This window comes from Oryzias latipes, chromosome 10 (genome assembly GCF_002234675.1).
Source record: "Oryzias latipes chromosome 10, ASM223467v1".
Taxonomy (NCBI): domain Eukaryota; kingdom Metazoa; phylum Chordata; class Actinopteri; order Beloniformes; family Adrianichthyidae; genus Oryzias; species Oryzias latipes.
In genome coordinates this window covers 20,905,380-21,165,599 of record NC_019868.2, presented here as the reverse complement: position 1 = coordinate 21,165,599, position 260,220 = coordinate 20,905,380, and the positions used below count along the sequence as shown (strand labels likewise).

Here is a 260,220-nt window from a genome sequence, read left to right as displayed (position 1 = left end):
TCGTTGTTCCTCCTATGGTGCATAGTCTGGTCAGCTCACGTTTTGTCTCAAGTCTCGTTGTCCTTAGCTCATGATATTTCTCGCTCTGCCTCAGGACGTAAACCTTCTGGATCCTCACCTGGTCGCAGTCCTCCAACGCAGCAGTCACGCCGCATCAAGAAACCTCCAGCCAGCCGCCTCTCCTCGTCTGGATTCAAGCTTCGCCTACGCCGTCTCAAGTAGCCTCCAGCCAGCGCTTCGCCTCGCCTTGGTTCAAGCCTCGCTCCCGCCGCTGTTTCCCCCCCCTCGAGGAGATTCCAGTTCAAGATTCCTCCAGCCAGCTCTCGCTCTCTTCTCCTGGAAGGAAACTCTGTCAAGTCCTGGTTCTGATTAAAACCACTGAAATCTTTCTGTTGTGTCAAGCCTTTTTCCGGGTTCCAGCATCTGGGTCATTTTTGAACTCACGTTCGAATCATGACAGAACGAACTGGCCTAACGCCTGACCCAGCTGACCCGGAAAGACTTCGTCACGCCATTGCCTTCCAAGGTAACCTGTTGAATCGCCAAGCTGACGCTTTGACGCAAATGTCTTCTACCCAGCAGGAACTATTTCGCCGTCTCGACGGCATAACGCAATCTCTAATGGAATTGACAGGTCAAACTACTAACCTCGCCACCGGAGCCACCTCCGGCAACAGTACCATTTCCGCTTCCCAGGTTACCCCGGAAAACGTTCGTCTGCAGCCGGAACCCTTTTTCGGGGATGTTTCTGCCTGTGGAGGGTTCCTACTACAATGTGACCTGATTTTTCAACAAGCCCCCAGGTATTATCAAGCCGACCACGCTCGCATTTCTCTCATAGTAAATTCTCTCCGCAGTAAGGCGCTGCAATGGGCTCAAGCCTTCCTAGCCACTCATCCCAACACGCATCTTCCATTCGAACGCTTCCTGGGAGAATTCCGCCTCGTCTTCGACCAACCCCGAAAGCAGGAAGAAGCCACCCGGCGGTTGCTGCGTCTCAAACAAGGCAACCGCCCGGTAAGCGAACACCTCATAGACTTTCGAATTTTTGCTGTCGAGGCCGGATGGCCGGATCCCGCGCTCAAGGGAATTTTTTACCAGTCTTTGAATGAGCACATTAAAGATCATCTTTGCACCCAGCCAGAAGCGGACACTTTTGAAGAACTCGTCACGGCCGCCCTAAGGTCGGACCTCCGCCTCCGGGAACGCCAAACTGAACAGAAAAGTAAGCCCCCGTCGACACTGGTCAATCCCGTTCACCACTTACCCCTTGTTGCTCCAGCTAACCCAGCTTCGCCTTCGGTTAAACTAGAAGAACCCATGCAAATTGGTCACTCCAAGCTCTCCTTAGAAGAGAGAAAGAAACGTCGGGATGAGGGATTATGTTTTTACTGCGGGCAGGCGGGTCATCAGGTCTCACAGTGCGCTGTTCGTTTAAACCCCCGAACCCCCCGTTAAATGACAGGCCACGGGGGGTTAATTCTGAAACTTCTCCTGTTCCCAAGTTTCTGTATGTTCCTGTCAAAATCTGCAATCAGAGCAAAATTTTGGCATCTAAAGCACTTATAGACTCAGGGGCCGAACATAGTTTAATGGATCAAAGTCTCGTTCAGGAACTCTCTCTCCCTGTCGAAGTCCTCGATAACGCTGTTAATGCAGCAGGGCTGGGGGGTAAACAACTGTCACGCATCACCAAACGCACCGGTCCGGTTCTCGTTTTCACCTCCGGTAACCATCGGGAGTACCATCAATTCTTCATCACCCAATGTCCGCAGACACCCTTAATTCTCGGGTTTTCTTGGCTTCAAAAGCACAACCCCTGTTTAGATTGGGGGTCCTCCCGCGTTACCAACTGGAGCACCTTCTGTATGGCTAATTGCCTGCAGTCGGCCGTACCCCGCACCAAGTCACCTGATCCAGGGTCTAGTAAAGAAATCGATCTTTCGAACATACCTACCTGTTACCATGACCTTCGTGCCGTTTTCTGCAAATCCAGAGCTAGTGCCTTACCTCCACATCGTCCTTACGACTGCGCCATCGAATTGCTTAATGGAGCTCCTCTCCCTAAGAGCAAACTGTACAATCTTTCTGGTCCGGAGAAGAGCTCCATGGAGGCTTATATTCAGGAGGCACTATCCCTTGGTCACATACGTCATTCTTCTTCTCCGGTCGCGGCTGGTTTCTTTTTTGTGGAGAAGAAGGATAAGACGTTGCGTCCATGTATTGACTTTAGAGAGTTGAACCAGATCACAGTTAAAGATAAGTATTCACTACCGTTACTTGAGTCAGTTTTCAATTCTGTTCAGCAAGCTAAGTTTTTCACTAAGCTTGATCTCAGGAACGCTTATCACCTGGTACGCATGCGCGAAGGTGATGAGTGGAAAATGGCTTTCAACACCCCGTTGGGCCACTTTGAATATCTCGTTATGCCGTTTGGTCTCACCAACGCTCCTGCGGTGTTTCAGCGTTTGGTGAATGACGTTCTCAGGGATTTTCTAAACCGATTTGTATTCGTGTATCTCGATGATATTCTGGTCTTTTCCGCCGATGAGACCCAACACGAACATCACGTCCGTCGGGTCCTAGAACGTCTTCTTGCCAATCAGTTATTCGTCAAGGCCGAGAAGTGTGCTTTTCATGTTTCCTCCGTTCCCTTCCTGGGTTATATCATTGAGGCGGGTAATATTCGCCCCGACCCCGCCAAAATCGAGGCCGTCGTACAGTGGGAGACACCTCAATCTCGTAAAAAGCTTCAACAGTTCCTTGGGTTCTCCAATTTCTACCGTCGTTTCATTCGGGACTATAGTACCATCGCTGCTCCCCTCACACGGCTTACTTCCACCAACCGCCCCTTCGTCTGGGACTCTGCCGCTGATGCCGCTTTCAAACGGCTCAAAACCCTGTTTGTATCTGCTCCCATCCTCATTCAACCCGATGTGACCAAACAATTTATCGTGGAAGTTGACGCCTCAGACTCTGGAGTGGGTGCAGTGTTGTCCCAGCGCGAGGACAGTTCTGGGAAGCTCAAACCATGCGCCTTTTTTTCACGCAAGTTGAGCCCAACCGAACAAAACTACGATGTGGGCAATCGTGAATTGTTGGCTATCAAACTCACGTTGGAGGAATGGCGCCACTGGCTGGAGGGGGCAGAACAACAATTTATCATCTGGACCGATCATAAAAACTTGGCTTACCTACGCAGTGCTAGAAGACTCAACTCAAGCCAGGCTAGATGGTGTCTATTTTTTGACCGCTTCAACTTCGTCATCTCCTATCGACCAGGCAGTCGTAACGTCAAGCCGGATGCCTTATCCCGGATTCACTCCATCACAGAAGACCGCACTGACTCGACCATATTACCTATGTCATGTTTCATTGGAAATCTCACTTGGGAGATCGAGTCCAAGGTGCAGCAGGCCCAGAACACGATCCCCGCCGGGGTTGCCTGTCCTCAGGGCTCTCTCTACGTTCCTGACTCCCTCAGATCCGATGTCCTCGCCTGGGGTCATACCTCCCGTATCGCCTGCCATGGCGGGGTTTATCGCACTATTCGGCTCATCAAGCGTCGCTTTTTCTGGCCCTCCCTAGAACGCGACGTTAAAGAATACATTGCGGCCTGCACCACATGTGCCCGCTCCAAGACCTCCAACAGGCCTCCCTCTGGTCTCCTGCAACCCCTGCCTGTTCCGAGCCGCCCCTGGTCCCACATTGCGGTGGACTTTGTCACAGGGCTACCACCTTCTCAAGGTCACTCAGTCATACTCACGGTCATTGATCGTTTCTCCAAGGCCGCCCAATTCATCCCTCTCCCTCAGTTACCCTCCGCTTCCGAGACCGCTGACGTCCTCGTCAATAATGTTTTCAGGCATCATGGTATACCTTGTGACATTGTCTCTGATCGTGGTCCCCAGTTCACGTCCCAGGTCTGGAAGGCCTTTTGCTCTGCCCTGGGGGCCACGGTCAGTCTGACCTCCGGTCACCACCCTCAGGCTAACGGTCAAGCGGAGCGGGCCAATCAAGAGCTGGAGGCCGCCCTCAGGTGCCTGGCATCCCAGAACCAGTCTGACTGGTCCAAGTATCTGGTTTGGGCAGAATATGCCCACAACAACCACTCCTCCACTGCCACGGGCATGTCCCCTTTTGAGGCCTCTCTGGGTTACTCACCCCCACTTTTTCCTTCCCAGGAATTGGATCTGGCGGTGCCCTCGGTCCAGCTCCACCTTCAACGTTGTCGGGAGGTCTGGCTTCAGACCAGGGCCGCTCTTCTCCGGACTGTCGAGGGTAACCGCCAGATAGCCAACCGCCACCGGGGGGTGAGTCCAGACTACCAACCTGGCCAAAAGGTGTGGCTGTCCTCCCGAAACATTCCCATCCAGGCTTAGTCCCGTAAACTGTCACCTAGGTTTATTGGGCCTTATACCATAGAGCGGGTCATCAACCCCTCATGTGTTCGTCTTCGTCTCCCGGCTGCCCTACAGATCCACCCTACGTTTCATGTGTCTCAGATCAAACCTGTGTCTGAGAGCCCTTTGTGCCCGCCAGCCACTTCCCCACCACCCGCCCGTACCATCGATGGGGCTCCCGCCTTCACGGTCTCTGCGATCTTGGACGTCCGGCGTCGGGGTCGTGGGGTGCAATTCTTGGTGGATTGGGAGGGGTATGGTCCTGAGGAGCGCTCGTGGATCTCGCGTTCGCTCATCCTGGACCATACCCTCATCGACGACTTCTATGCTGCCCATCCTGATCGTCGCCCTGGACCGCCTGGTGGCGGTCGTTGAGGGGGGGGGGTACTGTCATGACCTGTCGGCTACTCCCTCCTCCCCCCTCCTTCCTGTGTTTGACGCGACCAGCTGGATCCACTTACCTCATCATCACCTGCCTTCATAAACTCCTCCAGGATCATCAGCCGGTGCCAGTTCGTTGTTCCTCCTATGGTGCATAGTCTGGTCAGCTCACGTTTTGTCTCAAGTCTCGTTGTCCTTAGCTCATGATATTTCTCGCTCTGCCTCAGGACGTAAACCTTCTGGATCCTCACCTGGTCGCAGTCCTCCAACGCAGCAGTCACGCCGCATCAAGAAACCTCCAGCCAGCCGCCTCTCCTCGTCTGGGTTCAAGCTCCGCCTACGCCGTCTCAAGTAGCCTCCAGCCAGCGCTTCGCCTCGCCTTGGTTCAAGCCTCGCTCCCGCCGCTGTTTCCCCCCCCTCGAGGAGATTCCAGTTCAAGATTCCTCCAGCCAGCTCTCGCTCTCTTCTCCTGGAAGGAAACTCTGTCAAGTCCTGGTTCTGATTAAAACCACTGAAATCTTTCCGTTGTGTCAAGCCTTTTTCCGGGTTCCAGCATCTGGGTCATTTTTGAACTCACGTTCGAATCATGACAAATTGTTTCTTTTTAAAGCAATCAAAACAAGAATAATGCACAAAACAATACAATCAGAGTTTTACATCCATACAAAGACGTATCAAACAAATAATTATAGAAAGGGAGTGAAAGGAAGCACATTTATATAATCCCATCTTTTACTGCCATAAAACCTTTTCTACCTTAACATTTTCTTTACATGAATTATCATTATCCTGTTCATATCTTCTAATCAGATATTTATACTTTACCTACACTGTTTCAAGTCCTTAAGAATCCTTCAGGATCAATACATTTGTAAAATAGCTATGTAAAGTAGTCATAACACTATTTCAGAAATCCTCATACAGATCAAGTATAAAAAATATGTGCAGATTTTTTTTCATTAGAAAAATCATGAATGTAAATCACTTTGGGAAACCAAGTGATGTGATTAGAGATCAATCCAACGTTTCATTTTTTGTACTTTAAGTTTTCTTTTGGAATTTTTAATTTTTTTTATTTACAAAATGCAATGTTTATTTTAATTTTTATTATTGGTTTTACTTTATTCCCTGTTGTTGTGATTTTTAATATTTATTTTGAGGGATTTGCACTTCAGGGCCGCCATACAACAGAAACCACCTGACATATTGCACTGTGTGATTGCACATGCCGCTAAAAGAAATCAAACTGTGGAAAAGATAAATGAAATTAGGGTTCCGCTGCACATCAGTGGGACTCAATGTATCTCAATCAACATTTTGATTGATATTCATTTGCTGGGAGAAAGATTTAGAAAAATTCAGTTTGTGCAGCTTCAGCCTTGGCCTCACATTTGATTCGTTTAACAGAGACTCAGCACTTTTCTTTTTTTTTTCTTTTACTTGGAACTGAACTGTCTGACCTCTAGGAGAAATAACTGTTTTGAAATATCCAAGATTGTCAGCTACCAAGATTGCTTCTTTGAAATGGTGGCTTGTCTCCATAGCATTGTACAAACTCATACCTGAATAAGTCAGATGGGCAAACCTCCAGAAATTTCTACTGTCATACATACACCTGCTTATGATTAATTTATCAAGTGAAACTAATCAGCAGCACCTGGCTGCAATTGAAGCTTCTGACATCTTTGGAAGCTGAAAATTTACAGCAGGATTTGAACTATTCTGACTGTCATTTAGAGTACATTCACCATGACTGGAGAAAAACGGCACCCAAGAGAAATGGGGGTCCACAAGGAGTTTATTATATAAGTAGTTTATTTCTTAATAGAAACTGTTGGGATTTTGGCTTCCTAGATCCATTGGGTACTTTCTATTTGGAACATGAGTGGAGAGGATTCACGCAGTCCAGTTCTCATGTACGGTCAATGCTAAACCCCCTCAGACCATTAGGGTGCGTTGCAGTTCCGAAGGGCCACCTGATCGTCGATGAATTCCACTATTTTGATCGTTACAATCTGTCAATCTGTTTAAGAGAATCTACTTTCCTTCTTACTTTTCAGAAACAAGAAAAACACTGATGACGTTTTCTTTCTTTTCTTTCATTTTTACAAGATATCATTAAATACTAAACTTTTTGACTTTCCTCTAAAAGCTGCTGTGTTGACAGGCCAGAACTGCTTTACTAAATGAGTACTAAGTACCAGGAGTGCACCCCTGATAGATAAGAGATGATCCTTGTTAATGCTGAGTGACAGTGGCCTGCATCACTGTGACACACGGCCACATCTGTCTCAGTGTGAGCGATGTGGTCCCTCTCACAACACAGTAGGCGCAAAGTTAGAGCTCTTCATCCACTTTATTTGAGCTACACCTCCTGACAGGTGACCACAGAGCACCCAGCACGAATATTTTTGCAAAGAACTTAATCTTTCTAATCCCATCCGACACATTTGTTTTTTGATATCATGCATGTTTCTTGTGGTGGTGCGAGCCAGAGATGAGTTATTTAAGGAGGCACACAGTCCAACATTTGGAAAATATGAGCGTTCCCTATAGAGAAATTCAGCAAAAGGCTGCTGCTCACTGGACTGGGATGAAACAAGTAAACACTGGATGTGGGTTTGCACATTTGTGTCTGAATATTCATCTGCTGTCACATGTTTGTTTGGGGAACATTTCTCACATGTTTTGCATAAAGCAACGCTCACAAAGATGAAAAAATGATCCACCAGGGACTGAAAAAGATTTGAGAAAGTGGCCAGTCAACATCTGACTTCACAAGATCCATCGATACACACACACACACACGCACACACACACACACACACACACACAGCACAGCTGCAGCCTAAGCTTTCTGACTGTAGCATATGTGTTCAGTGAAGGATTTTCTGAGGATAACATGGAGCAGGATTGCTGTCATCATTGAACACATGAAGAGAGGTGTCTGCCTTGACAGCATCATTGACAGATTGCATGAATAATTTTGGAACAAAGTGAGAGGCCTTATAAACCCCTGACTCACTACCAATGACAGCTGCCAGCTCTGACTTTGGTTCCCTTTCGTGCTTTTTACCCCCCTCCATCTTTTTTTCATAAATACCCACAAACATTTTAAAGCTGTGACCCGACGCTCAGGGCACAACACTGGCTCTCTGATGAGCAAGCTGTAGCCCGGGCAACAAAGCAGCGTAATTCTTAGGAACTGATAAAAGCGGTGCCCTCTGGGGGCTTTTGCATAAAATGGATCTCCGGGTCTTTAATCCCAAAGTGGTTTCTTAGTCATTATGACAGGGGAAAGTGATTGGAATTTTTAAGAAGGCGTGGAAATGTGGGCTGGGAGGACAGATGAAAGAAATGCTGGTGAACAGCACCGGCATGTGGGAGGAGAAAAAGATGGACACATCAGCTGTGCCATGAAGTTTTTGCAGAAACACAGACTATGTGGGAACAGATGCACAAAACTGCAGTTCCACCGCTGAAATTGCATGCAAAAGCAGAAAATTACCTGACATGGCAGATGTTTTTTTTGACAGAATCATCCCAGTAGTGCTCCACAGAAACTACCTGGCAGGCACTTAGCAGGCATTAGATGGAGCATCTGTCTTGCCTTGTCAAGAGCAAACTTCAAACAATCTGATAAGCAAAGTGCTTGTTGCTGCCATTCCAGAACTATAATTGGTCTAAGGCGAAGCTGTTGTGTTTAAGGAAAAAGCACAAAGCTTGCAACTTGACAAGATATGTCTTTGAAATCTCACAGAAATCCTGTCTTATGAAACACCCACATTCACAAAATCCCATTTTATTTTTAAAACAAATGAAAAGAAATGATCTCGTAGATGTGAAATCCCCATTCTTCCCATCCAAACACCAGTAAATGTGCAGGAAATGTTGTCTGCAATGCTGGTTCTCACCTTTTGACTAATTTTAATGGAGTCAAAAGCTCTGTCTTCCCTCGGAGTCCTTCTGCAGAATTGTGACTAACATTTGCATAATCATCACTGCAGGGTAACAATGGCTGTGCTTATCGTGTCATTGTTTAGCCTGCAGAAATATGGTACAAGGAGATGCAAATCTGAGCTAAACCTTCCCCGTGCTTTGATGTGGCTCATTTGGCTGGTGTCACATCAGTGCAAACATTTAATTACTGTATTGCATGAGCATCCATGTGAAAAAACTAAGATTACGGCGCTTTTGCAAATAGTGAATTGTCTTCTTTATCAGTTAGCTTGAAGACAAAGGAGAACAACAAAGGACAGAGGGAATAAAGGTAACATTTGCTGAAGCAACATCTTGCTGTCATAATAGGATAACTTGATTAAAGTTCAAACAGGTATTTAAATAACCATGCAGGTATATTGACTAAATGTTTGTTCAAAATGAGTACGTTTAGCTACATTCATTCATTTTGCAAGCTTTAATGCCTGCAAAAGCTGTCAAATCCTTTTTAGAGATAGACGGTTACCCTTGTGGTTTCCTAGGCACTTTAACATTGGGAGCTGGATCATCTAGACCCTACAAGACAGTGCGCTGAACTTTTTCTTCAATGATTTGTCATCTTCACTGGTGTCCATGGATTACATGAAATCCTCTTCAGCTTTATCCACCTTTGTCATGGTAGGGAGAACACGTCAATGTAAGGATGAGGTCATTGGATAGCACAAGGTTTAAAGAGGGAGAAATTGAGAATTTTTGACTCTAATGTCACATAGTGTTTATTCTTAAAATCATTCAGACTAGTCTGGAGAAAAAAACGTAAAAAAACCTTTAATTATCATGATGAAGTAAATAAAAAGAATATTATTGGAACTAAGGGGGTCATTTATTAACCCTTCTGTTATGTTCGTTTGTGAGGAACAGAGATGATGTTCCTGGGTCAATTTGACCCGGTGCATGTTTTATTAATTAAAAGATGAAAAGCAGTGTGAATATTTCATTACTAACTTCATTACTAATTATTCTATCAAAACTTAGTGAAATGGTGTTCTTTACCTCTAACAGGTAGTGGTTGAATTATAAGATAATTCACTCGTTTTTCTTAAAAATATACATGTTCAAACTTTTTTCTAATTTTTCACTACTGTATTACTTTTGAAAGACCACCATATAAAGTGCAATACTTTTACATAACATTGAAACATAATTTTGAAATTTTGTTTTACATACATGCACTGTGAATCAGAAAAAAACAAAATCACAATACAACAGACAAGCAATTGCAATGTGAAGTTGTGTGTGTGTCTGTACATATACACAACACAAGAGTGATCAGTCATTACATTGTGCTTTGTGCAAATTCATTTTGCATATTTCGCACAGGTCATGCTGGTCTTGACCTAGATCCTGTCTCCGGCTCGACTCGCGCCCCTGACCGTCCCTCCAACTCCATCTGGATAAAGCTTGTCTGCTGGACTTTATATATGTAGTTGTAGGGTTAGATAAATTAATTCTTCTCTAAGAGTTCTGGTAATGGCCCGTCCGTCCTGGGGGAGGATCCCCCCTTCATGTGGGCACACCTGGGGTTTCTTCATTTTTTCCGGAATCTGTTTTTTTTTTTTTTAGGAGTTTTTCCTTACCGCGATTTTATGTTTTACTTTTTCAATTACCTATACGAAGCCCATTGAGACGACTGTTGTTGTGAATTTGGGCTATACAAACAAAATAAAATTGAATTGAATTGAATTGACATGGTCACATGAGTCAGAGCCATCCTAGTGGGCCCTGGCACAGTGTTTTTGTTTTCTACAGACAGGTTTGTCTGACGCATATTTGGGGATGAAGACCAATGTATTTCACCATTCTTTGATATGAATGTCTTGCTTGGAGGAACAGGAATAGCATTTCCCTCATCTGGTTCAAAATCAGAATCATTAGAATCAGAATTTAGCTCAAGATAGTCTTCTTCTGATCATGGTTAGTGATGACTTCCAGAGCCGCCTGGACTGTCATTGTTCTGCTTCTGCTGCTCATTTTCTAAAGGTAATGTTGTGTAATGTTGGAAGGACTCACATTCAGAGAATCTTTTATATGTTTTGCCCCTCCTCTGTTGAGTATCCACTGAATGTGGGTTAAGTTTTCCCGCGCGAACATAAATGGTTCCTGTCATAAGTCATAACACCTGTGCACCTGTGTGTGTCTGTGTGTGCGTGCGTGGGTGCGTGCGTGTGTGTCTATGTGTGTGATTGGGGTGAAATGTGTCTCACAGCTACAAAGAAATCAATACTACTTATAATAAGACATCCTTGTACCTCCAGTTTGACTGCCGGGTCAAATTGACCCGGACAGTATCTATGTGATATATACATGCAGGTTTTTTTTTTTTGCAAAAATGTGAGATGAACAAAATTCATAATATATGTTGATTACACTAATTAAGGCAAGCAGAAGAAGTTTCATGCTGAAAAAATACTTTTAACTATTTTTCCTAGATGTTTAAACTTTGAAACGGGTCAATTTGACCCGCAACATAACAGGAGGCTTAATCAGAAGAATTAAAGAATACTGGTGTACAAGAAGGCAAACTGCCTAACAAACAAAAATTGAATGTAATGACAGATTAAAAAAAAAAAAAAAGCTTATCCATTTGGAAAGTTTAACAGCTTTGACCACAAAAAACAACTGAGCTTCTTTGTAAGATGGGATCTAATATTGGAAATAATTTTAGGTTGTGATTGACCATGGAAGTGGGAGTGTGATGATATGTGGCTAGTGCATGAAAATATGAGTGACTACAACTCCTTGAGGACACATGAAGACAGACTAATACCCTTTGTTGATCAACTTGAAGCAAACCTGAAAGTATCCAATGTTGCAGTTCCTAAAATGGCCACTAGAGGCTGGGTTTGAAAGAGTGCAATTTCCCATTGACTCCCACTTTAAAAATCAGCATAACAAGCCAACTTCAGGCTTTGCTGTGTAAAAATCATGGGATTGTGTCTTTAGTTGATATTGGTATTGTCACACAAGCTGCAAACAAACCAGTTTCCTATCAGATGAGTTTCCTTACCTTTTCTGGACTACACTAGAATCTGAATCACCAGAATGAGTCATGAATGAAGGAGCTGTCCTTTTTCACTAGCGTGCTTTGTATACCAAACACAACGGCAAACTCAAATGAATGTTCAGTTATAAGAATAAAAGAAAAAAAGGAAAAATAACGTTGCCTAACGTGTGTTATATGACTTGAATCCAGCAAGATTTAGGAGACATTTAAACATTAAAAAACTACTTTGTGCCCTAGTTATTAGTTTATATAAGTACATGATTTCTCTAACAATCAGAAACAATCAAAATATTTAGTATCTTAATCCCACAAGGCATTAAACCCCAGCGCCTTTATTAAAGAGTGACTTTTTTCATTGCAGATGCATGGAAGTAATGAAAAAGTACTTTGTTCTGAAGTTTTTGAACTTCAGGTGATTAGAAGCATGATTTTTGTTCCTCATGTCACGTACAGAGGGATGGACTGCAATCTGCACTGTTACCCCAAACTCCCCCCGCCCCCACCTCCACTCTTCAAATAGGAAATTGAGGGTTTATTAGATTTTGTGGCCTGTGATTGTGTTTTAATGAGAGAATGACTGTGGGGAGCAGATAAGGCACACAGTTCAGTCTGAGAAGTCCTTCGTGGGATTAAAATAGTCATCAAAAAGAGAAAAAAAATGCCATGTCTTTAAAAGGAAAACAGGCACACAAAGGAGGGAGGGTTGCTCCTGCTGTCCTTCACTTCTCAACTAATTTATCCTACAGTGAAGCATAACATTTTCTTTTTCTCGTCACGGTCTTTGGTGAATCTAATATGGCTTTTCAAAGACTGCAGAAGTACAGAAATGCTAAAATAGAGGTGATTTGCAGAAAATATGAAAGCTGTAAGGAGGCAAAAGATATGGAACAATAAAGTGTCATTCAAACTCTGAACTCCAGAAAACTCTTGGTGATGCTAATGAGATATTCAGATACAAGCAGCATCATTAGTCGTCACCATTTTACATAGCCTTCCTCCCTCCCTGTGCAAACTTTATTTGCATGTCTGTTTAATCTCTGCAGTCAGTAACTGGATTTGAGCTCCATTATGGAAATCAGAGTGTGGGTGGAGAAAGACCTTGTCAGCCCACAAAAACGTGCACTGCAGAAAATCAAAGGCATATCAGGTCGAGTATTTTTCAAAAGATGATCGCAATGATTAAGATAATCAAATTTGTTTCAATTTGTTACTCATTTATTTTCTTTATCTATCCATCCATTGTTTGCTGCTTTATCGGAACTTGAGAAAAACTTGTCTGTTCACAAACCAACTCCATCAGGATGATGCTAAGGAGTTTGAGCTCAGCTCAGAAAAGCAAGCTCTCTGAAAAGATGACCCACAGGTTTTATTAAGCCTTAGTCACAACAACTGCCCTTGCGGGTGGACGCAGGCTGTCAGTGGGCCACAAATGGGCAAATTTTTAAGGTTGTAGACCGCTCGGTGAAAATGCTCATGCAGAGTGAAAAATGCTCATGCACGGGCATGTTGCAGGCGACAGGTCATAGCCAACCTTTCTACAACACCCAAGAATAAGTAAGGGTAAAGTAGGTGAGACGCAGGCACGTCATACAGATTTTCCTTTTTTTTTTCAATCCCTCAAACCCTACACATTGCCCAAGGGGACTTTCAGTGCTGTTCAAGTGATAGATGCACTCTCATTGATCACCCATTGTTTGCATTTTCTTTGTGTGCAACCTGGCTGTTAGAAATGAGGAAATTAGACAGTCAGAGCACAGTTCACATCCCGTCTGTGCAGTATTTGGATGTGGTCAGTAAGGAGCTAGTAGGCGTACCTCACGCACGACAATCGTACTCTATTTTCATGAGCTCCGTTAAGGTGGCTGCAGGAGCCACAAGGGACATGCAAGACACACTTGTTCTCCTTTTAAGATGTGGTATTTCCTCTCTACAATCCTCCACAGGCACAGGCAACCCAGAAACGCTCAGCGTCCGTACTGGTCCAACCCCAGGAGCATGTGTCTAAGTCCTAACGTTTGTGTGCCATCACATGAACTTCACACAGTGAAGCATTGTTGAGGTAGTGTCATGATTTGGGCCTTACCAACTATGTGCAAGACATTAACACTGGTTGTAAATGGTTGCAAAACATAAAAATATCACAGAACTTTCATGATTTTGAGAACCTATTAAATTTTGTTTCACTGTTGTGTTTGTTGCAATTCAGGCAAACAGTCCAATCCGAAACAGTGAGATTTCATTTCACAGTGCAGCTTTTCTCAAAATTATCAAAACTGGACGTGATAGATTGACAAAATCCTGCAGGGAGAGGGGGATATGAACTGCTTTCAGCTACAACTCTGTTATTTATTTCTCTTTAAACGCAGTTTAAATCACATCAGTTAATCTGGAAAGCTTTACCGGTGTTGATGTGTGTGTGCAGCCTGTGACAGAGAGAGGTGGCGAGGGGCTAGAGGGAGAGAGACAGAGAGCGTTAGGAGTTAGTTTAAGGCCTCTCTATGGGGAGAAGGGATTATGTTTCTCTGCTGTCATGTGTTCTGACATTCAGAATGTTATTAAACTTCAATAGGCTGAGCTCAGGGTTCACTGATCACTCTTACTGGGGCCGAATCCATTATTCTGGTTTTGCTTCACACATTGTATTTACAAAAAAACACAATCACACCTGCACGCTCTGCACACTGATGCATATTCACTTGCAGAATTTTCAAATGCATTAGGCTAAACTAGCCTTTAATTTTGCAGTGCTTTTTAAACTATTTTGACTGTCTTAGCATATTTTATTTGTGTGCTTTCTAAATAGTCATGTAGAGCGGAGAGGGCTCAGATTCAGAATGGCTCTACAGTGATATATTTTTCAGGTAAAGCCGTTCTGTTGAAATGAGAGGGGAAACTGTTTTGCTCCTTCCAGCCTGTGCTGGACGGAAAACCGTCTCCTGTTTTCCGGAAGAAGAAAATGCAGCTGCAGCGATTTTTTGCTGCAATGATTCTGAACTATTGCTGGAAATATTACATACAAACAGAAAGGATTTCCTGTTTCTTAGTTTTGATCCTTGCTTGTAATGCAGCTGGCACAGTGTCAAGCTGGGTTTGGAAGGGAGGGTCTGTCTTTGATCACTAGAGAAAGTAGTCCTGCCTCCCGGTACCTTCATCTGTCATTCTGTTCCAGACGATGTGGAGGACAATGCATCTCTCCCTCACTTCCTCTCCCGCTATCCTGCATCCTCTGTCTCCTGCTCCTGTTTACCACCACTATTCATCTTCTCCATGAGACTGTCGTTGCCATCGTCAGCTCAAATGGACAATTGGGAAACACAGGATGGGAATTGAACTTCAGGGCGTCTGCCTGCCTCGAACTATGTAAGGGCTGGTGGCAGGTTTTTTTTTTTCTGTTTCCACATAAGCAAGCACACGGTGGTTAACCTTGAGAACATCAGTGCAGTGATTCACTGTGTCTCTCAGTCAGACGCTAAGTGACCCTCATCATCACAAAGGCAAGCCACTAAAGCTGCAGCTGAATAATTTCTCATCATAAGCACACATGATTTTATTTACATGGCAGTGGAACAGGATTGGCACTTATAAATCAGATAATAGGATAGCCGAAGCTAAACTGTGCACTGACAACTGAAGTGCTAAAATCCTTCACAGTGCCCCCTTTCAAGACAGGACACAGGTGTCAGTCGGGCTTTTGTAGTTACCCATCTTGGCTATTCTGCTAGCCTTGCAGCGGTCCAAAAAACATTTGCCCGCCCCACGAAAATGTTAGTTACAAATAAAAATGAAAAGAAAAGAAGTGAAGCAAAGAGAAAAGTTGAATAAATGAAACTAACACAAGCTCAACTGGTAATTCTGCAAAACTATACTGCCGTGACTTACGTGTTCCCACTGTGTGGTGTGCAGTAGCACTTTCATTGATTCGGTGCGTGAAAAAAAAGACTAAGATGTGTAATTCTTACTAGAACATGTTGTAGTTTTCCTCTTAAAAAAAGGAAACCACTGGTTCAAAGATATAACTGGAGTTACACTGAAAGAATAGGCCACATATTCCTGTATGACTTTATAAACTTAGTACCGGTAATTTCCACTTAACAGCAGCTTCTTAATGCAACTGTCAGGTTTTAGGCATAAGAATAGTTTGTACCAAGTAAAAAAACCTGAGAAAGACATGCCTTAAAACAGTTTTCAGTATTTCATAATTAGTTGTTTTCCTTTTTTTTCTGAGACCCACTTTTCTTTGCTAAAGACAGAGATGAGATGCAGGCCTAAAAGAAACAATTTCAAAGTGCACTTTGATATTGTGCCCTTGGATCTTTTTTTTTTGTTAGTTTTCATATGCATTACTAGTGCATGGTCTCCCAAACTCTGTTTTCTGTTTTTATCTCTTGTGTTGGGATATAAATGTACTGGATACGTTTCTTTTTTCTTAGTTTTGTTGCAGTTTGGGTGTTCTGGTCTGCTGATTTTTTTTCTTTGAGTTTTTCTCACTTGTGTCTGGCTTTAGGTAATTGTATACGGTGGCCCTGAAGTGCAAATCACACTAACAAATCATTTGACGCAAAAACTTATTAAACATCACAACAACAATTGAAAAAACAAAAACAAAAACATAGGCTCCGGCAGCCCCGTGACCCCGAAAGGGAGTAAACAGATTAGAAAATGAATGAACATTACATTTTAGAAACCAAAACACAAATCCATAAAAGATAGATGGGAAAAAATTGAACATCTTGACAAACACAAGTAATTTCCAGAAATCAAAATGAACTATAACAAAAAACTTACACTTCAGGGTCACTCTCATTGCCACTCCTGCACCATATTGTTTTGTAATCTCAGTTTTTAAATCAACACATTTTCAATTTGGAGTTCTTATGTCTTTAGTTTGTCTGCTATCTACAACACTTTAGCAAAACTTTGTCTTCAATTTGGGATCTGTGCTAAAAAAACCATCCCATTAGCACAAATGCATTTAACTTGTTGACAAGAAAACGCTGAGTAACAATCAATCTATCAATTAAACCTTTATTTAAAAGGCCAGAACTACAGTAATTGACTGAATGAACTGGAACTGCATCAACTCCCAAACGTAGATCAAAATGACCATAAACAAAAGTGTCTATGGCCATTCCCACCAGCACATTTAGGCAAGAAAGCAAAACAAAATCCTACATTAGAATCAGGTTCAACCATGACAGCCATCTGCTTCGTGTAGTCAAAGTCATTGACACTAAAACCCGGATAAAGAAATGTGATGCAGACAATCAGAACCAAGACCCATAAGGAATTCTGTCTCCTTGGTGTGCTTTCCTCAGATTTTATTCTGTTGCAAGAGCCAGTCACTCAGACAGAGAAAAAGAGCCTCGGGGCCAAATAGATGTGGAATGAGAGGTGAGTGGAGGCTGTGTGTTTGTAGAGATGCACACTTACATTCACGTATCCGCTTGTGCACACAAGTAAAACACAAAACCACATACAAATGTGTGCATTCACTGCTTGCAGCCGCAGGCAAGTCTGCATAAAACAAACAAGAAAATAATGGTCAGACGCAAAAGCAGGTGAAGGGGAGTTCAAAGTGACTTGAAAGATATAAATAATTAGGAAATCAAGGGCCGTGACCGTTCCTTTGAGGAGCTCTGCCCTGTTATTAGAGACGACGGCAGTTCATTCGAGCTGTTCCAAAGAGGAACAAGCGTTTCCTCCCTGATGGCTGTGAGATTTTACTCCGTCCCTCAAACTCAGCCTGACAGCAACTTCTTCACTGCTATTGATTTCCTCTCCTACTCCATTCAGAAAAACATGGCTCACATGCCAAGAGAAGACACTGCAACCATGTTAGTCTAGTTCTCCTCATAACAACATGGACAGTTTGTGAACAAAACTGATTTAAAAAACAAACTGCAATATTTTGAAAGTGTAACTAATATACATTCTTGTTTTAGCAGCTTAAACAGTTAAGTCTGCAAGACAAAAGTTAAAACAATATTTCATAGGAGGTATTTTACTCTGGATTCCTTTAATAAATTAAAAATGAAGAAAAGCACAAAAGTGTTGGGGATTTCCTTTCATTTTTTCTAAACCTCAAAAAAGTAACTTTTTAAAGATTTTTCTTTGTTTTCCCGCAAGCCATAAGTCTTTCTTATGTAAGACTGCGCACCTAACAAACTCATTTATGTAACTTCTCATGAGATTTTGTGTGTGTTCACCAACACATACCCTCAACTTCCTGCTTCTCAGATAGGTTCTGCAGAGGTTGTCTTGCAGCATCCTGTTGAGGTAATGGTTAAAAAAAAGAGTTTGAAAATGTGTGCAACACGTAACAGCCAATCTATTTTATGAAGATCTAGACATGTTGGGTTGTGTAAAACCAATGCCAACTATATCAAAATTTAATAAGATGGCTTGGTTGAAGGAAGCAACCTGTTCAATTAACACTTCTACCACGGAAACACATCCTGCTTTTTTAATGTACAGAATTTGTTTTACATTTCTTTAAGAGCAAAGGGCAATGGTTAAAAAAAGGTTTTTGCATAAGTTGAATGTGGGTGGTGCGCTGTTGTTTAAAGCCAAACATTGCAATAATTTGGTGATCTAAACAGCACAAGAGTAACAGAAACAAGGAAAATCTATCTATTGATTTAAAGCAACAGCAGAACAGAAGTTTGTAACTGTAACTTTTGGCTAATTTCCAACAAAATGTGGCAGCACGAGACAAACGGGTTGACAACGCCACCTGGGGCTGCTGAGCCCCAGGAAAAGATTTTAAAGTAAGGCAGGTGCAGGTCCTGCTCTCAACCAAGGCAGAGGCTGTGGTTTTGTTTTAAAATATAATTTATTAGAATTCAGTTAAAAACAATGTTAAGAAACCTTTTAGTAAAACAATCCTTGATAAAAGTCAGTTAAAAATGTTCTGGAGGAGGGGCTTACCGAGGTGGCTAAAAACAGCATAAAAACAATGCAAACACCCTTTTGTGAATCACTGCACACGTGAGGGAAACCACACAGCACACTGGGACCCACCACCAGACACAGCAGTCCACCACCTCGGCCTCCTACCTCCTGAAACAAGAATAAAATTGACGATATCAATAAGACACACAATTAAAAGTAAAGATTAAAAAGATGATTAGTGTTCCGGGGCGCAGGTAAGCCGCCCAACCACCGCCGATCAGCTGGTGGGAGTCGTCCACAGTCAGGTGAGATGCCACAGCAACGACGTCTCCGTGAGCTGGGCGTTCGCTCCAACCGGTTCCGCCGTGGCGGGGTGGGACCCGGACAGAAATCACAATAAAAACAATAAAAGCAAAGCAGCAGCTTAAACCCCTATTTGCGGGGTGAGAAGGGCGTGCAGCCTCAAACACGTTCCGGTCACTGAGAGGAGGGCGGATCTAAGCAAACAGAGTCACGTCACGCTTGCAGATCATTGCCGCTACGTTGCAGATGCGCCAAAGTCTGGCCGGTTTCTTGTGTGCATGGAGCTGCCTGTCAACCCCCGCTCTACTTCCCGATGCCTTGGATGTATGGCACAGCACAAATTCATGTCTGAACGAAGAGGAGGAGAGCTTTTAAAGCACCGCCACCAAATTAACACAAGTGTGTTCTGCTGCCTCACAATTAGTGGGCGTGTCCTACTTGCCACAAAAAGAATGTTCGGTTTTGGCAAATCTAAGCTTGACGCTGCAAATATTTGTAGATGACACACATAGCCAACTGAGAAAACTAAATAAATCAGTTCCCTTCAAATAAAGTGACACTGGAGGAAAGTGTGCAATATTGAAATGCCCTGAATCTTGAAGTCACAGTCAATGGTACCTAAGAAAGAGCTAGCCATGAGGAAAAGCCTTGATCCAAAAAAACATCTACCAAAAACTTTTAGGAACAGAAAAACTAAAAAAGAAAAGACATGTCAGAGAGAGGGAGGCAGGGATAAGAAGTTAATTATACAGCAGGCCTGAAGCTGCCAGTGTGAGGAAGACTTGGGCCTTTCCATAGGCTGATGTCATTAATCATGGGGTGTGACACAGCATGACATCCTGCTGTCTCAAATGTAACACACAAGTCAGAACGCTCAAATTGATAAGGCACTGCAGCACGCAGAGACACATTCTATATTTGCATCCTCATTAGAATAATACTGCCTGCAGGCTAAACAATGATATGAGGGACAACTGTTGCATGAAATGTTTTTTCAGGTAATAAAAGCTTTTTTCTCTTTCTGTCTTGTAGATTATTTGCACGTCTGACTGCATGCGGTGTTGTTGGGGAAAGCAGCAAGATAAATTCTTTTTCTGTAATCAACAAGGACTAAGGATTAATGTATCAGCAGCCAGCAGCTTTATTCGCATGTCTTAGAAGGCTTGTGTTTTGGTATCATAACAGTTAAGTCAATTAATTTGCAAGGAAGAAAGTCAAGCATTGCATTCCTGTAAAGTACAGGTCGAGGATTTGTTGACTTTGAAGATGGGAGTCTGGCGAAACTCAAAGCAACTGTCAGCACTTGTTTGCTGGTTCAAACTGACAAGCCTGGGCTCCTCCTGCTCACAGGAAAACAACTGACTACAGAGTTTTAAAATAAAGTTTAAGAGTTAGTGGGCAAAGCCACATTTAAAGCCTTTTTTTCGTCTCATTTCAGCTTCAATGATGCAAAACCTCTCGTTTTGACTGTGGGTACTCTTTGTCTGCATTATTCTGAAGGTAAATTAGGTCTTTTTTATTCATCTTATTATTTTAAGCTAATAAAAAAAATGGATATTATTTCTTCATTTCTACCACTTTAGGTTATTTAGAAGTTGAGCAGATATTCTTTCAGGCGTCATGAAGAGTTTTGTCTCCAGATGGACTAGGAAGTGTTATAATAGTTCTAGCCTCATATTCACCTGTTATATTGCTGAATACACATATTTGTGTTGTAAGGTATTATGTTTTTTCTGTTCTTAGTTTGACCGAATCTGCACTTGCACAAGACTGCGCACCTAAAAAAAAGAACACTGTATGTAATTACTTCATGGAGAAGAAGTTTCTTAATTATTTATTAATTGTTATGTATAGATTACTTACCAGATTGTTTTGTTTTTCTTGTAGATTTTTTCCTTTTAGATCACTGTACCACTTTTAACCCATTCATGCCTGAATTCCTTTCCAATTATATAAAAGAAAAAACTTTTTTTTTTCTAATCAAGGTGATGCTAAATGAAGCGGAGACCTAGATTAAATGGTTTGTTGCAAATTAGTGACATACGGTGTGAAAGAGTGAAACGTTAGCATCACTGTGTCCATCTCTGTTTGGAAAGCCAAAAATTGAAATATTACATTTGCAGGGACCAAAGTGACTGCTCACATCTCATTTTGTAAATAAGACAAACCAAATTCTCATAGCTTCTTTTATTTGTTCAGTTACAAAAGCGTGATGACTTTCTCCCAGGACACTTTGGTTAGAAAAAGAAGTTAATTTCTGAAAAACCAGACTTATATATATATATATATATATATATATATATATATATATATATATATATATATATATATATATATATATATATATATATATATATATATGTATACATTTATATATATATATATATATATATATATATGTATATATGTATACATTTATATATATATATATATATATATATGTATATATGTATACATTTATATATATATATATATATATATATATATATATATATATATATATATATATATATATATATATATATATATATATATATATATATATATACATATATATATATTCATAACAAATAGAGACTGCGACTTAACTAAAATTGAGACATCCTTCCAAGTTTACAAATGAAAATTGGAAAAAAAAAACATTTGTCATAAAGTGAAATCTGAAAAAGAACAAATAAATATTCACATTTGTTACTTTCAAGCACTTAAAAATACCATCAGGGAGTTTTTTTTCTTTTTTCTTCATAAGAGGCCATTAAATTAAAAATAAAAATCATCTAAAATTGGCATTAAACAGCTAATCAGGCATGAGTTTCTTAACCACAACAGTTTGTGCATGAATTTTTGACTTTTCAGAGTATCTTCCTTCCACAGAACAAAGATAGCGCCCTCTTTTTTCTTTTTTAAAGGAATGTTGTGGTGGGATATAAAACATGTAAGCTCCGGTGAAGAAACCTCAGTGGGAGGAGGTTTTGCTTTGCAAGAATTGATACTTTAGAAGCAAAGGAAAACAGATATGATGGACCAAAAAATCAAACAAAGTGCTCTAATTGCAAGCAGCTATCTTTTGTACACAAATACATAAAAATGATTTTTTTTTAAGGAAAGAGAAAAATCCCATTTTTTTAAAATACACAACTGTGGAGAAATGTGTGAGTAAACCCTGACTGGCTAGTTATATTGTGTGCATGACAACACAGAGCAGTCATACTTTGCATTTGGTGCAATTTTGCTGTTGTTGTTTTTATTGGAGCACAATTTTAGACAAAAAAAAATAAATAAATAAATAAATACAGGGCCGATTTAGGAAGCACGAAAATAAGTAGTGCCTTTAGTCAGACGGCTGGCCTTTGCTGTGAAACGAGAGGTCAAATTAAGTGTGAAGTACAGACTGACCTACATGGCATTTTCAATGAATTTCAAACCAACACATTCAGTCACATATTTAGGTTTCTGTTGATAGAGAAAAGGATCTTCATGCATTTAGAATATTTATGCTAAGGAAAAGTAGATTTTTTTGTGTGTAAAATAAAGCCTTAAACTGGTCCTGTCACTGAAGCACTAGAATTTCAAGGGATTTTATTTTTGTATCCTGAATGTCTTGTCTCCAGGGTCATGAAATCCCTGTGAGCTGTGGACGGATTATGTAATACATCTTAATGGAGACAGTGGATGACATGCCCTTTATGATGGCACTGCTCACAATGTAAAAAAGATTTGTCTTTCCTTCACTGAAGTTTCATCCTGATGATTCCGTTACTCTGACTCAAAATCTGGTCTGCTCCACGGTCACATATGAGGGCGAAACACACTATTTCCATGTTTTTGTCACATAAACTTTTTTTTTTTTCAAAGAATTGTTTACATTTTGTTGGCATCCTACAATCGTTATGAGGAATTAATTTGTAATGCTAAAGAGCCACTCTGATCAACTTTTGATCTATTGTCAAAGTGTTCCCATTTGTCTTTGAATTATGGTTATGCCATTGTTAGCCAAAATCAAGTAATCTGTCATTTTCTAGGACATAGTTTCTGTTGGTCCCCATTCCTCTCCCCATTGCTGATAACTCTCTGTTGATGCATTCTCCCGCTTGCATACCACCCAAACTTATCATTACTGGTGAAATAAAAGTGGCAAACAATATTAGAGATATCCAGCCGTGATGCCAGAGGATGCATCACGATGGAGCGGAGCAGGGAGCTTGTGGCCCACCCAATGTATTTTCTATGTCACAAATAATCTCTTTTTTTCAATTGCATTTTGAAAAAACAGATACTTAGAAACATAATTTTACACTCAATTTTCTTGCTATATGTCCTCCATCATCAGAACAAAATGCCACAACAACATGTTAAATCCACCTGAATTATTATTATTTTATTTATCAGAGTGGGTCTTTTGGAAAATTAACAGACCATTAGCCTGACGTCTTTCGCAAGACTATTGTAAAAAGTCTTTGCTTCCTTTATTCACCAAATATTCATGAAAGGCATAATTATTCAGTCATGGAGGAAGAGTGTACCATCACTCTTTAGTCTAACATTATTAATTATTAATATCTGACTATAGGAGAAAAAAACGAAACTATATTCCAGAAAGAGTTTCCAAAATGTCATAAAATGGTGTCTCAGTTCACTGTTTGATTAAAATCAATAATTGAATGAAATAGTGAATTTGGTTTCCTTAAATTGTCTCTGATAGGAGACAAAATGAGAATCTGGCAGTGAAATTGTTGTGCAAGTTTTAAAAATTAGTTTCTATAGATGTCCTCAATGCATTTCCAAATCATCGTTATTCCAAATGAAAAGTGCTGCTAAGACGCAGATTTTCACACAGCTCTGCATCCCTGATTTGATGATGGCCCACAATGTGATAGTGACCTTGCAAAAAAATAAATAAATAATAAAACTGAGAGCAGTCTGTGAAAAACAAATCTTAAAACAGAACACTGGAATAAAGTGAAAGTCGAAGCCACTGCTTTTTTTAAGTTTCATGGTAAATATGAAAAAAATAAGACTTATGTTATAAATCTCTCATTTTAAATGACTGAAAAAATGACATTGTCTTCTGAACTTTATCATGTTTAATCTTTAATAATAAAATGACTGAAGTTTTGTGTTTTTTTCCCAAAAAGGCCTACATAGCAAACACACACAACCTGCCCTTTTGCTATCGCCGCTCTGGACTTGCCACTCTGATTTCCCTTCCCTTGATGTGATGTGAAAAGTGGAACTCGGTAACTAAGCAGCGCCGTGATCACCTCAACCTTGACCTCCATTAGACACAGATTACAGTGACTGTAAATCTGTCCACTGCGTCAGTCCCACCTCCTTCATCTCTGAACATTGAGATGAGCCTACTTTCCTTTTATAGGCCACAAACAAACTACAGGGGGTGGATATGCCACTCCGAATAAATCGCATAGGCTGCCAATTTCAATGAAACTGAAAACAGCTCAATATATCTCTAAGTAGTGGCTGAATTATGTTGTTGTACTAATAGAAGGGAATTACACTATTTTATACACAAAATCTTTGTTTCTTAAAAGTAGGGTGCAAATTAACTATAAATAGATATGGTATATCTGTCACAACAGTGAACTACAGTGTAAGGTCACTCAGTACAATACGAAACCACCGGGTTGTGTGATGTCTGTTCCCTTTAAAATATATCTGTTTATGTCATCGACCAAGCAGCAGCCCAGTTGCAACAAGTTGCCCAAGTATGCAGTGTATCAGTGTGCATTTGTGGGAATGGTCATATGGCACCAAGCCAAGGCATGAAGTGTTAAATGAAGTGTAGCAGCAACGCATGTCAAGCCAGGTCAGCTGTGGAGTCGCTCAGCGATAACCTTTAGTCACTTCTGAGAAAACTCTCTGCTGTTGGAACAGTGCAAAACCCTAACACTACATCATAAAAACGGCCTATGCTACACACAGCACTTTGATCTCCGACAACGGAATGGAAATGGGACTGAGAAAAAAAAAAAAAAAAGAGTTGAATGTTACCAAAATACAAAATAAAATAAAAAAATCGCCTGATGATCAGTCTTCCTTTGTCAGTCCTGTCTTTGGCTGACTGGTGGCTTCTGGGCAGTTCCAGGTCATCAGTGAGGGTGGAGATACTGCACACGCAAACTAACACCAACATTTCCATCAAAATGGCACAGCGCAGGCATCACTGAAGAATAAATGTCTTTTTTTTTTCCACGTTTATGAACACTGTAAAAAAATCCAAAATGCGCCCCATAGACGGCTTCTTTATTGCAGATCATTTCCCCTCCGCTTTCTGTACCTCTTTTCCAGACATCCACCAATATATAAAAAAATGTCACAAGAGTCTTCGTTAGGAGCGGTTGAGGGTACATTGTGGCAGTAAGTTCAAGTCTTTTTTTGTTTGTTTTTTTTTTGTAAAGTTGGGCACATTGACAGCCAGTAGATTAGATTGAGAGTCTTGTGCTCCTTCTCTGCTCCACCCTGCCCCCCACCAGCACGGTCAGGTGATGATCACATGCCAGAGGCACCCAGTCCCATGCTGGCGGTGTGGCTCATACAGGGCAGAGTCTGAACGGTCTTGGGAAAGTCGTGGGTGAGGATTCTGCCGTTCTCTCCTCCGCTTCCATTGCCACTTACCCGGGTCAAAGTGGAGCAGCGCAAGGCGTCGTTGATGGATTGCTGAGGGAAAAAAATCAAAAGCACATAAGTGAGACTAGCAGGCAGTGGCTTGACTATTGCATTAGAATCCAATCAAACAGTTAAAAACAGTACAACTGCTAGAACCTGCAGCATAAAGACTGTGAGGAGAGGGCTAATGTCTTCAGCGGCAATTAGGAGGGTGTTTGGATTTCATTCTGAAAGTGGGGCCTTTAACAGATATCAAATGCAGAAATCAAAGTCATGGACTCAGAATCTGAGAGTGATTTGTGGGTGGTAAACCAGGATATTAGGGTGCTAAAAAGAAGTGCAGAGCAAAGTTTGGGCAGCTGAGGCTTTACACATTGGCTTAATGGCTTTATCCTGCAGTTTAGTGTAATAAAAGCCACAAAGCTCAAAGGCTGACCTAATGACACGTGAGACTGGTGTGTTTGCGTGAACGCGTACATGGGTTCCGCGCTTTCATCTCCTATTCTTCGGCTGATTTAAAATGGGCAAAGGATGTGGGATCTGGAGCAAATGGTAAGCGCTGGATGGGGGATTGGAGAATTAGACCGGTCTTTAATTGGGGGAGTGTTATTGTTTCCTTCAAGCCAAAAAGCATAAAGGCACCGCCGGACTAATAGGCTCCTGGCCAATCTTATCAGCATACCGATCAGGTACGTCTTCACGGGCTGATTAAAATATGAGAGGCTCATGTTGAAGATCCCTCCTTGTCTTTTTTTTTTTTTTTTTACATGAGCAATATATTAAGGTGCCCTGAGGGGCTTTGATGTTGGAAGAATATATCAAAAGGCTATTTCTTGTAAATTGATCCATGAAAAAGATGTCTTGTCTCTTCAATCTCAAAGAAAAAAAACCCTCACATCTTTAAGAGAAGGATAAAGCAACAAGTCCTTAAACATACAACAGTTTGACTTATGCGGTTTCAGGTTAAAGCAGTTGATGGAAGACATGCGAGCCGCACCAGGACTGCCTGATGGTATACATATAAACGATGTTCACCACAATGGGCCCTGCTTTTACGACACAATCAGCAAAAAGAGAAAAGGGAACAGGGGAGAGATTTGCTCAGAGCGACAGAAGTAGACAGATGTACCACTGTTATTCAAATTGCCTTTAAACCTGTGCTGCAAGGCAGAAAGGGCTCACAAGAACATTATAAGGAGTTCGGTAATAGGATTTAACAAGTGGCCTACCAGGAACATTCTCTAACCTGAGAAAAAATGTCCACTAAACCACATGATGCAGGAAATGGGATTCAGAAAATGTCATACTGCACTGCAGAAATGAAACCCAATATCATTTTACAGTAAGATTTTCATGAACAGTGTTTCAGTTTTAAGAAAGTGGAGCTTTGCTAGTTGTACAAAAATGTTATGAGTCATTTTATATAACTCTCTCAAATATTTTTATTACTAGTGCTTTTTAAGGTGGACTTTTCAGACCTAGAGAGTTCAATTGGGGAAAGAACAACAAAAAAAGAATAGTAGGAGATGCTTATTTGGTCTGGCGTTTTTTGCGATTGTTTTCACAATGCTAGTCCAAACTGACTGAACAATATCAAGCAGTTTGGAATTGAACTGCCTGGAATGATCACAGGAAGGGATAATGTGAGAGAAAATTGAAAAATTGGCAAGCATACTGACTTGATTTCTATTGATATGGTCCTTTTTTACTTTAAAACAACAAACTGATATTTTTTGACATTTTACTTTTAAATTCACTACTACCACATTTGTTTTGAAGCCTTTTTTTTAAATACGAATTTTAAATTGCTCATGTTACACAATATCTTTTTTACTATTTTGTCATACTTGCTTTTTTCACAGTCTAGATGTAAAAGATATGAAACAATAGAAAATCAAGTTCCATGATCAGGTTTGGGCCACTGCCACCCAAACCACACTGCCCCAGCCCCTTTTCAGGTCTTCCACAGGTGGTGGGCCCATAGGAGTGATCCCACGTCGTTCCTTCAGGCTGGGCCCGACCGGGAGAGAGCCCCGGTCACCAGGCACTCGCCTGCAAGTCCCAACCCGAGGTCTGGCTCCCGAGTGGGGCCTCGGTGACGCCAATCCGGCCGACGTAACTGGGTCTTTGTTTGTTCTTCTCATAAGGGCCTTCTGAACCTGGACGCCTCCCTGGGGAGGTGTTCTGGGCATGTCCCACTGGGCGGAGGCCCCAGCGAAGACCCAGGACACGCTGGAAAGACTATATCTCTCGATTGGCCTGAAAACGTCTCGGGGTCCCCCAGGGGAGCAGGAGGAAGTGGCCAGGGCGAGGAAAGTCTGGGCATCCTTGCTTAGACTCCTGCCCCTGCGACCCGGTCCCGGATGAGGGATGAGGGGAAAAAGATGGATGGATGGATAAATGGAAAATCAAATGGAAAATTTTACCACTGTTTAGTACAAACTACTAAAACGTGAAATAGGACTTTTTAACAAGCCTTATTAAACTAAGTAAGAGTCCAAGATGGGAGAACCTTCACCACACATGTCTAAAAGATGTAAATTTAACATTATTATTTAGAAATGTATTGGTTGCAAAGGGATTTATTCAGTGAAAACTGATACCTTGTATCAAAGTTTAAGCATAAACAATTTCTTCACAATTTGGTCTAATCCTCAATTTTTGGGTCAGGAATTTGTTTTGGTTTTATGTTTTAGGATTTTATAATTACAAAACATAAAAAAATGAAATAAAATAAAAAACGCCCAAAAATTATTCTTTAATTTGCTAACAAGTAAATAACAATGAAAAAAAAACTTTCAGTTGGCTTTATATTAAGCCTGGTGTAATGTAATCAAACAATAAATAAAAAAATACTTCTTAAATTTAAGACAACATGCGTTTGACACTTTCAACGTAAACACAAACTGGTATCTAGTAGGAACGCAACAATTCACTTTCGACACCATTTGGTTCAATAGTGTAACATATAATTTGGATTTAAATCAAGAATGGTGGCATCCCTTTTATCTACTAGGAGGAGTCACAAACTGCTACGGAAAACGCACAGCAGTTAAGGGTTCAAATCATTTTTTGGCGTTCTCTGTTAAAATATGTTATTTTATCAAGCTACTTCATACTCCTAATAATCTTTCACAAAGACAATGAAGACAAATTGGATACTTTATTTAAGTAATAAATGAAACAATATAAAGTTGCAATTATTCAATTCAATATTTAAGTTATTTAATAGGTTTAAACCCTTTTGATATATAAAAAACGTAATTATAGGGAATGTGCAAAGCCACACACAGGCTTAAAGGCAATTTTCAAATCAAGTGATTCATCAACAGCGCAGGAGGATCAGGGACAAAGACTGAGCGAAGGAGCAGCGGAGGTAGACAGAGGTATAGAAGAGCGTTTGCACTGCGGTGGAAGCCGTAAGAGGCCCTACTGTGATCACGGTAAGATGGGCAGGAGGGGGTGGAGGCAGATGTCATCATCATCATCATCATCATCATCATTATGGTTCGATCGCAGCGTTTCCTACCCCGTGGCTGAGCTCTGCCCTTATATCTTAACAGTGTTGTTGGCGTACAAGCCGTAGCTCTGCAGCTCTGTGTAGGGGGCGCTAGCACCACTGTCTAAGGCTGAGCAGTGAAAGGCCTGAGCCGCTGAGGCGGCCGCTGAGGCAGCAGCAGCTCGCGCTGTGGACACCTTCATTCGGCGCGACTCGGTCCGGGACTTGTAGCAGAACTCCACCAGAGCAACCAGCATGGCCAGGCCAAGGCCTCCAATGAGGATGTAGAAGACTCCTGCAACGTTGCTGAGGCTTAGAGCACTTGTCTTGTCCTGGAGGAAGGAGGCAGGGGAGCAGGGGAAGGGGGTCAGAACAAGTGGCAAGGAGAGATAGTGGCAAAAAAAACACACAAGTAGCACGCACGTCACACATCTAACAAGAAAGCACTTTGACAACACACACTATTTCAAAAGTTTGGACGTTAATGTACATTTTTTTGACTGATCTATGACAATGATTAAAACAACATACTTTCATCCTCGTGTACACAGATGGAAAAACAGTTTCATTCACAAGGGAAGTACAACAATACAAACAACAAATACACAAAGTCATGCAAAAGACCTGTCTCACAAAGTTACTGTCCATTTTCCTTTTAGGGAACATTTTTTGAATATGAAACCTTGGTGTATTCAAACCATACCATAATTCCCCATGTTGATACACTAGCTTAGTATTTGCTTATAATTTATATATTTGCTTAATATTGAACTGTATTGTCTAAATATTTAATGTGTTTTTGTCATATTTTCTCTACCTTGATCTTTGAAATGACTTGGTTTTAATTTTCATATTTCTCCCAAAGGTCATTCTGAACTACTGACGTCAGAAAATGTTAGTAGCACAAGTTGGCCACAAGGGGGTGGTGCAGCAGCACCTCCACATTCTCCCTCAGCAAAGAAAGAGGAACACTATAACTTCTTGGATTAATCAAGGTGCATAAAAATGTTTATTTTCTCTGAGTGTAGAACAGCACTTCCTTTTTAGTCTCGTAAATTATTTCTTATTGAGTTTAGTTTGTTTTGTTTTGATTGGCCAGGAGTCTACTGAAAAATAGAGGTTTAAGTGTTCTAGTTAGTGCATAGTTCTGAGAGTTGAAAGGTTGTTCTGTGATTATGGAGGCCTGTTTTCTACATTTACTTCAGATCAGAGACAACCTTAAATACCCTCACAGGGATGAGTAACACGAGTCGTGAGGAGACGTATTTTTATCTGAAACTGTAAAACAAGTCAAAGTTTTTTCTACATATATTGAAAAATCTTTATCTGTTTGTCTCGGCACGCAAAGTAAGCCACACCTCTGATTTAAATTTATAAAAGAGCATAAATTTAATACTTTTAGCAGTTAAACCATCAACAGATCTAGGAAATAACCTGAAACAGTTGGACACAGACAACCAAAAAGTATCTGTGTATACTGATTATTTTGTATATTGATTATTTTCTGAATGAATGAAAAAGTTATTTTTGATGTGAAAGTGTCCCTGATTAAGATGTAAACAGCATGATTACTGTGGATCCCAGTGTTCAACATGCTACACCTTCTGCAGCACAATACAAATACTCCCCACAAAACAGCAAGTTGCAGTAAAAGCCATCTTCAAAATCTACACTGACATGCTAATTGCACTGAAGAGCTTTCAGTGGCTGTTGACATCTGCAGTATATTGCTTGACTCATTCCATCACTACAGAAATAGAGTGCATGAAGCAGACTAATAACTCCAAGAGTAATAAATATAATGTATTCTGTCTGATGTTGAGTGCATTTTAATGTAAAAGGGGGGGAAAAAGATGCCTGTGCAGCATAAATCAGTTGGCGGTGATTAATTTGACTTATATGTCAAGTTATCTTTTTTTTATTAAAACAATCATGGACGAAAGCATAATCTGTAAAACATGCTGATGTTGTTCTTTAATAAAAGAAGACGTTGGTTTGATTATAGTGTCTTTTCAAGGGTACTTATCATACTAATACGACAGTCGGGTACACTCTTGTTAGATTGTTTCTCTCACTGCTTCCAATGCAGCGTTAAGATTCCAAATATAACTGCCTGTCTAATTGCCACTGTATTTACGAAAGTTGTTCAACTCTTTTACTTCCTCTGAATGATCAGGACGAGCTATCAGGAGGCACATGTACCACATTACATAAAAAACAACACTATAACTGAAGTTACTTTGTGAGACAGACTTAAAATACAATCATAATAATAAAACAAAAAATACAGATTTGGATTCATTTTGATCTAATACATGCAATTTGCAAGGAACTAATGCGAAGGTGAAAATTCCCCAAGACTCCACAAAACATGCACTCATGCAGCAACACTATCATTTAACCCTTCTAAGTGCAGCTTATCTCTGGTTACTTGCAGCACTTGGTGCATGCACATCTATGTTTGGTTCGATAAGTACAGTGTCTACCCATAGGACTAATAGAATCATTAAGGTAGTCTTAGTAAAATATGTACCGAACACCACTTTTTCAAAAAAAAAAAGTTACTCGTATACATTACTATTTATGGAAACCAGTACCGGTAGTTGTGTTAAGATTTGTCTGCATTTCATCTTAGGTGCTTAAACATTTTGAAAGTATTTTGTCTTTGCATGGTTGATTTTATCATTCGTCGGAACATATTAATGAATTACTCAGACTTATATGAATCGTGAATACACTGCAAACTATGTGATACTTGCCAAAGATTTAAAACCTTTTTCCCAGATTTAACGTTTTTTTTTTACTTCTCTTTGCTCAATACCCTTCCAAGCTTTTCTCAAAACCAGCACAGTCGAGAATTTGTTGTCTCATTAAAAGCTAGGATCCAGAAATAAGGAAATTATTATTAAAATGAATATAAATCCTTTTACTTCATCATCATGACAAGAGAAAAACTTAATTAAAAAACGCTCATTTTTGGCGCAATTTTATGGATATTTTAAAGTTCAATAAATGGTGACGAGTTAGACTGGTTTGCCAATATTCAGGAAACAATCGTGTAGGTTTATGTGGTCAAGATAAGAAGTAGTTTTAGATTTTATAAGGATTTATTAAAGTGTCAACTTGTACTAAGATCGTATTCTTAATTTGTTCACATTTTGGTCTAAAATGAATATTTCTAGAATTTCATATTTTATTATAAGATTTCTTTTCAAGTAAAAGTGACTTGCCGCATGGACAGATGATTTTTAGTGATTTTCTTCTTAAGATTAGACTTTTTTTTCCAAGTTTAAGGCTATCTCTTTTTGCATTGTACATGTGATTAGTAATTGGTGAGGATAACAGCAATATTTATTCAAATACAAAGCCAACAGTGCAGCTTTGGGCCATATCTTGGGGTTTCTCTCCATCCAAAGTCATGTAAAACTCTGCGTAAGCACAGCAAATGCTCAGCGTTTGACATTTCACCTTTTTTTTTTCCCAAGATGTGGACACATTTTAAAAAAGCTCCTTTAGATCAGATATAAGGCATAAAGGGTTTCATCAGTTTGTCAGCAGCATTCAACCTTTCATCTGGTACTTTCATAGATGAAATCTCTGACTTTCTTGTGTCTGTGGCAGAAAAATGCTGTGTGAAATATGAGCCTTTCAGAAAGATGAGAACTGTATGAGCAATGAGCTCGTCTTGTTCTATCAAGACAAATTCACAAAATATTTTTATTTTACCTTTCAGAGATCTTCAGGAACATTCTAAATTGGCTTTGTTTGACAGCAATCACAAATTCTATATGCATACATGTTAGAAAATGATTAATTATTATTTTAAACCTTGACAATTTTGTTTTTTAAAAAGGTAAGAAATTGTAATTTAAAAAATATTGCAAACAAGAAAAGTGTTTTTTTTCTCAAAAGAAAATTGAAAGCCAAGAACTAAATATACAATTAATGATTTAGTACTGTTTCTTAGTTATTGTGCATGCAATAGACATTTTTCTTTTGTCAATTTAGTAATTTAAACAAAATAGAGCTAAAGATTGAATTTATAAATTTTAACCTGGTAAAACAACTAAAAGGACTAAAATATTTTGAAAACACAAAAATGTTCTTAAAGTTATCTTCAATTGACTTTGTCTCAAATTAGTTACTCCTACTTCAAAAATGTCAAATCACATTTGAGCTTATCGAATGAGTTGTAATTAAAATGTAAAAAAGTATACATATATTTTATATTTATAAAATAAATAACCTAAAAAGATATGCAACTAAAGTAATATAGAAACCTGTCAACAACTGAATAATAAATGTGACATAATGTTGTGATTTGATGGGATTATTTGTTGAGGTTTGATCTTACCCCTGTGGGGCACTAGGTGTAGGGGTTAGGGTTATATTTAACAAACATTTTTAAGTAAAACAAAGTTGAAAAAGTCTAAATGATGGAATCTTGTAAAAAAAAAAGGTTAAAAAAATAAATCAGCAGCTGCTGTGACAAGAATTATGTTCATATTTTACTGTATACAAGGAATAGAAGCAAATTTACCTAAATTAGACCTAAATACTCTAAATTACAGAAAACTGACCGTTTTTTTGGGGAAATCAATTTACATGTCTAGTTTGAAGGAAAAAGGTATGATGCACTTAAAAAGTATTTATTGATTGGTGCCTCTGTGATTTAACAGTATTAACAGTCCAAAACATTGTTTTTAGTATTCCATGAAAGATAAGATAATTATCTATGTGTTTTAAACTACCGTACTTATTAGCTGAAACTGAAGTCTGTGGCTCCACTTGAGAGGCACACACAGACCTGGACATGGTGTAGGAGCAGTTGGAACTCAGCTAAGTCACCAACCTGTTAAAGAACAATAAATCACCTCCTGCACACGTCTGTTGGAATGCCGGTATTGTAGGTTAAAAGTGAGGGTGATTCTGCAGTCTATCTGCTTATGTGGAACTCCCTGCTATCAGCCTTCACAAGCAGCTAGAGAGGAATCAGAGCTTAAAAGCCAAAGCTACACTGTCAGGAAAAAAGTGCTTCTTCAGTCAGGAGATAACATAAACTGCCAATGTGTGCAAGTTCAGTGGCAAAGTTGGTGCAGCTCAAGCTTGACTGACAGGGTTTACACAGCCAGGGAAGCAGGACAGTTTTTTTTCTTCCAGTGAGCCAAAGTGCAAATATTACAGCTGATGTCTTCATCTGTCTACCTTTATCTGTCTGTTTTTAATCTTTTTTTGTTCCTGTAAGAGTTTTTAATTTAACTTTAAAGCGCAATACTAAGACAAAGTCATCATCACTTTAAAGGGTTTTGTTTATTTGGCAAAAGTTGGACAACAAAGTGCCAACAAATACTGACAATTTTTACATTTAAAACCTATTTGTTGTTGCGGGGGTGTCGTTTGTTGCTTAATGTCATCTGCAAACATCTACCGGTACCTGATCCAGTAGATAGATGACCTAGAAAAAGAGATTTTCAAAAATATGTCTAAAATATTGCCAAAAAATATTTCTAGTTTTTATTTAAATGGGATCTTAAGTTTAAAAAAAAGATTATATAAACTAAAAAGTGACATTTAACCACAAAAATCTATAAAATATTTTGGTATATTAGAATATTAAATAGAAAATAATTAAAAAAAGGAAAGAAAAAAAAATGTTTTTTTAAAGTCAAAAAGAACTGGCAGAATTTTGATGTATAAAAAAAAACACCTCCCAAATCACATGGATGCTTTACCTTTATAGTTGCTTTTCATCATGATGAAGCAAAATTATTCCATGAAAAATTATAATTACTTACTATTTAAGAGTGGAAATCAATTCTAAAAAATGGGTGTAAGCTAGGAATCATGGGATACGTGTCTTGTGAGCTACACGAGCCCACCCTAGATTCTCCAGACCTAATCTGAAATCATGAAAAAAGGTCACTTGTGTGTACTTTTCCTTACCAGTCTTGATATTTACCACCATTTCCTCCCATGTGAATACCAATTCTTGGAAAGTATATTGTCCTCTGATAGATATTGTAGCAAAGTGATTTAGTTAATTGAATTGTGACTTCTTGTAAAAGCATTTGCTGTGCATCTTTAAACATCCGGCAGCCACAGGCTTTATCTAATTTGCGCAGTTGTCTTTGTCTTCTTTTTTTAATTTACTTTTTAAAAACGCTGTTAGAGCTGCAGCTTAAATGGCTTGGATACTCAGATATTGTCCTTTTATCAGTAGCTCAAGGAAACAAAATCAATGAATAAAAGGCAAAAGGAACAACATCTTCCAGTTAGAAGGGTGCGTTCTGATAATGGAAATGAAAGATCCTCGCAAGATCAATTTAACAAAAAAAAAAAAAGAAGCTGGATTGAAGCTTGAATTGATTTGGTTAAGTAAATAAATGTAGTTTTTCTTTTTTTTTTTCTTGAAAACTTCATAGTTGTATCTTTAATTGTGAAATTGACTTAATTTTATCAAGAGAAAAAGCTGTTTTAACGAATATTTAGGGATGAAATTTAACTAGTTCCCCTACTTTTTTTGGTTATTTTATTTTATTTCGTATTTTACGTTTTAAAGAAGCAGGTTTGAGGTTTTGCTACAGCTATCAGTGCAGGAGAACCATAAAAGCCACATCGAAGGGGAGGATTTGGTTCGCATGGAAGAGTTCAGGGACTGATTTCAGGGCTTTCTGGGATCAGAGCAGGGTTATGCTGGGGAGATGCTGTGAGGTAACAGGATTGGGTTCGTAACTAACCTTTCTTGCTGCATCCTTGCTGCCACACTCGCCTTTATCGTACCACCATTTGTTTTTCAGTTTGTCTAAGACGGCTTGCTCATTGAGTTTCAACACCGCTAGATTTACCGGGATTCTTTAAACCAAAAGGAAATAACATCAATAACATATTATCCCATGTTATTTGAATGTTATTCTTTCAGAGACAAAGAGCAGCAAATACATCCTCACAACAATAGATGGGGTCACTTACTTATGGACAAGAAACAAAAAATGACACATACATAAAACATAAGCATCATTAGAAACATTAGAGTCAAAGTGATATGCATTAATACTCCATCTAACTTCATTGACTTGCATGGTAAGGCATTAGATGTGTATTATTATATCACTTTGGGTAACCGGCACGCTTCATAGCCTCACTAATGCAACAAAGACATCTGAAGTCTTTTAAAAGGGAAATCAAGGAGTCATTTCATGGTTACACCTGATAAGATCTAGAGAATCTAATAGATTGATTCAATTTGTTTGATGAGGGAATAGCAGGAAAAAAAAACACCAGCCCTCTTCATGGATTTTGAATGTATGCACTGCCGGCTAACTAAATGTCACATTCAAATGGCCTTTCTGCAGTCACAAAGGGAACAAGTGTCGTTGGAGTGGTAGTGCAGCACTGACCTGCCGGTTACCCCCGCCCCATCACCCACAGGCTTTATCAAACTTGCTCTGACCTTGGAGTCCCCGCCCCCGCTGCCGCACTCTCCCTTGTCGTACCACCACTTGTTTTTCAATTTGTCCAAGAGGCCCTGCTCGTTCAGTTTTAACACTGCCAGGTTTACTGGGTTTCTTGAAGATAATATGAAACGATAACCATTAGGAGACACTCTACATGGGACAGATATAAAGAGGCTGGTGGCATGGTGGGGGTGATCATGACAACATTTTTAATTACGGAATTAAAAACTGTCCTGTATGTAGTGATGTGAAGCAGGAATTACTTTCCCACGCAATTCTTGGTTTGCATATGTGGCATGTGCTGAAATGGTCACAGCAGTAGAGGCAGCCTTTACCTACAGGGGCCTCAAAGAGAGGCAGACACTCTTCTCTGAGATGCCTTGGATGTGGAAGTCTGTCTACAGATGGCAATTTCCTTCCAGATGCAGCTTATATACATTGCTATGGAAACAGAGCTATCAGTGTTGCAGTAAAACAGTGCCTTGGTGAATAGAGGCCAACGCTGATTAATTTATAACTACCAGCAGAGACGCCTCACATGCAGCCGGAGGCTGCGGCTGCCGCAGCTGCCAGGTCATCTTCCAAGTTTCTTCCTTTTATAAGCCTAAAAGGAATTTGAATGACCCACTATAGACTAAGACCAGGACCTATCCAAGGCATTTCTTCATTGGTTAAACCCTCTCTGGCAAAAGTGTCTGCATGAATTTCCCAAGTTTCTCATTTTATTCAGCCTCGAACCACACAGAGGCAGAAATCTGCTGCTTTTTCCAAAACTCAACAAAGATTCTTAAAAATAACAATTTGATTAGGTGATTTTCTGCTTGTCTCACCTACAGACAGAATCTTTATTCAACATAGCTCTAGGGAATACTAGCTTTAAGGGCTGGGAAAACTGCTGAATATTTTCCTAGCTCAGCAAACAGAAATAAGATTTCAACCAAAGAAGCAGATGTGGATGATCTGGAGACCAGCACATTGTTTGTTAGTTTAATCAGTGTGTCAAAAAGGCAACATGATAGTGGAATGAGAGGTAAGTTAACGTCCATGAGGGTAAGTAGAATCTAAACTTGATTGAAGGAGAAAAAAATGAAGAAGAAGGCACAACATTAGAACATAGAACACATTAGACTGGTTCGTCAGAGGGTACATTCTGTGAAAATAAAGCATTTCAAAATCAATTTAAATCTGACCTGCAATAAAAAATGTCACATTTTATCCATCGACTATAAATGAGAACTGGAAAGAGTAAGTGGTTCCAACAAAAATGAAGTCATAACGGACATTGCCATGTTGGATCCAGATATCGTCGGTAAGCAGTAATTGGCCTGAGTTGGTCTGAGTAAACATTTCTGCGGCAACCACTTTCACCAATCAAGAGTGAGCTTGTTGGAAAACCACACCCTTACCACTTGAAAGCGGGCTTAGGGGAAACTGTCAATAAAATGTTTGGCGTGAGACCACATACTTTTATTGATGCATCTGATTAGCAAGTTCATGACTTAAATAACTTGTTTAAGAACAAAAAAGGAGGAGGAAGAGTCGCTCCGTCCAGTTCTCAAATACAGTCAATGGTTTTTAACTACATTTTTGTAATTAAGTAATTTTTAGTTGGATAAAAAGAGAATTCTTTGCGTTGTAAGGGAACGTGTGCTGGGTTGTGAGCAGACTCATGAATGATGTAGTGCAGGTATGATTGAAGTCCCCTCAAAGGTCATTCCCTCATGTCTAATCACAGGTAAGCACTAGAAAGCCAAATCATGCAGAACGGCCATTATGCCTCAACAGCCCCCATCCCGACATGAATGTTTGTTAGTCGTTAATAGAATTCAGTGTCAGACATCTGTGATTGACCAAGATAGCAAGGCGAAAACAAAAAGAATTACCTGTTTGCTAATTAACACAAAGAGGTAGCAGATAATGTGGGTCATCCTTGGCTGTTGTGAATCTGGACCGATCGGACTGCGTCCCTTGGAAGCAGATTAATTTCAAGTCCTCACACTAATTGTAAAACCACCACTGCAGCACTTACTCATCGGGCAGAGTGAAATTTGAAAAAAAAGAGCATCTGAGCCAGGCTTTAGAAACAATTAAGACGGTCGTCTGACCTCTGGCTGTCAACCAAAATGGAGCCCCCAAATGAATCCTGAGCGAGATTGAATGAAATCTTCCTGTATGGCTGCTTTTATTAGAATGAATGATGCCCATTAGAGACGGATTAAAAGCTTCAGATGTCACAATCTGCACTCTCTCTGCGCTTGTGGGAGAAATAGAAATGAGAAGTTGGTTAAGGTGTTAATGTAACGTGAAATGACAGCTGCTGCTCATCAATGGCAAAAGCAAAATCCAGTATGAATTATCATTCATTTCATCAGATATTACATCAAATGTGAAAATGCAACTCCACCAACTTGGTATTCAAGATGTGACCTTCTGGCTCAAGCAGGAAAGTAGCCCATCTTTGCAGTGAATTGTAGCTTCTACTCTGCTGCCCATTTTTACTTCTGTGAGATTAAATGGGTTCACTTTTTAACAGATTTTGTTAAAAAGAGTTTGAAAAGCGATTAGCTTCTCAAAGTCCTACTTTACACTTTTGCTAATGCTCACAACTCAACCAAAAAAGACTGATTCGGTGCATTTGTATACAAACAGAAGGACTAGAATGCTAATACTTGCAATATTAAGCTTTTTAGGTCTGTGCACAAAAAAAGAATAACAAAGAAGTTTATAGATACGCAGGAAATGCTTCTAATACAATGATAAGATTAAAAAATGATTTAAAAAAAATGAACCAAAGCTCTAGTTTGGACATGACCGAAAATGTTAGGATCATTACGATCATGGATAATGATGATCTCAATGATGGCTTTTCCAGCCATGCTGCTGTGACATGTGTTTACCTGAGGGGGGAGCCCTTCGGCGTGGCAATTCCATAACCTTTCGAGTCCAAGTTCCCGCCCACCTTCATAGTGTCACAGGGTTTCCTCTGCTCGATGTATTCGTTCATAGTGGACTCCAGCAGGTAGGCGTACTTGCCCTTGGACTTTCTGACTCTCATCACCCCTTCGTCCGTGGTTTTGACAAAGACGGACGGGTCGGCTGACTTCATGTACGCCCACATCTTCTCAAACACGGCAATCTTTGACCTCTGAGGGCCCCAATTGTGGAACAGAGGGGGACAAAGGAAAAGATGAAGAAATTGAATGCTGAAGCCTTTCACACGATATAATCAGAAAAAAAAAGAATTAATGTGATTTGTGTATTGATTTCATCCTCTTGAGGAAGAAAAAAAAGAGCTTCTAGAAATAGAAGGTAATCCTTACCCTGAAAAGGTGTGGTTTACCATATTTGGTACAAATAAGATTTATTTGAAAGATGGTAATAAGTAAAGGGAAATCATTAAATCTTGTTTATATTAAATGTTCAAGTCAGCAACAGAATGTGTTTTTTTTAATTAAAACAGCTGTTAGGTAAAAAAGCAAGGTAAAAAGTTAGTTTAAAGCATCTAAATAACCAAATGTGGTTATAATTTTCTTCTGTCTTTATTTTATGACCGACTGCCCATATTAGCTGAATTGACTGATTAGACAAAAAATGCTAACATTTTCATAATTAACATAACAGAACAGTCTAAGATGTGATATAGGATGGCATCCAGAGTCTAACAGAAAAAAAGGATGCAAAAGGGAAAAAAAACCCAACTATGATTAAGCGCAGTCTCCTTTGAGCTCGGCTACATGAAAAAAATGAAGTAACATTTAAAAATCCTGTGGACGTGAGATGAACTGTCACAATATGAGGCACTTCAGTGTCTTGTGCGGCAACACGTCACGGCTGGTACACTGTTGCTATATGCCTTTCTAGCATCACGGCTTAGAGATTTGAACCCTGATGAGTTTCCACCAATAACTTTTTTGTATTTTGACCTGCACTTTGCTTTTTCAGGGCTTTAGCCCTAACTAAACAAAAAAATGAAATATGTGTATAAAGTACCTTCAAGCTTACTAAGTTGGATTCACAGGGGGAAAAAAAAACACTTTTGCTTTCCTAATGGTATTAACCTAGCATGTGAAATAAATGTAGCTTCTATTTTTGACAGGCATCCATGCAAATGATTTGTGTGCGTGAATCAAGTGAACAAATTGCGTTTCCTCACCCTGAAGAACTCTTTGGTGGAGCCAGCATCGAGCGTTCCATAGGCAATCTCAGTCTGCTTTGCAAGATCCTCTGCACTCTCTATAGGGGAAACCATCCTCTCCACTGTTAGGAAAGCAGCCAAGTTGGCAGTATAAGAAGAGATGATTATGAGGGTGAAGAACCACCAGACGCCACCCACGATTCGACCTGAAAGAGACCTAAAAACAGAAGGAGAGGATGTGGTCAAATTGCGATGAAGCCTAAAACATGACTGTCCGCATCAATAATTTGCATGCAGGATGCGTTAATGCGGAAATTAGAACAGCAAATGCCACCAGTCTTTTTTCTTCATGGACAATTTTGCAGACAATCAATAAGAGCAATCTAAAATCCTTGTGTTCACACCATGTAAATGACCTACATTGCATCACACCCACTCTGCAGTCACACTCGCTTCGTTCCAGCAGGCTTGGAGAGCTTAGCCCAGTCTGCTGAGGAAAGATAACCGGCTTCACAACAGCCCACTCAGCCTTCTTCCCGCCAAATTAATCTCACTTTAAGAAAGTTGCCAATATGTGTCATATGATGATTTGCATTAATTTTTGGAATTAAACTCACCGAAAGGCACTTAGATGCTGCACTAATCGGGCTTTCAATGTAAACACAAAAGCGTGAAAATAAACAGTGATCATGAATAAAATAAAATAAAAGTTTGAGTCAAACTCATCTTTCCCCCTGTGCATGTCTCCTAACTTTTAGAGGTGTTGCCTTAAAGTGCACCAGCAGAAATCGCGTGGTTCCTCTAAAAATGAAAGAGCTGAATGGAGCTGCTGTCTGAAAATAACACAAATCTCAAACAGAAAGCGCTTTCATGATATACCTCTGTACCATCCAGGCAAATGGAATGTGAACATTAAGGAGAGTAGTACGGAGAGGGGAAAAAAAAAAAAAAAAACTTAAATCATAATCATTTAAGATGCTTTTCAGATGATGGGTGGATGATGAAAGAGTAGCTGCAGGGTGAGGGCAGAGGAAAAGCATTGTGGATGCAGACTTTGAAAGTCAGATAACAGAGCTGTTATGAGTGTGTGTGTGTGTCACCCTATCTCTGCGTATTTGGCTTCAGTAATCGCTGCTCAAATGGACGAGGGTGAGGCTAAGACTTAGAATTCAAAATAAAAAAAGCAACACATATCCAAATACAGTGAACATTTGATTCTGCAGCAAATAACTTGTTGGAACAAACAAGTTTCTCCTCTTTGATCAAAAACTTTGACCAGCATTTTAAGTCGTAAGAACTAAAAAAAAAAAAAAAGAAATCCTAAATTTTTACACATCAAATACTGCATTGTTAAGTTATGGCTTTTTTGTAATGTTTAAACAAGATTAAAAATGCATGAAATCAATGTAAATCAGATTATTTTGTTGCAGATAAAAGTGCCTATCACATGTTGGTGCAAAGCCGATATACATAATCGTAGTTTTATGCTGACTGTGTAAACGGTCGAAGAGTTACGCCAGGTCAAGAAACGTGTGTTATTTAGTATTTGCTGTCAACATCTCTGGTATTAAAGAGTTTAAATCATATTTGCAATTGTTTTTGTTAATTATGTTTAAATTCAATTTTATTTGTCTATATATTTCAGTTCACATTTTTTTTAATCTTGAGATTGCTTTGTACTTTAGAAATGAAGAAAAATAATTTCTAAAAAAAAAAGTGACTGGAAGGAACAATAATTGTTTATTGTGACAGTTGTTTAAAGTGAGGACAAGGTGAACAGACGGTGACAGAATTCTAAAGTAAATTAGGTAGAAGAAACAGAAGTGAACACATTTCTGAGCTTTGATTTCTGCTGGGCTCTTGAAATGGAACTGAACTGCTGTCTAATCCATCTCCTGACGTTCCCCTCTTTTCTGTTCCTCACTTCTGTTTTTATCCAGCTTCTTTGTTCACTAAGCATCATAGCTGTTGTCCTTCCATGTCCTTTTGGCTGGCTGCTGGCTGACAGAGGTTTGTTTTTGGACTAAGACAGTAGTGGACTAAGGCAAAATACACAAAGAATGCCCCTTTCTCAGGATACAATGTGATTTTTTTCCCTTTTGTCTGTGAAGAAGAGCAATGGGGTCATCTTTTAGTGTGCTGCAAAGATGTGAAAAAATTGTCCTGTTTTTGTGTGCTTGTGTGTGGGTGTGTGTTGGAGCTTATGAAGCCATCTCCTTCACAAGTTGAGCAAAGCGACTGGCAAACACAGACCTGTTTACTGTGCTGTCTTCTCTTTCTCGTAAAATTCAGCATGGCAGCCAACTTTGCTGCCTTCATAAAACATTGAGTAAGCTCCCCTATTACTGTAAAATAAATCTTCCAACTCACACCGTAGATTTAGTCTTTTAGAGCAACAATTAGTCTATTATTCATATACTATTACGGAATGTTGCCAAGTAAGGGAAAGCTAATTGGAGCAGCAAGAACTCTAACTTAAAAGTCAAATTGCAGCACATATTCAACAAAACCTATTTTATTTTGACATCTCCTTTAAAATCCAGCCTGTATGTAAGGTGCAACAAAATACAAGCAATGAAAATGTCAAACAACATGACAGATGTTTTTGGAGCTGTTGTTAGCTTTTGATCTTGTAGAGAAAAATACTTCTCGCATTTGCTGGTGTTAAAACAAAGTTGCTGTACTCCCACTTTTAATTGCAACTGCATTCAAACGGAACGCTGTTAGCAGTTTTTGCTTGAAGTCTGAAGTCATAAAACCAAACTAGTTCCACTTAATTGAAGAAACTGTTCCCGTCCTAAGAAATAGGTCCTCTTTGCTTGTTGCATGTCTGGGTGTAGTGAGTAACGGGCGGGCTGACCTTACTCCGAACAGCTGACGCCCAAGAAAGCAGAGTGGTGGGAAAATAAATCCAGATTTTCCTATATGTAAATTTATGCAGGGGGTATAAATCTTCTTAATCAGCAAATTCAAATATATTGATAAAATTGAAGATATATCTATGTGTCAGATATGTATTAGCTGCTGGGTAGCTCGGTTGGTAAGGTGAGAGAATACCACGCAGGAAACAAGGGTTCGATTGGTACAATGGTAATGGGGCGATTACCATCACCCAGTGAGTGCCCTTGGGCAAGACCCTTAACGCAACTGCCTTCCGAGCCAGCTCCACCGCTCCCCCAGGGGATGGGTCAAATGCAGAGAGCAAATTTCCCATTGTGGGATAAATACAGTATAATAAAATGTAAAATATATATATATGTATATATACCATTAAAATGATAAGTCATTGTGAACAGTCAAAGACAAGTTAATAGTCATTGTGAATTAGTTTGTCTGAAGTTTCAAAACCAATCTGCCTTCATATTTGTGTTTACAAATCTCCCTCCTTCATCTGTGTTTCTGTACATTGGAAAATATTGATCCCACTTAAACAGATTGGTTTTGCATGTGTGTATAGTTGTCATAATGTGTGACATAATGTTTGTGTGCAAAGGAAGCAGGAGAAGAATGAAAATCTTTGGCAAAGAGATTTTGGAGAAAATGTTTGGAATCTGCTGGAACCATGTTTCCATCTAGGGTTCACACTGTTGCCACCATCTTCCACATTTTTTTTCATTTTTTTTCTCAAATTTCTCATGTTCCTTCTCCCTGCTTGGGATTGCTACATCTATCACTACAGTTGCTTTCTCCTTCCCGTTCAGCACTACGTCTGGGCTGTTAGCTAATACCATTTTGTCTGTCTGTATCTTGAAGTCCAACAGAATCTTGGCTTGGTCGTTCTCAACTACCTTTGAGGGTGTGTCCCATTTTGACCTTAGGGTGTGTGTTTTTTCTGTGTCATCTTTTTCTGTGGCCTCTCCTTCTTATGTGTGGTGATTATCTTATAATCTCAGGGATAATGGTTGATGTTGTGTCTCCCAGTAATGGTTTTAAAAGGAATTATACTTAGTGTTGCTTTTACATCCAAATTGGACGATACTTCTTTTATCTCCGTAGATAGACAACTTTATTTATCCATTTGGGAAGTTCCCGCATGGAAATTGACAGTCAAGTATGTGGGTTCTTGGATCCCAAATTGACCATGATCTTCATTGTGATGGAAGATGTTGTTGTGTTACGCAAGGTGGGAATGATAATATCCCCCCTCTTACATGCCCTGATGCTGCTGTTGGGTATGTTGGATAGCTAAAAATCGGAGTCTACCAGGCAAAAGGGCAATGTCCTACTGCTGTACTACATTAAGATATATTAAATGTATGAAACCTTCAAACATGGAGACCATTGCGGATGTTGGATGCCATTGGAATGCCACCAAACTTCTTTTCCCAATATTTCTTCCCAATATTTTTAACTATTCATACAATAATGCTTTAAATAAAGCTGCAGATGCTAAATCATTTTTTTAGTAAAAGTAAAAAAAAACGTTTTATCATCTACCACACAATTTCCACTGACAGTCTGCTGGAAATCTACTGTGGTGTTTAATTCTTTTGAGAATGCTCTTGGCTTGCCTCCACTTTTCGATATGGTAATTAGCAAAGACTAATGATTTGGAAGTGTAAAAAATGAGCCTGTAATGGCCACATTACAATAGGTTAGGAATTGCAGAGGTTTAAATGAGAAGGGAAATGGTTTCCAATTATCGTGTTTTTCCAAGGTAAATCAGGGATGGTGAGGAAGCCTTCACATGCTGTTCAGTTTCTCAAAAAAAAAGGGCGGTTTGACAATAATTTCTCTAAAAAAAAAAGCACAAAAAAATCCCTATATTTTTATAATCCCTTTATAAAAGTATGGAAATAGAAGTTGCTGCGGAACTGTAACAAAAGAAGCAAGAAACAAGTATGCAAATGTTCTTCACACTTGCTTTACAATGAACTGTTCAAAACCTCAACAGATTAATTTATGTAAGAATGACCAAGTGTTTTTTTTAGAAGAAAAGTGGTCTCCTATCCCTTTTTAATCCAAAAGAAAATGCTCTTAATTAAAACTTATTTTAAACAAGGATTTTGTAATTCCAGACATGTATACAGTCCAAACTGTAATTCTCTAGCTAGTTTGTTACAAAAGTACGACTTAAGGATGGCAGATAAATTAAAGCAAAGTGACAATCGCTCCAGCAAAACCCGATAGGCCCGGGATTTATAGCATGTTCAAGTGATAAAACAGTACATGCTCATAATCTGTTTGATATTTTATGACTTTGGTATCAGAAAAGCATGAAGGATTGTTTATGAGTTCAAATTAATTCTTGTAGTCTGGTCGAGACCAGTCCAAGGGGGTGGTTTCTGTCTACTTCCAGATAGACTGCAGTGTGGTCCATGGGGTAACATGAACTGGCCTTGATCACGTCAAACTCCGAACTATATAAGCCTTTGTGGAAGTAACATGATACCCCAATTGGGCGTTAACATTACCATTAACATTAGTGTAAGTCAGGCCAAAAGCCATGAATTGGGAACATACCATGAGCAACGAAAAGATACAATGCCTTCTGGACATTTAGAAAGAAACCAACACTAATGCAGCTCCTAATAAAAAAACAAAAATACTACAGGATTTTACGTTTACGAGATAAGTGGAGGGAGGTTTTAAGCTCCTGAACGATGTTATGTGAAAAAACTTTGAAAACCCCAAGGTACAAGATGCATTAAGCAAAACTGAAAGTTCTGTTGAAGAAAAAGACAAAGATTGTGATTTGACAAAGTTGATAAATACTTGAAAAGACGTTAGCAGTGTGTCCCCTTGACATAGTAAAGACCAAACACACTAAAGATGAGGATTCATCTTGTCACATTGCTACATTACAGAACAGAAAGAAAAAAATACAGTAGACTTCGAAACAGCGGTTCTTGGAATTCATCATGATTATTAGACATTTGTTTTACAGTAACAAGAGAACAAGACCTACCTGGGTTGGTTTTCTATGAAGCTACATGCCCTACTGGCCCTCATGATTTCTGGCCAATGGCTTCAGCGATCATCACACACATTCTTCTGTTTACCAATTTAGTCCACTTGACAAAAGTACAAGAACAAAAACCGAATATAAATATATTTCAAACAATAATAATTATAAAGTCAGAGGTCAATCTGGGACTAGGAAACAGACCAATGATTTTCCTGGTGTGAATACACCCATAGTTGTATAAGTTCAGGATTTGATAAAAGCACATATTTTTCTCCAGTTTATACCTTCATTGAAATACTAGCTCTCTGCTAAAGTCTTAGGCTACGTTCACACTGTAGGCTGAAATGACCCAATTCCGATTTTTTTGCCCCCTAAGCGACCTGTATCTGATCTTTTCATGACAGTCTGAACGACACAGATCCAATCTTTTCAAATGCGACCTAGGCCACTTGGGTATGTGGTCCTGCGACCTATACGTATCCGATCTTTTGAAATTCGACCTCCATATCCGTATGGATCCGTATCCGTATCCAACCCGTACGTCATCGATACGCTACAAAAGTCATACTTCTGCGTTGAAGTAGAAGACGAGAGCATAAAAATAAACCGTGGCGGACGATGCTGCTGAGACCAGTCAGTGGAAGAGAAGCCAGGTCACCGATTTGATTAACATTTGGGGTGACAGCTCTATTCAGGCCAAACTCCAGGGCTCTTATCGCAACTGGGCGGTTTTTGAAAAAATATCCAGCGAAATGGCCAAGCATGGTGTTAAACCTTTCCCCCGATTACTTTATTTTTTCCCTTTCCGACCGTGGGCAGAAGCACGTGGGACAGAAGGCAGATCCTCCTTCCGGGTTCACTTCCTTGTTCGGACCCTCAGATTCTCCAGAGCGGATTACTGTTCTCCTTCCTCCATAACACACAACATGAATGCACGCCCCTGCTGCCCCTCTTATTCCCTACCTTGCTGCACGTGCTTTCTCCTCTCTCTTACACACACGCGCGTGGCCCCAGCACATTCACATCCCCATTCCACAACAGTGGGTACAGACGATCATGGCTCCATTGCCTTCTTAAAATGAGAAGATTGTAATTGTGCTGGCCCGATTGTTAATATAAATGTAATAATGCAAAAAGAGCTCTGCTGTTGACATTCATTGTTCAACGTTAGCTACTTCCGCAAACAACAAGTGACGTCGTTCACCGTTGAGTACTCTTCTGCGCATGCGGGTTACTTCTGGGTCATTTAACGGTCACACAGGTGATCACAAAATTTCGGCCTTGCAAAAAAATCGGATTTTTTCAAAAAATCGGAATTGAGAAATAAGTCCTGCAGTGTGAACGTAGCCATAGGGTGTGTTCAGATTGGAAAAGTCTGTTGGTCTGGACAGATTGTGCTAAATTGAGTCCGGATCGAGTCCTTAATCTTGCGTTTGGTCTGAATTCAGACTGCCTTTAAATCGGACATTTCTGTTTTTAACCAAAGCTTACAAATAAAACCACAGGTCTAAAGATGTCTTCAGTCATTGGTCAGGCATTAAGGAGGGGGGGGGGGGGGGGGGGTGCAAAACAATTAGAAGCAGAAATGATTAAACTCCTGCAGTCTAAGTAGCTCCACACTGGCTTGGTGTGCTTTTGGAGCACAACAACTAGCTGATAGGATGTGCATTTTAGAAATTGACTTGTTTAAAGACTTTAAAGCTCATAACTTTTGTCTCTGTCTTTCTCTGCAATGCTAATTGTGAATCTGGGGTGGGCTGAGAAAATATTACCCAAATATATACTGCTGCAAACTTGCATTTGCTTGTGCGTCACAATGCTTAAGAGGAAAATCAGAAACAAAAGAGTAGATCTTTTTGCATGTCTATTTAGCACACTGCTGGTATTAAAATGCAGTTTTTTTGACACGGTTTTAAGTTCAACATGATCATACAGAAGCCCAGAAAGCATTCGCTTTTGGCAGCAATATTATGTCTTTAAAACATTACAATCAAAAATCATTTATAATTGTATATTCTGTTTCTGGTCTTAAGGATCTAAATCAAAGGGCTGCTTTTTTCAACAGATGGCTCATTTGAGTACATTAAAGGCAAACTGTCAAAGTGTTTGTTAGGGAGAATCAATGCAAATGAGATTTTTCTGTAATCCTTGCATTTGTGCCTATAAACCTGTTTGCTGAATGATATCAGAAATGCTGTCTAAGTCACATGTAACCCACGATAAGTCAGTGCTGGCAAGCTGTGAGAGCCCTCACTCTGCGCCCACACACAAACGCGGAGCCTCTTAGTCACTCCGGCAAGAAAACCAGAGTCCAAACACAAATAGATCAAAACTGCTTGTGGAAAATCAATACCATCTGCACTCATAAATGCAGCAAAAATGCATTAAGATCGGTCTGTAAAATAATGCAGAGGGATAACAAGTGCAGCTTCACACATTAGAGACCCTTGATGTGAAGCTGGATTGATCTAAAAAAGATGTTTCTTTTAATGGTTGCCATGGTAACGCACTCTGCTCCAAACAGTACAAGAGAGCTGAGAGGGACTTTATTTGTCTCACTCTTCCTCTTATAGCTCATTTTGTCTTTGTCTTTTAAGGGTTTTCACCCCTACAGAGGGAGAGAATTAGCATCAGAGGGAGAGAAGTCTCATTAAGCCTCATGGACTAAAAAGGCACTCAAACAACAGCTCTGTGCATATCAGAGCAGGTAGGTTTCCATGTGGCTTTGAAACAGGCAAATCTTCATATGCTGTCAACTCTGGTTGCATCCTTTTTTTTATGTGACTGAGTTTCCATCTCTGCGGAGATAGTATCTATGTCTGTGTAGAAGCTCCTGTGAGCTCCACTGGGAGCGCATGTGTGTGTACACTGAGCATGCATGTATGTATGATCAAAAATGCCACATAAATAAAACATAAGTTAGGCCGGGTAAGCTGAACCGTCTTTTTATGAATTAATCATCCCATGCTCACACATACACCCCCCCTCCATTTTACTTTTCTGTGGCAGCTCACAAACTCCACCACTGTGTGACTTCGAGGTGTGCAAAGCAATCTTCTTGTTATTCCTTGTAAAAATAATAACAACAATAATACTGTGTGATACCTAAATGATCCCTGTGAATTTTTTTCTTCTTTTCCCAGATCACAGAATTTGTCTTGTTTCCTCCCTAAAGGTTTGGTCAAAACCAAACAAGCGCTTCTGTCTCATGATACCAACACAGCACATGAAATTACATTTGTGATGTCTGGAAACATGTGGTTTGGAACTAAATACTCAGGAGAAATTTTTTATTTGTGAACAGCTCTGTAATATTAAATTCATGAAAGGAAAATATGCTCTGGAACAAAAGGAGGATCGCAGAATAAATACAGGTAAACAAAAATGTATGAAGTATGAAATCCAAGAAAAAAAATCTACTGAGTAGCACATTTATTTGGGTGGCATCTAACTTTTTTTTTAGTTTTAATGCATAAAGTTATTAAAAGTAGTCTGGTGTTGCATTGAAGGTTATGTTTTTTCCATAACAGCCTATTTAACAGCCAATCAAGTTGTGCAAATGTTTTCAAGTGTTTTATTTTTGCTGGTTGTTTCAGATGCTTTCCGAGGTTTGCCATGTCTCTATTAAGCCCTTTGAACTGTACAGATGTACAGAAGATGCTTCTGAAAAGTCTGCATTAATTATTAAACTCCTAGTGGTTTTAACTCAAGTTCCTGCTCTTTCCGCAGCAAGTTGTCAGCTTTAGATAAAAGTTTCATGTCATTGATTTGTTCAAAGGATTTTTGTGCATACAGCTTAGGTATTGTCTTGAAGCTCTTATTTATTACAGTCTCTGTTCAGAAAGTGCAAAGCAAACTGATTCACTACAAACTACATGCTTGCAAAGATTTAAAATCTTGTTTTTGGACATTCAAGACATTATTTTACCAGGTTTTAAGCTTTTTTTTTTTTTAACTTTTCTTTGCTCTAGACCTTTCCAAACTTCTCTCAGAGTTAGAACAGTTACAGCCAGTATCTCAAAATAAGGACATAATTATTATTAAAATGAGTCAAAATATTTTAGCTTCAAACTCTTGACAATAGAAAAAACTTAAATCAAAACTTAAAAAACTTAATTTGCTCTGTAATTTTTGGTTTAAGGATGTTATTTTAAAGTATACTGGTATTCGTTGACATTATTTTCGAAACAAAAATTTAGATTTATGATCTAATAATAAGAGCTAGTTTTACAGTTTAGGAGGATTGATTAGGATGGGCCAATTTCTACTGAATCATTTAGTAAAATTAGTCATTTTCATTATTTATTTATTTTTTTACATGTTTTTGTCACTGTAATGGAAATGAACTACAACTAGGTACATGAAAACCAAACAATTTGCTTAGAAATAGCAAAATAAATCCCATTATTTGGCGTCATAAGTAGTTCTGTCTAACCGTACTTTTAGCATATTTTTCCCTTTTTGAAAGCATGTGTGGAACTTCTAGATTTTGGTACCTTATTTTAAGATTTCTTGTTAAGCAAAAATTACTTACTGCATGTACGGATATCCTTTTCTTGTAATTTTTTTAAGATCGTTCTCCTTTTTTTAGGCAGCCTTTTTTTATAGTGTACTGTACTTATCTATCATGTAAAGCTAACTATTTGTTATTTAAGATGAACCCAATTAGTTTACAAGAACATTAATACACAAGCAAATCCCACTTTATTATAATCATTTTAGTGCAAAAGGTGGAAAAAAGGCATCACAGCTTGACAGAGAACTCGGTTTGAAAAATGCCGATTCCCCAAATTGCACCGGAGACACAAACTATTACAGGATGGTTTTGATAGCCAGAATGACAAATGTTACTGCGGCTGACAACGTGTGAGCGACAGAGCTGATTTATGTCATAACACAGTCCTTTTACAGGGAGAAACACCGCCATCAAGGAGTGAAGACAACCCTTCATGGCTGTACACACCCACATGCATGAAAGCGCACGCAGCTGACACCTTTATGAACATCTCAAAGCACTTTCGCCCGCTAAGTTTTGTGATCAAAATCTGACAACCGAGGATGATGCAAGCTACTGCTCGAGCTTTTATTTATTTTTCGTTCTCCTAAAGCAGACAGGCCTTTAATATGTTAGCTCACATCTACCGTTTTGTTTGTGCTACTGCTACATTACAGTGCAAACAATAAGAAAAGCTGTTTTCTAAGCATTGTAAATCATATAAATTAGTTCCCTAAGCCCTCTTTTCTGTGAAGAAACTTACAGATAAACATTCATGACTCAAGCTCCATCAAAAGAGGGTAAATGAACATTTTATAATCATACAACTTATTACTATTTCAATTTTCTATATTAGACAACAAGACATTAATTAATTCCAACTCCCTGAAGCTAAAGGCAAATAGATGGATTAACACTAGGAAAAATAAAATGCAGCCTATATGGAACTTCACACACACATAATACTGTAAACGTCATGAGCAAAATGCAGTCAAGAGGTACATCATTTTCAAATCCAGAGACGTTTTACTTTTACTAAATGTAATTCTTCTAGTAAATTGTGTTAACCAACTTGTTTTTGACTGTACTTTATAAATAAAACAAATGTATTTAATTCACAGATCTTTTAATTGGTAAAGTGTGGCCTAATATTTTTTCTGAATCAAGAAGAAAGCAAGAAACCTTCAAGAAAATAGCAAAAAGCGAAGGCCTGTTAATGCCTTTCACAGTTCAATTTATTTATTTTTAAGCCCAGCCAACATCTACGTAGCTCATTACCCCTAAATCATCTCTTTAGGATTCTCAAGTTTTAGTCACAGCCGGCGGCAGCATGCTTTTTTGAACACCAAAGCTGTTTTTGCTAACTTTGCTTTTTTTTGGAGCTCATCCTCACAGATGAGGCATCCCGTGCCCTTGAAGCTCATAATGAGATCTTGCAGTCATGATTGCTCTGATGAGTGTGCTCAATGTCAGCAAAACATAAAGCAATTTCCCCTCAAAACATACTTAGATGGTAATTAAATAGGTGTGTAAAGGTGTAAACAGAGTGGTAACAGACCGTTTCATCTGCAGTAGATATTATAGTTGCTTCAGATAAACCTTGTCTCTACTTTTTTATGCTCCTCTTTTCTTGTTCCTTTTAGTGGATGTTAGTGTGGTACAATGCTTGATGCACTGGCTTGATGTTCTAAATATGAGCTTTTAAAAATGTTTTCTCGTGCAGTTACATAAACCAAACGAGCACTTGTTCCCATGACAACCGGTGTAGCTGCTTGAGCATAATAATCAGTCATTTCAACACTTTTAACACATTGTACCTGCAAATATCTTGTGATGTTTTGATATTTTTAATATGCAAAATGGTTGTAGGAAACTGTATCGACCTCCAGGCACCCCCCCCCCCCCCCCAACTAAGCAGTGGGTTTAAGCCAAAACTGTATTGTAGCCGCAATCTTGATGCTTATTGTGTGTCTGGTTTATTAAAGTGGGAGGAAAACAGTTGCTAAATGTCTCTAATTCTTCACAACAGCATTATGCCAGCCACAATAACGTGCAGGAATATGTCAGAGACTTAAATGAATCTGCCTGTGTGTGTTATGATTATGACTTTTAATATTGGCAATTGCATTTTTTGAAAGTGGGAATACGTGGCTATATGAGTAGGCTGACTGTAATTACAGCAGAAGCCTGATGTAGGATATAATAAACTGCAAATATAAAGCAGCCTCTCTCTGATTTCAAAGGTTTTGTGTGTCAGATTAGGCCTGTTTTCTATGAATGTTCTTAATAAACTCTATTTTACTGATGAAAAGAAGGAAGATGAAATAAAAGAGGGTTTATAATATCAAATTTACGGCTGAAATGACAGAAGGAAAACGATTTGAGGATTGAGGCAAACAATGGTAAAATCCGACATTATAATCATCCTCTCCCAATAATCTATTGACCACAGGTTATCTGGATAATTCAAAAGACTATTGTAAGGTTTCCTTGCAGAGTGAGCTGCTTTCAAGAAGGTAAACACTGACTTGAAGAGCACCAGAGTCTATTTTATCAGATGGGCTACCATATAAATAGAAACAATCGGAGGTTGCTAAAAAGCTTCAATCAATCTTCTGTAACCCACCAACCAAGCCAAACTAAGGGTGTAGTGATGGACACAAAACTAAAATTGATCAACACATTCAGGCAGTCACAAAATCAGACCACTATCACCTGAAAAATGTAACGAGGATTATAGATCTGCTGTCTAAGTAAAACTATTTTATGTGTTAATCTTTAGTCGACTTGACTACTATAACCGTGTCTTTGCTGGACTGCCAAAAGAAAAAAACAATCAGCAAACCAGCTCAGATTCTCACAAGGACCATATAAGTAGACCACATCAACAATCAAGTTCTGGTGTCTTTATGCTGGCTGCCTGCTGGCAGAGGATAGGCTTTAACGTTCTGTTGCTGGTTTATAAAGCTTTGGCTTAGCACCAAAATACATGATTGACCTACTGACCCAGTATGTACCGGCCAGATCTCTCCGGTCCGATCTGGGTCAGTCTTTTGTCAGTTCCTAAAGTCAAAACCAAACCTGGAGAAGATGCATTCAGCTTTTATACTCCACAGATCTGGAACAGAAAGTTAACCTGACTCATGCAAGTTGCATACTTGGCTCTTTGGATATTAAAACACCTAAAAATCCCAGTTATAACATTTCACAATACTTTAAAGGATTTTTTTGGTCAGACTTGTGCACAGTTTGAACATTTTAAGAAATTCGTAAAACTAAAAATGGGAAAAATAGAATACAACATACAGAATAGTTGGGCAAACAAAGCTACTTCTGAAGCAAAAGCAGTGAGGAAAGCAAAACACAGACAACTTTGTGCCTCTTGTAATTATGAGGGTAAGTAGAAGCCAGTGGCTTCCAGTCAAATACACTTGAACAGTAGATGATCAGTAAGTAGAAACCCATCAGCAGCAGCTGAAACTTCTGGAGCACTCAGATGAGTGGAATTGCAAAGCAGTGATGTAATGAGTTCAGACCTCATCCAGACTGAATGAGGGCTGGACAAACCCAGACGCTGATGCTCAGGATTCAGCAGAGCCGCTATGGGAAGACTCCTAATGCACTCTTTTAAAAAAATAAAACTCGTTGCAAAAGAAGGTTGTTGCTGCCCATATATCAAAAAAGGTGGAATAAACTCTTCAAAAATAATTATCTTTTATGGCACACAGCACAGTTTGGTTAATAAAGATGGACAAAAAGGCCCTAAAATGTGGTAACAGCCTTCCTCCAGCAGGTTATGTTGAGTTACAGATGGAGAGCTACACACAGTGGATTCTGAGCCAAAGATGAGCACTGGATGAAGCGGACAAATCTCTAACGGATGGAGAGCAGAGGGGATGAGAGACGAGAAGCAAAGAAAAAGCGGAGAGGAAATAAACGGCTGGATGTGTGGATGGATGGGGCGGGCGGGAAGTCTCCAAGTCCACCTGTCTGGAAAAGATAAACACAAGGACGGCCCAAAAGCACAGAGTGGGGCTCATGTGACAGCCAGACTGACAGTGCTGACATTTAGAAAGAGCACGGTAAACAAGGTTTCACAGAAAATAAATAACACAAAGAGTAATGCGGCTAATACACACACGGCATTAATGCAGGATCACAGGAACAAACAATGTCTGGATGCATGTGTCTAAAAGCTTCCCTATGGTACAATAAGCAGATAAAGAAAGTTATAATAAGACACACGTGGTCACACAGACAAGGAAATTAAAAGCCTGCTTGTTTAATGGAGAACAGAGATGATCATCTGTGTTTTTGGCTTTGATTAAATTTCTCTAGGACTTAAATGCTTTAAACTTCCATCTTGACGGGCTAAATGTATATCTAGAATATTCTGTCCTCACCCGATATCAATATAGCAGCGGAAAGGTGTTTATTATACATAAATAACAGTCAATTTGTGCTTTAATTTCCTTCCTTTAAATTTGAAACCACTTTTTACACCTAGTTCTTCTTAATCAGGATCAATGGGGTCTGCCAGCTGTTTCTGTCAGGAGCAATCCATTACCTGCACATGTTTACATTCAAATCTTTTACTTAACTATAATGCAGCTACCTGTCATGTGTGCTTGCCTTATATGCTCCTCATTTAAAAATACATGTTTATAGGGAAAGCTGCATGTAATAAAAGCAGCCTCCTTTATCTACATTACTTGCCAAAGAGTGTAGAATTTACTTTATGTTCTTTACCTTTGCACACTTGCTCCAGTGAAAATATTGAGGTTGTTTTGCTTTAATGTTAGAAAGCAGCCTCTTCTCATCCTATAACTCTTTGGAGCCCATCAGCAGTTTGCTCCGGCGTCCGGGTTTTAGCTCCTCTGAGTTCATTTAATTACTTTTACAACTAACAGCCACAAATGAGCAAACAGAACAAGAAGATGAAGCACTTGTTGGTTTAAAAAGAGCAATTGAAAAGAAGATGCTGCTTTGAATCTCAGCTTTTGTGTGCTAACATTTTACTAAGCTCAGAGACTTAATGAATAAATGTGAAACAGAAGAGGTGTTAAATATAAAGATTAGACAGTGGGAGTGCTCTCACGAAAAAGGATACTAATTTACTGTCAGAAAAAAATTACTAGATGCAGCAGATGATTTGACCCACTCTAGTCATCGTTTGATCTATTTCAAAAGCATTCCCAGTGGTTTTTTTTATTATGATTCTGCCATTTTTAGACAAAATCACAAAGACGTTTTTTAGGACATAATTTCTGCAGAGTGGCAGTAGTTGTTGGCAGGACCATTCACCTTCCTGTTACTGAAAGCTCTCTATGCTCTCCTGCTAGCTGACACACCCTTTCACCCCCGACCTGACATTAACAACAATGATGAGCAATACTAGAGCCATTCAGCTGTGCAGTTTTGAGCCATATGCCAGCTCGGACGAGGAAAACAGAGAGTTACATGGTCCCTCTACAAATGGAGCGGAGCAGGGAGCTTAAGGCCAACCCAGCGAACAAATACGCACTTTTTTAAATGCTATTTTTTCCTGATTCACAGTTATTTGAATAAAGAAATACTAAGAAATGTCATTTTAAGCTTAAATTTCTTTATATATGTCCTTCACCTTTAGCAAATTTCCAGAAGACCACGTTATAAACACCAAAAACGCCATTTTCATTGAAGTAGGTCTTTGACACACAGAAACCTGCAAAACTGATTATATTAAAAGCAGAAATGTTACCGCTTTCATCTGACCAGAAACATGCCAGGATCTCATAATGCTTGAGGAAAATGATCAGCAGGCACCTCCCTCCCTGAATCTGTGCTGAGCTAACTACAGCAACTAGGTGACCCACATTTTCAAGGGGAGATCTTTTCTTCAGGGCAGCATTCAGAGGTGAAACATTCACTGTGCTGGTTTTCAAGACACATTCGGATGCCCTGCACATTGCAGAATGATGATCACAACATGGAGTAGTTTAGGTTTTGAAGACCAACTCTGATGAAAATGGTGTTTTTGGGGTTTTTGACATGTTATATAAAGAAAACTAAGCTCAAAATTGGATTTCAGAGTATTTCTTTTAGCATCATTGTGAATCAGGAGTAAACAAATAATTGTTGTTTGAAAAAGAGGTATTTGTGACCTAGACAAAACAGTGGGTGCAAGCTCCCTGCTTAATCTGATGCCTCCACCTGTGGACACCTAGATCCACGAACGTCTTTGTTTGGCTCATTTGAGCTGAAATCGGGTTTAAAACTGCACGGCTGGATTGCTCGAATATTGCTCACCATTTATGTTGCACCGGTAATGTTAGGTTGGGGGTGTAAGGGGCTGTAAACTACTGAGCTCTCAGTTATGGGTGATGGTAGCGGGGGGCCTGGTTGCTTTGGGCCAACAGTCCCGCTAAATTTCTGATGAAACAAGTCCCAGAAAATGACCATTTTTAAATTTAGGCTAAAAACGGCATAATAGCGATTAAAAGACACCTGGGAATGCATTTAAATATAGCTTAAAAAATGATTGGAGTAGGTCTTTAAAGCCTTTTCATTTCCTGAATTTACGTGCAACGGGTAAGATTTTCTGTCCAATTAACATTACTCCCTGTTATTGATGTCAATAACATGTCAATTGATTTGTTAAATTAGCTTCCAAAGGTTGTGGTGAATCTTTAAAGAGCATGCAAACACTCTTCTTTGTCCTTATAGTCAGTGAAACGTTTGCTATCAGCCACGATCACCAGCTCCTAAGCTAACGTACACGCAAACACATTCAGAAACAAACACACATGGACAGAAATAAGTTGTGCCATCACAAAGAAGCTACAGGGAACAGGCAATTTGAGAAAGTATGGTGACATTCTCTTTCTCCGTGTGTGGCATACAAACAAAAATCAATAGAATTGCAGATGCATGTTCCGCCTGCAGGAGAACATTTGGACTACAGTAAATGTCAGATGACGGCACATGGGAGGAGGGGATCCACAATCTACATCATGTACCGCTGAGCATGCAGGCATGCCTCCCTGAATCTTCAGGTGATTTCTCTCACATGTAGGCTTTGCGAGGTAATTGAAAAGACTATAAATGTCACAATGGCTTGCTGTAATTTTCTTTTTCTGCTTTTTCATCTGTTCTTTGATAGCTCAAAAGCACTAAAAAAACATAAAAGAAATTTAGAGCTTGTTGACCTTTAAGCAAAGCCTGGTTAAAGTCTTTTCATCCTTTATTCAAAGCAAATATCCTCCTGGTTTTGGCTTCGCATTTGTTCTGCAGACTTGAGACTGCTGCAAACTATTCAAACAAGGCAAAGCAACTGCAGCCGCCCAGCAAGGCAAAGAAGCATCTCATATGAAACAGCGCTTGAAAACAACAGCGATAACAACAAAGACTGCACATGTAAATCCGGTATATGTAGCTCAAAGTCATTTAAAGACACAGGGAGGTCTGTCTACTTGTGACCTAACCTGTCTCTGTGGGTTCACAGAGAACTTACAGTGCTAATACTGACATTTATCTCCTTATCTCCTCCTCCTAATCCCACTGGAAAGCTCAAAAAGTCGACCCGAGTGTCTCTAATTTCCGTCACTTAATTAGATTTTTAATTGGTGACCTTTTTGAGGATGGTTTCATGCCACAGCTCACAAGAGCACTTAATGAGAGCCAATACACAGCACTTAATCCTCACAACAAAGATTTGTAGAAAAGAAAGAGTAATCGCTTTCCACATATGACTGACACACATTTAGTTTGACCATTTGATCTGATGCAGTCAAACCATCCTATTAACTGCCACTGCTAACATTCATTTGATGTTTGAAAGAACTGCAGCCAAGATTGTTAGGTGAAGACCTAAGGAACCAGTCTTTTCTTACGTCTTACCTTGGGGAGATGTCACAGCCTTGCTGCATGAAGGCGCCGAGTGAAAACCAAAGGGAGTTGAAAATGCCAAACTCGTTGGTCTGTTCCAGATTCTGCTGATTGGTGTTCTGCTGAGTTGGTGTCTGGCCCTGCTGCACGCCGTTGGAGGCCGCTGCCTGTGTCGGTGTTTGTGGCTCGGCGCCATCCTCGTAGTCCTCCGCGTGCCACTCGTACGGACTGAACCGACTGACCAGAAAAAGGACCACACTGACACCGATGTAGGCAAACACTATGCACATCCAGATCTCATAAGCCAGCGGGTCCAGGAAGGAAAAGACGCCAGGTTTGGATTTGGTGGGTTTCTTGATCATTATGGAAATACCCAGAGACATAAAGGGCTTTGAGAAGTCTATGACTTCTTCACGGACGAGGGTGATAGTGAGCGGAGCCACAGCCAAATCGGCTTTCTGAGGGAAGAACAGAAACACATAAAGACATGTAAACAGAAGCTACACTGCATATTTTATCCTCTACCAGTGAAGCAAAACAACTTCTGGCAAAGATCTTAAATATGGAATGGAAGGGTTTTAAGAAAGAAGAAAAAACATACAATTGTCCCTAATTAGTTTTTAAAGCCTGTGAGATCCAAGTCGCTTTCATTATTTGCAGCCAACGGTTCTTTGTGAAAGCAAAACCACAGAAAAAAAGACACTGTGCAATTAGTCACAGGATTCAGAAAGTGCATTGTAAGTCCAGATGGTTGCAAAAAAAAAGAATGTTAAATATATGCTTGCACTGCAAAAACAGCTGAGTGGTGACACAAAGTTTAAAACACTAACTGTAAACAATATAATTGAAAGCATGTTTGAATTATTGAGATTTCCTCCTTGATAACAAGTGGTGCTTTGTTCTCTAAGCTTTAAACGTACTGTATAAGAATCCTGAAATTATATGGAATGAACTTTATTGAAACGCAGCACAAATACACAAACAAAATAGATTCATTTTTAGTCAAATTAAAATACAGATAGGTGAAAAAAGGTCTAAAATAAAATTATCCAAAGCCAGAGGAGTTGTTTTCAAAGACCTAGTTAAAATATAATTTAAAAAACAGATATGCCTTAGATAGACAGACATGCCTTTATTTTCTTCGTCCACTTGGACAATGAAATTGGAGGCCTAGGGTGTTAGAAGTAAAGCTAACAGTGTTCCAAGACTGCTGTATTATACAAACGTTTAAACTTATAACATGCTGCATTGCTATATAAAGGGTTGCAAAGCTTTCCAGATAATTGTTATCAGTGCACCTTGAAGATAGAAAAAAAAAAACATTTCAGAAAGAGCTCCATTTACTCACTCCGTACACAAGTTCTCCAACCATGCCGTTCCACATCTTAGTATTTTCAGGATCTCTGGCTCCGTATTTGCCATCAGAGACAATTTTCAGTTTGTACTGGTAGCCCACATGCTTGGCTATCTCTGCAGCCAGCTCAACAATGTAGCCCTCGTATCTATCGTTCCCCACAAGCTGTTCGTGATTCTTCTTCAGCATCACATACGGAGACTCCTGTTGGATGCAGGACAACCGTGATAGGAGAGATTATTTTCCATCAATAATCAGTTTTACTCGTCATTTGAAATGTTAACATTCCCTTTAAAACACAGAAACAGCTTAGATTTTTTTAAAATATCTTTTGACTCCAGATGCAGCTTAACATGATGGCCTCCTTCAATTTCATCATACTCTCTTTATGATGATAATAAAGCATTCTATTCAATTCTATTCTATTCTGAAAATGATAGAACAAGTTAACTGCATGCTGATTGTCTCTGCTTTTGTGACTCACTGTAGCCTTTTTAAGAGAACAGTTTCTTAAATTAATAAGGAGATTGGTGATAAATAAATGTGACGTGTATTCTTTAAAGAAAAAAGATAAGCCTCTCATTAAAAACAAAGATTTATTATAGATGCATAGAAACATAATGCAAAAAAAGCAAAATACAAAGAACTATTAAAGCAGAAAGAGTTCAGGTCTAACCTAAGATGCATTGGTGTGGAGGATGTGCCTGTGCGCATTACTGAGATGTGCAAAAAAAAACAGTCTGACTGCACTTTGAAGTCCAGGTGACCTCTGTTCCTCAGCCAGGCTATTTACTTGTTACACCAGCATTTGTACGTTTCACTATGATCGACTGACCAAAGAAATTACAGCTGACATAGCACCTGAGGCTCTGCAGGAAAAGTGCACGGGGACACGCTTGTTACACAGTTTTTGTGCAGGCATGAATGTTCTGTCACTCCTTGCAGTTGAGGTAAAGATAAACAGTGCTTACAAAAACCAGATGCTCGTTAGAGACCAAACAGCTAGATGAGGGGGGAAGAGGGCAGAAAGGCATTTGCATTTAAAGGCTGGCTGAGTGCATTTTCACATGCATGCAGGGAAAAGCAGTGCAGGTCATTAAGTTCCCCATGATTCACATTAATGGACCTGTCACTTACTGCATGATACCACCTTCAGCAGTATCAAGTGTAGTTTTGACACCACATTTTCATACAATTTTGAAGAAATTGTCTCACTTTTTTTGATGACTGAGACTTGTGAAAGTCTGGCACTGAAACTAAATTGGGTTAAAGCTTTGCAGTGGCCAGTGTGAACTATGGCTACTACTGCTGCTACATTCCTTTGGTTTTATACGGTTAACAGATGTTCTGTTAAGATCTTTGTCCTGCTGCATGACTCTCTTTCAGCCCATTTTAAATGTAACATGCGGTGGGGACGGTCGGCTTACAAGCTGCAGTCTGATTTGGGCAGATGGTTGGAAAATTAGACCAAAAAATCCTGCTTTTCATTTGTTAGAAGGAAGTTTACATTTGAGAAAGCATTTGCATTTTGATAAATGAGCTGACTAATAAAGAAATCTGGACTTTGAGTTTTTTTCCATGTAAACTTAAAAAGGGTGCCTTCTAAACATTAAATTGACGAATATAAACTTAAACTAAAAGAATCTACAGCATGGTTTTACGGCTACATTACAAAATGTTTGGTGGCAACCAAAAGCTTGCCTTTCTGCAAAACTGTGCATGCTGCACAGAAAGAATACCTTCCATTTCATCCAACTTTATTCCATTGGATAATATCTAATATCATTTCAGCTTTTTCCTTTTAAAAATGCATAAAGCCAATATGCTTATATGAACGAAAGCTATAGACAAAGAAAAAGTGCACCCGAAGTCATATAATTATTCTCATCCTTTAACATGTTTCCACAGGAAATTGCCAGTTTTGCTATTTTCTTTTTAGAAAGTGTCATGGCAGATATGCTGCCATGGCAGTTGTACAGGTTGAACATTTGCCACAAGTAGTCTTTAGTCTAAACTATATAGCTAATACTGCAAAATTTTACAGAACATTCAGCAGATTCTTCACAGGTCCTAATAATACAATGTAGCTGTGTTCATTTGACACATTGTCACTATTTCTACAAAACCATTTCATGTAGATAGAGGTCTTGACTTTGACGGCGACTTTTCTCCTCAATGCAACTGTTACTCCTTCACATAATCAACTTTTGGGCTTGTGCTGACATCTCTGTTAGGAAAAAGCTTGGTTTCATGTACAAAGGAGTATATTGTGTGCAAGATCCTGGTCACTAAACTATTCCAAATCAAAACCTCTTCAGAATCTGAAAACTGATGCCATTTTTGTTTTACTTTTTATTTGACCTTTTGTTTTTCCAGGAGATTCTGTGCTTCATCATAACTTTTCTAATGTTAAATTGTTGCATTAAATGTTACGTTGACGGTAAAAGTCGGGTTCTGAAACAGCAAAAAATGTTTATCAGAAATTGCTGATATACTTTCTGCTTGTTTTTGTGCATGTACATACCAGTATATGGTTACCGCTAATCTTTAAATTTGAACAGTTTTTAAAAAGTTGTTCACAACTGACTATAATTAATTTTTCATCAAATTAGCAACACATTTACCTGCTTTTTCAATTCCTAGATAAAACGTAAAACACATCAAAGTTTTTTCTTTTACTTTTCTTTTTTAATACATTTTGACTCAAATTTAAAAGAACAAAGACTAACACACAGTTTTTTCTTGTGTTCCTTTTTAAATGTGATGATTTTTGTATGACTTTAGAGCCTTCGGTAGGGATAAGATCAAATCAAATCAAATCAAACTTTATTTATAAAGCACTTTTCATATAAAAATATAACACAAAGTGCTCAGAGAAGAGATCAATCTTAACCCTGTTGATGCAAATGTCCGTCAAACCACTTTTGCTACAAAATTACTATGCTTTTACATCTAATTGAAAGCAAAAACTTTAGTTTTTTCCCCCCTTTTTTTTGTAAGTTGAAATAAATTCAGGCATCAAGGGGTTAATCATGTTTTTATTCATTAAAATACAGTTTTTTTTAAATGATTAATTATTACTTTAGACGAATACTTAATCCAAATTAAAAATGAAATGAAAGTCAAGAAAAGGAAGAACCCACTGACAAAACCACATCTTGGAAGTACTTGACACTTTTATTAAATCATTCCAGCACTTAAGAATTTAAACTTATTTTTGCATTGTGGAAAAAAAAAGAAGCTACTGCTTATATTAAGTTTACAATTATATGTACTGAAATGAAAACGGAGGACACATGGTTTAAAATGCAAAAATAAAAATGTTTTTGAAAGTCTTAACTGTTGTTGTCCTTAGACCAGTGATGCTTAAGACAAAGCTCAAAATCTCATTCATGATCGCCAATTCAAGTTATAATTCAGTAGGTGACTTGTCAGACAAAAAGAGGTAAGCGAAAATACCAGTGGAGGGAAAAATGTGAAAGGGAAAAACAATTATCCGTCTGCTGTTTTCTGTGGGAGCAGTGAGCTTTTAGGAACTCAATCATAAAAGAAAATGAAAAATGTTATCCTGACTTTCACTTTGTCAGTTTCTTCCATCCAACTTTCTCATACACCCTCCACTCCTCTAATCTCTATTTTTTTCTCTCAGACTCACCAAGATGGTGGTGACTATATAGGTCCTGTTCAGCAGTCCATAAGTGTCATTGCTGCCTCTTATGAAGCTGGTTGTGGTCACATACTTCTCATCTTCATTCCAGTAGCCCACCTAGGAAAAAAGTTACGTGTTTTTTATATAATATTAAAATCAGAATTCTTTACTTCCTTTTAAAAAAAAAAGGAAAATAAGTTTTGCATTTCACAAGCACAAACTTAAACTTAAAACACACAAGAGTACACATTACATTCACAGTTAAATTGGAGTAAAATATGAAAAAGTTAAAATCCTTACAGTTTTCAGAAGGGTTATTTCCAGATTATTTTAATTTACAATAAATAACAAAAGCCAGTTAAGTCCTGTATGAACTGAAGCTGCTAATTGGTGGTTATGAATGTTTGAGAAAAAAAGTAAAAAAAAAAAAACAATAATAATTTTGCTAAAATCTACTGATTTTTAAAAAATAAAAGGAGAAAAAACAGAATAACTTTCAGTCTTTCACTGTTAAATAATAAAGTGCACGGCCCCCCGCTATTTCACAGTTCACACTTTGCAGCCTTCCTGTGTCGCTGATTATTTTTTGTCCAATTTTGCATGCTTATTTTATATGTTTTCTTTTGTTTGTTTTGTTTTACTGGCTATTGTGTTCTGCATCCTGATTGGTTGTTGACCTTGTTAATCAATCTCCTTCATGAACAGAATGCGTTCAGCCTTCCACATTTATCTTTGATCACAAGCAAATCTTTTTCATTCCATGATACTGGACTTATTTTTCTAAGACAGTTTAAACCTCGAGAGTTTAAACAATGGAGAACATTGTGAAAATGTTCATGTCTGCCTGAAAAAAGAGTGTAAAAATGTATAGTTAGGCGTTTTTACAGCCTCAAAATATTTCACAACATCAGAAAAAAATAAAGTTGACTACATAGAGGGTTTCACATATTTTAGAGCGTAACTCCTACGACAAACGGGGGAACACAGTTCTTAGTTAGTTGGTTCTTATGCAAAATTCTAAATAGAAACAAGAATTATGTCATTTTATTTATACAGTGCTGGAACTTAAATTAAATTCTGTTTTTAGTTTGAGTTGGCCATTAGATTGTTCTATTTTCTCGTTTACCTAAAAATGTATTAAACTAATTATGTGAACGTATGAATGCTACACTATGTAAATGATATAAATGTTCTTTTTTTTTACAACAAAAGAACAAAAAATACTTTCAACAATATTTTTTGCCCAACTTTCCCTGCATCGTGTTCTTATTAACTTTCCTAACAGCTGTTCTGAGTATGTTAAGGCCTTAAACAATAATGGGTTACTGTGTTAAAAAGAGCCAAATTGTTATTCAAAAATGCTGTTCTTTAAGTCTATTAAAGCTGGTCAGACTTACCTTCTTGGGTCCAGAAGGAGCCAGTTCCATGACACTAACAGTATAGTTGGTTCGGCGACCTTTCTCATTAAATTGAATGTGACCGGTCAATCCATCAATACGGACCTAAAACGGGTGTCAAGAGATAAAGAACAGACTATTGAGTGCAGTTATTGTAATGGCTGCAGAGAAGTTTAATATTCATACAGACAGTTTTTTTAATCTCTTTTCCAGAGCAAGTGATTTGGCTGCCACAAGTACAATGTAATGTATATAAAGGATGTGTTTGTGTGGCATTCATTTGTGTTAGTGGATAGAAGTCAGGTCCCTTTGGTGGTGAATGACAGATGGCATGTATATGTTCACTGAAGTGTGCATGTCTTGGCAGGGGGAAAGAATTAATTGAGCGAACACCACTTCTGTCTTCGACCCGTCCGCAGGCATATGGCAAGATCAGCTCTGAGCACGCCTCTGCACAACACACCGGGCTTTGGCTTTAACATGCACACTTACAGCAGCAAAACACAATAAAATAAAATGTTTGTTCTCATCATGGTCTAAATTTATTTTGCAAACTAACATCATGGACTTTTTAAGGATATTTTAATAGTGTAACAAAATTAATCTAATTAATAAGGAAACAAAGTCACATGACATGTGTCACGGTTAGTACAGATGAATGTGCAAATGTATTTTCCCTAAGGAAAGAGACGTCTCACAAATAAGCCAGCATTACCATTTTCATTGCCAAATATTAAATTTCTAAACTCAATTGCTTATGTCATATCTCATGATGATCATGGCCGAGCAATATTGTTCCCAGGTTTTGTTTACTAGCTGTGATGTCACATTTGATACTTGAGAGCTCTCCTATGACTTAATGTGAACTTTACACGACAGAATGAGACCTAATTTGTTCAGCCAGCCCCAACTCAAAAGCTATTAGACAACGTGCCAGTCAGGAATGTATGTGACAGTGTGAGGTTGGTGCATGCATGTGTGTATGTGGACTGGCTTCTCTCATTTGTGTGTGCCGACCTGCTGCAAGGCTCTCTGGATGTCTATGCCCTGTCCCCAGGGGGCTGGTGGGTTGGCGAGACACTCTCCAGCGTTGCCCCTCCGAGAGATGTCTATTCTCTGTCTCCTTAAATTCTGAAAGGCCATGGACATGACTTTCACCCCGTCGTATGTCAGCGCGCCTGTGTACTGCAAACAGACAAAAAGATGAAGCACTACTAAAAAACATTTAGCAGCAGCTTTTGATAAGTATTCTTTTCTTTCTTTATTACCACATATTAGATTAAAGATTTTCTATCAATAAAACATGGCTTTACTTTAAATAATACCAAAAAGAATTACTACTGTAGAAGAGGTAGAATATTGTATAAAGGAGAGCAATATTACTTTGAGTCCAGTTTTGGGCATTTTGTTGTCTTTGTTATCAAACTCCATCCACTGCTGGGCGATGCGGCTGACAGTCGGCTCAGAATTGTTGACGAGTTGAAAACCTGTGATGTTGGCACCCCCTTTTCTCAAGTCTGTCAGGTCAATGTCCAGGAAACCCTGGAAAAGACAACAAAAAAAACGTGGAGGTGAAATAGCCATTCATGTTGGCAAAAATACAAGTGGATTAAATTGTGAATGTTTCACATAAATCAAATCCCTAATTATATAGATGGCTGTCTGACATGAATGATAAGTAAGGTGTGACTACCAATAATTTATCAATTTGGTATTTAATGTAGGTTTGTAAATTTAAAAAGATTCCTTCAAGGCATTATGGGTATATTAGTGAAATAGACATTGAAGGTTGAATATAAACTGAAAAACTGCCAACAAAATATTGCTTTTGGTCTCGGTAGTAGACAACAAAATAGAATAAAATATATCCAGAACTAATCACTTACCCCTATTAGGTATGCATTATGTCTTAATAGACATGATTTTCTGTTAAGCAAAAAACATTTGTGTTCTATTTTAAGTATCCAGTAGCCTTTAGGATCTTTTGGTACAATATGGCGATATGTAATCCAGGATTTATTCCTTAAAAAGAACTAACAGTTTCATGGGGAGTTGAATAAATGAAAAATCCCTACAAAGGGCCTGGGTCCCATCTACTTCGTCCTTAATTACTCTTGCGTGTCAAGTGTTCGCTATGACTTGTTGCCCACAGCAAGCCCATAGCGGTAAATGTGCATGAATATTTTTCCTCTACGGGCTCACCGAGAGGTTATGACCTTGATATTACGAGCCAGCCACCTGCGTGCCCAGTACAGTTTTGCCCATTTTGCACCGCAGACATCGCATATCCACTTGTGAGTTGTTGCAGTAACGACTAATGCACTAGCTTTCCCCACAATACTTGTTTTCAAAGTAAATAAACAAAAGTGAGTTTTACTAGAAGAGTAAAACTCATTTCTAATATTTTAAACTGCAAACCAAAGCAAGTATACATGAGAATAAAAGGAAGTTATATTGGGATGGGGCATTATTACATGGGTAACATAGTTTCTTGACAGCATCAGCAACTATTTTAGAAGTAGCAACAAACACAAATTCAATTTACTCAAAATGATAGCTTTAAACGTAACATTTTTATGATGTTTAAGTACTTTTTTCTATTTACTGATGATCATTCTTGGTTTAGAACGGTAAAGGCAGCGCTCCTTTAAGAGCCTTTTCAAACAGGGACAGCTTTATATTTGCACAAATACTCTAATCCATTGCATAATAAATACATATATGAATTAGAACACTATTATACAAACAAGCCCTTTTGATATCTTAGAATAAGGTCATTTTTGGCGTTAGCCATTTTCAGGATGAAGCATGGAGGCTATGCAGTTTTTATTCAAAACAACATTCAAGTGGAAAGCACATGAATATGATTTATATACAAAAAAACATTTCATCTCAAAAAAAGGTAAAAATAAAAATATATAAGTGTATATAAGCAGCAAATGTTATGCTTTTTCTTCAAATTTCTCGGAGGACACTTAATGATCAAAAGTAATCTGTCATGTTCTTTCATTTACAGTTGATTTATTATAATGAGTTCATAAGTAGAAATATTTCTCACTCCATTACTCATACTGCGGCGTGCATATAAATGTAGTCAGTGACAGCACTTTGTGCTTCAGGTTCAACAAACATTAGGGGATGAAAGGAAGAGATAAAGGAAAGAGAAGACTAAAGTTTTCCTGATTTAATCACATTGCAACACCTTCATCTAGTTCAATGTAGGATGCAAATTATTTGTAATTATTAAAAGAATGGAATATGATGATTTGTATATAGGAAAATTAAAAGAGTATGTGAAAACGCACACTTTAAACTCAAGGAAAATAATGTAAAGAGGCAGTTTAAGGGAAAGTCATTTGAATTGCTGAAGATGGTGGAAGCAGAGGGTCATTTTGTCAAAGGTTGCACTCTAACATGGCTGCTATTTTTAACTCTGCCATCAAATGCAAAGGTTACCTGCATGATCTAAATAATGCGAGGCTATCCCTTTTAACAGACTTCATCGCTGTGCTTCCTCAGTGACAAGAGTAGTGAGGGAGTCTAAAGAAAACCTCATTTCATGGTGAGATCAGTGCAGGGCTAATCTGAGACAGACTCTGTCCTCAAAGCCTGCGGTTAGCAGTGGTGGAGCTGAAACCTTACAGGTTTCTGAGAAAATGCAAAACATCTTTCAAGTCATGTAAAAAAGAGAAAGGTAACTGTTTCTGCTGTTTAGCTCTTTCTTGTGACCTTTCTGTAGCTGTTTTCAGAAAAGGAAATAACGGGGAGGGAGGAAGCGTTATATGTATGTACAGTATAACGACTGATTCAAAGAAACCCAGAGTTTTTTTGCATAGAGACTAGCTGGCCACCTATCATTCATGACACATTTTCCTTTCTGTTTTGCTCCCACATCATTTGCTTCATGCCCTTTGAAGCTCTGGCTCTCAGTTTTCAATGGGTCTCCACTAAACTCTCACTTTCTTTCATCTTCACTATCCAGACAGTTAAAACAAACAAAGATAAATAGAAAAGGCTTTTCTGGTAACTCGCCTAATGTTCCGTAAAAAATACTTTTTTGTGTTTTTTATTGTTTCTGGGAAAAGTTTAGACTGCCACAAAGTACAGTCGGTCCCTCGTCTCATGCTGCATTGACACCGGGCTCAAAAATTCACATTTGAGTGAGTACTTTTGATTAAAAGTCTATTTAAAAACACAAAAATGCACGTTTTCGTGTTCACGCGTTGCTAAGCAAGTTTTGAAGTTCATTTTTGGGCTCTACGTATAGAACGCGCAGGGACTGAGCGTGTCTTAAACCTTAAACTAATTGAACTTTCACCAGTCAGCTACTCGGATTTGGTAGTGACGTATGGGTATTGTCCTTTTCAAAGCACGGAAGTGCCAACTGTTTGAAAATTCATCATGGATCATAATAATTGCAGTTTGTGCCCGGCCAGAATTATGACACCAAGTCTTTCATATATCAGCATTGAGCTGTGAAAGAAAAAACTGGAGCAAGATTTGTGAGTTTGCACCACTTCGACATTTCACACCTAATCTCTTCTAACTGTGAGTATATGAGCTAGTTTCAGGAAGCAACAGATCTGTGTAAAGACCAAGTGCTAAAAGCGGGTTCAAAAACCCACGTTAAGCACGCTTTTGAGCGTGCCACACATGCCCAGTAGATATGTAGCATCAGCTTAGGGTTTTCAATATTTCTTAGAAGTTTCCAGATTGTAGAACGGATGGATTTGTTGAAAGCTCTGCTCTGTGAAAGGACTACTGCTGAACAGTCGGAAGAGGATGTTACTATAGAAATGACCTCTGCTAATACCGAACATCCAGGTCTGTCTGAAATTCAAAGTATGATCAGAACCGCATGCAAGTGCAGCCGGGCATACGATGAAGTAATTAGCTCAGCTCTAAAAAGGTGCAAGGACAAAGAACATTTTTTTACTCTTTTTTTTTTTTTCCTCAGACATGCCTCTTATAATGGGCCCATTATAAATGACTACAGCCACTTTGAGGATCAGGCGTCTGCACCGTCTGAGCTTTATCGTTTCAAATTAAATCTGGCAAACTGGCCAGACAAGAGAGATTTAGACAATCTCAAGCGCTGGGAAATTGTTTAAGCAAGCAGCTGCATATTAATCTCAAATTTACCTCAGGCTCTGTTACTTTTGTCTTCATTTGACTGCATCCAGTGAGTGCTGTAGCACCCGACAAACCATTTCGGTGAGAAAATGGCAGCAGGCAAAGAAATCTGATAGATGTAGCGGGCATACACTCCACTGTCTGACCTTTTACCGTCACTGTGAGTCTGCAAAGATTTTTGTCTCCCACACATCCCCCTCTCCCTTTTAGTGCTTTTGTCTTTTAATGAACCACAGTTATTTCTTTGGCTTTGACAAAATAGCTTAGATGAAAAATACAATGAGAAGATGAAAAAGCAGATAGTTTATCTTTTAAAGCACGAGTGAATTAAACTGCTGATTATTGCTGATGAAATCTTAATGTATTGGAAATCTAAATACAGAGTGTGGGGACTTTCAGCATAATTTACTTCTAAAGAATAAAAAAATATGAAGAAAAAAAGCTGTTGTCTTGATAATCACTTACCAGGTTGGCCAGGATGTAGTGGTAACTCTTAGCATTCTTTCCTTGCTCAACAATCTGAAAGACATAAACAGAAAAAAATGTGTGTGAGACTTAAGAAATTCCCTGCAGAAAATCCAGTTGGTTATAAACTCTTTGACCTTGAGCAGAAAAACAGTGAGAGCATGCACTGATATTAAAATTTTTTGGTAAGGGCAGTGTTTATAGCAGCCAGTAAATCATTGTTTTTTTTTCATTAAATATCCACTGGGATCATTTTTTTAAATTGATTTCAAAGCGTTCCCAGCTGTCTTTAAATTATGCTAATGCTGATTTTAGCCAAAATCCAAAAACTCGAGTTGTTTTCTCCTGGAGATTGTTTCTGCAGAGTGACAGAAGTTCTTTAGAAATATGCCAACCACACCCCCCTTCACCTCCCCGCTGCTGAGAGCTTGGACCAGGGAGCTTGTTGCCTGCCCTGCCTACTTTTTCTACATCACAAATAGAATCTTTTTCTAACACCATGTTGTCTGTTCCTAAAGTACAAACATTTGAGAAGAGAAACACTTAAAAATGCAATTCCAAGCTTACTTTTCTTAATATATGTACCCCATTATGACAAAAAACCTAAATAATTTTTTTTATTGGAGTAGGTCTTTAATGGAAACTTTTTTGGTGGCTCTGCCTTTTTTCCAAGATCACAACAATGGGATTTTAATGACATATTTTAAAACTTAAATCCCTTTGGAACAAGGTTTTGCCAGTAAAGTATCTTGAGGAAAGATCATTTTAATAAAAGTTGGAAAAAAACTTTTTTTTTCTTCTCTTTTTGTCTCTCTGATAACTGGGTCTCTTTCCAAAAGGTTTCCATCACTAAAGTATTAATCAACACTGAAAATCACATTTCGAGACAGCTGTTTGCCACTGTATTATATAATATTCAAATGTGACAGAACATCCAGATTGCGCAGATCTAAATAAAGCAAAACTAACTGCCCAAAACAAGGGGATTTGCACTATAAAGTGCATTTATTATTCTGTTCCTTCAAGAGAACTGAGGTGCACTTAATATAAGTCATCAGTCATTATTATAATATAGTAAGTTGCAAGCTAATTAGATGCTGTATAAAATTCTACTCATGTCTTTTTATTTAAATATTATTTAGCTTTGATCTTCATGTCCCGACAACTTAAAAAGGAGATAATTTTCCTTAATTCCACAAGATATTTTATCAGTTAAACACTGAACAAGCAGCAATGCAAACAGTAAACTCGTTGTGCTGCTGCTGCAGGTGTGTCACTGCGAGTGTTACACTTTGCAGCCAGGCACAACAATGATTTTAGGAGACGTAAAGGACTCAATTGTGGTCATAGCGGTAGATTGGTTTAAACTTTATAGAAAACATCCCAGGTGTGTGAGGCACAGCTTCATGACAAAGCAGCTTTATGCCTAATTTAGAAAGCTTTTCATCTTCCCCCATCCGCCTTTTCCTCCTGCCTTTTTGCAGAGGAAAACAAAGTGATGATGAACTGTGATCAGTGATGATATGATTTGTGGAAGAAGGTGTATCTGAACCCATAGAACCGGCAGAAATAGTGTTTCAATTTTTTTATGTGCTTTTTTTATTATTAAAATTGATTATTGTTCAGTCTTATGCTTCTCTCTCCTTTTTGGGTTCGTGTATCAACTAGTCTTGTTTTAGATTATGTAATATTAATGGAAAATGTACACTTTCTGTGTTATCTACGTCTAGATCTGTCATCCTTCTAATACAATATTCAAAAGATGGAAAAGAACACTTCAATATTCTATTTTTTGTCTAAGTACAACAGATTATTGCATTTCTCTCCATTTTTGAATCATCTTTTAAAGTGCAAAAAAGGGCAGGAGTTTGTTTGAAACCTTGTGCTACACATTTCTTTTAAAAAAAAAAAAAATAAAATAAAGGCCTTTGCTAAGACTTTTCATTTCAAACTCCACATGCGTTCCATCCAAAAGCTTTTAAATCTTGAAGATGGGTTTGGCATTTGGATAAAATAAATTTGCTCTTTTCCATGGTTTTCCCAGAAACCAAATCCTTAACTGTCTCTGTCAATTGTGTGTCCTCATCTGCACTTCAAACTGAGCAAGCAGCTTCTAAAATAAAATCAGTCTCTACACTTTGGCTTCCTCTTTTTTTTCTTTTTCTTGTTTTGTTTTGCTAAAATTATTTATCAGAGTTCAAGATCAAAGGAGCCATTTACTGGTGATCATTACTACAAGGTTCAGGAAGTCATTACAAACATGATAAATTTGCATCTTCTGGCCTTTTTTCTAACAATGGCCATGCCACAAGAAGCTGATTAAGTCGAATACCTTGGCATAAATAAAAGGAGCTTTAAAATCCCTGACCTGGCTGCATTAGTGTCTCTGTTGGCACATAAATATACATGACTAACATCTAACACATTACCAGTGAAAGACCTAAACTCTGATCACAAACAGAAAATCACAAAAACTATCAAGAAATCGGCTTTAAAGAATTTATGTAATTCTTTTTATTGCATTGAGGGAAATAAGTATTAAAACTTAGTACTTTGTGGCAAAACCCTTAGTAGCAAGCACAGAGGTCAGATGTTTTCGTAGTTGATGAGCAGGTTTCTGCGCATATAAGGAGGAATTTTGGGCTACTTTTCTCTTCAAATGGCTTCTAAGCCATTAGGATTTTGTAGCTGTTGCTTGGCAACGCTAAGCTTTCATAGGTTTTCTATGAAGCCAATCTATGACCATGATATGCTTCTTCTTCAGTCATTCCTTGGTTGCCTTGGCTGTATGTTTTGGGTCATTCTCCTGATGGAAAACCCAACCATGACCCATTTTAAGCCTCCTGGAGGAGGGAAGGTGGTTCTACTCAGGATTTGACGGTACATGGCTTCGTCCATCCTCCCATCGACATTGTTAAGTAGTCCTGTGCAGAAAACCACCCCCAAAGCATAATGTTTCCACCTCCGCGCTTGATAAGGGGGATGGTCTTCTGGGGGTGATAGGCAGCATTTCTTTTCCTCCAAACAAGATTGGTTGAGTTGATGTCAAAGAGCTCAATTTGATCTGACTACAGCATCTTCTCCCAATCATCTGTACATCACTAAGGTGTTCATTGGCATTGGCAGGGGGACTTTGTGAGCACTGGAAGATGCACAGTCTTACAGATGGTTTTCTAGGTAATTCTAGTTCCAGCTGCTTTGAGATCATCAACTAACTCCTGTTTTAGGCCTATTTCTAACTGTTTACATGATCATGGAAACCCCACCAGGTCAGTTCTTGTTCTAAGCCCATATACATTTACATAATTTCTTTAAAATCGATTTCTTTATTTTCTTTGTGACTTTTAATCTCACTGTTAAAAGAAACCTATATTATTAAGATAACAGACTGTCAATTTCTTTTTTGGGTGGGCAAACCTGCAAAATCAGCATGGTCAAATACTTATTTCCTCTGTTTTATGTTAAAAGAAATGAGTACAGAATGAAAAGGATGAAAATCGGCCAACATTAACAAAAAAGGTTTTACATTAACTCAAAGCACAGCAAGAGGAACCATTTTGCCATGCGTGTACTTATGGGATGGTACTCAATTGTTTGTTCGTCTAAAGATGCTGTAGGTCGTGACAGAAGGTGGCATTTGTTATTAATGGTGACCCGAACACTAGTTAAGCCCCGCGGCTCAGCCTCAAGCTGTTAAAGCCAGAGAAGTGAAGGGAATGCAACAGTGAAAGCCGCATCCCAGCGAATGAACTCAGATTGATGCAACATTTTAATGTCAAATTGAAAAGTTTTGGCTGTGAGAAGCTTCCTCATTTCACATGCAAATTTAAAGCATCATTCAGAGTTTAGCCCCAAGAAAAACCTGTTACTTTTTGTCTCTTCCAGAAAGGGAGGAAAACGCACTGAAACATTACGGGTGTTACATTTTCTATCACAGTGAATGTTCTCGGGAGGAACCAAGGAGTCAACATTCTGCATATATGAGAAACGACCCTCAGGATACTGTCAGTGATCTTATCCTAAGATGCTCTGTATAATGCATGAGCGAGTTTAAAGGGCAGGGCTGGCAGCTGTGTGTGTTGGTCATAGTCTGGGCAGTGTGGAAGCAGGGAGCAGATGTCTGTGATGGATGGCAGCTGTCTAAAAGGAGAACTTCTCAGTCTCAGCTGCTGTAAACTGGTGAGAACTGATGCAATAACCTTAACTGTAGACACCAGGCCATCAATAACGCTCACGCGGAGCGCCCATGTTCTGCAGATACAGATGGTGGCAACTGAGAGCGCAGGTGTGTGTGCTCTGTCTTTTTCCCTTGCAAACAATACACTGGAACAGAAACATTTTCCAAACAGAAATAAATCGTTTGAGCGATCTCCATCCATCCTTCCATTCAGAGAGGCGTCGTGCACCATGGAGAGGTCACCAGTCCATCATAGGGGCCACACGGAGAAAAACAAGACAAAGAACCATGCACGATCAACTCCTACAGACACTTTAGAGCCATTAATCAACCCAACCTTCTGTTTGGACTGTGGGAAGAAGCAGGACAACTAGAAACGGTAAAAGAAAACACCAAGAAAGAAAGATTTAAGCAGGAAACCTTGCTTAAAGGGCTAAAGTATTGAGCAAAATGTTACAATAGTACCCATGAAGGTTGTCAACAAGACAAACAATGTATATCTTGTTGACTTCTCTAAGTAATACTTGTTTTAACAAAAGGCAGTAATTTAAGCTTTAAGGAGCTTTACAAATTATGAGGTCTCGTTTCAGGGCAATATGGACAAAAACAGTGAACCAGTAAGAAATGTTGAAGGCGCGAAACAACAGGATTTAGTGTGTTTTTCCTTGATTAGCCATAGGAGCAGCTGCACAGTGCTCAACAATGGAAAACAACTTTAGAGAAAACTTCAGTCTCAGTAAAGAGTATTTGTGAAAACATATTTCACTTTAGCGCAACAGAGACAGTAAAACAGGAAAAATAACAAGATTATTGCTGCCTCAAAACCCCCCTTAAAATTGTTGTAGGAAATTTTTTACATGTTTGCTAAATTGCACATTTGGTGGTTTGTTTTTGGACATTGATTGGAAGTTTATACTTTAACTCAACTATCCTGCATTTATCTAAGCATATTTAAAAAAAATTGAAAAAATAAGTTACAGGTATATGCCATATGAAGCAGAATTTGGACTAGATGTTGAGACACTCAGTATTAAATTGTTGTATTGTTTTCAGCAAATGTATGAGATGCTCCAATGTTTGGAATATTATGGAACCCGCTGCTTCAAGACGATGTTCACAAAAAGGTGAGTAGGCAGTTTGCAATCTTTAAGACGAGTCATACTTGCTGCAAAATCTCTAAAAGATACACTTTCAATATGCAAAAGTGCTCCCACTGGATGAAATCTGGTTGCAGGTTCAGTGAGAAAAGCAGGATATGTAGGCTGGTTCTGTTATTCTTTGTGAGGTTAAAAGATTTATTAAGGTTAATGCAAAAACAATAAAAAAATAAATAAAACATTAAATGAGGGTCCCGCAGGACATATGGGACACTCAATCCTTTGCATTCTGCAAGTGGCATGATCCTTCTTTACTGGACCTGACATCGGCTACATTTTGTGTAACTGCTGAATATACACCATGTAGTAAAGATTAGTTTGGAGTGAATCAGGGGTGAAAGCAGATTTTTGTTTATGCCACAAATTACGTTAACGTAAATCTTTTTAATAGCAGTAAATACATAATAGGGGTGTAACGATTAATCGATGAATTGATTTGTCCAACTAGATTATTCTGTCTGATGCAAGTTGTTAAATGGGTCAAATCAAACTATATCATTGTAAAATAGTTTCAAAATGAAATAAACCGATTATAATCGGTATTGGAAAATACTATTTGAATTGAGGCACAGTAGGTTTATTTTACTGTAACGTAAAAACGACCATGTGCATTACAAGAGACAACACACGTGATGTCAGCAAAAACTGATCAGTCCATCATTACAGTCCAATGTGTGGAAACACTTTGAATTTTGCAGACAGGTGACCATACAGTGTGCTAAAATGTTCTAATAATGTTCACTTCCATTTCATTTATTTGATGTGGAAAAACAACTGTGGGCTAAACGTTATGGAACTAAAATGTGAATGGAATAGCCATTAATTTGTGTTTACATATTTGATGGTAAACATATTTAATTTACACTTGATTATCCTGCAAGAAATACAAAATCAGAAAAACTTCACCTGTACTGTTCAGTGCCCAGGTATTTATCTCTGAGTCATACTGGTTGAATATTTTTGCTAAAGATTTCCTGGACCCAGGTGACGTCAGTGAATCGGCTAGTTCAAAATGAACTAATTTCGACTAGGAATCGGATCGGCAACCACAAATGATATGAATCGCTGTCACCAGATTAAGAACCCAACAACTGCTTTACGTTCATCACAGAAACTGTATATTTGACAGTAACACAAAAGCCTTTATTGAATGAGCCAGTGGAGCTGATACATGGAAGCTGTTCTGTAATTTACAAACAGATGTTCACTGGATAAAAAGAAGCACAACAGTTGATAATTCCATTTTATTCACAGTTGTGTTTTGTTCAAAATTGATGGTGCTTCAGTTTTTGTAACAAAAGCAAAGATGTCTTGGATAAGAGACTGAAGCTAAGAAGAGATTAGAAAAAGGTTTATGGCTAAATTGTGCTTTTACAGGACTGTAAATGTTGCATGTCTGCATATGATAACTGCTACTTTTTCCTCAAATGGTGTACGTGCAAAAGCTTTAGATACAGAGGAATACAAAATAAAAGCTTTGCTTTTATGTATGCCTTTTCATCATCTGGAGAAATCCAGAGTTTGATAAATCTGCCTTTCCTAGTTACTGTTGCTAGGGTATGATTGGACAATCTCTATTCGGTGTAGGGGGTTGATGAAGAGTTAGATGTGCTGCCAAGACCCTTTTCCTTTCAAAAGTGCAGGGGTGAGTAAGTGATGATGTTATCGCAGAAGGAGCGTCAGCTCCAAACACCACTGATGTGTTATTTAATGTATTCTTCCTCTCATAGCTGCTCTGGGAAACAAAACACCAGAGTGGGCTCTTCTTTTTTAAACTTTGTCCTGCATTCAGTTTTTATCAGTTTCTTCGAGAAAAAATACATTTAGTTGTAGAGTTGGTTCGTTAATATTTACAAAAACGTTTTTCCTACCTGGATTAAATTTTCTATAAATGATTCGGTTTCAGTTTGCAACAAGTTGTTTTACTGTTGGTTATGCAGTTAAGAACTTCTCATTATTAAAACAACCTTCAGCAAATACGTACTAGGGTTGAAGAAAAGATGGAAACATGTCTCAAAAGGGTCACACTGAGAGGAATTCTAAAGAAGCTGTGTTTTTTTTAAGACTGACTAACTTTCCTTAAAGACCCACTCCAATGAAAATTGAGTTTTTAGTGTGTTTGACATGTTCTTGTGGTATTTTTTTCATGATGGAGGACATATTTACAGAGAATTAGGCATACACTTGTAGGTGTGACATAGAAGTGACTAAAACAAGCCACAAGCTACATTAAGAAGACTAGATCCACGTGCATTTCTGCTTTCCTTGTCTGAGCTGACATCTTTGTCAAAACTGTATGGCTGGATTTCTTCAATACTGCTCACTTTTTTTTGTTTCACTGCAAGAGTGCAACAAACACCCCTATTGTTAGAATGGGGGTGTAAGTAGCTGTAAGCTAATGGGAAACGTGGGTAATGGGAAGGGGGGGCAGGGTTGCTCCACATCAACAGTCCTGCCCACAACTCAGAGTTGTATTTTAAAGAACTTCTGCCACTCTGCAGAAACTATGTTCTAGAAAACATCACAGGTTTTTTGGCTAAAATATGGCATACTCATAATTAAAAGACCACTGGGAATGCTTTTATGCTAGATCAAAAGATGATCGGAGTGGGACTTTAGGTTCAATGAAGTTGGTATTGCTTGAAATTACAACAAAAAAGTTTAGAGCATAATAATGCCAATTGGTTGAGAACTGTCCAATGTAAAATAAATACTCTGAACCATTGTGGGAATCAACATCTCTACATTAGAAACACCACCAAAAATAGTAAATGATGGTGATTAACAAACATTTAAAAACTAGTTGAGATCAAAACACAAAAAAGTAAAAGTACAACAACAATAGAACTGACAGCTTTGAAATATGGTCAAAATTAGAGCATGTCTATACAGACAAAACCCGAAAAAACTCAAGGCAATGAAACCAAACACCTGTCCGGCTTTTAGAGCTCAAGTTATAAAACAAAAGCCACAGATTTCAGTAGTATTGAAAGCTAGACACTGGATAAAAGGAAGGTCTGTGTTTGATATTTAGAGATAAAGTGATGGGTGCTTCAGCATAGGAAAGGATGCGAATGACATGATGCAGCTATTATCCCTGATGCCTACTGTACCAGCCTGTGAGATGCTACCATCTGGCCACAAGCATATTCCAGGACAAAGCCAGGATTTATTGGACTCAAATTAGGAGAGAATAGTTCAGACAGAAACTTTTTCACACATGGACTAGCCTACACAGAGTACAGACCTCAACCTTATTGAAAACCTTGAGATGTACTCAGGGAAACTTTTAAAAAGACTCCTGCTACTATTTTTATGCAACTTTGCTGCAGAAGTATGACTCTTCCATAATCATTGGTAGGGGAAACATTTTGTATTGATAACAAAATATTTAATACACATCTAATAAAATGCAAAAAGCTTTTCTTGATGATGCAATGACAAAATGCTTAAAACAATCAAAGCTAAACCATTTATCTGTCTTTAACTTCAAATGTAACGCTATGTGTGATTTTTTTCTATGGTGCAAAATAGTTTTAGGCGAAAATGTTCATAATTTGCTAAGCATTATCTGAATAAACAAAAGAAAGGGAAATGTTACCTTTTTGAGGATGCCTGTGAGCCTTTCAGTCTCACAATCTATAATAATCTGTCCCTCCTTCCGCTTGTCCAAATCCTGGAACACTTTCAAGAAAGATGCTTCCGTCATGGTCTCCACGTTGACCGAAGTCACCTGCCAGTTCCTCTCTGCTGCTGTGTCCAGAACCTTTTGCAGCACTGACAAGCCTGAGGAGAAAACATATGATAAATGGAATCAGAAGCAACAAATCTGATTACAGAAAGCACACAGACACAGCTAAACCTTTCTAAACCCCCTACCAGTTGGTAATCTCTTTCACGTTTTTAATAGTAGTATGAGCAATACCTGTTAGGGGCTGCTTTTATAATATGTATGTTGTAATTAGATCCTGAGCTGAGAAACAAATGAAAATATAATTTGAATAAAGTTGTGCAAAGAGAAAATACAGCTCCTGATCAGCTTATCCATCAGAATCTTCCCTGTAGCTTTGGTGATGAAGTGTAATGAGGAGGGCAGTCCATTAAGCACACTGACACTTACAGATGAGCTTTTCCAGTTTGTGCGCCGTCGGGCTAAATAATCACTACTTTCAAGGTAACAAATAATCAGCGAGGGTTTTGTCACATACGAGCCAGCTTTACATCCTTTAAGCTCAATTAAAATCAAAACCACACAAATACACTGCCAGCAGAATGTTGCAGAAATATTTGAGCTGAAAGAGGAAAGAAAACAGGGTAACTAAGGAATTTGCCGAGAAATAAAATTATATCAAATATATAACATATTGATCGTGGGCTTTGAGCGTGAATTATTGTTGTCTTCACTAATGGTTGACACTAGATCAATAACTTTCTTCTAAATCTGACAGGTTTTTCCTTCTTGCATAGCAAATTAAGTAGTTCCACCCACATCAACCTGACAGTCATTATCGAAATGAGTTGCAGTAATAAAAAAGAAAAAAAGAAAACTATTATATAGTGAAGCTCCATTTGCTTTTCTTTTGCTGCCAAACATCATTTAAGCTCCCTGTGGGACCACAAGTCAAGCGCTTTTAGACATCTACCATCATATGTGTGTTCACGCTCACATTCAAACAGGTCATTTTCATCAGGAAATACACGCAAATTTGCGAGCGGCTTATCCATAAAAACCAGCTACGCAGACTCTGTCAAAAGAAGAATGAGAAATGAAGTCACAGCACAGGAAGCATGATTGCTTGGTCTTATTAAAATGCACAGCAGCTGCTCTCCAGGCAATTCGTGCTGCTTATTTGACACCATGTCGTTAAAGGGGGAAAAAAAAGAAGAAAAACAAAAACTGATAGTCTTTTAGCTTCAAATATGACCACAACCTTAAAATAATTTAATTTTAGAAGAATGAGAAAAATATGATGATTTTGACCAAAAATTGACACACAGGTGAACTTTGATGGTATATTTTGCTTTATATTGTTAACAATCCATACCAGAAACATACATTTTTAAACATTTTTGGTTGGAATTAGTTTAAAAACGTTAGACCTTTTTCTAATAGATTTTGGTGTTGTTGGAAAAAAAATCAGGACCAAGGACAGCGCTATGCAGTTTTAAACCTTTTCAGAAACAAAGGAGTTGACCTGTTTCTGTTTTTTTGTTTTTTTTGTATTTGTTTTTTATATATTTTTGTAACCTGCATGTTGACTTGTTTCTGTTAAATTCTTTATGTGTTAGATTCCAAGAATAAAGAATGTTGCTTGGCAATAGTTAAGAGATACAAATGAAAAAAGCATCATTTTCTGTTTTAAAGAACATTTTAAAACAGTAGTTGTAGGATGGCAGCTTTTATCGAACATTTTTATGCACAAATATAAGATTATTAATCAACATGGAAAAAGCCAGTTTTATGATGCTCTCATACTACCAGTAGCTTTAGATTTGAAGTTTTATTTAACTCAAGATGTTGTAAAGTCACCAAGAGGCTCATTCTATCAATAAACTGGATCTTTTTTTTGAGCAACATCTCACATTTTTACACCCAAGAACTGACTTCAAAACACTGCTGCTGAGCTTTGTTATAAAAGCGCGTATATATTCATTCAGGGAGTTCCTACAGCAATTCAAGGCTATAGATAAGAGTGGAAATCAAACTCGTACACGTGTGTAATTTTCCAATTACAGGGATGCATAAAACAGGAGCCTGGCTTTGTAAATGAGATGAAAAGACTGCACGTTTCTGCTGTACTGCACACAGGTTTAATTGAGAGTCTGCAGATCATTTCATGTATGTGGCCCCAAGGAACAACCTTCCCTTCACAATGTTATCATTGTGGCTCTGCCATTCCAATCTCAAGTTTGTGTGTTGCACAAATTAAAATGTAGCCTTTTTTGTCATGCTTACATGTTTTTTAAAAGGATAAAATCTGTTTTTATTAAATTATTTTAAATATCTATTCTATTGATTTTGCTTGTTTTAGACTTTCTGTCCAAAATCAAGCTTTTACTCTTTCTTTTTTGCCTCATCTGGATTTTTCTTTTTTATCATATACATTTTTCATCTTCATGCAGAGCCTCCCTGGACTAGCCAAGGTAAAAATGATCCACCAAAGGCATCTTCAAAGAGAATAGTATGATAATAGAACATGGCTTTCATGAGCACCTTTTTGGCCAGATGCATGAAGACTGTGCACAAGGCAATCAAGACGAGCCAAAAAAAAAAAAAAAAATACACACTTCAGGAAACCATCTCCAGAATATTGTTTATGATAGGTTTAATGGGCTATCAAATTTGTTTTCCCGTTCCTGGCTTTTAAAAGTAAAAAAGACAAGCAGCACATTTGTCACATTTATTAAAGGGAGCTTCACCAAAAGGAAAGAGAGCAAGATGGATGTTTGCAGGAAAAAGGGAAAACGTTAAAGCTATTTAAACTACAGTAAGAAAAAACAACATGTTTGCGCATTGCTCTTTGCCTTAGAAGGTGAATTAAACAAATATACAAACAAGATATTAAAGTTCATTGACATTTAGATAAAACAAATTACAAAGAAAGGAGAGATAAGAAACACTGGATACTTTAATAAATCATCGCGAAGTAATAAACACACACATACGTTCACATATGTATGTATTTATATACATTGATGTTAGGTTTTTTATAAAATCAATTAAACAGAAAGATCGACTTTTTCTAATTCTTAATATAACACGTAAAGGTGACTGTGGTTTCGTATCCAGACACCAGATGACTGCTGTTATAGATTTCAGCAGCTCCATCCCAGTTTCAATCACACAGGGGTGACCCTGCATAAATATACACACACAAAAAACAACATGTTTGAAATGGATTTCAAATGAAATGTTAAAACAATGCCATCCTCCATTGGCCATAAGAAGAACTATATACCATAGAGAAATTTGAGCTGTAACAGAGACATCCATAGATTCCTATTAAAACGGTTTTCACCATTTCACCATCATTATTTCACTATCTGCATCAGGTCAAAACACGCAAACCTGCACAAAGAGTGGCAATTCAAAAGATGGAAGCGTTGAGCCTCGTCAACTAAAATATTCAGCCGGCCAAGTCATGCTCTAAAAGGCACAACACCTGGGACAGGTGGTGCAACATAAGGTAATTCTCTTTGATTTATTTATGTAATAAATTATTTTCCAACAGAGGAGAAAGTTAACAGGTGCTCTGCTTTACTTTTGTCTGCCTTTGCAAGATTATCCTTAAAAACACTTTTTCCACACTGACAAATACAGACATATGTGCTAAAGATAATAAAAATGTCACAAAATCAAACAGAAGGGAAATTTATGGACTTGTCAGAGTGGGTCAAAAGGTTTCTGTTGTTATAATGGCAATAAGACTATTATAGCTCTGTGAAACCCTAAGTGAACTTGTGCAGCAGAAAGAAAGTCAAAATAAAAAAGGATGGAGCTTTGTACCTGAATCCGAACTGTACATGTAGACAAACTTGGTCCATCCATAGTGATCGATGACTCCCACCAGTGCGTCCTGGAGCTCGGGCCTTAACTGGATGACGAACTGATTGGCTGTCTCGATGGGGAAGGATGGGGTGACAAAGCAGACGTGCAGCGCTCCACAGAAGGACATGAGCATGTTCACGGTCTTCCGGTCGTAGAGTCCGATGATGGCGTACACACCTTTGGAGAACTGGGAACAAACTGAGAAGAGAAAACAAAGATAGGTGATATAGAGAGGGGTCGTTTCTAATGTTTTGTCCTGTAGGCTTAAAGGCTGGGTGGAAGAAAAAATGAAAAAAAGGAACAAGTTAGCCTTTAAAGAAAGTCTAAAAGCCTCATAACCTTAACCCTGATTCATCTTAAAGACAGTGTTAATAAAAAAAAAAAAAAAAAACAAACGATTCCGAGCCCAGCACATATTGAACATTATCATGTCTTCTCACAAACTAAAGCATGTATGCAAATTACAAATAATCCCTGACCAAAGTAAATAAATCTTTCAGGCATTCAATAACCCTTTTTTTTTCCTTTTTGCGATAATTAAAATAAGCTAATGACGGAGCATGCTAAAGTACTTAAAGACAGGCGTCTTTGCAGGCAGCATACTGTTGTTGCTATGGAAACAGATGGTTAAACAAGTGGTAATGGACAGACTGCTACGCTGCAGGCAGACCAAAAATGATGTTGTTCAGTGTAAACTATTTTTTTTTGGCTGAAATGTACAAATGTGTTGGCCTAGAATCTTCCGACCAGCAGAGGATGAATAGTTGGTCAGTTCTTAACACAATGTCTGGGTTAAAAAAATCAAATCACACATTAATCAGGTGTAAATATAAAGTTATGCAGTGTCAAAATATTTATAACCATATAAAGTTTCACTTATTTTGAAGAACTGGCATTCTATTTTCTGCTAGAAGAATCAAACTGTTGTGTAAAGTCTTTGGAACATTAAGTCCTTGTGTGAAAGTATTGTATTTTACTCCCAAAAGCAATGTTTTCCATTTTTGGACTGCACTGTAATCTTTAAAAGTGTTCAGAAAAAACAATAATGATGATAATAAGCATGAAAGACACATCTCTAGATTAAAACATTTTGTCCTTGTATGTTGCTAGTAGGCACAGACTAATTACTGCAGCTGTTTGCTTAAATCCAGGAGGGGAATTTGTGTTTTTGGACATAACATTTTTTGGAGTATAAAAGAAAACATAACAAAAGGAAATGGTGAAAAATATATTGTGTGAATTTCAACTTTAAAAGTTGTGATGGTAGTTGGCAAGAAATTCCCCAAAAACTGATTATAAAGTGTTTACCAAACTAAATTTGAAGATATTAAAAAAAAAAAATCAATGACAAGAAATTTAAAAAAAAAAGCTAAATTTTTTGTTCACATTAAACATCCATTGATTTGTACAATTGTGAAGACATAACTTTTCTCTTGGAAAAAAAAGATTTCTAAAAAATTAACCAAAATTCCACCTTAATTATCAATGGACAGGTTACATTATGATTTAGTTGCAAACCTCCCACTCCAATCAACTTTTAATCTACAGCGTTCCCCCGCTTATTTGCGTTTCACTTTTTGTGGTTTCATGCAGACGCATGTATGAGACGTTTGCATTGGAGGGAGGTGATGCGCGGATTTTGGAGGAATGAGGACGGAGATGAAGAGCATCCCATCGCCCTCCAACAGCTGGTTCCACTGGTTCCTGATTCGCTATGGCCAAACTTTGTGCCCCTGTGTGACAACTGACTCAGAAGTGGCCGGATATTATCCTGATCCGCGGATGAAGATTATCGCGAAGAATAATTATCATCCGGATGAAAGAATGGTGGATAAAACCGGCCTCTTCTGGAAGAAACGACGTTTAAAACACGCTGCTAACAGAGTGACGCGCCGTGCCAGACCTCTGGCTCTTCACTGATGGAGGAAGCATGGGCTCCTGGTTTTAAGGCATAGAGAGTCAGAGTGACACTCCTAATATCCTTTAATAAATGCTCTACAAAGCATCAGAAATTTTCCAGAAGGGTTTTTTATTTGCTGGTGGAGGAATACTGCATTATTAAAATGTTCCCAGTGGTCTTCTAATTATATATTGATAATGCTGTTGGCCAAGATAAAAAAATATATAAATAAAATTGTCGTTTTCCAGTACATAGTCTCTGCAGAGTGGTTGTAGCTCATTGTGTTGTGGGGGGGCCATTGGTCCTGAATGGCGACCCTCCCCTTCCCATCATCCATAGCCGAACTATCTGTTTACACTCTCTCCAGCTACCTTACACCATCTCACACTCTCAACCCAACATTGCCGGTGCAACAAAATGGCGAGCAATATCCAACAATCCAGCAGTTTTTATCCGGATGCCAGCTCAGATGAGGAAAACAAAGACACACAGATCTAGTTGTCTACAAGTGGATGCATCAGAATGGAGTGGAGCAGAGAGTTTGTGGCTCTCTATTCACAACTACAAGCTTTTTCAAATGGCATTTTTTCATCTGCTCCTGATTCACAGCAACTTAAGTAAAGTAATACCGGTACTCAGTAGTTTGATGTTAAGCCTAATTGTCTTTATTTATGTCCTTCATCATGATTGAAATATCACAAGAACACGTTAAAAACACAGAAAACAAGATTTTCAATCAAGTGCGCCTTTATCGGTTGGAAAAAAAATAGTTTTCACTATTTGCCAAATTTTATAAAGCCTTCCCATTAAAACCATTTCATTTCCTTTCCAGTTTGCAATGTGTCTTCAGTGGAGGAGGTGAAGGCTCTTTTAGGAGAGGAGAGGTTAATCAATGCATCCCCAGGGCTCCACTGACATTTTACTGGCAGCAGGAGACGGTTTACATCCCTCATTTGCTTTTCTCCATTCCATGTTAGTGTATTTTTCTTCAGCGCATCGTCTGTTTATTGCTTTGACTTCCTTTATCTGGGAAAAACAAAAGATTTCTTCATGGCATTCTTTTTAGAGGCTGTATCATCTCAGCCATACATGATATCTCGCCGCTCGCAGGTCTGACCTGGGCTATTTTCTGCAGGGGCCATGGGTGGGCCTCACTTATCTTAGTATTTACCCAACAGATTGAATCCCGGCCTCTTTCCACGTGAAGGCCACCCTGCTGCTCGGGGCTGAGGGAAAGACAGAGAGGATGGCCTCAGCCCAAAACGCCTAACCTGTCACAGACCTGCACCCTCCGGACAGGCACGTGTGAGTGTGACGGCGATCCAGGGAGAGAGGGAAGTGTGCAAAATTGGCGGCCTCACATAAAAATGCATGTGCCCGGCACACACACCTAAACACACAAACACATATGCAGCCTCAAGTGCTCCAAAAGCCTGGTGACTCACCCTACTTAAAGCAAGCCCTGAAATAGACATTTTGCGCCTCGCCACACTGACTCAGTAACAGAACTCTCTTCCCTTCACGCTCTGCACACGCTGCTGCTAGTAAATGGACGCTCTGTCGGCTGCTGCTCTCCACAAGTACGTATTACAATTTCATGGACCAGATTTTAGAGGTGTCCTTCACGTTATCCCTGGATGTAAGTAATGTGAGCTTGTTTGACATCTCGAGCAGGTTTGCATTACTTTTCCCATCAGCAGGTTACAATGTTTTAACAAACGAGTCATTTTTCATACTAGGAAAGGAAAACAAAAAAGTAAAAAAAGGGTGAACCATGTAACCATGGGGCACTGAACTCCTGCTCCTAGCTGGCAAACCACCTACTTGTTGGTTCAACTCCACATGAGCGTGACACAAGGCATTAGTGAAACTCAGCGGTCTCGGTTCAGATTGCAGCGCAGATCAGCAGCACAGTGAGAGTGTTTGTGAGCGAGTGGCTTGTTAGTTCTTCTCCACATGTGTAACGACACTGCAGGCAGGGCTGTGAGACCTTGAGTGATCTCGAAGACCCCAGAAACACCTGTCTGCCCTGGCACTCTGCATTTCCTCACCACAGTTACAGCTGCCATGGCGGCAGGACTGAGGTTGCCTGGGCAACGGTCTGTTTCTCTGGCAGGAATTAAAGCGGCTCAGAGCTGCTAAAGGACTTTCGGAAGATGGGGTGGGAGTTGTGAGTGTTTGGACATTTTGTCATAATTAGGCTTCCCCTCATGGCATTAGCAAATTTGCAAAACTGACTTGGCTTTGCAAAACCCTTGGATAATTTTTGAAATAATGGAAGGTTCCACAGTCCAGTTCCGCTGCCTCACACATTAATTTGTACACAAAACAAGTAAGGGGATAAAACTCATTAAGTATGCCCCACTACTGTAATGATAGGGGAAGACATGAACAGACGTCAGCTAAGCTGGTTCTATATCAAAATATATATTTTTTCTTTTTAATCATCTTTTGGTGTGTTTTGAGCATTTAAACATGAATAACTCATAAGTCCTGCAGGGTCTCAGCGGGTCCATCTTAATTTATGGGTTCTTGTTTCCAAAGTTCCACATCCATAAAAATATATGTCATCTGCTTACGATATAAAATGTGAAAATCATCATAATTAAACATTTTATGCAGAAAATATTTAATTTAGTATTAGAAATATGTTCCTTAAAGGTCAGATACTGTATACTACTTAAACAGATGATCTCTTAAGTGTGTTTCTGAGTTTCCCAAGGATCTTTTAGCTTTGGATTTCAAAAGATAATAGGTGTCCAATCAGAGGATGTCACTAGATAAAGAGATTCATTAGATAAAGTGGAAAGACTACCACTAAATAAAATTATACTGTAAATATAGATGTTACTCCCATGATTGTGATGTGCAACTTTGCAGCAATTCAAACATATTTTAATAGACATTTCCAGCAAAAAAAAATGCATTTTTAAATGAATTATTTTGATTAAATTAATAAGTCTGCAGCATTTAGAACTAGTTGTCCTCTTTTTAAATAATAAAAAGTAAATTTTTCTGTATGAATGATAATTGATTGCATTCTTTGGGGTCAAAATGTTTACAGCCACAAAAAAAGGAAAATAAACTTAAATCCTTAAGGAACACTCGCACATGGAAAGGAGCTGTCAGAAACAAATTACACAACTCAAGTCTTTCCTGTTCTCTGTTTCCTGAGCCCGGCAGCTGTTCCTCTGCTAGGCATGAGCCAAATATTAAATGACAGACGTGTCTCTGCCGTTTGCACAAAGAGGGCATGTTTGTGACAGTTGCTTGTGCATCTAAATTTCTGGATGATGGCAGAGCTGTGACGGGAGTGTTGAGCAATGCGGGATCTTTCATACCAGCCATAAATATTTAAGTACAAAGTTTGGGTTTAATAAGCACATGAAATATTACATCAAACAGCATTTTATTATTTATGATAAATGAAAAGAAAACCTCCCAGCTGCCTACCAGCTGCTGCATGTGTTGCACAGACGCTGATCTTCCCTGCAACTGCATACAAAACACAAATCTAAAGAAAGGACACACACACAGATGTTACTGCCCAGTGTGACAATGAGGTCAGTAATAGAGGGATTTCACAGCAGCGGGAAGCCGGGTTCAGCGGGAGGGAATTCGGTGACTAGAACCTCAAAGATGCTAAAAGATGTTTTTATGACAGAGCTTCCACAGTGACAGCTGGAATTTCAGGTGAATCCACAATATAGGTCACCCAGTTAAGGTAGAATATCGGGTTTCCTGACCTACCATGCTCATTTCTACTTTGCATAGGTTTTGGGTAATGTCAGCTTCAAATGAAACCATGTTTTGTTTTTGTTTCTTCAAAAAGCTACAACAGGGGTCAGATAAATTCAGCCTGACATTCTAATGTTACCTTTACACTAAAAAACAGCTTTCAGGGAATCTACTCCATGATGTCAAATGGATTGAGGTATCGTGTTATTTCTTTTTAATAAATCCAAAAATATTTATAAGCTTCCTAAATGCTGAAAAGATAGAGGCACTTTTATTTCACAGAAAACCATTTTCTTGCTCCCTTGGAAAAGTTTGCTTACCTCCCTGCAAATGTGTTGAATTTCTTTGGTTCCACTGGCTTCCTCCCACATCCCAAAAATATACATGCCATGCTATCTGTTGAATCCAAATCATCCGTAGGAGTGAGTGTAAGCCACATGTCCCTTTCTTTAGGCAAACACATAAAAAAGGTGTGAAACAGGATGAGCTTGCCAACACATTTCTTAGTGATCAATTTCTCCACTCAGTCTTTATTGGAATCAGGTCAGGACCATGGACAGCACCTTGTATTCAACAGTGAATTACATAAGAGTGAAAGTAACGGAAGAAGTTAACTTTATTGACAAAAAAAATGTTTTAAAATGTGAACAAGTATCCCTAAAACAAATTAAAAATGATCACCTATTTGGTGCTTAGAACTATACTATCCTAAAATGAGGGGGGGGGGGGGGGGGGGGGGGGGGGGAGCATAACAAGAGTGTACCATAAAATGTTTTGCCCATTGATTGTTTAGAGATGACAAAATAAAATCTTCTTTAATATGTACTGTCATTTGTAATTTTTGTTTAGGAAAGTAAGGGGAAGTAAGAAAGAAGATGATTAAAGTCGGACATTGAATATTTTATTTTTAGGCCATACCCCCTAGCACAAATTCAAACCTCCTTAGGTATTTCGGACTCACTTAGCTGATAATCGTGTTTTTGGTATTTGTAAGATGTTCTCATGGCATTTTCCCGATGATGGAGGACATACATAGAGAAAACTATGTTTAAAATAGCATTTCAGTATCAGTAGAAGACAAAAAATGTCATTGGAAAAAGCTTGTAGGACATAGGACCTACAACAGTGGTCCACTAGCTCCCTGCTCCACACTTCTCTGATGCATCCACTTTCAGACAACTTGATCCATGTATGTCTTTATTTTCCCCGTCTGGGCTGGAATCTGACTCTGAACTGTACGGCTGGATAGCTCCAATATTGCACGCCATTATTGTTGCCCTGGTAATGTTAGGTTGGAGTTGTGAGGAGGTGTAAGCTAGCGGTAGAAAGAGTAAAGAAAGGTATGGTGGGAAATGGGGTGGGCTTACTCCAAGCAATAGTCCCACAACTTTGGGGTAAATTTCTGCTGAGTCCCTGCTGCTCTGTGGAAAAGATGACAATGACAGTGTTTTTTTGCTTTTGGCTAAAAACTGCATAATCACAATAAAAAAGACCACATGAAACGATTTTGTGATCGACCAATAGATGATAAAAGTTGTACTTTAAGGTTGAAGTTGCAACAGTATGCCACTTAGGTTATAAATTCCTAGATGTCATAAATGGACACAATGGACTTTTTGTCCAGCTTTGATTACATAAAGACTAAAATCCACCATCGATTCAATTCTCTACCTTAAAAAATAAAATATTACCTCCTGAGTGGATTCAATCTTTCATTGTCAAAGTGTTTTCTTTTAATACTATCACAAAGATTGAAAAAAGATAGAAACAATGTAATTAAAGATGGTAAGATAAGTCTACAGGATGAAACTAAATGTCATCACTGATTTTAATAAAAAAGCAGCTAAAGGAAATTATTTAAAATGTTTGTTTTGATTAGCAGGGACAATATAAACCAAATCACAAATATCTTCTTTGGTTTCATCACCACACAAAGCTGTCACATCAGATGGTAATAAACACCTTCTCATAGGGGGAAAGATCACCCAATCGACCACGGCACAGATTGAAGGGAGATAAACACATGTGACACCAGACACTGGAAGACACAGGCAGTTATCCTCCACTCAGCCACCCATTGCTAATAACTGCCAGATAATGCATGTAATAAAAAAAAGAGAGAACATGTTGTGGTCCCACCGGTCCCATCCATCTTCTAGAAAGCCAATCAGCTATGTTAATGAAAGGCTGAGACGAAGAAGCCAATAAGTGGTTCAGTCATGCACACACAGAGCAAGATCTGACTTGAAGGGGTGCAGATGCTCTTACACCCACCCTCTCACTGGTTTCCTTAAGACTCCGTTTCACACACAAAGCCTGTGAAGAATTCCCGAGGTAGATGTCGGGGGTGGCCTGGTCTATGGGCCCTCCAACACAGTATGACTCACGCAGCGCAATCAATCTCCTCCTGTGCCAAAGACAGGAAACCAGGGGACCAAAACACAGCTCCGAGCAGTACCTGCATGAAAGTCTTCACAAAGGACTGAGTGGGAGGCTTTTAGCGTGCCAGCAATTTTCTCAGGTGTCTCCTGCAAAAAATATTCATGCCAGTCAACATGCAAAGCGATAATGTGTCAATGTCGCAGGAAGACATTATTTAATCCATGCATATTTCTAGAGAGTAAGTATTTAGGGGAATAGCGGGGCTGAGCTTTGCCTCAGTGCCTTCCCATCTCTGTGCCCATATGCCCCATGGAGTGCTGCGCTCCAGGGAAGTGCGCTTGCCATTTCCTGGTATAAACAGCTTTAGCTACAACAACTCAGGGAAGATTTACTGCCTGTGCAACAGTAACAAAGCCACATTTTTGTCACTTCTGCTTAAGGCGGCCAAAAGGTAAAAAACGATGAAAAAAAAAAGTGGGAAGAGACTTTGCTGAAAGAAAGCAGAATCTTCTCTGAAACATCTCAGACGATAAACTAAAGAGTCTAAAACTGTTTGGGTGATAATTGGCTGATAAAAGCTTTAAAAGGATGTGCCAAAAAGCAATGGAGGTCTTGCACGTGTAGGTGATGAGGCGGAGTGCGGGGAAAACAAAACCGTGTTGGTGCCTGCGGGACGGGATGACAGAGGGAACAGAGAGAGCAGATGCCAGCCAAGCAGTGGGAAACGAAGAGCCCACACCATGAAATCTAGATCTCTCTCATTTCCTCTTAGTAATAAAACAATGGCAGCGCGTCGCCTCATTAAACGGGTAATCGAGGGTTTGAGAGCACTCCCTTCAGCTCCAAACATCTTTCTCTCCCTCCTTCTCCTCCAGCGTCTCACTATCTAACCCTCTCATGCTGCATCACTGAATCTCCTCAATGTTTCTCCCCATGTTTCCAATCTGCTTTGCAGCGGGACCCTGCCACCTGCTGAATAAATGCTTACCTGGGCAGCGGGTCAGAAACACAGCCCAGACCAGCTCCTGTCAGGGGGTATGGAAATGCCTATTATCTCCTTAACAATTATCCCTTCACAATTATAAGCCCATCTGTGGATCAGTGTGGACAGGTGCTGAGGGACGAACCCACTCACATCCATTCCCTCTGACAGGAAGCAATGGAAGTGGATGGAGCAGGAATAGGCAAACACTCAACTTCTGTGATCATTCCCAAGAAAGCAGGGTATAAATTAGCAATTTGCCAGCTGATTGCAGTGAATTAAAACATCCATAATACACCTAAATAGCCTTTATTAACTCTTCCAAAACTCTTTCCTTATTTCGTCTATTAAATCAACTAAATGTGCTAAACATGAACTACAGCAAATTGTGGTTTACTTTGATGGATATGACACCAACTTGTGATGCTATCAGCTAAAATATTTGCAGTCTAAAGTTGTTGTTTTTTTACTTATTTAAAGTTTTAAATAAGTAAAATCATTTGATGAAGGTGTTATTGAAAAAAAAGAAAAACACAAAGAACATATTACTGCCATTGACTTTGTGTATTAAGTCCAGCCCCCCACCAAAAAAAAATAATTTGCCCCTCAAGCAACAAAACATCATTTTACATCCTTTACATTTTTTTAAATAAAGAAATCACATTAGTAGTTTAATGACAAGTCTGTTTAAGCTGGGTTTGGGTTTGACCTTTTGTCCTGGCGTAAAACAGTCCTTTTTGGTGCTTTATGGAATTTATCCTACGTTTTGCTTGCTTACATTTACATTAATGTTTTGGTCTCTTTAAATGTACAAAAAACTCTGTAAAAACAAAAATCTCTCTCTCTCTCTCTATTTATATAAGGGCGTTTTTTTACATATATATATATTAAAAAAAACGCCCCTCTCACCCTTCCACGGGTGGTTTCTCCTCCAAGCTCGGGTCCTCTACCAGAGGCCTGGGAGCTTGAGGGTCCTGCAGTATCTTAGCTGTTTCTAGCAGTGCGCTTTCTGGACTGAGAGGTCTGAGGTCTTTCCAGGGATCTGTTGTAGCCACTCCTCCAGCTTGGGGGTTACTGCCCCAATTACCACAGGCACCACTGTCACCTTCACCTTCCATGCTTTCTCCAATTCTTTTCTGAGTCCCTGGTATTTCTCCAGTTTCTCATGTTCCTTCTTCCTGATGTTCCCATCACTTGGCACTGCCACATCCACCACAATGGCTTTCCTCTGTTCTTTATCCACCACTACAATGTCTGGTTGGTTTGCCATTACCATCCTATCAGTCTGATCCTGGAAGTCCCACAGGATCTTTGCCCTCTCATTCTCTACCACCTTCTGAGGTGTTTCTCATTTTGACTTTGGGGTTTCCAGTCCATATTCTGCATACATGTTCCTGTATATTATTCCAGCCATTTGATTGTGGTGCTCCATGTATGCTTTCCCTGCCAAGATCTTACACCCTGCAGTTATGTGCTGGATTGTTTCAGACGCCTCTTTGCACAGCCTACACCTTGGGTCTTGTCTGGTGTAGTAGATCTGAGCCTCTATTGCTCTGGTGCTCAGGGCTTGTTCCTGAGCTGCCAGGATGAGTGCTTCAATGCTGTCCTGTAGGCCAGTGGCTTCCACGCTCACTAGTCCTCGGCCTCCTTCCTTGCGGCTAGCATACAGTCTCAGGGTGCTGGATTTGGGATGGAACCCTCCATGCATGGTGAGGAGCTTTCGTGTCTTAACATCCGTGGTCTGTATCTCTTCCTTTGGCTATCTTATTATTCCTGCAGGGTATCTGTGCGTAGCTGTTTATTGTCCTGGTCTTGTTCTTGCCATTGAGCTGGCTTCTCAGGACTTGCCTTACCTGTTGGAGGTATTTGGGTGTTGCAGCTTTCCTTGTTGCCTGCTCCAGGTTGCCATTTGCCTGTGGAATTCCAAGGTACTTGTAACTATCCTCAATGTCTGCCATTGTTCCTTCTGGGAGTGAGACCCTTCCTGTATGGACTACCTTGCCTCTCTTTGTCACCATCCGGCTGCATTTCTCGTGCCAGAATGACATCCCAATGTCAGTACTGTAGATCCTGGTGGTGTGGATCAGGGAGTCAATGTCACGCTCGCTCTTAGCATATAGCTTGATGTCATCCATGTAGAGGAGGTGACTGATGTTGGCACCATTTCTGAGTCGGTATCCATAGCCAGTCTTTTAGATTATTTGGCTGAGGGGGTTCAGACCTATGCAGAACAGCAGTGGGGACAGAGCATCACCTTGGTATATCCTACATTTGATGGACACTTGTGCAAGTGGCTTCAAGGGTGGTTTTCCACAGCGTCATCGAATTTCCTATGAAGGCTCTAAGAGTCCTGTTGATGTTGTACAGTTCCAAGCATTCAGTGATCCACGTGTGTGGCACTGAGTCATAGGCTTTCTTGTAATCAATCCAGGCTGTGCACAGGTTGGTGTGTCGTGACATGCAGTCCTGAGCAACTGTTCTGTCAACCAGGAGTTGGTGTTTGGCTCCTCTGAATCTCTACCAATGCCCTTCTGTGTGTTGCTCATGTATTGATCCATGTGCATATTTATCTTAGTTGCAATGATGCCTGACATGAGCATCCATGTTGTGGAGAGACAGGTTATTGACCGGTAGTTGGATGGGACTGCACCCTTTGAGGGAACCTTCTGGATCAGGATTGTTCGCCCTTCCGTTAGCCATTCGGGGTGAATGCCATCTCTTAGCAGCTGGTTCATTTGTGCTGCCAGGCGCTCGTGGAGTGTGTGAGTTTCTTTAGCCAGTAGCCATGTATCATTTCATGGCCTGGTGGTGTCCAGTCCGTCATACCTGAGACTCTTTCTTGGATGTCTGCCACTGTGATCATTACTGGATTCTGTTCAGAGAGGTTCCTATGTTCTTTTCTCAGACAGACCAGCCACTGGGCATTGCTGTTATGTGCTGTCTCTTTCTCCCATATACTTTTCCAGTACTGTTCAGTTTCTAGCCTTGGTGGGTCTGATCGGCTTTTTTGACCCTGCCACTGAGTGTCCACTTTTGCAGGCTGAGTTGTGAACAGCTTGTTCATCCGTCTGGCTTCATTGTCTCTTGTGTACCTCTGCTCAAGGCTAGGAGCCTTTGTTTGGCAGTTTCCAGTGCTTCAGGTATGAGCATCTGGCTGTATCTCTTAGGTACTTGCTTTCTCATTGTACCTCTTTGAGCCTCTGTCAGCTTACTCACATCCCCCCCGAGTTGCCTTGATTTTGGCCACTAACCGTTACTTCTATGGTGGGTATAGTTTTCTCCTTTGGTTGCTCTTATAGCCAAGCATCTGAAGGATCACTGCTGCTGAAGTGTAAACCAGTTCATTGGTTTATGTGATGGTTGTGGTAGGAATTGCGCTCAATGCTTTATTCACAGCTTCCAGGAGACTTTCAGGCAGTACATCACTTAACCAGTGTAGCTGGTGACGGGGTTGCCTAGTGTTCAATCTAGACAAGTTCTTGTCTTTCAGGTCAGTTGTTGTCTCGCTCAGCGTATCTGTGGTTGTTGGGACTTTGTGCCCAAGCTCAGGAGGGAATGTGGTATAGCCCCCTCTCTGACCTGCTGTTCTGGCTCCCCCTTGGTGGTATTGCAATTGTATTGTACCCCTTCAATCTCAAGTTGTGATAGGAGTTGCCAGTTGGGCTACCAGTTGTTTGGCAGTTAGCCTTGATTGTGGGATTTGAAGCATCCACATTCTCTGCATGTAACCCCTCTGGGTGGGATTGCTTGAGTAGTAACATTCTAACAGAACCTTGTTCTCACATCTAGTCCATTTCCGTCTTCTTCCAGTAGCCCACTTTCCATCAGGGTGCTCTGGTCCCCCAGAACCTAACACAGACCTCGTTTGGCCGGGCAAAGGTCTGAGACGGCATGACATGTGATTCATAGTCTCTCATATTATGAGGTAGGCAGTAGCGTTAACGGTCTTGCCATGTTATCTGCTCACCATTAATACCATTACCATTCATTGACTGATTCATTGACTGATATATATATATATATATATATATATATATATATATATATATATATTCTAAACAAACTAACATAATCCAGCAAAGTAAAAACAGGGCAATCGTGACCTAAAGAAATAGAAATATTGTAAAAGAAATGGGAAGTTCTCGTCTAATGTCTTAATAATGGGTTTTCTTCCTGTCTAATGAACCCAAATCCTTTATACTTTCCCGTTGTGGTACTTTTTACTATATTCAGCAAACATGACATTGTTACTAGGAAAAGAACTTTGCTTAGATAGAATTTATGAAAAAAAAAAAACGACACACACACACAGAAGACATCAGCTTGTGATGAAATCTTCCATTGCAGCTTGAATATATTTAGGGACCAAGTTCTGGTTTCGTCTTAAAGACGTTAGCAACCACTGACAAAAACAAATATTTAATCGTAGCAGAAAATGACTTTCTTGAAGGAGAAGAACACACTCTTGGAGGCGCTTGTGAACTCCAGTCAAAGTGCTACTCACTATTAGCCTTGCCATCTACATTGACAGCACTCCCACTGACTACAAACTGGCGGTAGACCCTCCCCTTTCACAGTGTTGTCAAAAGAGTGAGAGCTGTGCAGATTTCCATACTGAGCACTTTGGACAACATGTCTACACCCTCTGCACTTATGTCACACACTGTAACAAGTACTATGTGAGGGATTCACTTGTGCATAAAGCAAGTTAAGGTCAGACAAATGTCCTTTGTCATGTGCGTTACTCATTGACTGTAGAAGAAAACTGGACCGACTGAGTGTGATGTCACCCATAGAAAATGGCTTTCTTTCGACTCCAATGAAAGGAAGTCAATTCAGTCACCTTTATGGCGCAATTTAGACAAAACCATGTTCGAGCTAGTAAACGTCAGTGAGGAGTAGGGCTCTTGATTCTTTAAATTAAATTGATCACAAGAATTCTGAAATATTCTTAAATCGTTTTTTATACAATATTTCTATTATTTTATTCTATTATTATTTTTATATATTTAAAACCATTTTTTTCTCGACTAAACTTCAATCTCTTTGTTTTTATCTACAAAAAAATGTTTGATAGCTTTATAAGAAGCTACACTGACACTTTACTTTGAAGAGTTATTTACTTCCAGTGCATTCAGTTTGCCAATGGTAATACTACAAAAAGTAAAAGAAAAAATACTCTTAGGGTGGTTTCAGACTGGTTCTTACATGAGAGTCTGTATTTTGGATAATGTATTTGCTTAAATGTGAAGTGATCTTTGTAAATTTTCTCTTTTTTTTGCTGATCAGAACTTATTGTAGGCAATACTTTTTCTCAAACATCTATTGCAACTTTGTGACGTTTCAAGGCAGTTTGGTCCACTCTTGACAGTGCAGTGTGAAAGCAAACTAAACCAAATTAATCTGTGAAATGCACTTTGTTGTTTTTTGTTTTTTTTTTCAAAATCACACCGAGGCCTTCTCTTTACTCATGGGGAAACTCCATAAAGCTTGCAAAGTGTACATACACAAGCACTAATCACAGTCTTTTGCTGTTTTGTGTTTGCCTCTCCAACTTCCATCCGTCGAGGGCCTGATATCAAAGAGAGCCAGTCGTTTACTCCTATAAGCATCTGTGCGAGGCACGCCGATGACAACAACAGCCTAATGCTGTCACCGTCAGTGCAGCTGCACCATGTCACACTGTTTTATATGCTTGTAGGCTTTGCTCCTCATTATAGTACACATAGGCTCCCAAGATGTATGACAAAAAGGGACTCTGCTTCTGTCCCTGCTTAAAAAAAACTCAAAAAAACATGACAGCTGTCATCGTTGTTCTTCCACCCCAAAGCAGAAATCCTGGTCCTCATCTCCAAACAGTTTTCTAATTGCCAGTTTCAGACCCCCACGTCCCAGCTGCCATTATCTCCAGAGATGTTATTTTAAATACTTGCTGGATTTAAAAGCAGCTTGGCGAGACAAAAAGCCCAGGTGGAAACAGGTAACAGCTTTGTATTTAGTGTTTTTACAGCCAAGATGACATGCATGATTAAGATTAGTGAGTCTTTGCATAACACACGCACCACTTTAAGGCTGTGAATTTTCATTATGTTTACTTCTGTTTAACGAAGGTTTGTTGGTGCATTTTAGAGAGTTAGGAGACTAAATGACATGTTATTTGTTTTTTATCTTCCGCAGATTTTGTTCTATCTCCCTTGCATTCCTTTTGTGATTATTTACTAAGCAAACAGGCATACACAAAACAGAAATGCATTTCATCCCTCTTTCGCTTCGCACTCCATCACTCTGTAGCATAGGGAGCCATTTTTGCTGATCTACATTGATTGCTGTGGGCCATTTCTTATACCTGACTTTCTGCAGAGAAAGAAAAAAAAGGGGGAAAAATCAAGCTCTCTCATTCATCAAATCGAAAGCTGCCAGAGCTGAACCCAGGAGACCTTTCGTCACCTTCTTTTGCCTTTTTTTTTTAAACCCAATTCTCTTTGTTTTCTGCACATGAAATACCAGTCACGTCCCAAACAGTCAGGAGGGAGAGGTGATCTTCCTATTTGTCTGTCATTTTCTATAACAAATTGAACACTCAGAAATTCCTGTGAACGTGTGCAAACTGTTGAAGCTAGTCACTGCAGCGGTCTCGTGGTGGCTGACACAGTGGCTACAACCCCCCTGAGCCTCACTGACACCAGAACGAGAAACTGAAATGGCAGTTTAGCCTCAAGTCCACCCCACCCTTTTCACTTAATGCTCTCATCCCAACTGATCCACTCTGCTGCTTCCCCATGAGACGGAAACCTTTGAAGGAAAATTATTTTAGAAAAGAAAAAAAAACAGAAAAAGAAATTAAAGTTTTTGGGACAAAAACTTTTCAGTTTTTTCCAGAATTTATTTATTTTTCATCCCAAGTATTACAGTCAGTTTATTTTATTTTTTTTCTGCCAAGTTTATATTAGATATTTATGCTTATAAATCCATAAAGTGATGGTCTGAGTTGTGTTGCCCTGAATAATAAATGAAATGTATCTGCTAAAGCTCTGTTTCTTGTTAGTGTTGCCGTGCATGTTTAAATGTTAACCCAAAAAAATTAATAAAGCTGGAAAAAGCAAACATCTCTGTTTGGTAGTCAGACCCGTGATGAGGAAAACCTGAACCAAGCAAATGGTAAATGAGCAACGAGGAGAAGGCTACCTTTGTTTATTCCCCTATGACTTCTTTTTATGATAGTCATTATAACAACATTATCCTTTACTGCAGCAATGAAGTCAAATGGAGATTGTAAAGGTTGAAATATCCCCATTAAGCCACATTTTGAAACTCTTATGCAGTATATTGTGATGGTTTTCCGTTTTAGGGCTGGAAAAAATAAAAAAATAAAACATTCTTGTTTTTAAATGGAAGGAAGAAGCTGGAAAACTATGCAAGCACAAGTAAAATCAATTACTATTTCGGATCACATTAATAATGTTTTACATGTATATTAGTTCATGAGAGTTTGATTAAATGTAAGATTACAGAAAATAATAATTGTTTAATGCACTTTTTTATTAAAGTTCCAGGCTACAGTAGGTGTGTTTTAAGAAATATCTGGGATGTGCAAGGATTTCAGCAGACCTATTTAGATTTTGTGAGACTTTCTGACCCCATTAGAAATGTTGAGAACAACATTAGTATAACGTTTTCCCAAAAGTGGGTTTATGACCTTGTACATCGGCCTATAAGACAGAAGGTTGGTAAAATGTCAGTCTTTTCATTGCTGTAACTATGACATTTACAGTATTTTTTGGTAGTTTGCAAATCGGGGGCTTTCAGGTGTGTTTATATGAAAATAATCATTCTCAGTAACCTGATAGAGGATACTGTTAAAGCTCTTTAATCTGGGCAAGTGTCTTCTCATCAGTTTAAATATAGAAAGATTAATGATGAGAGGAAATGATTCCAGCCAGTTGCAAATCTGTCTCCAACGTGTGCTGAGAAGTTCATCTCAAGAGATGACCATGAATGGTAAATGGCGTTTACTTATATAGCACTTTTCAACCTTTCTTTAGGGCCCAAAGCGCTTTAGAGTCACTGTCCCATTCACCCAAGCATGCACAAACTCACACTATCCTGCCGAACCCTGGCGCCAACCTCCACCACCAATGTTGGGTTCAGTGTTTTGCCGAAGGACACTTCAACACATGCACAGACAATTGATTTGAGACAAATTGCAATTTGAGCTAATTAAAGTGTTCTGAATACTTTTCTCCTTTAAAAAAAAAAACATAAGCATGGCGGAGGAAAGGTAAAAAAATAAAAAAAGGTTGGTTTAAAGCCACATCATTAAAAATAAAAGCTCTGACACAGGTTCTAAAGTTCTAAAAGTTCTAAAGGAGCTCAGATGAATCAAAAGCTGAGAATTGAATGAACTGACTAATAGAGCAAACCACAAAATAAAACTAAAATGTTTTAAAATGTATTTGAAACAAAGAAAAAACCTTTTTAGTTTGGTAAATAAAAGAAAATTCCTTTTCATAAACAGGATTTTGATATGGTTTACTTTGAATTCCAAAAGGGACTCATTTCTAATGAATCATAATCACACAGACTTATAATCATTAGTTCAGCTCTAAATTAAAGCTTAGATGTGGAGATGTAATTTATAAAATCTTTTTGAGGCATTGGTTCATATAAAGCTCACTTTTAAACCGGTGGCCTACAGCTAACCAAAAAAAAAACCTGACATGTGATCTAGTCAATGTACGACAGTTAAAAGCCGATGAAAAAGCCGATGTAGCGCATCCAAATGCAAAAAAAAAAAAAATGGTTGTTAAAATTGCATTTCTTTAAGTATTAATTCAATGTCAAATATATAAAATCTGTCATTTGTGTCATATTATTTGTTCTCATAGGCTGATCAAATTTTCTTATTGCATCTTTAATATGATTTTCATTCACATTTTTAATATTAGAGTGTATTTCTTTGCAGCACTGTCATCAGTTTTTTTTTTCTTTTCAAAGTTAGACTGAGTCTTTTCAGAATGAAATCAAGTCCCAATCATACATTTCATATTCACCAACACACACAAACACACATAATCATTTTTAAATACAGTTGGAACGACAGCTTTACAACAGTCAACCTCAACTTGATTTACCACCAGTGTACCACCATCAAATTGACTAGCTGATGCTGTTCATTGAGTCTTTGACCAAAGCCTACTTTCACTTCATCACCCAGCGGTAATTCATATGTGTCTCTTACACATGCCCGGAAGAAAGCGCCATCTCCATCTGTGCTCTGCTGAATGGCTGGGCAGAGCTCAATTCATCGATCAAGGCTCCCTCGCAGATTTACTCCCATTTGTATTTAACCTAGTCCTGAAAACTGCTGCCTAAATCACAGTCATTCCATTAACCATCTCCTTCACAGTCTCTAATTGGTGTTAATGGGAAGTTTACCACCAGTTGATGCAAGTTAGAAAAACTCTGAGCTTTCATTTTAAACACTTTGTCTCTAGGTACAACTCTGTGCAGATGAACCAAAAATAGCCAAACTCATCTCAAGTCAGAGTCCGTGGAGGACATCAAAGAGAAAAGTGGATCTTTTAGGAGACAGCCTGCATGGCTCTGACACCAAGCTTGTGAATCAGTGACGTCTGTATTATAAAGCAAGTCAATAGAGGATTATGATAATATGGAAACTAACTCCGGGGAATGGTGACTAATATTGCACGTGTACAAACAAGCGTTCCCGTAAGTTCCTTCACTGACAATGCGTGAACAAAAGCACACATGAGGAATGAGCTGCAGTGGATGGCAACAAAAAAAAAAAGACCAAAGCGCTCATTGTCTTTTGTGTTACAGGCTTCATGTCCTCTCTTTCACCTCTGCTTTTCAAAACACTCACTTCCAAATGAACACAAACACTCAGCAACACCCTATCCTGCACCTTTTTTAAGTACTTTGGCAAGTTTGAGAGCATGAACACATACATGTAAAAGTGTGTGTGCAGACTTGTTACTGAGGAAATGGTGGATCATACCAGCCAGAAGATGAGCGTCACGCTCTTCCGGAGCTCTATTCATTCCTGTGCACAAGGGCCCCATTCACCCTTCTGCCTTCCACACTCATGAACCCCCATCCTCTTCCTCCTACCGAAAGTCCCATGCATTTCCCACACTTACAGAGGTGGACTCTCACTCACTTGAAAATAGTCTGCATAGCACGGATACCCGGATGCCGAAGCGCAGCATCCCCTCCTCAAAAGTGTATCAAATAAAGATGCAGGAAGAAGCTGCTTTTCTCTCATCTGACTCATTATAAACCTGGCCTGCAGCCTTTCATCTCCCCCTCCTAACAAAAATGTCTCTAAATCCTTTGCATCCAAATACTCCCACAAAATGGGTGAGACCCAGCAGGATGAGGAATCATTTTCCTTTTCATCTTCTTGAACTCTGAATCTTTTTAACATGCCAAGATCAAATTGCATGAAGACGCCTTAACATGAGGGGGAAAAAAAGGTTGAATTTGCACATGAAGGGGGTGAGGAGGTGAGGCATTAGCTTATGAGGAAGGAAATACGGGAAGTGCTCTTTAAAAAACCAAATTACTGCATGGAAATGACATCTGGAGATTGGGATTCTTGAGAAAAAAAAATCAACATGAAAATAAGTCAACATTTTGCATTCACGTTTGCTGTGTTGTTTGTGTCTGAACAGTATGCTGTGCTGCTGTCTGTCCTGTGACTGCACGCTGTGACAGCATTCCCCACCTGCCTCCTGCTGATATAAACATGCATTGGGAAAATTCCTGCAGGCAGCTATAGTTTTTCATCACACCCTCCTGTGAGCAAAGCACTGTCTCATTAATGAGGTCATCTAGGTGTAGTTAAATATCGTTGCACCTCTTCCTGGCTCCAGGGCCTTAATGAACGGGAGCGAGGAGAGTGATGTTTGGAGACTTTTAAAGGGTTAATGTGGCGTTTGTAACCTGGATGATAAGTGGATGCAGATTTAAAAAATTAAGATTAAAAAATTACCTGAAAATGTTGTGAGTGGAAAGCATCTGCACTCAATCATAGATTTTCCCTAAAGGACATCATTTGCTGTTCATCAAAACCCTACAGTGAGCATGTGTAGAAGTGCTGCTCAATGCTTAATTTCCAATCAAATTCCAATCTCATATAGCACATTAACAATTGCACCAAGAAATGTAGCAAACATTCATAATGAACTAAGACAAAAAATGCCACTTTTTTTACACAGCATCCACACAAGAAGATAAAGACCTTTTATTTTTTTAAATTCCAGGGAGGATTCAACGTGGAAATGCAGTGTCTGAGAGTATTAATGGGATGTCTGTCACTGTGGCATTATCACATGACACATAGACAGATTCAGCTGTCAAATGGGATCTTCTGAGAGACTTGGCTAGCATTTGGCTGGGACAGAAAGGAAGGATCGCTTCAAAAGTGCAAAAAATAATAGGAAAACATAGTAAAGTTGAAATATGGATATGAAGTACAAATTCACTATGAGAAAGCTAATTCATTTGCTAAATTATCCCATAATGACCCTTTATCAGCCACAACACCAGTGTAACTTGGACCAGAGATTAAAAAAATATTATTAAAAAAAAAAAAATAACCCCTGTGCAACAGTTTCACTTTAAATAATTTGTTCCCAATATTTTTATTCAAAACCTTAAAGATTCAAAAAGTTCAGACATTAATTTTGCGCATGCGTATGGCTGGTTCAGTTGCTAAAAGAAAAGGCAATACTCGACGGTGATGTGATCAGTGGAAGCGTTTGGAGTCTAGTGTTTTATACTGCACGGTTGAATGCGCTGCGTCTCTTTGTGTTTTGTTCTGCGCCGCCATAACAAAGAGGAAAATGCGCACTGGGATCAAGTGACAGCCGCTAAAAAAAAGAGGAGAGGAAAAAAAAAACCAACAACATTCTCTCAGCAGTAAAAGCTGATGTTGCATGACAGTAGGATCCTTCTGTTGCGGCGGAGGATGTTTTTTTTTTTAAATCCCATTGGCTTCCCCGGAACATAAATCACGCAGCAATAATCATGCAGAGAAAAAGAAGTCCTGCGCGGTCCCACGCAACAGTTAATGATTATATAGAACCACTAAACAGCAGCAGGTCTAAAATGTGAGCTATTAAAGCTGACACTGTCTTTGTCTCGGTCTCTTTTTTTTTCCTAAATTCTTTTCTTCCCCCAAACAACTCAACAACGGAGTTCCTCAACAAAGTCCATCCAAATGGGCGCGTGAGCTGGCAGAGCTGGTGGGGGGAGTGTGATGACCGGGAATGTTGTGAGATTCTACTTACAGGCGTATGTCATGGAGAAGCTGTTCCCCATTTTGACCATATCCACCTGCGGCACCAGTTTGGGTATGTCCTGGTGGTGCGAGAGGGCGAACCGGAACACCTCATATTCGTGCGAGTCGGTGGGGAACAATCCTCCTGTTGAGCAGCACAGAATTGGGACTTTCATGTTACACGCTGTGGAGGCAAAGCAGGTCACACGAGACAACACGCACGGAAGTTACGCGCCCGCGCGCCATTCTCACCTATATTGATGTTACTTGGGAAACTTGCGCTCGAACCCAAGCACATCCCCAGTAAACTGGTATAGAGGATGGTGACGCTTCGCTGCATATTTCCTTTTGCATTAGCGAAGGCAGAGAGAGCTGAAATCCGAGCATAGGTTTGTCCGTGCGTCCAGGCAAATCTTCCGTTTCCCCTTCAGAGCGACGTCCGCGCCGGCATCGACTCAACAGGGAGACAATTATTGCAATGGCGAGGAGGCACCTTCCTCTCTCCTCCTTCTCCTCTCACTGCTGATGCTCCTCTGTCCTTGGTTGCTGCTGTATGAAACAGAGAATGACTTCAGAGCTGCGCGCGCTGCAAAAAATACCCCCGTCTTCGAATCACTGTTGACTCCAAATGACACATTTGTCAATCTTTCTCAGTTTATTTGGATTAATCTAAGGTTCTTCATTGTGTCAAACATTTAAAAAAGAACACCTAAATGAAACGCTAAAAACGTGCATATAATGAACCAGATTATTAAAAGAAACGACAGACTGATTTGATATAAGAGACCAAAAAATACGTCTCACCTCCAAAATAAGAAATGGAAATGTTCTCACTCCTTCCTTGTCTAATGGCCTGCTGGGATGAGTTTTCTTTGCAGTGTGCATCCTCAGAGAGCGCACGCGGGTTTGCTCCCCAAAGAGACGCACAGAATGTCAGTGCTGTTTGTTTGCGCCAAGAAGGTAACATGACTTAAAGACATTTTGCAGAAAAATGAAATGCAAAATAACTGGGATCTTGAATTCAGGATTTTTAGAAGAAAAAATGTACAACTAAATTAAAATTTAACATCAAGAATACAAAGTCCAAGAATGTTATATCAGCTGCAAAAAAATCTTATCTTCTTATCTTTGCTTATCTTCAAACTTTTATGTAAAAAGTTACTGTTTCAGAAATGCATTTCTGTTTAGTTTCTTTGTTTAATACGTTTTACATTACTTTCTGTCGTCTTCTGACTGCAGCAGCAACATAAATTATTTTGTATCCGTTTTATGCTTAACTAATTATCATTTCATGGTTTAGATCCAAAAATGCAAAAAAAAAAACAAAAAAAACAGGCTCAACAATCATGTAAAAATAAGACAAAAGTAGTACTGAAAATCAGTTTAAAAATCCACTCTGATGAAAATTGTGTTTTTGGTGTTTTTAACATCGTAGCTTTTTCCTCATGCAGATCATATAAAGAAAATTAGGCTTAAAATGGTGCTTCTGAATCTTTCGTTATTCAAATTCAAAGAGCAGATGAAGAAAGGCTGTTGGAAATAAGGTTGTAAGAACCTGAAGCAGGCCACAAGCTCCCTGCTCTGCTCCATTCTGATGCATCCTTGTAATCGACCAGATCCTTGTTCGTCATTGATTTCCTCGTTAGAACTGGAATCTGCCTCAAAGCTGTACAGCTGGTTAGCTTCAATATTGCTCGCCATTTTTGTAGCACCAGTAATGTTAGTTTGAGGGTATGACGGGCTGTAAGCTATCAGGAGAGAGGGTAAACAAAGGGATGATGGGAAATGAAGGACAGGCGTACTCCACAACTCAGAGCTGAATTTCCAATTTGCAGAAGCTATGTCCTGGAAAATAGCTCAGGTTTTTAGATTTTGGCTAAAAATGGTATAATTGTAATTGAAAGACCACTAGGAACGCTTTTACAATAGATTAAATGTTAAAGTTCTAGAGTTTTAAAAGTTCAACATAAAATATTAATTAATAGCATTCTTTAGGTCCATATTTGATCCTTTAGTGACATTTCCAGTATAAGAGCACACTGAAGGTTTTTCAGTTCAATCTACTGTATGTAATTGTAAATGACTGATGTGAACTCTCCATCCATCATCTTTAGTAGACGGCTCTCCTGGGACGGGGGGGGGGGGGGTCCCAACTCTAACTCTAAATGGGGTTAGAGGTGGGGTACATCATAGACAACAGGTTAATGCTTCATCACTGTCAGGAAATACTCTAATGCATCACAGGCAGGAGACAACCAACTGAAGGCTAAGACATTCTGAGATTCCAAGTGGTAATTGAAGCTGTATGCATAGCTGATAATTCTGTGGCACATAAATTAAAAACTAGAAAATTCTGCGTTTTTTTTAACATTTACAACACTCCCGGAGCTGTTAAACTTCTTGAAAAGGCTCAAAAGAGTAACAATTAAATGACAGTATTTTTGATTTTTTAAATTGGAAAGATTTTGTGCAAAATTATTAGTGAGGATTTCCTGCTTTGTGCTCCTCTCACAGCGTAGGACTGCCAAACAACTGATAAGAGCAGCAATGATTTAAACCATGTATTTACAGACAGCTAAAGCCAATTATATCCAGCAAAAGTGGTCCAATGCCCCGTGTTTTGAAGGTTGCAGAATTAATCAACAGGCATAATGCAGGAGTGGGATTGATTGCAAAACCCCACTGTGCTGTGATGCACCAGTATTTGAAGTGCTAAATCTCGCCTTTTGACACAATTAAGTTCAGGTATGAATACATTTATCACACTAAGTAAAAATACTTTTCAAAATTAAAACCACCTTTCCCACTCATTGTTTCCATAACAAGTCAATGCAGGCACGGTTCTCCAAGAAAATTAAATTTAGTGGATTAGAAGTTTATAATAAATTGAGTTTCCAAAGTTTCAGACTGAAAAGAAACATTTAAGTTCAAACTGTCTACATCTGACACATGAGAGTTGGAAATGCAGGAAGTAAAAGGTTAACTAATTTCTGAGTGATGGGTGTCCTATAGATGCATAAGAGAATGGTGAATTTTCCTGGCTTGTCTTCACAGGGATCAAAGGTTGTCTGAGAAACAAATGTTTACTTTTGACAAACCTTCCTGGCATTTATTTTTTGCATGCAGAGCAACGTTTAATTTATGCATGTTTTCCACCCAGTTTGACAGTGTTTATTTTGGTGTTTCTGTGTACAGATGTTTGCTAGCAGTGCCCCTTGTGTAATGACTGGAGAACACTTTTTTTTAAACAAATAAACATAACAAGATCTTAGAATATAACAACTTAATGTGGCTAAATATAATCTGGTGCTAAAAAATCAGCAGAATATCTTCAAATATCTATCATTTTAAAGTAAACCCTTTAAGTTTCCTTTATTTAAAAATGGAGACAAACCAATACACACCCAAAAAGAAGTGCCAGCACTTTTTTTTAGGTCAAACATATCCTCATTATTGACCTCAGTTTGGTAACACATTTTGTAGGTTTATGTAAAGAGTTTAATGAGGAAAATTAGTTGAAAGGTTCTTTCACCACTTCTGTTTGAGTCCTAAGGAGGAAAAAAAAGAGGCCTGAACATTAATATTATAGCACCACTCTTGTGCTCTCAAGAGCGCGTAGGAGCATGAAGCTGGAGGCAGGAAAAAAGTAGCACAAAGCTTATGTAATCCACAATGTGAACAGAGGTATTGGGAAACACCTTCTCATCAAAGAGGTCAATATGGTTTAGACCAGTGTTTTTCAACCACTGTGCAGTGGCACACCAGTGTTCCGTGAGAGATAGTCAGGTGTGCCGTGGGAAATTATTAATTTTCACTGATCTAAAAACATTTATTATTACTACAATATCAGCTCTCTGTTCATCAAAATAGGTGCAGGTTTCCCACCAAGTAGTTTGCCAACAGATTTGTGGAGCTCTTCAAAAATGTCCCTGTCTTTCATAAAGAGGGCGAGAAAAACTTCTGGCGTTAGCACTGCCCACACGCGGCAGGAGCATCAGGTTTCTAAACACACTTCTGGACACGCGCCAACGCGGGTTAAGACAAAGGCGGAGGATGAGAATTTAATTGGTATTGCATTCAATGTGAATGGACAAATGATGCTGTAAAGAGAAGGGGGAGCATTTGCGGCACACATCTGTGCAGAACCGACTCTAGTGATTCCTATGATCACGGATTATCCGTGCACTCCTACTGTAGTTGCTCCCCGCGGGATCCGGTGTCAGACCATGAATAAAATCATAAACTCTGAGACCTGTTGGGCATCAGCACCACTGTTTTTCACTACAAGTCATGTGATGCATTCAATTCAATTTTATTTGTATAGCCCAGAATCACAACAACAGTTGTCTCAATGGGCTTCGTACCAGTAATTGTAAAGTAAAAATAGAATCATAAGATCATGAATACATAGAATTCAATAGGAAAATTCTAAACTGAACTAACTAAATTCCTGCCCTTAGACCCTCCTTCGCGTTTAGGAAAAACTCCTAAAAAAAATGGATTCCGGAAAAAAAGAAGAAACCTAAGGGGTGCCCACATGAAGGAGGTATCCTTCCCCAGGACAGACAGGCGATGTACCAGAACTCTTAGAGAAGATTTAACTTATCTAACATTACAACTACATGTTTAAATAGTCCAGCAGATGAGCTTCATCCAGATTTGGGGGACGGCCGAGGGCGCAAGACGAGCCAGAGGCGAGGTCCACAACCTAGTGTAGGAGCAGTAGTAAAGACGAGGTACATGGCCAAGGTACAGGAGCATTGGGTTAATGTGACAGCATTTCTTACTGTGCTGCTGTTAACTGTCATGAAGCACAACAAACGCAAACATTTGTTCTAACAGTTTGCAAATCGTATTGATGAAATTTAGAAAAAGTTTATTGCAGGTTTGTGTTGAAGCACAAAGGAATTACAGTCAGAGATTCCAGTGTTTGGTCCAAGTCTGCTTTATAAAAGTAACAGCTGTTTTTCTAATAATATCTGGATTGAAGGATAAAATCAATTTCAGACTTCATTCACTTTTGATAAACTTAAAGTTTAGTTTAAATATAACTAATAAAACAAAAAAAAAGAAAGAAACAGGATTAAGGTGAATTGGCAATTAAAATTTGGGGTGGCAGAGGCTCAGAAGGTTGAGCAGGTTGGCCAATGATCGAAGGATCAGCGGCTCAATGCACTTTAATAAACTGGAGGGAAAACAACCTGGACAAGTTTTCAACTAATTTAGTTGAAAGTTCTTATTGAAAACTATCGCAACTTTAGGTAAAACAGCTGAAACTGCAAAATTTCTGTGCCTCAATTATTACCAAAAAATGGATGTAAGACTGCTCATCAATGCAGACAATAGTTTCTTTTTTTTCCTTTTTCGGTTGCTGGTGTGCCGTGGGATTTTTGTCTAGGAAAAAATGTGCCTTAAGTCAAAAAAGGTTGAAAAATCACTGGCTTAAACATATTCTCATGTCAGTGTAAAATCCAGAAAATGGCAATGCAGTCTGCTCTTGAAAACATTGAAGAAACAGAAGGTTTGTAACTTTAGGGCTTGAGGATGGGGATGAGTCACAGTACCATCCATCAAAGCAACAAAACTCTTTAAATTATACTTTTCTGTTTGGTGATGTCCTATTTTACTCAGATATGTTATATTACAACTCTTAAGTCAAGATATAAAAGTTTATCTTATGTTGATCTTCTACTCTGCCAGAGAATGGCAGTCCACTGGATTGTGTGACAGCTTGGCGGCGGCTGATTTATGGTTTGGTGCCTTTCTTGAGACATTGCGCGGGACTCACACTTTCAGTACAGAGAACTGACCATATCTGAAAACTAGAATGAGCGTGTTATAACCCGTAGATAATGGCTTGTTTCCAGTTCCAGTGAAATTAAGTCAATTCATTCATTCTTTTTTTTTTTGATACAGACGTCGCCATTTTGGAACCAGAAATTGTCAGTAAGTAGTGACTGGTCCGAGTGCATTTTAGTCAACATTTCTCAGCAACCAGTCTCGTAAATCAGGAGTTAGCTTGTCGGAAGGAAACACCACTATAACTTGAAAGTGGGCAACACAAAATCTGTCAAACGTTTTGAACGTTCTACTTGACACCATATGCTTTTACTGAGGCATCATTCAACAGAAGTCTATGGGATTTTGAATTTTTGGGACCAGCAGGTACTTGTTTGGAATGTGAAAGAGGAGGGGTCACTCAGTCCAATTCTCAAATACAGTCAAAAAGTAAAGGTCAAGTTGTACAAAATGTGTTCAAAGGTAAAGGCAATGTCATGGTAAAGACAAACAGAAAAATGGTTTTGAATGAAAAATATTTTGTTTGTAATCAGATTTCTTATGCATTTGTCAGGCTGAAGTTGTGAGAAGTCTGTTAAAGAACAGATCTTGATTCAATTCTTCCTGAACCAGAGTAAATCTCTTGTAATGCATTGTTTCCTGGTTTTGGCCTGTTCCCGCTTTTATCTATTGATCTGATTACAGTGCCTGCTCACTGAACAGACAATGTGGACGCTTACCAGCTCTAACAAATGCTGGCACAGAGTCAGGACGAAAGCCAGACTCTAGTTTCTGTTCTCTGCCTTACTTTGGAAAATGGTTGACATGTAGTTTGAACAGTTTGCTGCATAATTTATAAAAATGCATTTTTTGTAAAAAAAATAAAAAAAGGTTTTGAGAAAATATAAGAAAACTGGATTTTTTAAAAGTATAGATAATATCAACCTTTGCTAAATATCGGAGTTTCTTAGAATTTTAAATGTTTTCACAAGTAACATTTTTAAAATGATTTCCAAAAGTAATAATTTCACAAAACTCAGTATTCTGAATTTTCATATGAGGATGCTGCACTAAACACAAAAACACAAGTACATTTTGAGAATAAAAATGATGGTTTATTAGAAAAAAAGCCACTGAGATGAAGGGAACTTTGGTAAACCATCAACAAGTTCCTAGCCAGCCAAAGCAGAATCACGACATACCACTCAATAGCTCCAACTGCCAAAGATGGCAATACTGTTTATGTAAAGTATGTAAGGCAGTTTGATATAGTCAAAAGCCTTTCATAGTTCCCATCTTGACCAATGTTTACCCCAACCCTTGCGACTGGCAGTGGTCAAAGCCCTATATCACACAAAATCAATTTTTTGAGCTTTTAAATGTAGTATAATGTTCCTTCCTCAGAAAAAGAAACCCCAAAGCGGTATTTTGATCTGTTCATGCATTTCTGAGTATTCCTCTACAAACCTGCCCTCTGAGCAGCAGCCCCTCCAAATTCACAAAAACAAGCGGGTTCTGACGAGTTGATGTAGACAAGTAGGAACAGCTCTTCTAGGAAAAAAATCGGCACTGCCAGCACCACCCCTTTCGGGGTCACGGGGCTGATGGAGCCTATGCTGGTCACTCTTCCTCTTTCCTTATATGCATAATATACACACCTATCTTTGCAAGAATTTGGAGGTTGTTTGCTTGTGTAAAGACGCAGACACGCTGCCGAGGCCGACTCTAGGTTGACGTTAAAAAATGGGTGGTACCCACATGGAGGGAAAGCCGGTGCCTCAGAGATGGAGGCATCATACTTCCGGGTTGGGAAAGAACTTAAGAAAAATAACTATTTAATAGAAAAATTGTTATTTTGTGTGCCAAAGGTAATATATTATCACATAAATGGATCTGGTTTACTATAAAATGTGTAAAAATAGCATGATACAGGTCCTTTAAAGAAAGTAATTTGATGTAATGTATCACTTTTTTTTCTTTACTATGATTGGGAGGCGCAGGGTGTGTCATTTAAATAGGAATCATGCTGTACCATCATCAATTTTATCATGATAGCGATTGGTAAAGGCAGTGGGATGCTTTTGGGAGAATTCTGGGAAACCATCCATGCAGAGGTCACCATGACTTGTCCTTTCTATCTACTTTCTCTCTGTGTTATGAAACATGTACACCTTTCTATGAAAAGGTGTACATCACAAAAACAAATCACTTTATATCAATAACAATAATAATGGATTAGATTTATCTGTGCTTTTTCCTGTTGCTCAAAGCGCTTATAATGTGTCCATAGACTATAGACACCTTTTGGAGCAAATGTCTTCATTATTTTGAGATTTATTGGTGGAAAAGTGTGACCAAATAAAGCAGTAGGTCATCATTTTAAGAGTAATCTGTGTAGATTTCCTGAAACATAAACTTGTTTTCCTTAATACAAATCACATGTGTGTTGTTTAGTCCGTTTGCTTTATAAAGGGGAAACAAACTGCTCAGATGGTTTGCGGTGCTATCAGTTATCCAGGTACAACATGCTAAAAGCAGCACGCTCCTTTGGGGCTCTCCTTTACCTCAGGGCACTTTGCAGTTATCAAATTATGGAAAGCCATTGCAGATAGTCACACTTAATAATGGTAACATTGAGTTCATATACCCAGTGAGGCTGTTTATGCACCCCAAACACAGCCAATCAGATAATACCAGTTATCAAACAGCCATACAGTGCAAGGAGAAAAACATTAAGTGTTGTGGGGAATAAACCATCTTCCTTGTCTTTTCTTTTTATTGCCGTTTAGGTCGTCTCTCTTTCTTTCACACACACTCATTCTCTAGCTCGCTCTGTCTTTCTAACCCTCGTGTGGTACCTGCATAATTGCCTTTCCCCTCCACTGGCCGCAGGGGAAGCAGAGCTCTCACAACGTTGCCGTGGTAATACTGATTGATGGAGTCGATACTCGTGTGGTTCCAGAACATCGAGCATCGTTGCACACAGACATGACAAATTTCGAGGAACAAATTATAATGGCTTGCATCATGATTAATCCCCTCTGGGGAAAAGGAAATATTGTGAATACCTATGAACTCTGTGGGGACACAGCTTTAGAATATAACCAAGGGCAGGAAGCTTTTGCATGCAATGTCTTCCTGTACAGAGATGAAGAGGAATGAAAAGAGGAAACTCATATCTGTGGCAGCCTATTCCTAACATTGCGAAACTGAGAGGTACATCATTAATCAGTCACATTTAAATGGAAATTTTTTTGAGACGTGATTAGGCATAAAGAGAGTCTCAAATCCCTAAAAAATGACTCTTCTGTTCCCGTCCTGATTTAAAACAACTTACTATGAGCTCTAAGAGGGAACTTCAAAAGTTATGGTTTGTTGTGAACCTGTTGACATTGATCACGGGCTACGATGGTCATATTTCTAAGAACCCAACTGCCCATGAGATGGGACTTGACAGTTCACTTGTTTGTTATCATTACTGCTTCCTTGGGTGGATGTCTGTCATAACCTTTTATAAACAAAATGCAACCAAACAGTAAAACCCTCAGCAAAAAGAGGTACACGTGAAGTTTATTGAAGTATAGACCATGTACACGTAGGAAGTATATTAACTGAATACTTCCTCAGACAAAAGATGGATTATTTTAAATGTACAATATATAGATAGTATATTAAAAGTAAACTTCAAGGACAGCCTCACTTTTAGTATAGAGTTTAAGTTTGCCTATAGAACACTTGAACTACTTTTTGTTAAGAGAAACTCTAACCTGTTTGTTAACCTGTGAAGTAACCTAACGGTCCTTTAAAGGATTTCCATTTGTGTAAAGGAGAAGTGTTGACTAATGTGCAGCATTAATGAGACATTTCTTGCCTAATGACCTCAAAACTATCTGACATTGTGCAGCCTGGTGAAGTACCATCAGCAGTTTATCATTTTGACTGTCACAGCTGCTACATTTGGTCTCATAAACATAAAACACACTTGTCAAGCACCTTACAACGAATTAGTGCATCAACTCGTTTACCTTTTTCTTCCTTCAACTTTAATTTAAACATGGTTTTTTTTTTTTTGGAGGCTAAATATCTTAAGCAGGCATGCAGTTCACCTGAAGGTGGCTAATTGATTTGCAGTCAGCATGCTTCACAAATCATTGTAAATATTAAGGGCTGCCATCTCTGCAAAACTGTTCTGCCTTTCCTGGCGGGCCTTCAGGATCAATCGAAGCAAATTAGCCTTGCGCGCTGTTAACAGGGTCAGCTGGAATGAGATCAGACACACTTTTGAGGAGGGTCAAAGAAAACGAAATGATTAACGAGACCTGAAGCTGCCAATCTTCCAAACCACAGTTTAATTGTGAGCTACTTTTGTGCAAACCCTTCTAGACTAAACTGCCCTCAAATAGCAACTGTGACCTTGGCTAGTTAAGCAGAGGGATGACCCATAACTCAGAGGTGTAGCAATGAAATTGATGCATAAATTCTCATTTTTACCAACTCGCCTCTGGTTAACGTGCACAGTTGGTGTTACTGGTCTGAAATTGAAGATGTGGAGGCACTATATTAGATCCCAGAAAACAATATAACCCTAACTAATTATAAAAACCTAATAGGGATCCTTTGAGACTCTCTTGCTTATCCACGCTGCTGCTTTATTTCATTGTCTCTTTATACAAACACATGGGTCTCAATATCATGGCTCATATCTTTCAGTGTACACTGCAGGCAGAGGAGTTGACAGTTCTTTCCCACGAGAGGAGTCACACATCATATATATTTGCCTTAGGAAATCAGTGCCGCTTCAATCAGGTCGGACAGTGGTGTTTTTGTTCCTGACTGCCATCAGTGCAAAGCTGTGCGGCTGCAGCTGCACGCTGTGCTGCAGCTCTAATGATGTCAATCTCTGGGCGATTTGCTCCAGCTGATCTGACTCTTGTGGAGAAGGTGAAAATGGGATAACCTGGTCAATTTAAGTGGAACGACAGGATGGAAGAATTTTACACTTATACATCCAATCAAAAATCTTCATTGAGCAGTTTACGCAATTTTTTTTCCAATGTTCCAAGCTAAACCATGCACTAAAATACACATTTATTAGGTCAGTAATAGGATTTGATTTGACTCATTTATTAGTTAAATGCTGATAGCAGTTTGGAGAAAATATCAGAACAGAAATCTACAAAAACATTTTGAAAACATTAAAACAGAAAAGTAGAAAATATGCAGTGTTATGTGGTTTTACATTGAAAATAGCACTAACTGGCACCTAATTTAAAGGAAACTGTATTATCCTGGGACAAATATGGCTAGTTTGTTGCTTTGTTACACACATCCTGGCTGAGATCAAGCTTTAAGGTTTCTTACAGACCAGTAAGATCAATCATCTTTTTTCCCTTTATGTCAGAAACTTGTTGCTCCCGTTTTCACAACCCTTTGTGTGAAACGTCAAGGTTGGTATGCGTGCGATTCTGTAATTAAAAAGGTGAACTGTGCCCAGTCTCAGAATGCACACTCTGGTGTTATTTTCACCAGCAACTCTTATTGGAGCTGTAGCTTAAAAATACACGCCACTAGTGCGATTTGTGGGTCTGAAGCACAATTAAAATCTTCCTGGCTACAGTCAACATCATGAGTGTGGTAAAAATGAAAGGAAAAGGTGCTTTTACTGTTGTAAAATATTTGCCTTAAGTATGCATTGGATGTACAAACGTACAACCACACATTAGTAATCCATGTGAAGCTCTTGCAGCTCAGAAACCATGTGTGACTTGTTAATTTCCTCGGGTTTACTTTAAAATAGTGACTACGTTTTTATCTACACGGCGCAGGGTGCATTTAAAACAAACTGTCTCGTAGCTCCTGCACCATAGACTATGGCTTAGAGGACAACTGTAGGACATGTCTTTATTACAAGGTTAATGTTAGAAAAGCAGCCTATTTTAGGAGTTTGTGATCAATGTAAAATAACGTTTGGGCATTGGTGACCATGAATCTATAAGGTTTTACCAAGTGCAGAAAAAAATGGTTTTGCTTAATTATTCATGTTTCTGTAGAGTCTAGATAGTTAAGGAAGATGCTTGTGCCCACAAGATAAGCAACTTGTGCAAAGAATATATTAGGGGGAAGATCCATCAGGGGGTTTAAAGCAGGCTTGTTCCTTAAGATCTATCCCCTCCCACATCACATTCTTTCCGCTCTCTTTGCACAAACTTTAATTAACCTGGATCCTCTGTGTTTAGTCAATAAGAATGAGGAGACACCTGAGTCAACCAACAATGCATGCCCTTGTTGTTTGCTTTCATGATGCTGGTCATCAGCAGCGTCTATCCCAGATTGAAAGTGGTAAGAGATTAGAGCTGAACCATATAAAGCAACTCAGTTTGATGTATGATTTTTAAAACATTTATGTACTCTTTACTTATTTTAAAATTATGTATGTCCGTTCAAAAACATAAAAACAAGTGTAACTCATTTTCTAAAAAATCTTCTTCGGTGTTTTTTCCTCTCAAGGTGATGCTAAAATAAGTCATGTCCTGAATTAAATGAAACAATGGTAAATGTCCTTTTACGTAAGCTACAGCTACTGTCTGCGTCATTGATGAGGAATAAAAATAATGTGTGATTAACATCAATCCTAAGTAAAAGCTTTTAATTATATTGTTAGCCACCTCTTTGAAAAAAAAGGTTCTGAATAGGTCTGAAAGCTTGTTACCTATGTCAACAAAATCTCTCAACACTTCTACTGGTCTGCAGGAGGAACATGGAGGACAATGGCTGGAAAGCTTAAAATATAAGAAAGAAAACAATCACAAATACATGAGTAATAAGCTTTAAGAAATAGGACATCTAAAAGCTTAAATATTGTTATCATGCATAAATGACTTTGGTAAATGGCATATGGCGTATACTTACATAGCGCTTTTCTACCTACAAGGCCCAAAGCGCTTTACAGTCACACACACATTCACACACTTTCTGTGTATTGAGAAGGTTTTGCAACAATCAGTGTTTTTTTTTTTTTTTCAAATTTGTTGAGACAAAGATTTACAACAATGTACGTTTTATCATGCTGCCATCATGCAGAGGATACAGAGATCCAATGGCCAGGAAAACATGTGCAAAAACATCATTCACCCCAAATGCAATTACTACCTTAAATGTATTGTGTTATTTTTTTTTTTGTCATTTATTATTGGTTATTTATTTTATGCTTCCTATTGAGTGAATCGGTTTTATAGTCATGCTGAAAGACAAATTTCTGTTCCAGTGATCAGACAATGAAGAAATCTATCTGTCTATAATAACCAACAAGCAAATGCCACCAAAAATGTTACAACTTTCCTTGCCCCCCTGTTGCCCAGCAACAAACACAAATAGGTGCCTCTAACTGATTATTATTGTGGGCCATTTAACATACACTGTCGAGTTTTAAAATAGACCAACTTGAAGAGCGTTTCTACTCTCCGCAGGAGAGCTCAACTAACAGAGAGTGAGCTGAGCAAAAGCTTCCTAAATCATACAGTTATTTGATTGATTATTTGCTGTTCTGAAAGAAATTATGATCTTCCTCAAGCTATAATGTCAAGTCCACCTTCAGGAGAACACAGGACACTGATGGTCTATGTGTTAGAGGGAATTTTGGCCCCATATGGCTTGCAGTTCACAAGAGCATAAAAAGCAATTATTATTTAGGTATAAAATGCAAGATTGCAGAATTAAACCAATATTTTTCAGTGAAATTCGTCAGTTACCATCATATCTTGTTCTGTTACCTCTATTTTCATTGTACCGGTATTTTATCTAAAAAAAGAGGGCTCTCACTGAAGCTTTCCATAGGATTCCAAACGGCACAAATAAAGCCTGAACTGAGACAGAAACACTTACTGGTGTTTGCTCAACCCAACCCACCATTGAAGATGGAAAACTGGGTTGTACAAAGAAATGAAAGAGTTTTGTTAAGTTCACCCACGTGTTAACCTATTTGCCAATAGAAAAAAATTATTCAAAAATAGGCATTGGTGACCATGAATCTATTGGGTCTTACCAGAAGCACAACCATTTTAAGACCTAAGATTGAACAAAATCAATCTCCTCCATGTCATGAATACAAAATAAAGCAAGAAAAGGTTATACTACAGGTTGTAAATACATTATTTTTTATTTACTTATTTATTTTATTAACCTGGGACTTGAGGTGTATTTGCTCCCATCTACCACCAGCCTCCAGTGACCTTTTCAGAGAATGCAACTTTTAGTCCTGGTTTTGCCATTCGAGACCAGAAGGTGAGGTTTGGCAGCATCACAGGTTTTACAATCAATGAACAGCTAAAAGAGTTTATTAACAAACATCTAAAAGTCAATGGCCCTTATCAAACAAAAATGTTTTATTGGATTTTGTGCGTGTGTAAGAAAACATCACGATTTAGACACTGTGAGGCCGACACACCTGAGAGGCAGAGGGTCGAATATTATCATCAAAAGCTTTCTCAGTTTTTACTGTGAAGTCTTATGAAGCTCCAAAGAAGACAGGTGGGATTGACCGCTCCCACTGCAGCCATCATGCTGACAGCAGAACTAGCAGGAGATAAAGACACTTTTCAACTTTGTCCACAAATGGGAACTTAGCAAAATATTCATCCTCTCCTATGAGGGACTGATTTCCCATGTTACCAATATGGTGCAGTTAAAAGCTGTGCCGTGTTTGCTGCAGATGTGCATGGGATCTACTGTAGTCTGACAGGACATATTCAAGATCAAAGAATACATTCTATAACTCAGTTAACCATCATCACAAAATATTGTTCATGATCTTCTAAATAATGTTGCTGAAATGTCTTTTGTTAAGTTAACCTAATCTTCATCTGTCAGAAATGCACAGAACCAGCAAAGCAAAGAAAGACCCAGAGAAAAGCAATTCTATGAAGATAAAATATATGAAACAAATATAATTTGAAAAAGGTTTCCACTGATTTACTTCAACCATGTCTCACTATTGGATAAACTAAATTCTGAAATTCCTTGCCAATCAGTGAAACTTTGCGTTCCTAACTTTATTGAATGCAATTTGGCTGTTGCTTAGGGTGATGGTCTAGAGTATTGATGTAATGTACTGTGAAATGCTGGGAGGGCCATAGCAGCAGCAGCACCAGCAGGACTTGCTTGAAACAAACAAGGATAAAATGTGGCTCAATACTTGTGAAGTCTGTGAATGTTGGTGAAGGTCACGGCGCACTATAGCTACTGAGAAATCAATCTCCCTTTGAGTTAAGACCTCCCCTGTGTTTTAATGACCCATATGTTTTAAGTCACCAACTCCATTTCGCTGTCAGCCCCAAGTGTCGTAGGGCCAAAAATGAGCCATAAGGGAGAAAAGTGTATACCTGATAAATCAAAATTTGTTCATGACTGTGACGGATCAGAACCCCTTTTTTGTGTCTTTGTAAAATTTAACGCGGAGATTGAAATTAGAAGCTGCATGCTGGGCTGTTTACATATGTCTGCCCGTATTGGAACAGCGTTTGTGGGAATGTGTGCGTTTCAGCATGCAGAGGCTGAGCTTGCCTTTGAAGGATGGAGATGGAGGAACGAGAAGCCAATCTGCTCCTCTGGAGATTAACTCCTTCATTCCGCATCCTATTTTCACCAAGACACCCACTATCTCCAGTGTCTGCCATCACCTTCTTTCATTGCTTCTCTATGGTCTAAGTTCCTCTTTGCCAATCAGAAGAGTGCACAGGCAGCTGTGGATTTTGGTGGGACATTGATGAATCTTCAGCTGTAGAGATGGTGGAGATTTCCTCCACTGTTTTGAGAACAAACACCCGACTTTAAATTTCTCTTTATTCTAGAAGACATTGGGAAGTTTCAGGAGAACAAGCTTAAATAAAAACTTACAGACTCTTCCATAGCATGGCTTCGCTATAGCACTTTGAAAAACATGTTTCATGGAAGTGAAGTGGTGAGGAAAACATTGCTTCTCTTCCAATTAGCCGCATCTCACTGCCTGCTCTGCAAGAGTGCAGCGTGTGGTGGAAGGAGAGCTAGATAAGAGATGACTGGAATGAGGACGTGAAGGATTGAGCAGCACACCTTTGTAACCCCTGGGGACCCCCAATCCCTGTTGGGCAGGAAGGAGGGTTGAGGAAGAAAATAAGCAGAAAGATGGATGGAAAATGAACAGGGCAACACAAGGTGGAAACTAGGGTGGAATCAAACAAAAAAAGATTAGTAGATTCTATCTCTTTTTAGGAGTCTATTTGTGACTGAATTCTGTGCTGAAAACTGTAACCTATTCTTACTCTCACTCATATTATTTATGACTGAGAAGAAATTCAGAGTTGCTCATTTTCAGCAAATAATCATCAGCAATCACACATTGGTTTCTATTGCCATTGCTAAGAAAATCCATCTTTTTCAGCTATAACATCAAGGGTGTCCAAACTTTTTTGCATACAGGGCCAAATTTGGTGAGGTAAAAAAAAGGCATAAAAACACATATATGTATGGCATTTTTTTAAAAGAGTCATCTGGACTTTTTAAGTTGAAGACATCATCAACCATCTTGAACAAGAAGCGAAACTGAACCACGTGAATGAAAAAGTCTTCAAAAACATATCAGGATTGGAAAATACAAGAGAAACCCAACTGTTAGAGCAATTATTAAACATTGTAACAAATATGAGCTTGTTACAATCTTCCTCAACATGCGGCTCCATGCGAGATCTCACCTCAAGGGATACAAATGATGTGTAGAACCACGAGAAACACCCAAGAACAACATGGGGGACTGGTCAATGGCCTGATGAGAACCTGGATAACAGTAAAAAAGGTTACCTTAAGGAACATACTACTTTGTCATGGATTTAAATCCTGCAGTGCTCCAATGGTGCCAGCTCATGTTCAGGCCAGTGTAAAGTTCTCCAGAGTTACTCTGGATGACCAAAATAGAACTCTTTGGCATAAACGCCACTTCTCGTGTTTGATGGAAAAAGAAAGCTGAGTGCATCCCAAGAATACCATACCCAACTGTGAAGCATGAGGGTGAAAATTTTATAGTTTGGAGTTACTTTTATTATTTTTATTTTTTTTACAAAGGAGACAGGACAACTGATATGTATTCAAGAAAGGATGAATGGGGTATCTGTGGAGGGAGTTGAAGGCTGGGTTGCCCAGTGACGCCCCCAAAAAAAATCACAGCTCTTGAGTTGATCTGCATGGAAGAATGGACCAAAACAGCAGCTCCAGTCAAGAAACTGTTGACCTCAGTAATGCAACCCTGGTTGAGAATGACAAAGTGTTGAGGTGATTTTTTTGGACTGGAAAAGTTATTTTGAAAAAAAAAAAACATACTGTAATTTTCTGGAGTTGTTTTTTCTATTTTTAAATTCTGTCCCTCACAATTGAAGTGAACATTAAAGTCCTCATCATGACAACTTGCAGAATCTGAGACTGATGAAAATGTTTTGAACCACTGTATCAGACATAAGATGAAAAACTAGACTTTACATTTGTGATAGTTTAATATATAATACTAAAAATGAATAAATAAAAGGATGATAACTGTGAAGTAGTATTGTTTTCAGAGAGGCTGAGAAGGAACAAAAAATACAAAGAGAAAACTGTCAACGAGTAAGAGATGAATCTCAAAAATAGTCTATGTAGATGCTTGCACTTAACATGGGGGGTATAAGTAGATGCTGGGAAGCAACATGGGTGCTAGCATGCTTTCATTAGCACTCTAAATGCTAATGAATAAGTTCATGGCTTTGAAGATGCATTTGTGTTAAATATGCATGGATTTTTTTTTTTCAGAGAGCTGGAAAAGAGGTGGCAGGATTAATTGACAGTAGATATGAACACGTGAAAAAGTTTACAAGTTATTCAAAGTGTTTCACAACGTTACCCTTTGGGCTAGAAAATTCCCCTTGTTTGGTAAGTTTCATTGCTTAATCTTCTCTAACTGGACTCAGTTTCAAAGCAGTTTAATAAGAAATGCTTTAAGGAAACACATGAAATGTGATTCACAATCTCAACTGTTACAAATCGGAATTAGCATGACTTTTCATAGTGTTCTCGTCTACCCTCCTTCCCACAGGGACAGATGCAGAGTCAGTCATTAGTGTTAAGTCACAAGACATTAAGCCAAGCTGCTTGTGGAGCAGTAATGACCCGGCAGTTTGAAGCTATTACGACAGCAACGAGGGAAAAATCTCCATGAAGAATGGTTTCATTTTCTCACTCCCTATAGGAAGAAAAATAAATGGCATACACATTACGTAGAGATAGCCAAATGCATACAAAAAAAGACGGTAATCAAAAACAATGAAAATGTGCTTTTTTGCACTTCTGATGCTTCATTGTGATCATGGACTCTTTTTTTTCAAGCTCTGCAAAACAAAATGACAGAATACATGTAAAACATCATTTTATGAACCATTACAGTATGGTGGTCATTAACAGGTTAATAGCTTCCATTAACACCTCTGCAAAAGTGACAGGGAGAACAATGGAGCCTCTTCAATTTGATTTCCAATTAATATGTATGAGTAGACCTGTAAGGGAGCAATGATATGCAGACACATTATAAGAGCTGAGAAGGGGTGACATATCTATCTGATGACTTGGCTTAAAGAGGAAGAGGGCACGCCGTTAATGGTGTCAGGATCAATGATTGGGGCAAAGGGATGATAGGAAAAGTTTCAACAAAAAAATTATTTTAAAACTCTACAAAGCAGGAAATCACATATATGGAAGTTTTACACTTACTGTGATTTAAAAAAAAGAAGAAATTGGCTTTTACAGTTCTAGAATGTATTAGTAATAAATTACACAACATTATAGTGGGTATTAGGGATGCCACATTTCTTGGTTTAAAACTGAACCATAAGTTACACCCTTATACCGAATTGTGGGGGAAAAGTAAATTGTTGCATCTGTTCTGCAAACATTTGCATTGGTTTATGTTGAAAACATCAAACATGTGTGCTGTGCTAAATTTGATTTATTTAATATTGTTTTATTACAATAGACTACACTTACTATAAGCCAACAGAAAAGATTTGCCCATTAGCCATTAAAAATGTGTTTTTTCTGAATTTTGAGTGATTTGATGTTTTTTTGTAATACTAAACCATTTATCAGAGAGACAAAAATGTGACCCAAAAGCTTTGAACCAAATGGTGGGGAAAGCAAATCTTTGCATTCCTTGTGAATATGTTTATTTTATTCTAAGAGTCCAAAGCTTTGGAAAAGTGTCAAGAGAAAGGATTTTCTACAATTTGTCATAGCTGCGTTTCCTTTACACATTTGCGCAAAACTTAATTGAAATTCTAGAAATGTAAAAAAAAAAAAAAAAAAAAAAATCGCAATTACACTGTGTCCACTAAATCAAGTCATTAAAAAACATGGCAATGGATGTAAATAATACTTTGATTTAGAGTAGATGCATTTAAATTACTGCCACTGCACTAGCGCTTATCCATCAAAGGAGACCATGGCGTTTTATTCAGGCCACAGAGCGACAAGCTCATTAGAGAAGGGAGGGGCTACGGATAAAGCGATTTTGGGAAATCGTGGTTAGTGTTTTTACAGAGGAGTTGCAAAAACTCTGCATGGCACGCTCGACTTTTAATCCCCACTTACATCTCAATGGATGCAGTCCTAGTATTGTCCTTTTATTTTTAGTTTCATTTTATTTTTTTATTGTGGAACAAAGATTAAGACTACTGTTCTCTTAGAAATATGGATGGCTTGTTGGCTTCAAGCATGACCAGCTAATGGGGAACAGTGTGAAAAGAAAAACATCCATTCATCTATTCATCCATCCATCTATCTATCCATCCATTTATCCATCCAACCTAACTGGCAAAAACGCAATTAATTCTAAGCTCCATTGGATTCTGATGTCATCGGTTTTTAATATATAATCAATTCTGTCTTCTCATCCTAATACATCAAATGCAAGACAGTAGTTAAAAGTTTTATTACCAAAATCTGGCAAAGAGAAAGGTTTGGGTTGCAATGCACTAAAGAATAAATTCATGTCATAAAACATAAAAATACACTAGGCAAAGTAAGAAAAACCAGAAAAAATGTTACATAACATAGATATTGCTGATTTGAGTGGTATACTTGTAACACTTTCCCATTTTCAGGAGAAACTTGTCTTCACCGTGAAACTTTTGTTTTTAACAAACCCTGTTCTGTTTTTTTCTCTTTTCTTTATGACTAAGATAAATTCTCAAGTGCTGGTTTTGTCTGAAAGCAGGTTTAAAGATTTCAGAACACATGAATATGACAGGTGACTGCTAAAATATGCTGATGGTAGGCATGAGAGCCAGAGAATCCACAGAAGTTGGATAAAAGCTTTAAAACTCGAGAAGAATTTGCATACGTAGGCACTGTGGTGAAAAAAATACCTTCTATTTCAGCATAAATTCCATGGAATGTGTTGCTCTTTTGTGGGAATACTACAAAGTCAGAAATGTGGTGCTTACTGCAACATATCCATGAAAATGACACAATTCTGGTCCATTTTGGATTTTCCCCCCTTACATGCATTGAAATAGCTGTTAATGACCAGCCATTTGTCTACTCAGAGTTGATGGCATTAAAGCACATTACTCCTCTATTTGTACCACTGCTCTCCGTTGTATGAATTATGCTGTTTAAATGGGTTCCTTCCTTTAAAAAGAGCTCTGGGCATGGTCTGTGGAGAGGCACCTAATGGTAGCTAAATGAATTCATGCACACAGAAGGCGTAGGCTGCAAAATCAGCTGTCAACGATGGAGAGATACTCAGAAAGAGTTAGGAGGAAGAGGAAGCCCAAAGTAAACAGATGCAAAAATGGAGAAAGGCAAAAATATGTAAAAAAAAAAAAAAAAAAAAAAAAAAACAAATAAAAAAGGGAAGGCACAGCGGGAAACCATGCAACAGAATATATGGAGCGTGATTCTCACATTAAACAAAGCAGTGGAATGGAGCCAAATATGCAGGATGGGATTGGTTAGGAAAATCTATTAATTGCTTCAGTATCCATTAATCTCAAAATCAAGACAGAACAAAAAAAAAAAAACACAAAAAAAACAAACAAGCAAACAAACAGAAAAGTGGGATGGGTGGTATTAGACATTAAAAGTTCCGTCTTCCAAAGCTGACAGTGCTGATAGTGCTGAAATTTCAATGATTATCTTCTTTTCTGAAAATAACCACTTATTTTTTAACAAATGTCCATTTACTGGTGGCCTTTCACGGGCCCGCCACCAGATCTATTATTACTGTTGGTTAAAGACCTAAAAATACAACAGCAAAACACTTCATGTGTAGATTTAGAAATAAAGTCTGACATTGGAGACATAGTTTAACCAACATGAGCAGAACAGGTGATGGGTGGAGGCAAATATGAGACAAATACATTTAATTGTGAAACAAAACAATCCTGGAGAGATTCTTGGGTGTTTGAGAATCATTGCAGTGGCAATTCTGGATCAAAACCTAGTTTGGGTTTATGTCAAGTTGTTCAGTTTCTTCCTTCCACAGCCCCAAAACACACATGGAAAATAGATAAGCGGTCATAAAATGCCAAATAACAATTATTTGTTTATGTATAAGACTCTGATCAGGAGAAAACAAATACAAACAATAAAAAAAAATTAATATGCTAAAGTGTTTATATTTTTTTCTATCAAGAATTAATTATATCCTTAATTACTGCTTAATTATGTCTTTTAAATAGGTTTTCTTGGACATCTTGGCAATTAGACTTATCCCAGTGACAAAGTGGGAGATATACTTTCTTACAAACTCTACTGAAACTTAAAGGCAAAACAGAAACCCAACCTAAGAAAACATGGAGCTTATGAAATACGTTGTAATGTTTTGGTTAAAAGTATTTCAAGAAACTTTAAAGATAAAAAAAAAAATACCCTAGTGTGTAATATATGCACATAAAATGTGGCTTTCATCAAATAAGAAAAAAAAGAAAAGAAAATTGCACTGATGAAGTACTTACATATTTATTTCTGTAGTGCTGTACTTTATTGCTGTATGGAAGTAAAAAAAAAAAAGTAAATGCTGCTGCCATACAGACAAAACTCAGAAATTAATCCTTTTGTTACCAAATCATGTCCAAGTGATACATTTTTATTCTTTTGATCACAACACATCAACATAAAATCACTAGCAGAGGATAATACCATAGCATAACCTTAAAAGGGCTGAACAAAGACATATAGTCATTTTTTTATGGACAAAACACAGAATACTCTAATACTTGTCAGTAATAGGGTTTTGAGGATCTAGCATTTCCTTTCTGTTCGGTGTTTTGGAATTAAGTGTTGTATAAATATAACAGTAAAAACAATTTCTATAATAACTGAAAAAGAAACACCATGAAATCTTCAAAAGCCTTCAGTCAAAGAATGAGGAGGGATTGATTTCTCTGTATTCTGTAACATGTTTACTAAAAAGTCCTAGTATAGACAGAGCCATACGTAGTTTCATTGACATAAGAGATTAACAGACGAGAAACTCTCTGACATTGGATGAAGGAGTAAGCACTAAATATAAAAATGATTAAAAGGTGTTCATGCAGGGTTTTTTTCACTTTTTATTTTTTATAAATGAGTCCATAACAAATCAGATTCCAAGTAAAAAAGGACAAGTCACAAAAGCCACAAGTATGTACATCATCAGAAGTTTTTTAAAAATAAATAAAATTAACTTTTAATGTTTCTCTCTAGGAGTTAACATATTTTCCCTGTGCATGCGTGGGTTTTCTCTAGGGACTCCGGCTTCCTCCCACTGTCCAAAAACATGCTTCATTGGTTAATTGGTCACTCCAAATTGTCCCTAGGTGTGAATGTGAGTGTGCATGGGTGTGTGATATGTGTGACCCAGTGACAGACTGGCGACCTGTCCAGGGTGTCCCCTGCCTTCACCCATAAGTGGCAGGGAAAGGCTCCGGCAGCCCCGTGACCCCCAAAGGGATAAACGGAAGAAGACGAGCGAATGAATGTTTCTCTAGAAGAACTAGATGAAGAAGCTACTTGGATGAACAACAAAATGGCTTCTTGTAAAACCTCAACCCATGGGGTCAAATTTGGATCAGCTTGAAAATGAATGAAAAAAGAAAACTGATTTAAATTTGGAAAAAAAGATATAGTGAAAATTTGAAAAGAAGACATTGTGAATTTAAAAAAAAAGTAACATTTTTAAAAATAATTTAAAATTTGAAAGTGAAAACAAACTTGAAGGAATTATTGAAATGTGAAAAGAAAAATTTTAGATAAAAAATTAATAATAATGTTAACTCGATAGAAATATTGATAATTTGAAAGAAAAAAGGTACATTTAAAACTCCAATCCAAAGAAAAATGTAACAAAAATTGATATTAATTTTTCTTATTATTTGTATTTCTACTTTTTTGTTGTTGTTTTGTTTCTTCTTCTTTGCTTTCAATTCTTAGTTGTCAGTTTAATTAACTTTTCAGGTTTTCACTGCCGAACAGATACTGTTTTTACGTGGGGGAGGGGCTTTGAGCTAATTAGCTAACGGGACGGGTGTTTCCTGTAACAACACATAAAAGGTATGTGATCCAAAGGCAATCCAAAAATGGTCAGAGCCTTTGCAAAGGCAGACAACTTTTAATTGTGCCAAACACAGCAAATCTGGACTTCAACATAGAATTCTGGAAATTAGAGCAGACGGCTACACTGAGTTTCACCATTTAACACCGGAGATGTCGCCAGCAACATAGTCAATGTGCAAATCGGCTTTGCACAATACTAAGGTAAAGTGTTGCGTAACGGCGCAAAGCCACCTTTCTCTACTTCAGAATATTCTGGAATTACTTTAATTGCATAAATGGTTGAAGAGTTATGGTAGTCAGAAGCATATTAACAATGGAGCTCCTGTTTTAAAGAATTAAAAAAGCAAACAGTTCTCAAAAGCAATTAGATCAACTGAAATGGAAACCACAAAGAGTGTATAAAAATAATTCTAACCGACGTAACTCATACTGACTTTATCCAGAATTATCAGACATACTGCTAATGTTTTTTCCAAAAGTCGCATTTGACGATTAACGCCAGTTTATTTTCAGTTTTTTAACATATGATTAGCTAATAAAAGCAGTACAAAAAACACCCCTTTCAGTATTGATGTCTGTAGAACAGGGGTGGTCATTAGATCACAGGCCATCAAAGAGAAATAAACAAAAAAAGAAAAATATATTTTAAAAAAATCCATCAATTTAAGAGAGAGAGAGAGATTTACAGATTTCTTTTGATCAAGTGTTTTAGTCCTATGCTTTGATCAATTGTAAAAGCCTTCCCTGTGGTCTTTTAGAAGTGAATATGCCGTCTTTAGGGCAAATTCAGAAAATCTGTTTCCTTTTCTGTAAAACATCATTCCTGCAGAGCAGCAGGAGTTCATCAGAAACTCACCATTGAGTTGAGAGCAGGATTCTTTGTGCGGACTTAAGCCTCTGCTTATTTCACCATCAACCCTTTGTTTACACTTTCCTGCTAGCTTACAGCCCCTCACTACCCCAACCTCACATGAGTGATGCAACAAAAATGGCGAGAAATATTGGAGCCATCCAGCCGTACAGTTTTGAGCCAGATACCAGCTCAGACAAGGAAAACATGGATCTATTTGTCTGCAGGTGGATGTATCATAATGGACCAGAGCAGAGAGGCTTATATGTCACAGCTAAGAGCTTTTACAAATGTCGTTATTTTTCATCTGCTCCTGATAGTAATATTGCAGGTTCGATTCCCGTCTTGCACGCCCATGAGTCGAAGTGTCCTTGGGCAAGACACTGAACCCCACCTTGCCTCTGGTGGGAGGTTGGCGCCAGTGTTCGGCCTGCGGAGCCGCTGTCAGTGTGTGAATGTGTGTGTGACTGGGTGACTGTAAAGCTCTTTGGGGCTTGTAGGTAGAAAAGTAAATGCCATTTACCATATATGTAGATTTTTTGGAACTTGTCGCTTCAAAAGTGGCTTGCATGCCAAAATGCACAATAATGGGATCTTTGCTCTTGCACGGTTCATCAGGCCCACAGGTTGTCGGATGGAGCAGACAATGGTGCTCTCCCAAGGTTGGAGGGATCCATGCCTAGCATGAGCACAACCATGTTATTCAGGAGTTTAAATCTACAGACATCCTGTTTGGATTCATGATGCTGTTTTTTCTCCTGGCTCTGTTTTTCTTTGGGTCCCTGCTTCATCTGCTTAAATGGACAAGCTGCTCCTGAAGGAGAGATACACCAGAGGGAGAAAAGGAGAGGTGGAATGTGTAACAACAAATGAGGATGGGGGCACCAGCTTGGTGGGGGGAAGGAGGGGAGGGAAGCATTTATGTATGATGGATGAGAGGTGGAGAGGGTTGCAAACTGTCAGGTGTTGCCTTTATCTCTCTTATTCGTTTTTGATACTCAGAGTCAGGGAAGGCTGCTGTGTGGGAGGGCTAAAGAAAGAAGATGGAGGGCAACAATAGAATGAAATAGGAAGGGTGTGGTGGGGGGTATGCTATCGCAGACAAACCCGGCTGAATGTTTCCGGCCCCTCTGCTCATCTTTAATGAGGCCATGAGGAACATTATGCAGATGAATTGAAATGAGGCATAGACCAAAACCCCAATCTAGGGTCACTGAACATTCCTCCTTGTCTTGTTCATGTCCTCATGCCTTTCCTTTTTTCTCTTCCTCTTTTATTTTCAACTTTGTTTCCAAACCTAAACACATTTTCATTTTTTTCTTCAACTCCTCCTCCTCCCCCTCCTCCACCCTTGTCCCATTTCCTGTTTTAAAAGAGTGTCATTGATCTCCTCTTCAGACCTGCTGGCTAATCAGAAGATGGATAGAGATGTAAAGATAAGGTTCACTGAAGACAACATGCTTCAAAACCAGCATCTGTTGATGACAAGAAAGAAGAGGCACAGGAAATGAATGAGGGGGAAATTAAAAAGTGGAAAGCATGAGCAGAAATTTGCACCTCAGATGGAATTTCAAGAGCCATTCCCGAAAGATGGTTCATCAAGCTTCATTCTGCCTGTCATCCATGATTGCTTTTAGATCAGTTCCTATGGAAACGACAGTTTTCTTTTATGCTGCTGAAGGAGGTGGTAAGGGGATTTCATCACTTCTTCCCTGGGGGGTAGAAGCCACCATTAAGAGTATGCTTTGGATGTACATGCTGGACCAGTTCAGAGGACAAGCATTCCTACTCAGAGCATAACATGAACAGAGTGTGTGATTAGAGGAAAGCATTCTGAGCAAAAAACAAATGTATAACTCGAGTTTTTGTGTGTGTAAACCTTTCATGCACCAAAAATTGAAATATGGCAATCCTTGTATAATGCAATTGTGGAACAAAGCACTTAAAATTCTTTCAACTAAACTGAAGCCACAATTCACCAAATATGCTACAGTAACATTGTTTACCACTATATCATCAGGTAAAAGCAGTTTTTTTATGCCTTTACAGGGCGAGGTGCTATTTTTTAAATTTTTTTGGTCATATCTTTTTCATACAAACTTGTTTTTTAAAAGGCATTCTTTTGCCATTCTTGTTGATATGCAATTGGTATACAATGCTCCCTTCTGAGGAATAAAACTAGAGGGATGATGCATATTGTGACTACTGCTGCATTTAACTTCAAAACAGACCAGCTCTTTCTCTTACTTCACAGCACAAATGTCAAGTACTCCTCATATCTGTACAAACCAGAGCATGTCTAAGTTCAAAGCAGTTTTAGTTACAATGAAACTCCCATTTCAAAGCCTTACAGCTATTTTTCTAAAATGAAATGCGTCATTTATATTACCTATACTGTAATTTTTATGAGTGTCTGTTTCCCCACAATGGCTTAGATTCTTTATGTCATGTCTGGCATTAGGAGACATAAAAAGGATCCGTGTTGGCTTTTTGGGTAAACAGTGTTTCTGTATCCAGACTTTGCTTAGCTCCTGCCTAAAGCAGCCCTCTCCTTGAATTATGCATGGCTGTCTAAATAATGTGTTGTTAACAGAGATTAATGAGGCCAATTCGAAGATGGATTATGAATTTCATAATAGGAATTATCTCTGATTTTGGTGCCTTACTTTTTTACTTTGGTTCCATCTTATTTAATTGGGTCAGCTGCTATAAAAAGCCAATCAGAATGCCAGTCAGTCTTATTATACATTAGCTTTAATACTTGGAGCACATAAAAGACTTTCTTCCCACAAGAAATTCATCAGTGTTTCTACCAACTGTATATACAAATGTATTTTTTTGCATTACCACTGTAGCTGATTTTAAAGTCCGACTCCAATCATCTTTTGATTTATTTTAAAAGCGTTCTCTGATGTCTTTTAATCATAAATATGCAATTTAAGGCAACCCCCCCCCCAAAAAAAAACACACAAAAAAACTGTCATTTAAGAAGACATAGTTTCTGCAGAGTGGCAGTAGTTCATTAGAAACTCAGAAGCTAGAAGCCTGACCGCACTTCCCTAGAACTGTTTACCTACCCCCCTTCCCCATACAGCCCCTCACAACCACAACCCAAAATTAGCAATATTGGAGATATCTAGGCATACAGTTTTGAGCCAGATACCAGCTCAAACAGATAACCAATTAAGGTAAAGAACTGCATTTTCCAGAGTAAGTCGCAGGAGCAAAAAAGACAAAAAAAAAAAACTTGTTTAGGAGAAAAGTGCAACAATTCTGAACAAATCTGCTTAGCCCAGCATTTTGCTAATTTCATACAACACACATTTTAAGCATCTAATTTACTTCCCCCATTTTTTTTGCACGTCAAATTCGATGTTCAATTCTTGTCTGGACGTGTTCATACTAGGGATGGGCAACTCCAAGCCTCAATAGCCAGTGTGCCAGGTATGTCCATGCATTAGTCACATGCTGGAGAAGTTATCAGGTTTTTAGCCTCATTGCTACATGGTTAGCATTGTCTGTATGTCTAATTTACAATTCACAGAAGACACAGATGATCTGGAGAGATCAGGTTTATTTCTTTTGAAAATTCTCTTTAAAAGCACATCTCCATGTCTGGGATCTTTTATCTTTATTGCAAGAACTGCGTCAGAACAACTGTGCTTTCAGGGGTAATTCCGTGTCTCTGTAGTTTGATGACTTTCTTCCCCCATTAGTCTGATAAAAACAAAAGTAATAATATTTTGATGCAAATGGGAAAAATATCATGATATTTTGTTTGATTGTTTGGGATGCTGTTTCTTCTTCTGCAAAGCTGTCTGTAGTAAATACTGAAATACACACCTAGTGTCCTCTACTAGTTGTTAGCGGAAAACAACCGCTAAAGGGCAACTGGTTGTTAGTGGGAAAACAGAAAATATATGAGCCTATTTACATTTAAAAAAAATCAGATATAATTTGGTTCTGAGCTTAAGTCACACCACTGGACAAACCATTAAAAAAAGGGACTTAGTGTGTATTCAGACTGGCCAGATTTGGTTCGCTTAAAGTAAACCACAGTTGGTTTACCCCGATAATCTGGAACAAACTTTTTGTCTGAATGCACCCAAGTGGACCAGAACCTAGAGCGGCTGTCTGACCCATCTTTTAAGTTGGTCTTGCTTGGTTTCTAATCTGACTATGTTTCGGTTTACTCTGAGATTCCTCAGTCTGAATACAATCCTTCCTCGGGGCGGAACAGCGGAACCAAAACCTTTGTAGCCGACGTAAACCTAGTAGGAATTAAGCAAGATAAGCCGCGGACATATGTTAGAGTAACAACTGTTTATTTGTTAAAACACTTACCGGTATTTTACGCTAAAACGGGTTTTATAACGAATTGGATTTATCTGAGCTTTTCCAGATGCTCAAAGTGCTTACAATGTGTCCATTATTCTTTCATACTTGGTGATAGTAAGCTACTGATTCATGCACATTCACACACCAGTGTAGCCACATTGGAGGCAAGGAGGGTGAGGTGTCTTGCCCAAGGACACAACAACAGTTGACTGGGGGAAGCGGGGATCAAACCGCCGACCCTTCGATCATTGGATTACCCACCGCCTGAGTGGCAGTGGCTCAGGCAGTTGAGCAAGCAAGCGTTTTGTATGCTTATCTGTGTCTTGTTATGTGACCTGCGCGCTGTGACGTCATCCTAAAAGCTACCTTGTTGTTTCTACAAATTCTCTTACAATAACGCCACGATGAGACACAGCAACTCATTGAAATGTGATCGGATGAATTCAGACTCATCAGAAAAAAATTTAACGTGATACACATAGCTTACCACTCTTTTCCTGACAATCTATGTCATAAACACTTATCAGCGAACCTTCTGAACTGGCTTCTTGCCAGTAATCGCCCTGCAGCATGCCTCCACCGGACCAAAAAAGTGAGTAAAAAGCGATGAGCCTGACGATACTGACTTTCAAAACTTGTGACTGAAATAAAAAGTTATGAATGAACTAAAGGTGCAGGACCTCCATAATTTCTGCCTCTAGTTGCTCTGCCCCGCCCTCATAATTCCTTACCAATGAGTGAAGAGATTTTTAGTCACATTGTTTCATTTACAAGCTTTAGTCCAAAACAGGAAAGTCTCTTTGACGGCAGTCTGATCAAACGCAAGGTTCAGGACTCGATCCGGACCAAATTAAGCGGACTGGATTCAGACCAAACAGTTTTCCCAGTCTGAATACTTTACACCCTTGTTCTCTGAAAAATACCTTCATACCTGGTAAAACCACAAATACAAATTCCATAATGGAAAAATTAAATATTAAATTCTAGCCACTGAAATGTTTCATAGAAATCCAGAAATGTCAGGAATTCTATCATATTTTTTGGGCTTTGTAAGAGAAAAGTCTGCCATACTGGTATTCACTCACTTGCCACCTTTGGGTACTTTTTACGTCAAACTAGTATTCCCTTTGAGTAATGCATGCTAAATTTAATGAAAAGTCCTTGAGGATAATAATTTAGGGAGCTCCCCAGTTTACCAAACTCGAGAGAGCAATGTTTGTTTTTTTCTAAATGTGGCCTTGGAGGACATTTTCTCTCCCAGTGAGAGATCAATTCCTCATCCCATGCATTCATCTGCAGTCTCACAGAAGTGTTAAGGTAATCCTTCAATTTTGCAGCCCTGCCTCTTCTCAACCACTCCAGCCTTAGGGGGTCACTGGTGGCTGTACAGTAGCGCTTCATTTAATTTCAGTCTCTGGTGCTTTCAGGATCTGAACTAGTAAATGGTGATGAAAGAGGAAATGCAAGAGGTTTCATTCTGCACTGCTGGTCTTCTGTTTTTCTTTTTTCTTTTAGCCTGAAGAGAGTATGTAAAAGAAAAACAGTATTCACTTAAATTCTAGGAACTAGTACATGGTCATGCTTATCTCTGGAAAACTGGGATGCAGTCACAGTCATAAATCTGTTTTTTGTTGTTGTTTTGGTCATGTCTGCATTTTAGAATAATCTAAACAGCAAATACAATTTTGGAAACTGATATTAGTCACTTGAAAATGTTTTTATTGTTTAGACGGGCTGTGTATCTGTTCTTCAACATGCTAATCTGTACCTATAGAGGCTGCATTTTTTTGACTTTTACATCCCATTTGTAAATCAGCAATCATAAATCTGTGCTGAAGATGTTTTTTTTTCCAAATCTTTCATCTCACTATGAATCTTCTGCAAACATAATAGAAGAAGAAATCCCAAACAAATTCCACCTTTTGTTGAATGCATCTTGGAAAGGGATGTGGCATGTTGGATAATCTAAGTATTTAAAAGGTTCCAATCTATTTACATTGAATTTATTTGCAAGCCAGATTACTATTGAAATGAAATGTCAGCATACTTAAAGCAGTATGGAATTGTGCAAACCTGCTGTGTGACTGAAGTTTCTGAGCCTTTGGAAAAGTTCATTGGTTCTCGTGGGATCAGTAAGGATCCTATTATCACAGTAAAAATCCCACTCTGTTTATCTTTTGATCAATTTTTTGAGGCGTTCCCAGTGGTCTTTTTATGATTATGCAATTTTTTTAAGCAAAAATCAAAAACCTGTGTCTGTTCTAAATGTTAGTTTCTGCAGGGCAGCAGTAGTTTATTAGAAATTCATCTCTGAGATGAGGGCAGGACCGCTGCTGTGGAACAACCCAGAGCCCTCTTCTCCTCCCGTTGCCAAGAGTTCAGTGCAGGAAACTAGCGGTCACACAGTGTATGTTCTACATCAGAAATATGTTCTTTTTCAAACAACATCTTTTCTTCTGCTCCTGATTCACAACAATTTGAGTACACAGAAAGGCAATTTGGATCTCAATTTCCATAATATACAGTACCAAAACTTTGGACACACCTTCTCATTCAAATGAATGGGATGGTGTGTCCAAACTTTTGGTCTGTACTGTATGTTCTTCAGCAATCAGAAAAAATCCACCAGAACATCTTAACACAAAAAACACAAGTTTCATTGGAACTGGTCTTTAAGTCAAATTCTATTTATTAGTTTAGTTCAGTATTTTGCAACACATCTATAAACGTATCATTGGCTCATTTTAAAATTTACGAAAGGTCCAAAATCTGTCAATTCATAAAAGGTTAAAGGAGTGGTAAATTTGACTGTACTGTACTTACTGACTTTTAAAAAAAATATGTTTTTCACTTTAATCAATGATTTAAAAAAAGGACTTGACGTAAATGTTCCAAAAAAGTGCTGTTTCTTTATGTCTTGCAAAATGTGCCCGTCTTAACATTAAATTAATAAATAAATACATTTTTTAAAACATATTTTAACTGATAATTGTTCTTTTTTAATAATTATTTCATTAAAAAAAGGCACGCTGTTCAACCACTGACGGGCCTTGAAAACAAACTGGGGATGAAAAGCTCCAAGTCAAGAAATTTCATCTCAGTGTTTTTAGTTTGACAGTTGGCAAGATCTCACTTCTGTTGGGCAGCTCTTCCTGTTAAGTCTTGTGTAGTGTGCTTCTAAAAGTCTCAAAAGGACAGTTTCCAAAATCTCTTGATATCTCTGTTTTTATCATGGCAGACTGCTTTATCAAGGTCTATAGTGTATACTTTGTAACACAGACCATCACCATATTATTTGAATGTAGAGGAGGACGTGGAAACAGGGATGTGGGTTGGGATTTATTGATGATTGTTATTAGGCTCTGCATCGTTTTTGAAGACAGGCAATGAGTCAGTTTAATGTTGAATGAGCTTTTATCACCATGACATTAATATCATAACAATCTCCTCTTAATCCCTTCATCCCAGGGCTTGTTCGCGTTGGCAGCTATAGCCTTGTAACTATAGCTGCTTCCAAGTAAATCCTCCAACTTGGTTGTGTTTCATGTTTTTTGCAGCCAGATCTCATCCATTGGAATTCCTTTGTTCAGGGATAAACACAAGCAGCATTTTTTCTTGCTTAAACTTAGGAAGTTTATCCAGTAAAGTGAAACTAAACATGGTCTCAGTTGGACATCCTAATTAATTTACTAAACTTTCTTTACTTTCCAGTCCCTTTGATTGATTTAAGCATAAAATGTTTTACACTATTTGAAGTCAGGATGTAATTGCTGATTTTACAGTCAGTCAATCAAGAGGGTGGTTGATATAAATGGACTTAAAAACAAAACATTTTCGTTTGAAGTCTGTCCTGGAAGTCTCACCACGGGGCATGAAGGTTGAAACCCTGCAAGTGGGGCATTTTTCACAAGAGGCTCCTTAAAAAGTCTAAATGCAGCTCAAGAAAACTCGAATAAATACAGGACAAGGCAAGAAAAGATGTTATAAATAGCTCATCACATTTCAAAAAGCTCTTAAGGTCCTACAGTTAGACGCCTCAGGGCGTGTGCTTGGATGGAGAGCTGAGAAAGGCTGCAGTTCTGCACGTTTTAACATAAAATAACTAACATCGCTTTTATATATGTATCTTATGTTAAACCAATTAGAGGTTTATCATGTAGAAATTTAGAAAAACTGGATTTGAGTTTGGATTTATAGAGGATATTTACAGAAGATCTAGTCCAGGGGTTTCCAAACTTTTTGCAAAAATGGTCAAATTTGATCAGGTGGAAATGTATGAGGGCCAACCAATCAGTCTGCATTCTTTGAAGTATTTTATTAACATTAAATGCAAATTAATTATTTAATGATTTTTTTTCCTTTTTGTGTGGAATGCGTTTTTTATTTCTTCACATTGAACAGAATTATATCTTAATAAATTTTTACCAAAATTACTGTGAATTTCACATTTGAAGACCAATGGAAGAAGTTAATAAAAGAAAAAGTATTTCTACCTAATTTCCTTTTATGAAGTGAATTACTCCTCAAACATTAAAATTTGGTGGGTTAATTAAAAAAATAAAATAAAAATAAAAAAAATTCTAACTTGTGGTTTAAACCTAATTGAAGGATTTAATGAAATTGCCTTTCTAAAGATTTTCAAAGTGTCTTCCAATGATTATCTTAAAACAAAATTAGCAAAAACACATTTCCAACTTTGCTTGCCAACCTTCACAAGTATGTCTACTCAGACAACAGAATTTTGAACGATCTTTCAGGGTTTAGATTAAATGAGCTTAGCTACTGGTTATCCTTTAAATGTGTTATACTGCACAGGAGGAGTGATGGAAACAAATGAAAGCAGCAAGTCATCAACAGTTGAGGAAGTGTTGTCTAGTCAGTGCAAAAGTGAGGGTTAGGATTGGAAAATAAATAAATAAATAAATGTGAAAATAATCGTTGTTGGCTACATGCACTTATTCTACTTGGGATAAAACTCAGATCAATTTAAATAATCTTAAACCTCAGACAACCAAACATTGGATGTATGGGGTCAATTTAGCAAAAACTAAAAAAGGAAAGAAATTGTAATGAACAAATACATAATGCAATCCAGGGCAATGGGGGAAGGGATTTAATGATTAGAATGGAAGTTATCAGGACCTTGAGGCGGTGTGGAAACCATTGATTAAAAGGAAATAACAAGTGAGGGATATCAGAAGCAATTCCAAAATCATAATTAAATCAGTAACCTTGAGTTTTCTTGTGGCCTCAATAATCAAAATGTTATGTAATGAAAATCAATGTATCTATTCTACATGTGTCTATGCATGCTGTGAAAAAAAAAATGGGACCATAAAAAAAATCAGTATTACCTAAATGGGGAACAGAATTTGCTATCAATATATCTATTTAATTCCTATAATTTGCATTTGTGGTTGTCAAGAGGTTTTACTGAATCCTCAGAAGGAAGCTTCAACTAAGGTGAGACTATTTTCATAAGACAAATGTTTAAATTTGGCATCGATATTTTTCCTGAAATTTCAGGAAGCACACTTTGAAATTAATCTTTTGCCCTCTGATCTTTAACATTTAAATGAGTCATGCCCAGTGGCCACGAATAATTTTGGGGAGCATTGTATCCCATTGGTTTCTGATCTCTAATTAATCATAAGACAGGAAACCTTGAGACATTATTGGTTATGATATAAAACAAAGCTTGATAGTCCTCTCTTTGAGCTCCTTTTTGGACCAGTTCAACTAAAGATTTTACCTCCTTTTGGTACAGTTGCTAACGCTTACCTTAAATCTCCATCATGAGTACTTAATTTGACCATCTATCCAAGCCAATTTGCATGAATTAGTGCTGGAGGAGCTTTCATTTACAATTAGAGTGAGGAGACGTTACCAAAAGTTGCTGGTAAGTTCACAGGTTCAACCAAATAGCACTTATCTACAGCTGGCAGCTGGACATGGCTTTAAAAAAACCTTTTTTAATACCCATCACCTAATAAAAGTCATAGCGTTGAAATTTCTCTCGTCTTCAACCTCGCAGCTTTGCTTCTCCTCTAAAAGCTGCAGGTGATTAGCCGAAGGATGTGAAATGCACATTGTCTGCCCTCACCCATTCTTCTTGTGTCTCCCCAATCAATCACATCACACTCAAATGTCCTATTCACACTCAGCCTGGCTTAATTATTTTAGTTTAAAATAGAACTTTTGTTATAGTTGAAAACTGATCGCACTGTATCAAACCATAAAAATAAACCAATAAATGAAACTCAAATTTTGAAGTCCCACGCTGATCATATTTTGATCTTTTTTTTAAAAGTATTTCTAGTGGTCTTTTAATTATTCTTATGCCGTTTTTAGCCAAATAATAATCATAATTACAAAAAAATCTGTTATTTTCTAGGACTTGGTTTTTGCAGGGCGACAAAAACTACATTTTTTCATCTGCTCCTGATGCACAATGATTTGAACAAGGAAATGCACATAAATGCAAACTTGAGATTAATTTTTTTTTTAATAAAGGTCCTCCATCATGAGAAAAATATAAAAAAAACACCAAAAACCCAATTCCCATTGGAGTGGGTCTTTAAAAAAGACCCACTAAAGAAAACAAGATGCTTGGTGAGTCATTGTGATCTCATTCTGCTTTATGATAGTGGACCACAAAGAGGAGCTCACTCCCAGACTTTAGGGGTCACCTATTTTAGCGCAGAAAATTTTGGAAAGATGAGACTAAACATCAAAGAAAATTTGACATTTATTGAATGGTTCCATGAGTAATACTTCTGATGGTTCGGGTGACCTCTCAGCCCCTTTTATCCTCAGCTGAAAGATTGTCTTGTCTGCAACGACCGAAGCCTTCATTCCCATCCGTTTTTTTTTTTTTATTCCTGCTGGATAGATTGTGTGAGCAAAATCTAATAGTTGACAAGGAAACATTCGACTACATTTGAAATACTTAAAAAAGACAAGATAAACAGATATTCTAATAAAGATCTCTTTTAACTGGGACTTTACCCAGTAGATTAAGGTCTTAAATGTACAAAACCAACTTGCCATGATTACTCAAGTAATATTGAAAAGAAAAAAAAATAAATAAAAAAGAGACAATGGAAATGAAATAAATTAGATTAACAATAGAGAATAGGAAATAAATATAGCAACAAACACTCACATTCAATGACAATGTTACCAAAGGCAGTCTTTTTTAAATATTTGTTTCTGCATCCTGTGTCTGTTTGACCCTGACACACTTACACACACACATCTGATAATGACTTTGGCTACCGATCCAATTTCGTGACGATTAGGAGGCATAATACGTTGCCTTCCTTCACACTGCTGTGCTGCTCATGTGCTAAACATAAATACCTCTGATAGCTTTTTTCTCAGGTTGGGTGGAGTGTCTGTGGTAATTCTGATCCATGAAAGCAACTGGAAGTATCACATCTACAAATGAGTTTTTTACTTCTTGTATGGAACCTTTGCTTCAATTGCAACTATTTTATTCATAAAAGAAAATCGCACCTAAGTAAAAGGAGGTTTTGCTATACAGGGATTTTTTTTAGGTGAGAAATATAAAAATTAATTTGTTATGTTGAATATCCTTGGCATTAAAATGCTGTCATTTGCATTACTTTGCCTAAAAGTCAAATATATTATTAGTTTAAGAAATATAAAAACTGATTATACATTTTTAAATATAACGTATTATAGCGTGTAGTGTGAACAAAAAAAAAATCTATTGGTTTATTATTTTATGTCTCTACCATCTTTTACAGAAAATCACAAACTACTTTAGATTCAATCAAATCTACAAATGTGAGACTGGATGATGGTAATCACCAAACACACTGAAAGGTTTCAGGCATTTGGAAATTTAGGCTGATTGCATCCAATCTGGAGTGTGTCCAGCAAATGCTCACTGGCAAGGTAGCCACTAAACAATTACGATCCTCCTTAATCCATGTGATTACGAGCAGTTAATTTGTCTAAGAAAGGCACATAGCTCAGTGCAATCATGGGAATCAAAGCAAAATGCAATTATTTCATTTATATTTGCCAAAATGGATCCACCAAATTAGTACTATTCAGAAAAAGAAAAAAAATGCAAGTAACTGTGTGGTATCGCCTTTCTCCTGTGATCCCAGGTGGACATCTTTTTATTTTGTTATGTCATTACAGTATTTGTATCATCACCAGCTCTGACTCTACACCTAACAAACTTGCACATGAGCTGGCCTAAGAAATGTCACTTTTTATCAGAAGCTGGATGACATGTGGTTACAACTGGAAAGGCAGAACTAGCTGATGCAATTTCATGCATCACTGTTGTCTGCGGCGCAATAGAAACAAAACAGAGGGGCACAAGGAGGAGGAAAGATGGATGTGTTTTTCTTCTCCACCCAATCAAATTGTGATGCAGTGAAACTAAGAGACAAAGACATTTTCACGATATGAGTTTTTGGGGAGCAAGATGTCAGGAATTTGTTTCAAGTTTACATGAAGGTGGGACTTTTGCTTTCCCAGTGTCTTATATCATAGGAGAATGTAATGTAACGGTCCGTGACAATCCAAACCAGCATTCGGAATTTCTGTGCTGTTGCTTAAAGTTAACAGCACAGATAATGACAGCAACTCTAAAAGTAATGCAAATCTAAGTTTCTAAATTATTCAGAAGATAGTGGCAGCAGGCAATGGCTGAGAAGGAAATGAAACTGTGTCGGATGAGGTGGTGATGGTGGTGGGGGTTTTGATGGAAAAAAGAAAAAGGAAAAACCTAATGAAGCTAGACAGCATCAAAACATCTGCGGTCTTGGTTAGAGTTTAGTGACATGTAACTGCCAGTGCTGCTGAAATAACTTCTGGATCTTTAAAGTTGTCAAGAGTTGCAGGGCCGTCTCTTGTGATAGTTTTCTGAGGAAAATTAGGTTTTTACTGCCATTGCAATTCCACAGTAGCGAGAATGAAATTTCTCATGACAAAATCCGATCCTCTTAAAAGATAGTGACAATGCCAAATACAGGTTTCCAATAAATTTTAGATAAAGGTAAGTATTTCCAGCCTTACCTTCATTAATTTTCCTAAGTTGCTGAATCCCTTTTAAGGTAACCTGGATGTTCAAGCTTTTCCCAGCTACTGTTGGCCGAAGGCAGCATATACCCTGGACAGGTTTCCAGTCTATCGCATACAATCACAATATGCATTAATCGCACAATATGCCACACAATTAAACCCACATATAGGGACAATTTAGAATCATAAATTAATCAACAATGCATGTTTTGGGACTGTGGGAGGAAGCCGTAGAGCCTACAGAAAACTCATGTGTGCACAAACTCCAAAAAGAAAGGTCCATGTTGGAATTTGAACCATGGCCATTTCACAGTGAGTTGAGAGTCCTAACCACTTCACTACCGTGCAACTAAATAATAACACGCCCTTCATATAATCACCAACTTCTAAACCTGCAACATATCCTTTGGTGTCTACAGAGTTTATCGCAGGAGTTACATTCTAAAAATAGCCTGCGAGGGACTTTCAAGTGGAATTAAAGATTTTTCAAGGCTGTAAAACCCCTCTCTACACATTTTATACACTTTCTCAGACAGACGTGAACATTTTTACACTTCTCTGTGTTGTTTAAGCTCTCAAATTCAGATAATCACAGAAAATTAAGTCCAACATTATAGAATGAAAAAAAGGATCTGATGGCAATCAAAGATTCATGTATTTTAGCAAATTGAACTCATATTGTAAAGAAGACATAGAGGAGATTGATTGATACGGGTCAACAGCCAATCCCAACGCTGAACACAAGTGTGATGTAATAAAAAAGGATGCAAAATTTCACTGGGAAAATTTTAAACAGTGAGACCACAAAAGGTGAACAGCCATGTAGTAATACCACTGTGCATTATAACTCAGCAAGAGCTTAAGTAACTGACATATATATTTAATGGAGTATCGTATTATCTACCCACCATCAAAATATCCTGCATAAGTGCTTTATTTGGAAGCAAAATAAGGTTCAAGTTGATTCTGACAAATTTCTATACAAAAATATTTGTCAAAGTCCAAAAACTTTAAAATTGCTTGGTTCAAGTGACTTTTGCCAATGAATGATGAGTTCTGGCTATAAACTAAACGCACATATATATATATATATATATATTTTTTTTTTTTTACCATGTTTGAACATTAATTCATCTGAGTTTTTTCCTCATGGCTTTACTGGAATGTTGCGGTGTGCTTCTGCCTGGACTTTCGGGATCAATGTGCTCAAGTCCAGCCTTACAGGGAATATGGAGACTGTGAGTCAGAATGAAGAATTTTATCAGAAACTGCACATGGAAAGAGCTTTGTGAGCTGCAGGTCTGACTCAGTGTTTTATTTATTTATTTATTTTTGATAATCCTGTTGCTATAATAACAGCAAGGGGAAAAAATGGGTTTCCTATCCTTCCCTCACTCAAGAGACACTGTTCACACAAACCAAAATATCCCTGCCAGTCATCTGAGCCATGTAAACATGAAAAACAAGAGCAAGTGTGTGCCTATTTGAAATGCAAACTTGTTGGTCAAAGAAAAACAGAACAAGGAGACAAATCACAAATTTAGACTTGACATATCATTTACTGTGTAACCACTTTCTTCTTGAATATGTGCAGATGTTATTTTAGTATGAAGACCAAAGATGAAACATGTAGGAATGGATTTATCTAGTCACGTCATTGACTAAATATGTTATTTTTGTAGTACATACGTGGATTCAGGGTTCTGTAAAAGTTTTGTGTTAAAGGGTTCTTTTGCAGCCATCTGACCTTTTAATTTATAATTGTACTTCAGATTTCACGGAGGAGGCAAGAGCCCGTTCAGCTGTCATGAGGCAATAGGCGGTGGAAAACACTTTCGACCTACAGACCCCTCATCGACTACACTTTTGCCCTCACTTCTGTAATAAATAAATTTAGCTTAAATTTCATATTTTTTTGATTGTCAGAAGAAATCAGAAATATGATAGATTTATTTTCATTTGGGAATTCGAAACCACTGCATTCCTGATGTCAGAAAACCTGGGGTTTTAAGTGTTTGGTAGTGAAAAACTACTAAAAAGTAGTAGTTTTTAGTAAGATATGTTGATAGGAGAGGAGCTAGAATCAGACAAAGTTTGAGAATATTAACATCAGTAGGCAAAGGCCTAGACATTTTAAGCAACTTGTAAAGATCTACTGAAGGTGAACAGACATCACTGTTTTTACGGAAAACTGCATGGAATTTTAAGTAAGTGGACGATAATATTTTTTTTACATAAGCATAAATCCCCTTTAGGTTTAAGTTTAATTTTTTTTCCTGATTTTTAGTCCTTTTTCCTCTTATTTGACTTTATTTGAAGAACCAGGCCGAGTTTATTCCCAATGGATGACCAGGATTAATTTCCTGTATATCCTATTTTTTATTTTAACTGTAGAGTCTATTTCCAAAATAAAAGCAGTGAAGATGAATATTTTTCTGCTGGCCTACATAAAAAAGAACCCAACATTTGTCCTTATCTCTAAAATGTATCATATATGATTAGGGTCTTAAAAAAAGCTAACCAAAAACCCCCTAATTGCAAGATTTGTTTTTTTCTTTGAGTGGTTTCCAGTCAAATTCAATGACAGATGTCACAAGTGATTTATGACTTTTTTTTTTGATTCAGCCTCACTATCAATCACTGTCAGCACAATGATTGGCCATTGCTTTTTGCAATGCATGTGGCTTTTCCTCCTTTAGGTCAAAATCATATTTGCTTTTGTTGATATGGTTTGCAGTTCACTGCTCTTAAGCTGCTGGCTGTGCATCTAAAGAAACAGCAGCATCCATCCACAAAAAAGGTATATGTTTAATTTGCACAGTGTGCTTGCAGAGTGTTCAAACAGGCTCGATACTCCCCAGTTGTTGCTCCTGCTGTCAGGAAAAGGCAAAGCTCCTTTGTTAAATGCCTTACTGTTGACAAGTATTATGACTGCGGGCTGAATTGAAAAGCCAAGCAGACAGATTTTTTTCAGCACACTAATGGATGAGGGTCCCAGGGAACCTGTTGTGCGCTGTTGTCGTGCACTTCAAACATTTCTAAGCTGCTGAAAGTAAAACGAAAGCGCAGCCTCACATTATCCATTAAAGTCAAGAGGACTTTGACTTAGCAAAAGACAAAAAAACAATCACCAGCTTTTACTCTGCACCAGTGCTTTGTGAAGAGACATGATTTTAAAAAAGCATTGAGGTCTGTAAATGACACCAAAAGCATGAACATGGGTCTACAGTTGGAGGCTTTGCTGTCTTGCTTGGAAAGAAAAAAGAAAGAAAAGAAAAAAAACAATGTCTTACTGTTCTGGCTTTGGGGAAAAAATGAGAATCATAGCTGTGCCTCAAATCTGCTTTTGATCTATGGATCAATATCACAAAATAAGAGGACTAGTTCGATCCCTGAGCAAACACAGACGGCCAGCGTGTGGTCGCCTTATGTAGGTGAAATGACAGATAGGTGTGTGGGCAGAGGAGAGCAGCTCCCAAATACAAGACTTCACTTTGTGGACTTTCATTTAGTGCTTCAGCTGAAACAAATGTTTGCTTATACTTTCATTAAATGTAACAAATGGGATTAAGATACTCTCATTGCTCCAGTTCACATAAATATAATGACTGAGGCTTCTAAGGTAGATTTTTAATCTATATAGTTCATTAGGATTACATTGAAGTCCCTCTCCGATCATCTTTTGATCTATTTTAAAAGCGTTCCCAGGGGTTCAGTCATTATAATTATGCCATTTTTAGGCAAAATAAAACAATAAAATGTTGATGTAGTTTCTGCAGAGCGGCAGGACTTCATTAGAACCTCACCTCTGAGTTGTAGGCGGGACTGTTGGCACAGAGTAAGCCTTGCTTCACCTTCTGACATCCATCTGTTCACACTCTCTCCCGCTAGCTTACTGCCCCTCACAACCTGAACCTAACATTACCAGGGCAACATAAATGGCGAACAATATCTAAGCTATTTAAGCAGTTTAAAGGCAGATGCCAGCTCAGATGAGGAAAATTAAGCAGTATATGGATCAAGTCATCTACCTGTGGATGCATCTGAATGGAGCAGAGCGGGGAGCTTGTGCTCTCCCATAGTAGCTGCACCCACAAGCTTTTTCATTTTTGTGTCTGCGCCTGATTCACAAAAACATTAAATAAAGAAATACTTAGAACTGCAATTTTCAGCTTGATTTTCTTTGTATTGTTTCTCCAATTATAAAAAAAATGCTACAAGAACATGTTAAAAATACTAAAAATACAATTTTCACCAGAGTGGGTCTTTAAAAACCTCACACAGCAGATACTATCTCAGCATTCAGCCTTTAAAATTAAAGCGCTGTATAAAATAATATATCTATTATCATTAAAGGATGTTAAATAAAAATATGTTTAGAAATGCAGAAAAAAGGGTCATCCAACAAGAACGGCACCCATCTTTAAAAAATAAAATAAAATAAACCCAATAATGTCTATAGCCAAGATAAATAAATTCTGGCTGATTGTGTAATAAAAATTGGATTATTAATTTAATTTATTACCATTAAAAGATGTTGGATACCAATTATTTGAAACTAACATGACAGCCGGAGCAAAAGTGGTTAGCACCTGCCTGATCAAATGGGAGCAGGTGTCAGTTCCGGTGCAGCTCAGGAGCTTTTGATTGATAGGTTTGCCCTCCAGTATCCCAAGTCAGATGACACAGATAACAGACACATCTGAATATACAGTACACCCTAAAATGGTAGCCTTCAGTTATTTAAAACTAAACAAAAGAAGCCTGGATTCATGTTGAGAAAAAGTTTCCAACAATGTGAAATGGATGAGGCAATTATTGAAATCCCTTGTGATAATAGAAGCAGCCTTTGCTTTATTTAGAGATAGAAACTTTTCCAGGATTTTTCAGAAACTGGTGGTGTGGAACCCAAAATACCGGAGACCAGGCTTGTGGCACAACTTAAACATTTAGGAGGATGAATAACCTGTGAAATAAGGGACCAACAAAAGGGTGAAAAAGCAGCTGACCTGATAAAAAACAGAGACTTGTATAGACTGAGGCTTATTACTTAAATGAAGACAGCTGTGGATAATGAGCACATGAAACCAGGTGAGACTGACGAGACAAAAAACAAGCCTTGATAGAGAAAAATTACAAACATTACAAGAACCAGAAAAATACAACTGACAAACCAAAGGGCACAATCCTCTGGGGTAATTGTGGGAAATTGGTGGTTTCGTTTTTATTCAACACACAGACATTTTTATTATTATTATTTTGCTATTTGTTTTTTAGTATTAAACATTGATATTTATATACTTCAGAAAGGTCAGTGTTCATAAAGTCTCACAGCAAAAACAAAAAGGTTGAGTTTGTCTCTCAGATGAAACATTCTCTTAATGAATCCTGTAGATTTTATCAATGGGATCCATTTTACTCTGGTGGCACAATGAAAGACTTGGGGATTCTAAAATTCTTAAAAAAATGTTGTGGTGGATTGTTTGGCGTTCTGTTGAACTTATGACGTGCCACTGCTTGACCACACCTTTCAGGTGATGACAGATTTTAACCGTCCCCCGTGACCCTGATTCGTGTGATAAGTGGGTTTGTAGTGGCACATATATTATATTTATAACACATGGTTTAGAAAGGTATTTACTGACTGATGTGTTTTAGTCCACATTCATAGCTTTTTTTTTTTTTAAATGAGCAAATGAAAGTCAACAAAATAGGAAATTGTTTAGCAGTAAATCAATCTGACATAATCAAACAATTTAACGTACAATAGAATATTTTTAAGAAATATTTTATTTTAAAGTTTTTAAACTGTAATGGTTATATAAAACATTTAACCAATTGACGTCTATTGATGTAAGCATGGATTAGACCACTTCAGCTCCAAAATGACCTAATTTAGCATACATTTGAAAGCAGAAAATAGTGATTCTTTTTTCATAGCTAGAAATGAATTCTGGTGTCCCAGGGTTGAATTGTCATTGCTTCAAATCCTTTAGACAAACTAATTATTTGGAAAAGCTGAAAACATAAATTTTATTTATAACATGAGGCCGTGCGGCGGGCATGGGGCAGTGGTGGGGCGGTCGGCCTCTGATCTGAAGATTCCAGGTTCAATTCCCGCCTTACCCCGCGCCCATGTGTCAAAGTGTCCTTGGGCAAGACACTGAACCCCGCCTTGCCTCTGGTGGAAGGTTGGCGCCAGTGTTCGGCAACGGAGCTGCCATCAGTGTGTGAATGTGTGTGTAAATTGCTCTGTGACTGTAAAGCGCTATATGCCTTCAAGGAAGGTAGAAAAGTGCTCCATAAGTATACGCCGTTTACCAAATTATGGCAGTTATTTATCTCCAAATGTACCATATATGGGTTGAACTAAGTCCTGATATATTTGGGGGCACTTAAGGATATAATTCGGCCTCCTTTTAGATACTGTGTGAATGCCATCCTCACATCTTCTTCTCAACATTAGTAAGAAAATGTGCTGAAGGAAGGAGGTCAGGTTGCAGAAAACTGTGTGGGCTGACATAGTGATGATAAAGGTAGAATGGATATATGCTATTGCCAGGGCTTGTCAGCAGTGACAAATGGAAGTAGCAAAGATGAAGCAAGTAAGACATTAGAGAACAGTGATGTGGTGAATCACTGCTTTGACTGTGTGTGAATGTGATGTGGAAGTGTTTGTGTGTTTCAGTGACTGTGTGGGTGAAAGTGAATGAAAGAGAAGGTGTGCACCTTTGTGTGTATACGTGTGTGTGTAGGTGTGTCCCGTGCTGCAAGGTGCCAGCCCCGACAGAAGCCCTCCAAGGAGAGTGCTGGGAAATTGATTTAGGTGGTGTCTGAGGGCGACAGAGATGAATATGTGTGACTGATAACAGAATAAAAATGGCAAACACTATAGGAAGGAAAAGTTAGAATCAAAGAAGTAGAAGAACGAAAGAACAGATATTCAGAGACATATAGGAAGACAGAAGCTCGGGGAAAAGAAATGCAATCTTAAAAAAAAAAAAACAAGTGTGAAACTTAAGATAACATTTAATTTATGGTGCTAACATGGAACCGTCTGATCATTTTTTCTGGAATGCATTTATTTATAGCTCAGATACTGCAGGATTAGATTATAACTGTTCTTTATTTAATCTGAGGTTGTTGCCAATTGAATTTTTTAGCACTGATAGAGCGGCTACATATTTTGCCCTACAACAGTGATGAATTTTTCAAAGCCTTCTCTGTTGGCCTAAATTTATTAAAAAATAATAATAATTACATTTTTTGTATGAATATGTAATTACCTTTTGGTGTTTATAAAAAAAAAAAAAACATTAAAAAATCATTATTTATAGCATGTTTTCTTTAAGTCATGTTAATTTTGTCCATATGTTGACAGTGTTGTAGACCATGGTAGAGCTTGTACACAGTCTTATTTGGCTAGCTTAAGTTGTTGAGGGGGCTGTAGTGGTTAGCCATGTCGCATCACAGTGAAAAGGTCCTGGTTTAAACCTGGCATCTTCCTTCCTGTGTAGAGTTTGCATGTTCTCCCTGTGGATGCGTGGGTTTTCTCTGAGCACTCTGAGTGTGTTTGAGTGTGTGCTGCCTTGGGGTGGACTGAAAGACTGCCTTTGACCTGAAGTGGCTGGGATAGGCTCCAGCAACCTATGTGACCCTGCACAGATCAAGCAGGAATAGAAGATTGATAGATGTGTTGTCAAGTTATATAAAATCTGCCCAAAGCCTGCAGAATTCGCAGAGGAGAATGCTGTGCTCTAAATTTCAACAGAAAACCAATAGCTGATGGCTATTTGATATTGTCAAATAAAAAGGTGCTGTGGAGGAGATCCGTGCTGTTGAGTGCAAACATTTGACCTTTACTTTTTAATATTAGAATGATTCCGTTCACTGCAAAGCAAGCAGTGGGCGAAGTGCATTACGGGAGTTCAAGCTTTCTGTTGTTTTGTTCCATTACTGGGTGTTTTTTCAAGGTGTAGTTCTTTAGTTTTTTCTTTTGTTTTATTTTTCATTTTGTCAATTTTATTGTGTTAATTAAATCTTGTTGATTGCTGTACAAGTCAGTTTGCATTAGCTACGCAAAAGGCAAAGGAAACACATTGTAAATTTTGCCAAATTACACTGGTTTGTGCTTTAATTATGATCAAATGTGAGTCCTTGTTGATTCTTGGGCCACAGTAATAAGTAAGACAAATAATGGTGTTACAGAAGATGAAGGGTACAAAATGTAACTTTGATACACATACCCTATGTATACCATGTGTGGTTTCCAGGAAGGGACTCAAAAGGACAACTGCAGACCACTGGCTATATTTATGTCTTTCTAATAAATGACAAACAGCTAGGCTTCTAACAGGTAGATGGTTGTCCAAATAGATGCTCATAAGGAGAAGAAATGATGTCCTAAAAAACAGTTTTTAAGTTTTTGAACTTAATAGGGTGGTATAACAATCTTCCCATATGGGTAAGTCCTTTCACCTGCAGCAATAATGCGAAACTGCTTGGCAACCGGATTGATTGCATTATGGCGTGACAAGTGGGTGGGGGTCAGTGTTTCCTTCAGGGCAGGCTTTCGTTCTCATCTGTCAGTGGGCATCTTCATCTGCTTCCTGCTTGTTTTCCTAAAAAAGAACCCAATACACCAGCTGGAATGCTATGTTCAGTTTTGCTTTGTGATGACTACATCAGGGTTTCGTCCTGCTTAAACACACCTGATTTAGCTCATCATCATGCCCTGCAGAAGCCTTATTATTGAAGTCATTAGAGGCAGGTGTGTTTGAGCAGGGAAACACAAAGGCGTCCAGGATCTAACACTGGAGTACAGAAAGACTAGAAAATGAAAAAACATACCGTGTAAATTGTGTCATTCTTTTTTTCTTTATTTATATTGCTTAGTTTATCCAGGTTTGCAACTTCTACTCAGAAGCAACTTATATGTGATTTTAAAAAAGAAATATTGGCCACCAAAGTGATTGTTTCCCACTGACAACCAATAGGGCACTGTAGTTAAAATCTAATTGATATGTTTTGCAACGACCATTTATGAATCCATTGTGTTCTGAAGGTGAAAACATAGATATTTTTTTGAAAAGATACATTTAAATACGTTTTCTTAGCAAAAATTGTTCAAGCACAATGCATTGTATATTCGTTCATCTATGTTCACCAATCTAGTGAGCATCGATGCATACTGGTTTTTCACAGAGTCTTCTGGGAAATTTCTAGGGCACTCAATTTTGGAATTATAGATTCAGACAGCTGAACAAAAGGGCAAACGCACTATATCGTGCACTTTATAGTGAGTAGTGAAGGAATTTGGACACAATTATGGAGGAGAGAATCTGGTTGTTCTCTTCTTGAACTTGATATTTTTCTTACACGCATTAATACATTATTATTCTTGTTTTTATCGTGTCCTCAGGCTAATGTGGAACAGTCATCAAAGAGAGTTTCAAAGACATGAAGGAAGTACCGCTGACAGGAGCGTCATTCAGACGCAGCTACTGTAGTAGAAGGTAAAGATTGCTGTAAAATAAATTAGATAACAAATCTGAATGTGATGTAATGTGTCTACTGGTGATTTTGTAGTGCTCTTCAAAATAAATAAACCTGATCTCTTTTTGGCTCCTGCGACTCTACTCTGGTGCAACTTGTACTCCACAAATACAGAAAATGTTTTACATTGAAATTTCTGTAATGATGATGGTAGCAGTTGTATTTGTATGTGAACACCATAGGCATGTTTTAGTGAAGCTTCAGATTTAGCTAGCAGAAAGGTGTGATTGATAAGTACCATAAAGAAAAAAGTGTATTTTTAGGTTTCTAAAGTTTTTCACTTTTCTAAAACTTCACCTATTAAGAGCTCATCTTGCATCAAACATCTTATCTTGCATGCCAGAATGTCTCAAATGCTCTGTGCTTTTCTCCTCAAGGAAGCATATGGCTCCATCCTGGGAGAAGTGCTTCCATGAATAATAATGCATTTCCACCATGGAATAAGCCTTTTCATGAAATGGCTATTTATGACAATTGAATACTCACAATAAGCATTTAAATGATTTATCCCATCATTTTGGGTCCAAACGAAAGGAAATTACATACGCACGTTGATGCACATAGGTCATATTGTGACATTAAATGTTATTTCTGCCACGTGTGTTGGATTTGCTGCTTCCTCCAAACCTTAGTTTTAAATGATTTTCTTGTTTTTTACCCCTATAGGGACTTTATTTCTGTAGAAATTCACGTTTAAAAGAACACAACAGACTTTATCAAATGTGTAACATTTCTTTACAATAGGCTTCCGCTTTTAAATAGTGCTTGTGTAAGCACTGATTTCACCACTTATTTTTGTCAGTCGATCATTTCTGCCAATAGTTTTTATTTATTATTATCCAAGCATAACTGATAACTGCAGCTTTCAGGATATTCATGAATCCAGAGTGTTTTTCTATTTTCCGAGGACTTATTTCCTCTTGCTGATGACACTGTTGTGCGTTTCTTTCAGCAGCTGTGTTTCACTTTTCCATGCTCAACATGTTCCTCACATATCCATGATGAATATCCTCTGTTTGTTCTGCACTCAGCACGGTCAAAGCAGCATCTCTTTCCCTGCATTGCCTCGGGCGATCCATCTGTGAGCCTTGTGCTGCTTGTGAGGTCTGTTGGAATCTGCCAGGGCTACTCTAAAGCTTCTTTGGAGATGCATGCACAAAGTTTGGCCAGAAAAGGCACATGTTTTGCATGAAATGCATCAAATGGTCTTCACAAAAATCAAGTCAGCTCTCTGATCTGTTATTCTACCTTAATTGAGATCAATCAATGCATAATGTAATTTGATCAAAGATAAAATGTCTTTTCAGGTCTGATTTTTTTTTTTTGTGCCTTTAAATGCTGCTGGGTTTGGAGCAAAAGAAATGAATCAACCATTTATTTGCTGCAACCCACCACCTGTTTGCATAGCCACTTTCCTCACATGAACAACCAATTTACAATGTAAAGTACAAAAACCAAAAGCTGGTCTTAATCCTGACGAAGGATGTTAAGTGTATGTATGGCTGTCCAGGGTACCCTACACTGCAAAAATCAAATCCCACAACAACAAAACAGCAAAAATAATGTTAGTTTAGTATTGATTTAATGAAAATTTGATTAGAAGTTTTTTCCTAAAATAATATCTTAGAGAAACAATTTTTCTTTCCCCATTTTTTGCTTTTTTAAATATAAATCTTGTTTCTATTTAAGAATTTTTCAACTCTTGTTTAGGGAGCCTGTTTTTGTAGAGTGCCTTCACCCAGTAGCTGCTGAGAAAAGCTCCAGTAGCCCCGATGACCCCTAAAGGGATTCATCGTGATCTGAAGATGGATGGATGGATGGATGGATGGATGGATGGATGGATGGATGGATGGATGGATGGATGGATGGATGGATGGATGGATAATGAAATAATAAATCGTGACCTGTAAAAGGGAGTCTTCTGAAATTAGTTTGTCAAATATTTTGTCAGTGGCTGACGGCCTGAACTGGACATTTCTTAACCTGAAAAAAATGTTTGCTGTTCATCCAAGCAGTTGACTGAAGCAATAGAAGGAAGATTGATGCTGGGAAACACAAAAAAATAAAATAAAAAAATATAAAAAACAGTTGGCTACAACTGATCACAGCAAACAACTTAAACCATCCTTGTCAGCTTCTTTAATGAAAAATGGCTAGTTTGATCTTTACATGCCTGATTGACATGTCAAAGGAAACTTCTGCTCCTAACCTTTGTTGAAGTTTTAGAGATTTCTTACTGACAAGTCCTTTTGGATGAGAGTCGGCTCAATCAGTATACCACTGACAGTAAACAGCATGCAGGTTTCTTTCACTATTTTAATTCATAAGTGTTTTCAGTCTGAGACTAAGGTTCTGATGTCTTATCTTGAATGCAGCTTTCACTCAAAACTTGTCTTTGCTGTCTGTATGAATGAATTGAGCTCTTCTCCTAACAGGCTTCTTAACCATTGCATTTCTTGCTTCTCAGACTTTTGGGATACAAGCCTTTCAAAAATACCAACCAATAGCATGTCAGATAGGATGTTGACGTTGGTGTCTTCTTGTGACTGTGCTCGTTTTATTCATTTTGTTTCTAAAGCTGGCACCTTTTGAAAGGGGAATGCAAAGCTTTGAAGGAGAGTAGCACAATGGCTGAGTAGGAAAGCAAGAAATTATCCTAAAAATACTCTCAGTGATTGAAAAAAAAACTCATACAGTTTTGCTGGGTCACCGTTTCTCCTTCAAACCCACAATTTAAAAGCACTATATTGCAGCGATACATAACAGCTCTAAAAACGTCCATTTTAACTTTAGTGTAGTGTAGTTGTTTAATGAAGTGCTAAAATAGTACTCAAATAATGCTGCAGTTGAAATTTCAGGTCCCTATGAATCTTTGCATAAGAACTTACTTTAAAGAAAATAAATCAAATGCATGTTTTGATAACTCTGGTATGCTGTTTCACCCATTTTACAATATTCCTTTTAGACTTGTTTATCAATTGCCAGGGTAAACTCTGTTGAGGAGTGAAAAGTATCATTAAAAATGGAGTATACTTAAAGTGTTATGTTGCACTGACATGGGATCGTATCGATTTGGAGTTCTTATAGATGGAACATTTTTCTTTTTTGATCTTTTTGAGGTTGATATTAAAAAATTTGAAAATGGAAAACTGATCTTCAATTTATGATGGAGGTTTGCTAAGCTTATTTTGTGCTGCCTCTTGAAATCCTGTTTCAGTTGAACCTGCAAAGGCCACTAGCATTACTTTTAGAGCACCATGGCCTATGCAAGTAGTTAGCTATTCAATGCCAAAAAACATTACAACTATGAACTCAAACCCGTGTATGCCTTTTGACAAAGTAAAAAGTTGTATAAACCAGAAGCTGCACTTCAAGGGACGAGCAATTCTCTGGCTTGGCATTGTGAACACTTGCAAGCCATGCTGGCTCTACAATACAAATGAAAAGCTTTTGAAATTTATCGGGAATTTACATTTTAGAATTTTATCGTGTACAGGAATTTATATGAGTTTAACACCCCCCCCCCCCCTTCCTCCCTTCCCCCCTCCCCGTGGTGGCACTTTAGGCAGAGGGGGCAAACCAACTGTTGCCCAGGCAACAAAAGCATCTGCCATTGGTGCACATTCTTACTATGTTGTGATTTACCTGCTGAATAGAAGAGAAGAGTTATTCAATGAACAGAAATAACGTCATGTTACTCTTAAGTGTAGGTGTTGGCATCAATATGTAAGGACACTTCATCACAGGAGTACAAAGGCGAAGAGAAACCGCTAAGGTGAGAGAATCCGTTTCCAGACAGACTATGAGTGGGTTCAGTGACGTGGCTGAGCTATAAATATAGTATTCCAAAGGCCATATTGACATTTAGGTGCTGATTTAGCCTGGCTCTGGTTTATGAGATCTTCACCACTCTTCACAAACAAATGTGATGCTATCAAAGCAGCTCAATCTCAGAAATCTCATGAATTTTGAAAATCATGTGAAAATAGTGTGGAGGTTAGTTTTTTTTTTTTAAAGCTCTAGTTCAATTTATGCAAAGAACACCAAAAGGAAACAATGGGTGGCTTTAAACAGATCTTGGTTTACTCAATATTGTAAAGGAACTTTTGGAATGTCTGAATGTCTGAAGCCCTCGAATCAAATAGAGTGATGACATAAAGAGTCTGAACAAAGCATTCAGACAAAACACTTATTTCATTCAGAACCTTTTAGACACAGGCTGAGCACAGCAACAACTTTTCTTCCTTTGCTCATCTGTCCAGTTTATCTCAAATCAATTCATCTGAATACAAACCTGGGGACTCTACTGGGTGATCAAGATTTTCAGGTTTACCGGCTTGTTTTTGGATTTAGATTTCAGGGGGGTATTCCAGGAAGCATGTTTAAACTACCCTGACTTTAAGCCTGAACTCTGGCTGAAATCTGCCTGAACTTGCTTACTTCGGGTATGTCGGTTCCAAAAGACCGGATACGAGTTGGCGTAATTACGCTCGACTTGGTAACCCTGGGTTAATGCATGTGCATGTCAAGTACATAAAGACATTCTCAATAGATTGCCGATTTCCGGAGTCACCATGGAAACGCGAGGTGAAAAAAAAAAAGAAAGCGCTATACTTCAGTGAGACGGAGTCTGATATTTTAATGACGGTGTATGAAGATTATACGTCCATCAAAAAAGTAATACGGCTGCATCATCAAAAGAAAGAGTTTCTGCTTGGAGAAAAAGAACAGACAAAGTAAACGCACGAGTTTCTGATCTTGTTTCCATTTTTCATGTGACGCATATCTATATAACTTATCCAATTTTGCCAACTTCAATGAATTACTTCTATTGGTAACAAGTAATTGAGTTAAATTTATTCAATCTAATTTCTTACGTCTTTAAAACTCAACAATTGTTAATACAACTCAAATTTACATATTTATTTAACTAAATGTCATATTACTCCAATTCAATTAATCTTTTTTCTATCTTAATTAATTCTTGAACTCTCATATGTCTAAGTTTGAGCCGGCAGATACTCATTTTTATAACAATAAAAAGAACAAAACAGAGTATGCTTAGTGTATGGATTCATTTAGGAATTCTATGAGATTGTCAATATGCTTCTAAACTTTAGGGGTGCTATATAAACTCATCATCCTCTCCCTCCCTCTCACTCATGGTGCAGAGACTTAAGTATAGTAGGACAAAATAACACGGCAAAACACAGTAAAACAGCTAAACAACTAAACACCTTTAGTCAAAAACCCACACTTAAACCCAAATCTGTCCAGACAGGCAAAGGGAATGGTTTCCCACAATCCCTTGCGGTGCCAATCTAACAGCAGCACCAAAGTTACACCTACTTAATTGAATTAATTTGAATGAAAGCAAAATAACTGTCTGAAAACTATGTGTTATTTTTAAACTGACTTAACAAAAAAAAGATTTTTAATTATCTCAACTGAAGCAAATAATTAAGTTAGATCAAAGTAAAAAAGTTTAATTTTCCAACATCCATATGTGGTCTTATCACCCTCTCACGGTGGAAAAAGTATTATCTGAGCTTCTTCATCCACTAAATCATCTTCAAATGGACACGCCATGCTGCCTCACCTCACTGAAAACAAACTAACCTTCAACTAAACCTGCTCCAGACCAGGTTGTGTTCAGAGCATGAGTTGCCATGGCAACTTGACATACCCTGAAACATACCTCCATTTCTGGAACCGAAAGCTGAGGTTATCAACTTCCTTAGCCTCAAACTTACAGTGGGAGCTAGCATAACCTGCTTTCTGGAATACCTCCCAGGTCACAATCTTGTTGTATGATTACCAACAACAGAAGGGAAAAGGAGCGTGACCCCTTGTTAAGGCTGTGGCCGTATTTGGTTCTGTTTAGGTCTGTTTGTTCTGTGTATTTGATTTGAATCAGAGTGGGACTTGTGTTTTTTGTGGATCTTTGTGTGTGTATGTCTATGTGTGTCTTAGTAGGTTTAGGGGATGGCTAGAGAGAAAGGATGGTTTGAGCGAGGAGTGAAAGAAGCCATCTTTGTCAAGAAGGATAAACCTTCTCTTAATAAGAATGGTGGTCTCAGGTTTATTCTTCCATCAATCTACGGCAGTGTTTTGAAACCTAAACAAACCCAACCAGTTCCACCTGTGTCGTTAACCGCTGAAAGAGACGACCAATTTGGAGAGCGAGTCACTGACTCCCCAACCCCCAGCTGAGGACAAAGGACTATTAACGACCCGAAACCACATAGGCTAAGTGGACAACACTTCCAGTTTCAGGTCTGACTCCTCCCCCATGAGCGCATATATACCAGCTCTTAGACCAGCTATTTCAGAATTGACAAAGCCTCTTGGATAAGAGGTGAAACGTCTTCCAACTTTAAAACCAAGTCCAGATGACATCCCCTAAACCTACTACAATTAGGTCAGGGAGGATAGTGTTTGTCTTTGTTTTCCCTTTTCCTTTGTACAGGTAAGAAAACAAGATTTCATTTCATTTTCATTAGGGATGGGAATTGAAGCCCCATGAAGCTTCCTTTGGGGTTCATGTAATTGTGCCGGAAAAATGAACCACCAATTCAGTGCTTTGAAACCACACACAACAGCGGCATCTGGTGGTGGACTGGACGTATATCATATGCTTCAACTAAGCTCCTTGTAACACTTCAATGTTACACTTGCTGAGTTATCGCTGCTGATGCTAATTTGTCTTCCCGTTATAAATTTGTTGAAGTATTTTTTCATAAAGGGCGTTCATAGCGCATTGTTTTAGGAGAAATCGAGTAGAAACGATCTTGAGCCACAGTATGTTTCTTACTACGAGTCATGGTAAAGTGCAATGAACTGACGCCGATTCTGATACAGGGGAAACAATAGAACTGGTCGGGAAACGTTCGGGATTCATTTCGTGTTTCTAGAGAAGAGTACGCCCAACTGTTCGAAACGCAAGTGACATCTGAACCGTGGTTCGGCCAAACGAAGCATTTGGTGCGTCATACGTCATCAACCACGTGATCTGCGCTAGTTGACACACGCCCCGACACATTGTGCGGAAACAATCTGTTTCATGAAAGTGAAACGCGCGCCGAAGCGCCGTGTCAAACGGGCCATCCCTAATTTTCATTTTTTCTTATTCACCACACTTCTCCTATGTTTGACAGTTGATTTCACACACTGTGAAGCCACTATTTTAGCCCGTTTTCTCCTATCTCCTCTTACTTTAATAAAGCCTTTGGTAAATCATTCATGCACACCTGAAAAACTGTGAGTACATTTTAAAATGGCAGTGTATGACATACAGCTTTGTATTATTACACAACTAAAATAACTCTGGGAAAATGTTCGCCAGTTCCTGTTACAAACAAAAACTGTGAATGGCCACAGAAAGTGTTAAAAATATGTGATACTTGGCATATATGAAGTGTTATGAAATACTGATATTGCCAGGTGGTATTGCTCGTCTTTGGGTTTTTGTTGGTTCTTTTTTTTTAAAGTAGTAAAATGAAATGGAAAAATTGGATCTCACCTATTTACTTGTCTTTTAGTTAACAATTCTGCCAATATACAGTGTCAGTCTTAACTTTTCTTTTGTCCTTCTAAATGCATCATTGCAATTACTAAAGCAGTAATTTATCTCATTTTTGTGCAATTGATCTTGTTGTTGCACGACAGCTGAAAAGAATCATGTACTGTGACACGTCAACAACAAAGTGACTTGTGCTCAAGTCTGACTTTTCCTCATTCTGTTCATGTCCAAAAATGCAAACATCTATTTTGAAAAAAAGTCTTTATTAGGAGAAGTTTGTATCCACCGCCTCCAGCCAGAACTGCTGTGGCACACGCATTGTTTGCTCTCTCCACCCTTTCTTTCAGGCTCATCTTCATTATGCTGCCAAGAAGCATATGGTGCTGAGCTGACATAGTAATTATATACATTTCAGCTTCAATCTTTTTTTTTCTTCTTTTTTTTGTTTTTGCTGTGTGTGTAGACAAGTGTATAATCCAACACGAAATGCATTCATGCTGCAAGTCTTTGTCAAAAAAAAATTGAAAACAGGAGAATTCAATGGCTGCATAAAAGCGAGAACGTTTTCACGAAACCGTGCAAAATGTTGGCACATGTTTGAAGACATGAACAATCCAAATTAAGTTTTTTACAAAATAAATATGATGTAATTGTTTATATTAAAAAAACAGTAAAAAATGACTTAACAATGGTTAAATATAATTAGAAATCTTCATCCTTCTATATACATCTTTTTAAATAGTAACTCATTTGTATTGTGCTTAGTGTTGACATCAATATGTTGAGTAAGTAGAGACTTTGTTGCAGTCGCCCATCCAGAAGGTTGTGAATTATTCACCGATTGGTTGGCAGGAAGCCTTAGTGATGATGAAAGTCCTGGCTTCCACTCCAGGAGGGCTGGGAGGGAAAAACGGCTCTCCAAGCAGTGAGCTGAACTAACCAAGGTAGTGGTCGAGCAGCAGTTTGTTAATTAACAGTCCCTTGCTGGGTGATAACATGCAGTCAGTGTCAATTAGGCAGCAGTGGCAGAACAGGTGGAACCATTACTTTTGGGAGGACAGGAATCATTAAGATGAGAGATGATGCCAGAACTGAATCCATGTGTGAGATTCCTAACTGATGGGAAGAGCTGTGGTCACTACAGAATTGTGATTAATACAAGCCCAAAGACCACTTTGGATGAATCTGTATAGTAATTACACAACTAATCAGACAAAAACATTGCTACTTTGTGGAAGGAAGCTACAGATGCATCATATTTATTCTTTAAACCGCCTTGTTTTACAATGTATTTCTTTCTATTATTCTATGTCCATTATCGCTTCACAGTTTCAAAAGTGATTTACTCGAAAAAATTGATTCTGGGCATTCAAATGTGCAAGGTGCATCTATTTCCAGTACCGTCTTTCTTCATAAATGTCAGTTCATGTGCAGGAAAAAGAACACAAATGGCTTTTGTGTGCAAACATCAATCACATGTCTGGCACCAAGTTCCATTCATTAATTTTAATCCTTTCAACTTTAATGGCACCTCTCTCCTTAAGATTGATGCTTGTAAATGAAAGAACATAGTATGTCAGTATGCGTTGTGTACTGTATGACATTGTCCACACAAGACATTAAAAGTGGTTTCAGGAAAATAATCCTCAAGTTGAATCTGTAGATCAAAATTTGGTGGTCCATTAATGGAGTCTCTGAAACAGCTGGGTGAACACAGAATTAAAAAGCTGACAGCTGTTACCTGAAAATCTGAGTGCAACCAGCAGTTTAGATACTCACACCCTCCCCCTTATGTATACACTCTGCCCTTTACATCTGTGTTTGAGACTTCAAGCTGCGTGACATGTCTCTCAGAGTTGGCTGACTTAAAAAGAAAAAAAAAAATCGTGCTTTTAGTTTAAAAATACAATGTTGCTGCATAAAATATGAAAAAAAAAACAAAAAAAACAATTGAAACTAGAAAAAATTAAGATGATGTTAGGCGCCCCTAAAGGAACATAGATCTAAAATAAAAAAAAGTACCTGTTTCGTGTGTGCAGCAGAAGCGATCTGGTGCACACCATATTGCTTCTATTGCGTACCAGAAACTATGTTTTAAAAAAAATAAAAAACACGCCATTTTTATTACCAGGCTTTTGCCACGACATGAGACTCTTCTCTCCGGATATATTTTTATTTAATTTTTTTTACTTTCTTTTGCTTTTATTTTTTAACAATTGTATTTATGTTTTACCATTTTACTTTTAAATTGTTTTACACTTTAAACCGTTTTAATTGCCTGAAAACTATTATAGGAAGAAATACAATATACTAAAAGAAATGGTAGGCAGATCAAAAGCAGTTCAAAAAGGTAGAAATGAAAATTGTAAACCTATAAAAACGAATTTAAATTCAGTTTCTACTTAAACAAAGTGCTAATTTACAATAGTGAGATTATATTAAACCACTTCCATAACAAAAAAATAATAATACTATGAGTCACTTGTGTTTCCTAAAATTTTAGCTTTTTACCACGTTACAATGTGTCATGTCACTGCAATCCAAGAAGCTCTGAAGTATTTTTTTTTCTTTTTTTAATAATTCTTTGAAACATTCAGATGGAAAGGAGGAAGGTGATTATACCGCAGAAGGCGTTTAGGAAGTTTCTATTTATTACAACTGTAAAGCAAGTCAACATGGATATCCATGCAAGAAGAGGTTTTAATAATACCTCTTGCAGTGCAACACTTTTTCAACATTGAAGGCAAACAGCAGCTTCTATATGCTTAAGGTGTATTTTTTACCACATCAAGACATAAGAAAAATGATTAATCCTCAAACCTTTATGTTAAGATAATATAAAGTAACATTATGCATTAAAAAAGTATGTTGAATGTAAAAATTCCTCTTCTTTGGATGAATGTATTCATCACCAGCCAAAGCAGGTACTTCCCTTTTATGTTTCCATAAAGAAATTTTCCTGATGAATCTTCAACTTTGAGACTGACCTTGTTGAGCACCTTACCCTCATTTAAATCACAATTTCATCGACACAATCAGGTTGGACAATGTTTAATTAAATGTGTGATAGCGAAATAGGAATACTTATCATCCCCCCCCCCCCCCCCCCTCATTTTCCCATTTGAACTGAAATTTCGTTATCTTCGTCTCAGGAACAGTCAGAGCATAGAGATTTTATCTCATGCAACGCCACGTTAACACTCCTCAAAGCGACTGTCTGCGTCTGAAAGAAAAAAAAAACAACTTAAATGCTCAAAAGCATCTCTCTAAAATCCTTAGAGTGTAGCCTGTGTCAAACAAACTGCACCTCTCCATCCCTACAGGGACATTTCCTTTTTTGTTCCTTTTATTTTCACTGAACCCAAAAAAAGCAAGAGTATGACATTTTCTACATGTTAACAAGTCCCACCACATACAAATGCCGCTGGCAAGAATTGTCCTTTGTGTCTACAAGGAAATGCACATCAGCTCCTGACACAGCCCCTAATTCAGAACTAGCAGGAAATAATGTTATTCTTGTTTGCATAAACATGGACAAAAAAAACCAGAAGCATGGGAAAGAAGGCTTTTAAAATAAAATGCTATTTCAATTAAAATCGCAACAAAATGAAATGAATGATTTTTTGCAAAACATTTTAGAATTATCATTTTAATTTAATCTGCAGATGACAGGGATTTGTGGATGGAAAGAATCGTGAATCAGAGTCAGACAAAGAACCAACCCAGGCTCTGGTGAATCAAATTGATTCTGAAAAATTATGGTGATACCCAGCCCTACTTTTCACAGCAGATAAGCAGATAGACTTTTTTTTTAACTTAAATTAATTTTTATTAATTAAAACATTTCGGGTGCATTTCTGCCTGGTATTCAATGCATTCTCATCTGATTAAAGGTCAAAGTAACAGCCAATAATCAGTCAACTGTTAAATGGACTCATTTGGCATCTATTTACATTTTAATGAAAGCATTTTTAATCAAAGACCCCACTACACTTTTTTCCCCCAGCTAATTTTTGGAAAATAAATAAAATCAGTCAAAAGGTTAAGATAAAACGCCTAAAAAAAGATCAAAATGTGTGAACTCATTTATACATTTTTTTGTATTAGGTTTTGAAAAAATGGAGTCATACTATGTCAGAATTTCAATCTTAAAAAATAATGGACTGACAAAGCGTGCTTTGACTGCACCGACTTATTTTAACTTTTCCTTTTGTTTGTCTGAGTCTGACAGTGATAAATGGCCCAAAAATGATGCAAACTTATTACTGAACCAGATTTTTCTAACAATATCACACACACGTTCTATGCGTGACAAAGAGTTTCATCCACAAATTATGGTACATTTTAGATACTTGTCATATTCCATTCAGAGTTACCAAAAATGTATTTTAAAATACAAAAGAAAAGCCTGATAAAGAAAAGTGATTTTAATTTCAGCCATATCTGCAGAAAACGCAACTGAATCATTTGAACAGTATAACCTCTTCTAGTCCAAACACTATCAGATCATATTCATCAACGCTACTAGAGGTCGGGAAATTAGAAGAGAGAATATTTCTTGAGGGAATAATTTGGTCGTTTTATTTTAGCAGAAATAATACAAGAGAGACATTTTCAATTTCCAGTTGCCCCACAGCAGTGACCCAAAATGAAAAGTTTGTTTTGTTACGAAGGGAGACCCCTGGAGACAGGCATGGGAACACAGACAAAGAAAATCCTGGGTAATTAAACAAGTGTGGATAATTTTTCTGTGGCGCAGCCCTCTTGGTGGGCACGTATTATGTGAATTTAACGAAAGAGGGGGACCTGACCCGAGGCTAAACATGAGAGCATAGGAGTGTTGACATGAAGGAGTGCTGATGCTGAGAAAGGCTTTCTCTAAACAAGAGTGTCAGCAATTCAGGAAAATAAGTTAGTCTTAAACGGAAACACCACTCATTGATCGGTAACACACAATGTGAGGTTGTGGAACAAAATCTGTGATTGGTACATGAGCCACAGCATTCAACCAAACGAAAGAAAGTAGAAAAGCTGCACAGCGGCTCACAGGTTTTTTTTTGCAAAGAGCCAGGTGAACCCACAATGTTTCATTTTTTTTATATCTGCAAAAATGCCACAATTAACCAACCGCAAAAACCTCAAGAGACTCCTGATAAAACATCCAGCAGATTGCGGCTACTTTCAGAAATGCTGCTTAGGGATTTTTTCCGTCTCTTTCCACATCTAAACCTCTGCTTTGCCTCCACTAATCGCATCCACTTAACATTGAACCACAGCAAATATTGATAAAGACAACAGATTAGTGCTTCGGTATTGGTTTTGTTTCCAATTCAGTAGAGAAAATCAGAACCATTTTTATTGTGTCTTTAAAGGGCTGGAACACAGAAAAAGTAAAAAAAAAAAAAAAAAAAAAAAGAACTGCATAATTATTAATAAAACATGAGTGCAATAAATATTAAAAACACAGTCAACTATTTTTAGTTGAATTATTCACTAGTCATGCAATCTTATGCAACTTAGATCCCTTCCTGATCTGATTAGAAAGATGTCAATGAACAAAATTAAATGCTTTCTTGGCATGACTGGCCTCCACAGTTCAATACTGCTCATTATTCAAATTCAGATTGTTGGTGAAGGGAGAAAATATATAATTTAAGCTTCTTTTCTTAAAGGACCAAACAGCCAAGAATGTCGTCTGCACGATTTAAAGTCGTTGGATTTTTTTTCAAAAGCTTATCTTTGTACGGGCTATTTAACATAACTTTATTTAAAGGCAACATGATGTAAAGTGCATTGTTTTATTTTGAAAATTTGACAGATTCTCTCAGCAGTTTGTGTAAGACTTCCTGTCTTCTCAAGCCTGCTTAACCCTCTCAACCCTTTTAGCTCCAGTTACTTTTTTCGACTGCCGTAACTCTTTAACCATTGATGCAATTAACATGACTCCAGCAGATTCTGAAGCAGAGAGAAGCAGCCTTGCGCTGATATGCAAAACTTTTTAGTAGTGTGATGTTTATACAATCCACGTAAATCAGCAGATTCTGTCTTGGAGAAAAGCGGCTTTGTGTCTTTATGCAACACTTTAAGAACATAAATTGGTGCAAAGCCGATATGAAAAGCCACTTTTCTCCCTGTCAGAATCAGTTTTCTGTAAACGGTCAAAGATTTACAGTATGTCAAAAAGCATGTTTCATTGAGGTGTCACAGGCGACATCTCTAGTGTTAAAGGGTCAAGGTACTTGATGCAATAAATCTGTATTTTAGCCGCATGGTTATTATGTTTAGTGCACCTTTGGGACATATGTGGAAACCTCAAATGTTTAGGAAAAGCTAATTAGATGGCAGGTAGTAACAGCCTTGTAACCAGTTAGACAAAGAACTAACTACAGGATATTCTTCAGTGGTTATCTTTTGACATATACCTTCAGGGGTTGCCACAGCTCAGGTGGTTTTGGAAGAGATTTTTACGCCAGATGCCCTTCCTGACATAACCCTGCATTTTATCTGGGCTCGGGACTGGCACAGACTTAAAGCAATGTCTGATAAGGAGTTGTGTTTATCTAGCACACAAACAAAATACACCAGTCACTTTAAGGACTTCATAACATTAGCAAATGATAAGAAATGTTTGTAAAAGACACAGTTTATAGAAGAAAAAAAGTCTCAGGGTTTATTCAGATTGGACATACTTTGTCAGCTTAGAGTGAACCAGAGTTTGTTTCCCCAGGTAAATCAGACAAATTTTCACTCTGAAAACACCCAAGCTGAACCTGGGGGGTATTCCAGAAAGGAGGTTATGGTAGTTACCACAGTAGGTTTGAGGCTAAGGAAGCGGATAACCTCAGCTTTCGGTTCCAAAAATGGAGGTATGTTTCAGGGTATGTCAAGTTGCCATAGCAACTCATGCTCTGAACATAACCTGGTCTGGAGCAGGTTTAGTTGAAAGTTAGTTTGTTTACAGAGAGGTGAAGGAGCATGGCGTGTCCATTTGAAGATGGATAATACTTTTTCCACCATGAAAGGGTGATATGACCACGTATGGATGTTGGAAAAATAAACTTTTTACATTGATCTAACTTAATTATTTGCTTCAGTTAAGACAAAGAATTTTTTGCTGCTGTTAGTTTGGCACTGCAAGGAATTGCGGGATGCCATTCCCTTTGCCTGTCTGGACAGATTTGGGTTTAAGTGTGGGTTTTTGACTAAAGGTGTTTAGTTGTAGTTGTAGCTGTTTTACTGTGTATAACTAGTTATTTGTCCAGTTATGTTTAATTCTTTCAGTACCATGGGGGGGGGGGGAGGGAGAGGATGATGACTTTATTTAGCTCCCCTACTGCTTTGTACTGTAATGTTAAAGTCCGAGAAATGGGAAATAATGTCATGTTACATGTTGCGAATCCATTTTGTTTCAATTAATTTTATTGTTATAAAAATGAGTACCAGTCGTGTGTTTACTTTGTTCATTCTTTTTCTCCAAGCAGAAACCCTTTTTGATGATCCAGTTATAATACTTTATAGACTAATCTTCATACACTACTACTTCATAGACTCTTCATACGCCGACATTAAAAACTTCGACTCCGTCTCACTGAAGTATAGCCCTCTCTTTGTTTCTCCAAGCGTTTCCAGGGTGACTTCGGAAATCGTCGATCCATTGAGAATGTCATTATGTACTTGCCGTGCTCCCGCATTACCCCAGGGTTACCAAGTCGAGCGTAATTACGCCAACTCATATCGGGTCTTTTGGGACCGACATACCCAGAGTAAGCAAGTTCAGGCGGATTTCAGCCAGAGTTCAGGGTTAAAATCAGGGTAAACATGCTTTCTGGAATACCCCCCAGGTCTGGGACCAGGAATCACTCTAGGGATTCATCTTTTGAGGTGGTCTTGGGTCATTTTCAGTCGGACAGAGCTTTGGTTCACTCAGAGATTCCTCAGTCGAATCCAATCCGTTCCCGGACCTGAGCAAGTGAATCAAAACTACCACCATAGCCAACTTAAACAGAGTAGGAATGAAGCAAAAGATGAGCCGCGGACAAATACAAAGCAATGGTTATTGTGTTATCAAACATAAAAAAAGGGTCTAACTGTTAATTTGTTAGAACGTTTATTTTAACACAGCGGAAAATGCTTCTCACATGTTTTTCTGTGTCTCGATATGCAGCACGCGCGCTACCCTGCTGTAACGTCACCCTAAAGACTAGTTCCCTAACAGAATTCTCTTAAAATAATGCAATAACACCACAACACTGATTTGCAGCAACTCATTGAAATGTGGTCAGATGAACGCAGGCTCATTAAAGCAACTTTTAACGGGATGCACATTGCTTCTCACTGTTTTTCCGACAATCTATATACATCACAAACACTTAACAGCATACGTTCATACACAAGGTCTCCTCATCACTGCAGTTGCTAGCATCCTCTGAGTTCAAGCTCACACGGCACGTCTCCTTGCCAGTACCCGCCTTGCAGCATGCCCTTCCCATACCAAAGTAACAAGTAAACAGTGTTGTTACCAACGTTCAAAACTGGTGATTGAAATGTAAAGTGGTACTTATTTAATTGTTTCGATAAGGATTGTATAGTGCAGCACGTCCGTGATTCTCTTGCTGTTTTGACCCGCCCTAGTAGTTCCTGGCCAATGACTGAAGAGATGTTTATTCATGTGGTTTTGTTTACAAGCTTTGGTCCGTAATTGAATGGTCCGCTTGATGCAAATTTCAATACAGACCAAAATCAAGGTTTGAGACTCGATCCGGAACAAATTGAGCGTACTCTATTCCGAACAAAGGATTTTTCCAGTCTGAATACACCCTTAAAATCATCAGATCCAAGCTGTTGAGCGGTAAGCTTCATCAAACGCACCTTAGCCAGTATTTTACATTACTATCATTTAGCGTTGCGTATGTGTTTGTGAACGATGACCCGGGGGTTGTTGATGTGAGAGAAGATTTGATGGAGACGCATGAATTGCTGTGGCGCCCCCTGAAGGAAGCAGCTGAAAAGTAAAGCAAAAGAAGAAGCTCTTTTTATATTTGCAGTAGATCTTACCTGGAATAATCAATCTATGATATAAACAAGCAATACTAACCTATAGACACATGTGAAGAGGCTTCCTATTACTGCAGTTAAACAAATTGGTAGCAAAAGAGTAAAGGTAAAAGAAAATTGTGGAGAAATGGAAAAATGACTAATTTTCTGGTCTAACGAGGAGGTGAGGGTGTTCAGAGATGCCGTTAATTAACGTTTACACCACATTTTCAATGGGAAACACCAAACAAGAGGCCGTTACAGTCACAGAAATGCTATTCAGCACTTTTATTATTTATTTTTTTAAAGCATTGCTGTGGTTGTGAAGCTTGATTGTTGTTTTACAGAGTCCCGCTGTTTCCTCTAAAAGGAGCCTTTTGGACACTGATATATAGCACAGTAGTCATTGGTCTTGCTTCTGTAATAACATTTCTCATCATTGGAATAACAAATCTCCCCTGTTTCACACAAATACACACAGTTTCATCAGATTTACGGTATCAGTAGCTTCCACATGACAGGTACTGTGGGGCCATGGAGCTACTGTTTCTCTACCTTGTGTGTTTGAGTGCTTTAGTGATGGCTGGGGACTCTATACTTATTACCACTGAGTATCACTCTTTTTTAGGATCTCCCTTGAAGGCTGTAATGCACTATTGATTTGTTTAGCTAATACATTTCCTCCCCCATGTCATTATTCTTATCTCAAGACGACGCAGAGTCCTTGCGCGGCTCAACGTGAACCCACACTTGGGAACAAAAAAATAAAACAAAAACTGTAAGGGAAAAAGTGGAAATAGAATTTTTTTATTTATTTTTTTTATTTATTTTTTTTATTTGACCAGCACTGAAACAAAAGGAAAAATTGGATCACAATCTTTCAAATTAGCTGTTTCATTTGTATCTTTTTCTCTTCATACATTTTGATAAAGAACACTGGGTTTTGTTTCTGCTTTTGAAACAGTTCTATGAATAAGATCAAACACTTCACTTTTTTAATGACAGCTGTGTCTGCTGGTCTACAAATCCCTCCTGTTTTATCAAATGTGTATAAATGATTTAAAACTTTTCATTTATTACAGTTGTTTACTCCTGCCAAACACATTTTAAAAGCTGCAAATCGGATGACATTTAGTTTACCTTACCTTCAACTTTAAGAAATGCAAAATAAATCAAATTAGATTTAAAAACTGGCTGATACCCAGTGCTTTTTGATGGTATAATGGATAATTAGAGTTCATCTATCATGCTAAAATGCTTTCCTTTTGAAAATAAATAAATAAATAAAAACAATTATCTTGAATAAAAAAATCCAGATTTATCGCTGTTGCCTCACTTAACCCTCTCTACCCAGGTTGACGTAGTAAACCAGAAATCTCAAATCTGTGCTAACAGCTCACCAATCTCTGTCTCAAACTGAAACCCATGAAAAGGAAGCGAGCATCGTGGGATTTCCTCCGTGAGCCGCTTTCATTGCATCTGGCCGATGTACAGAGAAGTTAAAGTGAAGACCACGGACACTACTCTGTTAGAACAATGCATTTCAATTGACTCAGAGCCATTAATCGTTTGAGCAGTCATTACTTTCCTTGTCTCCATTTACATCTGAACTGTTCTAATTAAAGTGAACAAAGAAATCCTGCCAGATCCCAACCAATACTAATGAATTATCATAATCTGATTAAAATGGGAAGTGAAAATCTATACATTTAGAATTGCAACAAAATGAATATTGAATCTTAAAGACCCACTCCAATGAAAATGGTGTTTGTGGTGTTGTTAACATGTTTTCGTAGCGTTTTTCTCATGATGGAGGACATATAAGAAGATTTAACCTTAAACTGCACTTTTAAGTTGTTCTTCATTTAAATTGTCACAAATTAAGAGCAGATTAAAAAAAGCAGTTTGAAAAAGCTCTCACTTGTGAAAACTGCTACTGAATGGGGGGTGGGGGGGGGGGGTCTCCCTGCTCCGCTCCATTCTGATGCATCCATCTGCAGACAAATAGATCCATTAAAGTATTCATATTCCTCGTCTGAGCTGGCATCTGGCTCAAAACTGTACAACTGGATAGATATGATATTGCTCGTCGTTTTTGTTGCACTGGTAATGTTAGTTGGGGTTGTGAAGAGGTGTAAGCGGGTGAGAGTGTAAACAAAGGGATGATGGGAGTTTAGCGGAGGCTTACTTCCGTGACAATGGCCCCGTCCACAACTCAGAAGTGACTATCTGAATTAGTCCTTCCGCTTTAGAGAAATTCTGTCTTAAAAATGACATTTTGATTTAGGCTAAAAATACACAATTATAATTAAAAGACCACTGGAAAGGATTTTACTATATATATTAAATAGTTACAGTAATCTACTATTCATTTTTCTCAAAGAGCTGTATTTTATCTTATTAAATTTCAATAAGTTGTACAAGAATGAAGAAAAACAGTGTCAGGGTTAAGCAAACCTCATGTTGACTGCTACAGTTGCAAGTTATAGCATCCCTATTGGTGTTACTTTACCAATTATGTTGTTAGTGTTTCCCACAATCACTGGAGGTATGGCTGAGGGAGTCAGTAAAGGTATCTATTCATTTCCTATACCTACTAACTCTGGTCAAGGGTCATGGGAATGCTGAGGCCTATCCAGCAACTGATGGCCAAAGGCGGGGTACTCGCATTGACTGTATTTGAGAACTGGACAGAGTACGTTGAACATCACCACAGCTCCAGTGAAAATATGGCAATTCTGTCACAATTGTTTTGCAATACGGACACCACCGTGTTGAAGCCAGTAGACATCAGTAATTAGTGATAAGTCCAAGTGGATCTGAGTCAACATTACAATAGCAGCCCCACTGGCCAATCAAGAGTGCGCTAGCAGAGCAAGAATGCTTATTCCGACAAGCCTATTGACTGAGTAATAGCTGTTTATTTCTCTATAGAGGTCTATGGGATTTCTGCTTCTTGGAGTTATCAAGTACTTAATATTTGGAATGCGAGGGGGGCGGGATCGCTCAGTCCAGTTTTCATATACAGTCAAGAGGTACACACTAGACAATTTGTCAGGCCATCACAGGGGTCAGTAATGCTTTGATGAGATGAAAACAATGCATCTCCAAGCTGATTTGTCCTAATTAAAAAAAGAAAGAAAAAGAAGGCCATAAAAATAAGACAACCCTTATTGCTCTGCCGAGTTTTGTTGAGCTCATTTGTTTCTCATCCAATCAAATGGTTTTTGGTTTTTCACGATTATATGGTTTACTGTCTTGAGTAAAAACTTCTCCCCATTTTATTTGAATGATCTAATAGTGACTGCTAAAGGATGACATGTCCTTCGATTTAATGTCACTCAATAGTAGTTTACATTTTTACAATAATCTAATAATTTAATACAGCAATAAATTTGTGTCAAAGGTAAATCAAAAAGAGCTTCATTAAAATGATAGATTGGCAAAAAAGGGGGGTTGTAACTTAAATTAATGACAGCCCGGTTGGATGAGTCCTTAGAGCCTTGTTGAAATGTTAAGAAGGAGAGGATGTCAGGTGAGTCTGAGCCTCCTGGAAGCTGCCACAAGTGTGGAGTGGCCCGCTGACCTTCATTAACGAGCCTCGCTGAGCCATGCCAAACAGCGGTGCTGTGTGATACTGCCCATTTGCTCACACAACATGGGTGGGGGAGTATTAGCAATTGCACAGGGGGGATACAAGGTTGTTATTAGAGCTGTTAAATCCAAAAGACAGGGACTACAGAAGAGGATGGATGAAGATTAAAGACTATCCGAGTTTGCCCGACAGGAAAGGTGACAGAGGCATGTCTATCAATTGCCTCGTTAGCAGGCAATGTTAATGGGTGAGTAAAAGAAACATTAGACTAATTTAATGTCAGAACATTAAACAGTCAGTCTTCATTAGAACACTTTTAAAAACCTGTATACAAAGTAGAGCTTTACACACTTGTGATGGAATTAACAGTTGCTATTGTTGTTATTTTGCCTTTGACCCTGGTGATTCATCTGAAAGTAATTTCAATCTCCACACAATCTATAGTCAGTGAAATGATCCAAGAACGCACAACAGAAAATGCATTTTAGTGTTTGATTCAAAGACTCAAAAATGTTCAAATTAAAATGAACGGCTGTCAGAATTTAGAATCAAAGCGTCAGATGTGAGCCACACAAATGCCAGCATTAGCATGCTGACAAGCTGACCTTCAGCAAGTGTTTACCGTGTTCCAATATTACGATGAATGCAGCTGCTTTTCAATGCGTTTGACGCATTTTTAACAAAGATGGTCTGTAAAAAACAAAATACAGTCTTATCTTATCCGTCAAGAGCATCCAGCCACAATGATCATATATGAATCCTTGGCAACATAAAGTATCTAATTGTGGAGATGGTGGCTGATGAGCATACCTCTGCAGGCTTTGAAGCCACCAAAGCTTACAACAACAACTTTTCAGAAAAACAAGTTCAAAAATGGTCAAAATGACCTAATAGGATAAAATATTTACTGTTTGCTGATTAAAATAACTTCTAGAGTAACTGTCAATGTTTTAATTTAACTTACTTATGCCATAATTAAAATTACTCAGACAAAAGCATCCTTACTTAGGAAAATATTTATGGTCGCATATCAGTGTAATCTATCATCCTTCTCTCTAAAAGGCCATATTGATTCTTGCTTAATCACTTTAAAGTGTGTTTTTTTTAATTTCCTGCCTTTCAGGTCACAAGAACAGCTGCATTAGCGGTTTTCTGAGCTTTTTCAGCTGGGGAAACTTACCGGGTATATAGTATACATTTTGTTTCTATAGAATGTAATGTAGTGCAGTTCATTTATAAAGGGGCAATTTAAAACCAAGGTCTCTCAAGAAGCCACACAAAAAATGCAAGAAAAATACAAATAAAACAAAATAATGGAAGATAGTAAGATTTGACAATATTAACATAGTTTATCCTAAAGGTGGCATTTATAGGTGAAATCATGTTTATGGTTAGATGGAGGTGGAGGATCTGCTGTGGTAACACCAAAATGGAGCAGGCAAAAGATAAAGAAGATCATGTATGAAAACTTATTGAGGCGCCCATAGTTTTTCTTTGTTTCTCTCCGTTGAGGTTTAGGTCTGCTTTTAGGCTCTCTGTTTCCTCTTAGATGCTGTCAAATCTGGTTTTAGTTTTGATCATTCCCAGCTGTTTCTGTTTGAGTTCATTTCTCTCAGTGGATCAAACGGGAAAGTTTGGTCTTCAGGTTTTTGTGTTGGTTTCCCCACCAGTTCAGGTTTATGATAGTTTAATTTTGTCATATTTATGCAAAATAATGTTTGTGATGGATAGCTAATTGTATAGTGTTTTAGTGAAATATAACACTTTTTTGGTTTCCACCCCAGCTCTATTCTACTGACCCTGGGAACTGACATGGGTAAAATAATAAATATTCTGTACCTATGAAATATTATTCCGTTCCCACGAAATAATGTTACCTTCCCTCGAAATAATTAATTTGTGCGAACGAAATAATTATTCATATGATTAGTCATGCATAAACACAGATGTTAGCAATACATGGATTTACAGCAGATACCTTCACATATGTGTCTGTGTGTGTCTCATTACATTGCATGGAAGACACTGAGGAGGTTTATAGATCAGATTTATTTATTTTAAAAAGCTCTACAAAAGCATCATAATCATGTCTCCATGTCTGTGTTCATTCATCCTGGTACGGTCTCCGTCCTGCCGCAAAAGCCGCTTTCTGCCGCTACTTTCGTGTCTCTGTGACTCACATTCGCTCAAGAGGGGCAGCTGGTTGGCCGTTGGACGGACAGTAGTTTAGGAATAATAATATTCAGAACTTTTATTAACATACTCGTTAGCATTCACTTAACATCCGAAAGGCTACATGCTACGTATCCCATCATGCATCACAAATATCCCATAATGCATCTCGACCAATCAACGTGTCCCTGTAACTGTGGTGCATTCAAAGACAACAGGATAAATGTATATCAGAATATTATTCCATTCCCATGCATTAATTATTCCGTGGGAACAAAACATTATTTTGTGGGAATGTTTTATTTCTTCATTTTACCCATGTCAGATCCCGGGCTCCGTACTATTCTGCATTTCACATTAACTGGTTCTACCCTCAGAGTCCACTGAAGTCCACTGCATTTTCACACACACAGAAGGGTTGTGTCGCCCCCAGTCCACTCTTTAAGGCTTTTACCATTTTTTGAGGGTGTCCGAATCTTTCCCTTTAAAAATCCAGTGCTCTGGAAACAAGTGTGCATTGATGTTTACCAGATTGGTGAATACAGACCACAATGCATCACACTTGAACAATTTTGCCTTTGAAATTTTTTTGATTATTTCATGCAAATCATCCAAGTTTTCATCATCAGAACACTGTGGATTCATAAATACTCTCCGTAAAATGTTCATATTTATAAGGTTTTTACCTCAGGGAAATAGGTGACGTCATACTTGCAATTTAAAGAAAAAAATGAGAATGTGTCCAAATTGCACTAAATTCCAGGCACTGAGAGTCCTGCACTATATATTTCTTTAGGGGTTAGGGAGTCGCGCGGGAATTCTGGCATAACCAAAATTAAATTATTTAATTCTAAAATAATTAATCAACACCAACTACACACAGAAGAAATGAGCAAATATGACTCACAGTGCAACCAGTGTAAATATGGAACAATAAGAATTGTATTACATTAGTAATCTTGAGCATGTAAAAACCAACAGAAGAACTTTCAGTTTTATTTAGGCCTTTAGAAACCATTCTCAAGCAGCCTGGTCAAAAAAGTTTAAGTAACATGTTGATTTAATGCAATTGTTAATCTGGCACAATCATTTATATATACAAAACAAACCAGTGTGTGTTTTATTAAACAATTTATCTGTTTTCATTCATCTGAATTTAAGTAGCAGCTAACCTCGTTGAGTAAAACGTGCACTCGGAGGCAGAAAACGTGACCGTGGACTTTTTATGTGGACTTTTACTTTTCTTTCCACTTTTTCTGTTAGACTGACGAGTAATTCTAAATTGGGCGCAGGTGTATGGGTGCAGATTGTCTTCATGTCACTGTGGCACCCTAACATAGACTGGAAATCTGTCCAACGTGCCCTTTGCCTGTCGTCTACTGACACCTTGGACAGGCTCTGGTCTTGCAGCCCGGAGTGCAAGACAGGGTGGTGTAGAACAAGATCTGTTTTATACTGTCTGCTTAGGATGGGGGCTGGTAATAATTTACATATATAAACAGGTTTGAAAGGAAATAGAAGAGACACCTGAAGATTTTGAAGGTTTATTAAAGAGTCCAGGATTTTAAAAAAGTCAAGAAAAACCTGTGACACATTGTACCACAAGCCCACGACTACTTGATATTTCATGCTGCTCTTCCATATTCCCAAAGCTGCTTCATGAGCCAACACAAGTGTGATCAGAGCAACAAGGAGGAGAGAACAAAGAGAAATCACTTATTATAAGGAATGTTTCCATTTGTTTCAAAGCTGATTCTAAACCAAGAAGGAATTCTTTGATGATGAAGTAATGAAATCAGCTGTTTCCTTTTATCTTTTTAAAAAACAAAAAACACCAACACTTCAAATGTGAAGAATGAGAATCTCATGCGGCACAAAGGAAAAAGGTTTCATTCGCAATCAATGAACACGAACTACAGTACACTTACTTTTACCTTCTTAATAACTTTGCTCTTTCAAAGCTTCCCCATCACACAGTCATTTCCCATGCTTAGTGCTAGATGTATTTTTTTCCATTAACAATTTATGAGCCATCTGTCTGATCTGCAGAAACTGATGTGAGGGATGCCGCTTGTGTCATGCTCAATTAACAAGCATGGTTGCCAAGGAATTCCAACGGCCTAAACATGTATTTTTATGTAAATGCTGTCTGATTCTGCGAAATTTAGATGTTTTAAGCATGTGAATTTACAGAAAGGTTTGCTTCCATGGAACTACTATAATTAATACTTCATCTATTAACAAACTGATTTTATTTTTAATGAAAATAAAATAAATACAAATCAATAAAAGTAAGCATCAGTTGGAGGCTTGTTTCTGGTCATGTATGCATCTTTTGGAGAAAACAAACTCTTGTGGTAGAGAACAAATATAAACATCTAGAACTAGTAGATTACTATAAAGAATAACAGTGACAGTTAGCAAAAATCAAAATGTTTTCCCCCTGAGGTGTTGGAAAACAATATAATCTAGCAACGACATGTTTATGAAGCACAAAAATTGCATTCCAGATATTTCTAACTTGTCCTTGTCAGTTCTCCAAGCTCTTGCATTTTATTTGCCAAGGATCTCACACACTCACCTTCGAGGCAAAATGCTACAAAAGCACAGGAGCATTGCTGCGAAAAAGCAGAGAGAGTGGATTTTTTTTTAGATATCTTATGAAGCCCTTTGAAGATGCACTAGGATTACACAGCTATTCAACGGAAACTGGAGCTGTAAAAAACACTCCAGAGGATTGTGATGGTTGTTCTTAGCAAGCGACAAATCAGCCCAAATTTAAAATTGCCCAACTTAGATAAAGGTGTCAATCAGGATTTTTGATTCTACCTGACTTGTATTTTTTTTGTATAGTAATACTGTAAGGCAGTAATAGCTTATGTGGTGGTCAGAGGGAAAGCACTGGAGAAACCTACAGAACTGAGTGACTTGTAAAGCTGATTCAGTTCATGTAGTTGAAGTTCAATAGCCAGCTGTGAAAAGTTGAGCAATCTCTTTAGATCAGAATGAAGAAAAATGAACATTTTTCCTTTCACTTTGTTTGGACCTGGTATTTTTAATTGAAAGTGGGGTAATTTCAATAGAATTTCAATTTCTTTATGTATTTTCACTTCCATAAAATAGCAAAAGATAATAGACAAGTTCTCATACATGAAATCAAATGGAACAGAAAGAAATAAAACATTTTTTGTGCTCATTTTACACTCTTTGAAGAAAAGTCAAAGAAATAAATCTAAACATATATAGGCCTATACATTTCTGCAATAAAGAATGTAGTGTGGTTTACATAAAAGCATTCAGTTTAAAAGAACACAGACACTGACAAGTTTATGTCTTACCATTCCTAAATCTGGGTTCCTGAAAATAAGCAACATGGTTCATTGATTTGTATTTTTGTTGCATTTTCTAACGAGTTTTTTTCTATGTGTTTTGGTTTCTTTAATTTAATTTATTTTTATTTCATCCAAGTTAATAAAAAATGATGTTAAAACACTTCACCCATATCCTTTTCTTTTTCCAATGCCTCCTTGCATTTCCCTCTGAACAGAAAATGTATGCACAAAGCACCGAAAACGCCATTATTACTGTAAAAGATAGCTGACTATTTGGAAAGATTAATGTATGGATGCATACATTATAAATCCAAAATCACTTTTGTAGAGTGTAGGCTGATAACATGGAACTTTCTAAACTCGTTTTCAGATCTAAAAAACTGTTTTTATTTAAACCCTTGTGTTTAACATTATGATGGACACTGGGGGAGTTTTGTCCCTTTTCTGGTATTTAATATCCATACATTTTTTGTAATGCAAAATGGGGTGACATTTTTAGCAGCAAAAGAGAAGAAATTGAGTTAAAAGTGCAAATTAACAACAGCAAAAGCCAAAAAACACACTGCTTCTCAGTGTGGTCAGAAATCTTGCATGAAAGAGGACAACGATTAAGAGAATTGAAATGTCAAGAAAAGTTCCAAAACCAAATGGTCATAATGCTTTTTTTTAATTAAATGTACTGTTGACAATGACCAAAGAACAGGCTAAAACAGTTTTTTTTTAAGAAAAAGTACAAGCATAATTCAACCTTCTAATTTGAAATTTCCATAGACTTTTCTCTAATTTTAAATAATGTTCATAATTTATTACATCATGTTGATACATACTTTTCATTAGTCTTCTCTTTTGAGGATTTTGTTAAAGTTAGATTAAAGTTAAACATAGCAAAAATTGCTTTGTTGCCAATGACCGAGAATATTCTTTTCTGATTCCTATGACAGTTTTATTTAATGGAGATTTAAAATGTTTCTAAAGCAGAATTCTGTTTTTAAAAGAGCAGAAAAAATAGTGGACAAAGAGAGCTTCGGTAGGAAAAATAAAAACAGTCTACTTGTCTTGAAAATAAAAAGTTCAATGCTAAAGTTTTGAAAGAATTTGCAATAAACAGGTTCAAGGAGACAACCTTTTTTCTCGTGCCCTCAGCGCAAATGGTGAACACACAGACAGACAATCAGGTTTCCACCAACATACACACGGGCACACATCAAGTTAGCGTCGATTGCGACGAGCCTTTCAGGAAAGAAATAGTCCGCTTGCAGAGAAGCGATTAGAGTTCTCTTTGGTCGCTATGGAGTTAGAGATGATTGATGTGATTAATAAAGCTGTTGTCATGGCGCCCTCGATGCCTGTGACTCTGGACCAAAACACAAAGACGGGGAGACAGTGAGAGTAATGGGCAGAGAAAGACAGTGCCTCTAAAGGCATTCATGTATTTAATGACTGGGATTTATCTCACAGCTCTGAGGCGGACCTCACTCATCAGATTGCTATTTTCTGCCCCACATCACCTTGTCAAACTGTGCTAAGATTTAACTTTCTTAAGCAGCAGCGACTCTAGATTTTTGCCAATTTTTGGAACCTAAGACAATTCAAGTTAACAATTTATTCAATACAATTTCTACAGGTAATTTTTTATGAGTGTGTCAGAGTCAGTCTTATACGTTTATAAATCTCATCTTTTATTTATTGGCTTCAGATCTCCCAGAAGTTTACTCTGTGTACAATTTTTAACACTTATACTTCTTAGAAGCAACGTCCAAAAACAAATAGAATGTCTTACTTGAGTGAGCTGGTGAAATTGAATAGTCTTCCAATTTGCTTTGTGGGTTGTTTGACATTTTAAAATCCTGGCAATAGGTTATTTTATTTACTGCCTTTTCCACATAGAATACTTCATTCTTTATTACACTTAAGGGCCACACACATCCTTTCTCATTATGCTCTTCAAAAATGGTCTCGTGCAAAGTAATTGAGTAGAAAATTACCTTAAGGTCTGTACATGTAGAGAGATAATGGCAGAGATAATAATGGGATTGTTTTAGTTGTGAGCCCAGCCGCATGCTCACTTGTTGCTGCTGTGATTGCAGTGAACAAATCACCTGCTATGGTTTTGCTCTTGGCTGATGGAGTGAGGACGTTTTCCCCACTTTATGTTTGACGAAACAAATATCTATTACGACCTATAGACATCTGTCAGTTCTGCTTTTTTCAAATGCAGGAGTTCTTTCTTTAATTGACATTTCCTTCTTGTTTTTTTTTTTTTGCAGCAATGTTTTGACGGATAATGTCTGAATTGTGACTTAAAAATGAATCTTTTGTGATCTTTCATAAGATTATTCTTTCTTCAAATGGTAATGAAGGCTTTCAGTTAACTCTGTTTGAAGCAGGGGTAGTCCAAAGGAATGGCATCATTTGCGACTGTGACACAAAGAAAATCTCTCATAGCCCTGAGGGACAGATCTGGGTCCTCCTAGCTGTTATTAGGTAGGCCATATAGCTGAGAATAAGGGATATTCTCAAACCACCCCCTCACATTCCAACTGAAAAAAAAATCATAACCATCGGCGATCATTGCAGGCATTATCGGCTCTGCTCCTTTGTTCTAACGTCTTAATATTACATGAAAATGTTAGTGATGACAATGAGCCTGAGGCCAGAGGGATGCATGGACTTCTTTTTTTTTTCTCTCCTGTAAAATTTCCTTTTCTTTGCCCCTCCTTCTTAAACTGTGCCTTTAAATAACTCATGGCCTCATTATCCAAATAGACAGGAGAAAGCACAGACTAGAACATCATTAATTTGATTGTAGTAAATTCTCTTCATTTTTCATTTACACACAATTCTATAGCAAATGCAGTTTCTACTGTCTCTGAAATGTCATGTGAGTGTGATGTTCACCTTTTAGTTTACTGCAGGAGCGACAGTTGAAAGGTTGTGTTTACTACACTTTAACTCACTCAGAGGAAGCCTGGTTTGCTAGGTTTATTGAAATCTACAATAATGTCTTCATTGGAATTAAACTAGCACCAAAAACCTTTTATTTTGAAGAAGACCTAACATGGTTTTTAGATTTGCGGGCAACAATGTTTAATAGATAGGATTTTGCTGTGTATTTGAGTGTGACCCCCACCCCCTTCACCCCTGTTTGACCTAGTTTGAATTTGACGTCCTCTTTTTGGAGGACATTCCAATGTCAAGAAATCTCGGACCGTGATGAGCCAAGCAGGCAGATACAGTGGGGGAGGTACAGCATGCAGCAAAGTTGGTTGTCTAAGTATTCACTTTATGACATTTGTGTGTCTGCTACTCCTAAAGAGCAATAGCATCTTAGATGCATGCTAAAAATAACATCACTTCTCAGAAGTATGTTCTTTACTGTGAGAGGGGTCACTGCTGCTTTCTCATGTCTTAAGGGTATTTACACAAAGCACTTTTTTTCCTGGTCATTCATGACTTAATCACATGGGCACGTACATAGGTGTGCTGCAGGTTCTGGGTTGTCCAAATCTGTAGACCTTGGACACTAGGAGGGGCTGCATCTTAAGAGGAGCACAGGGATGTCTTGGAGTTCCCCTCAGGCTTGTAAAGCCACCTCAAGGAACATCATGAAAAGGGAACATACGATTGGTATGCATGTGGTAAATGAATCATGAAGTATATGGAAGAATAATGTAAGTTGCATGCACATATGATGTATAGGTCATACAGTCATATAGTATAATTTACACAGCACTCCAAAACACAAGAATTACAGCTATTGGGTTTGTAAAAAACTAAATAAATGAATTAAAATAACTTGGATTGAACTAGATTAGATGCATATCCCCACCCTGTTAACGGACTACATAGATAAGCATACACGTCTTAGCACAAAGATTTTGTAGAACTACACTAGGTATTACCTAGCAACAATTTTGTGATTGGCTAATGAAATTGACTTATCACAGAGCTTACTGATGAGGCAACAAAACTAATGTTAGAATAGAGCCATTCTGAAAAATAGTTTCCATCTCCTAGTTGTCTTAAAACTCACTACAAACTGTTTGAGTAAAATAAGATGTTGAGAAGAGGGGTGGGCATTGACCAGTGACATATGTGAGTCTGTTTTTACGTTGCAGAACACTGTTCTGCACACACAGGAGCATGACTTTACATTCACGAGAACCGGTCCAGTGCAAGAGCAGAGTTAAGTTCCCATATTTTTATGAAAAAATTAAAACTATAGAAATAAATGCTGGTGTGAGAATCTTTGTGGTTGAGATTGGATACGTTTAAAGCAGGGTAATATGTTATCTTTTGCAGAGTGTTGCTTTTTTCAAAATGCAAACATCCCACAGCAAATAAACCAGTCACTGCAGATATCTTCAGTCATTGCAAAGAGTGGGTATAGATTTTTGGGCAATGCACATCCGTCTTTGGCTTTGTTTTCACTGACACATTGCCAGTTGCGCATAAATTATTTGCGTATGAATCCAGTTTTATTATGAATTAATACTTACTGAGCCTTTCTCAAAAGGCACTCTTTTGAATTGATAAATATAAAGCAGCCTTCATGCTGCAGAACTCTCTTGCTCTCTGCAACAATCAGCATTTCTAACTTGCAGAGCTCCTCTCTTTCTCCTTGCTTTTTTCTATGTGCTATCTCCCGAATAATCACCCATTTCTCCCCCTTAACACTGCTCTCCTCAAATCTTGATTCATCCCTCCAAGGACACATTCACCAGGTCATCATCTTCTTCCTGTTGGCATACATTTGGGCCATATATATATGTATAAACAGCGTGCTCGAAAACATAAACGCCCAAAGGCAATCTTATTTGGCCAAAGACTCTTTCTAGGATCGAGTCAAGTGGAGGCTAACTCAAAGTCATTCCTTTCTCTTAACCTGAGAGTGTCTTTCTCAAATCTGGAAGAGCACACTTATCAATTCAAATATGCCACACCAGACTGCCCATTTGAGATGGCCTCCACCTCTAATAGTGGCCCACAAAGTGTGAGAGGTTGGTGGGGGTGTGTGGGGGGGTGCTTAGCAGAAGATGTCAGGGTGGAGGCTTATGACAGTGACACAAATAAACTGGTGTTTAGTGAGAGAGGTTGTATCATAGATTAGGCTGCTCCTGCTGCATTGGCCTTCCACTGAGCTGGGGTAACCATGGCAACAGGCTGCTAGGAGAGAGTGCAGTGAGTGTCAGAAGACTGGAGTAGGTGGGCCTTTAGCTTTTGAACACCATGAGAGATTAGCTCAGAGTTAGAACCTTAAATCTCATGCAACGCGACCCTTTGATTATTATTGATAGTGAGGCGAAGGAAGCCTCGCAGCAGAGAATCTTATTTTAGAAAAATCCCTAACCTAAATGGATGCAAGGGTACATGTGCAAGAGTGTTCCTTTAAATCAACCAAAATGCTGCAGAAAATAATTTAGGAGGCATGGAGCAGCAATGAAGATAAAATATCCCATGATAAAGAAGCAGTAATAAAAAGATTGCATGAATGGGGAGCAGCAGATCAATACAGTAGATTAATCATGTTAGGGGAGCTGCAATGATGTGTGCAACATATTGCCATGGCAATAGAAAACAAAAGCAAATGGGAGATAGAATGAGTGGAGTGACACTTACATAACAAACCAAGGACAAGACACGAGGAAGCTACAGAGAGAGGAGATGTGAGCCAGGAAGAAAATAAAATCGATCCAAAGAAATCTAGACAGGAGGTGGGAAAACAGGAGATGAAGACAGATATCGGAAATATACAGAGGTAAAAACAAGCTGGAGAGTGATTGATATCTTATCCATCTGAGTCTTTTTAGCTTTTTAAAAAAAAAAAATTAACAGGTCAGGGAGGTAGTGAGATGAGAAGGCAGAAAAAGAGCACAGCGTGGATGGGGTGTTGCAGCAAAAGGAGAAGGAGAGATTATTTACTGACTCATCGTGTTGGGAAATAAACATGAGGCATAATCAGAGGGATTCTCTTACTTTCTCCCTAATCCACCAACTCAAGTAGAACATGACACCCCATACCCTTTATCTTTATTTCCTCCAGGGAAGTGGTAAATAGGAGGTCCATTTAAAATGCATTGAGATTTGTTTTTTAGCTTTGAATTTTTTTTGTGCATTTCATTTAACATATGAATTTTTTTAAATATTTTCAGAAACTAAATAATGCAATGCTTTATTAATATAAACATCTTGCAGGCCATGGTTGCATCTTTACATGGGAAAGTGGAGGGGGGGGCTCTAATGCAGTCCAACACGTTACAACACGTGCTTACCGTCGCAACAATTAGCAAAATGTTCCTTCTATTATGATGTGAAGGATGATGTTTCAAACATTACAGAGCTGTAAAGCAACTATCACAAATATTTGTAGAATGTTTTTTCCTTCTAAATTCTCAGTTAGTGTGTGTAGCTTGTATCTTCAAACTAGAAGCCCAAAAACAGTTCAAAAGTTCACTTTTTCATACACAAGGACGTTTTATAAAATCTCAAAATGCTCAGTGTAAAATCAGGTCTACATGTGTGTTGCCTGTTTCAATATTGAACAAAAATATAAATGCAGAACATTTGATTTTACTTCTGTCATGAGATGAACTCAAAGATCTAAAACATTTTCTATAAACAAAAAAGGACCGTTTCTCTCAAATATTGTTCACAAATGTTTCTAAATCTGTGATAGTGAGCACCTCTCCTTTGCTGAGATAACCCGGCCCCACCTCACAGGTGTGCCATATCAAACTGCTGATTAGACAGCTGATTACTGCACAAGTGTGCCTTACAATCCACAACAAAAGGCTACTCTGAAATGTGCTATTCACTTTTAATGAGGGGTGTTGTCCAAGGACAACATCATTTGCCTCATGCAGTGCAACACATCTCCTTCCCATAGATATGATCAGGTTGTCGATTGGGGCCTGTGGAATGATGGTCCACTCCTCTTCAATGGGTGTGCAAAGTTGCTGGATATTGTATCCTTGATCTCCTGCACATGTTTTCTATAGGTACACTTAGGATTCCTACCTATATCCTGCACCTTCTGCTTATTACACTTCTGGTAAGACCTAAACTGCAAATCAATCCCTTGTACTTGTATATGTATAATGCCAATAGGTTAAACCAGACCTAGAAAAAAAATCCGGATTCACAAAATAGAAAAAGACAACCAGATAAGGAAAATTTTTAAATTTCAAAGTTTGTTAGTTGTTTACGAATGTAAACTGTTAGTTGTTAACATATTGTTAACTTGCGCTGTGTTGACTGTGTTGTCTGCCCATGTAATGCCGCTTGGTGAACATCCTCAGGGATGTGCCTGCATTACTACAACTATGACATTTCCATTTGCTGATGAAACAGTGTGGCTGTTAGAAAGATTAAACAGTCATTTGTTGACAATGACCTTGGAGTAGAACTCCGTGTTCTGAACTGAGCTGCCTGTCAACTGATAATAAACTGCGAAGTATTTTTCATTATTTATTTGTTGTTTTTTTTTAACCTTAGAAAAACTCTAAGAACTTGCATTATGGCAAACCAGAGGTCTTCTTTGTCTTGTAACAAATATTTACACATTACAGATTAAAAAAAGAACCCATATATTTAAAAAGCTTTTGTTTTGCTGTTATTTGAATATTGCAAAGCTTCATTTTTATTGTGTTTACAGTGCCAGCACTAGGCTCTTTAATCATACCAGCTGAACAGAAACATGAACTGATTTATCTTATTCTATGTGACAACTAAAGTATTTGTCTACTTGATAAAGTTGCATGTGATAAATGATGTTGGTTTGACATTTTACCTTGGAATAAAGGAAGCTGCACAAACCGGTTCAGTATAAATGCACAGTCATTGTGTGAGCAGTGGTTACAGAAAAGATGTTGCTCAAACCACAGGAGCCCACACACATGCAGCATAGTTAGAGGATCCATCCACAGGGATACCCAAGGCTTTACCTGTAGGGCAAAGGACTAGAGAGGTTTTCTGTGGCTTCATTGCCTGGGGCTATTTTGGCATCTCAAAACACAGCAAGCACTGATGCAAGCTAATGCAGAGTAGAGAAACAATTATGATAAGAAACTAGAAGGAGCTGCATTTCCAGAAGAAAATGCAGGGTTGAATGCTGTACTGCTGAATGAAAGCTGAATTAGCTGAAGAAATGGCTCAACTGTACTGGAAGAACCATGAAAAGTTAAAGGTGCAAAAGTCCTAGCAGGAATAAGCTGAAAAAGTTGAACATTGTAATAGTAGAATGGCTGAAATAGGTCAAAATTTGTAGGACTTAAGCATGAAAGCTGAAATTGTTGAAAAAATGGCTGAATTGTTGAAAATTTGAAGATGTTGCTAAAATGGCTAAAAAAACTAGCATTGGAATCAGCATCATCAACTGACTCCAAAAAACACGTTGTTTGAGAATATTATATTGGTAAAAGCTACATGTTCTAAGTTGATAGAAAATCCACTCTTTTCAAAATGGCGGCTTTTCTATTGATTTTATCTCCATAGCAACCATTTTATGTTTGGGTCGCCTGGAGATGAGGAACAAATCAACGTCGGTTTCAGATGAATCGGAAAAAGTAAACTTTTGGACGTCCTTAGCAATGAGCTTTGTTTGCTAACCACGCCCACATTCCTTATATGTCCAGATCCAGTGAATTTCAATATGTTCAGTTCCAGCCATGGATGAAGTTTATTGCAACATTTGCTTCAGATTTTGTCAAAAAATGCCCACCAAACAGTAGGTTGTGTTGCCATCCCATAATAATTTCAAAACGTATGTTGAAGTCCAAAGCCTTGTGAGCATTTCAATGTTTGAACGGTGCCTCTAGCTGAAAGCTTGTTAAAGTTATAATGCTTGAAAGCAACAAAGGTTTTCAAGGATTCTACATGTATTTAAATGAAGCAAAAATCTTGGAAAATCCTGGAAAATCTTGGAATATCTTGAAAAGTTCAAAGATTTGAAAGACTAAAAGTCGTAGCTGAAAGGAATAAGCTGAAAGGGTTGAACATTGTAATAGTAGAAGGATTAAAATACGTGAAAGTTTGAAGAAGTTTAAAACTGCCTCACATTTTGGCACAAAATGGCCGCCAAACTGTAGGTGGTGTTGCCATCCCATAATAATTTTGAACTTTATGTTGAAGTCCAAAACCTTGTGAACATTTCAATATTTGAACGGTGTCTCTAGCCAAAAGAATGTTAAAGTTACAATTGTTTAAGGAAGCAAAGGTGTGGCCAATGGAGCAAAAAGATTGGAAAATCTGGGAATATCCGGGAATATCTGGAAAAGTTCAAGGATTTGAAGGACCAAAAGTCATAGCTGAAAGGAATAAGCTGAAAAGGTTGAACATTGTAATAGTAGAATGGTAAAAATAGGTGAAAGTTTGAAGAAGTTTAAAATTGCCTCACATTTTGGCACAAAATGGCCGCCAAACTGTAGGTGGTGTTGCCATCCCATAATAATTTTGAACCTTATGTTGAAGTCCAAAACCTTGTGAACATTTCAATATTTGAATGGTGTCTCTAGCCAAAAGAATGTTAAAGTTACAATTGTTTAAAGAAGCAAAGGTGTGGCCAATGGAGCAAAAGATTGGAAAATCTGGGAATATCCGGGAATATCTGGAAAAGTTCAAGGATTTGAAGGACCAAAAGTCATAGCTGAAAGGAATAAGCTGAAAGGGTTGAACATTGTAATAGTAGAATGGTAAAAATAGGTGAAAGTTTGAAGAAGTTTAAAATTGCCTCACATTTTGGCACAAAATGGCCGCCAAACTGTAGGTGGTGTTGCCATCCCATAATAATTTTGAGCCTTATGTTGAAGTCCAAAACCTTGTGAACATTTCAATATTTGAACGGTGTCTCTAGCCAAAAGAATGTTAAAGTTACAATTGTTTAAAGAAGCAAAGGTGTGGCTAATGGAGCAAAAACATTGGAAAATCTGGGAATATCCGGGAATATCTGGAAAAGTTCAAAGATTTGAAGGACCAAAATGTCATAGCTAGAATAAGATGAAAGAGCTGAACATTTTCATAGTCGAACGGTTAAAATAGGTGAAAAATTGTAGAAGGAGTTTAACTGTGAACTTCTGAACGAAAAATTCTCCATGTATTTCAATGGAGCAAAAATTCCCGGAAAACCTGGAATATCTTAAAAAGTAAAAGGATTTGAAAAACCAAAAGTCATAGCAGAAATAAGATGAAAGAGATGAACATTTTAAAAGTAGAATGGTTAAAATAGGTTAAAAATTGTAGAAGTAGTTAAACGCCAAAAAACGGCGGAAGATACTATAATAATAATAAATAAAGAGAAACAGGAAAACAAAGGGTTGAATGCTTTACAGCATTCAACCAATTATGGGGCTTTTGTTTCAGTTGGAATTCTTTCTTCTCAGACTTTTTTTAGCACCTTCCCTGCCAGAACATTCCACAAACCTATGCACGTATGGTACATGTAATTTATCTCAGTGTTTTTACATGATTTTTAATGGAAACCTAGTTAAATTATGTTTATGTTGAAGATAAGGGTAAATACTTTCATTTCCTACTTTAGGATGGTTTGAAACCAAAATTAAAATTAAGTGGAGCCAATGCAGTTCACCCTGCAACTCGAGGGGTTCAATGGTGAGCTTAAGAGTGAGCATTTCCAATGAAAAGTCTATGTAAACGCGTGCATGTGTGTGTTTTGGGCAGCCAAGTTCAAAACTCTCAAATTCACACATCCTTATCCAATTATTTAAGTCAGTTTTCCAGCTCAAACCTGCAGCCATTGAGCACGAGTCAAAACTTCAACCAATTGAACTTTGACCAAGGACTCAGATTAGTTTGTCACCGACGGGTAGTGTCACTTTTAAAACATTGAAGCGCCAACCACTTGAAAAGTGATCATGAAGGAGAAATTAGTAATAGCAGTTTGTGTCCTGCTGTAATGAAAGACTTGCTGTAACCAAGTCTTTCATACATTGGAACAGAGCTATGAAAGAAAAGGCCTGGAGTAAGCTTTGCACAGCTTCAACATTTTATAACAAACCTCTTCCATCTGTGAATTAATGTGCTAGTATTAGGTAGCCACAGTCCAGTGTGAACACCATATGCCAAAAGCATTTTCTTGAACCCGCATCACATGCATACCTAGCATAAAAATCCTTCTTATGGATGGGCTTCAGCAAGGCTAGACTTCTTTGTCATCATGCTTGCAAATTTCTTGATGCAATAGGAATGGTTTCTGGCCGATGTTTTACATTTGCAATTTATAGAACCAAAAGGTCATGAATTATAGATCAAATTTTTGTTGTTTAACTATCAATATGTCAATAACATTCTCATTCATTCAGGTAACCTTGTCCAAAAGTTGGATCTTGGCATCTGGACTTATAGTCTTCTCTTCTTGAAACATCGAAACGTTTCAAAAAGAGAAGGCTATTAAATCCAGATCCCACAACTCACCACCAGACAATTTTTGGACCCTTGTCCTGTTTCGCTCTCACAGCTCTGAATGTCATTGATTAGAGCAACGGAAAAAAAAAATGTAAGTTAGGGTCAAATTTACCCCATCACAGAGCCTTAAAGATAAGTTGGTTTGGAACTGCGTAATGTCCCATCTTTTTCACATGTCTCTCTGTGCAAGTCTTGATTTTTGTTTGTTTTGTTTCTTCATTTCTTTTCGATTGCAAAGCCTCTTCAAACTCTGACTCAGTCCGGTCCCAGAGGAGCTGTACTTTCTTTGGTCCAAATATCAATCACTGGAATGAGACTGTCCCATTATAAAGAGCTTTAATAGACCTAATCACTGAGGCGCGAGATGAATAGTGAATCAATTATACAGATTTGTGTAGGAAGAGACAGTACTGTGCCTTCAGATTTTATTCAGGAAGAATTTTAAAGATGATCGACAGCCCTTTGTTCTCCTTGTAGGTGTGCTAAAAAAGGGTTCCTTTAAAGTTAATAATACTTAAAAATTAAAGAGTATAATCAGCATTTTTTTTTTTTATTAAATATGTAAATGCAGTAGTTTGAAAGCAAAAAGTGTTAAGGTGTTTGACAAAAGTGTAATTGAGTGCATTTGAACACGTTCTAGTTTTAACAGTTTTCCCACAACCTAAGTTTATGTTTGCAGCCGTGGTGCAGAGATGGATAGGGTCCACCTCTGATACGTAGGAAGATCGCATCCCGCCCATGTGTCGAAGTGTCCTTGGGCAAGACACTGAACTCAACATTGTTCCTGGTGGTTAGAGGTTGGCGCCCATCTGTTTGACAGCAGAGCTGCCATCAGTGTGTGAATGTGTGTTTGCATGGGTGAATGGGACCCATGGTACTTTGGTGTAAACTGCAAGGTGCTTTGGGCCTTCTAAATAGGTCGTAGCATTATATACACCATTTTACTATTTACCTATTTTTATTTTTTAATTCTACTCATCACCTGTACCTCTTGAAAGTGAAAAAGGACACATTAAAAGAAATCCTTTCAGCAATTCAGATAAATGGAGGAAACACTATTTGAGTTTCATATTCAGTGAATGGTGAAATTGTGTAGAAACATGCCTGGTAAACAGCAGCATGTTACATGTTATAAATAAACAGGGCCTATGCCTGTTTTCCCTGGGTTTCTTTAATTAAAAAGTAACATCTTTATATAAACAGCAATGTTGCAGAATTTAATTAAAGCCTTTTAAACCTCACGGTATACAAATCAGTAGAATCAAGACTGAAGCCATGTTTAAAGACTCCAATTATCTTTTGATCTTTTATTTATAATGGTGTCATTTATATCCAAAACAAAAAAAATAACTGTAATTTTCTAGGACATAGTTTCTCCAGGGCAGCAATAATTAATTAGAAATTCTCTTGGTTGAGAGCGAAACTGTTGAAACGGAGCAGCCATGCCCCCCTTCACTTTCCCATTGCTGAGAGCTCTCTGTTTACATCCCCTCCCGCTAATTTACAGCCTCTCCCTCCTCAAACGTAACATTACTGGTGCAATAAAAACTGACAAGCAATATTGAAGCTTTTCAACCGGTTGGATGTCACAGATACAATCTTTTTCAAATGCCAATTTTTAATTTACTACTTATTCACCATTTTTTGTATAAAGAATTACTCAGAAATACAATTTTGAGCTTAATTATATTTTAATATGTCCTCCACAATACTCAAAATTTCACAAGAAAATGCTTTAAAAACACACCAAAAACACAATTTTCATCAGAATGGGTCCATCAACAGGAAAAATGTGTGAGACCTTTCGGTCAAGAATAAGTCACTTTGCTGGATGAAAGCGCTTCTGGGCAATCTGTTCACAATTGAAAGAAGGATGGAGAGTGAGATTGATCCACAGATAGGTTTAGAATATACAGTAATATGGACCTTGAATTGGTTTGTTGTGCTCAGAAGAGAGCTGAGTCTTAAGCAAGTCTTTTTATCCATAGCACTGTTTACAATCATACTAGGGGTGTAAGACTGTCAGAAGTCAGATCTATCTCCCCCTCTGGTCACCAGTGGGAACCATCTCAAGAGTTCCGAGTACAATTCATCTCCCAGCAACCCCAGCCACAGTTTCTTTGCACTGAGCCTCACTCAGTGCAAAGTATTGTTTGTGCCTGCGTTACAGAGAGTTACAGCTGGACCTGAACTTCTAATTTCCTGACCCTGTTTTGTGTCTGACTCAGTTTGCCTGCTGCCTGCCCCTCGCCTGGATTCTTACAATTCCTTCCTGGTCAAGCATGATATGGGTTGTCCAAGAGGGACGTCTTTTCGTGGACTTCAAACCAGCTAAAAAGATTTCACGGCTGGCAAAGGAAGGTCCTACTTAGAATGTTGTTTCAGTGACTTGAAACACCAGTCTGGATGGTTGAAATGTCTTTTTCTTTTATAGAAAAATAAGGATATTTTAGCATAGGCACTATATTAAACACAGAAGCTTTAGTTGACAACATATGCTTATTTTATTTATTTTTCAAACACTATTGACAAATGTGTCAAATGAGGCAAAACAAAAATGTCTGCAGCTTAACATTGGTAAAACTTTATCCAGAACATTGAAGAATTTGTATGCCTGTATTTTTTATTCATGAATAAATAGAAAAATGATTATCAGGCACAAGCACACCTACACCTCTGGTGCATGTTGCATGGCTGCCTGTATGGACTGATGACTTCCCCCTCCCTGGTTTGGTCTACTTTTCCACCTGACCAAGAGTGAAAGGGAAAGACAGAAACAGAGAGGTGATGCATAATTCATGAATGTGGTGTGGACACAGCAGATAGCCTGTTGAGAGACAGGAAGGTAGAAAGGGCAGCACTGGTATTTTTGTATTTTTACATAGTTGGATTAAAAAAATCCATTGGGCATTTTTATTTCTCAATCCATTTTCAGCCCAAATACATCAATAATTGTATCTTTTTAAGAGTAAGAGGTTGGTAACAGAATCAAACAAATCATCGTTCTAATGTGGAGACTGTGGGTAAATGTCAAAACCTCAAAAAGAATTATGAATTCAAAAGCACAGCAGTCATTCTTTTATCTTAGAAAGGTAGAGGAACATATTTCTTGTATTCATTTCAAAGTGCTTTACTTCATAGCACCCTATAACATCATCTGTGGGCAAGTTAGGTTTTCAACTATCGTTTCTTTGTACAATATATATTAAATTATGAATATGTCATCTTTTTTAATTTTCTTGCCATTCGTCATGCAAATATAAGTCACCTTTGTGTTCATTTTTGGGTCTGAGAGTTGAGGAAAAACATTTTAGATTCAGTTTATTGAATTGATGGCATGTGCAATATTTCAATTAGGCTACTACCTAATTCCCTTAACCCCTTTTGTTTCACTTTTACAAGAGAAATCATTGTTTTTGTTCTGTTTTTTTTCTTTATGAAAAACATTTTTTATATGATAAGCTGACATTTACAGTCTTAAAATCATAGAAATGAAAAAAAATATTAGAATAAATATTAATTTGCTTTTTTTTAGCAGTATTTCACTAAAATTGTCTTTAGCCCACTAAAAACACCCTTTCAATGCAAATGTCAGACAGTCACCTGTTTTTTTTTCTTCTCCTTTCTTTCGATCTATTAGACTCTACAACGCCTCAGACACTGAAAAATAATTCTTGTTAATATTTTTGAAGTGTATTTTTTATGTCTTTTCTGCTATTCTTGTTCTATTCTAAATTGTTCCTAAGCTCTATTGCCCACTTTTATATTACAAAAAATAAAAAAATGTCTGCACTGTTACTAAGGCATTCCCAGGCTAAAATGTATACTTTTATACTTTTTTGTTCTAAGGGTGGAAAGCCTTGTAATATATTCATTTCAGTGCTGCTGATAACAGCCAAAGAAGGATACAGACCTTTATTTAATGTCTGCAGACAGGACAGCGAAGAGAGCTATAAACTCTGTTAAACCAGAAAAACGGCTGGTAATCAGCAGAAGAAGGAATACCAACCTTGGTCATTCGACATATTATGGACCCTTTTTTATTTTATTTTACAGCATTACCTTCACATAATAAAAAAAAAAAAGCTTAATCAATTATTGAAGATGATTAAGTTGATTGATTTCTAATGATATTACTTCACTTGCTCCAAAAAAGGATTCACGATTTTTTCCTAATGAAACATAATTTGCACATATGTTTACCTTTTGATGCTTGATCAATTTTTGAATTTTTGAAACAGTGTTATGTCTATTTTACTGATATAGTATTATTTTTTAATCATACATGATTTTTATAATTAACATAATCTGCATATATTTTAGATAGCTTATCTGCACCTGCCATGTTGATTTCTAAAATAGTAATTTTTTTTACATAATAATTTAAGTAATTCATCTTTGTCATGTGCTTTATTGATACTTAAGGATTTTTAATTCTGTCTGATAAAAGTTAAGAACCGGATAATGATAAATCATGTAATAAAACGGTTACGGTAGAACAGGGATAGGATTATATAAATTTGCTTCCTTCCAATATTTAATTTTTCTGTTTAATTATCCTAAGTTTTATACGTCATTGTATGAGTGTATAACTGATGATTGTAATGTTTTTGTGTATCATTCTTATTTGATTGCTTGAAACAAACCATTTCAAGTAAAAAAAAAAAAAGTCAAAATATAATATAAGGGATGCTTGACCAATGATCTCTGTGCATGTTTGACCCAAGTGTCCAGAAGAAAGTCAATTCAAAGAGAGTCAAAACAAAATAAATATAAAAATTATTAGAAGAGTTCTTTTTTTGATGTGCCATGCTTGAAAGTCTTCTACACGCAGCAATTTTAGGACTTGAGCATCCAACCACATCACACACATTAAGTGCCAGTATCTAGTTTTTTTAACACATTTCAAACTTTAAAAAAGACCATCGAAATACAACAGGGCAGCACACGATGCTAGGTGTCCATTACCCACAATGCAAGGTTGGTGGTCAAATTGAGGTTTTACTCATGGCGTTCCCTTGCTAGATTGCAGTTCACCTCTCACAATCTGGTTGTTTCTGTGCAATTTTGCAAACTATTATTTTAACTTTTTTTTTTTATTGCTCACTGTGTTCTGCATCCTGATGGGATCTTGACCTTGTCAATCAATTTCCACCGTGTCCCCCTGTACGTAATGCTTTGAGCTTGCCCCATCTACACAAGTCTTTGTTTTCATTCTATAATCAGCTACTAGACTTTTTTTTTCAAATGTTTGAACTGTAGGAGTGTCTACACAAAGAGAAAAGTGTAAAAGTGTTCTTGTCTGTCTGAGAAAAGTTTTTCAAGTGTGTAGTGAGAGGCTTTACAGGCTTAAAACAGCTATAATCCTACTTCCCTTATGCTATCTATTTACTTTTAGAACGTAACCCCTGTGATAAACCAGGGAAGACTAAATGCTCCTTGTATTTGCAGTTCAAACCACTCATCCATGAGTAAACCTCTGGTATTTTTCAGTAGAGGATGAGGGCGGCTATCTTTCTGCTGGAGGCTGTGGACAGTCTCTCTGTGCTGTGGTCCGCATGCTCTGTCCATTGCTGTTCAGTGGGATTACGATCGCTTTGTGAGATGTCAACAGAAGTTAATGAATATCTTCTTGGGCAAATCCTGGGTAATCCTGGCAACAAAATGCCCCTCCCTCTTCCCATTGCTTAGCTGATAAAATCTACCACAGTACCAGAAGGAAAACTAGTGTGGTCCAGCTCTCAGCTACACAGGGATATTTCGCGCTCTGCTGCATAAGCTGTATTACCCGATTTCTTTATTTTGCAGCACTCTGATGAAATTGGGTGCACTTATTACTTTTGGATTTGTTGCTGGTGGTGGCAATGAAACAGTCTACCTCCTGCTTAATCTACCCTTGAGTCTGCAAAAGCAGCTTTAGTCTCATTTCATAACAGATTCTTTCTTCCACTCTTCCTTTTGTTCTCCCCGCTTACATTTTGCTCTCGTCCCCCTTCTGCCCCGTTCTCGTTTTTCCTGTGGTTTTAACACATAATTGGCTGACATCCTCTAACTAATCCCTTTGTGTATTGAAAATGTGTTGTCTTGATACAAAACTCAAATTTGCATTTCAAATGGCTGTGTTCACATCTCCAAAAATGTATACAAGGCACCTTTAGGGCTCAGTACTTTGAGAGTTTCCACAATAGTCAATGCTGAGTGTTTGAAACTTCTTATAATTCAGAGTTCTTAACCAGTTTCTTATAGAGAAATATAATTTATATCTTTAAAAAATGTTCAAGTGATGTGCCTTTGTAAGATTAAAATCATAACAATATTCAAGTGAAAGGGTTGGTTGGTTGGCTAGTTAGGTGGTTTTGAAAGCAACCCGTTGTTTAAAACCTTCAATATCTGCAGGTCAAGACATAAAACTTGTTGATTATTTGAGTAAATCTTAGCTCCTTGATATGATCTGCTGGCTGAGTTTGATTATTTCTTTGTTTTTCTGATCTCGTTCTGTTTTTTTTTTTTTTTTCTGCTTTATGTAGAGTCTTGTTGATTTATTTTGAACAATCAGTGTCAAGAAGGACATCTGGTGGGATATGCCGAAAGGTGAAAAACAAGTAACTAAAGATACCCTCAGGTTAAAACTATTTGTTTTGTTTTATTTGTTCTACATCGTCAGTCATTCTGCTTGTGCTGTTGGTGATATTCACAAATTTAGCCCCACTTTTCAATGACTAAGATGTGGAGGTTGGGTCAAAGGGCAAAACTGTATGCAAGTCAATTCAAATTCAAATAGTTGATCTCTTTTGGCCTGACACCACTGTGCATCTCTTCTTGGGCCTTAAAAAGGAGGAATAGCCTGGGGTAGGAAAAAAAAAAAGGATAAAGTATTTCAACAAATTTTATTAAAGTCAATAAAGAGTCTGAATTGTGGAAACTTCTCTTGTTTTTTTAACCCAAAGAAAAAGATTTCTACTATTGTGGCAAATAAAATGTATGCAAGTGAAAAATATGTAAATAAAAAAAACCTGCACATAGGAGGTTGTGGATGTCTGTGTTCAATTTTAGACTGACATACAAGAGCAGGGAAATTATAATCCTTTATCAAAGGACAATGAAACATCACAAATGAACAGTGAAGGGGATCCAAAGTAGAGCTAAGGTTCAAGTCTATCACACGTTCTTACAGATTTAATTAACTCATCCAACAAACATAAATGAATTATGAACTTTATTCCAAAATTAGAATCCACATGACCATTTATTTTTCAATATAATATGAGAATGGAAACAAATTTTCAGAACCCGAGACAGGAGACCGATGTACCCCGCCTTTGTCTAACAGTAGTCGGGAGAGGCTCCGGCAAACCAGTGGCCCCGAAAGGGATGTGGCGGGTTAAGAAAATAAATGGATGGATGAAAGTTTTCCCAGCCTTAAACATTTGAATTATATGTAATTTGAAATTAGTAATGTGCTCCACTTTCATCTATCATCTTATCGTTCACCTCATCATCCATTCATCCATCTTCCTCCGCTTATCCGGTACCAGGTCGCGGGGGCAGCAGTTTAAGCAGAGATGCCCAGACTTTCCTCGCCCCAGCCACTTCCTCCAGCTCCTCTGGGGGACCCCGAGGCGTTCCCAGGCAAGCCAACAGACAGTCTCTCCAACGTGTCCTGGGTCTTCCCCGGGGCCTCCGCCCAGTGGGACATGCCCAGAACACCTCTCCAGGGAGGCGTCCGGAAGGCATCTAGACTAGATGCCCGAGCCACCTCAACTGGCTTCTTTCGATATGGAGGCAAAGGGGTTCTACTCCGAGCTTTCCGTGGGTCACAGAGCTTCTCACCCTCTCTCTAAGGGAGTGCCCAGCCCCCCGGAGGAAGCTCATTTCAGCCGCTTGTATTCGGGACCTCGTCTATTCGGTCATGACCCATAGCTCATGACCATAGGTGAGTATTGGAACGAAGATCAACCAGTAAATTGAGAGCTTTGCTTTTTGGCTCAGCTCTCTCTTCACCACAACAGACCGATACAGCGACCGCATAACGACAGACTACGCTCCGATCCGCCTGTCGATCTCACGCTCCAGTCTTCCCTCACTCGTAAACAAGACCCCAAGCTAATTAAACTCTTCCACCTGGGGCAGGGAGACTCCACCCACCGAGAGGTGGCAAACTACCTTTCTCCGGTCGAGAACCATGGCCTCAGATTTAGCGGTGCTGACCGTCATCCCAGCTGCTTCACACTCGGCTGCAAACCGCCCAAATGCACGCTGGAGGTCCTGGCTCGATGAAGCCAACAGGACAACATGATCTGCAAAAAGCAGAGAGGAAATCCTGTGGTCCCAACACCAGACCCCCTCCTGCCCCTGGCTGCACCTAGAAATTCTGTCCATAAAAAGTATGAACAGAACCGGTGATAAAGGGTCGCCCTGCCGGAGTCCAACGTGGACCGGGAACAGGTCTGACTTACTGCCGGCTATGCGAACCAAGCTCTTACTTCGGTCATACAGAGACCGTTCTAATATTGACCTAGGACTTCCAAAGCAATGGTAGATTTTTTTCTTCCTTTTTTTAAATAGGGAGAAAATGATGGTTATAAAGACATAAGGCATTGATTGCGTCAGATGAATAGTAATCAGTCCTGTTTCTGTTTTAACAGAACTATTTTAGTATTTTAGGAAATAGTAATTTTTTTATATTTGAATGCATACCACCGCTCAGTCCTTTGTTTTATGTTCTCACTTGATCCCCCCCCCCCCCCCAAATCTTAGTCACAGCACATGCACACACGCCCTTTATTTACTCACAAATAGCTCCTGTTGCTTCTTTAGGAAGCAGTGAAAAACAGTGTTGTTTTCCACATGCAACTTATTGTCATTGATTAGTTTTTCTTCAGAAAAACATTGAATATACAGGAATGCAATTCATGTAGAGCTAGAACACACCACAAACACAATGTAAAAACACAAAAAATAAACAAATACAAAAAGATGTGAATTTTAAAAAAATGTGTACTTAAACATTTTTCTATCAACAAAATAAATTGTATTTTATATATAAACTGGAGCAAATGTTATCTTATATGTTTAACTATTTTTTGTATTCAAACTGAAAATAACAGTCTCTAGAATTTGTTTGTTGTATCTATCTATCTATCTATCTATCTATCTATACAAACTATGGGAAAGGAGCAGCAATTTTGCCAGATGTGACAGTGAATGACAATGTTTCTTGGCTTTAGTGCTCAAACTTTTGCATTTTGACATATAGTACCGACGTTGATGGAGTCAAAGTTGGCACTGGGCAGAAAATCTACACCGAGATCTTTTGTAAATTTTTTGTTTATATAATTGTGTATTTATGTAGTTAAATCCAAACCTTCATTTTATTCCCTCAAAACTAATCATGCATCAAATCTAACGAATAATTAAATTGACAAATGTGAGACAAGAGTAAAATGAAGGTCTAACAAAATAGATATACAAAACACAAACTCCAGTCTCTTGAGGATAAACCAGAGTTTGATTACTCCACTGCCCTTTTAACCTTTGAATACAGCATTGATTGCACCGCTTCCTCGCCCAACAAGATGTTAATGAAACCCGAAAGACTCTGCATGATGATAAATGACACTTAAGTAATAGCCAGTGTGGCCTGCTGGGCCACACAGACAAGAGAACTAATTTTTTTCAACACACACACATAACTATTTTCTGCAGCAGAGTGCACAAAGGTGTTTGGAGGCCAAAAATCCAAGCCACATGCAAAATATGCATTGTGACTTCAGTTTGTTTGGGAAGATTACACTCATTTGATTTTTGAGTCACTAACACAGAACATCCATCCATCTCCAGAAACCCTTTTGGGGTCGTGGGGCTGCTGGAGCCATAAACTGTTGGGCAAAGGTGTGGTTCACCCTGAACAGGTCACCTATTTGTCACAGGGCCTAATGGAAAACAATAAATGACTTTGAAGAAAAAAAAAAAAAAAAAAAAGATTTTCAAGAATCTTTAGAAATAATTGGACTACAACAACCATAATTGATTTAGCTCTCTTATTTTCAATTTACTCTTTTTGCCACACCCGGAGATAAAACCAAACTGAACTGCATGCTAAATGACGTTGTCACCACTGCTCAATTCACAGATAAACAAGCTGAACAAGATTGCAAGAAAATGACACGTTTTTCAGTGAATTTTCTCTGACACGCAAAACACATTTCACCTAACAAAAATGTCAAGTAGTTGAAGATGGAGTCATGGAATTATTCTATATCTAATGGGCACTGACATATGTATTCGATATTTAATCAGGGCTTTTTCCACTTTTTACAGCTATAGATATGCATTAGATATCTGATAGTCATTGATTCATAGAGGCCTGCTGCACATCGCCGTTTAGATAGTGGCTATTTGTGCTGAGGTCCCATCATGCCTCGCATTCTAAACAAGCCAGTCGCATAGTTTCTTCTGACTGGGCACATGCTATCTATTTGAAAACTATATAAATCTATTGTATGTCTCTACAAATCTATCCCTCATTGCAAAATGTTTGGACATGTCTGGTGTATGTGTTGGAAACAACACAGACTTGAATCAATTGCATTTATAATAATGAGAAACGCCACAAAATATTAAGCTTGACCATAACATATATTCCTTCTACAATTTATTTTATATTTTTGTTCCATCTCATTCCTCCATGTTAGACATGTGAGAAGAAAAGTTGGGTCATGACAAGCACTCTCAGTAGGAGCACTTTATGGAATTAACATGTCAAGCCACCAACTGAAACCCATTTTTAAAGAGCACCGGGTCAGGCCGTGTGACTTTGAGCAGATCATTAAGCCTCGACTTTCTCACAGTTCACTTCATCGCATGCTCGTGAATCTGCTTAATGTAAGCAGCAGCAAATCACCTCTCAAACGTATTGATCCTGGGTCTTCGCCCCTGTCCTTTAAGTGTCCTTTTGTCACCGAAATCGCATTCTGAGTGGATAAAAAATGTCAATGATATCGACTTAATTTTAGACACTGAGCCTCTGTATCATTAGTCCAAGCATCTACGTGTCATCTGATTATCTTTTATATGCTTACCAGTAGGGAACTCTGTTTCCTTGGAAACAAACTAGGATATATGGAACTAAAGTTTGGTGCAGTCATCTTTCTTTTTTATAATGTACCAGCTTTATTTAATTTCTGAACTGACTATGCTTTCTGAATTTTTGTACATCTTTAGAATCCACTGAGTCCAAGTCCCTTGATCCCTAATTTTAGAATCAGTAATGAGTTGTATCGAAAAGTGCTTCAATTCCATTGTTTTAGCGAGATACATAACTTTTACTGCTTTTTTTGCTCAGATCGTTAATTTGCAGTTGGAGTAATCAATACTGGTGAAACAAATCCTGGCTGTGAGGCCCCTTTGGGCTTCCTGAGCATGTGGTAAACAATATTAGAATAAAGCAAAACAGCAGAATGCGTAACTATTTCCTGTTAATGATTTTAAAAGTGGACTTTATAAAGCCACTTTATATGTAAAGAGAGCAGCAGTATTTTTGATCATCTATTAATTTTGCTACCTTGTGCGCTTCCATCTTATCCTAAATAGGACAAAAGTGCGTAGCATTTTCAAGCAGCAGTTGTGCGCCTCCTGTCATCAATGAAAACAGTGGGTGTGAAGTGAGTTGAGCATTGTCTGATGTGGCGTGGGCTGGCCTCCATCTGTCAACACCTGCGAGAGATCAGGGAGAAACTTAGGAGTCCTCCTTCCCCGTTTCATCTGGAGCCAATTTATTGCCAATTTGATTCCAAACATCTCAGCACAAATTGCTTTGACTTTTACCCTCTGAATTTTGGCATTTTGGTACCACTCCTGATAATATGGTCTGCATGAATATGAAGGATGCAACCTCTCCATTTGTTTTATTAACCTTATCAACCTGGTTCTGAAACTGTAGTTTAAAGTAAAAGAGCATTTTTTTTTAAATGTCTGTATTTTGTGCTTTTTTTGTTTAAGTGATTTTTAAGATTATTTGGTCTTTTATCTGTTTAACAAAATATTCTTTTGTTTCAGCTTTTCTTCTTTTTGTTCTGTTTCAAGCACCATGTGTGCAGTTTCCCTCAGCCTTTTTATCCCATGTGTATTCTGACTTGTCATAGCTGCTCCAACCTAAACTTCTCAAATGGGAGGTGTTTTTAAGGTGGTATTTTTTCAACTAAGCATTACTCCTTTAATAAAGTTTACAGCTTCTTAAAAAAAAGAAAAAAAAGAAAAGAAAACATGGAAAATATGCAAGAAGTATCTCATTAAGTGAGTTAGTTAATATTTAAAATTATTGTGTCAGACTTTTCAGGGTGAATGACCTCTCATCCCTTCTGAAGTTGTTCTGAAAAGAGCAGTTGTAAAGTGGACGCTTGAATTTAGTTTTTTAAAATTTTGCCCAAACTGCATCCCAAAAGTCTCATTGAGATCTCAGGATTTAGTTTATGAGGGCCAGAATCTCCCATTTTTAGGGGAAAAGCCAACTCTTGCAAAATTGGGATGCTTTTAACAATTTTTAATTCTCTATCTGTATCAGTGATGGGAAAGTAATTATGCACGAACAAAGAGATCTGTACCAACCGTGATGGGCTCTGTGTTTTGTTATGACATGAAGGTGTGTATTATTATTAGTTTTGTTAATTACCCAGGGGAACAAATGGCACAAGTGAGCCATCAATCAATGAAGCTAATCAGTTTTTAGTGACAGAACACTATGGCCGAGAGCTAGACCGAGGACATTTGTTATCATCTGTTCCAACTCGGTGCTTCTTTGTTGTGGGAACAAATCTAGTGTGGGGCAAAAGAATAAGAGGTGGGTTTATCAGACTGTTGCAACAAGTAGGAACACAGGAGATCACAAAAGAAGAAAGAAAAGAATGAGGGAAGCAGCTTTATAAGTTCAGATGTGCATCGTCTGCGTTTTATCTTCTGGTTTTCAGAAAGTCCTCATATAAGCTATCTGACTGAAAGATATGTTGGCCACAAGGTCTTGGGGACATATCCTTGACTTTGACGCCACATCCAGCATCAATGGATTTGGGATCCATCTGTTTGAGCTGGAGGGGTTCTACAAGTCTCTTGGGACGCATTTATATCAGAGCTGTTTGTTGGGTTAGTCCAGCTTGTGTGAGCATCTGTGAAAGCCTGGACTCTAGGCTGCAGGTAAACAAGATTTGTTAGACTTGTAAGTAAACCCAGAGTAATGCAGCTACATATGTAGACAGACTATCCAGCAAAGCAAATAAACTCAATACATGATTCATTCTGTGTCTGATAATCATATAATTGCGGGTTTATTTCACACCAATGTTGGTTTCCTGAGATAATCTGTGAATACAAACAATCTGAAGAGTCTGTATGTATACAAACATATTTCTTACAAGCGTGAAAAAATAGAAAAAAGGTTACAAATTGTCATTAGCTGGTTTTCTACTTTTATCTTTTGTTCATTCTAGTGTTGGGTTCACTCAAAGCGAAACCAACCAAGTGCGTGCAAAAATAATCAGCATTCCCCAATAATTTGATAAAAATCCACCAGAGTATCCCAGTGTGAAAACAAAACTACTTTAGACCTGGCATCCACATGCATTGACATCACATTTAGGATTATATTACCACAGTTGTTCATTCTTCTTAACTGTGGCCCTGTGACTTCATGTTTAGAGGGTAAACTCAAATATTAGCTCGGGTCTTAAAAAGTTTAACTCAGTTTTTCAAGTTCAATTCTTTGTTTGAGATCAGCTTAACCTGAAATTTCCTAGGTATTATAATAGTTTTAGAAAGCAGCGTTGTTTTTTTTGTTTTTTTTATACAATGTGCACTGTCCTGTCAAAAATGTACCCCACCTTTGTTCAAAGCCAAAAGACATTTCAGCTAACCCTATCATACTAGTTTGGGGGAACCGGATTTATAACATTAATAGATTTATATTATTCATTTTTTGGACTGGCACAAATCTGAATTTTACATAATGAGAGTTTTACCAAGGTGCAGAATGTGAAGAAAAAACAAATCCCAACTTGCAGGTGTAACTGTCTGTCCCTTGTGTCACTTATGTAAAAAGAACTATTGTCATTCTTGCCGATCTGGCAGCTAAGAGCTGCCAAGGTAATCTAAGCCCAGACGTGTTATAGCCTTATCTGGCAGAATGGGCCAGAGACAGGTCACAGCTTTCCGACACAAAACTAACTGACTGTAAAAAGTCTTTATCAGACAGCAAACCAAGCACTCCTCCAGGCAAAAACTAAACCCATTTGTGGGTACAAATGTTCACTGTGAGGTTTCAGACATGCTTTCCCCTCAGGGTGATGACCATGAGAGTAATTCCTTTAAGCACTAGTTTGCGACAAGAGAATGAAGAGGTGTGATGATGTAGTAGCATAAAACTGTAGAGACACCTTTATTTTTCATGTTTAATGTACACTTTTAGTTATTTTAGTCTATTAGTTTTTTTTTTCTTTTCCATCAATTTGTATTCATGTAGAAGATTGGAATTAAGTTTGTGTCCTACACTCTTGCTCACACATATTGAACACCTTTTTTTTCTTATTTTACTTAAAATAAAAGGTTTGCGCAAATGGCCAGGAATGAAGCAAGAGGAAAAAATGCTTTTAGGAAGTTGTAAACAGAGCAGACAGAATCTACTACCACAACGCTGTGAGTACATTTTGATTACTCTTGATTTCTTTTCCATAATCTTTTCTTTGAGTTACTCTAAATGTATATCAACAGAGCCTATCAGTAAGTTTTCTTTGAACTCCTTTGTCAACTTATCAAACAATGCAGCTTTTATGTTAAAATACACATCCTGGACTTCTTTTTGCTAAAAGACCCACTCCTATGAAAATTGTGTTTTTGGTGTTTTTAACATGTTCTTGTGGCATCTTTTCCACGATGGAGGAAATTTATATGAATTTACGCACAAAACTGCATTGCTTAGTATTTCTTTGTTCAAATTATGGCAAATTAGGAGCAGATGAAAAAACAATTTGTAAAAGCTCCTAGTTGCGACATAGAAACTACAATGGGTGGGGCTCTGCTCCATTCCGATACATCAGCTTGTTCCATCGCTGATGTGAGGTTGGGGTGGTGAGGGGCTGTAAGCTAGCAGGAAAGTGTAAACAAAGGGTTGATGGGGAAATTGGTACGTCCACACCAAGAATCCCGCCCTCAACTCAATGGTGAGTTTCTGATGAAATTTTGCTGCTCTGCAGAAATGATGTTTTACAGAAAATGAACCTGATTTTCTGAGTTTGCCTAAAAATGGCAGATTCACATCTAAAAGACCACTAGGAACGCTTTTGCAGCTGATCAAAACATAAGACTAAAACACTGGATCAAAAAGAAAAAGGTAAATATCTATTGATGTGAAGTAGGAAGTTGAGTTGTGACATGACATACAGAAACCACTATGCTTGGTTTCCAATAAATGAAATCAATGTGTCTCCAGAGTAATAAAGCAGTTTTTTGCAGCTGTGTCATAAACCAAACTGACCACTAGCGATGTTTGGAGATCACAGAAGTGGCAGACTTTGGACAGTAGAATTAGGATCTTATATTAGTAGAAATTAATTTCAGCATGTAAACAATAAAGGTGTCTGATGCTTTTCTCTTTCTCTTCAATCAGCTGCATTAAAAGTGTGAAAATGTACACATTCATTCTGCATGGCTTTTCTTTCAGCAAAAACTATACTTAAAGAAGCTTTTGTACCAATTTACCTTAGTGTTTATACAGCTTTTCAATTGCACACATCTGGTTTACCATGAAGAAATATTCATGATTAAGGTAACTAAATCATTACTCCACTTTTTATTAAAACTGTATAAATCAGAACATTTACACTATTTCATGTATCTACCTACTTATGTATTGACATATTTTAAAATGCATATATTATGATCATAAAAACTGTGTTGGGTATAGGCTTGTTGCTCCAAATGGGCATACAAATAATGAAAATGAATCCCGTCATTTTTTTTCTACTTCGGGAGGTAAAACATATGAAGAAAAAAAAAATCAGATTGACAGTTTCATCAAAAGACATGACTTTGTGTCAGATTTACTTTAGTTGAGAGAACTGCCAAATAACAAATGACAGACTTGTTACAGGTGACACGGAAGGGGGGTGGGATTCAAACACAACACATGGGAGCTTTCATTAAAAGTGGTGTGAGATAACAGCCTACAGGTTAAAAAATTACAGCAGGAGGAGAGGCTGGATTGCAGACTCACATCATGTAAATGACTGGTTAGGAGAGGTCTAAAGAAAAATTTGTTTAGGATATTAAACCTGACTATGCTTCTTGTGGTATTTTGGCCAGAAGAACAGCTTGCAAATAGTTTTCATTAAGATCTCAAAATAGCTTTTGTTAAATAAATAAATAGATAAATAAATAAATAAATAAATAAATAAATAAATAAATAAATAAATAAATAAATAAATAGGTAAAATTTTCATGTGCACAATTCTGTCCACAATGTCAACATGAAGTACAAAAACGTCCTTAAAGAAATGAGAAATGTATCAATTAGGTGGAAATAATTATATCATGACATTACATCAATTTGCTAAAACGATCAAACCACTCAAAGTGCAAAATTTCACGAGGAAACCCCATTGACTATATAAGAGCTGGACTGAAATTTCTTTTCTTGATTTTATCTACATTAAAGATGTGGTTTCCTCAAAATATTCCCAGGTTGCATGATGGCGACCCAAACACAACTCTGGAGTGTCTTCAGCAAACTTTAGGATGACGCCTTAAGGGAGTCAACACAGTTGTGAACGAACAGAGTGTAAAGGATGGGGGTGATGACACATCCCCTGCGGGGCGCCAATTTTTGTTCTAATAATGGACAAATACATTTAAAAGGAGGACAGGACTGTTTGAACAGAGGAATAACAAGCAGTCAACTGGGGAGGCAGGAAGACAAATATAGCCAAGTTCCCAAGTGATACATTACTAAACTGTTTCTTAAAACAAAAATCTTCACACACGGAATAAGCAAAAGAAAATCAAAAGTACAGCTTTATTAAAGTGGAGACTTTACAAAAACAAAAGAACTGACAAAAGAAGGACAAGTCAAACGCCCGGCATCACAGATTTATTCAAAACACTATATGCATTTTTAACATCTTTTTCCATCGATAGTTGACAGTTCACATAAAATGTCTTGATAACCCTGAAACATATTCTATAAATACTTTATTATTGTCATCACCAGTTGTGTCAAAACTGCAACTGCTCCAGTTTCTTAATTACCAGTTTCCATCGCAAGTCAAACTTCCTCTTTCACATTCCACAGTAAATGATTTAAGATTCAAGAAACTCACTCTGTCCTTCTGCACCACCACCCAAGCCTTTGTCTGTTCCACCTCTGCTCTCCAAGTCTTTCACTTTTCCATCACTCCTCTTCCCTCCCCGCTTCCCCTCTGTCTGCGTGTATGAAGCTGTTCCAGACTATGATCAAAGGCACAGTGAGCTAGAGTTCTTTCCTCCCTTCTGTCAGAAGCACAGAGACAAGGGAAACAAAAGCCCCACAGTAGTCTGCCACAAATAACCTCTTCGGAGCACAACACTCAGTCACAGACACACAAACACGTACATACTGAGGCAGCCTATGGCAGCGGTAAAAGTAGTGAGTGTGACAGATCCGTCTGAGGGTGCCGAGTGTACCCTGCCACTTGTTGGGTCTCCATAGCGATTCCCAAGCATAAAATAATTCAGCTCCTAATTATCTCCTATTCACAACAAACTGGCACAACACAGAGAATTACTTGACTGAGATGAAGGTTTACTGCCTGCGTTGCATTGCAGAACGGGAGTTTAAAAGTGCCGCTTAAATGACACACAACTACATTCTTGCTAGAAGCAGAAAATCAAGAGAGAGACAATGATTGTCCTTTTCATAAATTGTATTTTTTTGGTGATCCAAGGTCAAAATGTGCCACTTTTCATCCCTGACAGGTTCTATTGAGCTCCACATATAATCTGAGGAGCACCAATGCCAGAATTGTGTTCAATACATTTGACTGATGAAAACCCATTTTGTTTTGTTTAAGTTTGAACTAAAGATCGTCTGGACTGCACTTGCTCTTCACAAAGCTCTCTCAACTCTCTTTCACTCTACAAACTGCCAACGTCCTTCATTTTGCAAGCGTTCTGTTTTAATAGGTGCCAAATTCTGGCTTTTCAGATCACATGCTGCCATCCAGCTGAAGCTTGCAGATCCAAAAGCCTCTGAATAATGTTAGAAGGGAAAAGAGCACAGGTGAGGAGGGGCGGTTGGAGGATCCAGTGTGATTTCTTCCAATTTGGCTTCCAGTATGAAAGAGCTGTAGTTTTGCAAGGATGTCTGCACATGGAAAAGGACAGTTTTTGAGAATGATGCCAAACTGCAATGAAATGAAAAACTCAGGAGGAGGCGTTGAGTTCCAAAAAGCACAGCAATGGGGGGAAAAAAAAGGAAAAAAGTATTTCATTTTGTTATAGATTAAACTCTTATATCAGCCAGAATGCCCTTTTTGTTCCACTTCTGTTGACGCTCAGAGGTTGTGGCATTGTCACTGTGTGGTTACTCCATCTCTGCTCTGTGCCTGATTTCAACCGCTGGGAAAGCTGTGCGCCTCATTTTCTTTCATTAGGCATTTTGGCTGAATCAGTGTGGATGCAGCAGGCCAAAACCATCGCCTCATAGAGCAGGTGCTGCACAAAGACGAACGACAACATCCTCTAAAAAAAAAAAAAAAAGTTTTCTGAACATTTATAGGCAGAAATAAAAATGTTGATGCAGATAAACTGTTCCAACAGAGCTTGTAATAAAAAAAGATGATTCCAGAAATAAACCGTGGATATTGCGGTTCTCCATTTTTTTGTTAGAACAACATCACTCTCACAAAATGCGTTTGTCACATTATTAAATTATCATAAACCTGTTTTTTTCTGCTGTTCAAGACCATGCGATAAGACCTGATTTCTATGAGCCTGCTGCATTGTCAGGGGTTTTAACTTGATTGTTCCTCAGTAATCTGGTACAACTCTGTTGTTGAGTCCAATCCAATGTACCTTAAATGACTGCAGTGTATGCAAAAGCAGTCTTTCTCCTTCTAGTTACCTTAATTAGGTGACAACAGATGGGCTTTTGTCCTGACTATACATGAACAATTAGCAAAGCTGACTGCAACACACTACCACTCATTCTACATTTTGCATGGGAAATTAAACGTCTAAATATTATCAGTAAATGTTTTTGATGCACTGATTAAAATCCTGTTTGGTTTGTAATTACTGTCTTCTCATTTATATCTGTTTGAACAGCTATTTGGAATCAAGTGAAGGTTTTGGTTTGAACAGAGGTTGTTTATTTGAATGGAAAGCATGATTACAGTGTTTGGGCTACAAAAATATTCCACTTGAAAATATGGTAGTGGACCAAAAAAGCAACCGTTTGCAATCATGTATGAATATAACATTTTAACGAACGCAGATGATCCAGCAATATTAAATTCCAACTACAGCCAAATTTTGATTTTTTTCTTTATTAAAGTTCCCTGTGGTCTTTTAATTATGATTATGCAAAATCAAAAATTCTGTTATTTTCTAGGACATAGATTCTGCAGAGCGGCAGTAGTTCATCAGAAATTCACCTCTGAGTTGTGATACAAAGTAAGCCTGTGTATGTACCGTAACCATTCGGCCTGCAATAACTGTTCGGGGTCCTTTCGACTGAGGATAACATCACACTATGGGAACCCCACTTGGACAAAATACATTGCGTGGAGATCTGCTCGGGCTCCACATATTTTCATTTCACGTTTCCTTTTGTAACCACAAGTTCTTTTCCCTCATAAGTTGTGTCTGAGGTTATTCTTGGTAGTGTTTATAGAGAGATTTTGCCACAACCCACTTTGTAAAAAGATCTGTGGCTGTTAGAGTGAACCTGCTGCTCCACACAAGCGAACCGTGTCTCTGAGCTGAGCAGCTGAAGTCTCATAGCTTTGTATTCGCAGGCAGGGATTGTGCTTTGTTATAGTGGGTGGTCCAGAGAAGGGTTCGGAACACTGTTCGTTCGGCTGCAAATGCACTTAATAATAATCATAACAATAAAAGGACGTTCAGAAGATAATCTCGCTCCATGTCGGAGCTCTGTTTGTTTACAATGGACTGCATATCTTCTTCTATAGTAGCATCGTAATTTGTCCAGACCAATCACTATCTGATAAGTCATCGGACCAATGGACAGCCAATCATGTAAGGTGACATCAGCACTAGTCGGAGGACCCCGAACGGTTGTTGCAGGTCGAATGGTTATGGTACCTACACCTGCACTGATACTCCATCAACCCTTTGCTTACACTCTGTTCCGCTAGTACAGCCCCTCACAACCCCAGGCTAACATTATCAGTGCAACAAAAATGGCAAATATTGGACTATACAGCCATATAGTTTTGAGCCAGAAGCCAGCTCAGATGAGGAAAATTAAGATGTACATAGGTCTATTTGTCAGCAAGTGGATGCATCAGATTGGAGTGGAGCAGGGAGCTCATGGGTAGCCCAGCGCACTTTTTACATAACAAAAGAAACTTTTTTCAAAGTGCATTTTTTCATTTGCTTCTCATTCCCCATGATTTGAAAAAGAATCTTAATTAAAGCTACAAGTAGCATTTAGCGGGCCCGAGCACGTGCGACCGCCCCACAAGCAACGTCCCGCTCGAGCCGTTTCGCGTCGCCGCAAGCACCCACTTCGAACAAAGGAAGCGTCGAGATGTCGCATTCAGTAATTCAACATCCAAGTCACGGCTTCACTACCGCAACCTAATCCTCCAGAACCGCACAAACATCTGCAAAAGGCTTCAGTGTTCAATTCATCATTTTTCTACACAATTTCCAAGTATTTGGCTGAATTCCTATTTTCACCAAAACGGGGTGCTGTAGGCAAGGATCAATGAATCCACTTCATCTTTTTCCTCAGCCAGCCTTTCCATCACACATTTCCATCACACATGATACCCCCCGCCCCAAAGATCTATGAACGAGATATGGTTAAACAGTTTCAGAAGCAGAAGATGAGGAATGCTCCAGGACCTGAGTGAGTGTCTCCGTCCTGACTGAAAGTCTTTGCTGATCAGCTACTTGTTTTTTCCTGTTTACGCTTTTGCAGCTGATCAAAACATAAGACTGAAACACTGGATCAAAAAAAAATTCAACAGTAAGAGAGGCTGGAGTGCAGACTTACATCATGTAAATGACTAGTTAGGAGAGGTCTAAAGACAATTTGTTTAGGATATTAAACCTGACTTTGCTGGCTAATTCACACATGAGCAGGAACCCTGCAGGGGGAGAAGTGTAACCTGATGCATGCAGCAGCCCTGGCTTCGAGAGGTTGTTGCATGTAAGAGGAAGGAAATTCTTAAAATTGATAAGTTCGTTTTAAAATTGTGAAAATATTCTGGGACCATTTGGACACATACAGCTATATGTATGTGAAGTTTGGTGTTGATAGTTGAAAAATAAGTTATGATAAAAAATATTTGTTTGGAGTCCAGACGGATTCAGCACGGATTTTGTGATGTGAAAAAATTCTTAAAATTCATCTGTTCCACCTGAAATTCTGAATAAAATATTGAAGGCAGTTGGACACAGATTCCTAACTTTTTCTAAATTTTGGTGTTTATATATGAATGATAAGTAATGAAAAAAAAATAGGTGTTCGTAGTTTTGCCTTAAAAACACCTTTTCTGACTTTTTGGACGTAAAAATGTCTCAAAATTCACCTGTAACTCTTCTGAAAATATTTAGGAAGCAGTAGCACATAAATGCTTATAACTTGGGGAAGTTTGGTGCTGATAACCTAAACAGAAGTTATAATAAAAATATTTGTTCAGTCCAAAATTTCGTAAGAAAAATCAAGTGATGAAGTTTCTCGTAGACCCTTTAGTGTGGCGTATCAAAGGTAGAGTTTATAAGAGGCATCTAATTCTGAAATCTCAGCTTCCCGAGACTAACGGCTGATTTTTTTATGAAATTGTAATGTTTGGGTGCACATAATTGACCACTTCCTGTTACGCAGGCAGCGTCAGGTTTACCCCCATGAAACTGCAGATTATGAGAGAAGACCCTTCTGAGTATCTCCAGTTTTTATTTCATGTACGTCGTTAAAGGCCTCAAAAATTCTGGCAGAAGAAAAAAAAGAAGAAGAAAAAAAACTAAACCTAACAGATACAATAGGGTTCTTGCACTACATGCTCGGGCCCTAATAATAATAATAAACCTAACAGTTACAATAGGGTCCTTGCACTAGGTGCTCGGGCCCTAATTTTCTTTATATATGTCCTCCATCATGAGGGAATTGCTACAAGAACATGTTAAAAACACAATTTTCATTGGAGTGGATCTTTAAACTTCACCGCTGATATAACGTGACAAGAGACCTATTGGATTCAATTTCATCAGACACCTTTCACATTTTTTCAAAACTGTGCGTGTGTGTGTGTGTGTGTGTGTGGGGGGGGGGGGTTCAAACAAGCAAACTTCTAGCTAACTTATGTAAAATCTAACAAAACAGGTTGGGTAACGTTTTTATACAAATTCTCATTTTTACTCCAAGTACTCCTAACATTCATATAGCTCCAGGAAGAACAAGCCACTACTTTATTGTGTCTTTATCTGGAATACGTCATTAGAAATAAAAGTTATTTGGGGTCTGGGAGTTGCCACGAGATAACAAAAGGCGTGACAGGTGCAAAATGACACGTGGATCTGTCAACTGACAAAGAAAAGCTGGAAGAGGTAATTAAGAAATGGGGAGCAGCTGTGGTGATTCAAACTGAAAACAGGTGTGAACAATTAACAGCAAGCCAACCACACAAAGGGAAAACCACAGCAGGACTACCATTACAAAATTAAATGTGTCCTTAAAAGAAAATAATGGCATATACTTGCATTTTTGTAAATATTCTTTTGTTAATTGTGTGTGTGAACACATAACTGGAGATCAGTTGCCATAAATCATGAATAAAGAATTTTAAAAATCCCATGACAAATCACATCCGTTTCAAACAGAAAATAGGAAAATCTCAGTAAGGCACAGATCCTGAAGACAAAAAATATATGATCAATTTCCTGACAAACCTCATACTTTGTTGACTCGTTTTCAGATGTATCCAGTTTTTTCTGAGATATGAAGAATAAATAGGCATCACCATTACATAAATATATGTTAAAATCAGATGTAAAACAAAAGCATTTGCCACAGACGACAATGGAATATCACATGCATAGCATAAAATAATGAAGTGTTATTGACTGTATTGACTGAATTGCATTTTTATCATCACGTTTTACACTGAATCAAAGGGGGTAAAGACTCAAGTAGAAGACTGAGGATTGAGATTCATTTTTGACAAAAATAGATTCTTACTTGTATGCTGGATTCATTTGATGCACTATAGTACTACTACTACTTAAAACCTAAAGAAATAGATTAAACAATGATAAAATACGAAAATTAGTAATCAAACATTTTGAAATCGCTAAAGGTAAGCATTTCAATAAGAGATTAGTGCTTTCTCTCACTTTTCCTCTTTCCACCATTGTTTGCTTCCCCACATCCCAGGCTGTTATCCAAAAACAAACCTTTGTTTTTTGCGTCAACCTCCTCCTGTTTTTATTCAACCTGGAGTTTCTCATTGCTGTTTCAGACTCATCTGGGGTTCTCTCCGTGAGACATGGCATACCACTTTCCAGGTGTTGGGCTCTCCTTTTTCAGCTCAGTGGCATGCCCACTGCTCACCTACCAGCAGGTTCCATCTGGTTCCCTTACACCCATAAGTATCCACCCTCAAAGTGGATACTTCAAGTTATCTCTGATGCTGCGATTCCTCTGGTTACTTAATCTGCTGTTTTGGGGCTTTTTGGCTGAAGTCACCAGACTTCTCTGCTTTCCACATAATGCTCACTGATTGGACCAGTCACCTCTGGGCTAAGTCCTTATTCCTCAGGACTGGGTTGTGCTTTAATTTTACAGCAGCTAACGCTACACTTGCTCCTGTAAGACTGTGGTGTAATCAGTTACCGCACTTTTAGGGTGCAAATGGTTTTGCAAAACTACAGGTTGTCAAATGCTTCCAACATGAACACTTTTCCGTACGATCCCTGCAATGTGCCTGTAACCACTGGTTTAGGACCCATTGTTTTAAATTGTTTATTGGAGCTGTGCTTTTCATTCTAATTTATTACTTATTTGCAGTGATAGATAGATGAAGCGATAATGAAATATTTTCTCATTTCTACTCCCACTTTATCTCAAACTATTTCATGCATCCTCTCCCCTACTATTCAGAGCCTAAGGGACTCACAATTCATGCCCAAATGTACCAGTGAGCTCTTTTTTTCCTTCAACAGAGCCTACGCTGCTCACATTTTCAATTGTGATTCTTTCCCCTTTCCCCTCTTCTTCCCGTGTGCCTCATGTTTTCATGACCTAAGAAAGGGTTCATACTCTTCTGTGTCCAATTTTGCTCTCCACTTTTTGTCTCTGTGCCATTTCCTGACCCGAGTTTTCTATTTGTTCTATGATCTGTGTTTAAACCAAAAAAAAAGAAAAGAAAACTTGCATCATAGTCATGGAAGTATTTTTTCCTACTTTTGTTGTTGTGTTTTTATTTGACAAAAATCAGTCCACGTCACCTTTTTACCTTTTCTTACCACTAAATCACTTTTTCCTGGCTCCTACAACATATGAAACTATACGCCAAATAAAAATCTGCCCTAAAACATATTCAGATCAATTTCTTCAGCTTCTCTCCAGGACAGTGGTCTTTGACAGCTTATGCCACACACATCCAGAGCATCACTAAAACTATCATTGCAATGCAAACTCCCTTGAACATTGTAGTCATGTGGGAAACCTTTATAGCTGGTGGTTATTTCACCCTCTTCATGCCTTTTCTGAGTTTTAGATTCCACATTTCCAACATCAATCCTTATCTTACACAAAACCAGATCTATAGGTTTTCTTGCTGCACAGTCCTTCATGTTATTTGCTGCTGCATTCGGGTTTTGGGCATTTCTGCAGAATCTGTGGTTCATGCTTCATGCCCCAGCATGGGCTCTTTCTCTGTGTTGTTGAATCTATAAGATTCCCTTTTTTTTTTTTTTAAAGTGGGGTGTCTTTATACATTTGTTAAAATTCTAAATTCAAACGGTTATGTGTTTTCCCATTGGTATTTGTATATAACGCATTCCCAATTCCTTTCATTTTTTGGGGGGGGGGTCTCTTCTCCTAATGTCTTACGCCTGATCTGAGCGTGTCAGTAGGCCACTTTTAAAAGTTTAACTGCCAAAAGACTTCCATTGTTGGCATTTTCCATTACATATCTCATTGCTTGAATAAACCTTGCTTTTATTCTTGCAAGATCTCTTCATATAGAAGTGAAGCTTCTGCTTCACTTTAATAGGGAAGACCAATGGTTTTCCCTTTCATTCCACCTTGAGCTGCTGCTTTCATTTATTTATCATCTGCCTCCTTATTTCCTTCGTAGCTGTTCTCCCTGTGTTTTACACCAAATAAATATAATTTACTTTCCTTTAAAAGTCACCACTGTTTGTGTCTCCACATTCCAGGCCAATACACAAGGCCTCCTCCATCCCATTCTGTAAGGAACTGATGGTGCAGGATCCAAAGTGCAAGAGACCTGGCAGTTTGGTGGCAGAAACCTAAAAAATTAATAAATAAACTGATGTACTAATATAATAAAACAGTAGGAGCAACATATGGGTGACAAAACAAATGACCGGACTATATTTAAGCATCCGGTTTATTCTTATTCATTCTCTACCTTGCACCTTGCTCTCGAACCCAAGATCACTTCCATGGCTGCCATTAGTGTAGGCTTTGGGTTCTCGTCAAGGTCCTGTACTTTATCTAACCCCATCAGGTCACATTTTCAAAGTTTAACAGCTAAACTGCTTTCATTGTTGGCATCAGTCAAAATTATTTTTTTAAATAAATCTTAATTACTCAAAATGTCTTCTTTCTTGAATTGATAATTAAAAATTATCAAAATTAGGCCAAATGACAACTTTCTGCCGATGATGGTGCAAATCTTACACAGTTTCAACCACAAAACATTCAGGATTGTGCATTTAAATGGATTTAAAATCTACTTTTTGTTTCCAAAAACAAAGATTTTCCTCTTTTTCATCTTGCATTGTGCAAAAATAGAAAGTTTGACAGATGGCTGATAACGAATGTGACGGGTCAAGCGGTCAGACATTTTCTTGTTATTTAAAAGAGAATTCACAGTTTATGATTCATCTATTCCACCACATCTCATTGTTTTGTCAAGTGAGGTGACCCTTGCATAAATGCCATTCACTTGAATTCACTGTTGCAGCAAACGGATCAGTCGTCTGGATCCTTCCCTTGCTATGTTGGCTGAAGGCTTGCACACTGATGCAGAGCGCAGACCCTCTGCAGAAGGCTTAGGCTGAGATCTGTTCCGTAGCTCAGCCATCTAAGCGCTACAAATGACCCACAATATGCCAGAGTGTCCCCAGGGGAAATAAAGCTTCCAGACATGCGACTCCATCATCACTGCCTTCAAGTGAGGGAAATGGAGGGGCAGAGAGCATTTAACCATACTTGCTTCACTGGCCTCTCGCGTCTTGTTAAAAGCCAATGGCCACTTATGACTGAAATGATAGAACGTTGTGTGCCAAACAGATAAAAGCTTGGCTTAAGTTGGGAATGAGGAAAGGATGAAGATAGAAAAGCAGATCAACGACCTGAAAGGAATTAGCAAAAAAAAGGAATTTTGATGGAAATGTGTGCAGTGATGTAAAAAACAAAACCCTCTGTAATCAATAAAAAACAAAAATCAAGACTCCCTTACAATGTGAGGTCAAATGTCTTGTCTGACCAAAGAGCTGGAAATTATAGTAATCAACAAATATTTTACTGCAAGTAAAATAACCAATTTGTGCTCAGAATCTCCACACTTTCTATACTACTGAGTAGTTCAAGACTAATTTAAAACTGAAATTATAGAAAAATAAGCACAATTAGGTATTCAAAGGTTTGAAAGGCTTCCATGATTAATGAGAAGCATTTTATACACTTAAATATACTCACTTTTATTCAGAATAAAGTATGGATTGTTTACAAGACAGATTGTAATCATAAATAGGTATTTTTAAAAATGTTCTAACCTATTAATGATGTAAAAGCAAACGTACTCCTTGATATTAGAGTATACAAGTGGGCCTTGATAGTTGGGAATAACCTGTAAAAGTTTTGATGTAAAGAAATTTCCAAAAATGCCTTTCTTGTTGAAAAATTACACCATCTTTTCGCTTTCAATTTTATGCCCAATCATCTTTTGAGACCAGTAGTCTTAAAAAAAATATGAATATGCCATTTTTAGCCAAAATCAAAAAACCTATGTCATTTTCTAGGACATCGTTTCTGCAGAGCAGTAAGAATTCATTATAAATTCACCTCCAAGTTGTGGGTGGGACCTCTGGCGAAGAGCTACCCCACCCCTCTTTCCCTCTTTGTAGCTGAGAACTCTGTTTACATGGTCTCCCGCAAGTTTACAGCCCATCACATCCCCAATCTAGCATTACCGGCGCAACAAAAATGTTTAGCCGAAGGAGAGGGAGCTTGTGGCGTTCCCAGGGTATTTTCTCCACAACAAATAAGCGCTTTTTTAAAATGCGTTTTTTTTCTCCTCCCGATTCCTGAAGAAATACACAGAAATGCAAATTTGAGCTCAAATTTCTTAATTTATGTCATTATCAGAAAAATGGCCCAAAAACATGGTAATTTAAACAACAACTCAATTTTCATCTGATTGAGTCTTTAAAAAGTCATCTTTGTCATCTTTAACACAATTTGATCACTAGATTGGAATTTAGTCATTAAAATGTGTGTGAATGTGAGACCTTCAAGACAAAATTGACATTGATACGTCATATAACACCTGTAGTCCAACAGTGAAATACATGCAGGTGATACACCTTATTCCTCGCTACTTTTAAGTTATAAGATTCTAAAATTCAGTGCCTTGTCTGCTCATATTGCATTTTTTTTAACTGAACAAATGACATAGGACATCTGTGTAAGGGTCAGCACTGATTTGCTCGTTTCAAATCAGTGCTCACGTCCCATTTGCGCACGTCATTGTGTTTGCTTGTAACAGAGGCAGTGCCTGTTGAGTTCCAGATGGGTTTGTTGCAGTGAGGTAGTGGAGAGACAGTACACGTGTTTTCGGGAGCTTATTTATTAGCCTCCGCTGGTAGAAGGTCAGCACCTCACTGTTGGAGGGAAACAAGTAACACAATCTAAAAAAAACAGGTCTACGCTTATCAATGTAATTAAAAACTAACATTTGGCAAGAGGGTTTCTACTGACCAATAACCAGGGACCAATTTTTGACATGAATTTCAACAGTTTTGTCCTAATTTGTCAAAACGATAAGATAAAGAGGAGCAACAGCCGGGATTCCACATTTAATCAAAGAAATTACAGCTTTATATTTACAGACAAGCTCTTTGCATTTTGCCCTGTGTTGCTCCGTACCATCACTCATCTGCTTTTTGTCATGAGGCATCCGCAGAAAAACAGGAAACCTTTGTCAGTACATTAGAACTTAATACTTTGACCTCAGATGGCTTAAGGACAGATAAGAAATCCTACTACAAGTTGGTTTATTGGTCAGGCAGCAAAACATCAGAACATTTGCATTACTTCTTTTTGTAGTGTTTGGCTATGGAATGGGATATTACAGTAGGAGCCCGAACCATCTTTAGCTTTTAAATTAGCTTTAAAATGTGAGCTTAAACAATACTGCAATAACTGAGGAAAAAAAAGGAACATTTTCATCATATTTGTTTAGAGTTTGGGTTGTGGGGAAAACTCTCCTGTTCCAACCATTTCTTTCAGATATAATTAAAACAAGAATGCTTCAGCATGGTCTGTCACATGGCCACTTTTCAGTTGGACTACTTCTCAATTCCTCAAATTGAAAGTGTTCAGTTAAAGTCTTGCAAAAGGTTGAAGACACCTCAACAGCTTCTTCTAAATCTAGAGGCAATAATGCCCCTATTATGAACTCTTCTCAGATGATTGAGGTCTGTATGTTATCTCTAAGGGAGGCTCCAGCTTTGCTGTGAAGGAAGGTCACGTCTGCCACTTGAATCCTTAAATCTCAGGTGGTCGTTCATAACCCACAGCTCGTGGCCAGAATAGGAACATACTAGATTGACCTGTAAATTGAGAGTTTTCTCCTCTGACTCTTTACCACAATGGAACAGTGCAAAGTCTGCATTAATGCAAACACGGTACCAATCCTTCAGTCAAACTGGCGCTGCATCCACCTATGAACCAAACACCCACAGACCTAAACACCAGAGATTTAGCTATAGTGTTGGCATTCTTTTGACTACTGCAACTTTTCAACTGTTTACGCAATTAACATAATTTCAGGACATTCTAAAGCAGAAAAAATCCGCCATGGGCTGATATGAAACATTTCACAGTAGTGAAGTATTTGTCAATCCACGTAAATTTGTCAATTCCGATGCAAAGAAAAGGGGCTTTGTGACATTATGCAACACTTTGCGTTTGTAAAGTACTGTATAACAGTGAAAACTGATCAGAATCATCCGATTTACGTTGATCACATAAACGGTCAAAGATTTAGGGTATGCCAAAGAGCATGTTGTTGCCAGCGAAAGCTCTGGTGTTAAGGGTTTACACCCATAAATAGGAATGACTCGTTCATGAAACAGCCTTTTTCTGGCCAATAACCACAGACTTCTAAAATATTTTTCCTACACTTCACTACTGGTCATGGGTCAAGGAAACCAAAAGTACTATTTCATCTGCTAGCAGCAACAACAGGATTCATAAGATCCCAAAATTAAACTCTGCCATTTGGCTATATTGAGAGCTTTTGTTTTTATATGTTACAAACAATTATAAAACAATAAAAAAAAATTAGACATATAACTATGGAAATTAGCATATACTCTGACATTAAAATATTTTTATTTAAATATTAGCATAGTAAGAGATTGAGTTACACAAATGTGCAGGTTTATGTAAATGTAGGACTATCATATATATGGAAACCAAATCATATATTAATTTTTTTTTTTTTTACATTAAATGCTACCCATTTTTTGAAGATATTTTAATGCTTTTTCGTAATAAAAAATAAAAAAATCATGCTACAAAGTTCAAGGCCTCACTTTTTTAGCACTGGACATCAATGTGTCAGAGGAAAACATGATTTGATCTGATGAAAGCAGAAGAATCATCATATGACCTTGTTTGCTGCTGCAGTTGCATTGAAAGCAATAATTACCTCCATGTGTAATTAAAAAAGGAAAATCAAATCCGCACGATTCCCTCAGAAAATATTTAAGTCGTGATGTGTGGAGTCTTGTTTCATTTAGAGTCAAATCGGTTTATTTAATTTAAATCATTTGTTCAGTCGAGTGTGAGATGTAGTCTTTAACTTGGGACTTGTGCATGCTTGTCAGCCACTGTCTGACTGAATTGTGTGCTTGGTAACTCAGTGCAAAAGAGGTTGCAGGCCATTCTGCTCCTCTCCCAAAACCTTCATACGAACATGACTGTAATTTCAAGCCTCTAAGGGAGTCATTGTGCGTTGACCGGGCCGAGATAACTGGCCGAGGCAAGCGTCCATACCCCTGCATTATTCTATCTTTCTTTGCAGCCCACTGCACCCGTTTATGTGAGCATGTTGTGTTTTCATGTTCGGCAACAACAAAACAGAGGCAAACGTAAAAAAGGAGAGCTTATGGCTGTGAAAGTTTTATGCCCTGCATATAATGACACAGTGTCATATCGCGCCCCACGAGCGGATACCTCCTATCACATCTTCAGCGAGTGTGCACGCAGATATGTGCTGCACCTGCAGCAAAGCCAGCTTAGCCAGGTGCTGCTGCTCCCCGAGATAAACCCCCAAAGCTTGAATGACAGTTTGAGCACTTTGAGGCCACACTCACAGACCCACATATGCCAAACCGTTTAATTCTTTGTTTTCTCAGTCGCTCATCTTTTATGCCAGGGTTTTATTTTCTTTTGTCAAACTGGTCATTTTATTGCAGATTCAATTTGTGCAGTCCTAGTTTGAAGTTCCCTTTGCTTAAATCGTTTTGATCATCCTGAAAAACTGCATACCTATTGTGTGCATCAAGATCTTAAAATTTTCTAAAAATCTTAATGAATAACCTCATGACCAGGAAACCACCTGCGCCCCACAAAAAAAGAAACATAAAATTAAAAAATAAACCACTTTAAGGCTTTAAAATAACTAAAAAAAAAAGATTTGTGGCTGTATCAGTAAGAATATTATATTTATATTCCACTTTACAAGCTGCAGTCCATTGTTCAGTTTATGATCCAAGCAAGAAAAACATCTCCATATGTTTTTACAAGATTAGTGTTTTCCAAAAAGATTTAAAAAAATGATATCAGTTTCCCTTTTTGTGCAGTTGTTTGCATTTTTCTCTTTTGAGTTGAATGACCTACTAGAGTTTTTTGTTGTTGATTCAACAAATCCATCCAAATCCAAAATATGGTTTTAAGAAATTTCTAGTATTTTTCTCTTGCAGAAGACTAACTGCAGCTAGTTAGAACTGTTTGAATTCTGCATCTTCTGAATGAAAGCTCTGGCTTTATTTAGTTTCTATAAAAACTGTTATTGCTAACCAAACATAATATTTAAGTATCACATTGCATTGTAAATTGTGAATCTTCAATGTTTTAGTTTTTTCGTCATGATAGAGTTCATATTCTTATGCATTTGTTGTACTGTACCTCTGGGCTATGGGACAGTGGATGCTAAACTGGAATGACAATCATCAGCAGTCACTCGTTTCAGACCTGGTTTGATCTCAGTAAGGACGGGCTTCCACAGTGAAATCTCTGCTAAATTTCAAAATGCATGATGTGCCAACTCAACAAACTCCTCACTTTGACCTATGGCTTACCTCCGCTAAACTCTTTTTTTAATCCACTGATTACGATACTAAAATAAAAAAAAGGAGAAGGAAAACTCCACAAGCATGGCCTGAGTCACAAAAAAATATCCATTTTTGTTGATGTTTATACCTTTCAGGCTTCAGACTGTGACCAAACGTGCTCTAAATTCAGTCATAAAATTAATTGAAATGGGCACAGGAATACACAGTGTGTTCTGATTATGTCATGACTTTTTCCATCATTGACCAGAGTTTCCTGGAGGAAACTCCAGTTTGAACTCTGTCAAATCTGTATCCAACCTATCATGAAAATATAAAAAAGGCACACCAGTGAGGTACCAGTCGTGTTAAATGTCAAACTACATATAATTCCCAGAATAAGCCGTAAACTTGTCCCCAGTTTAAATGAAAGTTAATCTTGTCTCTGCCACAAATATGCATATTTTAAAACATTCTCCTAAACACATAAATAGAAATGTTCCATTTGCAGCAACATATTTAGACACAATGCTCAGTATGTGAACTTTAATTGTAGTATAAGTTTTTAAAAACAGTATTTGCAGATTATCCTTAAAACATTTGAGCTTTAATATCTATGATTGTTATTTTTAAAGACATAAGAAACTGTTAATCTTGTGTCTTAACAATTTTCCTTAGATTTATATTCGTCTACCCCAAATTCAACTTTTTGTCAGATTTAAAATTGTTTTACTACATATCTTTAAAATAAAAAAGCCAGCTTTCAAACTGTGAAAATCCTCTCCAAGGATCACTAGACCAGAAGCAAATGTTTGCTCTCACACCAATTTAGGTGCAAAACAAACATGTGGCCTAAAGAAAGCTAAAGCGAACAGCAGTTGGTTGATGAGATCGGGACAAAACTCCACAGGAAATATGCAAATCCCCACACAACTGAAACTCCAGAAAGTTAGACAAGAGCTGGAAAATGTCTTAAAATGTTCACTTGATCTGCATCGTTCATCACTTTACCAGCAGGCCGTGGTGTGATTAAGTGGACATACAAATGAGGCCGCCATGTCTAGAAAGGAAAGCTGCAGCAAGAACTGAACGAGGAAACTAGGCTCCTCAAACGCTCTCACTCACAGTTTCACATTGATTCACACCTCAGCTCATGTGAATCTGATGACTCTCTTATGGGAGTCCCATGATACTGAGCTGCATAATCAGTCATCGGGTTTAAATAACCAGTTGACAACATGGTCTTTGTGAGGCATCATTCTGGATTACTTTAAATCCTTGTGTTGCCTTTTATACCGCTTTAAAGCTGTCAAACTAAAAATAGGGGTGAGGTGAAGCTGAGACCAAATTCGACACAACAAAGAATCAGACATCAACCACTAAATCGATTTATATTCCTAAGATCCAACCAGATCAATCTTTCTGAAGCAAGTTTGTAATCAAATCGACCTATGCTGTTATAAACTTGTTTCAAAATGAAATAAATCGATTATATCTATATTGGGAAATACCATTTGGATTTAGGCAAGTATAGTTTTGTTTTTTTACAATGACGTAAATACGACCAAATTCCATCACAGTGGACAACACATATGTGATGGCAGCTAAAAATTATCAAATCATTACACTCCAACGTGTGAAAATACTGAAATTTGCAAAGACGTGCCCATACAGTGTGGTAGAATGTTCTAATAATGTTCTCTTTTTATTATTTATACGTGGAAAAAACAACAGGGGGCTTAACTTAATGAAACTAAAATGTGAATGGGTTTGCCATTAACTCAGTTACTTGTTTGTCTGTTTGCATATTTAATTTACACTTTTTTTTCTTGCCAGAAATGCAAGGAATCTGGAAAACTTCACCTGCACTGTTCAGCAGGTATTTATGTCAGAGTCATACTAGCTACATTTTGACAAAAGATGTCCTGGATTGATTTTAGGTCAGTGAATCGGATCGCTCAAAATGAACCAACATTGACCATGAATCATATCGTCAAAAAAATTATGATATGAATTGGAGTGTTGTTGAAAATGAACCATTACACCCCTAAAATCCTCTAATCTGGTTATTCTCAAACTGTATTTAAGACAGTGAGCTGGTGTGGCTAAAAAGATAAGGCTGGACTGAAGAAGATCAATGTTGGATTTACACCATGTTGCATTTTCTAAAGAAAACAGAGTAGGTCAAGCTACTACATAACAGGGAGAGACACACAACTACCACACAAGCCCACACACGGCTTAGCCGAAGGGTTCACAGGTCACTCAAAGCACCAGCATGCAGAACGACTCACATTCTGGCGTGCAAAGATGAGCAGCGAGTCAGGGAGCAGGGGGGTGTGGTTATCAATGGATCATTTAGAAACATCTGTGTCGGAAATTTGTGTCCCCCTCCTAATTAACTCGTCTGCAAACCGTGTTTGTCCTTCGTCCTTGTACTTTCCATCTTCTAGCTCCCTTTCAACATCAAATCCCTGCTCATCTTCTCGTTTCATCATCATCTTGCTGCAGTCAGTCTTTTTTCTTCCTTTTTTTAGTGGTGCAGAGATAGGCACATTTCTCAGTGATGAATTTTATTTTTTTGTACAGGTAGATGCAAATGCAGAGCCACAGACGCAGTAAAAACAGAACACAACAATAAGACACCAATATGCACACATGGTTTGATGCAAGGTTGCTTTCTAATGCCATCGTCATGGTAACACTCCCTCGCTCCTTTGTTTGCACAAATTAACAGAGTGCACATCCCAACTGTGATACTGTGTGGATTCTTATGTAACGGCAGAACCCCACGCGCTAACAAAGAGATGCACAGAAAGACAGACGGATAGATGGCAATGAGTCAGTCCTCAACTGCATAGTGAGAGCATCTGCTATCAGCGTTGTACCTTTCATTCTCGTAAGAACAGTATGTACTGCTGGGCAACTTCGAGCTCATTGGGAGGCACAATCTTTTACACACATAAGACATCCGACGTGTCTTCAGAGTGTCACGTATGGCGATGGGTGGAAATAGCTGCCCGAGTTGTGGCAACACCCCTGGCTCTTAAACTCCCATTCTAAGAACTACTTAGACTCCACAATATCTGTACAGTATTGATGAGGAAGGAGATGCTGAAAAACATCTAATGGGGAGAGAAAAGGCATCAGCTTTGCTGTTGTATTGGACAGAGCAGAGGTCACACCTTGGGCTGGAAAACTTCCACATGGTGTATCGATTGAGGTGTGGAGAAATGAGCAAAAGGCGGGGAAGGGGGAGGGGGGGCACACAGGGGCACGCTGCACTGTCTCTGTCTGTATTTTAGGATGATGAAGTCCTCTGGGATGATGCTCTCCACCCTGACAGCCACTCATTTAGCTTAGTCAGCTTATTTTGAAGTATGTGTTCTGTTGTTTTCTCTCCCTTGGCATTGCAGCGTTTATAAAAAGGTAATAAGTCAGATGCTTGTCATGATTTACAAATAAATCTGTATGGTGTCAAAAGGAATAGAGAAAAATGTCTAGTTATACCTAATGGGAATGCACAGTGTAGATAAAGTTAATCAGCTGTGTGTTTGCGTGTCATTTATTCATTTGTTAGTTAAAGTCCCACTATCCGTCACACACCTATGTGTGCAAAATTTGTTCTCCGTATTTGACCCATCCCCTGGGGGAGCGGTGAGCTGCAGGCGACCCGCTCTTCCCAACTCATCAATATAAATTATGATCTGATACTCCTATTAAAAAAAATAATAACAAAAATTAAAAAAAAATCTTTTATCAGCATGTAGATTTCCTGTAAAGGGAAATAAACATGGGTTTACACTGAGCTTCCTGGAATACCAACCTAAAAAACTATAGTCCTACGCTAAAACCTAATTTTAAAGTTGTCATGGCAAGAGAAGGAAAAACTAACATTTTTATGTCTGGTTAGATCAGACCTGTTTGGTCTGTTTGCTTTTTTTAGAAGTGTAAAAGCAAATCTGAACTGCGGTGCAGACAAAAAGGCAAACTCCTGGTCCACTTCACATTATAGGTTTTAGTCTGGGAATTTTGAGTTGAAAATGGTTCAATTTGAACATGTGTAACTCAAAGTAAAGTCAAAAGGTGGACAATCTCCTTTGTAGTTGTTGCAACTGTGAATCAGGAAAGGTCCAAAAGCAAATCTAGTCAAAGGAAAAGGCAAAACCTGTTTGTTTGTTTTTTAGCATTTCCCACCTAATCAAACCATGTTTGCCAGACAACACTGATCTTAACCTTGTGTGATGTGGTTAAGCAGGTCAGAAGAATACATGCATGATTTCAAAGATTGTGATTGCATTTTCAAGAAACATACTTACAGTTTCTCTTGATGTATTAAAAAAAATATCAAGTTCATTTCTGAAACAATGTTTCTGTTAAATATCAAAACTAAAACGGTAAAAATGTCTCCTTTTAAAGCAGTAAGTTAATGCACAATCATTACGTGTCTTTGCACATGTAATAACTAATTCTGCTCAATATAATCAAATTCAGATTGGAGGATGGCCTATTCAAGTTCTTTTGAATGGAGGGCCGGTGAACCAAATATGAAAACATTGAAAATTTGACAAGCTTCAATGGCAAAGAAAGATACAGTTCTGTAGAGCAATGCTTCCTAAATTTCCGACGTGAAAGTGGAAGCCAAAGGAGGCAGTGCTTAGGCAGAGATGTTGGACAAGTGCAGCATGGATGGGGCAGCTTTGGTCTAAAACCATTTTAACAGGGCATTTGCAGCTGATAAGAGAATGCTGGTTGTAGATGAAATTAAAAAGAGTTAAGAGGCAGCAAGAAGTGCAAAAGCAGTTTCTTAGGTGACACAAGGACACGTGATAAGAGAAGGAACAGAGAGAAAGAAACCACCTTGGAAAGACATTTGAAAGATGGAGGCAGGTAGAATGACATTTTTGATAGAAGCAACACATGATGTTCCCCCATCTTCCCGCAGCTTGAACAGACGGAAATGTGAGGATCCATCATGTATATTGTGTTCAGGAGAAGTTTCCCTTTACATTCCGTCAGAATGGAAATAAGCTTTTCACAGGGGAAATGCACATTGAGGCATAATCATGTGCTAAAATGCTTAGCAGCAGGTATTGAAGGAAAACTCAAATAAACGCAGCAAAGCAGAAAAGGAAGTAGGTATTTGTGAAGAAAAGAGCACAGGTGGACTGTAAGAACGCTATACTGATCATTGATGCAGCTAGAGATTTGTTACAGAGTAGATTTAGGGAGACAGCTTTTAGTTCTACAGAATATTGCATCTGCAAACTAAAGTCCTATTATAGTATTGTGGTCTGAGTCATAACATGTTGCATATTTCATTTAGCTCACAAACCCTTGGGAGAACTCTGCAGAAATAAAATAAAAAACTTAAATAAAAGTGGCTTCAGAACTGTAAAGGAACATGGTAAATATTTATACTTATAGAGCGCTTTACTACCTTTTAGAAGGCGCAAAGCACAGTCACAGTCCCATTCACCCATTTACACAACATGGATGGAAAGCTAGAGTCTGCCTGGTGGAGATTGGTTATAGAGGATTTACGAGAGATGAGTGCTACAGTAAGAAAATAAAGCAAGTGATTCACAAAATTGTTGATGCTATTGCTGGCTGTAATAAGTTCTTGTAAAAATAAATAAATAAATAAGGATGTTGGGTGGAGTTGGGTGTCAGATGAGTACAAGGTGATGAAAGTGAGTTGGCACATCAACCTCTGTGTGTTTTTAATTGTAAAGCTTTTTTTTCCCCTTTTTGGGGCTGGGACACTAAACTTAAGTTTAACAATAATAATTTTGAGGTGTTTCCTTTTTTACTTAAGTTTGTGACTATGAAAGATAAAAAAATAACTAAAAAGTGGCTTTTGAGGGTTATGACAACAGACTTCCAACTTTTACTTTTCCACCACCGAGCGAAGAATTAAGAAAAAAGATACAAAAACAAACCACCAGGTCCAGAGTGCTTTAATCTAACACATCAAAAAACAGTGTTCAGACATCTTATTAAAGCAATAATATATATGTTGTGATATGTTATCCCACAGTTTGCCGTCCGATGTGATCAGCACTCCACGTTTTTCATTAATTTATGATAAACCCCTCGTTGGGCTTTACCTCTTTCATAGTCAATAATAGTTGTACTGTCGTGGCTTTGTTTTGAGGTAAATCTCAAGAACTACAGAGTCACACACTGATGATGTCACATCAGCAACAGAGGGACACAGAGAGCAATGCAAGACCCGTTTTCAGCCAGGTTCAAATAAAACAAACATTAATGAGATTAGTGTATGACTTATGACGTGAATAATTACTGCGTTCGAACGGATTAATTATTGCGTTCGAACGACATAATTATTGCGTTCGCACGAGTTAATCATTTCGAGGGAACGGAATAGTATTTTGAGGGAACGCAATAATATCTTGTGGGAACGGAATAGTATTTCGTGCGAACGACATAATAACCTGTGGGAACAAGATATATTTTTATATCTTAATGTCAGGACACGGGCTCCATACTTTACTGTGTTCATCTCACATTTTTAAACGTACGAATAATGCTTTGTGTGTTATATCATGATATTTTTTATATAGACTGTTGTTCAGTTCAATAGTGTTACGGGTCTGAATAAAAATAATCACAGTTTTAAAACCATCATTGGGAGTGCATTTTCTCAAGCTTTTTAAATATTAAAAAAGATCTACACCTTTATTTTGAGGTTATAGGCCAAGTGTTCCCATTGGGAATCTAGCTATGCATTGCAAACAGCCACAGATAACACATGGAAACCATGTGAGCTGGCTTTGATCAATTTAAGCCGCTTGTATTTTCCCTTTCAACTTTAATCCATTAGAGATGAATAACTGAACACAGAATCATCTCACAGCCTTTCTTCCGCTGCGAACATAGATGTCTTTCTCCTTCAGAGCAACAGTAAACAAGTAATATCCTAAAAGCATCCTGAAACGGTAGGTCTTTGTTTTCACAGTTACAGGAAAAGTTAATCCATGCAAGATCACTAAACAATTTTATTTATTTTTTTGTCTATTCATAGTTTTCGTGCGGCGTCACATTGTAAGTGAAGGACAGAAAGCAACTGTTGTCTTGAGCTACATACACAGGCATTTGACACGGGTTCAAAAGCACACTAAGCTCATGGTTTTCACACTGGATAAGCAGGGAGGAGCTTCTTTTTCTACTGTTTTCTCGTCCGTGTCAAGCACAAACTTTGGAAGAGGCTTGTTGCAAATGTTGAAGTGGTGCAAATTACCTGGTTTGGGCACAAAACAGAAATAGTTCGCTTCATTTCAATCATCCTTGCAATGGCGGATAGGAATTACCATCATGTCACGAGAGTGGCCTTGGTTTATCTTTATCTGAAAACAAACACAGTCGTCATCAGGCTCTTCTCCAGAAATTAGCACGCACCTCTCCCTTTAAAGGAAATTTTGTTGTAGTTTGCCGTCCAGATTACAGCATTGTTGACCCATTCCATTAAAAATTACAAAAACCCATCTACAGTTTAAACACTTTACTAAATTCTAACAAACTACCTAAATGTATTTTTCCTAAGAATCAAGATTAAATTGTACTTAAACCCAAATCTGGGTCTGGAGCATTCACTTTTGCAGAATTTTCATCACAATATACATAAATCTATGTTTGAATATATAGCAAATGCTTAGCTAAATTCGACTCCATAGCTGCATTCCCACAAGAGGTGCAGTTAGTTTTAACTAAAGGTCAGAACAACTTTGGTGAGCAATCAATTCTACAACATAAATGTGAAAAGTTTTAGAATAAATGTACTTGTTTTATTTATCTTTCTTATAAAAGAACAGGACAGGAGCTATTTTCAGCCCAACAAAAACAGTTTTATGTGACAACATGGTTCACTGAGATCAGGTCGGAAGGTGTGATAAATTGGAGGTTAATGGCTCACACCCAAGCGGCTACTATAGACTGCTGTGTTAAAGAAAGCCCTCCAGGAGAAAGCGGAGGCCAATCATCTCCTCCACTCTGAGATGGGATGTGCCCGTTTGTGGCAGCGCCTGCAGAGCATCAAATCTGACTGTCCGCGTTCACCGAGGCACTTGTCTGCAGACACGCACGAGCACACACATATTGTAGCTGGTAATTAGGCATATGAAGTCAAAAAGGATGAGAGCAGCACAGTCTCTCTATTGCAAGTATTCACAAGGTTTTCTGTTTTTCAGTTCAAATGCTCTGGCACACAGTTGACTTACTTTAAAAAAAAAAAAAAAAAGAAATCTAGCAATTTCCTGTAGAGCCATTCAAGTGCGACAGCAGCAGGTGCCTAATGGGCAAGGCTTAGGAAAGAGGGCATTACCACAATCCAGCAAACTCAATTGTATTAATCCTCTGGATTAACAGTTTTAATCCCTAACATGTTTCCAGTCTAAAAAGTCTTATTTCCTCACTGAAAAATGGCAGCAATTTGTGGGGTGAATAGTCAGCTGTTTCTAGAAGTGTTGCTGAAGAGTTTCTCCTTTGTTCTAGTTGGGTTGTTAAACTTTGCCTTGAGGCTTCATTTAAAAAATATATATATATTTTTTTTTACATATTGACTAAGTTTTCCATGAAACTTGCAGCTTTCCAACAAATTTCAATTTATTTGCTTAAAAAAAAAACAACCATTATTAATTTTGAAAACTGTAAACCATTGACGTCGTTGATCACATATGTTTTCTTCAAAAAATAAAAAAAAACTTCAATATTTTCTAATATATACTTGACCTTTAATGCAATGCTGGTGTGTTTAGATTAACATCTCGAAGAAGATGGTTTCTTAGGGCAGGAAGTGTTTTCATATCGAAATACTGTTTTCAGGATCCGTCAACCCGTCCGTGTGGTTGTTGGTAATTAAAACCACAATAAATTCTTTGCCGACGCTAAAGACCTGCTGTTATAACTTCACCCCGCACGTTGCCCTTGAGACCACCAAGAACTGTCAGGTTTAATCTCCTCTTCGCCGGCGCTCTGCCTCACACAGCGCGAGCTTTCAAATAAGGGATTTAGATTACAGCGAACAGTGCTAGTTTCATGTTGATGAAGTGTGTGTACTCCGAGGATGAGCTTTATTGGAATTCATATGACGCTTGTTGACTCCCTTCACATAAACAGGTGGCTGTGTGGAGATAACGTTCACCGTGTTGCAGTGATGATGATGCTCTTGCACGTGCAAACGCACCGTTATCCTGTTATGTGTACACATTTAAAAAATAAACCTTAAGCGGTCAGAGAAGCATGTATTAATCCGTCTCTGTCACGAGCAGAGAAGCCAAGCCTTTCAGGTGTTCGAGCGGGGGATTCCTGAAAGGATGTGAGCTCGTCTCCACCCAACGTTGAGCTGCAGCAACTCAGTAAAACTAGCTTTGTTTAGTTGCCATTGCAGCAGAAGCAGGAATGAATAATAAAAAAGCTGCGCGTCCTGATTCCCTGTCTGCTGCCTCTCTTAGATGTATTTCCAGTTCATTATCATGGCTCCATTTCACCTTCTCTGAAGTCGCATGAGCAGCCTGGATGAGGCAGAAAATGAGCACTTTTCCTGAAAAGGAAGGAACCAGTGAGCTTTTTCTGACTTCCTGAGGGACATGCAATCATGCACTCCGAATCCTCACTCGGTTCATCATTGTCAAGGTAACAAGAACCAGGCTGTCACTGCACTTATCCGCAGTTCCTCTCATCATGAACGGTGGATCAAAATGAAACACCGATCGTGCGTGCGTTTTGGCTGTCTGCGTGTGTGTCTTTGATTCAAACACAAAAGATTACTTTTTTTTGGGGTCTCATCTGCTGACGTCTTGGCTGCCTTTACTAAAGCTGTGTCGACGTGCTGACCTTGTCACTCGACATCCAGAGACAAGCCAACCCTCATATTGATCTCTCATTTCAAAGATCTAGAAGCACAAGCTGACAGAGCTGGCAGTACTCCTGCAATTCATTACATACAAATCAAAGAGATTCCAGTCTGTGATGGAACGTTTTATGATACTTGTTAGGAAATCTCCATGTAAGCTTTTTATTGGTACACATTCTCAGAGAGTCAAGGTTCGGTTTATGCCCAAATCCTCAATCATCTTTTTCCAGTGCGTTACCCAATCATTATTCTGCGATTCCAAAAATGTGACTGACAAAGATTTGAGTTCCTGATAATAAATGTTACATTTAGCTCCAATAAACTGATTTCTCTGCACTTTTAAAGGACCCACTCGGATGAACGTCATGATTTTGGTGAGGTTTTTTTCTGAGGATGGAGAACATATAAAAAATTTAGCATAAAATTGCATTTCTGAATATTTCTTTATTCTAATCGTTGTGTTTTAGTAGCAGAAAAAAAAGATGACATTGGAAAAACTTGTAGCAGCGACGTTGAACCCACAACAGCAAGCTGTAGATGACTAGATGATAATATTGAGGATGATAATAATAATAATAAAATGTATTTTTTGGTGCCTTTTTTGGAACCCAGGGTTGGCGTGTCAGTAACAGTGAAAACCAACAATAAAAGAGCAGTAAAATATGCACTTATAGAAGTAGGCCAAGGCAGTCAAGTTATAGGAGAAAAATGCAAGTTGGAAAAGGTGGGTTTTCAGCTTTTTTTGAAGAATTGTGGAATTCCAGAACCGGGGGGCTGAGTAGCTTAATGCTCTGCTCCCCATAGTGACAAGGTGAGCAGTGGGGACAACCAGTTGAAGAGAGGAGGAGGATCTGAGGGTACAGGTGGGTTTGGCAAGATGAAAAGATCCGACCGGTATGGAGGGGCAAGGTTGTGGATGGATAGATCCACGTTCGTCTTTGTTTTCCTCGTCCAATCAGGCATCAGGGTCAAAATTGTCCGGCTGGTTAGCTCCAATATTGCTCCTCATTATTGTTGTACTGATTATGTTAGGTTGGGGTTATGAGGAGCTGTAAGCTAGCAGGAGAGAATGTAAACAAAGGGATGATGGGGAGTGGGGCCACACTTACTCCTTGCTAATCTGTTCACAACTCAGAGGTGAATTTCTACTGAATTACAGCTGCTCTACAGAAATATGTTAAAGAAAAACAACATCCCCTCACTGCTACATACTTAAACTTAAAAAATAAAAAATAAACTTTTCCACCAGTATATTTGACAAATAAAGCTGACTTTGACATGTTATTTTTGGCTAAAAACAGCACAATCCTAATTAAAAGACTGGAATGCTGTTGAACTAGATAAAATGATGACCAGAGTGGGAATTTAAGTGTTAATGTTTTTTTCTTTCATCTCTATTTTCTTCAATGGTCAAAGATTTCCATCCACAAAAATGTTCTTTGGTATTTGAGAGCCAGTGGGCATCTTCCTGCATTTCAGTGGTAAGAGCTTTCTTCCACAGGCTATTTTGTAATGGTCTATTAATAATAAATCAAAGCTGCAAAGGAGCCCACTGAATCTATATATGTGGAATCTTTAAATACAGCTAATTTTACTGGAGAAAATGTGTTTCAGGTTTTCAAAATCAAGTTCCACTGAGCTCCTTACAGTCAGACTCTCCTTTCTGAAGCCTTTTAATACCCATCTCATGGCTGTGATTTGAAAGAGCTTGTTAAGTTGGACTTTGTGGAGCTCTGACAAGGTGACTGTTTAAAGTTAACTGCTTCAGGCTGTAGAATCCTGACAGAGCGGTCCTTGGTGTGGGCAGTACAAAAGTAGATAACAAGGCAGTCATTCATTTCTCTGTCTCTTCACAGGAAATTCTCTGAGCATCTCACTTAAAGTGTTTTAGAAGTTGCCGATTGGACAGATTGGCTCCCAAAAGTTTCCGGCTGAATTATTTATAACAAAAAGTAATTGTGTTTTTGCTTCTAAGCAGCTTTCTGCTCATCCATTTTCAGATTACACTTTTTTTTCAGTTACCTAGTTTTTCCTGTACACTTACATTCACACTAGATTTCACTGTTCAACATCTACAGGCTATTTTACTCCATCTCCCACAGAAGCTTCAGGAAGGTTGAATAGTAATTATGTCTCAGGTCTTCAGTTTAACTCGCTGGTTCTTTGTCCGGCACACTTTTCATTTCACGTAAGTGTGAGCACTCATCTCTCAGCCACTGCAGCTTTTTTCCGGTTGAAGTGCACAAAAAGCTTAAAACTTTTGTCGCTGTGCAACATGGACAAAATAGAAAAGCCATCTTTTTTTTTTCTTTTTTGTCTTAGTATTGAAGATTTTTCTTGTAGTTAAAAAGGTTTTGTTTGGCTCTAGATCTTATAGCACAAACTTTAGTTATTTTTGCTATTTTTTGATTAAATGTTCCTAAGCCTAGTTTATTTTGTCTTTTTCATCAGTCTTGGAATTAAGGACTGTCTATTTGGGCTTTATTTAGAACTCGTGGAGTTAAATAAGCTCAATTTACACTAAATATGATCTTTTTTTCTGCATGTTGCTACTGTACTACATAAAAATGAATTTTTGCATTGTAACTTTTTTCATTTTAGTGACAATTCATAGATTATCATCGTTCAAGATTCTAACCAGAGGTTGAGTCAAAATCCCTAGCTTCATTGTTCTTTGAAAGGGTTTTAAGTCCCACTCTGATCATCTTTTGATCTTTTTTCAAAGTGTTCTTTTGATTATTGTTATGACATTATAAAGCAAAAATTAAAAAAAAAAAGTCTTTTTGTAGGACAGTTTCTGCAGAGCAGCATGAGGTCATTAGAAATTTGTGTCTGAATTGTTGAGGCATAACAACCCAGCGCCATTGCATAGCAGGAAATGATGTCCTCCATCATCAAAAGAAATGCAAAAAATGTTAAAAACACCACAAACATGATTTTTAATCGGAGATGGTATTTAAAGCTAGATATATTTTGCTATTTAGGCTTTTTGTGCAGCAACTAGTGAATTATCTATGTTGTGACTAGATTTCTTTCCTTTTTTTTGTTCTTTGTCTGTGCTCTTCGGGTTCTGCTGCATGCTTTAACCCAGATTTAGCAAAGTTTCAAAACCACAACAGAGGCTAGACGACTGTAAACTGTACATGAGTTTGACTTCACAAAAATGTTACTCTATTGTTGGATTGGGCTTGAATACATTCAGAATAATGTATTGCCATGCAATCTACAGTCGGGTTTCAGTCGCAGTCACTTACAGTTCTTTTACCCTGGACAATTTTTGCTTCGTCTAGCAAAAAAAAAAAAGTTAAAAACATCCACACAAACATGGCTGATATTATTTTTACTTTACTTCCCATTTTATGTTTTCCTCACAAAGCCGCATGTGACTCAGAGATTATGTTTCATTTTCTTGGTGCCCGACAGATGTTTATACAACATCTTATGAATAACCAGGTGCCCCTTTTGACAAATAACTCTCAGAAAAGCCATTCTGACTCATTCGGCCCACACAGCATTTATTTGAATTATACAGTAAACCACTTAAGGCCCTCTCACTGTATAAAGTCACAAAGGAGTACACCGTCATTAGCCACTGACAGAGGAAGCTTCTGTACAGCAGGGGAGTACAGAATTACATTATGTTAAATTTTGGTTTAAATTAATCTGTTTTAGTCCAGTTAAGAAAGATACTTTCCAAAAAAACAGAGTCCAGCTTTACATGAAAAAAATAAAATAAAATTGAAAACATTTAATTTCAGATTCAGTTTGGCTTAGATCTTAAAAGTTTAAAATGTTTTAACTAGCTTTCCACACCTAAACTTCCATCAAGCCACCTCCAAAAAATGCTTTTCATTTTTCTCTGAGGTAGAAATATGCATCGTCTAATAATTTTCTTTACTAAAAATTTATTTTTTATTAATTTAACTAGGAAAGTCCCAATGAGAATAAAAACCTCTTTTCCAAGCAACTCTTAGCCAAGAGGCAGCAATTTCTAAAAATTCAATATTTTTCAAATTTCATACGAATTTATTTTAAACATGAAGATTGATCTCAAAAGGAAATGTATCTAATTGCAATGCCTCTTGACTGGGGGGATTTATAAATCCAATTTTGTTAACATCAGAATCCTTAATAATACCCACACTGCTTTGTGCTATCAAATGCTATTGTATGCATGGGATTTCAGCTCCCTCTTCTGTTCATTTGCATTCAGTCTAATGAGAAAGTATAAACAAGGAATGTTGCTATAGTGAGAATGTCATGTTTTTTGACAGGGGGTTATGTAAAAAAAGAAAAATAAAAAAAATAAAGTTTAAAATAATGATTCATATTCTTTTCTATTTAAAAGCATTCTCACTGGTCTTTTAATTATGATTATGCCATTTTTAGCCAAAAGGTGTCCATCATCAGAAAAATGCCACAAGAACATGTTAAAAACACCAAAACACGATTTCCATGAGAGTGGTCCTTTGAGAACACAAATAGGTAAGGAACATTTTGATTAGTTTTCTTTTGTAAATTCACACAGGAAAATATTAATGATATAAAAACATACAAGGGTGATAAATCTACTAAATAAAGGCTTCAGTTCCATCACATCAGTTACCAAAAAAACCCAGGTTCTACAGGTTTTGAGATTTCTTCAAGAACTTTTAAGGAACGAGTCTCACAATCCATTTCAAACCACATGAAAGCCATTTAATAGAAAAGTAATAAACCTTTTTGGAAGGTAAAACTTTTAAATCTGATTGTAGGATGAAGCAATATTGAAAACCCAAGTTCTCCTGAAACAAAGAGAATTCCTGTTAACAGTTTAAAAAAATGCTCTTTCAAAGATGCATGAAAGATGATTTTTCTGTTTAAACTATTCAAGTCTTTTGATGTATATATGGACAACTTGTTCACAAATTTCTAAAAAAAATGGTTGGGAGGAAAGATGAGACGATGCTGAAAGCAAAAGGAAATGCACAAAAAAACATAAATCAAAGCCTCCCCCTAAAGTAAAGACATTTCAGGAAGACTGATGTAACGGACACAGAAACACACAGCAGGTACCACCACTACAAACAGACAGATAATTAAAGGAATCAAGTTCACAGATTGACATTTATCCTGATAAGGAGTTAAAAACATGGTTTTCTTTTGTCTGTAGTCGTGCTGTAATCTGTGGGAGATCTAATCTGGGTTTTCCCTCCTTCTCATTTCTCTTTCCATCTTTTCCCCCTCTCTGCCGTTTTCCTGCTCCTGCTGTCACTGTCCTCCGGCTGGCCAGGTGAGATAACTCCCCCACGCTGAGAAATGCTCAGCTCACGGGCTGGATGAGGGAGCACAGGGCACCAATCAAACGCTGCATCATTAGTAGTAAAGATCATGATACTGTGTAGGCTGCTTATCTGCTTCTACAGATCCTGCACTGTGCAAACCCCTCTTACAAATCCAACTATCCTGGAAAACAGTCTGTTCCGTTATCGTTTTCTCAAGTTGGAAACAGTTTTGTGAAGTTCAAACAAGTAGAAGGCCTTGCTTGCAACAAAACACGAAGAGGAAAAAGGGATTTTAACACCAGCAAGTACGGTCATGTAGTAGTTTAGTGATCTTCACGCTCACCTCTAGAAGGCGCTTTTACTCAAACAAGTGACATGTTTGATCATGTTTTGCATGCATTTTAATTCCTCCAAAAGCTGAAATGTCACATCCTGTTTTATTGCTCTTATAAGGTTGCCTAGCAACCAGTAGAGCAGCTCAGACAGGATCCTTGAAGTCGTTTGGTTTTCACTAAACTAACTCTTAAAATGCGTTTCCAAAATTTAGTTTGGCTTTTCGATGCCCTAAGTACTTTCATGGCTCAATTATTTATGATTTCATTGTTGTTCTTTTGTTTGACATTTACCACTAGTCTTTGATATTATTTACCTATTGTTCAGCTGTTTTAATCAGGAATGAGGTTGGCCATCATCCTTGTGTTCTGTAAAACAAAATTATAAAAGTGATCTGTTGTGTTTAATCTGCAAAGGATTAATGTCTTATGATGACTGCTAAGTGAGATCTGAATTATTTCATTTCAGCTTCTCTTTACTGTCTGCCTGTTAGAACCAGGATGGCTCTATCAAGCAGAGAGTATCATTATTATTATTTCATAAACTACATTCCACCATATCAAAACCTTATATATTCCCCCAAACACTACACTTTGCTTCTGGAATTTCTAACACTGGAATATGGGGCAGTGCCTTCGGAGTTCCATCCTGTCAAACCTTAGTTTAGTTTAAGTAAAGCACCCCTTCCATGTTTAAGGCTTAGAGCTAGTTCCAGCATGGGTCACACAGAGCCATACATTTAGTTCTGCTGCTGTAGACTTAGATTTTTTGGAGTGACTTTGGGATGTTCAGTATGGATGTGTTTTGTTTTTGTTTTTTTCCTCTGCTCAATTTCCCGGCATGCTCTCTTATTCAATTATGAATATAAAGTTGATATCCACCTACAATGCATTTTGTTTACATTCTTATTTTAATCAATTTACAAGTTTGATATCAATTACTACTTTTCTTATAGATTTATAGACATTGTATTAGTAGCCATTTATTTTTCTAATGCAGTAAATACACATACAATTGTCCACAAATCGTTTTGTGATAATTGCCGAAATACAAAACTAACAGGAGTTTACAATGCAAGTCACACAGGTCAACTCCCTGCCCTTCACTTTCATCTCCTGAAAAGGCCTAAAACACTCAAATAAGTAATCTGAGGCTCTGCTTCCTATGAAACAGGAAAGGACTACAGTGTGCTCTGAAATAATGTACTTTTTTCTTTTTAAAATTACATTACATGCAGCCAGTTTCAAAGCTATAACTTGTAGTTGAGTGAACATTGGTGCCCTGTTGAAGGCAGTTTAACTAAGCGCAGCTGAGATTTGAAGCAGTGTTGTGCTGCCATCCTGTGTTTAGTGGCCATGGTTGGTTGGTTGTTTTATAAAAGCAGCAAACAGTCACAAAGAGCCTGACTTCCTACATAGAAATCCTCAGCATGCTCCTAAACAGAAACCTGTAGGATTGTGTTTCTCCTGTTATTTAAATAAGCATCAACCATCTCCACAGCAAATAACCAAACACCCACAGTACGCAGGTCGTTTTGCCTCAACGCTTGACCTTTGTCTTGGACCATCTCATCTCCAAGCTTCAGATGTGATGACATTTCACGAGAAAAGGTTAATAGGAGAGTCCGGGCAAATTAGAGAAGGTCAAATATCGCTTCCCCTCCTCAGAATCACTCAGAGACAAACAGTAAAGAGTACACGTCAGAAATCTGGATACATTTGAAAGAGCATTGTTATTAAAGATCACCAGAAGGTACTCTGATATGATAATAGTCCAGATACTGCCTATGCCCTTTTGCAGAACATCATATTATATTTGCACAATTATTACTTATGCTGTTAAAAAGGTAGTTACAATGATCGTGGCTCTAAAATTAAAATGGTGCAAAACTTTGTCCACTAGGTGGTGCTGCTGCATACTGGAAGAGACTGATTTAGGGATGTTGTCATGGTGACTTAAAACTGTATTGCTAAAACCAACCAGTCACAATCTTGTACATAAACAGCTGTGCACCTCAGATAAATTTAACAATTTATCTTTTTTAAAGCAACTGTTAACATCCATTTATTCACTAAGACTATAATAAAAAAACAACAACAACAAACATTTCCTTTTAAAAAGCCAATTAAAATAAACATTTTTTACATATTTAAAATAACAAAAACACACACCTTGGGTAATGTATAGACCTCCAGGCTTAGTAATTTGGGAAAACATGATATTTATTCTGTCAAGCCATATTCTTGCCAGTGATCTTGGCGTGCTGAGTCACACTTTTCCAAAATAAAAGATGTCCTCACCAGCTGTCCCCATGAATTTAAAGAGTGAGGCAACCGTGTATGTTTATATGATGTTGTTCTGTTATTGCATGAAGGAATCATGAAAAACTGCTTCAAACAAACAAATAAATGCTATTACAAAACCACTGAAGGAGGGGGGGGGGGCATCCAAAATGAAATATTGTGAATTTGGGCACAGGAATAGAGCTTGGGGTGAGGACAAGGAGACTGTTCTAGAGAAGAATTTAAATGTTTTTTTGTTTTTACAATGTTTGTTTTAAAAATGTTATTAAACCCCCCAAAAAATCTAATCAAACTTGATTCATAAAGTACTTTTCATGCAAAGGTAATGCCAAGTATTTACAGTCTTAAAATAATTTAAAATAAAAGGCTACAATACACAAAATACCCTCAACCCTTCTAATCCCCCCTCCACCCACCATTATGAAACATAAAATGACATGTGAATAAAACTATAGAAATAGAAACCTGACATAATGCTGATGTGAGGAAATTATATTTTGAGGAACTGTCCACGCCAGTGACTGACCCAGTTATGATTACAGATGATTGCAGCATGGGGTACCCCCTGATTAAAGCAAGGAGGCAGACCCGGGACATCCCACTGCAACAATCCCATTCCATGAGAAGGGTTTGTCCCTGTGTGGAAAATTCCCCTGAAACATTTAGTTTGTGTTTGCATTGTCAAACTAGGATAGAATAGGGACACATTATCGTATTTAAATAAAACAATACTCAAATAATTTAATTTTTTTGATGATTTCTTTGCCTGCCCTAAACAGTAATGAATCTGCTGAGTAACGTCATGAAACATACTTGTCAATGGCAAATATAAAAACAGCTGCAGTTTTACACAGCACATACTTGAACTGCTTGACAGCTGCTGTCAGAGACAGAAGTTTAGTTTCCATATTCCTATTATGATCACACCATGAGGCTATTATGAGAGAAGGACATGAGTGACTCAGAAGACTAACAGGAAGAAAGGAAGAGTCCACTTTGAAGCATTTAAAAATGAAAACAAGGTTTTCTTATGGTTATCAATCGTGTTGTTTTAAAATGAAAAGATTTTTCCATTTTGATCCAGAAGAGAAAGTTACAGATCCAGTAACTTAAGTTTCAAGCAATAAAAAAGAAAAGAGCAGGGCTTTTAGATAGGGTAATGAATCAAAAGTGGTAAGAACTGGGGATACCACAACTCTGTTTAAAATTGAAACGTTTGTTTCACTACCGAATTGTGGGGCAAATTAATCATTGAATCCTTTTTATTGCTAACGTTTGCATATGTTTACATTGAAAGTGTCAAACACACGTTCTGTTACTTCACATTAGTCTTAAGCCAACTAAAAAAATATATTTTTGTGGTTTTGTAATTCAAAAATCATATATTGAACCAATACAATACAGTGACACAAAACTCAAGGGTTGAATCTAATCATGGGGAAAGTATCGTTGCGTCCCTGGTATAAAGACATCAATAAAAAATAGGCGGCAGTGGCTCAGGTGGTTGATCAAGTCGTCCAATGATCGAAGGGTTGGCAGTTCGATACCCACTCCCACCACTCAACTGTCGTTATGTTCTTGGGTAAGACACGTCCCCTCCCTGCCCCCAGTGTGGCTCCACCGGTGTGTGAGTGCGTATGAATGTCCCAGTGATGGTCAGAGGGGCCATAGGCGCGTTATGGCAGCCACGCCTCTGTCTGCCCAGGGCAGCTGTGGCTACATCAGCAGATACCATCACCAAGTATGGATGAGGACCAAATGAATCATGGACACATTGTCAGGGCTTTGAGTGTCTGGAAAAGCGCGGATAAATCCAATCCATTATTAGTATTATTTTGATTATAAAAAGTACAAATGTGTTAAAGGAAAAAGTTGAAGTCCCATCAGTGATCACACAATAGGTCACTGATGGGGTATGTCAAATTTGCCCTCGCCAGTTGACCCATCTCCTTAGGCAGAAGTCAGCTGCAGTCATAGCAGCATGCTGGTTGAAACCCCGGTCCAACCCTTGCTTAGCATCAAGCTGGAAGCGTTGTGTCCCATTTATAGAGGCTGTCACTGAATACCATGCATTTAAACCCATGACCTCGCAGTCTCAGGGTGGATATTCTACCACTAAGCTACGGGTGTGATAGCTGCAGTCCAAAAGTGAGCAAGAATTATATATACTACCTTATTTTTCAGACCATGAGCCGTTCCAGAATATAAGTATCAGATGCCAAAAAATGCAAAACAGAGAAGAAAAAAGAAACAAATCATGCAAGTCCCAATTTTTTTTTTTTGACAAAATACAAAGAATTGGCATTTAACGTATTTAGCTTCATGAAACAGGAGGAATTGAATATATATATTTGCTAAAAATATGAATAATTATTCTGATAACCACAGCACAAAGAACAACTAAACTCTTCAGATGGCTTCAAATCACTGAATTCATTACATTTTTCATCGTCTTTGTCACTTTTGAACAACTCCACCAAGGCCTACCAATCCACACACACACACACACACACACACACACACACACACACACAACTGCAGTGCTCTCTAGAGGTTGTGGGAGAAATCACCAACACATGATCATACAGTGTATGCATTTTTTAAATCACATACAAGTCACACATGAGTAGAAATCGCAACCTGGCCAAACTATGCAAAAAAAAAACTACATTGCTTATAATCAGAAAAATATGTAAAAACTGTAAAAGACCAGGTGTATTATAAAATTCTCATAATAAAATAGAATTCAATTCGTTTTGGGGTAAATTCCTTAACATATTCAATATGACTAAAGCAAAAAGTTACGATCAAATTAGTTTCTCAATAACATTAAGGATTTAGGTTTTACACACACAAAGAAAAACCTATGAAGGTCAGTGAGTCCTGCAGGGGATTATTACAGCATATCATGTTCACAGCTGCTCATAAATAAGGAAATAAAGCTGAAATTTTCTACATGGAGGAGTTTTTGCTGTGAGTCTGCTTCCTTCTTGGCTCAACTCTATTAGTTATTCATGACAAAGGAAGGCTGACCAAGCTTTCAGTCACCCTCAGTTCCCCCTCCCTCCCTCCCTCCTTTATATACACCCCCCGTGTGTGGGAGACACGGCAGTCTCGTTCCTGCAGCCTCTCAGCTTCAGCATCACACTCCGTTCTCCATCTCTGCACCCCCCTGCACTCTCTGGAGGATTAAATCCCACATCTGTGAGGACCGTCGGTAAGAAAGACTCACCTGTCTCCTTATGGATGCATTTTGGTTGCCAGTGCTTTTTGTCTCTTTTACCAAGACTCGAACAAAGGGTTGGGGTGTGGCAGGATCTGGCGGCCCACAGCAACACTGAAATGATGAGGAAAATGGGACATTAAAGATGGTGATTATTATTAAGTTAATACAGTAACAAGAGTGCAATAGGATTTTAAATATTAGGTGCAAGTATGAAGTTAAAGAGGTAAGATTAAAATTCTGTTGAATTTTTTGCTTGGCAGGACACCATTTTCAGCTGGTTTGACAATTTCTGAGAAAAATCAAAAGATTAAAAAAAAAAACCAGTTTAGGACAGAATGAAGAGTTTGTCAAAGTAGCTTCATGAAATGCTATTTACATTTTGAGCTGATTAGCAGTCTATTTGCCCATGCCTGTGGCTGCAGGATTTAGACTTGGTAATATTTCCTAGAGCAGTGGGCCCAAAATGCATTTCTGGGCTGGGCTGTGAAAGCCTCATTTGTCAGATCTGACTGTAGAAATGGTACTGCGGTGGAGCCTGTGGCGCAACACCTCCATCCACAGTGCTGCAGGGATGGATGCATAGAGGGGGAGCAGACGCAGGGGGTGAGAACAAAGACTAGCCTCAGACAGGATGAAGGCACGGACAAAGAAAAGAGCAGACCGACAGGTGAAGGCAGGCACATGTTAGCTTCATGTAGAAGCAGACACCCAGACAGAGCATGTGTGGGAGGAAACCACCACTCACAGGCATCCATGTAAACTGAGCTGCACATGGCATGGCCACTCCCTTTCAGACCCAGCTGCTTCATGAGATTAAATATGTAAGGCTACACGTCAGACCTATATGACTGGGATCATTGGAAATCTGTGCGCATGTGCTGACTCCACTCACAAAAAAGAAAAAAGGTCAAAGCAGGGTGTCCGTCTCATCTTTTGCAGCCAAAATGTCCGACAAACCTGACATGACTGAGATCGCCCGCTTCGACAAGACAAAGCTGAAGAAGACGGAGACAAAAGAAAAAAACCCTCTGCCCACCAAAGAGAGTGAGCATCCCCTTTCACTGTCTTCAGTTAGCCTTATTCATCTCCTGCTGCAGTTCTCCTGTCACTATACATCCCCTCAGCAAGGACGCCAGCTGGCGAGAAAAATCTAAAATGAAAGACATCGCTGCAGCATCAGCACAAAAAAACGCAGCATTTTGCGTTGAGTCCTTGCAGCATAACCCCTGACTATGCTCTCTTTTCTTTTGCAGCCATTGAGCAGGAGAGGAAAGGCGATGCCACACCTTGACTTGAGCACAAGAAGAGAAGCTGAGATGCCACAGAAAAAAAAGCACTTTCTTTCAATTACCACAATATTTTGGATCTGTTTCATTGTCTTCAGATTAGGGTGCTATAAGGGTACTTCTGCATCCTCACATGGGGGCTTTCTTGCCATTCTGAAAACTTGAGCCTGGGTGCCTGTCTTGTCCTGTTAGCTGTAAGCTAGCATGTGTCCAGTATTGCCAAACTAGGGAGGGGTGTGACGTAGAAATATGAGGGAGGGAGGCAGTTATGCAGGCTAGTGGGGGGGGGGGGGTTGGCTGTCCACAGACATGGGAGTAAGTCAACACATGGGATGATTTCTTATTAACTTTTTACTTTTCTTTTTGGAATAAATATGAAGACATGGAAACGGTTTGCTGTCTCCTTCATGATGTTGCAGTTCAGCTGCTGACACATTTTTCACAGTCTTTGCTTTCCAAACAACTCCTATGGACAATGTGTGAACCAAATGTCCCAAACACCATAAATGCACACGAACTCTGAATTTTAAATACTAATCCACACATCAAACTTACATTTGACAGATAGTTACATACCAGGCAATTCTTTAAATGTGTATGTTTTCCTCCAAGAAGCTAAAGTTCCTTCTGGTTTATTACAATCCTCAAAAGATTAACTCGCCCAGGCTCTTCAGAATATTTACGTTTAGTCAGTTCTTGTATCCGACCATGTTTAGAGAATACCCATATGTTTGCTTTATAGTCACCTGCCTGTTTCTGACCTGACTTCTAAGATTCAAACTGTGTTTGTCATTTTAGTCACTTTTGTAGTGAGGCGGTCCTGCTTCTCCCTTTTAGCTTGTTTCTGTTCACCCAGGATCTTCCTGAATTTAATCATCCCAGCTGTTTCTGATTTAGATAATTGCAGAGTTACACAAACCTGGTCTCTGTACTCACATTTTGGGGTTTTAGACACTTGTTCTTCAACATGCTATAGTAACAAAGCTGCTTATACAGTTTTAATTTGGTTTTCTGAATTAAAAAAGGTGTTGAGGGAAAATGTGGAACAAAGAGAGAGAAAGAGTCAGGAGTTACAAAAAAAAACAACAAAGAAAAAAACATCCTGAACCACACTCTAGACCAGGTGGTGGCAATAATGTACCACAAAGCTGTTTGTCAAGCATAAAAAAACCCACAGAAGAAGACCCTTATTCTTGCTCAACACTTTATTTTGGACCTCAATGTACATGCCTTAGAATATCTTTTTGAAAAAATACTTTTTGTTTGTGATTTTTTGAATATTGTTATGAGAAATATTTGTCGGCATACATCCCATATCCCACAACTTTTAAAGCTGCACAGGCGAAAAAGCGTAATTAAATCCCAAGATATATGACATCAACATATTTTTAAATGTATATCAGTGAGAGCACAAACGCACACCTAATGAAGGTTTAGGTCACAGGTGTCAAACTTCTTAGTGGCAAAACACACCGGGTTTACATGGCTTTAGACACGGTGTATTCTAGTAGATCCAGGTTGGTGACAGTTAATCACAACAAGCAGAAACTGATTTTCTTGTACATGTAAAAAATATATATATTATACATCGTTAAAAAATAATTAAAAAAACAAGCACGCATTACTCTGTATCCAATGGCACTTGTCAAGTCTGATAAAACTAAGTCATTTTGCACATCTGTCAGTCAAACCCACTTCCTTGAGAAAATCCAATGTTGACATTATTTAATTTTGTTTTCAATGTTTGTTTGATTTTTACTGATATATAAAATAAGCTCCTATAAACCCGGGTGGCATCCCATGGTGCATCAGGAACCTTTCTCCAAAATGTGTGATTGTCTGATAACAATAAAAAAATTAAGACTAAGAAAACAGTTTTAATATTTAAAGTTGTATCTCATGATTGTCATAGCTCTTTATATTTTTATCTGTATCATTCTTTTTTTTTTTGTCCCAGAAGAATCCTCTAGCTTACTGTTGATATGAGTAAGAGTACACTGTAAACCCGAATAGTCCAATGAGCTCAAAAGTTTTATAATCACTGAAATCAAAAGTAACAAACAAGTTGAGTCAGCTTAAAACCTATAAGCCGATTCAACTTTTGCCACAGTTATATCTTTATTGGACTGAAACATTTTGAGTAAATGAAACCGAGTCAAAACTTATGAGTAATGAGACGTGATGACGTCATAACGTACGCCCATGAACCTGAACTCAGCCACAGAAGTCTTCAAGATGGCGGAGGTCTGATGCGAGTGTCAACTGGCCCAAGTTGATAACGCACATACGTCTAGGTAAGTCGTATTGTTTTATTTTTAATTATATTTTATGACTTTCGCCTCTGTATTATATATTTGTTGCTTCTTTTGATGTTCCTTCTAGTATATCCTTTGTATTCATGACGTGCTCCACGAGTTTGTATGTATCTTCGAATAATATTTGTTCTGAATTAAACAATTATGTATGTTTTGCAGTATCATGTCATCAGAGAATTATTGCTTGTGGTTAAAAGAAGTTGTTGGGGCAAAGTTTCAAGTTTTACGTTTACCGAGTTGGTTGGCGCACATTTTAAATTATCTAACCGTTACTACTAGCTAACCGTTACTACTAGCTAACCGTTACTACTAGCTAACCGCTAGCTCTGGCAGAGCGGCTGCCACAGCCACATATACGACTCGGTGGGAATTGCCTTTTTTTTCTACTACATTTTACCACAGGCTCTGTGATTTGGTAATCGTTATGTTTTTCTGTAACTTGTATTTCACGTAGTAACCTAATAAATGCAAATGTGGGCTAAGCTAGCTGCCTTACGCTAACATGTTCTCGTATCTTATTTTTAGTGAACCGGCGGTGCGTTTGAAAAATAAGAGCGGAGGTAAGTTTGGATTGTAGTTAACATGGCTGCAATATTTAAGACACGGGCAGCTCTCAGTCCAATGAATCCTCCTGGAGAACATTTGACCTTATTGACAAATTAAATTAATTATGAATAAGTAAAAATGTCCAACCTACCTTAAGTTAATGTTATGTAGCAGTTATAACTTTGTCCTGAATTGGGCTCGAGTTAAAGTACTAAATGTACGATATAGTTTGCTTAAGACTCAAAAAACGGTATTTTGGCCCCTGGTTTGGTTGTGATTTGTGTTTCACAATGTCAAATATTTTAATATAACAGTTTTGTCTCTTCCTAAAACATCCATAAAATATTAATATGCATCCTAGATTACATATTGTGGACAGAGTATTGAGGCTATTGTAAAATGCAGCAGTTTTTCCAAGCTACCAGTAGCTTGAAAAAGCTTTAAATTGTGTTTAACATTTTAATTTTTTTTTTTTTTGTAGATGTGAGCTGAGTTTCATCGCATCACAAATGTAAATGGTAAATGGCGTATACTCATATAGCGCTTTCTACCTTCTTACGAAGGCCCAAAGCGCTTTACAGTCACAGTCCCATTCACCCATGCACACACACATTCACACACTGATGGCGGCTCCGCTGCCAAACACTGGCGCCAACCTCCCACCAGAGGCAAGGTGGGGTTCAGTGTCTTGCCCAAGGACACTTCGGCACATGTCGGCACAAATGTCAACCTGCGAAAACAGTTTTATTTTGACCTGGACAGACAGACGCCACGGATGCTGATCTTGTTGAGACAGAAGGCAGCACGAACCGGAAGGCTCTATGCGACATTCTGCACCTCTATGATAAACAGGTGAGGTGTAACTGCATGGCATAATCCAGATTATGCATTAGTATAGCTAAAAGAAGGGGCTGACTTGGATCGGTTCATATTAATCACTGAGCGTTTCTAATTCAGTGAATGACTGTAAATGTTTGCTTCACTGGAGAAAAAAACATCAACGTTGATCCCAATGCATTTGTAAATATGAATGTAATGTCATCTTATGTTTGGTGTATTTTTGAAATAACTGTACAATTTTAAGATACCGTAATTTCCGGACTACAAGCCGCTACTTTTTTCCTGCGCTTACAGCCTTGCGGCTTATTCAGTGACGCGGCTAATTTATGGATTTAATTGGCGGCCGCCATGTATGTACTTTCGAACTCAGTGAATAGTTTGAATTCTCTATCTGACACCAAGCACGAGGCATTTTTATTCAACACACCTCTTAGCAGCCAAACAGCATGGACTTGACTTCAGGTCTTAGACACTTCAGTCATGGTTCAACAAAACGAAACACGCATGCCCGGCCGCATCCCAGAATCCTTTGGGGCCATTAGACCCAACGTGCACGTGATCGCCGCTACATTATGATGAAGCTTTCAAGTTAAAAGCAATCGTTAAAAGCAGCGTAAAAAAGTCCACCGTCACCAACGGGTTTGGAAAAGCCGGTTTGCTGCGTGACGGAGAGAACAGCGCATGGAGTGAATTTACACTCCATTTACGGTTTCTAAGGAAACCGTAAAAGCGGAATTTTGCTTTGAAAAACTCACAGCCTCCGTGTGAGCTGGAGACATCTTCTCCTGCTGATTGAGCTGCGGGGCCGATGGCAGTCTGAAGGCTCCCACACGTAACAACGCACCCGCCCGTCATACACAAAACGTAAAGTTTTAAGTCCGATTGCTCTGCACAGAAACGATTTGCTCCATCCACCGGCGCAACGGGGACGAAGTGCTTGAAGCCGCCCTGGCCAGAGGTGTCGGAGTAGATAGGAAGGGGAGACAAGGAGCGCGCGGGAGCGGAGGCGTCTGCGGAGTGCAGAGGCTTCTGAATTCTGACGCACGCGCCGCACTGAGGCGCGCGTATCACGCTGAGGCGCGCGCTTTTCAGTCGCCGCTGCTGTATTTTACCGGTGTGTTTTTTAACCAGCCCTGTTACTCCCATAACGCTGCCGCGACACAAGCGGAAGGAGAGCTGTACCCGTTCACCCCTCCATGCACTGCTGATACTTGCTCATTCTTAAACACGTACAACAGAATGGCGAGCCGGGCGTTGGCCCCGCCTTTAGCCCCTAAGACTCATGGGAAATGTGGAATCGCGGATGTAAATTTCCTCATTATAACTGAGGGATGTAATGTTGATTATATGGTTACTGTTTGTAATTTTTTGTTAGATACCTAGATTGTCAATAAGTAAAAAAAAAATGAAATAAAAACAACATAACTGAGGAACTTGTGAACAGAATATAGGTCCATGCTGTTTGACAGATGTCTATACACTCAAATATGTGACCCAGAGTCAAAACTGGCACCACCCACAATGTGCTAATAAATTGCACTCACTCTGGGATGCTGGGCGTGATCTGTCTGGATGACAATATCGGCTAACATGCGCGGCTTGTACTCTGACACGGCTTGTGTATGTATAAAAGCAGTCAAACACGTGAATATGGGTGGGTGCGGCTTGTAATCGGGTGCGCTTTGTAGTCCGGAATTTACGGTAATTAAAAAGACTAAATGAACTGATCTGAGCCAGACCAAAGGGTGCAGTCATTTGAAATATGTTTGCCATATTAATTTGTATTTGTCTCTGTTCAGCAAGAACAGACTGCTGATGTTAATGGTACTCCTGTCCTGTACTGGCTTCCCATATACAAACGTGAGGAGGACCCACAGTTCTTCAAAGTTTGGAATGTAGGTACTTTATGATGGATAATGTTTTATTCACTAAATAGTACCAGTGACAGTGTGCTGGTTAATACTCCAGCTGTGTGGGTAATATAACTTAACCAGAAAGTCATGCCAAAGCAATGTTGTGAGGTAAAGCACATAGTCTCCTAAAATATTGCACTTCAGCTCATCTGTGCTCCTGTACCTGACCGTGGACCTCGCCTCTGACTCGTCTGGGGCCCACAGCCGTCCCCTATTTCATCTGGATGACGCCAATCTGCTGGACTTTAAAAATGCAGTTGTTGAACTAGAAAATGTAATTCTTTAAGAGTTCTGGAACATCGCCTGTCCGTCCTGGGGGAGGAGTCTTTTTTTATTTATTTTTTTAAAGGAGTTTTCCTTACTGTGTAAGAGGGATCTAATGGCAGGGATGCCCAGTTTGGTTTAGTCTGTTTAGTTTAGTCAATACCTAATGTATTATGATTTCATGTTCTTGTACAATTGCCGGTATGAAGCCCATGGAGACGACTTTTGTTGTGACATAGGACTATATAAATAAAATTGAACTGAATCTTTGCTCTTAAGTTGCATTGGCAAGAAGGTGACATTCTTTCCAGCAGGTTGTGTCATTGTTATGGAGACGTTCTGAGCTGTAGTTGAAAAACTGCCCCATAACAGAGACACAACCTGGTGGAGAGTAACGAGTGCTAACTGTGAGAGCATGAAATCAGGAAAGAGTTCCAGAGGGTGAATACTAGGTAAGCAGCTGGGTCGGATGGAATTCCTGGACGTGTCCTGAAAGGTACTGACCATCCAGCACAAGCTGAGAGTTATGTTGGTGAAACTGGTTAGGTGGAGGGAGGGGTGGGGTTTGGGTGAATAAATGTGATCCTCTTTTCAGATTGTCATGTTACAAAAGCTTTTGTTTATTTTTTTGTGTACAGTGCCTTATGGAATCATGATGATTCTTACATATAGTCTTATTTTGATTTCATTTGATTTTGTATTATATAAGCTCTGTTCTTCCAGATCCTTTTCAAGCAATAAATCAATCTCTACATGACTTTAGTTAAAGATCACTGTATTGAATTAAGCAAATGTGATTTAAGTGACGTTTTTGTTTTATTTTCTGTCTTTTTAATCAATGCATTTCATCATTTCTGTAATGAGTTTGATAAATGTTTAAATTATTTATTGCTTTGACTACAATGCTTGAAATCATTCATTTAAATCAACTTTAATAATTTTCCTGATGTGTAATTTCTGACCTTCTCTTAAAATGTCAATTTCAGGTTGTAGTTTTTGCATAAAGTTTTCTTCCCTCAAACGATCAATTCTCTCTCTTTAATACTACACTGTTTTTTTTTTCTTTGCAGATTAAAGGGTCACCAGAGGCAGACATCAGCAGCACCTCTGTTGGCATTCTGACCGTCAGCAACAACAATACAACTTCAGTGCATGTCTGTCTGCTCAGTACAGCAGTTGTGGTGGAAGATGAGCTTGTGGTAGGCGACATTCCCAAATGGGTATTTGTTTGAGCCCTCATGTTTGTAGGGAAAGGGCAGCCTAAGAAAATACAGTTTTATGTGGGAAAAGTGTAAAAAAAAAAAGGCTAATAAACAATTTTTGCTTTTCTTGAAATGTAAGAATGCTCTTTTTTATAAAGTTGTATAAGGAAATGGTGTAAAAAAGATTAGTGCTCATTTTTTGCTTTTCTTGAAGACTGATTTTTTTTTTTTTTTTTTTTTTTTTTTATGGCTTGTGCACTTTTCTTAACACAAATTGTGCAGTGTTTTACATTTTCTAGTACCACAAGTTGTTCAAATGTACTTGTGTAAGGTGGTTTAAAAATAAACTTGCAATTACAATTCTGCCTCAGTTTTTCTTTTGTAAGAATAGTCCTGACTAAGGATAAAAAAGGCTTAGTTTAGACTTCAAATGATTAATTTTGAGTTGAGATATATTAAAGTTTTTTAGTTCATTGACTAATGTATTAAGGTTCAATAAAAACAAAATATTCTAGTTTAGTAAAGTAAGAATCTTTAAGTTAGTTAAATAAAAAGTTATTGTTTACTTTTAGTTAATTTTTTTTATTTTTTAAGATTTTAAGTTCAAATAACTTATACTTTTTAAGTAAGTCAACTTAAGAATTATTATGTAATCTGTTTCCTCAAAAATTTTGAGTTCACTGAACTTATTCGGGTTTACAGTGTAAATAATTGGAAAATATAGCCAACTATCTCAGACCTCGACAGCTAAATGAATTTTCTATGCCTATTTTTTGAGCAATGGAATATTTCATTATAAATCATCTAATATTTTGTCATTACGGTTAGTGGGATCTTACCAACAACCGTCTTACTTTGGGACCTGATGAGTTCAGGTGGAGCTGCCATGAAGCTGCTCTGTGGTGGATGGCGTCTGCGCTCCTGCCACTCCTCCTCCGCCTGCGAAAGCCGCCACCTCCCGGCCTCTAACAGGCTCCATTCTCTCACCTCCTCTCATAAATCAACTCTCGCCTCTTTAATGTGTCCGAAATTAGTTTAAAATCATCTCATTAAGAAGTGTGCACGCGCTTTAATGACATTAGGAACGACGTTAGGTCTCTAAATCGAAATGAACGCTGCAACAATAGTATTTCATCAGTCTTCTTTGTGAGATGTATGGATTTTAAACAATGTGATGAGAATAAAATACATTTGAAAAACGTGATTTGTGCGTGGGTTTCGATGCGCACGCTCATCATAAAGTCTCCCCACATTAGCTAATTAAACTCGAAGACTCCCCCAAGTTCCAGCTCGTCTGAATGGATCTGCAGTGAAGGCCATGGGTTTCACCCTTTCAGGAAAATGAATGTGGATGATATCTAATTAGTAAGGATTATCCTCGCCCTCAGCTCTGCGCCATTGTCGGGGCCTCGCCCAGCCGCCCTGCCTATTGTTCAGCGCGCTGAGTGGATTGTTGTTTTAAGGGATTTTTGAGTGGTTTAGAAGGGATTTGACACATGTAAGCCGTTTAGTTTTAAAAACTCAAATGTTAATCAGCAGCTTGGCAAACTTTCTCCCATCATTTCACTGTAAGACCATGATGTGGGTCTAATACTGAAACTGCTGAGTGACTCTTCATGGCACAATCATCATGATATGGGTAAAAGGTATACAAGTAATTCATCACATATTTTAATGTGGCTACAAGACGAAATAAACCCAACTGATCAGGCACAACTGCTGTAAAACGGGTCAAACAAAAGCTCTTATGCGTTTACACTCTTGTAAATTCCAGACTGTTTTCACACCAAGTTGTTTCCCAGGGAAACAACTATTATCCTATTATCATGGCGATGCCAATTTCGCCAATGTGTGAGCCACTATTTACATGACTATATGGGGTCACCCTGAAAAGTTTGAAGGCTTTGTAGTCCCCGTGTCTCCCTGGGACACCTTTACCATTTCTAGAAAACTTCCCCAAGAAGGCCCGCGGCGGAATGCATCGTTTGATTCATGTAAATCTCTTGTATGAGTGGATTTATGAGGCATATTTAGGGATGGGTACAACAATTTTTGTGGGGATGCTATTAGTTTGTGTGATGCATTTACATAATGTCTGATTTATTTTAACTGGAACGTGCATTTCTTAAAATTGCGGGGCCCAGAAAGTTCCGTTACTGTCTTCCTGCAGATTCGTGGGAAAAGCGTGCAGGATGAGATCCTGGGAACGTCAGGTGAATGAATGAGGGGCTGTTTAAGTGTCTGCGTCACTTCTTTGAAGTGCACTTATGCACCGACGGCTCCTATTTGTCAAGGGGACGTGGCAATTAATGCTGTCATAGATGCATTTTCACGTTGAAACGTTACCTGCAGGACAAATCTGTCGATCGCAGGGGCAAGGCCGTATAAGTATCATCAGCGTGGAGGGAGGCTGCATCATTTGGCTTCAGCTCTCTTGGCACACACATCTGGAATAGGACAAACATGGCCCCTCATTGGAATGCAGCTGGCATGGAAATAGTTAATCTGCTCACTCTGTACATTTTCTGGCACATTCACTTGACTTCTTCTTGGTACGTAACTTAATTTATAGAAATAGCATCACAAATTCATTTTAAATAAGGCTGTAGCACTAACTTTGTTTTTCTTGACAGGTCGGTGAATAACTTTCTGATGACTGGGCCGAAGGTACGTAATTTAAAATAGATTCTGACTGGATTTTATTTATGAGTAAAATGGTACTCAGACCAAAAGCTCTCTTTGTTCCCTATCCAGGCTTTCCTGACCTATGCCAACAGCGTTCAAGTTGGCGCACGGATGGGAATCCACGAGTGCAAACATCAATTTGCTTGGGAAAAGTGGAACTGTCCAGAGAAAACACTGCAATTATCCACTCACATCGGCCTTCGAAGTGGTGAGTCCCTCATTTTCACTATGTGGTAGCACTCAGGCGTGCGCTTTTACGCATCAGCTGCCATGCCAAATCATATTCCATAGTCTTTTGGTTTCCTTTTCATGTGCTGTAGCCACAAAAGAGACGTCTTTTCTGCATGCAATCAGCGCCGCGGGAGTGATGTACACGCTCACCAAGAACTGCAGCATGGGGGACTTCGAAAACTGTGGCTGTGATGACTCCAGGATTGGTCAAGCAGGTGCGCTCCAGTGTTAGTCTTGTTGGTTTATTTTAACTGCAGATTGGAAAAAAATAATAACGGAATATATTTGATCTGTTTTAACGTTCAGGGGGAAAAGGGTGGATTTGGGGAGGCTGCAGTGACAATGTAGAGTTTGGAGAGAAGATCTCCAAACATTTTGTGGACGCGCTGGAGGGTGGGCATGACTCACGCGCAGCTGTCAACCTGCATAACAATGAGGCGGGCAGACTGGTAAGATATTAATTCATGTTTATTGATTCATTAAAAAAAACTCATATACCAGTAAAACATTTTATATGTTCCTTCTGTTTTCCTGTTTTTCCAGGCAGTGAAGGCGACCATGAGGAAAGCGTGCAAGTGTCACGGCGTGTCAGGAAGCTGCAGCATCCAGACTTGCTGGATGCAGCTGGCCGACTTTAGAGAGGTGGGCAACTACCTGAAGATGAAACACCAGCGGGCAATGAAGCTGGAACTGGACAAAAAACCCGCAAAGGCGGGGAACAGCGCAGTCAACCGGGGGATCATTGCGCACACTTTACGGCGCATCGCCAAGACTGAGCTCATTTACCTGGAGGATTCCCCCAATTACTGCGTCAAGAACCAAAGCCTGGGAGTGCAGGGCACCGAGGGACGCGAGTGCACGAAGGGGGATAAGAACTTCTCCCAGAAGGAGAAGAAAAGCTGCCGGAGTTTGTGCAACGAATGCGGCTTCAGAGTGGTGCAAAAGCGCGTTGAAGTGGTGAGCAGCTGCAACTGCAAATTTCACTGGTGCTGCACGGTCAGGTGCGAAAAATGCATGCAAGTGGTCACAAAGTATTACTGCGCGCGCAGAGAAGGGGGAAAGAGACACAATAATAAAACGAAGCGCAGGGACCGTGCGCAAAGGCACTGAGTCTCATCTGTTTTACAAACTGAACGCTAGAGTTTTAGCATGATGGATTTATATAAAATGTTATTTTCTATCAAACAAATCTAAAACTTTTTGTTGCACTTTCATATTTTGACTAAAACTGTTTTTAATTCCTAATCAAGCTACGTTTTTGAAGAAAAAACAAAACAGAACACGGGGCACTCCATATTGTGAGTTCAAAAGTTGCCTAGTCTAATTTTTGGATTTTTCTTGAGCTTGAAATGTGTCAGATATATTTTACTCTCTGTAATTAAAATGTCACATAATAAATATTTTTCTAAAGTATGAACGCCTCCTTCAGATTTGTCCATGGCAACATTTTGGTCTTCATCCATCTTACTGCCTTTAGGCAAAGGCAGGATGCTTTGATGTGCACATATAGGCGTTTCCAGAACCAGTCACCCAATCAGCTTTCTGTGGCTTCCGAAACAAATAACAAGAGTTCCATTTGTTCCTGATTCGATAAAGAGGAAAATTGAAGAAGCGAACCAGGACTAAAAAAGTTCTCCTATTGAATTTATTGGGATAACAATGGCCAATTCCCTACTTTTGCTTGTTTTTATGGTGGTGAAAATGTATCCGGGACAAGCTTGGTAAGATAAAGTTAAGATCCTTAGCACACAGTTTTAATTATTCATGTTTAAGTTAATACGATCAAATAAATGCATGTTATCTTTGCTTTAAGGGTGGCCAGTAACCTTCTAATGACGGGACCAAAGGTAAATAAAGCGTACCATTTATATGAACCGTTTTACGTCCAATGCTTGGAAAATGTGCTCAATGACTGCGCGCTTTTAAGTGAGGAAATCGACTCATGGTCGTTTCAAACTCTGCAGGCGCATCTCACCTATGCCAAGAGCGTGCAGGTGGGGACGCAGATCGGGATAGAGGAGTGCAAACATCAGTTTGCCTGGGATAGATGGAACTGTCCTGACAGCGCAACGCAGCAGAGAGGACTGAGACTTGGTATGTAGACATATGACATTTACAGGAGCAGGTGCACAGAAAATATTCATATAATATAAAAACCTATAAGGAATTGGATAAAAAAAAGTTTTCTCTTTCAAACGTTATTTTTTTCTCTGCAAATTACCAGATCAAACTGTTGTGTTATGTGTGATTATAGTTGGGTGACTGTTTTTGATTCGTAGCCACCAAAGAAACGTCTTTCGTCCACGCCATAAGTGCGGCGGGGGTCATGTTTACTCTGACGCGGAACTGTAGTTTGGGAGACCTGGAAAACTGCGGCTGTGACGTGCCAAACAATGGACAAACAGGTTAAAATACTATCAGTTTGTCACATTATGAGTTTGGGGCCTATTTAAATGACAGCATGGCGTGATGTCGTGATCAGGTGGTCGGGGCTGGTTATGGGGAGGCTGCAGCGATAACGTGGATTTCGGGGAGAGGATTTCCAAACTGTTCGTGGACTCACAGGAGACTGGGCAGGACTCTAGAGCTGCTGTCAATCTGCACAACAACGCAGCGGGCCGGCAGGTGATTTGTTTTTATTTTTGTCTGTTTTGAAAAAGTTATATTTGTTTCAGTTATTTGCGGTGATTAACTGCAGTTTCCAACAGGCCGTAAAGGCAACAATAAAGCGCATGTGTAGATGCCACGGCATGTCTGAGAGCTGCAGCGTGCAGACCTGCTGGACGCAGTTGTCGGATCTGAGGGAAATTGGGAATTTCCTAAAGTTGAAGTACAACCAAGCGCAAAAACTGGACGTGGACAGGACAACGATGAGGGCGGGAAACAGCGCGGACAACCGGGGAGCCGTGGTGGGCGTGGCCCAAACGGAGCTAGTCTACCTGGAGGACTCGCCTGACTACTGCAGGAGGAACACCAGTTTGGGGCTCCCCGGCACCGAGGGCCGGGAGTGCGCGCAGCACGGCACGGGCTCCACCCCGCCGGAGAGGCGCAGCTGCCGCAGGCTGTGCCACGACTGCGGCTTCAGGGTGGAGGAGAGGCGCACGGAGGTGGCGGGCAGCTGCAACTGCAAGTTCCACTGGTGCTGCAAGGTGGACTGTGAGGACTGCTCGCAGGTTCTCAGTAAACACGTGTGCGCCAGGAGGGAAGCCGGGGACGCATTCAGACGGAGAAACCGAGCCCCCAGATGAAAGATTACGGCTTTCTGCTGCTATTTTTGCACCTTTTATATCCAACTTTCCTCCTATAATCGGTTGATTTCTTTTTATTTATTAAAATTTTTTGTTTTGTCTTACAATGAAATAAATAAAAGTATTGTTGGAAATGGTGTGTTGCATTTCAGTCCTTAGAAAACGCCTTCACTCATGATAGAAGTTACAATAACAATGATCTGAATCCACTTTAGGGGGGATTACAGGATTAACACCAAACACAGATGTTGATCCAGCGCTGATCTGTAGTTACTTTGATGTCAAACGTGTATTGGAGTCATACTAAGAATAAAGAGACTAATTAGCTTTGGAAAAATTACCACATCAATGTGCTGCGCTGTCAGAGTCTGCCTCACACCCAAGGAGTAACGCAAATACTGACAAGTAATAGATTTGATCCGATATGGTGTTTTCCTGAAAAGGGAAATGCATGTTTTCTGAATATTGCCATGTCTCAGGGAACTTTGAAACTCACCCTGTGACCTGAAGGAAGTATTTATGCTTCTTCTGCCCCCTGGATCTCCAGAAATCTTCATCTCAGCTGGATGTGTCATAAATCTGCCGTGGTGTCAGATAGATAGCTCCTTCCTTAGAGGGGCTCTGCAGGGGGTTTGATGGAAGGGAGCTGGTTTGTGAGGCTCCTTCTCCCAAATTCATGACTTTGAAGGCAGCAAACCATACAAATGTTGTCAGTTAAGCTCAAGACTTTAGTTTGAATTTCTGCTCACCTTTTTTTTTCTTCTTCTTCTAAATGTAGACCCCTAATTTAATATAAACTGGGAAGCAATAAAGAGACAGAGAAAACAAACCCAAAATCCACTACATGCTCACCTTTGTTTACAGTTGGGAAGGGTGAATTTCCCATGCTGCCCTGCTGTGTGTTAATGAAGGTTTTACCCCACTGCAGGCCTTCCATGTTCATCTCTGCGTCAATATTAATGCTTTACAAGTTACTTCAGTTTTCCTCCTAGGTGATTTTTGAAACGTTTCGGTTAAAATCTGAAAAATTTCCCAAACATTCTCTCTCTGTCTTTTTTTTTTTTTAAATAAATGTAGATCTGCTAATTCAAACCCCTGAAAACTGCGTATTAAGGAGCGTCAGGTCTTTCATAGAGGCTGTGTTCTCTTATCAGAGGAGGAAAAAGGGGAGCGGGGGATCTCCCACAAGGACCCCCCAGGGGAACTTATGTATTCTCCCAGACAGGCCTGAGGGTCTGTGAGGATCTGAGCATGATTGATCACCCCTTCTCCCAGCTGCCCTCCTCTGTCACCTGGGTGTGAGATACCGGGAGGCCCGAAGCAGCTCAGGCTGCTCCCCGATACACAACTGAGGACAAACTATGAGGGGAGGTGCAGTCACAATATGACAACAAACACATGACAACATATGACAAACTTCCAGCATAAAAACAGTCAAACATTCGTGGTTTAGAGCAAACGTTATTTGTTCTTCTAATGACCTTGGATCTGTAATGCATTCATTTTCTTAGAATATAAGATTTTGAGGCGGAACAGTGTTTGAATTATTAAAAACAAGATCATTTCCTGTTGAAAACAGCTGTTTCACCCCTTTTCCCCATCAATTCCTCCCTAATTCTGCAAACCAAAAAATTAACAGACTCAAAAAAGTTTGATTTTACAAAGCAGAACAAGAATGAAATAAAGAACTATCTTATGTCAAAATAGGCTGGATTTGTTTGTAATATCTCATAGATGTCACCTTCATTTACACTTTTTTAAGAAATAGTACATTTACGAGAACATATCAAATGGGGGTCAGTTTAGCTCGTGCTGGTTTGCGGCGCCTTCCATCCGTGAAACCCGGGTTCGACTCCAGGCTGCTCCCTGTTCCCTTCTCTACCTCTGCCGGTTCCAAGCCCGGTTTGAGAAGGTTGCGTCAGGAAGGGCATCCGGCGTAAAACATTGCCAAAATTTACCATGCGACTTGTTCGCTGTGGCGACCCCTGATGGGAGAAGCCGAAAGTGGAAGAAGACGAGAATATATCAAATATATTGCTGCTGTCATTTATATCTTGTGAAGTTCATGTAAAATAAACCAACAAAAGCTAATTACATATATATATATATATTCTCTCCATGTGGTGGATTAAGAGGAGATAAGAAACATTTAGTAAGTCTGTAATTTTAAGATGGTTGAAAGGTTTAATGCTAAAATAAAAATTAAGCTCCACAGACACAAAAGTCAAAGGAGTTTTAGAAAATAAAGCATGTCTGCAGATCAAAACACTAAAAACAAGATCATTTTTGGAAAAGCATTCTAATAAATGCTTGGTTGGTTTAAACACAATAAACATTGTTTTCGATATCATTACTGCAACGGACTGGCAACCTGTACCCAACATAAGCTGGGACAGAATCTGGCAACCCCACGACCCCGATAGTGATGTGGCAGGTTTAGAAAATAAATGGATGAACAGTCTAATGGCAAAAGAAACTTAAAACATCTTTGTGACCACATGTGGTGTGGCACTCCTCTATCTCTTTTAAATTCTTCTTGTTATTAAATTAGGAAACTTTCTTAAGTTGGGCTACTGTGTTTACAGTAAAAAATTTAAGGAATATATGTGTTAAAATAAATAAATGTCTTGTTACCCCTCTGGTTAATTTGAGTTGTAAGTGAAAAGTGATGTGTAAAAGGAAAAATGACTGATGTGTGGCCAACAGGGAAAGAAACACTTCTGTTAGTAAAAAAGCAACGAGGACCACAGAGACATCTTAAACTGCTGCAGCCTGAAGCGTTTAAAGATCTAAACCAACTTTCGGACTGCCACAAAGATAAAAGAGCTGTCCTGATGTGCACACAGACATGAACATGTGGGTTTATGTACCCTCTCTCATGTCACATGGCTAGTTAGTAAAATAAGACAGAACTGCATGACAATGTTGATGTTTTGTATTACCTTATAATGACCACAAGGTGGCAGCACTGACATCGTTTATCTGCTCACGTTTCCTCTCAGCTTTTGAGTTGTTCAGGAAGACAAGTTTTATACATCTTCCCCTGCACCACTGGAAATAAGATCTTAATTTCCAGGAGGAAGAAGGATTCCGACATTAAAATGAATTTACTTTACCAATAGCTGCATATTTTGTCTCTTCTTGTTTACCAGTGCAATTCCAGGCCAAAACAGCTTAACCCTTGTGCTATCTTAGATGACCCCACCCTTACATTGACGTGTTCTCCCTACCATGACAAAGGTGGATAAAGGTGGAAAGATTTCATGTAATCCAT

General features: G+C 38.3%; 3 protein-coding genes and 3 long non-coding RNA genes across 10 annotated transcripts; 4 read left to right on the top strand and 2 right to left on the bottom strand.

Moving 5' to 3' along the window:
• Window positions 1–16,792: 16,792 nt before the first annotated feature.
• Window positions 16,793–18,912, bottom strand: LOC105354940. Its single transcript, XR_002291032.2, has 3 exons — window positions 18,808–18,912; window positions 18,004–18,055; window positions 16,793–17,301 (listed from the first exon to the last, which is right to left on the bottom strand). It is a non-coding gene; the product is annotated as an uncharacterized LOC105354940 (long non-coding RNA).
• Window positions 18,913–22,814: 3,902 nt separating this feature from the next.
• On the bottom strand, window positions 22,815–242,494 carry LOC101164162 (glutamate receptor 1). Of its 3 annotated transcripts, none has more exons than XM_023959328.1 (17): window positions 242,423–242,494; window positions 105,402–105,698; window positions 105,160–105,294; window positions 83,802–84,041; window positions 79,896–80,080; window positions 70,961–71,014; window positions 66,746–66,904; window positions 66,380–66,547; window positions 65,363–65,467; window positions 63,972–64,082; window positions 60,311–60,520; window positions 58,975–59,420; window positions 40,712–40,910; window positions 39,456–39,703; window positions 36,555–36,669; window positions 29,302–29,436; window positions 22,815–25,656 (listed from the first exon to the last, which is right to left on the bottom strand). In XM_023959328.1, the coding sequence occupies exons 2-17, from the start codon at window positions 105,487–105,489 to the stop codon at window positions 25,489–25,491; spliced, it is 2,766 nt and encodes a 921-aa protein (XP_023815096.1). In that variant the 5' UTR covers window positions 105,490–105,698; window positions 242,423–242,494; the 3' UTR covers window positions 22,815–25,488. The 3 variants fall into 3 exon arrangements, with proteins under 3 accessions (XP_023815096.1, XP_023815097.1, XP_023815098.1); XM_023959329.1 differs by having other exon boundaries at window positions 25,542–25,656; window positions 29,135–29,436; XM_023959330.1 differs by lacking the exons at window positions 22,815–25,656; window positions 36,555–36,669 and having other exon boundaries at window positions 29,311–29,436.
• On the top strand, window positions 242,448–247,078 carry LOC110015771. 3 transcript variants are annotated; one of them, XR_002874018.1, is made up of 6 exons: window positions 242,448–242,561; window positions 243,356–243,460; window positions 243,670–245,996; window positions 246,085–246,120; window positions 246,543–246,577; window positions 247,045–247,075. It is a non-coding gene; the product is annotated as an uncharacterized LOC110015771 (long non-coding RNA). The 3 variants fall into 3 exon arrangements; XR_002291029.2 differs by lacking the exon at window positions 246,085–246,120 and having other exon boundaries at window positions 247,045–247,078; XR_002874019.1 differs by lacking the exons at window positions 246,085–246,120; window positions 246,543–246,577 and having other exon boundaries at window positions 247,045–247,076.
• Window positions 247,079–247,287: 209 nt separating this feature from the next.
• Window positions 247,288–250,149, top strand: LOC110015772. The gene is made up of 3 exons (XR_002291030.2): window positions 247,288–247,415; window positions 249,203–249,298; window positions 249,461–250,149. It is a non-coding gene; the product is annotated as an uncharacterized LOC110015772 (long non-coding RNA).
• Window positions 250,150–251,373: 1,224 nt separating this feature from the next.
• LOC101171501 (protein Wnt-8a) lies at window positions 251,374–255,111 on the top strand. The gene is made up of 6 exons (XM_004073532.4): window positions 251,374–253,334; window positions 253,416–253,449; window positions 253,537–253,675; window positions 253,788–253,913; window positions 254,005–254,147; window positions 254,242–255,111. The coding sequence occupies exons 1-6, from the start codon at window positions 253,246–253,248 to the stop codon at window positions 254,806–254,808; spliced, it is 1,098 nt and encodes a 365-aa protein (XP_004073580.1). The 5' UTR covers window positions 251,374–253,245; the 3' UTR covers window positions 254,809–255,111.
• Window positions 255,112–255,399: 288 nt separating this feature from the next.
• On the top strand, window positions 255,400–257,140 carry LOC101171257 (protein Wnt-8-like). Its single transcript, XM_023959486.1, has 5 exons — window positions 255,400–255,419; window positions 255,512–255,792; window positions 255,978–256,103; window positions 256,181–256,323; window positions 256,407–257,140. Exons 1-5 carry the CDS (start codon window positions 255,400–255,402, stop codon window positions 256,944–256,946), a joined length of 1,110 nt encoding a protein of 369 aa, XP_023815254.1. The 3' UTR covers window positions 256,947–257,140.
• Window positions 257,141–260,220: the final 3,080 nt, after the last annotated feature.

Coding starts and splice junctions, on each gene's coding strand:
- LOC101164162 (XM_023959328.1), bottom strand. CDS start 105,489: ATGCAGCGAAGCGTCACCATCCTCTATACCAGTTTACTGGGGATGTGC. Junction 84,042..105,159: donor CTTCTCCATGACATACGCCT/GTAAGTAGAATC, acceptor TTCTCTTCTCAG/TTTGTTCCCAGTTCTCCAAA. Junction 71,015..79,895: donor TCACAGGCATCCTCAAAAAG/GTAACATTTCCC, acceptor TATGTCTTTCAG/ATTGTTGAGCAAGGAAAGAA.
- LOC101171501 (XM_004073532.4), top strand. CDS start 253,246: ATGGCCCCTCATTGGAATGCAGCTGGCATGGAAATAGTTAATCTGCTC. Junction 253,335..253,415: donor ATTCACTTGACTTCTTCTTG/GTACGTAACTTA, acceptor TTTTCTTGACAG/GTCGGTGAATAACTTTCTGA. Junction 253,676..253,787: donor TCACATCGGCCTTCGAAGTG/GTGAGTCCCTCA, acceptor CATGTGCTGTAG/CCACAAAAGAGACGTCTTTT.
- LOC101171257 (XM_023959486.1), top strand. CDS start 255,400: ATGTATCCGGGACAAGCTTG. Junction 255,420..255,511: donor ATGTATCCGGGACAAGCTTG/GTAAGATAAAGT, acceptor CTTTGCTTTAAG/GGTGGCCAGTAACCTTCTAA. Junction 256,104..256,180: donor GCCAAACAATGGACAAACAG/GTTAAAATACTA, acceptor TGTCGTGATCAG/GTGGTCGGGGCTGGTTATGG.